This window comes from Lepisma saccharinum, chromosome 4 (assembly GCF_977018435.1).
Source record: "Lepisma saccharinum chromosome 4, izLepSacc3.1, whole genome shotgun sequence".
NCBI classification, from domain to species: Eukaryota; Metazoa; Arthropoda; class Insecta; order Zygentoma; family Lepismatidae; genus Lepisma; species Lepisma saccharinum.
This window is the reverse complement of record NC_139232.1, coordinates 27,977,716-28,241,526: the sequence shown is the minus strand read 5'-3', so window position 1 is coordinate 28,241,526 and position 263,811 is coordinate 27,977,716. Positions and strand designations below refer to the sequence as shown.

Below are 263,811 nucleotides of genomic sequence, written 5' to 3'. Positions count from 1 at the left end.
TTCTGGAAGGCTTGTATTCCAAATATTAGGTTCCTCCGAGGATTAGTTCTGGAGTTATAGTTTGTGGAAGAAGGTGGTGCGCAACAGAAAATGTGATCCAAATATGAGAAATGAGCCTCAGAGATAACTTCAGGACTCAAGAACTTTGGAACTATTGATCACAGCCTAGTGATATTAACACACCAAACCAACCTTCCACCAAGGAACATGTGTATTGCATCAAAGTACCCTCAGCTTGTTTACGTTAGCACATAAAATACCCCAAAATATGTCTTAAAAAGCCCTGCATGTCAAAAAATTCATATTTTGTGTGCCTGCTGTTACAACTGTAATCCACCCAGGAAGGTGGCATTAATTTTTCTAGTAACCCTGATGTGAGCTCAGTATGCACACATTATGTTGTCTCCATATATATCACCTAATCCATATTATATGTGGTTGAATATGCAAGAAATTGAAAAATCACTGGAAAATGGTGGATTTTTGAAATGGTGTAGCACAAAAGGGACAAGAGATATCAAAGCCAAGTTGCATACTACATAATTAGACCTTCCTCTAATGTGTGTCAAAATTTCAAGTTTTTATTGCGAGGCCTATTGCACAGTAAAGGTAGATCCTTAAACGCCCAGCACATTTTCAGTGGGAAGTTTAAAATTGCACAAGGTTTTAAATGAAGATTGATATCTCCATAACTACGAATGCTATAGTTACAAATTATAGCTTGTTTCTTTCAGTGTAGTCTCAGCTACACGCCTATTGTTGAAAAGATCCAATTAGCACTAACCAAATAGAAGAAGAAGAAGACGAAAGTTAATAACCTTATTTTTTCTTTACAAAATTTCAATTTCGTCTGGCCCCCACGTAGGCACCCAGAAAACTTTACTCCATCAAATCCCCTAGTAACACCAGTACATATCCAATCAGAATAGTATTTTCTATTTGCATATGCCATTCTATGATCAATCCCAAATAAATTAGGGGGAGTAATAGCACTAGTATTATCCATTATAATTCTACTAATTATACCAATACATCATAAAAGAAAATTCCAAGGTTTACAACCAGGACGTGAGGGTTCTTTCTATGAGAAGAGATGAAATGCCTCGAATACGAAACACCTGTCGTGCACGCATTAATGTTGCCGCAGCAACGATAGCAGACACCGTGGGGTTGTTTGCTCGCACTAGACAATAGTTGATTCGGTATTGTCATCTCTGCATGGAAGTTAATGGCAAACAGTTTGAACATCGTCTGTGATGTGGTTCCCTTGGCACCTCCACTCTGCACACAGTGAACATATTGACACATATGCAACCTAGCGCAGTGCCACAACCATCTTTGTTTTTCTACGTAATGGTGATGTCTACTATGGATATTCACTTTCTTCTTAGTTGTCAGTCTCCACATATCACTTTCCGTGGATAACACATCTCGCTAAACCCTTTCCTACCCCCATGACTTCAACAGACCCATTTGCTTCCTTTGGGGAATCCCTTGCGCAACAACTTCACACATCTGCCATGTCCTTTTTTGAATAGAGCATGCTGCATTTCTTTGTGGAACGCCCTTCGCCGCGGTCATATGGTTGCCCGTTGTGCCACTATTTGCTTGTAAACATAATTTTCCCACTATTTCCCACTTCAATAACTCCGAATGGGTGCCGTTTTCGGCATTTCGTCACATGAACTTTTGTGTTTATTGTAGAATCACCTCCTAAGCGTTGGAAACTAACTTTAGTAACACCCTGTGTGTGTATATATATATATATATATATATATATAGATAGATACATACATATATACACACACACACAGGAGGGGGCTAAGATTTGTAGATCCGGCACTGGACCCTGACGTTTGGCAAGTCTTGCGATGAATCTGCCACAGCAATTGCAACATAAAGAAACAGCTCAAAGCTGAAATAAATAAATCTGAAAATGGCTTTAAATTATGTCATCTGAATGTTCAAGGTTTACTAAACTTCATAGACGAATTTAAACAAATAATATCGGACTTAAACTTTCACCTGACAGTCATTGCAGAAAGCTGGTTAAAACCGAATATTAGTAATAATAGGATAGACATCGAAAATTACATAGTAGTTCAACAAGATAGATTAAACAAATCTAGAGGTGGTGTGAGCCTCTATATATCTGAATCGCTTAAATGGAAATCTTTAGATGAGTTCATTAATAATAATATCGGTGTAGAGTCCTTTGTAATCGAATTAACTATCGATAGGAAAAAAATTGGAATTATGGTAGCATATAAATTCCCAAATGTCAGCTATACTCACGTCCGCCATGTAGCTGATATCCTCCAACACCTTTACTTAAATTACGATTACTTCATTGCATTAGGCGACTGAAATATCAACATGTTAAGAAGAAACGAAAGTAGCACTCGACTCCTTCAGAGTATAATCAAGGAAGTTCACGGGAAACAATTAATTATCAAACCAAGCAGAGTGACAGCGACGTCAAAGTCATTAATTGATTTAATCCTTTGTTCACAAGGTTTAATTGTAAAGCAAATTGGGCAGAGAGAGTTGCCAGGAATTACAGATTACCACATAACCTACTCCATATTTGACCTTTACGCACCAAAACAATTTAAAAAAATTTATCAAAATTAGAAATTTCAAAACCATCGACTTGGACAAGTTTCGAAAAGATGAGGAAAATGTGGAATAGTGTAAAATAGAAAGAAACAATGACATAGATGCAGTGATGGAGGCCCTCAATGATAACATTATCAAACTAATAGATAAGCATGCTCCCCAGTGAAAAATTAGTGTAACCAAACCTCCTGCCCCCTGGATTTCAAATCGAGTAAAGGAATTCTGGAAGTTGGGCAACTACTTTCATCTGAGATACGTAAATACAGGAGATCCAGATGCTCTCCTATCATACAAATACTTCAGAAATAGAGCCAAAAAAGCAGTCAGAAATGCAAAATGTAAACACTATAACGAAACGGTAAATATGAATATAACAAAAGCTAAAAACTTATGGTCTAACCTCAGAAGCCAGGGACATTTATGAAATAAAAAGAGTAATGCGCTTTCCTCAGATCTCAGATACATTTCGGCCTGATGCAGTAAGTGAGTTTTTTGTTAACCGAAATGCACCCTCAGATAGCAATGCAGCAGTGAGTGATGAAACTAACACATCTCCAGCAACCCAAAAATGACCCGTTATTTTTTACCCCAGCAAGTAGAAAACAAGTACATAAAATAATAAACAAAATGAAATCAAACGCATGTGGTTATGATGGCATATACCTAACAGTTCTATATATTGCATCCCCTTTTGGTTAGAAGCTCTTACGCACCTTATTAATCTTTCCCTTTCCAAAGGTTGGTTCCCTCAAGAATGGAAAAAAATGCGAAGTAACACCTATACCTGAGAAATCCAACCCCACAGAAATTAAAGATATTAGCATTCTATCCACCAAGTTCAAAATACTAGAAAAAGTAATTTATGAACCAATACTTCCACATAGCTGATTTCGACCTTGCTGTCCAATATTGCCACTACCATCAGTATGATGACAATTCTCAAATCTATTTTCAGTGTAATACAAAAAACTATGATAATGTGATGACCAAACTCCAATTCGATCTTGATGTTATAACAAATCGGTCAAGGAGAAACTCCCTTCAATTAAATCCAACAAAATCTTGCTTCATGATCATAGGAACTTATGGTACACTTAAAAAAATTCACAAAAATGCATCTTCTCCAACTCTCGGATGTATACCACTAAGCAGTGACGTGCACTGAGGAGTAGCTAGTCTAGAAGAGATAGATCAATCAATCTCACGTCTCTAATTATTTTCAAATCACAATATTTATTGTCTTGAAGCCTCAGTTCATATGCAACACTTTCTTTTTCACGCGATTCTCGTGCCTCGATGTGATCAGCTGGTAATGCTGAATACCCTAGCTGGCTCTTCTTCCGCCTTACCAGATCCAGGTATAGACAACCGGCCGAAGGAAAAGGGAAGATTTCTGCCTCTTCCTCCCATGCCCCCTCCCCCCGCTCCCATGGTTGAAAGCCCGTGGATTCAGGTCCTCCAGTCTATCTCCTATAGGACAGATAGGGGATAGGTTTCCCTTCGATTCCTTTGTAAATCCTCTAAAGAACTCGAGGGAAAATATTTCTGCAGTACTTATGTTCTCTGTATTTACACAACCTTTTAAACGTTGTACAATATGCGTGTATAATATGGGATGTACTTTTATTTGTATATGAATGGGAACGTACTTGTATTATGTACAGACAAAAATGTTATGGTTTCTTCTCTCTTTTTTCAAATATGGAATATTATAATGATTAAATAACAAATATTTGGTCACGCTCTCGTTTTAGTAGTGTTTTATTTAAATATACTAATAATTTGGCCTCCAATAAAAAAAATGGGTAAGCTAAACAGTCATAAATACGGATGTATTAATTTGGGCAAAAAAACGAGCATTGTTGTTGGTTTGATTTATTTTACTTCACCTTTCTGCCACATTTGGTTATCGCGAAAATGAGAATGAGTGATGATATAATGAAATTGATGAAGGGACCTCACAAAGAACAATTCAGGCTGGGATTTGAACCCGTGACGAGCGCGCATTCTTGTTCCTATGTGTTGTACTCTGCAGTGAATAATGAAATAATTTGGAATGTAAAATGTATCCCAGAACTAAAAAAGCCAAATGAATATTGTTGAAGAAACTACAAAAAAGTGTGTTTTGTTACCTGTTCATTCCCTCTAATATATTTAATTTTTGCCACCTTCCATCACTTTTTCCACCTGTATAGATTTAATCGCGATAAGTAGCTAATGAGCTTATGGAAGTCACGAGGGACAATCACAAACAGAGAACTCTGGACTCCTGATTTCACAGTGCCCTGCAGATGCACTGGGAGGAAATTATTTGTATTTTCTTTTTCCTTTTTTTAGCGTTGCTTTTCCATTACTTTACCTAACTTCTGCCATGACGATGAACGTTGATTAAATTAAACGGATGAAAAGTTGTTACAAAGGAACATTCATGCACAGGCCAGGGCTCGAGCCCGGATCCTTGAGTAACGAGATCGTGAGATGAAGAAATTAGGGAAATCAAGCAATGTAATTTTTTGGAAAAACATTAATCATATGCAAATATGGTGTTTCAAAAATCCAATTGAAATTTACGTACCACTGAGTAAATACGCAGTTTGCTTTACCAATACCCAAGTATCCGAATAGTTAGAGCTTTCCACTCATCTTTGTTGTTGGCCGACCTCCGTGGGGGAGGAGTGCAAGTGGCCCCAGATTGGTAACAGGTGGACGCACATAGCGGTTTGGATCCCATTTAAAATGTGGGTCCAGTCCCGATTAGCTTTTATGTACATAAAGTGGACTTAAACACCAAATCAACCAACCGCGGCGTAGTGTTTATCACTGCATGCTATGACACCAGGAGTTCTGGGTTCGAATCCCGACCTCGCCATGGGTGTTTTTTGTGTTTGTCTCTTCATTAATTGTATTGTACCATCTTCGCGATTAACCAAATGTGACAGCAACGCTAAGTAGCATAAATCAAATCATTGATTGATTGTTTCATTTGGTTTGTTTTACTTTGGCTTTTCCTACACTTTTGGTTAATTGTCAAGATGGTACGATAAAATTAATGAAGGGACAAACACAAATAACACCCATGCTCAGGTCGAGGTTCGAATCCGGGATCTCTGACTTAATAGTCAAATCAACATGTTTTGGATTTTCAAAAGTGGGTGGGATTAACACGTGCTTCTTTTCAGTAGTCCTTCCTCATTTTGCAATCCTTTCCTTTCTTTGACGTTCTATTTTTAGGAATACTGGGCCCTAAAGGGGGGAGGGGATTATAACCCACACCAACCTCCCCTGGGCACGCCACTGATTGCTACCCCAAGTGTCGACATCACCACACGTCACTGCCGCTAAGTGAAGTGGATACAAGCAAAAACTTAGGAGCGATTGTGTTCGATAAACACTTAAATTGGGAGGCACAAGTAGAATTTATTGTGAAAAACTGTATGGGGAAACTTAAATCTTTGTATCATTTAAAACATACTCTGGATGCTAATAGTAAAGATTGCCTTATGCAAGCACTTGTCCTATCCAATCTCCCAGGGTCTAAATTATAAACTTCAGTAAATTCAGAACTGTTGTATACGTTTCATATTTAACCTAAAAAAAGAAAAGAACATGTATCTCCCTATTTAAAGAAACTTTCTTGGCTAAACATTAACAATAGAAGAAAATACTTAATACTCACCTTGATGCACAAAATACTTAAGAGTGGCCCCCCAAAATACTTACTTATTCGATAAGATCTGTTCTCGTAGAACATTGGTTGAACATAATATCCAGAAAAAACACAATCTAAAAATCCCCAAACATAAAACCGCCACATAAAACAAGTTCTTCATCCTTACAGGGATCAGGGAATGGAAGAGACTGCCTGCACCATTCACTAACATTATTAGCCATCAAAGTTTTAAGAAAAAACTAAAGAGCATACTATTGTCCCAACAACTACATTAACCTTCATATGTTAACAATTGCACCTGCACTTACAAATCATCCAATGCATACCTAACACCGCCCCCTACACCTGCACACACACACACAATGGACTACTGAAGATTTATTACTTATCTTTACACCATAGCATATACTCGTATATAATAATTTATTCTATGTATCATTTTATTATTGTATAATCTTTATATTAACTTTATTGTATTATCATGATCAATGTGTTTGTTTTTCTTTCATTGTTTTTATTCATCTATTGTATCTTTGACAAAGGTTGGTTGCAAGAATGGCTCACGAATGGTCGAAACATGCCTGATTAAATAAAGACCATTCTATTTTAATAAAAAAAATATCTGTGGCTTTAAACAAAATAATATGTAACCCTTTAAAATGTCATACCCTTTAAATTGTAATTCCTTTAACATCATGCCTTCAAAGAAACGTGCCTTAAAATGTAATTGACAAAAAAAGACATTGCCTTTTAATAATGTTTTGCCATGCATCTCTACCATTAAATCTGTCACGTTCTCAAGTGAAACAAAGTAGCACAGGCGCATGTGAATTACCTAAGCAAACTTAAGCAATTCCCTGTGATGCAGGTATCGTTGGCTTGTCTACTCTACTCTACATAACAGTTAGCTTATCCATACACGGAGTTCACGGGAGGAGTAGGAGGGATACCTAATAACACCAGAATTAGAATGTAGGGGAAATGTATCTCAGCGAGAGGTGTTCAACAGACAAAAAGGGGAATGTGAGTATTGGTATATGAAGTACTTACATTAGCTATCAAAACGTTTTTTTTTCTACGCGGGCTGCAAGGGAGGATCATTCAGTTCTTAACAACTAATCTTAAAGAAAGGTCTTTTATCTATTACCATCATAACCATAACCGTAGTTTCATGTGATGCACATGTTTAATGGAGATGAAAGATAAAACAGACGTCTGGAATAATGATTTAATATGCAACAAGCAACAAAGCAAAACAAAAAAGGTACTACAAGAATTACAAGTTAGGCCTTAAAATGATTACACTGATTCATTGGATTCTAGCATTCCATAGGCTTTAGGACATGTTACTAACTGACATGAATCCATCAGATTCTATGGTATAAACAACAAAATATGGGCTGGCGTATAGACCTTCTGGATTTAGCCCACTAAACCTGTTCATTGTAATCCTAACTAATGGTGCGAGTCAATGCACGTATTAGTGTGTGGAATAGGCTGGCATACCAAAAGGGTATGCATATCTTTTCCAAGGGGACTATTACCACTGAGGTCTCTCTGCTGTCATCTATGGTGCATTCTCAAATCTTTGTGAAGGACTTTAAAAAGTCAAATTATCAATAAGAGGGAGGTTCCCTGTTCTGCACAGTGCTCACCCACAGGTCAAAAGGAGGGAGGATAGTGGCATGATGGAGAGAAGGACAACAAAAAACGAGGGGAATAGACCATATGTGTGCATTGGTGCGCCACATCCTACGTTTGTGAATAACATTACTTTTGCTCCCTTTTGCACCTACACATGCGATTTATCACTTTTGCAAAGTCAGAGGACTCCAAGGGTTTCTGGTCTTTTCTGACTTGCATGTTCTGGAGCTGTTAAGACAGCAACCAACAACATTTTACCTTACTAGAAAATAAACAGTTCACTCTTTCACACTCAAAGTTCTCAATGACACATATGCATCGTCAATGATTGAATAGTGGTCCCATAGCGATCACAGTTCACTTGCAGAGTTCTTGTAGCACACTCCTATAACTTGCAGAAAAATCTACCAAAAAAACAAAAAAAAAAAAGGGTGAATCACTGCCAGAGGGCATTCCAAATAAAATTTGTAAAGAGATGGAGGGGTGTCAAAATTTCTGGAGGTGACATCTGAAACATCATCTGTTTTGAGTTGCTGTTTTAAGTCCACTTTATGCACAGTAAGGGACTGGACCTACAGTTTAAAGTGGGATCCGAACCACTTGTGCCTCCACCGGATATCGAACCCGGGACCCCTTGATTACAAGGCAAAGACTGCACCATGGGGGAGGCCCCGAAACATCATCTGTGAAATATCATGTTTCTTGATAAGTGATATCTTAAATCCCACCACACCATGTTGGGCATACAAACATTAGAGTGGCTATTCTAGGATCATGATAAAATTCAAGTATAATTCCCAGTTTTCAAGGCAAACTTTCCATAAATTCAAGGGTCCAAGCAGATGTTTTGTGCATTTCAACCTTACGTATTACCGCCTCTCACCACCCACACACACGAATATGTTAATAATATATAGGGTCTGTGTGATCCCAATGTATTCCAAAATTCTATAATTCAATTCAATTAAAAGGTATATACTATTTAAAATATTCAATTTAAGGTGCGGAGTTTACAGTTGCCATTTCACATACTCAGACTCGAAATGCATCTGGGCCAATCCATGACACTCAAAAAGTAAAATTAGTCCAAATACTATTTAAACATTAAACTTAAGCTTCAGTTTTAGCTTAGTGTGGGACACTAAACAGTTACTAATTTGATGTTTACATGTCTCTGAATGGCTTTAAGAATACAGATTAACAAAGAGAAGTGGAAAAAGTGGTAAAAGTTTTTTTTTTTTACAATAAGACACGAGTTTATAAGCAATGTTCAATAAATTTGTAATTCTCACAAATAAATTTGGTTATTATTAAAATTTGAGTTGAGGAGGTTCCTTTCCCCTTTGTTATTGTTCAGTTAAATTATTAGATGAGTAATATGGTATTAAATGGAGTTAATTAATGAGGTATTCACATAAGTCACACCAAGAACTTTGAGTGGTCACACCACAACTTTTTCTTAAAAATTAATAACATTAAAAATAAAAATGTTTTCACTGGAATAAAAGACATGAGGTGGAAGGTTACAATCTACCTACATTTTGCCCCAAAAGTTATGATGGATAAAAAAGTTGTAAAAATTTACAGTGTTTTCAAGTTGTATGGTGGTAGATAAAGCTTTTTCCGCCGTGCGAGTCACACCCGGAACTCCCGTTATTCTTGAATTGCTCCAAAACAAAGTTGCTCACAGAACTCACTCTTCAGGACAGTAACATCATCATCATTTTGAATACTGTAATTATGATATAGATGAGCTCAATATCTTTGTTCAAAAAATATTTAGATTTGAAGTGTGTGATTGGCCCATCTACAAACACAAATCATAAATGTTACAGAATATACTAATCTATGATAAATTGTTAATTGTACAAGAATTTCCAACCCAAATTTAACTAATCAACTTCAAGATATCTTATTTTGCAATAATCTTCTACCTGTCAGATAGATTGTTCTCCAAAGGGCACTAAAGTGGGAAAGGGCAAAGTAAACGCATTGCGAGAATTCTGTTCTATTTTCCATGCAGCTTTCTTTTATTTTCCTTCCTAGATAAAAAAAAAAGCTCAACTGTGAAAAACTTGCCTCGGGGCATTTGTAAATGTATGAATTCATTTGGATTAATAAAAGTTGTAATTTTTCACGTCTACGAAGGAAAATTCACATAGAATTCACGCATAATTCCCTGGTGCCAATAATTCATGCATAATTCCCAGAATTCAAGGAATTCCTGGTGAGTAACGACCCTGTACACTCAAAATCGAATGAAACGTCCCCCCTTACGGTTATGCAACCCGGAATTTTATATCATCTAGTTTCGCCAGGAATATCAGCTCGCGAGAAGCGTAGTGTTTCCAACTCTTGAATATAGCTACAGATTCACGCGACCGGGTGGAGATCTTGCTTTCCTCTTGATTTGATTTTAACGGACAAGAAGTTTATTTTGAGAATGTCTCTGGTAATAATAACAAGTATTATTAACATTTATGCTTGAGTTTTTTATTATTCTTTTACCACTTCCGAACGAATATGTGAAGATTTTTTTTTCATTTTGCAATAACGCTTTCGGCATTTTTCCTTCAGAGTTATTCTTTTTGTTTTTAAATTTTTGGTGACATCTGATTTGGAAAAAGTTCCACGAAGTTTGTTTTAAGTGTAAATGCATCTGGACATACAGTGTAGAGTGGGATTCGAACAACAAATATGAGCTTCCGTCGCGAATCGAACCAGCGCTCTTTTCATTGTTTTCTTTCCACTTTTATTAAAATTTGCTTCCTTCAGCCTACTTCCGATTCTCGCATATTTCAATTCGTATTCCCGTTTTTTTTTTTCATTTGCATTGTTCGAGCAGTGATAACTTTCTCTCTTAATCTGGTTATTCGAATACTTTTATACTTATTTTTTTTTTCCTTTTCTCGATTTTCCCTTCGCACTCATTACAGATTTTGGTATCGCGCTTTTCCATATTTTCAGTAATTTAATTCTTTGACTATTTTTAATTTGCCCTTAGTCCGAATCAAGAAAATATGTTGGGAAATGTTTCCCGTGTAAATCTTATTGTATGGTGGTGTAAAATTGATGCCAGCTTTTTCTTGCGATAAGGGTTTTGAAAGTGCAAGGGTCTCATTTATTAACCATGGTGGGAAGGGGAGGGGGCGGAGGGGTGCCAGAAACCTTCCAGTCGGAATATGCCTGAAACGAAAAGTATAGATCGACCAAAACGAAAAAAAAATCCTTGCGACAAAAAGTACCCACGCAGATCTCCCTTCTTCCCTTCAGTTCGGGCCATAAGGAAGCATGGTCCACTCTCCCCCGCCCCTCCTCGCGGGAGTACGGTGCACAGGAGTCGTGGGTCTGCGCAGGTTGTTTTGCTTGTGGTTCCACTCTTCCATCAGCAGGTGCGTGCTGAAAAGGCTATGCTATCTGCGAGTGAGGGGGAGGGGGTGACGAGCAACACTGCCACAGCGAGTCGCTGTAAATGATTTCATTGTCTGTGTTGGGTGAAACCGGTTCTTGGTGCTCCTACACTTTTCCGATACATTTCTGCCAGCCTTTCTAGCGAAGCGAGGTCATATGTTCCAGATTCGAACTCTGGTCAGGCATGAATGTATCACTGAGTTTGTCCCGCCACAATTTTATAAATTGATAATTCATTCGTATTATCGCGATTAACTCAAGAGGCAGAAGAGTGATGTAAAATAACCGAAATAGAAATTGATGCATTTGTGCCTGGTGCTAGTGTAACGACGAAGTTAACTCTTTATAAATGATGCAATAGGTAGCCCTTGCGCTCAAATACACTTATACCTTGCCACAAAAAAATCTAACTTATCGCTGATCTCTTACTACATTTGGAATACAGCCAAGAGCGATGTAAAGCAATGCAATTACATTGTGAATGTTTCACATCCTATAGTCTTTCTTTTTCTCGTAGCGGGGGCGGGGGTTCATTCATTACAAATATCTAGGAATGGATTTAGCAGCAATCCGTGATATATTTAAATATCATAACATGCTGCGTAGCCAGGGTTCTTGGGTCCTAGCATCTGATAATGAGTTTTTCTTTTTCGTTGTTTCTTCAATCTTCATCAATTTCCCTGAAGCATCATTCATCCTCTGTCACCATTGGCTATATGTAAAAATTGACATAAAATTAGTAAATTTTGAAAAGAAAACACAAGGATCTGCTTTTCTCATAGCTCGCCAAACATGGACATTTCTGTATTTTATGCTTTCAGCGCTATCATTATTCTTGGCAGGCAATGGAATTGAAGCAACTCTCACAACTAACGTAAACTACATATCACTCAGGCATGACAATTCTCGCGGGCAAAGTGGATTTCTTTGGCACATGGTAGCGCAATAACTATCTTCTGGCCTAGATTTAAATCCGTACTTTTTATTCCAGTTGAGTGATTGACTCACAATTTTGCCATTGAAGGTTTGGGTTGTATTTGGGTTATACGTATTGTGTTTTTGGTGCGCTAGGAAAAAGCAATCCCAAAGGTTCGCACTGAACAGAAAATTGTGTGCTTTTCCTCTCTCTCTCTCTTCCAACTCCGTCCCTCTCTCTCACCCCAAGTCCCCACTATTTAGGTAAACTGTTGTTAGAAACATATTTTCCGAAGAATATCCACATTGAAAATAATATTCCCCAATTGTTTTGATAGGGCATTTCTATTGCTCCGAACGAATTATCTCCGTAAGAGGACTAGGGCCTCCCCTATGGCGCAATCGTAGAGTCGTCACCTTTAATCAAGGGGTCCCGGGTTCGATACCCGGTGGAGGAACATAGTGGTTCGGAACCCACTATAAACTGTAGGTCCAGTCCCAATTAGCCTTTCTGTGCATAAAGTGGACTTAAAAAAACATCAATTCAATTCAATTCAATTGAATTATCTTATCAATATTTTTAAATCTGCATGCACCTGCTTAATTTAATAGATTATACATTTATATTCATTGCGGGCAGAAATGTTCGAGAAAACAATGCATTTTTTTCAGGGAATGCATGAGTCAATAATAATGTATATTTTACGGTATATACTTTTTTATATTGCATTGATTCAATAGTATCCTTATTTCCTAAAGCAAGCGTGAGTTTCTTTGCACACACCACGCAGGCCCTGCTTGACGTAAATCTCAGATGCAGTAACTTCACGGTTGCCTTTTGCCACCACGCTTTGGCTTTAATTCGAGCCGCGGTGGGTGCTTCGTTCGAGATCCTGCAGCAGTTTTACTCGTATCTATGCCTTGAGCATGCCACTTGCAACGGAACCAATAAAATGAAACTTTCTGCACCGGAATGGGCGTGAAACTCTACATGCACCAATGACGTGATGTTTTCAAGAGGCATGTGCCACGTGCAGCATGTCCCTTCGGTCCGAATGTTCCTTCACGATATAATTTCATCATGCCTTACTTTCGGAATTTACAAGAGAGAAGATAGTCCGCATGTTCTTGTGCGGCGGATCTGCTGCACTACAGATTGCTACGACCCTTGGTGTGGACGATTCATGCGTCAGGCGTTGGATTCGGTGTTACGAGGAAGAAGGTGACCAAGGAATGAAGTGAAGACCCAACAAAGGCCGGCCGTGGAAGGCAACCATGGAAGAAGATGCAGGCATCATTGAGATGAGCGAGGGCAATCCCTTCATGGCTACAACGAAGATTCGCCAAGAGTTGAAACTGGAGTGCCATGCTGCAACAGTTCGGCACCGTCGAGCGGCAAAGAATGAAGCAATGACGCATTTCCATCACGAAGCACGGATCAGTTTTCTTTACAATATTTACCAGCCCCTCAAGAATTTTGGCAGAACGTAATTTTGAGCGACAAAAAAGTATTTTCGTCTGACGAAAATGGTCAGGTTTATGTTTGGAGGCGCGACAACACTCGCTACGGCCCCGAGAACATTTCTACCCATGCTAGGAGTGGCAGGATATCCGTGGCGGTGTGGGGATGGATCAGTTCGTCTGGAGTAGGTGGATTGGTGGAAGTGTCCTCGAGAATGAATTCGCAGGAATACATCGCAGTGCTGGAAAACCACACGCTTCCCAGCGTGCGAGAGACACACCTTCAAGATGAGATTTCGCACGTGACTTTCGATCAAGACAACAGCAGCGTCCATACATCGAAAGCGAACACCACCTGGTTTAATCAGCACCCAGGAATTTCAAGAGTAGATTGGCCAGCGAAGTCTCCCAATCGAAAACATTTTCACGTGTTTGATGTTTGGGAGAGTTTAAGGAGAAGACCAAACATCTGCTCGTGGAATCCTTGCCTCGTCGACTAGATGCAGTCCTTGAATCCAACGGCGGGTGGACACAGTATTGAAACCCCGCACGGTTTAACCGATGTTCTTTGCTACATCCCAGAACAAAACTAATTACACACATCTCCATATGCAACTTATGTTTCCAATTCTTTTTTATTGATACCTTGGTGCTCATGGTTACTTTTTCACACACCTGCACCATTATATTATATTCTATAATATTAATATTCACATTATTGACAGATATGATTCACATAAAATTCAAATGCGCAGCACACATGCACCCATCCCTAACACTTAACTATTAGTTACATTACACCTATCACGTCACAGTTCTAAATCAGTGGTGCCCAGGGGGAGGGGCATTATGGCACAGACTGTGATGGAAATTTGACTGAGTAAACAGGGAACAAGTTTAATTACGTTATCAATTAGCCATTGCTGTTATACAAATAGTAATTTGTAGATTGTCAGGGGAATTGTTACGGGTAATAAGTAATATTGGTGGGGGGGGGCGATATCCAACTCTTACATATTAGGCCTTAGATTGATAGGGAAATTATGGTGGGCGATTAATGAAGTTAGTGGGATTTTCAGGTAGCTGGATTGATAATTATTTTGGGGGCAGGGAATCCCAACTCTTGTGTATTACTATTACGTGTTAGATTGCTTTTTTGGAGGGAGCAATATCAACAGGAAGTCTAAAATTGGCTTGGAAATTTGGTTGGGAAGATTGAGTATTAAATTTGAGGTGGAGGAGAGGTGAATAAAGTTTTGATAAAGTGTTATGTCTTAGATTGTGAAGGGACTCGAACCCGGAACATTCGGTGTCTGGATCGTTAGTCCATCACTAACTGCGCTTGGCCGCAGAGAAGGTTCTCTTTGGTGGCCAAGCACGTTAAATGGTCCACTTCCGATACCACGAAATTTCCGGGTTCGCGTCACGGCTTCAGTATTGGTATCATGGTGTCAATTTAATCTAATCGTCACTCATCCTCATTAGCCGAAAGTGGCAGAAGAGCGACTTAAAATAACAAAGAGGTACAAAAACAACTTTAACCCTCTAGTAATTTCTGATCAATAGATGCGTATTAGCTTTGATTGTTGACACTTTAATGATAAGCTTACGATTATTATTGTTAATATGGATTGCCATCCATCAACAGATGGACGGACCAATCGATCATTTAATTCATGACGTTTTTTTGGTATTTGTTGTCCCTTCGGATCAGCTTCGAAACCTAAGGAAATGATTAGATGTCTGTCTGAAGTTAGTGACAATGGTTCTTTAATTTCCCGTCGCTCTTTCAGCCGGCGCGGGAACCACCTTTATGGCAGTGATCCTCTGTTGCCGCGTTTACCTACGAAGGAACTCGTGGCCAAACAACGAATTAGGTCTACCGCTTGGGCAAGAAGCGGCAACTTCACAAAGCCCTCTTCTCCGAAGCAGCCAGCCGGGAAACAGAATTTTGTCAAAATAACCCTTCTGCTCTGTGAATGAACACCGGTTCTAACAGCGTTTCTATACTTAATTGGACATTATCCATTGTTTTTCTTTTTGATTGACTATATATTCTATCTATATATTTCGAGACATATCAAGAGATCACCTCTTCTCTCATCTTCAGGCGATCAATTTTTGCTATGTCTGTAGTGTGATTGGAACAATGACAGTCCGTGATTTTTTCCAAATCCGGTCCGCTAAGCAACCAGTCTTAGATGCCCATTCGAAATCGACAGCTATAGAGCAAAATATGTTTGAAGTGAAGAGTCTTATTGAATGAAACATAGCTCGACTCACCCTCACATTTGAATTTTTTTAGATAACTTGCTTGCACTTCGTATAGAAAGCACCACGAGACTGAAAATTCACACTATTTGTCATGGCAAATAGACCTTATTCCAGCTTCGCTGAAAGTTCGATGTAGTTGTCAGTCATTAAGTTCAACGCTCTCTGCGCGTGTGTTGTGATGGGTTACCGTGTTCCAATTTTGTTTTAATTCCATTTCATGCTCAAAAAGGCTACCCGAAGTGGGACCTACAGTTGAAAATGGGATCCGAACCACTAGGCAGTTGTGTCTCCACCAGGAATCGAACCTGGGACTCCGTGATTATAGGGGGTTAACGCGTTCATGGCTTTACAGTTTCGTGAATTCAAGGAAGCCAAGGTGAGAAAAATGTGAAGAACTATCTTCTACACGGAGCTAACTGTGTGTATGTATGTAAAACTTTCTAGCACATCCATTTTCCTACCTTCATTTTATCATCATTACGTTGAATTTTGCACCAGTGATTTTTCACTACGTTCTAGGTCACGTCACTTTGAGTCGTAAAGTATTGTCTGTAATTCAGTTTTAGTATAGTTTGTAGCCTCTCACCCAAAAATTTTTAAGGTGGGAGAAGGGAGGGGGGAAAATAGTGCGAGTTCAATTGAGAATACGAAAATAGAGCGGAATGATTATATTGCTACAATATCTTCAGGAAAGTAAAGCGTAAAATTGAATTCTGCCTCTGAGTGAGTCCTTGATATTGTTTATGTTTGAAGGTAATATATTAAACATGACTATCAGCATAACCGGATGCATATAATGAGATGATTTATTAGTGTTACCAGACTAAAGGTGTGGAGTGCGGCCTGTTGCCTCGTTCATTACGGAATTCGACATGTAAAAATTGATCAGCTCTTATTGCTAGTAACCATTATAGGCTTAGACCAAATTCTGGCGTTTATATTTCAATTCACTTCCTCAACAAATCCTTTCTCGATTGACTAGATTTTAAGCGGAGCGTCATTCAGTTGTTTGTGAGTGTTCTTTTTGCAGAAGCAACAGCAGCTCGCTCGCACACACAGTGCCCCGCCCACTCGACGAGACGCGTGGTCTGTGCAGTGCAGAACAATGACAGTGTTGCCTCTCTATTCGATCTTTGTATTCTCTTTTGCCTGCCACTACACACACATTTCAGACAATTCTTCCCATACAACAAATGGAAAAGCAATCAGGCAACTGTTAAATGGCTCTTTTCTAGATTTTCTATTAACACTTTCCACGGCCAAGATATGTTAACTTGGTTCTGTTTCGTATTCCCACAATTTAGCTTCGTGCAGTAGGGCTTTATATTGCAAGCTAAAAAAAACAACGTAGGCAGGTATTTTAACATTTTAATTTTCATCCTTTTCATGATTGTGTGAAAGAATATGGTGGAAAAATACACTACTTGGGACAATATCACTAATAATAATTGGCCGCCGCTGTGCCCCAGCGTGGTAAGCCGTCGGCTTTTGATCTCGCTGCCGAAATTCCCGGGTTCGAGTCCCGGCCTGGGTATGATTGTTTATGAGTGTTCCTTCATGAATTTTATCATACACTAATCCTCATCGTTGCGACTAGCCAAAAGTAAAGTAAAAAAAGAGAAATATATTAGTAATAATAAAAATATGAATCTAGCTCCCCATGGTTCCTTTATGACTGTCCTTTTATCAATTCCATCGAGTCATCATTCATCCTCATTGTTGCGATTAGCCAATAAATGGTAGAGAAGCTGCGAAAAATAAGATGTAAAATAATAACAGAATTTTCTCCACAGAAGGAAAAATAAATGCTCCAGAAAACATGCAATACAGGAAAAGAGTGTCCTGTAATGTGAGTCTGTAAACCAAATGTAAATCACGAATGAAGAAGTTACGTGAAGGTTTCGTCTTCTACGAAGCAATACAGGCTTGGATGGCATAGTGGTAGCGTCGACGCCTTGTAATCAAGGGGTCCCGGTGGAGGCACAAAGTGGTTCGGATCCCACTTTAAACTGTAGGTCCAGTCCTGATTAGTCATACTGTTCATTGTGGACTTAAAACACCAAATCAACAGCCAACCAACCAATACGGGGTTGGAAACACTACGGTTATAGGTTTGGAAACACTGCTCCTCTCGGGAACTACTCTACCAGGCGAAACTAGACGATATAAAATACCGGGTTGCATAACCGTAAGGGAGGCTTTTCTTTCGAATTCCTCTGTACATGTAACACCAGGCGTTAAAAGGTTAAGTTTGGAATTTTCTTCCCACCCTGCCTCTCAAGAAAAAATTGTTTAGTCTATAGGGCAAACACACACACACACACACATAAAAGTGAGAAAAGTTTGCTTGTGGAGTACAAGTAGCCAGTATGTTGCTCACCTAGAAGTAAGTGATCATCAAACCTCCTGCTTTTTTAATACAGTGGACTCTTTTTAATTCGAAGTTGCAAAACTTTTATTTGGATAATTCAAAGGCAGCTATCCAGTAACAGTCACAAGGAGGTGAAAGTTTCTGGTATGCAGCCTCTGCTCTTTCCTCAATACCATGGGATTGCTGGCCTTTTTAGTGTGGGTGTTCATCCTCGCCCCACCAGTCAATGATTTTTGAAAGTCTTCTGATCTGCCCTCAGTTGTCAGTTGTGCTTAGTCAGGGTACGTTGCTCACAATGTCGAAGCATGGTGCATATACTAGCTTAACAATAGATAAAAAAAATAGAAGTTCTAAGAGAAGTGGAAAGAGGCATGAGAAAAAAAAGTGACATCCCATAAAGAATATGGGATTCTGCAAACACATTATCAGCCTACATGAAAATTAAAGGGAAAATTAAGGAAAGTTGCAGTCTACAAGGTGGAGGACACAGAAAATGTACAAGAGGTGTGTTTATAAGTGGTTCAAACCATCACTTGAGTACAACATATCAATAAGGTCCATTGGTACATGCCAAATAAAAATCACGAATTTATTTAAGTGAGAACAGGTAGCTAATGTTGTTATACATGTAGCCTATGTGATTTTGTGTTCATACAGTGTATTTGCTTAAACGTGTTCTCCATTTACTGGTAGCTTAATTACTATTGTAAGGGGAATTGTGTTTTGCTTGCACTATAGAACTATGCACTAAATACAACAATTTTTATGGTAAAGACCACTGCATGTTCATTAATTTTGTTTATACTGTAGTATTTTCTTTAATAATGCAGGTTTTAGTCAATTCAAATTTTGGATAATTCGAACTTTTTTCGTCCCCCTTTGGAGTTTGAATTAAAAAGAGTGCACTGCTTTGTATAATTAATTTTTACCGAGCCACACGGGACAACCTTAGTGCAATGGCCACTTTACCAAACAACTTTGGACCAGCAGTTGAGCCAGAACGACATGATGGAACAGCTACAGCAAAATGTCACCCAGCTGCAGGTGCAACTGGGCTCTGATGCAGGAACATCTGGATAGAGAAGACCAGGAATCTGGTCTCAAGTATAATGTTGAGGAGGTGATTTAGCTTGTCACCAACAAAGCCAACGACCTGTCGAATCTCACAAGGGATATGGTGGAAGCCAAATACCTCAAAGCCATGCATTGCATCCTACCTTATCTGATCTAGGAAGAAAATACCTTTTTCTTTGACAGGCTCAGGACCCTGTCCATCATCTTCCTCAGGGAATGGAGAGTGGCAGCCCACAACGCCACGGTGACCACAGTAACAAACCTGAATATAGTGGAACCACCTGTGTATGTGTTGTAACATAAGCCTGGCACATGTAATGGGAAACGTTCTTCTTGCGAAACCGAAGACAGAGGTGCGTGTCTAAGGCTCTCCTACAACCTCTCCCAATACTGCGACCCTGTCGAGCTTTTCAATGAGCTTGCATGTCAACTCGACTGACCTCCAATAGAACTTCAGTCAGACGACGTCGAAGAGGGCTGGGACTTCTGGCACCCTATAATTGAAGAGATTAGTGGTATGATTTACCCACCAGAAGACAAGAGAGCATGAATGACATGACGATCAAATTTCTAGTGATAGTGAAAATGACACCGGTAGTGATCTTATTGCTGGCCCCTCCGAGAGCATAAAACTAGCTCCCGCTCGTCACCTGCGCAGCCCTAATCTACCGGTGATCCCTCTCCAAAAAACAGATTCTTACATTGCCTCTCACACACACGCCTCTCTCTGGCTCAGTGTTCATGAGCCATCCGTCGCACCAAACCAGCAATGATGCAGACACTTTGTAACATGTGCAACAAAGATATTATTGAACGTGTGCAAGACATTCGCAACAGGTTTCCAGTGTTCATTGTGCTCAAAGCAGAACCAGGAATATTCAGAGTGATTTATGACTGTTCTAACTGGACTCACCACTATCCCACTCTTCACATCCACCTGCCTACTCCTTACAGGTTAAAATCCGAAGTGCATCCCAGTGATTTCTTAGTGAAATTGGACCTTCGGGATGGCTTCTAACCATGTGGACTTAGCTCCAGTGACTCGACAATACTTTGGAATAGTGTGTGAGCATGAAACTTTTTGCTTTGTGAAACTTCCCATGGGTTGGTGCTGGGCACCTTACACATGCAGGTTAGGACACTTCAAGAATTTACCGCACTTGTGGATCGCAACCAGGTGTGCTTTTTTGTATACTACGATGACATCTTTGCCCTTGGAAATCCCCAACACCTCATGGATTTTGTGCAAGACATCAGACACACACAGTGCGCAATTAACTCAGCCCATGCCAGTGCCCGCTGTAGGGACCTATCTAGACATCCATGTGTGCACTATCACTGTACTTCCTTGCTAACTCACCATAGTGAAATGCATTCCCGAGCATTTGTTCCGACGCTGAAGAATCTGCCTCATCTTATGCGGTTTCTTAACGTGGGTCCAGGCTACCACAAATGTGACATACCCTCTCGCTTATACCCTGCTGCATGATTTCGCCCACTGGGATGTGCTAGGATTGCAACAGACAGCTTCTCAACCTTTTCAGTTGTTTGATACATATGTGATTGACATTGTAGTGTATTCGGATGCCATGCTGACATTCATAGTGGCAGTTTTCCTGGATGGCACCCCTGTGTTCATGTATACCAGGCAGGAGCCCAGGCCTATATATCATGGAACTCCTTGCGGCGTTAATGTGTTTATTAGTTTTATCGCATTATAGTATTACTCTTATGTGTGACAACATGGCGGCGGTGCACAATCTTCGTCGGAGAGAGCCTCAGTTACTGTATTTAGCTCATGTTGTGCAACAACATTGTAAATTTGAAATTCTATACATTGAATCAGAATATAATAAAGCAGATGTGGCACTGTGGTTCCCGATTGTGTGGATGCACGTGCAAGCCAAGAAGTAATGTCATTTTTCAGCACAAGAAAGAAAACAACAATGGCGTATGTGGAACACGATCATCAGTCATCACAATAATCCCTGATTTGACAACCCTCTTCCATCTGTCAACCAGTTTTTGAACACCGTGTTCGAAGAAAGCTGTAGTTTTAGAGACTGAGAAGCAGACTGAAAAATGTAGGTGCAAGGTCTAGTGAATAAGCTGGGTGTGGCATTTTCTATCATTCAAATTCCTGTAATTTCTCACACGTACTCCTTGCCATGTGTGAGCGGGTGTTGTCTCCGTGAATCAACAGACCCTTACGATTGACCACTGCAGGGTGTTTGTCCAACAATGCAGCCCGTAGCTGTTCCAACTGCTGACAGTAGATATCCATCACGATTGTCTGGTTTGGTGGAAAAAATTAAAAATGGATACCATGCATATCCCACAAAACACACCTCATCATTTTGTGTGGGTGGAGCTCTTATTTTCTTCCTTTCCCACCACACCGCATTTAGGCACTGTAGTGAATCGGAACTTTAAACTGTATCTTTAACCAGTTTCCCCACATTCTTTGCACCACCCTGTATGTAAAAAGAATCAAGCCATTGCTTTGCAATTGTTTCCGCTTGAATAATTCGTCTGCTCCCAGAAGCTCGCTCGGGATTGATGCTGTTGCCACCTGGCGAGTTTTTCGGGGTAGATGTTCCTGTTGCGTGTAGACAGTACACTTCGTGCTGTGATCGCGATGGAGATACCTCATGAGCGACAACCTGCCTTCCTGACGCATCAGCCACCCGAGGCAATGAGAGGGCGTGACATGGCAAATCTCCCCGAACAGCTGGGATTACGTCAGGGATATACTGGAAGGCTTCAGTGAAAAGAATCAAGGTGGGCTGGTAAAATTAACTTGTTAAACTAAACAGTCTAAATTATTGTTTAAGAAATCTTGCAAGGTTAGAAAACATCGTGAGGAAACAATTGTATTTCTTACGGCACGGGGTTATTCCTTAAGAGTGAGTGTGATGATTGCATGTGAATTTATGCGTACCTTTTTTCATTGTGCAAATTTATTATATTTATAAAAGGACTCCCAGTTTTTAAAAGTGAGAATGAATCAATTTAGATTGTTGTTACTGCTTATTAGTTTTGAAATATTTTGAGACCTTGTATGTATGTTATTGAAGTAGAAAGAAGCTTGAAGGAAATGTAAATGAGTTCAGAGGAAATTGTTATTGTTATCAAAACAAAAAAGGAAGGTATTACGATTCTAACAAGGTCTCTTCATTTTGTTCATAAAGTCATGTTGAGAGTATTGATACCAATATATTTAATAATTGTATTCACAAAAAAAGATATTTGTTTACCAATAAAATGAAACAAAACCGAAGTTAAAAATCTATTTTGTTCTATCAGTTTAAGGGTGCATGACAAAAATTTGGTTAATAGTCACCCTTTTACGTACTCTTTGTCAGAGGATATATTTTGAGAATATTTTTTTTCCAGGGACATAAATGCATGATTCATCGGGAGTGGCACTAGATTAGGCCAAAACAAACTCCCGACCAGTTATCACTATATGCAAGAAGGACACAGGATCAGACGCACTTAACTATACCTTTTCAGCTGGGTATTAGTAGTTTGTGTAAAGTTGAATTATTCGAATTGGGCTATTCCTTGAAACTCCCTTTTATAGGTTGATGGATATCTTTGACTGGGAATATTTTTTGGAGGGGCTTGTTCTTTATTTCCAGATTGATATCCGTAGATGCACATACTTCCAAAGATAATAATAAGAGAAGCAACAAACTATTAAATTTGTGACGGAATTGCCACTAACCAATATCGTAGTAGAGCAACACGTCACAGTACCCACTGATGTTTGTGCTTAATGTTGTTGTAAAGGATCCACTTTTCATCTCCCTTCACCATTCTGTCCAAAAGCAAATGTCCACATGCTGCTGCCTCTCCTGAGGTGTCAGTCACTCTGTGCATGAATACACAATGAACTGACTGCCCTATCCATTGATAGTATCATAGCCTCAGAGTACTTCGTAATTCAAGCATTGCACACACACACACACACACACACGAAGATGTTTTAGATTTGTTTTTATATAATAAGCAATTAACTTTTTATAATTTATGTATTAATATATCCATAATTTTTGTTTATGTTGCAATCATATATACAGGCAAGCATAATTTCTATTGAGCAAAGAAAATTGATCATAAACTCATTTATTATTTTTTCGTAAATTCAAAATAACATAAAATTCCCTTTGTTACTTTTAATACTCAAAACTGTTTTTTTAACACATATACTATCTTAGGATGCATATGTAACCCGGCCTTGCAGAAAACGACTTTACTTGTGGCATGACCTAATACAATGAGTTATTTAACAACTTTACATGTAACTTTGCTCATAACAGTACTACATATTAGAAATTTTATGTTGAGTGTATTTGTTGTAGCAGTTCCAGGTGTGACTCACCAAACGGAATTATATAAAAGTTATATTTTCTTCTACTCTGTCTGATTTGAGGGGATTTAAAAATTCCACTTAACTTAAAAAAAACTTAACTTTAGCCTTCACGCTATGATTTTTATGTTGCATGCATTAAAAGTTCCAGCAGATAAATGTTAATTAAAAAAAGAAAAATGTAAGGAAGTAACAATATGTATTGGGAAATAAAACACTTATTAAAATTAATAACCAACAATATGATAATTTTACAAGTGAGAGTTTCCACATACATTTTAAAAAACTAATTACAGAAAGAGAGAATTTTTGGACTTCTACAGTTAGCAGAAAGTTGTGATCAGATTATAGAAAAATAGATTGGTAAAATCCACTATGAACTTGGTGATAAATCCATGTGTAATTATTAGCACATTGATCAGTCCTAATCCTTCAATATGCATGCCTTTCAAAATTTCAGCTTAATGGCAAATGAGAACAAGAGTCACATTCAATGTATAAGTACATAAAGCATCAATAAAATCAGCTAGACAAAGAATTCAGTACAATTTATTTACAAAATGTCAAGGAAACTTTACAAATACATACATACACTGTTGCATACACTAACAAATTGGGTAGATACAAATCAGGATTCATGATAATTGATTACAAAAATATACTGATTACACATATAGCAAAAATACTTTGTTGCATCATTTGAAAAGCCTACGTATTGATTAATACTGTAAAAAAAACAATTAAAATTCATCATCAAAATATTCCTACATATTTACTGCATTTTCATAACTAATACGTTTTTTTTTAAAAGAAAAGGAAATACTTGTACATGCATCAAAATTAATAAATATATTTTAAACTTAGCTCATCCATGTTCTTGTACATTATTACATTATTAATTATAGTAGTTTATGAAACAAACCTTGAAAAGAAACTTTAATGCAAAGGGCAATTTCCAGTTTCTTAAGTCAGAAATGTGTGAGCATGTTCACAAAAAATAAAAAAACTATCCAATTTATATCAAGAAATATGGTAATATCACATCACATGCATAAACATGCACAACTCAAGTCCAAACTTCACCTACAGCAGGATAAGCACACATTTGTGTCTATTTCCCCATACCTGTAATAAAGAAGATGAAACAATAATGAGACTGAGAAAAGTTTAAAGAAATACAATTACAATTCCCATATGCCAGAATGTACACTATCATTAAAATGCTACCTTGTACTATCAAACATTATAGCATATATGATGAAACAAAAAGTACAGAACATAAACAAAATTAAAGAAAAAATTATAACACCTTTAATAACACTGTTCAACAGTAAAAATGTAATTAAATGAAAGTAGTTGAATCTTATCAGTTTGATGATGCTGATAGTGAATATGGGAATGAAAGTTAGCTCTAATTTTCATTTTACACAGGGTGGTTAAAAATGAGGGAAAATTTGCATCAATATACAAAATTACTACTTTAGGTTGGCAACACTGCATGAAATTTCAGTCAGATTTTATTGGTTACTTGGTTCATTTTCTTCACAAAAACAACAGAAAATACCATTCATTAGAAATAGAAAAAGCTACTACAGTATTCCTAATCAGAGTTCAAGATAAAACCTAGGCACTGCATGTTGTTCCTGTTCCCCGAGTATTCAAGGAAATTAGATTAGTGTGAAAGGATATTCAATTCCCCTTGCAGTGCACATCATTTGGAAAGGACAAACTGGCAACAAATGAGATTGCCCCTGTTCCTCTTAACTAGAGGAACCACTGTTCATGCAGTGTTGCCAACCTAAAGTAGTAATTTTGTATATTGATGCAAATTTTCCCTCATTTTTAACCACCCTGTGTAAAATTAGAGCTAATTTTCATTCCCATATTCACTATCAGCATCATCAAACTGATAAGATTCAACTACTTTCATTTAATTACATGACTACCATGCTCAAGGTCCCGGGTTCGATCCCCGGCCGGTTCAAATCCGGGAACTTTTCTAACGGTGGAAGCGGCCCCGGCGCACACCCAGCGTCGAATAACATGGGTACCTGGGGGAAACCCTGGGGGGTAAAGGTGGTCAGGGGCGTGATGCTGATCACATCACCCCCACTCACGACCGGATCAAGAAAGTGTGGGGCGTTACCCCCACACCCCCTATACGCCTTCATGGCGTGGTGCTATGCACAGGGGAACACTTTACCTTTACCTTTTTACCTGTTCCTCTTAACTAGATTATAGACTCTCAACTATAAAGGTGGAATTTATTCCATGGAAATGTATCCCAATCAACTGATGTAAATAGAAAAGGTTCACTTCCTTCTTCGCTAGGGCTGAGCCGATACCACTTTGAACAGATACCGATGCCGATACTCTCACCGATACTGATACTTGTATAATTCCAATTTAAAATAACAAAGGCTAGTTATTACATATGTGTGTGTGTGTTTAGTATTGTTACATTTTGTAGATATGTCTTTTTGACAAGGGGCGATGAATAAATTAACCCACCAAACGATGCTCTCTTGCAACAATGCATCACAAATTTACAGATTTTTTATAGATCAGTGACAATCGATCAGATGTTTCAAATAGGAGAAAAATATTATGAGAAGCTAAGATCGAGGTGATCATGTCCCCCCCCCCCAATGTTGAAAAATTAGATCATGCCTCTTCAACCTCCTTTAAACTAAGGGATAATTGGCAATTTACCAGCCCCGGACATGATGTCTAAAAAGCTAACAGTAAAACTGTAATGTAAACCCTACCTTGTCTCTTTCTTGTCCTTTAACAAAGAGAATAATAAATAATAAACAAAATGTAAGGAGAGAATGATAACTTGGCAGTCTCTTGCTTTAACAGGGTGGGCCATATTGATGGGACACATTTATATTTATATTACTGCGAGCAATAACTGTCGTGCATGTTTTAAAAATAGCTTAATAGGAAGTGTAAGGATGGGAGTTACTGTTACATGTTTCTTTCATTGTTGCAGGGAATCATCGTGATGTGGACAGCAGTTGAAATTTCGTACATCGTGGAGGCATTCTTCAGTAGCAGAAGCTCCATCATCACAGCACAAAGACGTTTTAGACATAATTTCAAGAAACGGGTAGCACCATCCTGAAAGGTCATAATGCATGCAGTTCACAACTTTAGTGAGACCGGGACAAGATACGGTCCCCTGGGAGACCTCTATCGTCTTGTAGTGCAATAAACATTGAATGTCCAATGCCATTGACCTAAGTCCAAAGAAGTCAACTCTGCAATTGTGTCAGCAACTTCATATTCCACGGACCAGTGTGCGGCGAATCCTCAAAAAGGATTTGGAACTGTCTCCGTACAAGCTACAGGTGGTGTAAATTGTTCGACCAAGATAAGGTTCACAGAACCACATTCTGTAATTGGTTAATCAGCAAAGGTGATGAATTTGTGCAACACTTGATCACCTCAGATGAAGCACATTTCCACCTGAGTGGGTATGTTAATAAACAAAACTGTCTAATCTGGGCAAGACAAAATCTACAACTGTAGCATTAAGAGCCATTGTACAGTGCCAAGGTTACTGTGTGGTGTGCAGTGTTATACCTGTGTGATAGGCCCCCATTTTTATGAGGACGAACAGAATGCCACTGTCACAGTCACCGCTGAGCGGTACAACACGATGCTACGAACATTCTTCATACCCGAAATGAGACGGATTGGCCTAAGGGACATGTGGCTGCAGCAGGATGGTGCCATTAGTCATACAGCAGTAGTGTCAATGACAACCCTTCGACGACACTTCCCGGGACTGCTCATCCCGAGATTCGGTGATGTCCATTGGCCATCCACATCCCCGGATCTAACTCTACCGGACTACTTCCTGTGGGGTTAACTAAAGGACAAAGTGTACACCACAAGGCCCACTACAATCAATGAACACTGAAGGACAACATCCGAAGGGAGATAGCAGCCAACCCAGCCGAAACCCTGCGCAAAACTATGCTGAACATGATTGTTAGAGCCAAAGAATTTTCTCGTCAAGGTGGTGTCCATCTCAGGGATGTAATCTTCAAACACTGAACACAGTGCAAAACTCCCATCCTTTAGCAGTGTTTTCAATATGCTCCACATATGCATTTGAAATGTGTCCCATCAATATGGCCCATCCCGCATATCAGGTGATTGATTTCAGTACAGTGATATTCAGACTTGACTTTGCATTCAACATATATACTTTCGGCAAATGATTTCTAAAAAAGTATTAAATGCTTAGTACTATCCCTTGGAGTGGAAGGAAATCCAAACCCACCACTACACTTTCCAGAAAGTAAGTGCCATCAACTGTCGTTCAAATAAAATTTCTCTTACCGTGTTCCCTGTGACGAAACACGCCTGTTGAAACCCAGTTATGCAGGCAGGGACAACCAAAGTCTAAAGTTGGAAAGGAAAAGGGGGATTAACCCAGGTATTGGAATGTCTAGGAATATGCTATGTACTATGTCTGAGACACATGCACCACTCACATGGGTGATGACTGTTTTGACTGCAGGAGGTCTCTAAACAACACACCAGGTGCCTCGTGGCTACCAGGACCTCATTGGGAATATTGTGACACGAGACCACATCTGTAGGAACAAAGCCTGGTCGATTTCGAAGGAACTCCTATGGGGATAATTTCTCGTTACCCTTAATTTGCAAGATACTTGACCGCGAGTCTTATCTGCGTATGGATCTTTGTCACGTACTTGCTGTTCACAGAACTTTAGTCCATGTTCAATTAACAACTGCACAAATACGTATTTTTCATTTTTCTTCAAAGCCAAATGTAAGTTGGAAAAGGTCAACGAACCTTTGAAAAGAAACAAATGTTGGTTTTGGCTATGCTTCTAGCGACTCAAAAACAATGGTATCGGCTGGTAACAGTGAAAAAATTTCAGTCGTTACTTACCGATACCGATACATCGGTATCGGCTCAGCCCTATTCTTCACCCTTGTAGCATGGATGAAAGTAGAAGTGATTCTTGGAAGTGATGGTACTCCATGTTGAATATGAAATTCCTTCAATTTCAATTAGGTATATATATTTGTCGTGAAGAAACCCTATGGGAATATGTAACATCTCCTTGAAGTCATCAAATATGGTGACTACCAGGGACAGAGTTATGGTGTATCTACACTCTTAACAGGCATGCAACTAGGGTATACATACTAAACATTATCAATTATTTGTTAGGAATAAAAATTTTTAAGATTTTTTTTTATATAGTAGTTATTGGAGAAAAATCAACAAACCACAGTGATATCTTAGGTGAGATGCTGCCATGTTATGAAAGAGTTGTCCCGAAAATCCAGTTCTTTCACATCATTTTCAATTCGAAAAGTGTTCTCTCATGTTACCTTGTATCAGATGTGCTAAATATTATACATATCTGGCAAAATTGTGTTAAAGGATTCAGGTGAAAACAGGTTGATATTGAAGATAGATGTGTTGGTTATTATCTTCTTAATATTAAATGATGTAAAAGAAACAAATTTTTAAAATATATTTGTAAAAAATAACTGGATATTTCAAAATAATGATGATTTTACCTGTATCTATAATAATCCAAACATTATTTTATGAATATATTGTTTTATAATGAAATTCATGTTTTGATATTATTATGAGCCAGTATTTCTGAAACAAGAGCTAAGTTGTATGTCCCTTTATGTTCATATTTCATCTAAAATAACCTAATCTTCAAATGAATGTAAAATACCTAAATTAAAGGCATTTACAATTTTTGGACAAACTTTGTTGAACAATGTAATCTTCTGGCTTTTTTGAATGGATGTTTTGTACCCAATAAAAAGAAGGTTTTAGAGAAAAAAAGGAGGAAATTTTGGCTTTTTCACAATTGCAGCTAAACAATTTCACTTCAGTGTTAGTCAACAGTTTAGAGATTCATAATGTCATATTTTGGAATTAGCTAAATAATTTTACATGGTGTAGCAGCAAAAGGGACATATCTGCAATTTCTTCTATGGGGTGTTCATAAAATCATGCAACCAAGATTTTAAATGCACGTAACATTTGTACAAAAAGTGATAAAGACATGAAACTTACACTTCACTTATTTCCATGTGAAATATTAACCTAGAAAATCGTGCTGTACATGAATGCTCGGTATGGGGAAAAGTTACAAAAGTTTTTGTATGAAGTGAAAAATAAACGGATAAGAGACAGCTGTGGAGTCGCTTTTAAAAATTTTCGATGTGTATGGATGGTCTCTGTGGATATTTACTCAACTTATAAAAGAACGATAAATTATTACACATTACAGATGATTTATGGCTAGGTTATTGTTTAAAAAAATACTTTTCTTAATTACAAGATGTACTGGTAACATTGGTCGTGTCAGAGGCCAGTATCAGGTGTGCTCGACATCTGGCTATGTTATTCAGTCAGTGTCCAGATGAAATAAAAGATTTGAAATTTATCATACAAAAAATAGGTAGGTTAGGTTTCTTGAAAGGTGAATTTCAATTAAAATATATATATATATACTTCATGATGGATGCAGTAAATGCAGTTTAAAATTACTTATGTGAAATTTTGAAATTTCGTATTTCCCCAAATTGGACTCCAGACTCCGTATCCTTAGTGAAATTAATAGGATTTAACTATTAAATTGTGCAACGTGGAAATACGAAATTTCAAAATTTCACATAAGTAAAACATACTTCGTTATGAATATGCCCTAATTAACCCCATAAATCATATATAATGCTTAAAAATTTATTGTTATTTTATCAATTCTTTCAATACCCAGACACCATCAATAGACATCGAAAATTTTGCAAGGGACTCCACAGCTGTCTTTTATCCATGCTTGTTTCACTTCATACAAAATCTTTTTCACCTTAGTAACTTGTTCCCCATCTGAACATTTATGTACAGCACAATTTTTGAGTTTGTTTTAAAAGATATCTACATGGACAAAATTAATGTTTCTATTGCTTATTTTACAATTTTTTTTTCCCCAAGCTGAAGGGGATTATCAAGGGGACCCGTTTTGAAGGTGTGGAGGCCATCAAGAATGCTGTAACGACGGAGCTGCGGAACATCCGAGAAGAATCCTACCAGCAGTGCATAGATACATACCAGAGAAGGATGGAAAAGTGTGTTAGAATGAAGTGGGATTACTAGAGGCACATATTTTTGGTAAATAAAAAAGCAAAATTTCGGTATAAAAACTGAGTCAATTTCGGGTTCAAAAGCGGTAAATAAAATAAAATATCGGTGTTATAGCGGTGAATAATCACATAAAAAATGCTATATTAAATGACATTTTGGTTTTAAAATTGTGAATATAATCCTAAATTTGATTTAAAAACTACACTTATTCCACAGAATTAACATTTCACTTCTAATAGCCCATTTATGTAGTTATCCGAGTATTAAGTTTATTTCTGTGTAAAGGAGTCAATTTTTGTTTCTCCAATATTAACAGCAGAATTAATCAATTTTCCGGGAATTGCATAACTCTCAGGATAATTCAGACCTTAGAAGGTGTCGCGTCGGTGAATAAACCCTAAATTTCGTGTTTAAGAGTATATTTCGCATTTTGCAGTTCATTTCGCATTATTTCGTGACAAAACATGGTCACAAAATGCATCTAACACCTTTCAAAAACATTAAAAATTAACACTACAATGTGTTTTTTCAAATTTCGTTTTTTCGTCAAAAACGAAATATGCATGCCCCTAGGGATTACTTTGACAGGGACACCATGTACTTTGTCATTTGGCATAGAAGTAAATTGTCAGTGACACCAGCCCCGTTACTTTTCAGACAAACCTTGTATTCCCCCATAATAGTATACCCCTGAAAGAAACACCCTGTCAATATGAAGTTATCATGTTCCTGCAATATACTTTTAATAATAAACACAAACAACTGTGACTGAAATAAAAGTGTGTGTGTGTGAAATGCATACTTTTAAGTTGAGATTCATTGTTGTAATTCAAACTTGAATTACTTTTAGTTTTATTTAATCCAGTCAGTATTTTTAGGTGTATTTTATTTCCATATTTAGAGAAAAAGTTAAATTTGGCCTCTAAATGGGTTTTCATATCTGTACACATTTCCCCTTCCCAGACAGTAATGACTAGAGCCCGGATTTCAATGCACAAACAAACAGCAAAATATGCATGCAAATATGCACGAAAAATATCAAAAATATGCACTAAGATATGCATGAACAATTATTTATTTTCCAAACATCTTACCTTAATGACCTCTGTTGAAATGAACTATGAACGTCTTCCTTAGGTTTTCTTCTGTAAACCCTCTGCGTTTATCAGTGAGAAACGTTTTGTAGATCGAGAAGTTCCTTTCTGGTGCATGTGAGACACACCAAACTTCCTCCTGTGTTAGGTCCTCTTGCAAGTGCACATTTTCACCATTCAGTACATTTGCAATGTCACAGATTGTTCTGTACCCGGGATTTTTGTCTAATACTTGGCGAAGTTTTTCTGACGCTATTTTGGCGACACCGTGAGTTTCACTGGACAAAGTTTGCGATACTTTGCCCAACAAGGAGAGTGAATGCTGCAAAGGATTATTACGGGACTCTGTGTAATAATTGCAGGTATACTCGAGAAGTGGTTGTGTATGTACTTAATTTCGTTCTCAATGCCACTTCTAGAGAAATATTTCTGTGACACACAAATAGCGGCTGCGTCTTCTGGTTTTAGTGAGTCTATGACCACCTTCACTTCATTGAAATTTTCTGCATAATACGACACAGCTTCTAGCCACGAGCCCCATCGTGTTAATACCGGTTGCGGAGGTAACGGAACATTTTTCGCCAGTTCGCGAAAGAGCTTTCACAAATACTTTCTTTACATTTGATACAAGTGCGTCTACTTCCGGGTATTGGTATCTGATTATTTCTGCTACGCGATGAAGACCGTGTGAAAGACAAGTCAGTTGGACTAATTTAGGATACAACACTTTCAAACCAGATGCTGCTTTGACAATGTACGGGGCCGCGTCAGTAACAAACAGTAGCACATTGTCATACTGGATGTGATCTGGCCACAACAAAGTTAACGAATCGTTAAAGAATTTGGCAATTGTGGAATGATTCACTTTCTCAAACACCTCGATATTCAGTAAGTAGGGTTTACCACTCGCCTTCATTGCACCAACAACAGCATTGCAAACACAACGTCCTGCCACGTCAATAGTCTCATCGATAGACACCCATATTTTCTCGTGCTTCAACGCTTCCCGAATTTCTCCCATGACCTCATTAAAACAAGCAGGCACATAGTTTCTATGTAGCGTTCATTCATCTGGCATTTTCTTTCCCATGTACTTTTCAAGGAAACCTCGTATGGGCATTGCTCAGTTTCCACAAACGAATATTAGCACTCACAAACGCAGAACACAGAATGTATCACTTACTGTACATTCAGATGTTGAATTAATGGATCCGGTAGTAAGCAGTTGTTGTGTACTGCGCGATCTTCTTTGAAGGGCTTCCCTGTGTCTTGCTGTATTGACATGTTGAGTAACTTGAAATTTCTTTTCTGATGAAACTCTTTTTTTCGCACACCACACAGAACAAAACTGACCCATCTTCTGTAAGTACACTACTTCCAAATTCTTGTACGTATTTACGCAACAATACCACCTTACTTGATTTTTCAGGTGGCATGTTTAACACAACACAAAATAACACACGTTCGCTGAACTCCTTTGATACTGACAGCAGAAACCCTTTCCACATAGTTGCCAAGTCACGAGAAAGGCTTCACGCTAGTTGACAGTTGTAAAAGCATCAGAAGGTGCTAGATCGCTCTTGTTTAAAAAGCACTACATAAAATTCTAAAAAAAACTTTAAAAGTTATAATGTATATTGTATATTAAATTGGTATGTTCGCCATTCGGTTATCGCCGTGCAGTCGAAAGTGAATTTACCAAAAATTGTGGGCAACAAGTTCAATGCTAATATCTCTTGATAGGCTATGAAATATGGTAGTATGTAGCAATAAAATTCGAAATATGCCTTATCCTGCAAAGTTGAAGAAATATGCATGCAAAACCAAATTCACTCTTAATATGCACTTATATGTGCTATCATATGCGTCTCAAAAGACTCTTTACAAGTTCGTCGGAAAGAAAAAATATTTTCCATAAGATTTTGCATGCTACATGAAACATGCATTTTGCATAGAAATCCGGGCTCTAGTAATGACTAATCATAGACCTGACTTCACAAATGGAAAGAAATAACCAAAGGTAGCTAAAAGATAGATGTGTGTGTAGATGAGCATAGGCACCCCATTTACTGACTGGATTGATAGGAATAGCGAGTGTATAGAAAGAAATCATCTGTAAGTTCAGTCCTACTTTTCTATTTCATTCCTGGATAACATAGTTTAATTCGTGGTGATCTGTCAAATATCTTGACTGACGTGCAAGGTATTACATGATGTGATCTGTCTGTGCAAGAGTTCATCTATTTCATAATCATGAAAGAAACATCCAAATGCACTTGCTAAATAAGTTAGATGTAACCAAAGAGATTAAAAATGTTAAACACCCATTTTCTATTACTAGATACCACAATAATAATATTTATTAGCACTACCATTCCTAGCAATAGTAAATTTTATTATGATTATTAGTAGACTGATTCCACATCAAATCAGCAAAAAAAAAAAAAAAAAAAAATGAAATGCAACACACCGATTCAGATTTTAATGAAACTTGGTACATTTGTTAATACTAACAAGGTATGAACACATGCAAAATTTTTCTTCTCTAGACTTCATAGTTACTGAGAAACAGGAGGCTAAAGTTTCAGAATTTTGCACGCATTATCATTGCCGAGGACATGGTGATGGCCCGCAGTCCTTAACAGAAAAAGTTATTTCTCTGGGTCAAATTGACATATCACTTTGAATTTTTTTTCTAAGTTCATAGATATATGTGTATTCCATTTAAAAAGTTGTCACCAAGATTATTTTGCACTGAGAGTCTGAAAAAAATAATGTATTTTAAATAATGTTGATTTTTGGCATCAATGTCTGAAAAACTAAAATTGCATAATCACTAAAAGACACTGAAGTTATCAGCCAATTATATTTACAGATTGAAGCTTAAAGTATGTTCTAAAAGGCTATAAAATAAAATTAGTGGCTTTCTCACTGCTTCTATTAATAAATCTTCATTAAAACCAATTTTATGTACATTCATATCGGTTATTCCATGCCAAATCATCACAAAATAAATGAACTTTTCAACCCGACCTTTTGCACATGTTCATGAAATTTGTTAAGATGGTAGAAGACATAAAGTAACTTACATATGTAAAATTTTAGCCCTCAGTGAAATACACATACATCAATTTTAGTTTTTCAGACGTTGATGCTAAAAATCAACACTATTTAAAATACATTATTTTTTCTGACTCTCAGTGAAAAAGAATCTTGGTGACAACTTTTTAAATAGAATACACATATATCTATAAACTTAGAAAAAAATTCAAAGTGATATGTCAATTTGACCCAGAGAAATAACTTTTTCTGTTAAGCACTGCGGGCAATCATCATGTTCTCGGCAATGATCGATACGTGCAAAATTCTGAAACTTTAGCCTCCTGTTTCTCAGTAACTATGAAGTCTAGAGAAGAAAATTTTTGCACGTGTTCATGCCTTGTTAGTATTAACAAATACACCAAGTTTCATTAAAATCTGAATCGGTGGGTGATTTGACGTGGAATCAGTCAGTAGAGTTTTTGTAAGACAATACTAAAAAAAATCATAAATTTGTACTGCAAAACAACAAAACACTATAAAAACTTTGTTTCAACATATTTTTACTCAATATTGTGATTTTTAGTGCAAAAACAAAAATTTTGTATAATTCTAAGGCCTACAATTTTTTAGGATAGACACTTACATTTTGAGTTATTTTTATAAAAGAGTAATCTAGTAGTGCATTGCACGAAAATTTCATAATTGTATATCATATTTACATGAACTAAAAACAAAACAATTTTATTGCTGGATAGGTTAAATTACATCATCTTCTTCTTCTTCTTCTTAAAGCTAAGGAAAAAAGAACATTGGTTTCTTATTACCATTAAAAGGTTGAATATGTGAAGTATGAGTGTCATGGTTTGGTTGAACCAGGGTTTCTTGATTATGAAATTCACTGACATACCCAGGTTTTCCAGTCAAAGACTGCAATTTTTCCAGACATGTTTATCATCATGATTTTTGCTGTTGAACCTCGTGTTTTTCAATTAAAATATGTTTTTTAGTCATTTTGAAGGAAACCTATGAAATGGAAAGGAATATTTTTTTAATTTATTGAAAGTGATACATATTTCAGAAATTCAGAATTTGAATGGGGCCGGTGACCGACCATAGACCCTAAACAATTATTTATATATATACGCCAGCCATACCATATTGTTCTCTCATGAACTGGGATCGAATATGAGACAGTAACGTATTCACAGATACGCTTATACTCGCTTATCCAACTGCCCCTAGTTAGGGCCAGAGGTACCTACATTTTACATAAATCACTGAACCCAATTTATATTCATAGCATAGTCCACATCGATTCAGGCAGGGATGTTACCTTCATAGTCTCAAATGTTATTGAATTAAACATATGTTGAAATTCAGGACAAAGTAAGAAACCTGTATTTTTTTTTTGTTTTGTCCAAAAAAGTTCCTGGCCCTAGATACAGGCTGCCAAAGATGGCACTTCGGGCATCATTCTCACGTGCGATTTTCGGCAAAATATTAAAATGCTCTATCTCTGGAACGGTTCAAGATATTTTGTTGCTGTTTTTTGTATTTGAAAGAGAATAAGTTTCTGATTAAAATGATAACCTCCATTTGGAAATATATGTCCAAGTTCTCTTGCTGTAGCCTTCTGATTTTTTTTTAAAAAAAATCAAAAATAATATTTTTTTCAAAAATTTTGATTTTTTTGCTGTTGATCAGTATGATACTGTACTACATTATCTGAAAAGGAGAACTTCCACTTTTGAGTTTAACAGGTTTTATAAACAATTGAAAATTTTGCCATACATTAAACCAGTTTCCATTACCACATTCTCACATATTGGTCTCATGAAATCAAAATCTACTCTTATTTGACATGGCATTTTAATTCTGCATAAAGATAAGTAACAGACACAGCTTTCAAAACATATTAAAGCTTCCAAAATATATGTGCAAGTTCCAAAACATATTACAGGTCCCAAAGCATACCACTTCTGTGCACTCTGCTTAGAACTGAAATTACCAATTCAATGAACTAAAAATTTGTTCAACTGCATCAGTATCTTCCTCTGATATTGAGTGATGCCTTCCTGTGGGTGCCCCAATAGGAACTGGGGCACCCACAATCTTTAAAACATTGCAAATTGGAAGTGATTTCTGATGGTGCCACTAGTCACTTCAAAAATTGTTACCAACTGTTTGAATTGACTAAGTCGCTAGTGCTAATGGAGTGGGTATACAGTGCTTCTGGTCATGGGAAGGGGCCTTGCGATGGTGTAGGAGGCCTGCTGAAGTACCACGCTACAAAACATAATCTTTCCAGCCCAAGTACAGCTGCAATTCAGAATGCCGAGGATTTTACAAGAGTGGTGAAGTCATACACATCAACAGCCCTCATCCTGCTGCCCAAAGAGGAAGTTCATGAATTCCACCAGCAGAAAATAGAAGAATGGTCCAACCACACTACCAGTGTGAAAGGAATTCAGAAGACACATGTCTGGACTCACAGTGATGGGCGAACCTATATTGCACAAACTTTAAAGAAGCAAGAAAGAAGAAATTTCATTTGTCCAACCAAGATCTCAAAAAGGGCAGGAGAATATTCAGATTCACAACATACAAAGAGGGATGTTTGTGGCCTGTGTGTATGACTGTGACTGGTGGAGTGTACAGGTTATAGATATCAGTTGTGAGTTAAATGAAATCATCGTGAACTTTATGCTACCACATGGACCAGCTGCTGGATATAGATTTCCAGCTGCAAGACAGCAACACTACCACCGGTGCTCGCTTCTAATTTGCGATGTTTTCAAGATTGTGGGTGCCCCAGTTTCTATTGGGGCACCCACAGGAAGGCATCACCCAATATCAAAGGAAGATACTGATGCAGTTGAACAAATTTTTAGTTTATTGAATTGGTAATTTCAGTTCTAAGCAGAGTGCACAGAAGTGGTATGCTTTGGAACCTGTAATATGTTTTGGAACTTGCACATATATTTTGGAAGCTTTAATATGTTTTGAAAGCTGTGTCTGTTACTTATCTTTATGCAGAATTAAAATGCCATGTCAAATAAGAGTAGATTTTGATTTCATGAGACCAATATGTGAGAATGTGGTAATGGAAACTGGTTTAATGTATGGCAAAATTTTCAATTGTTTATAAAACCTGTTAAACTCAAAAGTGGAAGTTCTCCTTTTCAGATAATGTAGTACAGTATCATACTGATCAACAGCAAAAAAATCAAAATTTTTGAAAAAAATATTATTTTTGATTTTTTTTAAAAAAAAAATCAGAAGGCTACAGCAAGAGAACTTGGACATATATTTCCAAATGGAGGTTATCATTTTAATCAGAAACTTATTCTCTTTCAAATACAAAAAACAGCAACAAAATATCTTGAACCGTTCCAGAGATAGAGTATTTTAATATTTTGCCGAAAATCGCACGTGAGAATGATGCCCGAAGTGCCATCTTTGGCAGCCTGTATCTAGGGCCAGGAACTTTTTTTGGACAAAACAAAAAAATACAGGTTTCTTACTTTGTCCTGAACTTTAACATACGTTTAATTCAATAACGTCTCAGACTATGAAGGTAAGATTTTTTCTTTGCCTGCCTGAATTGATATGGACTATGCCTCATTTTAATACCTTTAAGACTGAGGTTGGCACTACGCAAATGGTAGTAGCTTTGCCTCCAAGATATTCCTCCTCACACCGTTCAAGCAAAAAAAGCCCCCATATCTCGCCTCTCTTCAGACTTTTATTTTACCTTTGCTCGAGAGCGCTCGAAAATTTCCACTGACGGGAATGTCTTACTCCTAATTCTTTGGCCATTACCGTTCTGAATCCTGAATGACAATATGTTACGATGTAATGTACTCTGCAATGTCAAAACTACGACAGGCTTTCATATGATGCACAATCTTCATAAACAATGCGAAAATTTCAACTTTCTAGCAGATTTACTATGCAATTCCTACATATAACAAAAAATTCTCCAACACAAACAGCCTTTTCTACAACACTATATATCGCTTTCTGCACTATTCATGTTATTTATTTTCTTCTTGTACTAAAATGTGAATGACAATAAGACCAAGATCTATAAAATCATAGATGATAACTTCTTCACCTCTTTCTGATAATTATGATCATATTGTCAACCTACTTAAGTTATCAATCAGTAAAACTGGACTACAACTTTTACTTTTATATTCTATCTAAACCATAGTATAAAAAGTGATAATTACATGTATTAACTAGCTGTTTCATTTAGTGCAACATAAGGAATGATCTTAAAGTTATGCGAATTAAATATTTACAATGAGGAAATAAACTAGTTGATCAGATTGCTTGTGAACGGGTCGCAGACGAAGGGCTAAAATCCACAGAACGAGTTTCCTTTACAGACGGAACAAAGTAGTGAGTCACTTTGTTTTTTACTCCGTACCCATCCAGTGTGACATCAACCACAGACAGTTACATGAAATTATGCTCTTCAAGGCAAAAAGTATTACTTTCTCTTTGGTTCAAGGAGTATACAGTTATTGCAGATCCACAACCAATGAACTGTCCGAAAACCAACCTGCTCCACTTCACGTATCAGAAGAGAATGGGTTCCATATGGGTGTGTTCTGGAACAAAGGACATTTCCTCAACACACACAAAACTAAAGCAATATTTCTTCCGCAAGAAATTCTGAGAATGGCTGGTGCTGCAGGTTTCGTCTTCAGTAGCTTATTCTCAAAGGAAAAATCTCACGGCTCTCCAAATCCTGGTCTTGAACAGGTTCACAAGAATGAGTTGTAAAATGAATGGACGATTGTATGAATCTAAGAACCTAGATCAGAGAGTAAATTAATGTAGAATCGAAATGCAAAGGAACCCTAATTTTGTACGTAACAGATGTTTCTGAACTGAATCTTTCGGGGGGAGTGGAATCACAAGAACCAAATTTGGAAGTTGAAATGAACCACTTGTTCATTTTGTAACTGGTTCTCTTGCAGACTCCAAAATGCACGTAAATTCCAGACAATCTGCAAAATTCCCTGAGAAGCCAAATTCCCTGACAATTAACAGTTTTCAACCCTCGTTGAACTGACGTGGAACGAAAAAATACTTGAAGGGCTTTTTTCTATTCCATACTGAGAAACAATCAAAACTGTACTTACAGTGGTAAAGAGCAAACTCTACAGAAGTCTTCACAACACTTGCTGCACTTCCTGATACATTCTTCACAAGCAGGTTTCTCACAAAATGAACATCGTGCAAATGCAACCGAACTTGTGTTACTGCAAGATGCACATGGAAGCTTTGGTTGTTTCTAAAATGGAAGTAGAGAAAAAGTATGAAATTAATGCATGCACACACAATAATTATTATGCAAATGTATCAGTCAATACCATATCTCCACAATCAAATATTCACAAGGTAAACTCATGTCAAGAAAACTACAGGGTGAGTCATAAGTCTCCATACAAATGGTGAAAACAGTGACTAATGTTTATTTTTCCTTTTCAGGCAGGTGAACCAATGAAAAGAGATGCCACTAACGAAGGAAGAACGGATTGACTTCATTCTGTTGGCTGGGACTGGTACCATCCGTCATGTAGCACGTACATTCAATGCAACACGCAGAACGCAGATAACTCATGACAGCGTGGCACCTGCGTTACCCTCCCTTCATCTGAGCTGTCTTTGGTCTTCCAGGCCTGCTTTCGTCGGCGACGGAACCTGTCCTTTTGAATTTCTTCATAAGTTTGGCCCAGCCAACAGAATGATGTCAATCCGTTCTTCCTTCGTTAGTGGCATCTCTTTTTATTGGTTCACCTGCCTGAAAAGGAAAAATAAACATTAGTCACAATTTTCACCATTTGTATGGAGACTTATGACTCACCCTGTAATTTATTATAACATAAAGACTTCTTCCAAAAAATTCATAACATAATGACCCATTTATTGTTGTCCATATTTAATAATTATATCATATTTTTATTATGACATTAAAAAAATTCTTACATCATGTGTCTGCAACATTCTTGTTAAAAACCACATTAAAGATTAAACAGCACGATAAAAGATACTTCAAAAGTCTGTCTAAGCTTTGCCATCAGTCCCAGAGTCATCGTTAGGGCTGGTTGAGAGATGGTGAGCAAGAAGCAGACTTCAGAATGAAGTTGACAAGACTTTTAAAGTGTTTTTTTATTGTGCAGTTTGTTTTGTATCGATTTAAACAATCATATTTTTAGTTTAACATTTCCTATAGACACTATTCTGTTCCTCCACTTCCATCACATTATAACACCATTAAGCCTTGTTTCCATGATATGAAAAACTAAATATGCTGACCAAGGCAGTAATGTATTTTATTAAAAACATAAACTAAACGTAACGTTTCAACCTTCTAGCAAGTTCCTCTTCAGACTCTATATCAAGTACAAATGTGGGGGACTGAAGTTAAACAAAGAATGGAAGAAGGTGTTAGAAAGAGTGGAAAGGACATGAGAGAAAGAGGAGAGGAGAAGGAAGAAAAATGAAGGAAAAAGAGCGTAAGATAAAAAGTCCAACCACATTCTATATGGAAGTAAATATGTTTAGCCTTTTAGGTGAAAGTAGTTGACAAGGGAAAGCCACCTGCTAGAAAGTTCCAGAACAACTTTCTAATAGTCTGGAGGGAGTAATGTTTGTGTATATATAATACCCTGTTTTTGTATCTTGTTACATTTGTATTTGATACAGAGTCTGAAGAAGACCTTGCTACAAGGTTGAAACGTTACGTTTAGTTTTCCATCACATCTTCCATGTTGGCCATTTGCACTGTTGCCAAGAGTACAAAATTTACTGTTGCTAGATTCAAATATGTTGTAATTTGTTTAACTCTGAAATGACTAATAATGTTGGTATTCTGTGTTTGTTGGTACCACTGCTTGACTGAATTTTTCGAATAGTGTGATATTCAGAGTTCTGGAACTAGCAATGGGAGTAAAACATATTGTTGCTGAGTTGAGATCATGGTAGTTACTATTATAAACTCCCATAGATCCATTCAGAACAAAGAACAATCTTCATAAAGTGCAAGTAAGTGTGTGCGTGCATGATATTTTGGATTATAATAAAGATTAAAAGGTAGGTAAGGTTTCCCCATGTGCTTTGCACCATGTCATGAGGCATATTTAGGGGGGGGGGGGATGTGGGCATAGGGCCCCACACATTCTATTGATCTCGGCCATGTTGGAGGTGATGTGATCAGCACCACATTCTGGCCACCTTTACCCTAAGGGGTTGCTTACAGAATACACATTTAGTTGAGGGTGGTCGAGTCCCAGAGTCACTTTAGGTGGGGACAAGGGAGGAAAAATTCTGACCTTAGATCAGCCACCCACCTGGGTATCCTGCTTGGCAGTCAGATGCGCTACCAACTAGACCACCATGGCTTCATAATCAAGAGTAGCATGAAATAGCTTCCCATTCATTTTAATTTATTTTGCATGATGGTTTTCATCTATGTACCACAGTAAGGATTGACTCAAGGACCCAGGATTACAATGGAGGGGGAGGTGGCATACCTTGCCTGTAGCCAAGAAGTAAATAACATGATGTTGTCACCGAGTATCCGAGTTAAGCCAACAGAGCTATGTGTACTCAGTCATTAATCATCCAGCATGGTATAAAAGGTGGCTGGAGCATTATCACAGGTTTTTGCCACACCACCATGGGGTTTACATGTCCTTCACTGTATCTGTAGTGAAAATCATCACATAATTCAGGAATTTTGGGAAAAAAGAAACATGATATCGAAGGTGAGTCTTTAAAGGTAATTTCCTGAAAATCTCAAGCAATTACCATCCACAGGGATAATGTAACAACCAATTTTCAGGAGCAATGCTTCTCACATAAACAATACTCATTTCATTATTATTGCAACCGGAACGGAACACTGGTGGGTTGTAGGTACTCATGTCTGAGAATCAACTTTCTTTTCTATGGACGTATTAGGGGCCTGGCAAATAAAAAGCACAAAAATTACGACTTGCTTCATGTATTAATTTTTTTTGGGGGGGGGTTATTTTTAATTCTGGGTGGGGAAACATGATATTGCAGGTGGGAATTTTGTGATGATTTCCCCCCGAGTCTTTCAAGGGAATGGCATCCATAGGACGAATGTGACTACAGATATTTATGAACACGCTTCACAGAACATATTTTTTTCACTAATATATATAAATCTCCCTATAAAGAATACTAACATTAAGTGAATTGTTTTGATATTTGAGTATATCTTACCCTATTATGAAAAAACACAAAAAAAACAAACTAAAAAATCTTGATTAGTTAGAGAAATGATGCCCCATGCTACTGGAACAACTGCTATTCCAACCAGCTTCAAGGGGTTGAACTGAACATCTGTGTACAATTCAAGCAAGAACCAAGCTTTCCTAATATCATTTGTCATTAGCATATTTTTAGTATGTTATGGCAGGTCCGCACGCTATGTCTTAAAGTACATCTTGCTTGCGCATGCACAAACTGTGCATGCAAGACATAGCATGTGGCCGGAAGACTGCAAATTATAGAACTGCGCACATGAGGAAATTGTCAACCAAAGACTGAGCCCAAGAGCATAGATGTCTGTGCAAATCTAAAAGGAGTGTGCAAACAAGTCTGTGCGTGTGGATGCTCCTTTCAGTCTCTGTCCCCCTGTTGCTCAGTTTACCTTCGACCCTAGTGCTGAAACACAAGTAACAGAGTACAAAAATCTTTCTTTCATTCTTTCTTGATAAATTCGTTTTTGTACAATGATGACCAGAGAAGGTGAGACTAATTCCTGTATAGGAAAACAGCGACCTCCATTGGCTAGCAAATGTACTAGGGTGAAAATTTAGTTCATTAGCTGCCGATTGATACCAAAATGAGCGCAATAGGTCAAGACAAGCATGTACATGGACCCCTCCAAGAATCATGAAAATGAAACAAAAAAAATTACAAACCACAAAATTTTTATTCAGAATCAGCCATATCGAGTAGACGTACATCTTTTTCAAAATAGGCACCATTGACAGCTAAGCAAGCGTCCATACGCTCCTGCCACTTTGTGAATGTGGAAGCCCATCTCGTCTCTACTCCCGGTGGCTTTATCCCATTTTTTAAAAAAGTTTATCCAGCCATCTTCCAAGTTCCCATCATTCCTATTGAGTTTATTCCCGGGACAAAGCTGGGGATTGCTTGTATAGATGGTTAATAGACCAAAATGTTGAAATCTTGGTCGCCTGGGAATATATCAGGTGTTTTTTTCTCATTACGGGGTACAATTACTTCTACATTAACGATAAAATCTTCCGACAAAATGAAGGGTTGCCATGAGTGACCCCATTTCCGGCCTCGTGGCCAACATCTTCATGCACTATGTCGAAAAAGCTGCCATGGAGCATGTGGGGGGAGGGGTAAAATACTATGGGAGATACGTAGATGATATCCTCATCATAGGGAACAAAACCAAACTTAATTGCATTTTCAACCGATTGGGCAAGCAAGATCCCAGAATTGGTTTTACCAGAGAAGACCTGGCCAACGGAAAGATTCACTTTCTAGACTTGTGCCTTACTAAAACTGGACAACGGATTGTAACCGGGGTCTTTCATAAACCGTTGGCTGGCGAGCTGTACCTCCATAAGAGATCCCAACATTCGAATAAGACAAAGTTAAATGTTTTTCTTAACTTTTTCATTCGTGCCGAAAGGCTGTGCAATGACGAAAAAGAGAAAGAAAAAGAAGAAGAATGGATAAAGAAGGTGGATATAAACAATGGGTATACTATCCGCGACATGGAAAAAGTAGCTAGGAAAGCAAAAAAGATTGTTAGACAAGAACTATCACAAAATGATAAAGATGAAGATGAAGAAAAAACGGAGGTAGGAAACGGTGAAAAGAACACGTATTTTGTCGGGATTCCATATTTTAAGGGTGTTTCCGAGAAAACTGAAAAATCCGTAAGGGGATACGGGATAAAATGTGGGGTGAGAGCACCTCGGAGCATTGAAAAACACTTCACGTCTTATAAGAAAGGGAGGGGAGATAGGCGCGATAACCCTGAAGAGCAAAAGGGCGTGTACAGGATAGTATGTGAATGCGGAAAGGAATACGTGGGACAGACCGGGAGAAGTATGCAAATTAGGTGGGGCGAGCACGATAAAGAAGTAAAGGAGGGTATACCCAAGACAGGATTATTTGAACACGTATTAGTTAACCGGCATAAGATCGCCAAAAGAGAAGTCATTAGGAAGATTAACAATAAATTGGACAGGAATGTGTAGGAGGCAGCCTATATATGCCCGGATAATAGGAATAAACTCAATAGGGATGATGGAAACTTGGAAGATGGCTGGATAAACTTTTTTAAAAAATGGGATAAAGCCGCCGGGAGTAGAGACGAGATGGGCTTCCATGTTACCCCTGAGGTTAGGAAAGCCACCGAGGTAGAAGTTGAATTCACCTTGGATTGGTGACTCATGAGCCCCAGCTGAGGAAAGACCGGGGGGAGGAGTTTTCCTTCTCCAGGTAAGAGCTGACACTGTGCATCGCCTACCCCGAGCACCGATCGGCAGTTTGCCTTCATCAGCTTTGAACATTCTTTTGTTTTTATAGAGTATTGCACGGTTTTAGTATGTGTATTTTACATCCTTTTTTTAGAAAGTGTCTTTCCTATACCATTTTAACCTAAATCATCAACCATCACTTTCTCGACGAGGCACCATGTCAGGTGTCTGAAAATATTGTTTCAACCTGAAGAAGGAGGTAGTATAACCTTCGAAACGTAGTTCGATAAATCTCATGCTCACACACGTAAGTTACTGATTTTTAATCTTTTAACCTTTAGTTGGTATTTAATTGTGAGCAATCAGAACATTACCAGTATGTAGTTATCACATCGTGCTATGACGCCAGAGGCCCCAGGTTCGAATCCCAACTTGTTCATGAGTGTTTGTGAGTGTCCATCAATTTGATCATACATCACCCATCCCCATATTCGCAATTAGCCAAAAATAGCGGGAAAGCGAAGTAAAATAAGCTAAACCAAAAATGGTAAAAAGGTGGTACTTTTTTCAACCCCGCAGAAAGTGTTGTTTTAATAATTACTATACCCATCTCCATGGCAATACTGTCAGCGTAACATGCTAGAAAACCACAAGTTTCAAGTTCGAACCATGGTCATATGTGTGTGTATCATTGTGTTTGTTCCATCACCATTTAATCACTTCATCATCTATTCTCATCATAGAATTAATCCAAGAGGTAAAATGGCAGCATAAAATAGTGCAAATTTAAAGAACTTGTACATTGTAATTAATTTATTATTTATAATAGAAATATTTTTAAGCAATCTGAATTGTAAATACATTTTTTGTAAGATAATCATCAAGAAAGGGTATTATGTTAACTTTTGATTTTTGAACATTGTAAAGTATTCTACGGAATTAGGAAAACTAATCTTAGTGAACTATTGGAATAGTCTTTTAGGTAGTGCTAATATAATATTATATGTTTACAATAAAGCTTTATTTATTCACACATTTATAAGAGGACATAGGTGATAAGTAAATAGGCACAATGCTTCTCACTTGTTTCTCAGCATGCAATTCACGAAGTAACGTCACATGAGATAATTGATGCATTTTCAGAAGCCAGTGCCTGTACCATCCTGAATGTCTTCTGCTCTTAAGGCATTTAAATTGCCTTCTTTTTGGAAGACAAACTGCGAAAATTGACCAGAGTAGAACTTCCTCCATACTGGACTTAGCGGAACTGAGTAGGAAGAACTCTACAGCAAGACATAGTGTGGACGCACCAGAACTGCGACGTCTTGTCCTGTACAGTTTTGAATTGCACAAGCAAGACACAATTGAAGACGTAGTGTGCAGACCGGCCTTTAGATATTCATTCAACTTTAAATTCGATAGAACAATATTGTAATTAAATAAATATGTTCGATTACCACTCTACAGATAATAAATAGCAGCGAGGAAACCTGTAGAGCAGGGGATGGTCACATTTAGTAGGCACCTAAATACAATCAAAAAACAGATTTGGGCTAAAAGAGCATTTATTTATCTAATTTCTTTTAGATTCTTTGGGGGAAAACATCAGGTGGAAACTTTTCCCTTCACAGAGTCACTCTGGAGTTCACCTATACTCCAATCAATGGATACTTGGGGCAACCTGGGTGAATGGGGTAAAGGGATATTGTTTTCTGAGACATCTAATAATTTGACAATATTTTTCATCACATTGCATCAATGCCTGAAAAAATTAGTAGTAAGGCACAGAAGAAGCAGGGACATTTTCAGGGTGGGGGAGGGGGGAGCATCACATTTAACATGATAGCAAACACAATACAAGTTTCATAATTTGACTGAAAGACAAATTTATTTAGTGCCTTTCGCTGGAGGGAAGTAAGGCACTGATCTGGCATCATCATTAATTGCGTGACTAAGATTTATGGTTAACACACACATATTATATTATACATACCTATATTTTCTTATGTAGCTCATGACAAGTGTTTGGTGGTAGAGCAGCCTAGAGCTGAACCTCGCCCGCTAAATAAAGGAATTATTACAAGGCAAAAAAAAATTAGAAAACTAAAAGCTGGTTGCAGAACATGGACTACAAATGTCTAAGCCCAAAACTGAGGTTGGGACTGAAAGAAAAAACCTGTTAGCCACAACGAAAGAGCTAAAATTTCTTTCTCAAATCAGCTCTTTCTTTCAACTCTAGTTCTGACTTTCATATTATTTCTTACAGTGAATGAATGAAAATACTCATTCTTTCCAACTTTGCAACACAGCCAGTTCTTCTTCGACTTTGATCTTTCCGTCCATGTATTTTGCACAGTTATATGTTCCTAGTATAGTAACATGTTCCTTTAGGGCTTAAAAAATAATACAGTGGAACCTTGATCTTACCTTTTTTTGGGGGGAGGGGAATTTAAAATGTGGGAAAATGTAAAATCGAGGAAATTTTTTGCAATGTTGGGACATCAAGACTGAATGTATAATGCAGCGATATGTAAAATCTTGTAATGTTAAATCGGGGTTCCACTGTATTTCCATAATCATCCCTGTAAAAAAATCCAGCCAACAGGCCATGTAGATCTCACTCTTGCTCAACTATTTGTGAATCAAATGGTACCTCTTAAAGGCCACTACAACCTTAAACTGTTCTAACCCAGGCACAATAGCTATTACAACCAAATATTGACGATATTCACTCACCTTACTTTATGCTATTCTCATGTAAATGGCTAGAACAACAAATATAAAAATGAATTTTTATATTACAATTGTAGGTGGTTTCCCTTATTCTAAATTTACATTCTGTACCTTTACATTCTCCCTGAAGTTTAACTGGCATTGATTTGTTAAAGCTAATTGCTTATAGTGTCCAATATCACTTGGTTCCTGTGGATTCAATGTTTCTTTTGAAATGTTGTTATTTGAAATATTCCTTGCACCTCTAAATAACAGATCCATTGTTTTCCCTGGAAAGAAAAAAAAAGGCATCATGGGTTATAATGTAAGTATACATACATGTTTAATCACCACGAAGCATAAAAACAGTACACAAAAAAAAAGTGAGTATTCTGACAAATTTACCCTGCAATGAAAATAGCAAATTCTAACTAATTATGGGGTGTTAAAAACGAAAATGACAATAAAAAAATGCTGAGTGGCTTTACTTTACTAGATACTCATAGTAAAGGGTGTCCCACTAGCTTTCGAACCCGAAAAAAAGTTATAATTTCCGAACAAACATACATAGGAAAATGAAATTCACAATACACATACCTTGTTTCACGCTGAATACATGATAGTCACAGCAGGTGCTGCAAGTGTCTTCCCTGGACATCAGACATGTTTGTACATGGCGTTCCACATTGTGAAAAGTCCGATGTAGAGTCTCCGGTGTGATCTTGTGAATCATATTCTCGATGTTGTTTTGCAACTCTTGCAGTGATCGTGGTTTGTTTCTGTAGACAACCTTTAAGGAAACCCCATAAAAAGAAATCCAGGGGTGTCAAATCTGGGGATCTTGGCGGCCACAATCCTTTGTAGATGATTCTGTCACCAAAAAAGGACTCAATTTCTGCCATGGACACGGAAGTATGGCAGGTCACTCTGTCTTGTTGGAAATAACTGCGACGCAGTTCTTCATCGTCCAGCCAGCACTGAAGATGTGTAAGTAAACCTGTGTATTTACTGTATATTCAAAGAAGATGGGTCCAATGATACGCTGTCAGGAAATTGCACACCAAACTCCCACCTTCAATGGTCCTTTATGGCATCCAAATTCACGTTGAACGGTCTGATACGATCCCGATATCTAATATTTCTTTACAATGAACACGCCTTCTGGTACGGTGTACCGACACTAACCCACATGCACCACGCCAAGCAGCACTTCCCCTGGCGCCACCTAGCATCTTTGTTTTGACGTGCGCGCTTATGTTCAACCCTGTCTCGTGTTCAGCATGAAACAAGGTGTGTTTATTGTGTATTTCATTTTCCTATGTATGTTTGATCGAAAATTATAACGTTTTTTTTCAGGTTCGAAAGCTAGTGGGACACCCGTTACAAGGCTAATTCAATATATAGCCAGAAATATGTTGTAAAATATATTTATTATAAGCACCAAAAGAAATACCATACTATGCTTCAACATAATCCCCCCATAGTTCAATTCACCTACGCCAGCGCTTGATAAGCGCACTGATTCCACAGGATAAAAAAAAATCTCTTGGATGCATGCTGACTGGACATTTCTTCCTAAATGTTCTGTGAAGGAAGGGGATGGTAATCTATGGAAACATCTATGAACAAATTCAATTAGGTCGAACATTTTAAAAATGATCCCAAACTTACAGCCCCCCAAAAGTTTCCAACACCCCCAAGGGAAAAATCCTGGATAAACCCCTGATTTGTAGAGCAATGAATAAGAAAGACCAAGAAGCACATACATAGTTTCAATATGGACCTGCAACTAGAATTTAAATTCCTGCATCTTGACATACACTCAAAAGACAAATCTCTCACTGTGTGTCAGATATGTAGGGAGTTTTATTAACTGCTCGTGAATAATAAAGTTGTTCTCAAGAAGATTGGTTCTTCTGATAAATACATGCTTCTGGCATTCCTCAACTTCAGTGTAGGACTATCATCAAAAGTTGATCAAATGGGGCCAAAAAGACTATGGAAGTCATACTGATATTATACAAATTAATACCTTCCAACGGGAGATCATACTTTATTCATTGTTTGTGATATATTATTTATGTGACCAATACTTTAATAAAAATATGTTAATGATAACGATAATTTTATAATTAGGCCTAACAGATTTTTTCAGGAGCGGGGCATAGTGACCTCCTTGGAATGTACCATTTTTGGGTAAAAATATTATGGTTACCCTAATTGAGGGGCATTGATTTAATGCTAAGAGATCTAACCCTGACCCACCTTACCTAACTTCGAAAGATTTAGGGATATTTTATTAATGCTGAGGCCTAAATCTGACCCACCTAACCTAAATACCAAAGGATGTGTAGGGCTATTTTGTTAATACTCAGAGCCCCATACCTGATCCATCTAATGTAACAATGAAAGTGTTTAGTGAGATAATACCCCTTTGCACCCCATGCACATGAAGTAAATGGCAGCAGCAGTCTGTACTAAGATGATAGGAAACAAATTGCTGCTTGCAAACAAAGGGTAACGGTTCCGATTGTTTTATGATTCTTTTCAAATTTCTCCTAGAAGGAAGACTAATTATCATAGAATTTTGGCAATCCTTATCACATGAAATTTGAACCTTCCTTAAAGTAATGAACCCCGTGTGGATTTCGAAAAAATGTTGAAAAAAAAAACCTCAACAATTACCTCATGCAAGCAAGTGAGCTTCCCATGCGTAAATCGAAATCAAACCATGTAAAAATTGCATTTGTAGGATGATGAAATCGCAATAAAACAAAAGGAACTTGGGCCACTCAGAAATATGGGCCCAAGTTCCTTTTGTTTCACAAATGCAATTTTTACATGGTTCAATTTCGATTTACGTCTGCTAACACATACTTTGGAGTTTTAGCGAATTACTTAACATTTTGATCAGTATATGCTTTAGTGGTTAGGTTAGGCAGATCAGGTCAGGTTTGAGGTAACAGTATGGTATAGTGAAAACACCTTTCTTTAAATTTACAGGAGAAACTACTTACGGAATTGAGTTTCTGTAGACTTTTGGAAGCTCGTGGAAGTGTTTTCTCCCTTCGTTCAACTTATAAGGCCGGTAAATCATGTATTTTTCGACATACATATCTCTCCGATGCACGATAGCTCTTATTACTGTCAACTACGTGAATCAAATGTTCTGTGCGTTCGATTATGTAACCCCCTGTTGATGTAGCAACCACGCGGTAGTTTTACAAGATGACGTGTGAATTTTTTTTTTTTCCAATTTAATTTTCTATGTTTGCCTAACCTAACCTTCCGTGAATGGTTTGTCGATCAATTTTCACTTAAAAACCTTCAGTGAATAGTTTGCGAGGCATTTTTCGGTTAATAAGTTTGGAAACACTGCATATCAGCTGATGATAGACAACGTGAGTCAAGATTTGCCCAACATATTGTGTGTAACAAAAGCGAATTAGCAACAAACAATAAATAGCTACTTGTAATGTGAAAAATTACGAAAATCCCACGTTCAAAAATGTTCCGTTGTGCATAACAGGTATACCTGCCGCAAAATTAGTTTGGTATTGACGCTTGAGAAGCACGTGGAGGAAAGGGGCCTACGTCACTGCGGGAGGGTGGGTTACTGTCATGCGAGCCAATCAATATCTTCCCAATGCTTCACCAAAGCCCTGGTTTCCTAGCAACAGAAAACGTTTTTCACGGTGTTGCCGCTTATCGGGCGATTGTTCTTGCGATCAGATTTCATGTTGTGGGAGAGGACGTGTTGTTTGTTTGTTGCGTTACGGTGTGGTGATATTTTAACCGGTCCGTTTGTTTAGCGTTTACTGAATTTAGAGTATTCTTTGTTGTATATAACGTGTTGTTTTAGTGTTATTTTTTTGTACATAATTTTCTATGTTCTGCTTGAGTGTGTGTCGTGTGCTAGTGTGAAGAATGTCAAACACAGAAGACAATAATCGAGATGACAATGTACCAAAGAGGGCATGCACTAAAATAAATAAAGCCTTCGGTAAAGGAATTCCTCTCAAAGGCCAAACGCGGGAGATGGTTTGTTCTGTGCGCAAATATTTTGAGCAAGAGAAAAACACTGGGGGTCCAATCATATCTGTAAATAAAGTTGTGGACAGGACTGCTGCTGCTGTCGGCGTGTCTAAGAACACCATTGTTACCATAGGGAAAGAAAAATATAATGTGGTGGAAATAAATCAATGCGAGGCTTCAAAATTGGAAACCCCAGGAAAGAAGAGGAATATCAGTAAACGCGTGACAAATTTAGATACCTTTCAGCAAGACGCTATTCGTCGCCATATTTATTTTTATTATAAGAGAAAAGATCATCCCACTGTTGGGAAACTGCACATTTCGTTGAAAGATTCCGGACTTTTTCAAGGTGGGGAAACATCTTTAAGGACAGTCATAAAATATCTGGGATTCTCATACAAAAAATTTAATGGACACAAAATACTGATGGAAAAACCTTACATTTCTGCCAGAGGCCTGCACAAGACCTGGAGCAGACCCGTTCGCGAGACATCGCTCCTGAAATGCCATGCAACCTGCGCAACATCCTCGCTTGAGCAGCTTGTATGCCCACCTGTCCAGATCGTTCCTGGCAGGCATTGTAGACCCGCCGGGTACCCTCAGTCTTACGATACCTAGTAGGTCTCAGTTCGTTCTTTCCATCAACTGCAGACCCCTCCCTCTGCATGACGTAGTTGCTTCGAGTAGAAACTGCACCTGGCCCACACCGTTCTGCAGTGTTGCCAACTGCAATAGATTTTCACTACTTAAAAAAGGGAACTCGAAGCTTCGTAAGCCACATCACCAATGAAATGAGATTTACGAATGTTGCTACCCCCCCCCCCCCCACACACACACATTGAAATAGGTTTTCCGTGGCACAGGATCCATAAGTATATGTCGTAAACAACCAATATACGTATATATAGTGATATAGGACAGGACTGAAACATGTCACGTTCGACGCAGAGGTCGCGAGTCGAACAACACACTGTTCTACTGCGAACACCAGGGCCGTAGCCAGCCAGGGCCATTGCCGTTACCCTCGTTTGGGGGGTAGGGCCAAGTACTTGGATAAACGTGCCAACAAGAACAATCACAATAATAGTAATAAAGTAGCATGAAAGGCATTATAATCCTCATAAATCACGCAAAAAGGGGGTAGAAGTCGGTTCTCACGCGCATTTGTGTTGAAACAGAGGATTAGAAATATTTTTTTTCAACACGTCAATTTCACATTAGCTAATAATGGAAAACAAGCACACAAACTATTTTTGAAAGAAAGAAAGTGCATGATAAATGCATTCCGAATGTACATGCATATGGCATGTAAAATTTCCATCTACAATATTTTCTTTTCACATGGAGCGACGTATTACATAATTAATTCATCCAACTCGTAACAAACCAACATTAATAGCAAATAATATCACGGGCCGCCATAGCATTCTCTGTTTTAAAACTTTTCTCACTTAGATCGTTCGCCGCTCAGGGCCGACTCCCGCTACCCCTTTGCTACGGCATTGAACTTGATGAGACTTGTACTTTAATGTTTGACCCCCACCCTGACCCCTCCGCTAGACAATTTTCGTCCAAGGTTGTGAGCAATGCACCCTGCCCCCTCTGGTTGCGCCACTGCGTGCCTGGTTAAGGCACCATGCAATGAAAAACAATTAGTTTTCAGTGAGGAGATTTTTGTTTGCTCGATCATTCATTTAGATAAATGAAGCTGTAATATTGCGTGCATTTCCTGGCAATAAGATAAAAACTGCTTACGCTGAACTGAAATCGCTAAGTATATAAATTCTCCTTGGAGAAGAGGCTCCTCCTAGGACTTCGTAGGATTTAGTAGCTACGTAAGTATGCAACACTGGCTGCAGCCGTCCACGTGGTGATGAAACACCTGGAGCGACACGCTGCCGGAGGGCTGTTTCCTTCCAGCAGGTTTTGCAGGCACCCGGGTCTTGTTGAATGCCCAGGTACCTTGTAAGCGCAGAGTGCCTTGAAGACCAAGAACCCGGGTAGAGACGCAAGTCGACTCGTTGCCGTGGGCAGGCGAGCAGGTAAACCTGTTATCGCGTGCAAGCGGGCAGTGGGTAGGTAAAAGGCAGACTATGCTGGCCTCTAATTTCTGCATGGCGATGTAGATTCCTCAGGGAAATTACGAAGCACAATTTTGACGAAATTGTTTGGCTTGACGAAACCTGGGTAAACGCCAATCACAGTGTGAATAAAGGATGGACTGATGACACACCTGAGGGTACGATGGGATTGCCTTTAGGTAAGGGGGGCAGGATAATATTACTTCATGCCGGTACATCCTCATGGTTCATTCCAAACTGTTCTCTGCTTTTTACTTCTAAGAAAACGGGGGACTATCATGAAGAAATGAACCATGCCACATTTTTAAAATGGTTTCAGGACTAGCTTCTTGACAATCTACACACACCGTCCACTATCATATGTGACAATGCAAGTTATCACTCCGTGCTTTTGGACAAAGCTCCAACTATGGCGACTAAAAAAAGTGATATTGTTCAGTGGCTTACACGCAAAAATGTACCAGTAAATGAAGACCTGAAGAAGGTGGAATTAATCGAACTCGTTAACCGTTACAAGCCGCAGTTTCCTACGTACGTCATTGATAGCATTGCTGCAGAACATGGGCACAAAGTAGTTAGACTCCCTCCTTACCATTGACATTTTAATGCCATTGAAATGATATGGGCGCAGATCAAAGGATATGTTGGTCGCAACAACAAAGAATTCACCGTGTCATCTGTAGTGAAACTGACTGAACAAGCTATAGCCTCGGTAACACCCGAGAATTGGAGAAATGTTGTGTGCCACACCAAAAAAGTTATTGAAGATGCATGGGAATATGAGGGTATTTTGGAGGAAAGTGTAGAAGAACTCATCATAAATATCGGCAGTTCCAGTGATTCCTCAGATGAAGATGACAACAGCTCCAGCACGGATAGCGATAACATTAGTTATTTACGGATGAGTGGTGTTTAACCTCTGAAATAATCTTCAAGGTACAGTGCTTTTTAAATTATTTATTATTCATTTACTTTGATAATCTTATGTTATATATCTGATGTAACTGACTTATCTTTTTTATCCATATTTTAAACAAATGTATATAAAGTATGTAGGCATATGGGGATGTAAAGTTAGGGCTCCACACATTCTCGACCTCGACTTAGGCCATATTGTGGATGTGGTGATGTGGTTCACCGTCCGCCTTTACCCCAGGTTTGCCCCAGGTAATCACTTGGGCTGAGTCGACCCCGTAGTCGCTCAGGATATTTGAAAAAGTTCCACAAAGTACCACAGGTCTCCCGCATGAAAGTCACATGCCCCAACCAGTGGCGGATTAAGCTTCCTCGCCGCCCCTAGGCACAAACTTAATGTGCGCCCTTCTCAAAAGAAAAGTAGTAACTTATTTGCACTGACCCAGTACGTAAGTTCCGTCTGAATATGTGATTGAAAATGGTTTCCCAAGGTCCCAACAGATTTCTGCCTTGTTAAGATTGCCAACTCGCAGTTTTTGTGTTCTTCAGAATTTTCGTGTGATGCTAGAATATTTGAAATGTTTTTCCAGTCTGAAATGCCGTGAGTTGCGATGTTTGTCTTGCCCTTGAACAACCTGCATGATGCACAATAAACGGCACCAGTGCTGCACGAATATACCAAATAATTCCGCAAAATTGATTCTCCATTTACAAGTTTACGAAAAAAGCACTATTATTTAAAAAATCTTGTCTTACCTGCTATGAGTCTTTGCGATTTAGATAAATCGTTTTCAGCATTCTGATTAATTCCATGTCTTAGAAGAATGTCAATTGTACACCCATTCGGCAGGATCGTCACTAACGAAATTTGCACTCTCACTGTCACAATCAGGAACTCCTACGAACTGAGGGGACACTACCTCAGGTGCACTTTCTTCCTCCACTAAACCCACAATATTTTCGACATTTTGCGTTACACAGAGTGCACTCGATGTAGCCGCTTCCACTTCAATTTTTGAACTGCTTTCGGAAATCACTTGTTCCTTTTGCCTAAAAAACGTGTCCACTGTACCAAGCTTTTTCTGTAAGGGTGCTTCTCTTTCACGCTTTTCGTTTGCAAGTTTACGATAAGCCACCCCACTTAACTTTGTTCGCTTCATGCTGTGTGCTACATAAAAAACAACCCACCAAATCGCAAACGCACTAGCAACAACAAACTGAATGCGCCAGTCAGAGAATACAGTAAGACAAAAACTAGTTGCGGTCCACGCGAAAGCTGCACTCACTTATCAGCAGTGTTTATTGATTGATTGATTGATTTACTTTATTTTACTTCGCGTTTTGTGCCTGTTGGCTAATTTGCGAAGATGGGGATGAGTGATGAAATGATGAAATTGATGAATGGACATTCACAAACAACCAAGCCCGACCGGGATTCGAACCCGGGACCCTTGGCGTCGCAGCGCGATGTGCTAACCACTCGGCCACAGGGTCGGGCAGCAGTGTTTATGTGTTTATTTTTTTTTAAGACTGGCATTGTTACAGATGCGAGTTTCAAACAATCAGTCTTCTTTCCTGCCTGGCCATTAACAAATGCTTAGTGGAAGATCGAGGGGTATGTATTTACAAAAACAAATCAACAAAGGCTGGGTGGCTTGCATTGTCATTGTAAGTGATAAAAGCCACAGCACGGTTTAAAAACAAATTGATTGGCGCCTGAAGGAGGCAGAGCAACGAAACGTTTCTTGATAACACATAAATCCGATACATCAAGGTTTCTTTCGTATGAAGCGAAAGTGTTGCAAACCGTTGATTTGAAACATTGGTTTCATAGGTCAAAATTGTCACTGTGTACGTAAGGCACTTTTTATTATTCTTGATATTCTGGAAAAAAGATTTGCCACCCCCAAGAGTTGCCGCCCCTAGGCACGTGCCTAGTGGGCCTAATTGGTAATCCGCCACTGGCCCCAACAGCTGGACCTTTGTACACTTCAGTTGCGGTATAATTCAAAGATGGGCAGACTTGAACGGCGACATCGGGAAGAAATGGTTATTGCATGTATATATTCAATATTTTCAGAGTGGATTTAAAAGATAACCTGTAAAAAATGCTCGTTTCGTTAGTTCGTTCATGTTGTAAGGGATATGAAATTGAAGAGAGAAAACAATAACACATTTCACCATTGTTGTTCATTTTCATAACACGTAAATGAATCCCGGTTTCCTCGAAAAACAATGACAATAACAATAATACATTTCATTATTGTTGTTCCTTTTCATAACACGTTTTCCTCGACACAGCGCCAGACGGCTGCACTGCGTACCGTACTGCACGATATGGCAACACCGTGTCCCGTGTTCCTTCAGCTCTCAATACCAAACTAATTTTGCGGCAGGTATAAGTACAAATGTAAATAATTAGGAAATAAACAAGTGAAATGTGTTTTCACTATACCATACTGTTACCAAATTTGAAAAAAAAATCATAAAACAATCTGAAATATGTGTTAACAGATATAATTAGCAATCGAACCATGTAAAACATACCTGCATACCATGATAAATTTAGATTTAACAATCGGAACTTGTGCCAATTGTCTGAGCCCAGCTTTCTGACCATTCAAATGTCCTAGGCCTCCCTGATGGGGGAGTGGAATGCTCCATTGGATGTATATAGCAGTGGTTCGGATTCTGCTCTAACATGTTGCCATGTCCAGAATTGATTTTCCTATCTGAGCATAAAGTGGAATAAAGGGTACTACTTTACTATACCTGAGACACCTGGGAATCATTTCTTTCGCACTTTTTTACATTGCTAACGTACTATTCTGCATTCCGGAACACTTATTTAGGTGAAATAATTGAATTTGTTAGGAAAGTAATGTATATTTCTTACATTTACGAGTACTTACTGTTGTTTATTTCCACACAACATGGCGATAGCTTACCGTTGAACGTTCCTTGAGCCAGAAAAACCATTGACGTTAGCCCAAAAATTCACGATAGCCCCACAAACCATCACGGGGATGAGGTATGCCTACTAGGTTAGGTTAGGCCTGTTAGGTTTGGTTCCATTAGCACTCCTTTCGTTCAATTTAGCATATACGGACAATACGAGAGCGTATTGTGCTCTCATGCAGGAAGCAAATGGCGGCAGCAGCAATAGCACGTCGGAAATAGATTTTCGTACAAAACCACATGCATTCGCATTAAAATGAATCAAAATTACATTCCCGAACATCAACAACGCTACAGAAAATGATTTGCGTAAGTACTTTCTCCTGTAAATTTGAAGAAATCTGTCTCAGGTATAGTAAAGTGTTACCGGAGAGCAAAATATAAACACAAATAGTGAAAGGACTTAATGGAAAAAAGTAGCCTCTAATGTAATTGATCCAGCTATTATCTGAATGCACCTCTTTGGACAGCTAAAAAAAATATTCAAATGTTAATTTTATTTCTAGTAACTCACCATAGATCTGCTTTCTCTGGCCTTCCATAGTTATACCTCTGTTATATAGCTCTTTGTCAGTCACATAAATTTTGTGCTGAGGCAATAAATCCCCAACAAATGGGCATAATCTCTTCGGCATCTTGGTTTCTTACAATAATAAATTCGCCGTTTTAATAGTATTACATACGCTCTAAGAAGTACGTATCAACTTACTTACACAAGTTCTTACTTTTCTTTATCGCAATTCGTACAATGATATTAAATCACAGAGCGCAAGCGAAAATAAATTTTCAAAGAAAATTCACAATACAAACCACAACCGTACGGACGAACCGGAACAGAAAGCGCGGGAATTATTTGCTCCTCTCAGCTGTTTTTAAACGACTTGAAAACTAATGCAATTTTCTTTCGTGCACATCGGTAGGTTTTATGTAAAACATAATTTTAGAACGTTATTTAAACTTCATTAGTTGTAAAGATATGAATTGAAATGCATTGATTTAAATAGAATTGCATAAATCTGCAACTTATGAATTTGGTATTTACTTTGGTAGTGACAGAAAAGATGGCTGTAATGTTGAAGGACATACTGAATGGTGTTATATCTACAGAGAATTTGTTCTTATGGCTGTCAGGCAGAAGTGATACGGTAAAAGTTTAGATATTATGAATAACATAAAGATCCAATATATTAGTCAAAAGTGCCAATGCTGTAACAGTAATTTAAAGTCACCAAGTAGTCGTAGGCATTAGCTCTTGGTGAGCAGATTGTATACAAGACAGGTGTACAAGACTTATTCTGTAAAATAATTAAATGATTTATGTATGTCCACTGGCGCAACCAAAGAGTGGGCATTGCCCCCCCCCCCCAACCTTCGACGGAAGTCAATTCTAGGAGGAGGCAAGGAAGCAAACATTGACGACCAAGGGCACCTGTAGGGGGCACAGATTTAAAAGTTATGCAAATAAAAATTCGGCCCAAGTTCCTTTTGTTTTATTGCAATTTCATCATGCTAGGAATGCAATTTTTACATGGTTCGATTTCGATGTATGTCTGTTAACACATACTGTGGAGTTTTAGCGATTACTTAAGGTTTTGTTAAATATATGCTTTTATGGTTAGGCTAGGCAGGTTAGGTTTGATTCCCTTAGCATTAAAATAAAGTCCCTAAATGCATTCTGCTAAGGTTCCGATTTACTTCTACATTCATTCCCACGCTTCTACAATATTTACTGTCGTTTGTTGACGGAGAATATCTTGTCTATGAGAAGTGTGTAAGGTAATTTTCAAGTTGTTATTTTGGTATAATTTAACAATATAGGGAATTTATCCAATTTGTTTGAAATTTGGGATACTTACTAATTTGGGCCTTGTAATCACGAATCTACACTTAAAATTTGGCGCTCATGTATAAATTTGGCGCATATTTGGGGGCAGTTGAATCCGGCCAATTTCTAACATGCCTTTAACAGGGACTCTATAGAGAAAGCCGGGGAGCCGGAGCAGAGGCGGGGCCGGTCAATTACCCCAGTGGCGGAACCCGAAATCGGTGGGAAATTTGGAAATCGAGGGTGCGGAAATAAAAACTTAATTTAGATTATTTTGCTATTTCCACGTGTGAGCGCCAAATTTTAACTGCAGATTCATGATTAGGGGGCCAAAATTAGTGAGTATGCCGAATTTCAAACAAAATAGAGAAATTCCCGGTATTGTAAAATCGCTCCGTTTTTTTTCAACATAAATAACTTTTTTCGAGTCCAAACTGATCATTACTTTAAGGAAGGTTCAAATTTTGTGTGACAATGATTTCCAAAATTCTACGATAATTAGTCTTTGTGCTAGGAGAAATCATAAAACAATCGGAACCGTTACCGTAAATTCATACCGAAAAGGGTTTAGTTTACTTTTTGATGGGCTTCAGGGCAGCTATATTGAAATAGTACCATCATAGCAGGTAGTGTTCATACACACAGTGTCAATCTCTATGGAAGTGTTGCTGCCATTCCCACCACCTCTTGTTTTTCGACTTTTCAACTGATTTTTTCTATTAATATGTTACTTTTGTTCATAGAATCATAAAGATACTGTACCAGGGTGGCTACTCACTGGGAATTCCGGGAATTATTGGCTCTGGAAATTGTATGTGAATTCTGCTTGAATTTTTCTCCGTAGACGTGAAAAATTTTAACTTTTTATAATCCCGATTCCATTGAATTTATACATATTTATTAATGACCTGAGACAAGTTTTTCACAGTTTAGATTTTATTTTTATCAAGGAAGGAAAAGAGAGCTGCGTGGAAAATAAAACAGAATTCTCTCAATCTATTTGCTTTGTTAGTGTCCTTTGCAGAACAATCTATCTGATGGACGGAAGATTATTGCAAGATAAAATATCTTGGTAAAAATTTACTATCCTTCGGACACCTCTAATTTTTTTGTTTCGTCAATTTTTGACATTCGTACTTACGTATCTGCTTCGCGTTCCTGAAGGTGTATCAACGTTGTTTTGATGAAATTAATTGCAATTTTTCACATTACCAGTACGTCTTTCTGATAGGCCTTTTCGCTTGCCTGAGACGAACTAACCTAACCACGCGCCAATGGTTCGTGGGGCTAGCGCCAATGGTTCGCAATTATTTCCAGTTTCTAGATCCTGATACTAACACGACACCAAATTTTAACTATGTTTTCTAACCTAACAGAACTAACCTAACCACGTGCCAATGGTTCGTGGGGCTAGCGCCAATGGTTCACAATTATTTCCAATTTCTAGATCCTGATACTAACACGACACCAAATTTTAACTATGTTTCCTAACCTAACAGAACTAACCTATCCACGCGCCAATGGTTCGTGGGGCTAGCTATTCTCCGTCGGAGAATTAATTTTCAACGAACAACATGAATTTCAGCTATGAAACATTCCCACATCACACAAAACACCTTCCCGATGTTCGACAATGGTACAGGAACTTATTACGTTAAGTAGTTTCTTCTGTAAAAATAAATGAATGTGTCCGAAGGATAGTAAACAAGTACCACATTTGTGACTTGTGTTTGTAGATGTATTTATAGTCTGAGTAGCTATGTGAAATGACAAATGTAAACTCCGCACCTTAAATTATATATATGTACCATTCATTTGAATTGAATTAAAATTATTGGAGTCATTGGAATCGCACAGACCATATATTGTTAATATAAATATTTGTGTGGGTGGTAAGAGACAGTAAAACCTTAGTTTAAAATTATAGCAAACACCTGCTTGTGCCCTTGAATTTTTGAAAAGTTCACCTTGAAAACCGGGAAATATACTTGAATTTTTTTATGGTCCTAGAGTAGCCACCCTGCGTACATTAGCGGCAAAATTGATGTAGTAGGCCTATCAGGCCCCCTTTGGGATGTGTGTTCCGATATGTCATTGATGCATGTAACAGTGTACAATTGGTTGGTAATGGTGGTAATTATTGTAATTATTATAATTATTCTGTAGGGCCTCTACACATTCTCGATCTCGGCCATTTTAGAGATGATATGATCACTACCACTCTCTGGCTGCCTTTACCTCCTAGAGCTACCCATTGATTTGAGGCTGGTTGATCCCCAGAGCTGCTTTATGCAAGGACAAGGCTGGAAAAATTCAGATCTTAGATATCCAACCCTGGGAATCTAACTCTTAAATGTGCCTAGTGGCAGGGTGCTATATTAAAGGGAAACTTCACCTTAACTAATTATGTAACTGCACATATATAAACAAACAAACAAAAAAAGCATTTATGCTACATTAATATTTTTCTTAAGGTTTAGTGAATGACACTCATGCAATAATTGACACTCATTTTTTATTATACCTAGGTAATTTGTCATTTTTGTAATTACTTGTAGTTGTATTTGCTATAATATAAACTCAAGAAAGTATGAACCCCCCTCAAGCAGATTTGGCTATACTTAAAACAAGCTCAACATGCCCATATGAGCTTTTTGCTCAAGTGTGGAACCCCGTCTAATCCAAGATTTTTGTAAAAAAGCCCTCATGGATTCCATGAGAAAGTATGAACCCCCTCAGATTGATTTGTTTACACTTACAAAAGGCACTTCTGTGAGATTGTTGTCCATAAACCTGTCAAAAATATGCCCCTCTTGATATTTTTTTTGGCCACACTTAAAATTAAGCCAAGATGCTTATAAAACCCACACCCACACACACCCACACCCACCTACACCCACACACACCCACACACACCCACACCCACACATATTTACTTCCGGTCCACTTCCGGTTTACTTCCGGTCTAAGTTCAATTGGACACCAGGCTCATCTTGCATATCTAGTACTAAGACAATGCAATATGCAGAGACCCCTCTAGAATTGTTCTGTGACTCTCTCATTTCTTACATCATAAACATATGATTTTTCACCTTTGAGAATAACACTACATATAGTGTCATCAGGTAATGCCTCATGGAATTCACAGATAATTTTAATGTTTGTCCTGTCATTCACCACAACCTGTTTTCTTTTTGAGGTGTTGATTACAAACATGGGCCTCTGTGCTTTGAATTCATCTGGTGTGTAATACATGTCAGTATTGCCAATTGTAGAAAACAGTAAACAAAATTTGCCTGTTTTAGAGATATTCCAAAAAAATATATATATTTGATAAGCAACAACAACAGGGCCATCTATGTGCAAATGTCTGAACTCGGTGAACACTTGGGAACAAGTCAATTTTTTTCAATATGTCAATATTTTTAACTCTTTTTGCCAGTAATAGGGAATGGTAGTAAGCATTAGACAAAGTACTTTGGAGCCGAATATGCCTTTCTTAAGACGTCGTATATTGCTAAAATATCTTTAATTCACATATTTCTCATACCGCCGTATCTTGTTCTATTAGGCCTCTTCAAGAAAATTGCCAATTAGTGAAAATTAATTGAGCACAACAGCAAAAGAGGTACTAATAGGGCAAGCATACAATGATATGGGGATATGTGAATTGTTGGTTTCTTCGATTCAGATAAATGGATTGAATTGAAACTGGGATATTTTGCATTTTTTTATACAAAATCTGATATTTGTTACATCCAGCTTGTTTGTTGTAATCTATTCATATTTAGAGTCAGGCCTATATCTGTCTAAGTTGTTATATAAAATCAATATACATGGCATTAGGTCAGTGCCTTCTGGGACATGCATGTCTGTGCAGGTATTTGTGCTAGGTCAGTGCCTCTGAAGGCCGCTGAAAAAAAGCACGGCCAGTTCCTCTGCACGGATCAATACTCGGGGCAGTTTCTCAGATTCCCGCGCCGTGGAGTTGTGGGATCAATATTCGGGGCAGTTTCTCAGATTCTCGCCCTGCGGAGCTGTGGGATTAATATTCCCTGCCCGGGCAGTTTTATTCCCGCCAAAGTGGTTCCTAAATACAAAATCTCAAGAACTAATTGACATAGAGCTATGCAGTTTTTTTTGTCTGTACTGAACCCAACTGATATTTTTTATTAAGCATAGAATTTTGATTTGATTCCCAAGAAATTTTATATAAATACCAAAGCCAAAAATATTAAGTGTATACACACATACACACACACACAAAGTACAGTGCTGAACCCAACTGATATTTTTTATCCAGCATAGAGTTTTGATTTGAACCCCAAGAAATTGTATATAAATACCAATACCAAAAATATCAACACACATACACACACATACACACACTAAATATACAAAGCACAGTGCTGAACTCAACTGATATTTATTTATTAAGTATAGAATTTTGATTTGAACCCCAGGAAATTGTATATAAATATCCAGCCCCAATTGGGTTAAACACCAAAAGAATTGTAGTCCAGATAAAAGCAGAATAGTCACAAAAATATGCCCCAAATGCCATAGAGAATATAGCATGAAATACTTCACATATGAACATATAGATACTTCTTCTGCACAGTCATCAATATTTCCAAACAAAATTGATTGGAAATATTTGTGTGATTGCCCTGTATAACTTAGATTGCAAGGCCAAATTTTGTAATTTTGTAGACCAGGAGCTTTATCCTATGCTCCAGAAACAGGCTCTCCACAAATTATGTGAACATCATGGAGCACACAATATATTTTACAATTTTGAGAATCTCAATTTAAATTCAGGAACAAGAGATTTGGATTTGATGTATCTGGAAATATTTTTGCATCTTGAATCAACCTGCAAACAATATTACATGTTAGGCTGGGCTATTTCAACAGCAGTAAATATTTACCAAATGTTTCAATGTTAAAAAACAATCAGAATAATATCTTCCAGGAAATATAGATACCTGAACATGCAAACATATTTTGAAAGAAGAAACATTGCAAGATATATAAAATCAGACCACCTGTTGGATTGTTTTAGGGAAAAATTCGAAAATCTATCAGAGTATGATTTTTTTAAAGTGCAAAATGAAACAGAGGCAAGATGGGTACTTGACAGTGATGTTGGGTTTGGGTATGTGAGCATAGAATTGGGTTCTGAATATGATGATTTTGAATCCAATACATACTGGCATAGAATTGATGCATACCTGTTGCATTGTTATTGGGGAAAATATGTTGCTTTTTTTACAAAAAGTACTTCAAGTTTAGAAAAATTTAGGTTTTACAAATTTTTCCATGATCATAGAATTTATACAAACAGCAGGTGGCCTGTTGATGACATAACATGGGATACAACAATTTCCATACTTGATGAGGCAGGAAAATTGGATGTAAATTCTGGTTTATATTTTAATGAGTTGATTATGTACCTGCTTAAAAACAATATCAATTCTGGCTTATTCAATACAAGATGGACTTAAATAATTAGAGTTTTTACACAAAATATTTTTTTTGCTAACAATTTCAAGTTCCTTGAGTGGGAATATGTTGTTTTTAAGATCAGCATTGATTCTGTAGTACAGTATTGCTGTGGAACATGTCAAGTCCTTGGATTCTGTCACACCTATTCTAATACAATTAATATCACAAGTACCATTACAAGGCACGCACTGCATAAAATCATAATTCCAAGCGATGGAATGGAGTAATTATTTTTCCACGATTCCATATCATACAAAAAATTATACTGCAATTGGAGCTTCAGCAGTTCGGGACTGTGCAATATATTGTCTACAAATATAGGAAAAATAATATTGTACGGGTTGCAAACAAAACTCCCAAAGCTTATGTATTTCAGGTTTCTTAAATTTGAAACAGAATCCAAACTGTCTGGAAGTTCATAAAAGTGAAGCCATTCTACAAGCGGGTCTATCTCAGCTTTTGCATGATATATTTGAGCAAGAGGTGATGTGTTTATAATATTTGTTGGTATAGAGGTTTGTTCTGAGTACAATTATATCTTATTAATTATGAACAGCTCTGCTGCATGTTGTGATGATGAATATCTAGTCCCTAAACCTAACAGAGCTGTGCAGTGATGTTGTTATTGGGAACAGGATTCAAATCCTACACAGATACAGATTCTTGCTGAGCTTAATAGGTGATTGTCATGGAAGATACTCAATATTTCTGCTGTTATTAGGTACAAAATTCAATTACACAGACACAGATATAAATAATAATGCATACAGAACTGTGGTTTCTATAAATCTATACTCAATATCCCTATACCTGACAGCTGTGCGGTGATGCTGTTATTGGGAACAAGATTCAAATCCCACACAGAAACAGATTTTTGCTGGGCTTAGAACTATTATGGATAGGTGATTGCCATGAAATAATATCCCTATACCTGACAGAGCTGTGCAGTGATGCTGTTATTGGGAACAATTTTAACAGAGCTGTGTTTTCCATAAATCTATACTCAATATCCCTATACCTGACAGAGCTGTGCAGTGATGCTGTTATTGGAACAGGATTCAAATATACAGATCCTTGCTAAACTTAGAACTATGCCATGAACAAAACTGTGCGGTGATATAATTATTGGGAACAAGCTTCAAATCCCCGCACAAATACAGATTCTTGCTGAGCTTAGAGTGAAGATACCAGTGATATAATTATTGGGAACAGGATTCAAATTTTGGAACTATTATGGATAGGTGATTACCATGAAGATACTCAATTTTTTTGTTATTAAGTACAAGATTCAATTATACAGATACAAAAATATTCATTACCAGAGCTGTGCGGTGATGTTGTTATTGGGAACAGGATTCAAATCCTACACAGATACAGAGCCTTGGAATTATTATGGATAGGTGATTGCCATGAAGATAGATACTCAATATCCCTATACATGACAGAGCTGTGCAATAATGTTATTATTGGGAATTGGAACTTAGGTACAAGATTCAATTACACAAATACAGACACGGAAATAATATCTAGATAATATTTTTTAACAGAGCTGTAGTTTCCATAAATTTATACTCAATATCCTATACCGTGCAGTGATGCTGTTATTGGGAACAAGCTTCAAATCTCACACAGATATAGAGTTTTGGAATTATTATAGATAAGTGATTGCCATGAAGATAGATATTCAATATCCTATTAGACACAAACACAGTATCAATAAATTTATAATATCTTTATATTTAATAGAACTATGCAGTGATGCTGTTATTGGGAACAGGATTCAAATCATGGATAGGTGATTGTCATGAGGATATATATTAGACACAGACACAGAAATAATATTTTCCATAAATCTATACTCAATATCCCTATACCTGACAGAGCTGTGCGGTTAATATTATTAGGAACAAGTTTTAAATCTTACACAGATATAGAGCGGAATTATTATGGATAGGTGATTGCCATGAGGATAGATACTCAATATCTCTGCTGTTATTGGACACAAACACAGAGAATGAAATAATATTTAATAACATAAATCTATACTCAATATCCCTATACCTAACAGAGCTGTGTAGTGATGCTGTTATTGGGAACAGGATTCAAATCATGGATAGGTGATTGCCATGAGGATAGATATTAGATATAGATATAGAAATAATATTTATCCATAAATCTATACTCAATATCCCTATATTTAATAGAGCTGTGTAGTGATGCTGTTATTGGGAACAGGATTCAAATCATGGATAGGTGATTGCCCTATACCTAACAAAGCTGTGCGGTGATATAATTATTGGGAACAGGATTCAAATCTTACACAGATACAGAGCGGAATTATTATGGATAGGTGATTGTCATGAAGATAGATATTAGACACAAATACAAACAGATACAGAGCCTTGCTGAGCTTGGAATTATTATAGATAGGTAATTGTCATAAAGAACACAGAGAATGAAATAATATCTAGTAAATAAATTTTTGTAAATCTATACTCAATATCCTTTTGACAGAGCTGTGCGGTCATAATGTTATTGGGAACAGGATTCAAATCATGGATAAGTGATTGCCATGAAGAGGTAAATAATATTTATCCATAAATCTATACTCAATATCCCTATACCTGACAGAGCTGTGCGGTGAAGCTGTTATTGAGAGGATTCAAATCCTACACAAATACAAATCCTTGCTGAGCTTAGAATTATTATAGATAGGTGTGTTATTGAGAACAGCATTCAAATCCTACACAGATACAAATCCTTGCTGTGCTTAGAATTATTATGGAAAAGTGATTGTCATGAAGATAGATATTAGATACAAATTTTATAAATCTATACTCAATAACCCTATACCTGACAGAGCTGTGTGGTGATGCTGTTATTGGGAAGAAGCTTTAATACTGAGCTTGGAATTATTATAGATAGGTGATTGCCATGTAGATAGATATTAGACACAAATTTTATAAATCTATACTCAATATTCCTATACCTGATAGAGCTGTGCGGTGATGCTGTTATTGGGAAGAAGCTTTAATACTGAGCTTGGAATTATTATAGAAAGGCATGAAGATAGATATTAGATACAGACACAGAAAATAAAATAATATTTAGTATTAATTCTATACTTAATATCCCTATCTCTAACAATTACAAATCCCACACAGATACAGAGCCTTGCTGAGCTTGGAATTATTATGGACAGGTGATTACTATGGAAATAACATCTAATAGAGCCTTGCTGATATTTCTACAGCATGGAATTGTTATGAATCCCTAACAGAGCTGTGTTGTGTAGGTACATATCTCACACATAGATATAGAGCCTTGTTGATATTGTTATTGTCATAATCCCTATCTCTAACAGAGCTGTGTTGTGTAGGTTGCTTTGAAAATATTATTTACCCTTGCTGATATGTTATGGATAAGATGTGAATAATACATACCCTAATAATCTGATTCTGATATTTTCCACTATTGTTCCTTTATAAACGTTTCAATACGTTCCAGTTTTGTAGCTACATGATTTGAATCCTGTTCCCAATAACATTATGACCGCACAGCTCTGTCAAAAGGATATTGAGTATAGATTTACAAAAATTTATTTACTAGATATTATTTCATTCTCTGTGTTCTTTATGACAATTACCTATCTATAATAATTCCAAGCTCAGCAAGGCTCTGTATCTGTTTGTATTTGTGTCTAATATCTATCTTCATGACAATCACCTATCCATAATAATTCCGCTCTGTATCTGTGTAAGATTTGAATCCTGTTCCCAATAATTATATCACCGCACAGCTTTGTTAGGTATAGGGCAATCACCTATCCATGATTTGAATCCTGTTCCCAATAACAGCATCACTACACAGCTCTATTAAATATAGGGATATTGAGTATAGATTTATGGATAAATATTATTTCTATATCTATATCTAATATCTATCCTCATGGCAATCACCTATCCATGATTTGAATCCTGTTCCCAATAACAGCATCACTACACAGCTCTGTTAGGTATAGGGATATTGAGTATAGATTTATGTTATTAAATATTATTTCATTCTCTGTGTTTGTGTCCAATAACAGCAGAGATATTGAGTATCTATCCTCATGGCAATCACCTATCCATAATAATTCCGCTCTATATCTGTGTAAGATTTAAAACTTGTTCCTAATAATATTAACCGCACAGCTCTGTCAGGTATAGGGATATTGAGTATAGATTTATGGAAAATATTATTTCTGTGTCTGTGTCTAATATATATCCTCATGACAATCACCTATCCATGATTTGAATCCTGTTCCCAATAACAGCATCACTGCATAGTTCTATTAAATATAAAGATATTATAAATTTATTGATACTGTGTTTGTGTCTAATAGGATATTGAATATCTATCTTCATGGCAATCACTTATCTATAATAATTCCAAAACTCTATATCTGTGTGAGATTTGAAGCTTGTTCCCAATAACAGCATCACTGCACGGTATAGGATATTGAGTATAAATTTATGGAAACTACAGCTCTGTTAAAAAATATTATCTAGATATTATTTCCGTGTCTGTATTTGTGTAATGGAATCTTGTACCTAAGTTCCAATTCCCAATAATAACATTATTGCACAGCTCTGTCATGTATAGGGATATTGAGTATCTATCTTCATGGCAATCACCTATCCATAATAATTCCAAGGCTCTGTATCTGTGTAGGATTTGAATCCTGTTCCCAATAACAACATCACCGCACAGCTCTGGTAATGAATATTTTTGTATCTGTATAATTGAATCTTGTACTTAATAACAAAAAAATTGAGTATCTTCATGGTAATCACCTATCCATAATAGTTCCAAAATTTGAATCCTGTTCCCAATAATTATATCACTGGTATCTTCACTCTAAGCTCAGCAAGAATCTGTATTTGTGCGGGGATTTGAAGCTTGTTCCCAATAATTATATCACCGCACAGTTTTGTTCATGGCATAGTTCTAAGTTTAGCAAGGATCTGTATATTTGAATCCTGTTCCAATAACAGCATCACTGCACAGCTCTGTCAGGTATAGGGATATTGAGTATAGATTTATGGAAAACACAGCTCTGTTAAAATTGTTCCCAATAACAGCATCACTGCACAGCTCTGTCAGGTATAGGGATATTATTTCATGGCAATCACCTATCCATAATAGTTCTAAGCCCAGCAAAAATCTGTTTCTGTGTGGGATTTGAATCTTGTTCCCAATAACAGCATCACCGCACAGCTGTCAGGTATAGGGATATTGAGTATAGATTTATAGAAACCACAGTTCTGTATGCATTATTATTTATATCTGTGTCTGTGTAATTGAATTTTGTACCTAATAACAGCAGAAATATTGAGTATCTTCCATGACAATCACCTATTAAGCTCAGCAAGAATCTGTATCTGTGTAGGATTTGAATCCTGTTCCCAATAACAACATCACTGCACAGCTCTGTTAGGTTTAGGGACTAGATATTCATCATCACAACATGCAGCAGAGCTGTTCATAATTAATAAGATATAATTGTACTCAGAACAAACCTCTATACCAACAAATATTATAAACACATCACCTCTTGCTCAAATATATCATGCAAAAGCTGAGATAGACCCGCTTGTAGAATGGCTTCACTTTTATGAACTTCCAGACAGTTTGGATTCTGTTTCAAATTTAAGAAACCTGAAATACATAAGCTTTGGGAGTTTTGTTTGCAACCCGTACAATATTATTTTTCCTACATTTGTAGACAATATATTGCACAGTCCCGAACTGCTGAAGCTCCAATTGCAGTATAATTTTTTGTATGATATGGAATCGTGGAAAAATAATTACTCCATTCCATCGCTTGGAATTATGATTTTATGCAGTGCGTGCCTTGTAATGGTACTTGTGATATTAATTGTATTAGAATAGGTGTGACAGAATCCAAGGACTTGACATGTTCCACAGCAATACTGTACTACAGAATCAATGCTGATCTTAAAAACAACATATTCCCACTCAAGGAACTTGAAATTGTTAGCAAAAAAAATATTTTGTGTAAAAACTCTAATTATTTAAGTCCATCTTGTATTGAATAAGCCAGAATTGATATTGTTTTTAAGCAGGTACATAATCAACTCATTAAAATATAAACCAGAATTTACATCCAATTTTCCTGCCTCATCAAGTATGGAAATTGTTGTATCCCATGTTATGTCATCAACAGGCCACCTGCTGTTTGTATAAATTCTATGATCATGGAAAAATTTGTAAAACCTAAATTTTTCTAAACTTGAAGTACTTTTTGTAAAAAAAAGCAACATATTTTCCCCAATAACAATGCAACAGGTATGCATCAATTCTATGCCAGTATGTATTGGATTCAAAATCATCATATTCAGAACCCAATTCTATGCTCACATACCCAAACCCAACATCACTGTCAAGTACCCATCTTGCCTCTGTTTCATTTTGCACTTTAAAAAAATCATACTCTGATAGATTTTCGAATTTTTCCCTAAAACAATCCAACAGGTGGTCTGATTTTATATATCTTGCAATGTTTCTTCTTTCAAAATATGTTTGCATGTTCAGGTATCTATATTTCCTGGAAGATATTATTCTGATTGTTTTTTAACATTGAAACATTTGGTAAATATTTACTGCTGTTGAAATAGCCCAGCCTAACATGTAATATTGTTTGCAGGTTGATTCAAGATGCAAAAATATTTCCAGATACATCAAATCCAAATCTCTTGTTCCTGAATTTAAATTGAGATTCTCAAAATTGTAAAATATATTGTGTGCTCCATGATGTTCACATAATTTGTGGAGAGCCTGTTTCTGGAGCATAGGATAAAGCTCCTGGTCTACAAAATTACAAAATTTGGCCTTGCAATCTAAGTTATACAGGGCAATCACACAAATATTTCCAATCAATTTTGTTTGGAAATATTGATGACTGTGCAGAAGAAGTATCTATATGTTCATATGTGAAGTATTTCATGCTATATTCTCTATGGCATTTGGGGCATATTTTTGTGACTATTCTGCTTTTATCTGGACTACAATTCTTTTGGTGTTTAACCCAATTGGGGCTGGATATTTATATACAATTTCCTGGGGTTCAAATCAAAATTCTATACTTAATAAATAAATATCAGTTGAGTTCAGCACTGTGCTTTGTATATTTAGTGTGTGTATGTGTGTGTATGTGTGTTGATATTTTTGGTATTGGTATTTATATACAATTTCTTGGGGTTCAAATCAAAACTCTATGCTGGATAAAAAATATCAGTTGGGTTCAGCACTGTACTTTGTGTGTGTGTGTATGTGTGTATACACTTAATATTTTTGGCTTTGGTATTTATATAAAATTTCTTGGGAATCAAATCAAAATTCTATGCTTAATAAAAAATATCAGTTGGGTTCAGTACAGACAAAAAAAACTGCATAGCTCTATGTCAATTAGTTCTTGAGATTTTGTATTTAGGAACCACTTTGGCGGGAATAAAACTGCCCGGGCAGGGAATATTAATCCCACAGCTCCGCAGGGCGAGAATCTGAGAAACTGCCCCGAATATTGATCCCACAACTCCACGGCGCGGGAATCTGAGAAACTGCCCCGAGTATTGATCCGTGCAGAGGAACTGGCCGTGCTTTTTTTCAGCGGCCTTCAGAGGCACTGACCTAGCACAAATACCTGCACAGACATGCATGTCCCAGAAGGCACTGACCTAATGCCATGTATATTGATTTTATATAACAACTTAGACAGATATAGGCCTGACTCTAAATATGAATAGATTACAACAAACAAGCTGGATGTAACAAATATCAGATTTTGTATAAAAAAATGCAAAATATCCCAGTTTCAATTCAATCCATTTATCTGAATCGAAGAAACCAACAATTCACATATCCCTATATCATTGTATGCTTGCCCTATTAGTACCTCTTTTGCTGTTGTGCTCAATTAATTTTCACTAATTGGCAATTTTCTTGAAGAGGCCTAATAGAACAAGATACGGCGGTATGAGAAATATGTGAATTAAAGATATTTTAGCAATATACGACGTCTTAAGAAAAGCATATTCGGCTCCAAAGTACTTTGTCTAATGCTTACTACCATTCCCTATTACTGGCAAAAAGAGTTAAAAATATTGACATATTGAAAAAAATTGACTTGTTCCCAAGTGTTCACCGAGTTCAGACATTTGCACATAGATGGCCCTGTTGTTGTTGCTTATCAAATATATATATTTTTTTGGAATATCTCTAAAACAGGCAAATTTTGTTTACTGTTTTCTACAATTGGCAATACTGACATGTATTACACACCAGATGAATTCAAAGCACAGAGGCCCATGTTTGTAATCAACACCTCAAAAAGAAAACAGGTTGTGGTGAATGACAGGACAAACATTAAAATTATCTGTGAATTCCATGAGGCATTACCTGATGACACTATATGTAGTGTTATTCTCATAGGTGAAAAATCATATGTTTATGATGTAAGAAATGAGAGAGTCACAGAACAATTCTAGAGGGGTCTCTGCATATTGCATTGTCTTAGTACTAGATATGCAAGATGAGCCTGGTGTCCAATTGAACTTAGACCGGAAGTGGACCGGAAGTAAATATGTGTGGGTGTGGGTGTGTGTGGGTGTAGGTGGGTGTGGGTGTGTGTGGGTGTGGGTTTTATAAGCATCTTGGCTTAATTTTAAGTGTGGCCAAAAAAAATATCAAGAGGGGCATATTTTTGACAGGTTTATGGACAACAATCTCACAGAAGTGCCTTTTGTAAGTGTAAACAAATCAATCTGAGGGGGTTCATACTTTCTCATGGAATCCATGAGGGCTTTTTTACAAAAATCTTGGATTAGACGGGGTTCCACACTTGAGCAAAAAGCTCATATGGGCATGTTGAGCTTGTTTTAAGTGTAGCCAAATCTGCTTGAGGGGGGTTCATACTTTCTTGAGTTTATATTATAGCAAATACAACTACTACTGCACATACAGTATATAAACAACAAAGGGAGCAGCAAGTCAGTAACAAAATGGTTTTGTGAATTATAGGTAGAGATGATAAAATATGTGGACCTTACAGTCCAATAAACACTCCTCACAAAAACTTTGGAATATTGTTATATTAGGCAATAGGTGATATGCAGGGTGGCAAATGTCTACGAGAAACATGAGAAAACACATTCATATGTGTAGAAGTTGCCGAAAAATTGGAAGTTGTTGGACTTTAGTAGTGTATATTGAGTGTTTCAAAGTCGTACTTAGTAGGTATTGTTTTTTTTTATCAATTGAATATCACTTTTTGACATATTTTGACAATTTTTTGTCGATGTTTTAGCGTTTGACGATTTTTCAGTGCAATTTTCACCGCATCTCATTTTCTTCCCACTCGTACTTGGTAGGTATGCATTTGTAGCCTCTTTTTTATCAATTGAAAATCAGTTTTTGACATATTTTGACAAATTTTTGTCGATGTTTTAGCGTTTAGCGATGTTTTTGTAAAATTTCCTATTTTTTTTCCCACTCGTACTTGGCACGAATGCCACGATCTTACGTGATATAACTTAACCTATTTATTTTTTTTTCGTGCTAAACTACACGAGAGCCTCTATGTGTTTTGACCTATTTTAGAGTAGAATCATAAAGACAGAGCTGCAACCGAAAGTGAGGCTCGAAGTGAGGCTCGGTGAGGCTTGACTTAATAGTTTGCTCTTGTAAGACATAAGCCTTATTTTCTCGCAGTGTTGCCAACATTTTACTCGAAATAAAATCACCAAGGTTTTTTCCTTGGTCTAACATATGTTATTGAACTGCGTCGTCACGTCCAAACCTGCATGACTTCCGAACACTATTGGTTTTATTCATATTTTTTCTTACGTATAGGTGTATATGATGAATCCCCAAACAGATTTTTCCTAAGTCTTACCGTTTCCAAGATAACGCCACTTCCGGTCGCCATTTTGGATTTCCGATCATAGCTTCTATTCATATATTTTCTCACGTATAGGTGTACCTGATGAATCACCAAACAGATTTTTCCTAAGTCTTACAGTTTCCAAGATAACCCCACTTCCGGTCGCCATTTTGGATTTCCGAACATAGGTTCTATTCATATTTTACTTACATATAGGCGTACGTGACGAATCCGCAAACAGATTTTTTCTAAGTCTTACCGTTTCAAAGATAACCCCACTTCCGGTCGCCATTTTGGATTTCCGAGCATAGGTTCTATTCATATTTTACTTACATATAGGCGTACATGACGAATCCGCAAACAGATTTTTCCTAAGTCTCACTGTTTCCAAGATAACTAGTAGTGCAATTTAGACAGTTGAACGTCCTCTTGTGAGGAGCTGAAGTGAGGAGCTCGGTGGAGCTCGCCAAACCTCAAAAACTCATTTTCTCTCCACGTTCCGCGCCTTATTTATTGCGCTGACGATGTTTCACAGCGTAGAAAACAGCACCAAAACATCAAAAACTCATTTTGATTATTTGGAGCTCACCAAAACCTTAAAAACTTATTTTTATTAATTGAGGTTCACCAAACCTCAAAAACTCTCATTTTCTCTCTATGTTCAGCGCCTCATTTATTGCGCTGACACAACGTGATGAGTAAATAATGCAGTTTCTTATTCTTGAAGGATGAATGTACCTTATCGTAATTTTCCAAGCCCCGGTCAAATGTTTGTATATCGTGATTTTTGTAAACCTCTCTCTCGGGAACGATGTGCCACACACACGCGCGTGCACGCCTATATTGTGACGCAAACAAACAAACAAATAATATTTTTTTTAAGATTCCTGGCCCCCTAACCCCACTTCCGGTCGCCATTTTGGATTTCCGATCATAGCTTCTATTCATACATTTTCTCACGTATAGGTGTACCTGATGAATCACCAAACAGATTTTTCCTAAGTCTTACCGTTTCCAAGCCGAAGAGTACGGATGTCCTGTTGCAGTGCTCCTCGTACCATCTATTATTTCAAGTTCAAAGGTGTTTCACGTGGTTTTTCATAGTAATTTCGACCAGATTGAATTTTGACGTGATCGTGCATTTTCTATTTCACCTCAAAAAATTCTATATAAATAACATACCTGAAAATTGTATCGCTATATACTAGACTTTTTGATTTCTGTGATTTTCGAAAAAGCAATGGCATCCACCACCAGTTTCAATCGTAAAAATGATAAAACTGAATGTGTTACTTGTGGGAAGCTAATCTCAAGGAACAATTTATCGGTACACAGGGCAAGATGTAGCGAAACAGGTTCGAGAATTAATCGTTCGTCATCTTCTAAGTCTTGTGCTCGATGCGGAAAGATGATCTGCATTACAAATTTAAGTAAACACCTCAAAATTTGCAAACCATCGACCGAACAAGGAACATTGAAAAGAAAAATCGATGATCCAGGAACCGAAGCTTCCACTTCCAAGCAAATTAAATTATCCAATGAACGCAAACCAATTAGATCTGCATTCAATGACCAACTCCAGGATTTTTCAATTAAGTCAGAACCAGGCTGTGACATCCTTAGTTTCTTGGATGAAACGAAAACATCTGTACTAAATATTTTGAAAAATAAACTTGAAAACAACTCTATAAAAGTATATGTTGTTCTGTTTTCCGAATACGAGAAAGTTGATGGCACAACGAGTATTTTTTATCATCGTACAAAAAATCAGACTCTTTATTTTGCTGACGTCGAAAATTTGGACAACTTCTATTATAAAGTTTCCAACGAGCTGGTTAAGAAACATGACGATTTCGAGGCTAAAGGGTCGGGATGGTCTCTATGTGGAAGTCCTCACACGTTAACCGTTTACGTGAACCGATTCTCGCCTCTTCGTGCATCCAGCTACGTCCCTCTTCCACCGAATATTCAACACAAGAGGGCTGTGTTAAATATACAGAACAGCGATAACAAGTGTTTTCTCTGGTGTGTGTTGGCTGCACTGCATCCTGTTTATTGCAAAAATAATCCAGAACGGATTTATCATTACAAGCAATACGAGTCCGAATTTGAAAGTGTAATGTCTGACATCGAATACCCGGTGACATTGTCGGATATAACAAAGTTCGAAAATCGTGCAGGAAAACGCATCGCTATTAATGTATATTTTTTTACGTCAGATAAATATCTTGTGCACCCCGTCAGGATAAGCGATATCGACGATGACGATGCTCGTGTAATAAATTTTCTTCTAATTTCAAACGAGGATGTTCATCACTACACGCTAATTCGTTCACTATCACGTTTGGTCAAAAGTCAAACAACCAAGTATGAACATTGCATCGAAGTTTGCCCGAGATGCCTAACCACGTTCGACGATCGAAAACAACTCGATTATCAAAATTACACCGGACGTCAAATTGCTATCGAGAAACTTGCCGAACATAAAATTTATTGCGGTGACAACAGACCGGCTAGAATGTTGATGCCCGAAACGAACGAAGTCGAAGAATTCAAAATGCACAAGGCATTGTTGGAACATCCTGCAATCATCGTCGCAGATTTCGAGGCGTTCCTCAAACCACTCTCCTACTGCGAACCGGATCCTGAAATTTCCTCCACAACGCCGTACCAGCTTCATCAACCTAATAGTTTCGGCTATGTTGTTGTGCGACGTGATAAAATAAATGAAGCATATATATACCGCGGGCCAAATGTAATCGAACACTTCCTGGAAAAAATGGTGGAGGAGGTTGAGGTAATTGGTAGCGTACTGCTTACATCAAAACCGATGGCACCTTTAACTGAAAATGAACTTCAAAATTACAATTCCACTGAGGTGTGTCCGGTATGTGATCAAAGTTTTACTGATGAGAACAAAAAAATATTCCACCACGATCATTTCAGCGGAAACTACATAGGTGGAATTTGCAACACGTGCAATCTTAAAATCCAGAAACCTAAATTCATCCCTATATTTTTTCACAACGGAAGCGGATATGATTTTCACCACCTGGTGAGACATCTTGGCTACGATCCGAAACGTATAGGTGTCTTGGCCGAGAATGAAGAACGTTATATTAGTCTCAGCAAGCAAGTGTCGATTCCGGGAACGAAAAATACAATCGAGATGCGCTTCCTGGATTCGTATAGATTTCTCTCTGCAAGTCTGGATGCTTTAGCGAACAAACTCACCGACGATCAATTTAAAATAACTAGAGCTAGTTTTCCCAACGTAGACATAGAACTCGTTAGACGTAAAGGGATTTATCCTTACGAATACGTTAGTGATAATTCTAAATTTAACGACGACGCTCTTCCACTTCCAAGAGAATTTTACAGCAGACTCAGAGAGAAAGGAATCACGGACGAAGAATACCAACATGCGCAACTCATGTGGGAGAAATTAGGATGTAGGACACTCGGAGACTACCACGATGCCTATTTAAAATTAGACGTGACGATACTCGCGGATGTTTTTCAAGCGTTCAGGAAAACGGCAACGAATATTTATAAATTAGATCCAGCGTATTTCTACAGTCTACCGGGATTAGCGTGGTCGGCAATGTTATTCCAGACAAAGGTCAAGCTGGAACTGATATCGGACGTTGACATGTTGCTATTTATCGAAAGAGGGATACGAGGTGGAATGGTGCAATGCGTACAGAGACATGCAAAAGCTAGTAACGTACACATGAAAGAAGATTACGATTCAAATCGAGCATCGAATTACATCTTCTACTCTGACGTTAATAATCTCTACGGACATGCCATGGTACAGAAACTTCCTTACGGGGGATTCGAATGGTTAGATCCCACTTCGATAGACATTATTCATTTCGACGATAGCGAGTGTGGTTTCTTCGCAGAGGTAGATCTCCAATTCTCCGACCACCTGCACGACACGTTTTCGGATTTGCCTCCGACTCCCGAAATCAAATGTCCACCCGACTCGGTTCAAGACAAGCTTTTGTTAACATTGGACCCTAAACAGAGATACGTCGTCCACTACAAGAATCTCCGGTTTTTGATTGGGAAGGGTGTTCAGATAGTAAATGTTAGAAGAATACTAAAGTTTAAACATTCCACGTGGTTAAGACCTTACATAGAAACTAACACACAACATAGAACAGCTGCCACTTCCGATTTAGACAAGGACTTCTTTAAATTAATGAACAATGCGGTGTACGGAAAAACCATGGAGAATGTTAGAAAGCACGTAGACGTGAAATTAATTTCCGATAAGAATAAATGTCGGAAGTGGATAGCCGATCCTAGATTCAAGTCGAGAAAAATTTACAACGAGAATTTGGCACTTTTCAATCTAGATATAAAATTGATGAAATTCAGAAAACCAATTTATGTTGGCGCAACGGTTCTCGACTTGTCGAAACTTTACATGTTCGAATTTTATTACGACGTGATGAAACCCTTCTACAATGATAAGATATCATTTTTGTACACGGACACCGACAGCTTCATTTACAGCATACAAACACCTAACCTATACGAAGACATAAAAAATCCTTCCATGCTTGAGTATTTCGATACTTCTGCGTATCCTCAACCCAACAGATTTGGGATTCCATCTCGTAACAAAAAAGTCCTAGGTAAACTGAAAGATGAATGTAACGGTGATATTATTGTCGAGTTCGCGGGTTTGCGTTCGAAGATGTATGCCATGAGAACAGAGAGTAGCGTCACGAAGAAAGCAAAAGGTGTGGGCAAGAATACGGTGGAGAACAAACTCACCTTCCACGATTACATCGATTGCCTTTACTCACAATCGACGATACTAAGTATAGAACAAAGAATCCAAAGTGTAGACCACGTGATTACAACAAACGAAGTTAGGAAAGTAGCATTAGATCCGCACGACGATAAAAGATGTATTTTGTCTTGTGGAATCCACACGTTGCCTTGGGGACACTATCGTTTAGAAAATAGTAAAAATTGTAGGCAATGCAATTGAAAAAAAAATAAACTTAAATAACTATAACTAAAATAAAGAAAACTTTGACTGTCTCAAATTATCACATACACAATAAAAAACTAGCAAGGACAATGAATCTCTTTGGTTTCCGAAAGCAAACAATGGAGACTGTACACCGCAAGGCAGATCATGAATTTCTACCTTCCATGTTATCTAAACTCAACGGCCTGTTGATCAATCAATTTTCGGAACGTTGCTCTTCTTGCTGGAACAGGGACGATTTCGGATTCGCGACGATCGACGTGACGAGGAAACCCAACGACGGAAAATACAGAAACAAAATCAACGACTTTCAAAACGTTGCAACGTTTTGAAAGTCGTTGATTTTGTTTCTGTATTTTCCGTCGTTGGGTTTCCTCGTCACGTCGATCGTCGCGAATCCGAAATCGTCCCTGTTCCAGCAAGAAGAGCAACGTTCCGAAAATTGATTGATCAACAGGCCGTTGAGTTTAGATAACATGGAAGGTAGAAATTCATGATCTGCCTTGCGGTGTACAGTCTCCATTGTTTGCTTTCGGAAACCAAAGAGATTCATTGTCCTTGCTAGTTTTTTATTGTGTATGTGATAATTTGAGACAGTCAAAGTTTTCTTTATTTTAGTTATAGTTATTTAAGTTTATTTTTTTTTCAATTGCATTGCCTACAATTTTTACTATTTTCTAAACGATAGTGTCCCCAAGGCAACGTGTGGATTCCACAAGACAAAATACATCTTTTATCGTCGTGCGGATCTAATGCTACTTTCCTAACTTCGTTTGTTGTAATCACGTGGTCTACACTTTGGATTCTTTGTTCTATACTTAGTATCGTCGATTGTGAGTAAAGGCAATCGATGTAATCGTGGAAGGTGAGTTTGTTCTCCACCGTATTCTTGCCCACACCTTTTGCTTTCTTCGTGACGCTACTCTCTGTTCTCATGGCATACATCTTCGAACGCAAACCCGCGAACTCGACAATAATATCACCGTTACATTCATCTTTCAGTTTACCTAGGACTTTTTTGTTACGAGATGGAATCCCAAATCTGTTGGGTTGAGGATACGCAGAAGTATCGAAATACTCAAGCATGGAAGGATTTTTTATGTCTTCGTATAGGTTAGGTGTTTGTATGCTGTAAATGAAGCTGTCGGTGTCCGTGTACAAAAATGATATCTTATCATTGTAGAAGGGTTTCATCACGTCGTAATAAAATTCGAACATGTAAAGTTTCGACAAGTCGAGAACCGTTGCGCCAACATAAATTGGTTTTCTGAATTTCATCAATTTTATATCTAGATTGAAAAGTGCCAAATTCTCGTTGTAAATTTTTCTCGACTTGAATCTAGGATCGGCTATCCACTTCCGACATTTATTCTTATCGGAAATTAATTTCACGTCTACGTGCTTTCTAACATTCTCCATGGTTTTTCCGTACACCGCATTGTTCATTAATTTAAAGAAGTCCTTGTCTAAATCGGAAGTGGCAGCTGTTCTATGTTGTGTGTTAGTTTCTATGTAAGGTCTTAACCACGTGGAATGTTTAAACTTTAGTATTCTTCTAACATTTACTATCTGAACACCCTTCCCAATCAAAAACCGGAGATTCTTGTAGTGGACGACGTATCTCTGTTTAGGGTCCAATGTTAACAAAAGCTTGTCTTGAACCGAGTCGGGTGGACATTTGATTTCGGGAGTCGGAGGCAAATCCGAAAACGTGTCGTGCAGGTGGTCGGAGAATTGGAGATCTACCTCTGCGAAGAAACCACACTCGCTATCGTCGAAATGAATAATGTCTATCGAAGTGGGATCTAACCATTCGAATCCCCCGTAAGGAAGTTTCTGTACCATGGCATGTCCGTAGAGATTATTAACGTCAGAGTAGAAGATGTAATTCGATGCTCGATTTGAATCGTAATCTTCTTTCATGTGTACGTTACTAGCTTTTGCATGTCTCTGTACGCATTGCACCATTCCACCTCGTATCCCTCTTTCGATAAATAGCAACATGTCAACGTCCGATATCAGTTCCAGCTTGACCTTTGTCTGGAATAACATTGCCGACCACGCTAATCCCGGTAGACTGTAGAAATACGCTGGATCTAATTTATAAATATTCGTTGCCGTTTTCCTGAACGCTTGAAAAACATCCGCGAGTATCGTCACGTCTAATTTTAAATAGGCATCGTGGTAGTCTCCGAGTGTCCTACATCCTAATTTCTCCCACATGAGTTGCGCATGTTGGTATTCTTCGTCCGTGATTCCTTTCTCTCTGAGTCTGCTGTAAAATTCTCTTGGAAGTGGAAGAGCGTCGTCGTTAAATTTAGAATTATCACTAACGTATTCGTAAGGATAAATCCCTTTACGTCTAACGAGTTCTATGTCTACGTTGGGAAAACTAGCTCTAGTTATTTTAAATTGATCGTCGGTGAGTTTGTTCGCTAAAGCATCCAGACTTGCAGAGAGAAATCTATACGAATCCAGGAAGCGCATCTCGATTGTATTTTTCGTTCCCGGAATCGACACTTGCTTGCTGAGACTAATATAACGTTCTTCATTCTCGGCCAAGACACCTATACGTTTCGGATCGTAGCCAAGATGTCTCACCAGGTGGTGAAAATCATATCCGCTTCCGTTGTGAAAAAATATAGGGATGAATTTAGGTTTCTGGATTTTAAGATTGCACGTGTTGCAAATTCCACCTATGTAGTTTCCGCTGAAATGATCGTGGTGGAATATTTTTTTGTTCTCATCAGTAAAACTTTGATCACATACCGGACACACCTCAGTGGAATTGTAATTTGAAGTTCATTTTCAGTTAAAGGTGCCATCGGTTTTGATGTAAGCAGTACGCTACCAATTACCTCAACCTCCTCCACCATTTTTTCCAGGAAGTGTTCGATTACATTTGGCCCGCGGTATATATATGCTTCATTTATTTTATCACGTCGCACAACAACATAGCCGAAACTATTAGGTTGATGAAGCTGGTACGGCGTTGTGGAGGAAATTTCAGGATCCGGTTCGCAGTAGGAGAGTGGTTTGAGGAACGCCTCGAAATCTGCGACGATGATTGCAGGATGTTCCAACAATGCCTTGTGCATTTTGAATTCTTCGACTTCGTTCGTTTCGGGCATCAACATTCTAGCCGGTCTGTTGTCACCGCAATAAATTTTATGTTCGGCAAGTTTCTCGATAGCAATTTGACGTCCGGTGTAATTTTGATAATCGAGTTGTTTTCGATCGTCGAACGTGGTTAGGCATCTCGGGCAAACTTCGATGCAATGTTCATACTTGGTTGTTTGACTTTTGACCAAACGTGATAGTGAACGAATTAGCGTGTAGTGATGAACATCCTCGTTTGAAATTAGAAGAAAATTTATTACACGAGCATCGTCATCGTCGATATCGCTTATCCTGACGGGGTGCACAAGATATTTATCTGACGTAAAAAAATATACATTAATAGCGATGCGTTTTCCTGCACGATTTTCGAACTTTGTTATATCCGACAATGTCACCGGGTATTCGATGTCAGACATTACACTTTCAAATTCGGACTCGTATTGCTTGTAATGATAAATCCGTTCTGGATTATTTTTGCAATAAACAGGATGCAGTGCAGCCAACACACACCAGAGAAAACACTTGTTATCGCTGTTCTGTATATTTAACACAGCCCTCTTGTGTTGAATATTCGGTGGAAGAGGGACGTAGCTGGATGCACGAAGAGGCGAGAATCGGTTCACGTAAACGGTTAACGTGTGAGGACTTCCACATAGAGACCATCCCGACCCTTTAGCCTCGAAATCGTCATGTTTCTTAACCAGCTCGTTGGAAACTTTATAATAGAAGTTGTCCAAATTTTCGACGTCAGCAAAATAAAGAGTCTGATTTTTTGTACGATGATAAAAAATACTCGTTGTGCCATCAACTTTCTCGTATTCGGAAAACAGAACAACATATACTTTTATAGAGTTGTTTTCAAGTTTATTTTTCAAAATATTTAGTACAGATGTTTTCGTTTCATCCAAGAAACTAAGGATGTCACGGCCTGGTTCTGACTTAATTGAAAAATCCTGGAGTTGGTCATTGAATGCAGATCTAATTGGTTTGCGTTCATTGGATAATTTAATTTGCTTGGAAGTGGAAGCTTCGGTTCCTGGATCATCGATTTTTCTTTTCAATGTTCCTTGTTCGGTCGATGGTTTGCAAATTTTGAGGTGTTTACTTAAATTTGTAATGCAGATCATCTTTCCGCATCGAGCACAAGACTTAGAAGATGACGAACGATTAATTCTCGAACCTGTTTCGCTACATCTTGCCCTGTGTACCGATAAATTGTTCCTTGAGATTAGCTTCCCACAAGTAACACATTCAGTTTTATCATTTTTACGATTGAAACTGGTGGTGGATGCCATTGCTTTTTCGAAAATCACAGAAATCAAAAAGTCTAGTATATAGCGATACAATTTTCAGGTATGTTATTTATATAGAATTTTTTGAGGTGAAATAGAAAATGCACGATCACGTCAAAATTCAATCTGGTCGAAATTACTATGAAAAACCACGTGAAACACCTTTGAACTTGAAATAATAGATGGTACGAGGAGCACTGCAACAGGACATCCGTACTCTTCGGCTTGGAAACGGTAAGACTTAGGAAAAATCTGTTTGGTGATTCATCAGGTACACCTATACGTGAGAAAATGTATGAATAGAAGCTATGATCGGAAATCCAAAATGGCGACCGGAAGTGGGGTTATCTTGGAAACGGTAAGACTTAGGAAAAATCTGTTTGCGGATTCATCACGTACGCCTATATGTGAGAAAAAATATGAATAGAACCTATGTTCGGAAATCCAAAATGGCGACCGGAAGTGGGGTTAGGGGGCCAGGAATCTTAAAAAAAATATTATTTGTTTGTTTGTTTGCGTCACAATATAGGCGTGCACGCGCGTGTGTGTGGCACATCGTTCCCGAGAGAGAGGTTTACAAAAGTCACGATATACAAACATTTGACCGGGGCTTGGAAAATTACGATAAGGTGCATTCATCCTTCAAGAATAAGAGACTGCATTATTTACTCATCACGTTGTGTCAGCGCAATAAATGAGGCGCTGAACATAGAGAGAAAATGAGAGTTTTTGAGGTTTGGTGAACCTCAATTAATAAAAATAAGTTTTTAAGGTTTTGGTGAGCTCCAAATAATCAAAATGAGTTTTTGATGTTTTGGTGCTGTTTTCTACGCTGTGAAACATCGTCAGCGCAATAAATAAGGCGCGGAACGTGGAGAGAAAGTGAGTTTTTGAGGTTTGGCGAGCTCCACCGAGCTCCTCACTTCAGCTCCTCACAAGAGGACGTTCAACTGTCTAAATTGCACTACTGACTTTGTATTTTATTTGCATGCCTGCATTGGTGTTTTATTTATATCTAACATATATATGCAATAATAAGATTGTTGCAGTAAACCAGGCCAAATTTTCAGAATACACTACTTTTGTAAAGAAATGTATGTACATTTCTTTCCCGCTGACCTGTCAAAGTCAGGGAAATCAGCTTAGGAGTGGAAGGTCATGAAAAAGATAAATTGGATGATTTTTGCACTTGCTAGAATTAGAGACTGAAAAATCACGCATCACATATTTTATTTTTATTAACTTATTTTCAGAAAAGTTGATTAAACTCCATTAATTTGATCAATTAGTAAGAATTGAGGGCTTAACATTTATATGTATACGTGTTAAAGCATTTTTAAATACTCTGGAAAGTTATGTGACAATTCCTGGAGAAGTCAAAGAATTTGGGGTTGGCAGTTTTTGGAGTGAACTGCATGAATGAGGCCACCTTACACCCCTAAAGTCATACACATCTTGCACACTTTTTTCTGCCACACATTTCAAACTCAAAAGTTACACATTAATTTGAGCATTTTGATTTTAAAGTTTTTTGATTTGTTGTCAGTGTGTCCGTTTATACCTGTGCCTAGTCTGCCATTAGTACTGGCAATTTCCTAATTTTGTTTTTGCTGTCTTGCAGGTAGACGAGGTTTTGAAGTTAAACTACCCTGAAATTTCCAGAGCTGACTTTGTATTGCATTTCCAAAACTATTTACGGGACCAGGCGTCAAGGTATCATTATAGTAATATTTAGTACAGTTTTCTGTGTACAGGATCATTAAAAACGATTGTGCAAAAGTAAAGGTGATTTGTTAATGCTTGAATTGACAGGAAAGAAAGGAACTTCCCAAAATAAGGTGTATTAAACTTACTTGATGTGAGTGCTATTAGTCCAATGCCATATGCCAAGATGTTAATTCAGTATTGCCCAGATGCAGATCCAGGATATATTGTCAGATATGAATTCCCAGGGCATGGGATTGAACTGTTTCACCCTCCATGCATTACAGTTTCTATGCGGTGCACTTGTGCTGAATTTGGTCCCACTGCCATGAGAGTCCCTGCTATTTGGATGTTCCATCTGAACACACAGTACCATTAACTACCACTGGCAGTCACTACCTTCACATACATGCAATAGTAAATAGTCTGGTACAGCTCTTACCCATCTCCCCACAGAACTTTATTTTTGTACCATCCTTTTTAAATGGTCCTGTATTGTGAGTGTATGAGTTTCTACGAAGATGATACATTTATTGTGCTACAAGACATCATAATGGAGTTTTTGTGTGAGAAAAATATATTCTGTGTCAGATAGTTTGTGATGTTACTGAAACAAAACTTTCTTATGTCATGTACACAATTTATGTACCAAAAAGTTTTCTTGTATCATGTGAAACCAAGAAATGAATATTGCCTGCCATTGACAGAAATCGGCAGGCATCCAGCTGGTAGAAATGTATACCACCCTGGTATTCAACTTAGGCTGGCTGGTACACATATGTACCAGCACCATGAGGCAGCAATTAATGAGCCATTTCTTGAAAACTGCACATGATATTTCAGTTCAATCTTTTTTGTTCATTACTATACATATGAAGGTATTACATACTTGAATTATAAAACAATATATATCCATTTTTACTATTATTAGCAAGCAAAGATTGAAAAAATCCTGTGTTACCCCATAATGTTATGGGATAGATTTATAAAAATGGGTATCACTCCTAAACGACAGCATTTTTTCGAAACATTTAAATTTTACATGTAATAATGATTGGTGTTTTAAGTCCACTTTACACACAGTAAGGCTAATCAAAACTGAACCTACAGTTTAAAGTGGAATCCGAACCACTATATGCCTCCACCGGCTATCGAACCCAGGACCCCTTGATTACAAGCCGACAACGCTACCATGTAATAATGAGTAAGAAGCAATATGTGACAATTAAGGGTCCAGTGGGGATGTGGCAGACAACATGGCAGAATCAACACACAATATTTCAGTTCCGTCATTTTTGTTCATTTGTATACCTCTAAATGTATAACATACTCAAATTAGAAAACAATATATCCATTGTTACTATTATTAAGTGTTTGAAAAAGCCCTTTGCTTCTCTTTTCTTACTGTGGGATACATTTTAGGGGCTGTAACTTCTTACTTGCGATAATTAAGGTCCCAGTGCGATTCGAAGACCCAAAATTCGAAATTTTCCAAAATTATGCAACATTTTTGAATACTGTAATTTCCTGTTTTATTTCAAAGTTGAGACATTAGCATTATACATGCTCAAAGAGTGCTCTTTTGCCTTGCTTTCTTCCAAATTTGGTTCTTCGACTGTCCATAGGGCCGATGCTAGAAGCAAAATTCTGTAAATTGTTCTGTAAGCTGGCAACACTGCTACTCTTTTACTTTGTTATGCTGGTTCTTCGACTGTCCATAGGGCCGATGCTAGAAGCAAAATTCTGTAAATTGTTCTGTAATCTGGCAACACTGCTACTCTTATACTTTGTTTTTTTTTAGCCAAGAAATAACAGTTGGTTTTCAGCGAAACTTTGCATTGTTGCAGGAATATACAACTGCTACATACTACATTTTCTCATTCACTTTGGCCTATTGGAGGAACCACAGGATCCATTTTTTTTTTTTAAAGAATTCAGTTCTCTTCTTCTTCCTTTTAACACTACTAATTAGGAGGCACAATGTATAAATTTTACCTCCGCTAAAAAGCCGTGTTCAAGAAAGAAAACTAATTTTGTATCTCGACGACAGTTAGTTCTCAAGCTACAATTTTTCTTGTACTTTGAGGCACGTTTAATAAAATTGTTGGACTAGATAATTATTCATTACCTAGTCATATCATAAATTCTGATACAACATTTAGACAGGGATGACAACACTGGTTGGCAAGGTAACCCTTCAATGTTGGATCAAACAACAACCAGTATCATTGTGTGTGTGGCTGTGGTAGCAGAAAGGTGAATTTCACTGCAAGTCGAATGGAGTGGGGTATATACGAGAACTGTGTGGCAGTAATCTCAAATCACCATCGGACATTTTCAGCACCCTGTAAAAGCTGAATATCAGCAGGATGTACGTGCAGATGTACGACCATCAACAGATACTGTGACACAGGGACAATTGAGGACTCGACGAAATCCTGTCAGGAAACAAGCTGTGATGGCTCGAGAGCTGAACATTTCGAAACTGTTGATGTTGCGTTTGCTCCAAAGTAACCTAGGACTCTGCGCTTATTGGCGAAGTACTGATCACTTTCTCACTCTACAGCTTAAGGTCCAGAGGGACCAGAAAACAGAAAGACTCCCTCAGCATTACACAAATGGTGGTCACGGGAGGATCCTTTTCACAGACAAAAAAATCTTTACGATTGAAGAGTCTTACAATCGTCAAAATGACCGTGTTTATGCCTCGACATCCCAGGAAGCTCGTGAAAACACGCCATATGTACTCAGAGGCCATCATTCCACCTCAGTGATGGTTTGGTGGGGGTTTTCGTACGATGGCACAACTGACCTCCACTTCTGTGGACATAGTGTGAAAACATCTGCAAAAGTGTACCAAGTGACAGTGTTGGAGGACCTGTACCATTGTAACATCCAAATATTAATATATTAGCTCGCTCACGCTCACTGTGCCTGTAGTTCATTATTAACTTTGTAACAGAATTTATGATATGACTAGGTATATTATTGATTTCACGGTGAAATTTAGTTACCGTAATGTGCATCATTCTCATTGCTTAGTATTAAACAACAATAAGTGCGAAAATATTTGTACTACCTAATTTTTTAGGCAATTTCTTCCTTGTTCTTCTTGTAGCATACCTGACTTGCTTGAAAAACATACTCTAATTCAGCAACATCACAGAATATCATTAAGAAGTTATGGCTGCTAGTATCACACTATTAAAACATTTTGTAATAGTGATGTAAATGAAAATGAATACTTTATTTAAAGCAACCATGTCAAACTCAATTCGTTAGTAGGGCCGCATAATGTTAATGTCAAAACTCTCCGGGCCACACATCTCCAACCCCAACCCCTTGAAGTTCAAAACTAAGGGGTCGCCCTTAACCAGCAGATTCCAGTGATTACTACTGCAGCATCGGTATATGTTGTAAAAAATATACACAGAGTCCCCATCTAAAGTGCCACAAATTAGCAACCACAGGGGAAGCAAAAAACAGAAGGCTGAATTCCCCATCCCCCTCTTTCACATACCATCCTGCTTAGAACAGAATCATTACACGATTACGTCTGTGTGTTAGTGTATGCAATTGTAGTAAAAATATTTTAATTACAATCCTTACTGGTTTTATTGAAATAAAATTAAACTGAAATATTCGTTCGTAGTCTGTGAAACTATTTTATATTTATAAATTGATTACAATTGTGCAAACTTTGTTGCAATTAGCTTTCTCTGCATAATTGTAGTTTTTGTTTCCCAGAGATTTGACACACTTTTTAAGAAACTATCTTCTAAATGTCCACATTATGTTTTTGTGAGCAACAAGCTCTTAATACAGACAACAAATGTTTGTCAGTCATTCTTTATAGTTAGGCTATTTGTTAATCTTCATAATGGAGAACAACTGTTCACCAAGGCAAGTGCTGCAAAAATCTCTAAAATTCCAGCAGCAAAATCTCTAATCTGAGGTCTCTGTTCTGAGAGATTTGAGAAAAATCTAGAAACAACCACTTTCAATACAAGTCACATTTTAATTCAATAAGTTCTATTTGGAGGTCGGGTCTTGTATTTGCAATATCAAAAGAGAAAGGAGCAGAGCAGTGAACAAGAAAATTGCCATCCATACTCTTTGAAGTCTTGAAACCTCTTTTCAAATCAAGTAGTATTTTTACTTTGGACAAGTATTGACTTAAATGAGGTTCACAGATTACCCGCTGATATTCCTGACAAGTTGGGAAATGACTGAAATTATAAATTATGTAGGTTACTAACTGAGATGAACGAAGACTGTACCTTTGCAAAATGGCCTCCACTTCCTTAACCCGGGATCGGTCGCGCTCGCTGTAATCACTTCGCTGGTCGCGGCTGAGCTCCGCACTCACCCTTGCTGTTCAGGTATATTTCATCGTATTTTAATTTTTTAAAATTTATTATTTGTACTTGTAATGATCTGTTTATTATAATCCTTCTTATTCATTATATTTTTGTTTAAAAACGTTTATTTGTTTTCAAACAGCGTAGTATACATCGTCGAAGCCAACAAGTCTCAGCGTTAACAAAAAGAGCATGCTCCTCTGAGGTAGTTCCATCTGATGTCCAGAAATCTGATATGATATAAAATCACTGCGACACTTTTTGAATTTTCTATTAACACGACAAGAACATATAGGTACGAAAACTGACTAGAGACAGGATAGAAACTCTAAAAGTCAGCTAGAGAGCACCACAGGCCAATATTTTAAATACTGTTAAAATGGCACTTCATTAAAATTTGAAGTAAGCGCAGCGCTCACCTGCTACCGATCGCAGGTTAAAAATATCTCCTGTTGTGTTACGGAGAGAAATTATGTCAAGCAGATCTTCTGTCACATGTAGATGAGAATCGCATCCACGCAGTGGTGGTGATTAGGAGGGCGAAGGGGGCTTTTCTCCCCACCCACTTTTCGCCACTTTTGCCCCCGCACTATGCTTAAGTTTATCTACAAAGGGAAATATACTGTCTTTGTCCCCCCATTTTTGACACTTAGCCCTCCCTGGTTTTGGAACCCAATTGCCTCCAATGCATCAGTTAACTGAGCTACCTGTATACTGTCTGTATACTTTCATCTATTGCGAGCAAAAATGCAACAAAACCAGCAATTTTCGCTTTTAATTGTTCGTTGCTATCGCCTGCGAAGTCATCAATCCTATCCTAAACTGTATTTCTGATTTTTTTTTGTTTTTAATTTTGTTTGGATATTTGTTATTTAGCATCTCTTGCTTTTCTGCCAATTTTAGCTAATAGCGACGATGAGGATGAGTGATAATATCCTGAAATTGATAAAGGGACGCGTACAAAAATCACCCATACCCAGGATTTGAACCTGACCCCTGGTGTCATACCACGCTGTGTTAACCACTCTGCCATGGAGGTTAGCAACTGTATTTAGTGAGAAAGAAATATTTCTGAATGATTTCACTTATCAGGGCACAAAATTTACATGCTTTTCACAACAAAAGAAGGCAATCTTCCATTTTACTTGAAAAAGTCTACATTCCAGTTTGATATCTCTTTTTTATACTGCTACAAAGCTTAGGAATCGACATAGTTGTCTGAAACTTTTAAGAAAGTTGTCATTCCTTCAAGGAAAACCCTTCACAATGGAGAAACTGACTCATTGGCAAGTGAAAATATGCACGCTTCCCTGCCCCAACCAGCAAGATATTCTTGCACTTCAGAACTAAACTGTCAATCAACTTCCTTAGTCGATACCACACCACACCTTAGTGGAATGCAAGAATGTATGTGTGCAGGAAAAATAGATGAATCTTGGAAAGTTCGGTTGAGTTGGGACTTGTTTTTCAAGATAATGAAATGCGGGATAAACTACAAATGTATAAATAATATTGCATGCATGAATTATACGCAGGGCCCGTGAGTTTGACATGGCTGATTTAAAGTATCAGCGCAGGCCAAAATGACTTGTGTAGCATGTACTTTCAGAGATTTCCTCAAGGAATTTACCGTACACTGTGTTCAAACTTTTCATACATACCTTGCAATTTCAATATTTCCTGCCATGTGATCATTTGAAGGGCTTGGGTGTAAAATATGGTAAGTGACATTGTGGTCATTTTGGAGTTACAATGTGCGTCGTGTAGTCCATCGTAAATGGAGTCGAATCATACTCGAAGTGTTTCGTTTCGTCAACAGATGACAGAGCTAGACGTGTTGAAAGTTATGGTATCTACCAGTTGTTTCATGTAAAGTATAGTAAGTAGCAAAGATGGCGGCAAAATGGCTGTTATTGAATTGGAAAGTGTCTCAGAAAGTTTGTGAGTATTGAAGCAACATCAAAGATGAGAATGAGTTAGAAAGTGTATATGATTCCCATAATGACCAGGAATATGTACCACCGACTAGGAATGAGGAGACTGAAGAGGTTGCCAATCAAAAATGCAACTAAAACTGTGCATGGCCACATACATTCTATTTCATGTAAAACGTGGTATCTACTGTAGATACTATTGTTTACATGCAGCAGTGCTCATAATGGCAGTTTCGAATTAAATTTTACTCTCGAATTAAATTTTACTCTCATACCTGGATATGAACTTTGATCTAGTAGAGAAGCACATACTTTTCTTCTACTAGATATAAATAACTATAGTCACATAGAAATTTGTTATTTTTAATTGGGTATATGCATTTAAGGCTGCTTTAAGATACCATGCCTTTCAAGCAACGTCAAAAATGTATTACACTTAAGGAATATGTAATTTGATCTGAATCATATCAATTATTTGGAACAGTTTAGTTTTTTTATAAAATATTTCTTTCCTAAATCTGTAATGCGTATTTTAAAAGTTATAATATTTTTATGGTGTACCTAATAACGTATTTGTAATTTAATTAACTTGCGTATTTATGATATGTGTGATGAAAGCAAATTATTTTATTGTTGATATTGCAAATATGTCTTCTTCTTGGTTTGAAATAACTATTTTAATCCATAAGAGCTAAATATCAGTGAAAACTGCCAGCCTCTGTGGCAGAGTGGTTAGCACATTGTGCTGCAATGCTAGGGGTCCCGGGTTTGAATCCTGGCTTGGGCATGGACATTTGTGATGTCTATTCATCAATTCCATCATATCATCACTCCTCCCCATCTTCGCAAATTATCCAAAAGTGGCACAAGAAGCGAAGTAAAATAAATCAAATCAAATCTGTGAAAACTATTAAAAACTTTAGCCCTGTGTACATTTGAAATCATTCTTTACAAACATGTCAAGCTAAAGAGAAATACAACAGAAAGTTACAAGGTCATAATTGTGTCTTCATTGATTTGCTTTATTTTACTTCGTGTCTTGTGTCACTTTTGGCTTATTTGCGAAGATGGAGATCAGTGATGATATGATGAAATTGATGAATAAGCACTCAAAAACATCCATGCCCAGACATCGCGCTGCGACGCCAAGGGTCCCGGGTTCGAATCCCGGTCGGGCTTGGTTGTTTGTGAATGTCCATTCATCAATTTCATCATTTCATCACTCATCCCCATCTTCGCAAATTAGCCTAGAGGCACAAAATGCGAAGTAAAATAAACCAAATCAATCAATCAATCAACATCCATGCCCAGCCGAGGATTCGAACCCGGGACCCCTGGCATCGTAGTGCGAATTCATAACCACTCCGCCACGGGTGCCGGTAATTGTTATCTTGAATATAGAGATTAACCTTTTGGGTCCCAAGGCCATTTTCACATGTAACCCCCTTGGACCCAAGCCGATTTTGAGCAAAATGCAGAGTTTCAATTAAATGAGTGTAGATCGGAGGCTAATTGCCCTAGAGAGATGAGTGATATACCGTTGTACACGGAATGAACCAGAGATTCAGACTATATGAAATTTAAGCAAATTTGACGTATATGTGGCGGGGAGGGAGCTAACTCTCAAAATTCCAAAACTTTGGGGGGAAATGGGGTCCTCCCTCCCCCCCCCCCCCAAGAAAAAAATACATGACAGTGTCGACATGCACATGGAAATGATCGCTGACATGTAAGGAACACATAAATATTTGCATTATTATCATATGACCAATGTAACTTGAGTTGTACCCCCAAATGGAATTGTCAGCACGCCACTGATTCAAGCTTCAAAATGCAGTGGTACCTTGAAATGGCTTTAGCTCAGAGACTATTTGCCCTGGAGATATGAACGTTATACCGTTGTACACAGAATGAATCACAGATTCAGATGATATATTATTTATGCACATTTGGCGTACATATGGAGTGGGAAAGGGGGAAATCCCCTGAAAAATACTTTTTTAAAAGAATGGGGTTTATCCCCCGCCCCCCCCCCCGAAAAAAAGGATATAAAAAGTTCAAAATGCACATAGAAATTATCACTGGCACGTAAGAAACAGAAAAATATTTTCATTTTTGTCATATGACCAATATTACGCGAGTTGTACCCCTGAAACGAAAGGATTGTACACCACTGCCTCATGCTTCAGAATTGAGCGAACTGCAGAGTTACATTGAAATGGCTATAGCTCAGAAACTAAATGCCCTAGAGATATGAAAGATATACCGTTGTATGCAGAATGAATCACAGATTCAGACAATATATAATTTATTCACATTCGGCGTACATATGGCGGGGAAAAGTTGGGAAATCCCCTCAATACTTTTCTTAAAAAAATTGTTTCCCCCCCAAAAAAAAAGAATGTCAAAATGCAAAATTTATGCAAATTTGGCATATATATGTAGGGGGAAGGGAGAAAACCCCCCCAAAATAATTTTAAAAAATTGTCACCACCCAAAAAATGTCCTTGCACTTGGGCTCAAAATGACACCTACACACAACATTCATGGACGAAAAGCTAGAATGCAGTGAAAAATGAAAGCCAATTCTTGCAGCTGCTTGAAATTCTATTTTTAGACAATGCAGGGTAACCCGTGTTGCAACTTGTGGACACATGTGCTAAAAAACAAAGGTTTCCTTCAGCGCGCTTCGAAATTCCATTCTCACAACACAGATTCAACAACCAGTCTTCCCCCTCCCCCACCCCCTGCTTGCGCCCTCACGGAAAACTTTCATTTTGGCATTGGATACTGATAAACAAGCTTCCTTCGAATGCAGTTACCAGGCGGGAGTGAAAAGCATTGCTTTAGAACAACAAAGCTCGTCTTCCTTTGTCGGCAAACATTTTCCCTTGAAACGAGATGCAAAAGAGAAGTCCCTTTTCCCACATTTTCCCCTCCATTTTCATGAAGAAAAAAAAGGTGCAATAAACATTTCTGTTAAATACATGTGTTAGGAACAGTATATAATATATATATATATATATATATATATATATATATATATATATATATATAAAATATAAAAACCCTCGAAATTCTAGCCAAAAATAGAAAAGTTATAACGTAAAAACTACAACCTTGACACAGCATCTCAATCGAGATGCTTGGGACCGTGAGGGTTACATTTGTGTATCTCAATCGAGACGCTTGGGACACAAAAGGTCCCTTGGACCACTAACTTGATTTAACTGTTTCCATGAGTTATTGAACTTTTTCACAGATTATTTCACCTTCTTTATTTACTTATGATAAACGTTTATCCACTGTTTCCATTATTGCCAGTCATATAACTCAATTTATCTACGGCTACACAAATTTGACACATATTCATAAATGGCTCAGTAAACACATTGTCATATGACTGAAAGATACAAAAAAATGATTTAATTGTTCTATTATCAAGAACATACATGCAGTTACCCAAAGAAAACAAAATCACACAAAAACATTTCTGCACAATGTCAAAATGAGGGGGAAGAGCTCATTGATTGTAGCGATAGTCAGTGGAAATGAGTGCTTCATCATCACTTTTATTAGACTCCAGATCTGATAATTCACTCCCGCTTCTAACTTATTCAAGTGTAACAACAATATTTCCACTTAAAAATGGATCGTCAACTCTGATTCTCGCACCAGGTTCCATGCCAAAGGACTTGCACAAAGGGTGTCATGTGGTGCATGGGACTCACAAGTGTCTATTGCTCTGAAACTATAATGCAGAGAGTGAAGTGGCACCAGGGGTGTTATGTGATATTCCAAGATATGAAGCTACCGAAAAGGGGAGGGAAGTTCACACTATTGTTTCACAGAACGAGAGCGTTGTTCTAGGCTGCAAGTCCCAGAGACCTTGCCACGCCCATTACGGGTTAACTAACTAACTCTCTAGCCTTCTTAAACCCGAAGGTTCATGGCTGCAGCAACCCAGGCCTTCCATCTTTCCCTATCTTGAGCAAGTTCTATATAATCTTTTCCATCCCCACCGATTTCCCTTAGGTCCATCTCAAAGTTGTCCCTCCATCTTCGTCTTGGCCTTCCTACAGGTCTCTTACCATCAGGTTTCCCAACAAGAATCCTGTAAACTCCTCTTTCCTCTCCATTCAGGCCACATGGCCTGCCCACCTAAGTCTTCTTGATTTAATTATTCTAATAATATTCCATTATGGGTTAAATAATAAAAAATAATTTATAGAATAATGTACATAAAAAGTTTGTAGAGATTACACTCATTTTTGTTTATAGTACATTAATCTCATAATCATTGAATAGTGTTTATTAGACTCTAAGAAAGGAAACAAAATATATGTACTGATGGTGTGAAGCTCATACACTTAAATTTCCTCTTGATTTAAAAGTCAATAATTTTGTATAGGTAAAAATAAGAATAATTTTCTGTAGAATAATGTACAAAATACTAATCATGTTAAACTGTAAATAATACCATTATCATTAAGCTACAAAGAAAAAATAAGTATTTCAAGTTACATGTAGTACATACAGAATGACAGTAGAAAACTACTTACATCACATGCTGGCAACATATTTGTTAAAAACACTAAAAAAACACAAACAACACGATAAAAAAAAACACTTTAGCAGTTCTTCCGAGCTTTCGATTCCATATCGGAATCTTCGTCAGGGCTTGTCAAGGGGCGACAGAAAGGGACGTGGTTAAAGTTCTGCTGGCGCTACTCACTGTGTCTGAAGGAAGATGTCATTGCGGTCTTGCAGTGTTGGTAAGTACTTGTATGTTTGGATTGTTGGCTGGGGGAGATGGATTTTTAAGTTTTACTGTGTTGTACCATGATAAATAAAAAATAAGATTTCCACATAAATTGTCATTAAGATTATTTGTCTTTTTGATCATGTGTACACCTTCCTTAAAATCCCGTTGTATTTTGCCTTTCACCTGTGCCAGGAAGGAAATACAATCCTGTGGAAGTTGGTGGTTGGTTTCTATAATATGTTTGGACAAACCAGAAGAACTTTCTTTCCTGTGAATGTATCCTACGTGGTCTGCAAATCGGTCTTTGATGGGTCGTTTGCATTGTCCTATGTATTTTCGGTTGCATTCACATTTGATACTGTAGATACCGGAATTTGTTAATGGATCTTTGTTGTAAGGTTTGAAGCTTGCTAGGATTTGGCCTATGGACTTACCGGGTTTGTATGCTATTCTGTAGTTCCGTTTTTCTTGGATGCATCGGAGTTTGGTGGATAGGCCTGGTACAAATGGTATCCGATTATGACTATTGATACATTATGACAATTTATGTGGAAATCTTTATTTATCATGGTACAACACAGTAAAACTTAAAAATCCATCTCCCCCAGCCAACAATCCATACATAAAAGTACTTACCAACACTGCAAGACCACAATGACATCTTCCTGCAGACACAGTAAGTAGCGCCAGCAGAACTTCAACCGTGTCCCTTTCTGTCGCCTGTCGACCAGCCCTGATGATGTTTCCGAGATGGAATCGGAAGAACTGCTAAAGTGTTTTTTATCGTGCTGTTTGTGTGTGTTTTAGTGCTTTTAACATATTTTCATATCTACGGTATTAGAAGCAGAAAATTGAATATTTAAATACGTATATTTTTTTTATTTGCTTTAATCAAACTGTTCAAATATTTTACAGAGCCAATTAACAAAAATATTTCTTCAAATAAGATGTACTGTATCTATACATATGGTGCCAAAGAACATGCAAGCAATTTTAGCATGTTTTTTTAAATTATTTAAATTTAAAAATCCAATTTAAGTAAAAGATCATCAAAAATTATTTTTTAAAATAAAAATCATGATATTTATCTACCCTGGCCAATCATATTGATCACTGAAATTACTGAATTTTAAATTTGTTCTTTGTTCAGTGTGAACAAAGAAACTGAAACTGTATAAATAAAAGATAACAGCAGATACTCAATATTTATATTTTTCAGGGGACCAAAGTGAAAAAAGAACCTAAAATGCAGGTATGTGTAAAACCTGGGGAAATTTTATAACATTTTTCTGTATTGGGAACATGAAGATTGAATGCAGGACAACATAAAATCCTGCCTCCATTATCTGAGTGCAAATGGTAGTGTTGCTAATAGGATACTTCTTTTTTTTCTAGGATATTGACTCATTCTTCAAGTATCGGCCATTCTCCCTCCAAACATTTGAGACAATCCAAAGAAACAGATGTAAAATATAATACACTCAATCAACAAGCTAGGGATTGCCAAAGTTCACAGCAGAGTGCCAGAAATGCAAGAAAATTGCAGCTGTTTCCACCAACACCCGATGTAGAAAGCAGTGATAGTATCAATTCCAAACCTGATCCAACAGACAATGGCACTAAAAATTCTTGTAGGACTGAAATTGGCTCTAATATTGCATCAAATAGAACTAGGAGAGCATCTTCTGTTGATGCTGAAAATTTAGGCAATGAACAAGATGCGAACAGTAATTCATTTGTGAAAAGAACCTCATACTCTCTTTCCCCAAGTTCAGTTCTTCAAGTGTCGGAAGGTACAAGTGGTGCATTTAGAACTAAAAATACAAAGCAGCAAACATTCTGTAATGGTGTTGAAAATAAAGAAAGTAAAAAGAGAAGTCCATTTTATGTGGATTTCAGAAGCCCTCATAGTATTAAGTTGGCTGATTTTATAGTCCAAGATAAAAGGAACAATAAGAAGAAAGCTTTGAGACAAGCTACAGACTCTGGCAATGTGTTGATGCAAGAACAGTTGTGTACACCAAATATTGAAGATAAGAGCACTTTTCCTGATATTAGTGCAGCCAATAATCAGGCCAAAAAGCAAAAACGAAGAATCAACCCTACACGATTAGTAAGAAATGGTAATAGTGAAAATCAGAATAGCGAAGGGAAAGAACCAAATTTCGGAGCCGTGTCAAGAGCTTTCGTTCCATGCCCAAAATTCCAAGAAGTTGCAGAGATCAGCAGCAAAAATTTAGAAGAAGAACGGAGGCTGCTTCGGCAGGAAAAAGAAAAGCAGCGTGGGTTGTGGGCCGAAATCAACTCTAGCAGAAGTATTTCATGCATGAACTCACCTCCAGGTACACCACAGAAAATGTCTTCAAGGACTTCCTTATGCTCTGTAGAGTATGTGTTACCAAGCTTGTCAGAAGTGACCTTGAAACAAAAGTTGGATATTTTATCAGCCATTTACAACCATTTAATGGAGTGTAATATTGTTTTAAATACAATGAGTGAGCTGTATTTCCTCATCCAGTTACTTGTTGTGCAGGAGAGTATTTCTCCGGAATTGTTGTTGGAGGAATGCAGTGAGAAGGACAATCTGTATCTAGATACGGTTCACAATTGTGTATATTTTTCTACCTCGGTTCTGAACAAACAGAGTCATATTTTACAGTTGTTAGATATTGCAAGTATCAGGATTCTCAGTGAAAATAATAGAATAAGCACGTTCGTTCCAGAGTTGCAGCATTTTTTGTTAACGGTTCTTGAAAGCAACAGTGGCATGAAGAGATCTCTCATGTTCAAATCTTCGGTTAGCGGTGTTTCATTCCAGGCAGATACAGACAATAAACCGAATTTCCCGTGCGAACAAGGGTTCCATGTATTTAGAAAGCAACGAGACATGTTCTACGAAATCATCCGTTTGTGGGAGGCCAATCACATGTCTCCTGGATTCACCTTTGGGCAAACACTAAGCAGTAAAGTTCAGTGTCTTTTAAATTTGCACACCAGTGCAGTAAACTATGTTCATTTTGCAAGGTTGTTTCAGTCGCAGCTGATCAATATGTGTAAAGGAGACTCTGTTCAGATTCAGAACAGTAGCGAACTGGAGAACTTGTGTGTTTTAAAATCCCTGAAGCACGTAGATCCAAAAAAGTTACAGAAACTCCAAGAGAGACTTGTGACCCCTTTAAAGATTGGAAGTGGCTCTTCGTTTCCAACGTTCCCTGGCTACCAAGAATTCTTCAGAGACTTTATCCTTCATGCTTCAAATCCAAAATTTAATGATCATCTGAAGGATAGCTTGATATCCAAGCTCATAGAGCTTAATGAAACAGAATTTTCTCCATCGGAAGTAGAAGAAGCAGGTAAGAAGTTCTTGTTTATAAATAATAAAACTATTACCATCAACTCGTTTGAGAACCAGAGGAATGTAACTCCTCTGAAGAGCTCCATTTGCAGTAATATTGAAGTATCTCCAATTTACTGTCTTTTTTAGAGTCTGACAAATCGTCTGCTGAATGCTGTTTTGTTGAATCTCCACTTTTCCCCAGATATGAGTTGTTGATATCATGTTCCTTACAGGTTAATGTGTCTTGTTCCAAAGCAAAGTATATGACACTGGAGTGGTGTGAAGTATCAACATTAGTAAAATGTTTGTGTAAATCTTGAAGTGTATTCAAAATCCACACATGTCAAACTTTGATCAGCTCTGCTGCAAAGTCAATGCAGATGGACATCAATACTGTATTTAGCTGGTGATATTCCTAAGAATACATTGTTTCCTTTCTGCTGTAAATGTAATAAATTGGAGTTACATCTGTCTGGCCCTCACAAGATAAAATGATATAAACACATCATTTTACGAATAAAATTGCTCATAATTTTACTGATCCAATATTTCTAAAAATAACCTGTAATAGTGTGAAATTCTGCCAGTTTTGCTATTTATGAGCGTAAATGTATAATTCATTAGGGTAATTCCAAATCATACAGAAATATGTACTTTCAAACAGACACCCTCCAAATTTTATTACATTGGTTGGTGAGAAATTTGATGTAAAGCTTAGCTGCAAATTTTTAGAGCTATATGATTGACAGCCTTCAAGCAGCATGGTTGCCAGCTTTGAAGAAATGGCATAATTCAGAATGCAAGCCAAACAAGAAATAATCATAACATTTGTTTCATTGGTTGCCAAAATGTAATGTTGCGCTTGTTTTGAAGCTAAAGGAATGTCCTTTTAATAAAATTTAACAATATATCAACATTTTGATTAATAGCCATGTAATGTGACCTGTTACAATTATTCCCATTTTTTCTGGAAATAATTAATATGTTGTGTGTTGGTATGTTGCCTCTTTTTCCTTTGTTTTATTTCGGGATGTCTATTGGAAACAGTAATAAAAATAATTGCCAGTGCTAAACTTGCAACCAGCACAGTAAGGTTTGCCCTGAAGTTTGCATTTGTTGATTAACCAAAAATCTCAGTTTCATCTAAATTAGTAAAGATTGCTGGAGACACCATGCATGCTCAATGGCCCTATGTGTTAAGTGGTTGACTTTCGATCTTGCCACTGGAATTACCAGGTTTGAGTCCCAGCCTGAACACACGTGTTCTTTCGTGAGTGACCCTTCATCAATTTCATCTTATCACTCATAACAAAAATACTAATACAGATGTGATATTGTTCCCTCTATGTACCAGCACTTTCCTTAATTATTTTCCAACTTCTACATTCTGTCATAGCATAATTATTTGGATTTAAATTTTGGTTAATATTGCTTCTCTCTTCCATATATTTTGTATTATTTTATACTGGGACAGCATTAAGAACCTCCATAATGTACTCTAAAACGTGCACAATTGTGATAAATGAGTCGCGATTTCATGTCAGTATGGCCACTACTAACTGGCATTTGATGCTGATTTCCTTATGGTTGCCAGTAGGCCATCATAAACATGCTTGTGATGTGAAGTGACAAAGAAATGCAATTCTGTTTGAATTTCAGAGTATTTTTCAAGTAAAATCAAAAGTAAAATGTTTTCCATGTTTTTGTAGTGTGCTATTGAACGATTGGAGAAATAAACAATTTTTTTTGGCCAGACAGTCTTGCTATGGAACCAAAATTAGTGCAGTTTAGTGTAATAACAACTTTGCCCAAAGGGGGGAATGGAAGGGCCCTTGGTGAAATTGACTGTATAGAAATTGTTAATTGAATAAGTAGCATGCATTTCACCCACCCTTAACATGGAACTTTGCTAGGTAGGAAACAGCTAAATTGCATAATAAAAATTAAAATATATGAAGTATATCACATGATACAGGATTGTTCAAGGTTCCAGAGGAAATGGAGAATCCGACAAGCACCAACTTACATAAGTTTTGACAGTACTCAGCCAGGCCATAATTGTGGAAGTTTCCTGATCCCTGGCATAGGAAAAAGTAGTCTGCTGTTGTAGCCACTGCAGGACATATTTTTTCAGTGCTTAATCTGTCTTTAATTTCTTCTCTCTCAGATGCATTTTAAGGGTCCAACCAAATTATAAAATCTAGGAGGTAAATCTGGACTGTAAGGGGCATGGGACAAAACCTCCCAGTGCATTTCAGTCAAGTTGGTGCTGTCTTGCTGTCTTATTGGCTGTGTGGGGCTGGGCATTGTCAAGGAGAAGAATGCAATATTCTTATGAATAGGATCCAGTAGGGATCTTTCATCAACATGCAGTAATGCTGGACATACTTGTGATCCCCTTTTTCCAAAATATCAACATGAATAACATCTTGCGTCACCCAGAAGACAGTTCCCAAGGACTTCCGTGCTGCACTTTGGGCACAGGGGGAATTCTTACGTTACAATTATGTAAATGTTATGGACCATGTAGTGTTAATTGGACATTATCCATTGTGTAGTTCCTTTAACTATGCTTATTTCGAGTGAGCACTTTTCTCTCGCCTTTAGGTGAACAAATTTATTTCCTTTTGCCGGTGGTGGGGATCAAACCTATGACAGACCTGTAAGTTTACTAGAAATGTGTTAAGCTCACCAAATCCGGTGTTCCATGGAGTAGTTTATTAGCACTTCAGATTTGTGGTAAAATTGCAGGTTTGTTGGGGTTCCCACCACTGGTCAATGACTTTGGAAGATAGCATATCCTGATTATATTAACCCTGCATTGGTCACACACAGTCTCTAGTTCGGTGTGTGTGTGGTTTTTACGTTATTATTTATCAATGATTGTTTCGTCAACACCCTCCCTCTATTTAGCTGAGTTCCTAACCATATTTTTGGACACCACGATTTTATTAAGCAAGATCTTTGAGCCGCTAGGGAGTGTTCGGTGAAACCCTTGCTGACGGAGTCCATGCGTGACTACAGGCATACCTGGATTTTACTCAGTATTCAGACTTCCATTCCATGCCTGACTAACAAAGAGTGTCTTTTTATAATGTCATGGAATTTCAATTTTTATAATTTTATAGAATGTCATATTATTTATTGAAAGAAAAGATCTAATCGTAACAATTGAGGATTTGGCATTTTAATCCATTAATTTAACATATTTTAAAAACCCGGTCTCTGTCACGATGCGGGACCATCGACATAACTTTTCTCACGTGCCCACGAAGGGTTAAAACATTCACATATATCGGCAATACTTCTGATCTATTAACATTGCTTTTAATAATAATGTTAAAGAAAGTAAGAAAAGAAAAACAAGTTGGATTTTTGCTTTGTCTTCAATTGACATGCGGCAACATATACTTTTTATATTTTCTTTGCAGATAATAAAGTAGATGAGGACACCAGACAAGAATTTTTAACATGCATTTTAACACTTAGACTACTGGCTAAATTTCTTGGTTTTATAATTTTCCTGCCGTACCAGTCTTCCGCAAAAGAGTCTGACAATATCATTGCATTGCAGTGTGCAGTGCGCAGCAAGGTGAGTACAAGCTACTCATAGAACAGTGTTTCTTCAGTATGTTGTGAATCAAATACAGAGTAATCCCAATTTTAAGGTTGTTTGTGATAACTTTTCAATAGCAAATGGCAACACCGTTGTCATGGCAACCAAGTGCCATGTTGCCAGATCTGCATGTAGATATAAACAAGATAGGTACCTACAGGTTGGTTGATTAGGGTATTTTATTGGTGGAAAATGGTGTCAACTTGGTTAGTGTGATTTAAAAAAGTAAGTATGTATGCAGTGGTGATATTGATTATTATGAGATCAATTAGATGTTCTTATTTTCAAAGGAAGTAGTAGATCAGCAATTAAAGTATGTATAGTTCAGAATATTATTGTAAATCATTTGTATTGAATTACGTTTTTATTTTAATATTTCTAAAGTAGGAAAGAAAATTGAAAGAAAGATATGGTCAATTCTTGCACAACACTGACCAAGGAAAGACAGTAAATGAAATTTTAAAAAAATGCAATTACATATGAAGTAACTCCTACTCTGAGTATCAGATAAAGGTAGATACTTATGAAGAGAACATATCTGGTGATATGCAAGGGCATGCAGTACCAGTACATTTGTGTAGGTGAGAATAAAACTAATAACATTTAATTTTAACAAAATAATGTGTGTGTGACTGCATACATGCATGCACATGCACAATCATTTATTGAACATACCACAATATTTTGAGTATTTGTTGTGATGAATACAAAAACAATAACAAACCAACTTGAAGAGTAGCGGAACATTCCTTCCCAGAAAACAAGCACTGCTTACAGGTAATCCATTATTTTGTACAACAGTATTTGACCAGATTTCTCCCTTTTATTATAGATCCTAACCAGATTTTCTTCATAAATTTTCAGAAGAAAGTTCAATCTGCAATATATCAAAATTTGTTTTACTCTTTCTAGCGATTGTCCAGTCCTTTGCATTTTTTTAAGTGAGCACTTATGATTTTCAGAGTTATAAAATATCATACAGAAATACTGCTATTTTGAAAGAAAAAGCAGAAGAATCCTTGATCCACAATAGAAGTGAGTAACACCTGTTGTGCAGGGAATTTCTATGCTTGGGTGGGTGGTTATTGTTCAATTTTTACCTGTGTAGACATTTCAGGTTTAGGAGGTATCCTCGCTAGGCATTTTTCAAGAGGCGGACAAAGGTAGTCAAAGGTACCAACCAGATAATTCCTGAAAAAAAAAAAACTTTTTAAAAAGTTTGAACTTTGGTGAATCTTATGTTGGTATGTTCTTTGTCAATATCAACAAACATTTCATGCCAGTCTATGCCTAATGTATTCATGTGTGTGTTCTAAATATGATGAAAGTGCAGTTCAGGAACACTTAAAGATGCTTACTTGGAAGATATTCCATATTGAAGCGGGTTTACCATTTTCAAGAAGAAAGACATATTAACATATTTACATTCATTGTTGTTTGTTGATCTATGAAATAAATATTGTAATTTGAATATATGATAACTGTTTCTTATTAAAGCATTTACTTTTTTTTTTACTGCATCCAGGTATCCCCATCCTTGGATATATGCAAGTACATCAGAGAATCGGTGGAGAAGAGGAAGTTAATTCTTACACTTCCATGGATTGTGGAATATTTGTCAATGATTGATTCTGTATCTGTGCATCTTCCATATTATGAGTCTGTGTTCATCTTGTTGATATATATTTACCAAAATATCCTTGTGTTTAGAAAACATGATGAAAATGTGACTTGTCTCAAGGTCTATTTGCCTCCATTCTCAGTATTTTTCTTGAGAATTTCTTTAGGTTGGCTCTTTGAACTTGCAAATTTCCCAGATGAGTTGTTTTACATGTTATATTCCAAACTATCTCCAACTTCTGTGAAACGCACTGATGGTTCTGAAGCCATGTTGACCAGAAGAGATAGCCCTTTTTCTCCTGAGGTTCAAGCTTTCGATGGAAATATATGTGATACGCTGTGCCATAAATCACCATCGAAACCAGATCGGCAAGATTCTACAGAGGAGGAGCCTAGGATAGAGAATTGTGCCTCTGTGACCGATGCACTTGATGTGATTGACAACGAAGTTCTGTATTTGTGTTATCCGTTCCTCACCCAGTTGAAAGTGCTGCTGCTAGAGTCTGGAAGTAATTCATTCAGCAGCATCCCAGTTCGTCACATCACTCCCATTTCGGCTTGTGACCAGCAGCCATCTTCCGTTCGGCACCTGCAGGTAAACCATTAATTGTGCATGAATGACTCCACGTGGCAACCATTTGCATGTTAATTATGAAAGCCATGTTTGTGTATTTCTACTGGAAAGCAAACTATAACAGTCATCAAGTCATGTGAGTCACTTAATATATGTAGTATTTATTGATTAGCTTATACAAATAAAGAACGCTTCATATGTAATGGATACTGGCTTATTTGACAGTACGCATATCTAGTACCGGCTGTTTCTGAAAAAATTGAGTTGTTACAAAAATTTATTGCCAGTAAAGTATTGAATGTACTTAATGAAACCAGTCCAGAATGAACAAGGACCGCAAACAGTTTTTCTTGACACAAATGTTCAATGTGTGCACCACAGTTAACAGGGCACACATCGACATGGTAGTCACATGAACATGGGCCTGTCAATAGTGTCTATCGCTGTGAGGATATGCTTCCTTAGGTCTGTGATATCATGTGGCATGGGGCGAATACCTTGTCTTTGTTGAAACCTCACAAAAAGAAGTCACATAGTGTAAGGTCCGGTTATCTTGGGGACCATAACTCTGTGAGTGCTTTGAGTGTTGCCTAGCGGCAGAGATGTGAACTCTCAGCTTAACAAAACACACACACACAAATTGTTTGCATTCCTCGATCGTTCTGAACAGGTTTCATCAACGTAAGTTCAATAGTTTACTTGTGATAAATTTTTGTAACCCCTCAATTATTTCTGGGACACCTAGTATAATATTCAATGCTGAAAATAATGTTGTACGTAATTAACAATTTATAAACAGTATTATTGTCCCGCACTGTGAGCATGTGGTCTAATGTGTCAAGATTTGGGCTTGGGCTATGTGACACATGCTAGTTCAAGTCTTCTAGGGGGAGTATAACTACTACTCTTTTGAGATTTCGGCCAATGTATGGGGTTGGTGTCCACTCACCTTTGTGAGAAAATTGAGGAGTTATGGATGAGAAGCGTAACCTGGTTGTGGAAAACCTAGCACAACAACCAGAGGTTCGTCATGCTAAACTACACAAAGCACATGAACAAGCCATTCCACATCAAATCAACACAAAAGACAAAGATTTTGTCACCTACCATCTCACATTTCGATGAAACTTGGTGTACACCCTTTACTTATGGTTGAATAAAAACCCCTGAAATCTTTGAACTGTGTCTGAAACTGTTTTGATTTTACAGCTCTTTAAAATTTCTCTACTCTCAACAACATATATAATATTATCTAACATTCTTTTAACAAGACTAACCTCATATGCTAATGAAATTATAGGTGATTATCAATTTGGATTTAAACGTAACAGATCAACAACGGATCAAATTTTTCACATTAGACAGACACTTGAAAAAAAAAGTGGGAATATAATCAAAATGTGCATCAGCTATTCATTGATTTCAAAAAAGCATATGATTCGGTCAAAAGAGATAAATTATATAATATATTAGTAGAGTTTGGAATAACTAAGAAGCTTGTTAGTATGATAAAAGTATGCACCAGTGAAACAGAAAGTAAAATTTGTGTGGGTATTAATGTGTCTGACAAATTTACAATTCATGATGGTTTAAAACAAGGAGGTGCATTATCTCCTTTGCTCTTTAATTTTGCCTTAGAATATGCTGTCAGGAAGGTAAAAGAAACTAACGAAGGACTAAAATTAAATGGTATGACTCAGTTGTTAGCATATGCAGATGATGTAGACTTACTGTGGGATGATATAAATACAATCAAGAATAATGCTAAAATATTTTTCAAAACTGCTAAAGAGATAGGTTTGGAAGTTAACAAAGGGAAAACTAAATATATGCTTACAGGCCGATACCAAGTGTTAGGTAATAATCAAAATCTAATTATTGATAAGAACTCGTTTGAACCAGTTTCCAAATTCAAATACTTAGGAGTAATATTAACAAATGAAAATTATATTAAAGAGGAAATAAAAAGTAGGCTTAATTTAGGAAATGCATGTTACTTCTCTCTTCATAAACTTTTGTCTTCTCGTTTAATATCTAAGAAACTAAAAGTTAAAATATACAAAACAGTAAATTTTGCCTGTAGTATTATATGGGTGTGAAACTTGGTCCCTTACATTGAAAGAGAAACATAAATTGAGGGTATTTGAAAATAAGATGCTTAGGAAAATCTTTGGACCTAAAAGGGATGAGGAGACATGTGAGTGGAGAAGGTTACATAATTTAGAACTACATTATTTGAATTCATATCCAGATATTATTAGAATAATTAAATGAAGAAGACTTAGGTGGGCAGGCCATGTAACACGAATGGGAGAGGAAATAGGAGTTTACAGGATTCTACTTGGGAAACCTGATGGTAAGAGACCTGTAGGAAGGCCAAGACGAAGATGAAGGGACAACGTTGAGATAGACCTAAAGGAAATTGGTAGGGTTGGAAAAGAGTATGTAGATCTTGCTCAATATAGGGACAGATGGAAGGCCTGTGTTGCGGCCATGAACCTTCGGGTTTAAGAAGGCTAGAGAGTTAGTTAGTTAAAATTTCATTAAAGCTGTGTTGTCTGTTACTCTTGAGACCCTCAGCACAAGATACTTTTGCTTACTTTTTACTTTTTCTCTCCATAACCAATGATCAGATCTGATCAAAATGTTATTCAAATCTCAATGAAATAATGAGGATTTCAGAAAAAATACATCATCACTCTAAATATTTTGTGAAAACCTAAAAAAATTTAGTAATATACTTGTAGCGTAACCTAATTTTTGTATTGTGAAAACTAGGTTACTGAAACTTGAATTTTCAGCATGTGGTTGATATTGAAAATTATCGCAAAGCCATGCTCTTCTACAAGAAGAGAATTTTATGTTTCTTTTACTTCTTGTAACAAAAATTTTATGTTTTTTGGACATTGTGGAAAAAATAGCTGCTGGGTAGCCATTTTGTACAATACTTCTGCAGAAAAAATATTTTCAAAATTTTCATTTTGTTGTATGCAAGGGTAGTCCAAAATATGCATTATTTTTCTAAAACTTGACTTTGTTTATAAATGGCAGCCATTTTTGTTTCAAGACTTGCAATATCTTTGGCCTTTGCAGATAGTTGTGATAATTATGATAACTCAGCCTCGAAAAATGATGGAAATGTGGTGTGAAAACATTGTTTTCAGAACCTTTGAAGCTAAATTTTGTTTTTTATCTTTTCTCACCATCTCTAATGCAAATAACTGAAATTTAATGCCAAAATGGATATTCAATTTTGGAGAGAAATAGAGTTGGAACTGTTTGGAAAAGAATGGCTTGGGGGGGGGGGGGTGACAGTTTTTTTCTGTGGCTTTTTTGGTTGGGCTTTTTTTTTCGTCTTTTTTCACAAAGGTGTGTCAAATCAATGAGAATACAGGAGTAGGTAGTATTTTTCCTGTTCTATTGTTTTCGTTTATCTCCCTACTGTAATAGACACTCATTTCTAAATAAATACAATTTATAATATGAAATTCATAGCTAAACATAAACAGTATTTCAAGAGAGCTGTTTTTTTTGAATGGGTATGTACAAAAAGTAGTGTATGTACAAACAAGACTGAGGCGACATGGTACGCATCATTGAAGTAGCTTTAAGACTGAAGACACAGATGTCAAGTGACACAGTCTCCTTCAGTATAAAGCAAAACATTCACAGTGCATTCAAGAATAACAGACCGAAGCGGCACAATGCACACCATTGAGAAAACAGTATAGTCCAAGCAACATGCAAGTGGCATGTTTAGCTCGTCTCACTTCAGTGACACATGTCACTTGTTGCTTCGGTCTGAAAGTTCCCTGAGAAAATGGTACAGGCCAAGTGACAAGTGACACTTGCAGCTTATGTTGCTTTGGTTTGAAAGGTTGCATTTACTTCTAATGGTTGGTTTCCAAGAGCCACGTGTCACTTCAGTCTCAAAGCCCCGTTGAACAGTATATATACACACATTCACGTAATACGTATACTTCTGCATTATGTGTTGTGAACAGTAAAGGTTTTTAATTGTCCCATAACATCGAATACTTTGATATTAACATTTGTTTCATATTTAATGACATCAACATTTAAATTGAGACACAAACATGTATAAGCTTGTTTAAGTCCATTTCTTGGTCAGATGTGCTCATCAGAACTAAATTTTTAGTTTTAACCCTAGCTTACCCATGCAGTACAATAAACTTATATACCTTGGTGTGGCTCACAGGCCCACACTTTTTTCTTATCATTAAAATTCAAGAAACCGTTTTATTCTTGAATCACTGCTTCCCTTTCTGATTATATATGTGCAGTTATTTATTAATTATCATAATTACACAAATTGCTATCATTAACCAAAAATAATAACCAATCATTGCATGAGTGTGTCACATATATTTTATCATTCACATAAAAGTCTCAAAAATCATAATCATTTTATATTAATACTTTTTTTGTTTGTAAAGGTGCAGTTGTTATTAAATATAATAATTACCATCATTACCAACCAATTGTACACTGCCACGGACATGAATGTCTTGAGTGAGACACATTCAAAGATGGCACCTGATATACCCACCAAGTGCATTTCCCACCTAATTACATTACATTACATTACTCCGTAGCCGAGCGAGTTAAGGCGTTCACTCGTGTTGAGATCGTTCGCTGCAGGACGGCATAGGTTCGAATCCGGCTGTGGTCGGAATTTATTCAGCCTACGTAAAGGGCCGGTGGCAACCCACCATCGTGAGGAAATTGGGGAGCTTCGAATGAGTAAGCATAATCCGGTCCCGGAAACCTACTATAACGGCTGGGGATACGTCGGGCTGACCCCCCGACTATTCCAATCCTGGTTGCAGATCTCCACGCTTAGAGGTGAGGAAGGAAAGCGTGGGAGGGAGACCAGCAGTCGGTAGGTAAGCCAAGGCCCTTCAAAGCTGTTGCGCAAAGGAATATTATTATTATTATGTTTTTATGAACAAAAGTAATACAGAAATATTGGGAACACCCTAGGGAATAATGTAATTTATTTTCAAATATTTGAAAAATCTAAAAAAAATAGAGATGCTGGGCCTGCAAGGCCCCCCTGTCTCCTCTGTAAGATAGGGTTAAAATTGTATCTGACCCACTATGAAACATGTGTCCACTGGGATTGGCCAATATCTGTCTCTTAGCTGCTACATCATATATTTTTTTTCCAGTTAGCTGTAATTGGTAACAAGCCAAAATTTTCGGTTTTTTTCCAAAATAGCTGGGTTTTTATCGAAAAAAAACCCCGACTATTCAAAAAAGCCAGCTTTTTGCAACACTAGAGAGAAATCAATGTATAGGAATTTTTTAAAGTAAGGAAGTTATGTAATGTCAGAGCTATATTTTTTTTTAGAGGAGACATACATCCAAATTTTAGAAAATATTTGAGCTTTGTTGCTAATTTACGCTTTGAGTTATAGCTATTTGAAAATAATAGTTTTCATTTTTATCAAAATTTGGGTCCCAATATCAATATGTCTGGTTTGAGTCCAAATGAAAATTTGATATTTACAACATATTCTATTGAAGGTGCCTGTAAAAAAATATTTTGAGATTGATATTTCATAAAGAACAAAGTTACAACAGGGGAAGTTGGGCAAGATCAGGTAAATTTTTGTTATTAGTTACAAATAAATATTTACTTTTAATGAACTATCATTCAATTAAAATTATTGCATTTATTAATTACCATACGAATGGCATAGTAAACCCGTTAGTAGTTATTATGAATGAAGAGGTGTGTAAGGCAGAGATTTGCCAGAGTAGGTTAACAGGTTAGTCCCGGCAGAAACATTAGTGTGGAAATTCAGTGCACTTAGAACAATTAAGATCAATCAAGGGGCTGCTGGAGTAGTCTCAGCTTTCCCTTAGTTGTATTCCACTTGTATGACTTAACCTGTTCAGAGAAACTTGCCTTACATACCTTTTCATTCACAACGGCTACTAATGTGCTTACTATGCCATTTGTATGAGGAACAATGTTTGCACACCAGCTGTCTATCATTTTTCGTAGCTCAGTTATCATAATTATCACAACTATCTGCAAAGGCCAAAAATGTTGCAAGTCTTCAAACATAAATGGCTGCCATTTATAAACAAAGCCAAGTTTTAGAAAAATAATGCGTGTTTTGAACTACCCTTGCATATAACAACAAAATGAAAATTTTGAAAATATTTTTTCTGCAGAAATATTGTACAAAATGGCTACCCAGCAGCTATTTTTTCCACAATGTCCAAAGAACATAAAATTTTTGTTACAAGGAGTAAAAGAAACATAAAATTCATTCTTTGTAGAAGAGCATGACTTTGCGATAATTTTCAACATCAAAAACTTTTGGTTCCATCATGCCCACGTGCTGAAAATTCAGGTTTTCGTAACCTAGTTTTTTGAAGACAAAAAATAGGCTAGGGTACGAGTATATTAGTATTTTTTTTTAGGTTTTCACAAAATATTTTGAGTGCTGATGTATTTTTTTTTCTCAAGTCCTCATTATTTCATTGAGATTTGATTGAAGAGATCTGATCATTGGTTAAGGAGAGAAAAAGTAAAAAGTAAGCATAAGTATCTTGTGCCAAGGGTCTCAAGAGTAACAGACAACATAGCTTTAATGAAATTTCAAAGAGCTGTAAAAGCAAAACCATTTGAGAAACAGTTCAAAGATTTCAGGGGGTTTCTTTCAACCATAAGGGAAGTGCATACATAAAATTTCATCAACATCAGAGAGTTAGGGCGACATGACCTCCTTGAAATGGCGTGGAATGACCCGAATGGAAAGAAGGAATTTTGAAGAAATGCCAAAACATTGTTCTGATTAGTGATAAACTTTTAAGTTGAAGATTGATTTTTTCATTTCACATACGGAATACTGAATACTTTAAACCTATAAACATGTTGGCAGAATTTAAATAAATTTGCACCTTATGTGAAGCTGTGTCTCATGCCCTTAAGCACAACGGTATCATTGCTAGCTTTTCATTTCCAGTACTTATTACAAGAACAAGCATAGTAAATATTAATAAGCAAAATTTGTTTGCCACACTAGACAGAGAGTCTCTTTGTAATGGTTGTAGAAGTCTAAAATATAGCATTTTAAATAATTTGAATAAATGTAGAAAATAACAGTTGGGCTGAAAAGTTCGTAGGCTAACATAGTAAAAAATATTTTTTTGACAAAATTCGATTTTATTATTCAATATAGTTGCCTTCGAGGGCGATACAACGATTATAGCAGTCATACAATTTTTCGATGCCATTTTTATAGTACGATTTCTCTTTAGCCTCAAAATAGGCCTCAGTTTCGGCGATTACCTCTTCATCAGTGCTAAATTTCTTTCCAGCGAGCATTCTTTTAAGGTCTGCAAACAGGAAAAAGTCACTGGGGGCTAGATCTGGGGAATATGGTGGATGGGGAAGCAATTCGTAGTCTAATTCATATAATTTTGCCATCGTTTTCATTGATTTGTGACACGGTGCATTGTAGTGATGAAACAGCACTTCTTTCTTCTTCAAATGGGGCCGTTTTTTCGTGATTTCATCCTTTAAACGCTCCAACAACGCTATGTAATAATCGCTGTTGATGGTCTGGCCCTTTTTGAGGTAATCGATGAATATAATACCATGCGCATCCCAGAATACTGATGCCATAACCTTGCCAGCCGACTGTTGCGTCTTCCACGCTTTGGATTCAGTTCATCACGTGCAGTCCACTCGGCTGACTGTCGATTGGACTCTGGAGTGTAGTTATGGAGCCATGTTTCATCCATTGTAATATATCGATGGAAAAATTCGTGTTTATTACGGTTGAATATCGCTAAACATTGCTCCGAATCATCAAAACGTTGTTGCTTTTGATCGATTGTGAGCACGCGCGGCACCCATTTTGCACACAGCTTTCGCATGTTCAAATATTCATGCACAATATGTCCAACACGTTCCTTTGATATTTTTAAAGTCTCAGCTATCTCAATCAACTTCACTTTACGATCATTTAAAATTATTTTGTGGACTTTTTTTATGTTTTCGTCGGTAACAGCCTCTTTGGGGCGTCCACTGCGTGCATCGTCTTCGATGCTTATTTTGCCTCGTTTAAATTTAGCAAACCACTTCTCAACGGTTGATTTTCCTGGTGCAGAGTCCGAATAATGTTTATCAAGCCAAGCCTTGGCTTCAACAGTATTTTTTTTTTGCCAAAAAGCAATGCTTTATTAACACACGAAATTCTTTTTTATCCATTTTTTCACAATAACAAAAGCTGCTTCACTCACAATGCTATATCTCACGAACTAATTATCCGGCAGCTATGAAATTTATACACATATCTTTTGAAGGTTAGTACTAAGTAAAAATCACATGGATTTAATTCTAGTAACGCCATCTATGAGTCAGCCTACGAACTTTTCAGCCCAACTGTTATAGATGACAATATATTCAGTAGTTGTGCATGTTATTGTGACACAATTAAGTATATCTTGTAACTTGGCCTTCTATTGTACCTATCTTTTTTTATATAGATATATTTTATCAGGGATTGGACAGCACACTATTGGCATCGGCTGATGTAGGCATATTGGTGTATTAGTTCATCGGTAAAATTACTGATGATTTTGCCGATGTTATATCGGGTGATTCCCTCGCTAGAGGCCCCAAACTTTTGTTGATAAAACTGCCATTTACTTAACGTTTGTCTTGAAATTTTGTATGCACATACCTTGAACAATGAAAAACATGATGTAACCCCTCGCAATAGGGTTGGACTCTTCCAGTGACCTTCATTTGTTCGTTTTTTCACGACAATGCATCTCTGTAGTGTTGGCTCGAATGTATAGGGATTACAATGTACGCAATCAAAGAGCGTGTGTTCCTCGTTTGTAAATACTGGCAAACTGGTTCATTTAAAGCATGTCAAAGGGCATTTCAGATTGAATTTCGTGTGACGTGTACCTTCAAAGTGTTGTATCCAAAAATTGGTAAGAAAGTTACAGACAACGGGAAGTCTTGTTACACAGCATTCAGGAAGCTTGAAAATGTCTCTAGAGACAAAACAGGATGTAAAGGAACGATTACTGGCATCACCATCAAAATCATTGCAAAGAATTTGCCAAGAAACTAATCTCCCATATTCCACGTGTCAAAAATCTGCAAAAAAAAATAAAATAAAAACTATCGCACAATCACAGCCCTGAAAGAAGCTATATGTCAAGAGATTGAAGCCATTACAGACACCACTTAAGAAAAGTATTCCAGAATTTGGAGAGACGTGTACAAGAGTGCTTGCATGTGGAAGGAGACCATTTTCAGCATCGGATATGAGCAGATCCTGTTTTACATTGTTCAAGGTATGTGCATAGAAATTTTCAATACAAACTTTCAGTAAATGACAGTTTTATAGACAAGAGTTTGGTGCCTCTAGTGAGGGAATCACACTGTATATCTATCAATATCTTTCGATTTTGAGCATTATTATGCCATTTTGTTATATTTATTTTCCTGTAGTTTACTGTTATTACAAGCATAAGAAAACAGTTTTTTGTTGTGACGTATCAGGAGAACTCACGCTCCCTTCAATGCGTACATACAAGAAAATAATTTGTTATATTTCTTTATGGATATAAACCTATAATCTCCATGAGAAGTAAATGTCTAATTATGCAACATCTTTTGCATTGTAGTCACCTTGACAATTTGAATAAAGCATTACCTGTATTTGCTATTTTTTTTTAGGTACAACTGGAAGACAATTTTTTTCACAATCAACCAGCTTCTGTAAAAAAGACTGTGGAATTTGTGGCAGAAAGAGTTGCTTCGAAGTGTGTTAAATACTTCTGCAACACTGTTCTTCCTGGAGTGAGAGAATCAGCATTAGAAAGAGTTAGACAAATTGTGAGGAAAGAATTACATGATGCACCTGTTTCGGGGGAAGCATCAGATAATATAAAGGTATGATCCAGTAGTAGAGTAAAATTGCTAGAGATTGAAATGTTTACATATGAATGAAGCATCTGGAGTTTTATAACTGATGTAACAACACTTGGAGGTCTGTGGAATGTCAGTTGTATTTTTCAGTGGGCAACTCTTTGTCAGTATGTTAATGCCCATTGTTTGTATTTGATTCTTTCTGCATTTTATGTAAAGTTGATGTTTCTTTAATTGTAGAATTGCTTAGTATTATTATTCTATTCTTTCTTTTCTATTATATTCTATTATTCTTAGTATTATTAGTATGCTCTTAATTCAATTGTCTTGTGTAGTACTCATTTGTGAATGATCAACAGTATGATGTTACACTTACTCATAATTTAAAGTCCTTGTAGTATATCAGAAGGAAGGGAACATCTTCAGTCTGAGCCTTGGTAGAGAGACAATCCAAAATTTCCATTTGGTTATTCAAGGGTGTAGCTTTCTTTAGATCAAATAGTGTTGGAATTGTAAGCAATTTATCCTGTTGCTGAAGTACAGAAACTTTTTACATGTAGCGGTATGCAAATTTTGATTGAGCACAATAACAAAATTGTAGGAGGGTCATCCAGAAAAAAATAAATGTTTTGGTATAAAACAAATGACAAATGATGCATGCAAAAAATTTATGGTACAGAAACCACATACCTTACTCTGCATTGCCACATATTCGCCATACCCATTGAAACACTTATAGTCAGTGGCGAAGCGTCCTATGAGGCCAGGAGGCCGGGCCTACCCACGCCATTACTCTTTTAAAGGTGTATTTACTTATTTCGTCTAAAAACATATGTAATGCAATGCAAAAGTTTGGAATTTTCATTTATGATAATTACAAAAAGATTCTAACCCTGTCCAGTATAAGAACTTTCCACGGAGTGAGGCACATTTGCTGGGGCCTCTTCTCTTCACATTCTGTTTTACGGTCGTATTTGCAGGAAGCCTAATCTTACGAGTACTGTACGCATGCTTATAACGTGCTTGTGAGGCTCACCTCGCAGTGTTACCCACTAGGACGAACAGAATATCAGCAACACTGCATTTCCGCCAGGGTTGGAAATTTGTGGTGTACCAGCATTTTATATAAACATTAGCCTGTGTTGGTGCAGAGATATTTCTATTTCATTGTACATTCTCCATATTTTGTACGAAACTTAGGTTTTCCTTCCTTTCATCGACAAGTATAATTGAAAGTAAGTCTTCATACCAAATTATGTAAATCAAAATGCTAGTTACAAAGTAGTTTTACTTTTACTGGAAATAGAATAATTTATTTTAATCTCGCTTGTTACCTCTCTGAAAACTTGCCTCCTGCTCAGGATGCTACAAGGGAGCGTGGCTCGGAGCGCGAAGTGTATGGCGGGAGAGCTTTGTTTGTGATTCATGTCATCTGCAGTGATCAGATTTATGCAAGAAAGTTCTGGACTAAAATGGAAGAACAATCGAGTTCTTAATTGAGTGAAGATGTAATCATCAGTAAGGTAGGACACACTTTTGGTCTTTCATGTTTCCTTCTTATAACAATAATTTCTAAAATGTTTTCAACTCTAATTTCCTTTGTAAGTAGCAGTGGCAAGTGACAGCAATTTTTTTTAAAAAATGAAAGTTTTTCAAACATTATTTAATGCGTTAACGCTGTTGCCGAATAGATATTACAAGCTGACAATTTTTTATGCAGCTGACACAATGGATTTTCAGAAAAGAGCTAAATTGCACCTAAAAATTGGGATTCTATTCTCTCAAGCAACTACATTTATTATAACCTGTTTATATGTTACATAGTAACCTTTCTTGTTGCCATCATAGAAGGGTCCCAAACAAGGATCCTATGTTCTATTATCACGTAAAGATGGGTAGAACAAACTAGGATGCGAAGTATTCACACTGAATGAGATAGGTCACCTTTACCAAGGTTTTGTCTTGAAAGCCCCATAGTGGTAATCCTAATACGTTACAAAGCCAGGTGACCTAATTTTGGTCATGCCAATGTTTCCTGATCCTCTTTAATTCATTCTCCACACATTCTCATCGTCACGATTAACATAGAGCAGAACAAATGAGACGAAAATATACAAAATTTAAATTATGTTTACTTGCACATTCAGGTTTCAGAAATTCATTTATCTAGAAAGCCAAGACTGGAATTGACTACAACCATTCCTTTAGTTAGACAACAGATAACAATGGTATTTGCCTCGCTGCGAGGAAGTCTTGCTAAAAAAAAAACTTAGTTGGCAACAGTAGAACGTACCAAACTGACAGTCGCTGAAAGTGCGTAATTCTGTCGTCTGCTCACGGATGAATGCTACGAACTATTCATGCTAACGGGGCCTCCATGTTCTTTATTTGTATACTGACCAGAAAATTATGGGGTTCTTCTAGCCCTTTTCACCTCATTGCAAAATAAATAAATAAATTTAGAAAAAAGTGATGAAGAATTGACAACTGGGCTCGAGCACTATTTGTTGGATTTTCACGATGTCTCATGATTGGTAGTTCTTTCTGGAGGTGCGTGCATAAATTAGGGGTTGAAAAGATACAAACAAAAAAAACAAAAACAAAATGAACAAAAATCTAGATCGATGACATCTGGTTGGCGGGAGGAGAACATCTAAGATAATTATTGTAGTGATGGCCGGTAACAACACTTTTGAAAACGTCGAGCCACTGGCAAGTAAAGAGGTGGCCTGGAGAGACATTGATCCACTCTCTATGACATAGCTCCTCCCTTTCTTTTTACAGATTTAAGCAAGTAATGGATATTATTGCACTTTTGTGCCTACCCTGCTAGCAACTCTACGCTTCGCCACTGCTTATAGTGTGATACCAGTTGTCATTACAGTACACTTCCTTTATTTGCTTATGAATTTCACTGCATAAACTTTTCTTGCATTCAGAAATCTTATCAAATTTTGCAGGATTCTCAATTTTGTCGCACATGTTCAGGGCTCACAGCTCAATACCATATATGTACATGCACAGTCTCGCTGCTTGGCTCAAACTGAAGTGGCCAAGATGAACTTTAAGACGCTGTCATTACATGGTTGAGTACATTTGCGGCAACCAAGTACAATAACGGTATATACAAACTGATATCACACTATGATAAGTGCTTGAATAGGTATGTCAAATATTTTGAAAAGTAGTGTAAGGTATGTAGTTTCTGTACTATAATGTTTTGGACACATCATTTTTCATTCACACCAAAACATTCCTTTATTTCTGGATGACCCTCACATAGGTAAGTCACCAGCTGTTTGTAGAATTACCGTATTTACTCATGTATAATGCGCGCTTTTTTCCAAAATTTTTGCCCCCATAAACTGTGGTGCGTATTATGCACGGAATACTTCAGACAGTCAACATGAAACTGTACAGGGTCATTCCATGATTTTGGGACACTTGCATTGATTTTTCATGTTTACGGAACCCTATCATGTATATATCGTTGTAAAGCTTGAATCCTGCAGTTTCTGAATGTGGAAACAGTATTCAATACAAGATAACGACACTAATGTGAAATGTGGTTGAAATAAGTTCATCAAAACCTGAAGAAACGTTCCGATTTTTATGGTACTTTGAATGAAAGAAAACATGAGGAAAAAGATAATACAAATTAAAATGTATTACTGGCCAAATAATATGACATACATGGAGTGTGTAAATTCCTTAATGGAAGAAATCTTGTGCTGCTAACTGCTATTTGGAAGGTCCTGAATGTGCCTCGTATAAATGTTACATTAGTCACGGAAAGAAAAAGTATATATTTTGAAAAAGAAGGAATGAGCAATTGAATAGGTATGACATCATTCACTTTTGATCGCCATAGCAACAGATTTACAACCTACAACTAAGAAAGCAATTTCTTGAAACTGGATTGTACTGCGCATTATATACGAGATATAGTTTTTTTTGTCACTTTTACCCTGCCAAAACCAGAGTGCGCATTATACACACACACGTGCACTATACACGCATGAATACGGTATTAGTTTGCAGATATTATTGCCATATTTGCTAACAGATCAAGGTAAACAATGTTTCTTCATTGTAGCAATTCAATGCTGTGATATTTACAAAACTGTTTCTGTTCTATGTTAGGGTCTACTTTCCAAGAAGTCCCAGGCCACTGCTGAGGAGATATGTTGTGAACTGAAAAGGGACTCCACAGATATGGTATCAAGATACTGTGAAGAAAAATGTACTGAAGCATTATCAGCCTTATTGTCAGATGAAATGTTGGGAGAAGTTGTGAAAATGTGTGCCTGTATAGCTAGCAGATTAAGCAAAGGCAGAGTAAATAGTTGGATCAGTATTCATGTATCTGTAGGTAGGTAATTCTCCTTCATACTGGTGGTTAAGTGAAATTAAGTGTTAATAGGATAAGGTGAAAATTTGTATGTAAGTAAATGTTGTTATTCTCATAGTAATACTTGGGTGTGACATTTCAATGTGTTCAACACATATCTTTCGTTTAATACCAGTTCTATATATAACCATGTAATAATCAAACTTGTGATGAAAGTATATGTTCATATTACCGAAATGCCAAGTATCAAACAATTCAGCTTAAGGAAGGTTCATAATTTATTCTTTACATGCATGCATCCATTCACTCTTTCCTCTCTCTCAAACTTAATGCACTTAGAGCTTTGAAAATAGTTTATTTAGTTGGTTAATTGATTATCATCAGAGAAATTAAAGGGCTGTGACAAAAAATCATAAGGAATTTTCGAATATGAAGCATTTTGGGTGGCTCTTTTCAGTTTGTCAATGCAAAAGTGCAGATACATAATAATTATGTAGCTTCAGGATATAAATATATTAATAACTTACGTTTTGCGAGTATCTATGTTGCTCCTGCGACGTTTCGGGATGCAACTGCTCCCTTCCTTAGGCTGTTCACGTTTAGGTTATATATAATTCATAACCACATCGACCTCTCCATAGGTACAGGATATGGGATTGGTAAAAGGTGTGTGGTTAAAAAACAATAAAAATCTAAAACCCATTACAGGTGCACGTGATAGTACCATGCTGTTTCCCCGATTAGAAACTGCTCCTTGGAATGTTAAAACTTTAAAACTGTGAATAGCCACGGCCCGCGTGTGCTGCAATTGCAATAGTAGGCAGTGGCTATTCACAGTTTTAAAGTTTTAACATTCCAAGGAGCAGTTTCTAATCGGGGAAACAGCATGGTACTATCACGTGCACCTGTAATGGGTTTTAGATTTTTATTGTTTTTTAACCACACACCTTTTACCAATCCCATATCCTGTACCTATGGAGAGGTCGATGTGGTTATGAATTATATATAACCTAAACGTGAACAGCCTAAGGAAGGGAGCAGTTGCATCCCGAAACGTCGCAGGAGCAACATAGATACTCGCAAAACGTAAGTTATTAATATATTTATATTAAATTTGTGAGTAATTCACACAACTTTCATCATGGCTTCAGGATGTAGAGTGCTGCAGCAAGAGCTTTTCACTTGAGCACATAATAGTTCATACAGGTGATGCTAGATAAAATATGGAATTGAGAACTCCTTGCTCGCCATGACATCACGAGTGAATGACACTAGCCCTGGCAAAAAGAGTTTTATACACTCAAAACCCAGTACAACACGTATAATTGTAATTTGTCTGTGGTATGAGGGCTGCTGGAAAGGTTTCTGCAGACTATCACCAACAGTGGCGCTAGTGTTCCGCTATTATAAAAATCGGAAGAATAGGCCTTTTTTATGTTTAAATTATCTTTGATACCTTGTTTAAGCCTATTTGTTTATTTTTCACAGCAATTTGAAGAAGTAGTTTCGTTTGAGAAATGGAAATTTCTCGTGAACACTTTCGGGCAATGATTTTTTATGATTTCAAATTTAGTTTAACACCGAAACAGGCTTTTGGGGATGAAGCACCATCTAATATGACTGTGTACAATTACTTTTCCGAATTCCAGTGTGGTCACGCATTTCTCAGTGATGAATTTTGTGAAGGTAGTCCATCCACTTCTGTTGTCGACAATGCTGATGCTGTGCGTGAAATAATTGAGAGAAAGATTGGCATGTGACATACTGTGAGATTCAGGCATCCTTGAACATTGACATGAAAGCAATACATACGATTTTGCATGGTCATCTGAACGTATGGAAACTTTCAAGCCGTTGGATCCCACACAACTTGACCAAAGCTCAAAAACAGGCTCGTGTAAATTGGTGTAATGAAATGCTTAAAAACTTCAACCAAGGCAAGTCAAATTTGGTGTACTACATCGTTACAGGGGACGAAACTTGGATCTATTCATACGAACCCGAAACTAAACAGCAATCCACTGTTTGGGTGTTTCAAAGTGAGCCGAAATCAAGAAAAGTTGTTCGTTCGAGGTGTGCTGCCAAGCAAATGATTGCTTGTTTCTTCAGTTATACCGGACATGTGGCAATAATAGCTTTAGAAGATCGAAGGACTATAAATGCTGAGTGGTATACAACAATTTGTTTGCCAGAGGTCATCAATGTATTGTATAAGACAAACCCAAATTGTCGCATTATTCTTCACCACGACAATGCCAGTTCCCACTCAGCACAAAAAACTTGATTTTTTGTCCAGTAAAAATATCGAATTAATGACTCATTGTCCATACTCACCTGATTTATCACCTAATGACTTCTTTTTGTTCCCACACATGAAAAATAAGATGCGTGGTGAGCAATTTGTGTCGCCTGAAGCAGCTGTTGACACATTCCTAACAGCGGTTTCTGAGGTATCAGCTTCAAAGTGGAAAAAATGCTTTCAAAATTGATTTGAGCATATGCAAAAGTGTATCGATCTTAAGGGTGAATACTTTGAAAAACAATAAAGCCAATCTTAGTATTTCACATGTCTTTCTTCATATTGATTGCAGAAACTTTTTCAGCAGCCCTCGTAGTGGGCCCTAAAATAAAGGATTGTGAAGTGAAAGATACAGTGAAATTGAAACTTAAGTAAACATAGTCATCATCTTGATACTAAGATGTAATTTAGTGTATCTTACTAATATTGCGATATGTGAAAATGAAGTAGATGATTATGGGCTAAAGTTACTTGGGTGGATATTTTATTAGGTCAGTCAAAAAGTAAATGCAGTCATTTTTTTTATTTTTCACAGCAACAATAGAAAACTTACAATGATATCATTTTTCAACATAGTCCCCCTGCACTTCAATACACTTGGTCCAACGTTCCACAAGCTTTCCAATACACTGAGAAAAAAAGGTTTTCGGTTGAGCAGGAAGCCATGTATGCACCTGTTGATCTGTGTCGAAACGATGGCCTCTTAAAGCATCTTTAAGTGGACCGAACAGATGGTAATCCGACAGGGCGAGATCAGGACTGTATGCAGGATGCTCTAACACCTCGAAGCCCAGATTCTGAAGAGTTTGAGCGGTGTTTGCGGCGGTATGGGGACGCGAGTTGTCATGCAACAAAAGAATGCCTTCCGACAATCAACCTCGTCGTTTGCTTCGAATTGCAGGCTTCAACTTGTTCAAAAGCATATCACTGTATCGTTCACTGTTTATTGTCCCCTTTTCCACTAACGTCCCATAATTACCCCTTCTGAGTCCCAAAAAAGTGTGAGCATCACTTTTCCTGCAGAGTGTTGACACTTGACTTTTCTTTTCATTGGAGATGGTGTTTCCATTCCATGCTCTGGCGTTTGCTCTCAGGTTCGAAGTGATGGATCCATGTTTCATCTCCCGTGATGATTTGTTTCAAAAAGGCTTTTCCTTCGTTAGCATGTCTGACCAATAATTGCTGACAGATTCTCACACAATTTCGCTTGTTCTCGTCAGTGAGTTCTTTAAGGACCCATCTCACACAGACTTTATGAAAGTTAAGCCTGTTACGGATAATTTCATATGCAGAACCATGACTAACGTGCATATGGTTTGCCACTTCATCAACAGTCACTCGTCGGTTATTCAGAACCAGCCCAATGTTGTCATCAGTAGTGGACTGTTCACTGATTTCATCCAGTGTGACGCGCCGATCGTTTCTTGATGAATTTGTTAACTGCACTCAGCAGTTCATCCGTAATGACAGACAGGCACTGGGAACGTTCGTCATCATAGATGTTCTCCCTCCCAGAGTTAAAGTTTCGACACCAGCGCCAAGCAGATGACTCATCAATAACATTGTTTATAAACATCCTTTAATTGACAGTAAATATCACATGGTCGCACATTCCTGGCATTGAGAAATCTGATCACAACCCTAACTTCACAAGTGGTGGCATTTAAATTTTTTTTTAACATTGTAAACACTCACAGAAACAATAACTACAATGACAGCGCTACAAAACTTTGCACACACTGAGCAGTCATCTGAAGTCGTTTGACTTTGAGCGGCAGCTACTTGGGTCACTAGCACTCCACAAGGTGCGAAAGGGTACTACTTTCTGGATGGCCCTCATACACATATACATAACCCCTCCCTTTCGGAAATTCTGGGCATGCCACTGGTTCAGAAAACCATTTGGAATTTTATATCGGTACTTTATTGGTATTAACCAAAATTTTATTTCGGCCCATCCTTACAAAATACAGATGCAAGGCACCTTAAAGTCTCATTCATCTCTCTAGCTTTGAACCTGAGTTTCTGCAGTTTCACATGAGTAACTAACTCTTGACCATGTAGAAGTTCATGTAGCCGACAGCTTCCTGTAACCTCTTTCATTCAAAGCACATTCTTTGGTCCATGTATCACTTCATAAGAAAGAAATAAATACTGTTACAGATAACACTAGCTACACATTTTTGTTAGAAGATTGGGGAATGGCTGATTCTTATTGTGTTCCACTCCCTGATGTCTGAATACAGTGCAAGAAGAATCTAATTGCTAGAATATCGGTTAACAATGACAGTCAGTTTTATATCATTGTCTGTTTTGTGCTTTTAGTGCTTAGCTATGACACATGCCAACATTTTTACATATGAATGAAGAAAAGAATTACCATGCTTCCAAGGTTTTTCGAATTAAAATTTTGTTTATGATGCAATTTTTTTTGTATAATAGAAAAAACTTTTTCATGTGAGGTACTGAATGTATATTTTTCGTCGGTACTTCTCAAATTTTATTTTTGTTTCTCAGGTGCCTTCATGAAAGAATATCGTTCAGAAATTGATAAAATGATGAGAGCTGCCTTGCAACATGAGAACAGCAGTGAGCCAAAAATGCCCAATATTCTTCCTCCAGGTGGAAGGAATGTTGAACATCAAGAAGATGCTACCACACCACCTCAGGCATTAATACAGCTACAGGTATCTTTTTTGTGGGGCAAGGTTTGCTCTGCTAAAGAGTTATCACATTTTCTTATTCCATTATTATTGAACTACAGGGTGTTCCGAAAGCTGTGTTTGATCCCTTGTAACTTAAAATATGTAAGAGATATTTCCATCATGTTTCTGCAGTGTTTAACCTTGTTCATTGAGATATTTTGATTTCCTGGTTGCTCCAGACATTATATTCGTGAAGTGAATTAATGACCCAAGGGTTATGTCTTAATCTTCATGACAAGATACAGTGGAACTCCAATTTTGGTTCCCAGGTTTGACCTTTTCTCACATTATACATTCAATCTTTATGGTCCCAACATAGCAGAATGATACAAAGTTTTCCTCAATTTTACATTTTCCCGCATTTTAAGTTTTTTTTAGTTTGTTCCCCTTGAAAAATGTAAAATTGAGGTTCTGCTGTATATAACACCAAGTCAGAGTGATTTTTTTCTTTAAATGCCAGTTGTCAGTTGTCAGTTCTAGTGAATGAACATGCTTGAATAGAATACCGGGCTTTCACCCCTCTGCAAGTCTTTGCATTTTCTCTCCACTGCTATACACAACCGGATCAAGAAAGTGTGGGGTGTTACCACACCTCCTATACGCCTTCATGGCGTGGTGCTAAGCACAGGGGAGCACTGTACTTTTTTTTTCTGCTATACATTGCCACGTCTTTTGTGAGGGTACAGTGAAACCCCGAGTTTACGTTCCCGCATTATACGTTTTCCCGCTTAATACGTTCATCCAGTCAGACCCTGGCAAAAGGCCATGTTAAATAATTTATTTATTTATTTATTTATTTCGTCTTCTTTTACATGGCGAAGTTAAGGCTGTGGAGCCTTTTCTTCCACTTGACCATGTTTACAAAAAAATTGAATATGAAATAATTAAAATATTGAAAAAAAAGGAAGAAAAAAAATATTTAAAAAATTACAGAGAAGTAAAAAATACAAAGAGAAATTACATATAAGAAAGGTAAGCTAACCTATAGATACGGGCACACACACTCACACTCACACATACATATTTTTGCCCTTACACACGTATAAGCAAATACATGACACTACACTTACTTAAGCACAGTCCAATATTACACATACTTAAAACACAGTCCAAAACGGTATACTTTGACGATAATTCATCTTAACTATTACTGTAATTCATTTTAGTGCCTTACGTCCTTCTATCATTCTCTGCACCCACCATATTAATAGGGAAATCAAACATTTAATTTTCATTGTATAATATGTGTAACTTTAACAATTTTTTGAACGTCACAATTGAGGAAGAGACATGAATTTCAGGTGGCAACTTGTTCCAAAGGCCTACTGAGGTAACAGTAAAAGAATTTGCATAAAAGTTGGATTTGTGGAGTGGAATGGACAGCAGAGACCTTTCGCGCGATCTGGTGTTGTGGCTGTGAAAGTCGGAAAGATGTTGAAATCGGTTATAGAGATATTGCGGGTCTTTTATTTGGAGGATTTTGTACAGTAAAATTAACTTATGAAAATTACGTTTATCGCTTAATTTAAGCCACTCGACCTTCGCAAAGTACGATGTCAAATGGTCTGAATATTTTAGGTCGAAAACGAAACGAATGCAGGCATTTTGAATTCGCTGCAGTCGTTTAGCTTGCTCGTGATTGACATCCAAGAAAGCAATGTCGCAATAGTCAACAATGGGAAATACAAGAGACTGGACCAGTTTAATTTTTATGCGTTCAGGGAGGAAGTTTTTGAGTCGATAGAGTGAATGCAATGCACCGAAAGCTCTTCTAGATACAGAGTTAACTTGCTCTGCCCAGATGAGATGTTGGTTGAGTATCACACCCAGATTCTTAACAGTAGTGGAGAAGGGCAGATGAATATCATTTATGTTGAGTCTAGGGAGGCTAGATTTATCTATTTTGCTCAAAATTCTAGGGGAACCTACAAGAATACACTGGGTTTTAGTCGGGTTTAGATGTAAGCCATGGTGTGCAGACCAAGTACTTATTTTTTTAAGGTCATTGTTCACAATTTCTATTGCATGCAGTATTTCTTGCGGGGGGAAAGAGAAATATAACTGAAAATCGTCGGCATAGATATGGTATTTACAGCAGTTAAGCACCGTCGGGAGGTCGTTTATATACAGAGCAAATAAGAGGGGGCCGAGTACGGTGCCTTGAGGGACACCACATGGAATGTTTTTCCACGACGATTTTCCATATAGGTCAACGACACATTGTCGACGTTCTTGTAGATAGGAGCAGAACCAATTAACCGCGGAGTCGGAAAAATTGAAAATCGATGATAATTTAGCGAGTAGAATTTCATGATCAATTGTCTGAAAAGCTTTTGTAAAGTCTAGAAGTACCAGAATCGTAAGTTGTTTATTGTCCATGGCTAGCCTCATGTCATCGGTTACGTTGACAAGAGCCGTGCAAGTGCTGTGGTTACTTCGAAAGCCAGACTGAAGAGGATCTATTAAATTATTTCGCGTTAGAAAGTCCCGGGTTTGATCGCTAACGAGATGCTCTAGGGCTTTAGACAAGGCTGGGAGGATGCTGATTGGTCGGTAATCGTTGACTTTATTATGTTGTTTGTTTTAGGTATAGGGCGTACCAGGGCGAGTTTCCAAGACGAGGGAAATGCGCCGATAATTAAAGAAAAATTAAAAATATGAGTGATAGGAGCAAGTACGTGGTAGAGAATTTTTTTAATCATGAGGATAGAAATTTCATCTACTCCTACGGCCGATGACTTTATCTTCTGTAACGATTTTCTGACCTGTTCCGGCGAAAAATAAAAGAAACAAAATTTTGGAGCAGTTGTGGAGCGTGTTTCAATGTTACGAATCGTTTCGTGTTTCACATTATCATCGACGATCGGAAGATCACAAAAGTGATCGTTCAATACTTCCGGTGGAAATTTATTCACGGATTCGTGGTTTCTCCGTTTCCCAACTCCCAGTATTTTCAATTTTTTCCAGAGGACGTCAGGTTTGCTTTCGTATGTTAGTAGTTCAGACGCGAATCGACGCTTTGATTTTCGTACTTCCTGGGTGCAACGGTTCCTCAGAATTCTGTAATTTTCAAAGATGGATGTGTTATAATCACCGACCTTGATCGCCTTCCTATATTTGGTGTACGCTTTGTCATGCATCGCCATAAGCCGGTGCAACTCATCCGTCAGCCAGGGAGCAGGGGGACGTGAAACACGCTTCTTCCTGACTGGAGCATGTTTATTGTACAATTGGAGGATAAAGGTATTTAACAATAAAACTTGCTCATCCACTGTAGGTAACGTACTGATTAAATGCCATGGTACAAGGGCAGCGTCTTCATTTAGGCGGGCTTCGTTAATGTTTTTGAGGTCTCTATATGAAACTTGTTTTGCTTTGTATTTAGGAATGCGAAGATAATAGGACACGTAAATTAAATCGTGGTAGGAAATTCCAGGCACTGGTATTTGGCCATGGCGCGTTACACGATTTTCGTCAGAAACCAAGATGACGTCAAGCCACGAGTCGGAAGTGGCCGTGTGGTGGGTTAGATTTAAATGGCAAATGGAAAGATTTAAAGCAGAGAACGTATCACGGAATTCTATAACCTTTTCTTTTTTGCTACATAGGTGGGTATTCATATCTCCCAGAACGATCATGTGTGAATATTTTGGTAGAAAGTTTGCAATGTCGTTCTCGAAGTTATCAAGGCGAGTGCAAGGTGGACGATAGACTACCACCAGGAGGAGTTTTTGTTGACAGATACTGATTTCGAGGATTATACAGAGTGTCCGAAAAGTCACGCAACCCATTGTTTGCGACCGTATAACGGAATAGCGAAGCGGAATGAGAAGAAACGCTTTCTGCCAAGAGAATGCCCTGTATATTGGGAAAATTTAGAGAGACAAACGTATGTAAGAACATGCATGTTTTAATAACAAATAAGCAAAGTGTTGCCAAAGGCGGAAAAAAAATATTTGCAAATCGTGTATATTGATGCACAGAACTCACTGAGGTAAATTATTGCAACATTTCACAATACCAACGAACAATTTGGATGGCCATCTAATGAATTTGACAGAAAAAGAACTTTGATGAAGTTTCAAAAACATTGCAGAAGGGAATAAATGGGCTGTTCCAAAAATCGATGTTTTCACAATATTACGAGGGGCACTGGCAACACTGTTGGTGTCACGTGTCACTAACAGATGTGTTTCACCTCAGGCTATCACACTAAGGCACTTTTAACGACGAAGGAGAAAGTTGGTTATTCTCGAACATATGCAATAAATTACATACACCTTGCAACCCTGAAATGTGGGTATCCCTACAAATTAAAGCAAATGTTCGAAGTGTCCACCATTTTCTTGGATACATAAGTTGGTTCGCTTGATCATGTTCTCAGATACCTTCCTGAGGGTTGCAGCACCGATATTATCAATTCCCTGTGTAATGTTTCTTTTCAGCTCCTCCAATGTTCTGGGTCTCGTTTGGTATACTTTCCCCTTTAAGTAACCCCACAGAAAAAAGTCTGCAGATGTTAAATCGGGCGAGCGACTGGGCCATAAATTCTTGGATATTAGACGATCACCAAAAAATTCTCTCAGCATACGAAGAGATTCATTAGATGTATGGCAAGTTGCTCCATCTTGCTGTAGCCAAGCATCACGTTCTTCTTCTTCCAAGAGAGCAACGAATTGCATTATGAGATCCCCGTACACAGCTGTATCCACTGTTGTCTCAAAGAATAACGGTCCCACAATACGACGTAGCGATATTCCACACCATGCACCGATTTTCGGAGAGTGCAAGGGTAGTTCATGCAACTGATGTGGGTTTTCTGTCGCCCAATGCCTGGAATTTTGACTGTTGACATACCCATCCAATTGGAACCAGGCTTCGTCACTAAAAAAAACTTTATTCAGTACATTGACACCATTTTGTCGAACGAATGATTGAAACCAATGACAGTAACGCAACCGTGCCGGGACATCCACCGCTTTCAATTCATGAACAACACGAACTCTATACGGGTAAAATTTCAATTTCCGTATAGCCTTGTGAGCAGTTGACTTGCGTAAGTTCAATTCTGAGGCGAGCTTCCGAACAGACTTTTGTGGCGACGTCACTATTCTTTGTTCAACACGCTGCAGAACATCAGCTCCTAACACAGAAGGGTGCCCTGAACGTTGCCTGTCATGTACTGATCCAGTTTGGCGAAACCTTTGTACAAGACGAAAAATTGACGACTTATCTGGAGAAGGACTAGTTGGAAACTTGGCACTAAATGCTTCTCTTACGCCAGAATAGGACGATGTTCGGATATATTCTTCAACAATATACACTCTTTCCTGTGTAGAATATGCCATTTTGAAAACACACACACGACGTCAGTATAAGTAGGCACAATCTGGAATGCCGTTCGCGGCAAACAGCAACCACCTAAGGCACAGAAAACATAACAATTGATACACGTTCCTCGGATACCCACATTTCAGAGTTGCAAGGTGTATGTAATTTATTGCATATGTTCGAGAATAACCAACTTTCTCCTTTGTCGTTAAAAGTGCCTTAGTGTGATAGCCTGAGGTGAAACACATCTGTTAGTGACACGTGACACCAACAGTGTTGCCAGTGCCCCTCGTAATATTGTGAAAACATCGATTTTTGGAACAGCCCATTTATTCCCTTCTGCAATGTTTTTGAAACTTCGTCAAAGTTCTTTTTCTGTCAAATTCATTAGATGGCCATCCAAATTGTTCGTTGGTATTGTGAAATGTTGCAATAATTTACCTCAGTGAGTTCTGTGCATCAATATACACGATTTGCAAATATTTTTTTTCCGCCTTTGGCAACACTTTGCTTATTTGTTATTAAAACATGCATGTTCTTACATACGTTTGTCTCTCTAAATTTTCCCAATATACAGGGCATTCTCTTGGCAGAAAGCGTTTCTTCTCATTCCGTTTCGCTATTCCGTTATACGGTCGCAAACACCGGGTTGCGTGACTTTTCGGACACACTGTATATTCCGATGAACCTTCATAGGCATCGGGCGACTTTGAGAGAATTTTGGCAGGGACGTCCTCGCGCAAATAAATTGCCACTCCCCCTCCCCTCTTTCCGATTCTGTCTTTCCTAAATAAACAAAATCCCGGAAGATGCACCAGATCGTCCGAAAGACTCTCCTTCAACCATGTTTCCGAGACCAGTAAGGCATGTACGTCTTTGTTTATTTGAATTATATTTTCTACTTCTAGGAAATGAGCGAGAATACTTTGCGCGTTGATATGAATTGCGTTAAAGCTGCCGGGTGTAAAATTCAGCTGCGGCCCAGAATATGGATAAACCGTTTCCGTTTGTAGCGCTGCAGTTGAGTAGGAAAGGCCATTGTTGCTGTTTGTTGGAGAGGTACAAATGTTGCAAAGTTGGTTGAAAAAGTTTGACGTTGGCGTTGCCGAATTTACAGTACACAAATCGTCTCTATCAGCCATAATATTTCTTACGGTTTTTAAAAGTGCTGACAAATGGATGGAAAGCACTCATTTTAAACGAGATTACATATATAATTAGTTTAAAAAAGATTTGACTTACCATAAAAGTAGTGTTGATGAAAGGCAGGTGCAGTGAACACAGAAATAACACACTTCCATTAGATTTAAATTTAAAGACACTCAAATGGATGGAACGTATGCACAAGGAAGAAAAATTGATACGCAAAGAAAAAATAGTTTCACACGCTTGTACACAATAAAAACACACAACACACACACAATTGCATTATTTAAACATACACTCATGAATCCTTATTGCAAATTTACTTTTCATCCCGCATTTATTTCATGTTGTCAAGTGCCGCTAGTGTTGTGACGGATACTTTTCGCCCAGTCGGTAAGAGGATGATAATTCTTCCATCTTGGGTCCACACGTTCCGTTGGCCGTGGCGGTCTTTTGCCCTCCGCAACACATCTTGTCGCACAGACGTCAGGGATTCGGTAATGAGCAGCTTCGTCCCTTTCAGAGATTTCTTCCGCCTCCAAACTTTGTCCCTGGTGCGGTAGCTGGTCAGACGAAAGATGATAGGCCTCCTTCCTTCACGGACGGCATCGGCGGCGGTTCTTCTTTGAGGGCCAAGGCGGCGAGATCTTTCGATGTGCTCCAGGGTGATGTGTTGTAGGTTTAGATTCCGGTGGAGAACGTCAAGTACCAGGGAGTCTGTATTTTCGTTTGATCTTACAGGAATTCCATGCAGGAGGAGGCAGTTTCTCCGAGAGTACATTTCGAGGTCGTCGATTCTGATGGCATTTTCTGCCGCTTCCTTCCTTAAAATCTGCAGGTCGGACTTCACAACTTTGAACGTGTCTTCAACCTCCTCCTTGAATTTCTTGAAGGAAGCGCAGAGATCTTGCAACGGTGTAACGGCGCTGCTGTCCACGCTGTTAGGGGCTGGCTGCTGCTCGACGATCTCTTGCAGGCGGCTCTCGAAGTCCCGTAGCATCGACTCCACACCGTCTACCCGAGTTGAAACTGTATTGATAGATGGCTTCGACATTGTAATCTTTGATTATTCAATTCCTGGTATCACAACACTTCACGACGCTTATGCAAATAGTTGCAAGTTGTTGGCGAGTGGAATATATAAAGTTCCAGATATAAATATCTCAATGAGCCAGGCTAAATTCGGGAGAAATTGCGGAGCTCCAACTACGCGTAGACCATACGGTTCGCCATCTTGACCTTGACGTTCATCTCGATTTTAAGTTTGCTCTAACTCCTGTTTCCCGCTTTATACGTTTTCTGAGCCGTGATGATGTCTTAAAATTTGGCAGAAACTTGTTCTATTGACTACGTGACTTCTGCCTCCCTCCCTCCCTCATCCTCCCACTCACCCACCCACCCACCCTCCCTCCCTCACCCACTCACTCACCCACTCACCCACTCACCCACCCACCCACCCACCCACCCACCCACTCACTCACTCACTCACTCACTCACTCACTCACTCACTCACTCACTCACTCACTCACTCACTCCCTCCCTCCCTCCCTCCCTCCCTCCCTCCCTCCCTCCCTCCCTCCCTCCCTCCCTCCCTCCCTCCCTCCCTCCGCAGCTGTTTCATTCACCACGCGACCTTGAACTTCCAGGTGTTAGGCTTTCCTGCGAGAGGAGGGAGCGAAGAGGCATGGTCAGTGGGGAGGCAGGGTACAACTTGCATTTTTCATACCTCCCTTGAGGGACAGGAAGGAAAAACGACACTTCTTGCATTTCCCGTGAAGACGAAATGGACCAATCCTTCTGCCGTGGGTTCAGACAACAAGCGTATTGTTGCCAAACTGATTATCTCAAAATTCTGCCTTCCTTAGAGTTTGGACACAATGTGTGTGACTGAGGTGTCTTTGTTTGCCCTTCCCCTCCACAAAAAGTGGAAAATTGACAACGAGACTCGATCACCATTTGCTTCTTTGACCACACATTTACTGAATTCTTCATAGTTAACGAGAACGAAGAAAGAGGGGGGGACTTTTTTGTAAAACCTTTTCGTTTCTTCTTGTTTGCAACGTTGGAAATGGAAAAAATTAAGGATTTGCCATTCCGGATAACAACTGCACTTTTTCTTCAATGCAAATTTATTTAGATTCCTTAGGCAATATGATTGGATGTTGTTCGATTATTTTTTTTCACGAACGAACACTATATCATTTGGTTATCAGAATGAAGCTGAAAACGCACAAGCTAAAGTGATCATTTTTTTCTGTGGTCAGATAGGGGGATATTTTACTCACTGACGGAAAAATATTCGTGTCAAATCAATTGTGTGGGGGGCGAGGTTGGGATTAATGATTCTTTTACGTGAGGCAGAGAATGTTTTCTCTATGTATATTGCGAAATTCGTATGTTGTAAAGTGATGGGGACAAGAAAAATGAGTGAATAAACGAGATGTGCGGCAATATTTTCTGAGAGCAGACAAATTTAATGCACATCTAAATGTCATTAAAGTACGTATTTGGGCCAAAATAGCCTGGGGGCTGCCCAAGCATGGTGCTGATCACATCACCTTCAAATTGGCAAAAAAAATTGAAGAATATGTGAGGTAAAGGCAGCTGGAGCATAGTGCTGATCACACCATCTCCCACATCCTGTATGCATCACCGCATGGTGCAAAGTACATGGGAAACGTTACCTTCACCTTTTTCTCATTTGCAGGGGGGTGGGGTGGGGAGCGTTTGCTAGTCATTCCCCTATGGTATCATCACTAGTAGTGCTGGGCGATATATCGTCCAGACAATATATCGCTATATTGGAAAACTATCATCCAGGCGATATCAACTAGATGATATATTGGCGATATATATCATGCCGGCGATACATCGTCACGATATTTTAGTGATATATCATCACAATATTTGGTGGTATATTCTGTTGGCAATATATCATCACGATATTTTAGCGATATATATCATGTCATATATATCGTGGAGACAATATATTGCCGATATCACGATATAGTATCATATCGTCTGTGACAATATATCGCGATATCAAATTTCCGATATCCCCCATCCCTAATCACTAGTCTTGTAATTACTGAAAAGTGCCACCAAGTATTTCTGCTCCTATTTTTTTTTGCTCAGAGCTATGCAGTAATTGAAGTATTCAGCCCCTTTCTCATTTTTTAATACCCCGCATCGGAAATCTTGCTCAGATGTCTGAAGCATTGATGACAACATTGGAGAACTTCATGCAGTGATCCTTCTCCCTCTCCTCTCTCCTTTCTTCCTTCAACTTGGCCGGGAATAAGCACACTTCTGATAAGACTTGTTCAGCTCTTCTCAACCACCTGTTCGTCTCCCCACCCCCTTTCCATTACAAACCTGTGGGAGGGGTGTCTGCGAGCAGCTGGCAACCGGCGTGGCGTGTCTCCTGGCTCCAGAGCTATGACTGATCCAAAGGGAAGAAAGACTGCATTGTTTTGAATCTTCTCTCCGAAGGTTGTTTTGTTTTGACGATTAGGAAACACAAATATCAGACACAAAGCAAGGAGTTAGAAAAAGAAAAGCAATTTTTTTTTCTTCTTGTTCTGCCTTCTGATAAATACCTTCAACACACAGAGCAGTGCAGGAAGGAAATGCACATGATGCTAAGAATAATATAATCGCTGCTTTTCTTCGGAACCATTCACGTGCTGAAAATAAATCACGCAATATTAAACGTTGATGGAAAAAAAAGAAGAAGAAGAAAGAACATGTTATTTATGGAGAAACTATTGGTGGAAGGGGTGTTTGCCCTCCGCATGTCTTCTAAATCCAATAATAATCATCAATTAAGATGGATGTAAATAACAATCAGTGGCATGCCCAAAGGGGGGTGATGAGAGTCATAAGCCCCCTTCCCTCTGGCCAGTATTTCTAAAAAAGAGATGAAGAACTTCAAAGGCAGGAAAAGATAGCAAAATGAGAGCTGACCACTATAAAAAGTATATGTCATTCCTCCTCTCAAAAATCCTGCGTGCGTCACTGATAATTTATTGCAACGTCTAAAAATGCATAAGTTTGACAAAGCTTTGTTTTGTTGACTTCATGCTGTTGAGCTGATGGGGACTGGATACATATACAACTCAAAGTGAAATCTGAACCAATCTGCACACCTTCAGGACACTTTGATTACAGTATATAAAGATGCTTGGCGTCCAGCTATAAATCATCACCCCCCCCCCCTCCAATTACCCAGGACTTTTAAAAATAGCAAGTAATTACCAGTTTACAGAGTAAACTGAGATCACACGATCAGATGCATAAACTGAACCTAATAGGCAGCAGTTAGAAGCAGTCATCCACCCTCCCTACCCTCGAAAATGGGTCCCGCTAATCCGTCATTGATTTTTTCACCACGTCTTGTTGATTTTTCAGCACGTCTTGCTTTTGATTTTAGAATTTCATTATCATACTTCCTTCCTGTTGTTAAATAATTTTTGATACAACATACCCAAAAAAAGTCGATTATGTAGTAATTTCTTACTGACACATGAGTTTCACCCCTCTCTTATGCTTTCCTGCTTTTTACATTTTTTATTTACGGGCCCCAGAAAAACGTAAAATTGGGGTTTCACTGTAATGGTTTCTATATTCGAATCTTCGGGGGTTGCTAAAAAGCAGGAATGGGGCAGAACAGATTAATCAGTACTCTATCGGTAGAGGCACATATTTTTAGTAAATAAAAAAGCAAAATTTCAGTTCAAAAACATAGTCAATTTTGGGTTCAAAAGCAGTAAATAAAACGAAATTTCGCTATTATAGCGGTGAAAAAGCAGCATATAAAATGAAATTTTGGTTTAAAAAATGTGAATATAATCCCAAATTTGATTTAAAAACTGCACTATTACACAAAATAAACATATCCCTTCTAATAGCACATTAAATCATTACCAGAATATATAGTTTATTCCTGTATAAAGGGATCGATTTTTGCTTCTCAAATGTTTGCAGCAGAATTATTCAATTTTCTGTGAATTGCATAACTCACAGGATACTTCCAACTTCAGAAAGTGTTGCGTTGGTACATAAATGGTAAATTTCGTGTTTCAGAGTCTATTTCGCATTTTGCAGTTCATTTTGCATCATTTCGTGACAAAACAGGGTAGGAAAATGCACCTCACACCTTTCAGAAACATGAAAAATTAACATTACAATGTGTTATTTCACATTTTGTGTTTTCGTCAAAAACGAATTACCGATTATTTTCCCGATCCAAAATATCTATAAATGTCTTGTAATTTAGTGCAAACTTCTCCCATTTTGTTGTATTTTTTTTTAGATAATCACCATGCCCTACTTCTTAAAAAGTAAATGTCTCAATATGCAACTTCTTTTGCACTGCAGTCACCTGGAAACAAACATTTATTAAGGAGGTTAATGACCTATTCAGGTTCTTGAAGGACCATTTGGAATTTTACATCTAATGTAAAATTGATGTAATCGGTACAATATCGATCATTGGTATTGTTAAATTTTATATCAGTTCTTTATTGGTGTCTGTCAAAATTTCATATTGGCGTATCTGTACTAAAACTATTTGACTTCTGGTGTTTTGGTGAAAGTAGATGAAATTTAGGGGGTGCAACAATGGAGACTATGGACTATCACAGTGATGCTGACTTTCACAAGTCCCTTCCTGAGAGGAATTTGTGCTATTTAAGAAAACTGCAAACTACTCCATTATAACACTGTAACGAGAGACGTTGTTTGGCCCAATCGAATCTGGTCATGCTTCCATATGAACTATTTTGAAGATTTTAGATATGTGTTTATTTTGCATCACAGATTAATTGATATTGTAACAGGGTGTCTACCAGTCAAGAAAAAGTCAAGAAATTGTGCTTTAGATCATGAACTTTTGCTATTTTTTTATAGCATAGGGAACTTATATTGTTATATACAGGGAGGTTATTTCAGTCGTTTACCGTCACAGCGTCGGCCGCCGAGCGGCCCCTTCATGCAACAGGTCCCGCCAAATTTACTTACAGGAAGTCCATAACAGAAACAGCTTGTTTCCACTTTTCACAATTACAGTTACAATTACAACTGAAATAAGCACATACATTGTCACAAGGATGATGGAAAAGGTGTCCTCCCAAATACAAATATTTCTGGCACCTTATTTCTGACATCTAATCTTAGATTAGACATCGCTACTTTATCCTCAGTTGACAGAAAGGGAAGACAGCATCCCGGCGCATAAAGCAAACCGAAAGCGTAAAATGATATTTAAAAGTAATAATAATGATGATCACTAACCTCCTGTGTTATAAGAGATGTTGAAAATGACCTCCTTCAACAGCAATACAACATGTTTCGTAGGTTTAAGAGATCTTGTCTCTCGTAATTGCCTGACCACTTTTCTGCAATAATTCGTTTTCACTTTTTATTGTACATAAAAACTCTGTTCAAGACTATATTTGTTCTATAGGCACATATTTTTGGTAATTAAAAAAGCAAAATTTCGGTACAAAAACAGTAGATTTCGGTTTCAAAAGCTGTAAATAAAATGAAATTTCGGTGTTATAGCGGTGAATAATCACATGAAAAGTGCTATATAAAATGACATTTTGGTTTTAAAATTGTGAATATAATCCTAAGTTTGATATAAAAACTGCACTTATTACACAAAATAAACTTATCCCTTCTAATAGCACATTTATGAAGTTACCAGAAGCTACATTCGGGACGAAAAAATTTGCAATTTCCCGACCAAGTTGGAAAATTTTCGGACGGGAAATGTTCGAAATTTCTTGAAGCTCTGGAAATCTCGAATTCTACACGTCATTTTCACTTTAAGTGATTGTTTTTGCATTTCTAGAATGAACTTACAATTTCCAATAAGTTCCAGAAACTTGCAATGCAGAAAACGTCGATAATTAATAACTTTAAAGTGACCATTCGATATTTCCCGACTGCTTGGGATCCCGAAAAGTCGGGATCGGGATGGGAATTTTCTTTCCCGATCCCGATTCCGACTTTTCGGGATCCCGCACATCCCTAATGAATAACGTTGAGTCGTTTACTGTTGATTATGTTATTTGCTGCTGTGAAGAGATAGATATTGGTTGGTGATGCTGTATTTCCTGCAGTCTTGAACAATTCTGGTCCCATTTTATTTCTGTTTTTGTATCAATTAACTTTGAAAATATGATTTCCGTTTCCACGTTAGAATGTGGCAATGTTAGCACTATTTTCGCGAGAGTGGAAATGTTTTAAAAAAAGAACTTGCCTTGAAAGTTCGTGGTAACCGATAACATGTTCCAAAATTCTGATGGAGATTTGTTAGTTATTTTTTCTCCTCCTCGCTAAAGTATCCAGATAAACTAATCCATTCACTCCAAACCGAACACGAAGAAAGTGCAACTGACGGGCGAGTAAGCTTTGCACCTTTGCACAATAAAATGTTATTTTCCAAGATTGAAAAAAGTCCCTACGTTTTCCCTTATTTGGTAAAATCTGTTCCTACTCAGGCGAAATATAGTGAAAAGTCCCTATGCATAGGGACATGTCCCTACGGTTGGCATTACTTTCGACAGGTGTCGCATTCGTTCAGTATGAAGCACCCTCTTGCGGCTGACAACTCCCCCAACTCCCGATAAGCTGCCGGCACTCTCTCGACAACTGAGGATAAACTAGCGATGTCTAATCTAAGATTACATGTCAGAAATGAGGTTCCAGAAATATTTGTATTTGGGAGGACACCTTTTGCAGCATCCTTGCGATTATTTACGTGCTTATTTCAATTGTAATTGTAACTGTAATTGTGAAAAGTGGAAACGTTACAAAACAAGCGGTTTCTGTTACGAACTTCCTGTAAATCAATTTGCTGGGACCTGTTGCATGAAGGGGCCGCTCGGCGGCCGACCCTGTGATGGTAAACGACTGAAATAACCTCCCTGTACCTGTACAGTGATTTTATAAAATTGAATAATTGGAAATCTAATATTGTATTGAGTTGTGGTTAAGATTTGTTCACTTATTCCTTAAAAATAATTTTATATGCATTAATAATTAAATCATGTCTAAATCTCTTTTTAAAGTACATCTTCAGATTCAATCGTAAGTGGCCTTGGGGCAGAGGTTTTTTTATTGAATAATAATATCTATTTTTGTAAATTTCCAACTATACCGACGTAGGGGGCGATTAAATAAATGTTAAGAATAAAAAAAGTTCCAAGAAAAGGATAGATAGGTCAAGAGAAAGTAAAAAATTTTGGATTTTTATTTTGGTAGACACCCTGTATAATCTCCTGTTTGCCAAAAATATTCTACATATACACTCCCAGTCTTACCATATAAATATTTCAAAACTCTGAATGAAATAACAGAATATACTTTTAAGATATTATATCTTATGGATATGTGTTACGTGGATATATTGGGTTCGCAAAGCACAAAATGACTGTCTTTGATCTGCACGTGGGACCTAAGTGTCTGTGGCCACTCACCAATTGCATTACGCATGTATCGAGGTGGAAATCTTCCACTGCCTTCACAAGATAGTGGTTCAAAGTGACAATACTGCATTATATTTTCTTGCAAATCATATCTTGAAGTACAGACCACAATTTCTAGTCCAGAGAGCTGAAGTCTTCACTGACAGATGATCCATCTGAAGGGGAAATAAAGTTGAGCACATTTGTCTCAGGCCACTGCTGGGTTGTTTGAGCTGCATGAGCTGGTGCATAATCCTGCTGAAAACTACTACTGCCATTGAAATAATGTTGCTTAGTTCCTTTACCATTGTCTCCAGGACTGTCTCCTGGTACACTCGGGCTGATGTTTTAACCCCTTTCTTGCAGAAAAATAGCTCAGTGATGGTAGCATAGTGCCCCATTTCCTACCACACCGTGATTGAAGCGGAATGTGGCCCCTACTAACTTCGTGTGGCATTCAACCTGTCATTCTGCAAGTTGAAAGCTGCTTCCATGATAATTCTTTGGGCCAATTTATGCTTAATGATCCAGTAGGCACTTTTGCCTAAATAGCTTTCTGAGGCTAGAAAGTGGTATGTGTATTGTTTGTAAGCTTTCAGTTCTAGGTCACTTTTCAACATACGAGACATGTACATTTTGGAACTGGGCAGTTCACAGACCATCACTGATGCTTCCGTACATTGATTTTTCGAGTTGCACAGTCCTTATAGTATGTGGCTGTCCCTGGCTGGGCCGGTCTGTCACTTTTCCAGTGTCACTGACATGCTGGACAGTACAATACTTGAATCACTTGGGAGATTTTAAGCTTCTAGAAAAACCTTGAAAATTTCAGCTGACTTAAAGACAAAATGTTCTATCACTTCTGTAGGTCAATTAGCAATGACTTTGAACACCACACGATTAGCCACCTCACAAAGTTTGTGACTGTGTTTGAAATTTATTTTGTCATTTTGTGTGCTGTAAAAAAATGTGAAAATTCCTAATCCTTAATTAAGTGCATAAAGATTTAATTTTATTCTTTAATTTGTTTTGTTATTGCGTGATACTGATAAAGTACTGCACAAAATTTACTAACATGCCTACTAATCTGATATAAAATTTCAAGTGCTCCTTGAATGTTTGATAAATGGTTCATTCACCACCTTAATTAATGTACATAACCAGGTGATTGTAGTGGGTTTTGCCTTTGAAAAGGAACTACCTATTTAGACATTTACTTTGCAAACCATAACATTAATTACATGTTATTATTCATAAAATAAATAACAAGATGGCAGAATATTACACTAAATTACAGATTGTATATAAATATATCAGATTAATAATATTACTGATTAAACATGCACCACATGTCATTGTAAAATATATTTAGAATAGTAATGTACTGGGCTTTGAGTACTCTGAAAAAAATGTGCTGATTCTGGAAATCTCAGGGAAAATGCAGTTAAAGTTTACGTGGGAACCCTGCATTATCGCATAAAACTTATAAATGGGGTATTATTAGAGGCACATGTTTTTGGTAAATAAAAAAAAAAGTTCGGTACAAAAACAGGCAATTTGGGTTTCAAAAGTGGTAAATAAATTAAAATTTTGGTGATATAGCGGTATTAAATGGAATCAAAAGTTGTGTATAAAATGATTTTTTTTGGGGGGGGGGGGTTGAGGAGTAGAAAAGAGTTGGGTCTGGAAATGAGGTTTGGTTGGAAGGTTACTGATGGCTGTGCACCAACGAATATCAACATTTAAACTTGAATTGGGAAAGGATCATTGGAAAATTGCATTACGTGGAGATGGTTTAACACTTAATTGCAATCTAGGAATACCGAATGTATTTGTCTTTGTATCGGTTATCCACCCCCTTTTTGGTGTCTGAACCTGGTTTACGATACTGACACATCAGCTAAGGCATACATCATGGCTTTCAGATGTCCCCAGAGGTAAATGTCCAATGGTGTCAGGTCAGGTGAGCATGCTGTCCATTCCACAGCCCCTCGGTGACCAATCCAGTGGAGAGGGAATTGTTGATCCAGGTACTGAAGGAGCATTATCCCATAGTGGGATGGGGCACCATCTTGCTGGAAGCATTCAGGATAGCTCCCATGCTTGGACAGCAAGGATGGTAAGATCTCCTCAAGTAGCCCTCTGCATTTAAGTTGCCTTCAATGAAAAATGCGTAGCGTTCCAACATGAATGCAGGGATCTTAAATAGGGATGTAACTTGCCCCTCCCAATTAATACTAGTTATGGTAGAGACAGCCCTGAAAGGGCAGGTACAAATATCTAAATTAACATTAATATAAACTCATGGTTAGGTTTTATACTGAAATGAGCAATGCGAATGGCAGATAAGGGTGAAGGATAGCTGTCCCTGATCGGTTTAGGAAATAAACCAATAGCTCCTGCTTCCCCGTCGATTAAAAGCAAAAAGACCTTGTGTCGCTCTCATGGGCACCTATTTAAGCCTTTGCTTGGCCTCCCGTCACCTCTAGCCAAAGACCAGTGTTTTTACCATTTCCTGTAAAGGTCTTATGCTTCACATTTCTAAGCAGGCTCTGGCAAGGTCTGCCAGGGTCAATATTTCTTAAACCGAGTGAATATGCTACGATCTCCCTCTTGCAAAACAATTTCCCGAATTGAAATTGTAATCATTAAAATGTTAAATTGAACCTTCTGCTATTCACCAAATTTTAAAAGGTATTTTATTACATGAAAAAAAAATAAAAGGTTACATAAAATAAAATAATAATTGTCGAAAACAGGATAGGTTATAACAGGCCCCCGATGCTGCGGTGAAACTGGGCAAAGGTGACCTGGCAGGTTGAATATCCACAGGCAGTGGCAAAGCGTAGAGTTGCTAGCAGGGTAGGCACAAATGTGCGATAATTTCCAATAGTTGCTTGAATCTGTAAAAAATAAAAGGGGAGGGGAGTATGTCATGTCATGGAGAGTGGTTCAATGTCTCTCCAGGCTGCTTCTTTACTTGTCAGTGGGGGACATTTTCAAAAGTGTTGTTACCGGCCATCAGTACGATAATTATGTATGTTAGACATTATCCCTTCCTGCCCACCAGATGTCATCGATCTAGAGTTTTGTTCATTTCATTGTTTTTTGTTTGTATTTTCTCAACCCCAGAGTGATTTATGCACACACCTCCAGAAAGAACTACCAATCATGAGACATATCGAAAATCCAACAGTGCTCGAGCCCTGTTGTCAATTCATCATCCCTTTTTTTTTTTTAAATTTATTTATTTATTTTGCAATTGAGGTGAAAAGTGTAAGAACCACCCTATAATTTTCGGGTCAGTATGACGTTTGTGCCGTGAGGAGACGACAGAATTCCGCACTTTAAGCGACTGTCAGTTTGGTACGAACTACTGTTGCCAAATTAGTTTTTTTGGAGCAAAACTTCCCCGCACCGAGGAAAACACCATTGTTATCTGTTGTCTAACCAAAGGAATGGTTGTAGTTAATTCCAGTCTTAGCTTTCCAGATAATTGAATTTCTGACACCTGTATGTGCAAGTAAATATACGTAATTTAAATTATTAATATTTTCGTCTCATTTGTTCTGATCTTTTAATCGTGACAATGAGAATGTATGGAGAATGAATTAAAGATCAAGAAACATTGACATGCCCACAATCATGTCACCTGGCATCGTAACGTGTTAGGATGACCACTAAGGGGTGTAGACGTGCCCGGGCTGGCCAAATTCTGGGCAGAATATAACTCTCTAGTGTCATACATCGAACCTTCAGGCATGCGGAATGATAGACGTACCTTATGCAACATCGCACCGACGCGGAAAACCGCGATGAAGCTAGGACTACCGAAGGAAACATTCTATTTTAGTTTCCTCCGCATTGTAATGTGTTTAATGCAGCGGGTGATTAGCCTATTGGGTGGGTGTGGTGGGAAAGGACTCTGAATTAAAGCCGAGTATCGACATTAACCATCATTAACATTAAAACTGCATGCTACGCAGCTTGCCCCAAAAATAAAGATTCGCGGAGAAAAAACAATTCTGACATGTCACTATTTAACAAATTTCAATTTTCATTTATTTCGAGGTTAAGTAAGTGAAAATTCCGCATCTCAATCCACGTAGCTCTAATTTTCATCACATTTTCGTAAAAATTGATGAAGAGCCCACGCATCGCACCACGTAGTGATGCCTATCCTTTCAATTTTCACGTCTGTTTAAGAAAACTAAAACAGGACGCCTTTCATTTCCAAAAAAATGAAAAGGCCCGCATCAATCCACCACGTAGCGTTCCAACATGAATGCAGGGATCTTAAATAGGGATGTAACTTGCCCCTTCCAATTAATACTAGTTATGGTAGAGACAGCCCTGAAAGGGCAGGTACAAATATCTAAATTAACATTAATATAAACTCATAGTTATGTTTTATACTGAACTGAGCAATGCGAATGGTAGATAAGGGTGAAGGATAGCTTACCCTGATGGGTTTAGGAAATAGACCAATAGCTCCTGCTTCCCCGACGATTACCAGCAAAAAGACCTTGTGTTGCTCTCATGGGCACCTATTTAAGCCTTTGCTTGGCCTCCCGTCACCTCTAGTCAAAGGCCAGTGTTCTTACCATTTCCCGTAAAAGTCTGCCAGGGTCAATATTTCTTAAACCGAGCGAATATGCTATGAATCAGTGGCGCCGACTTGTCAAAATTATTGGGGGGGCTCTGATAACTGAAATAATTTTTTTAAAAATAAAAATTACGTCTTCGTATAGCAGTTTGTAATCAGCTATTATATTCCTCATGCAAATGAAGAAAATGTTTCAAAGTCTCTATGTCTTTTTGTCTGCTCATTTGTTTTTTAGATAACAATTAACATTTTTATTGAAAAGTATGTATTTACATTAAGAGACCAACTTAACAGTTTTATGCCGGCCTCGGTAGCCGAGCATGTTGGGTGGTCGACTCAACTAGCTTTGATCCAGAGGTCTCGGGTTCGAGTCCCGGCGAGAGCATGGGTGTGTTTTAATGTCGGCAACAGACATGTGATGGATTGCAAATAACCCATAAAATAACGAATATTTAACAGTTTTATTTAATTATTTACATAAATGCTAACACAAGTCGCAGGAAAATAGTTTTACTTTTTTGTTCTTGCTACAATATTTAACTTTATAAATTTAATTTTGCAATAATAAAAAAAATAGCATGTACACTAAGATATAATGTGACATACATAACAAAAACATATGAACATGATTTAAAAATAAATCAAAAGTTGCTCTACGCACTGGGTTATTTTTTTATGAACTCATTAACGAGCGGTCTCAGGTCCAAATTATGAAGCATAGTTTGATGTATGTGGAGTACCTCTAAGCTACTTAGTCTCTTCTGTCTCATTGTAGATCTCAAATATGTCTTTAGTCGGCTAATAGCACTGAATGACCTTTCGGCTGTGGTTGTCGTCACTGGCACATGCGGAGGACCATAATGAATTTGGCTCCTGGAGGGTTCTGTCTTCCAAAAGAAACTTCCTTATGTCACGCATGGTAGTTAGAACCACTTTCTTCTGTTTGGCAATATCACCAAGCATGGACATGTGTAAGGAGAGCCTATCGGCATCCAAATCTTGGCGAACGAATTCTCGCGTTTGCCGAAAGTTTGTTGTGCAACTGTTCACAGCTGAGAGGCATTATTTCTCTACGGCTGTTATTTTTTGTAGTCCTTGTTTAACACATGATTTTGCTGTGTCACACACGTCAGTGTATATTGATTTATAGTAGTAAGTGTAGAGCTTGTGATGTTTGGCAGCATCAGGATTTTCAAGTTTCTTAGGGACGTGACGTTGCCGGGGCAATTCTGGCTCATCAACGAGGCTCGGTTTGCCCTGTGTGCATTTCTGCCAGAACTGTTCAAAACCCATTCGCTTTTCTTGAAAGATGTCAGTCAAGTATTTTAGTTTTGATTCCACATCTGTAGCACCAATGCGTGGAGACTGAATCTTACGGTTTACCTCTTCTATTGGATCCATCACAGGGAGAGAAAGAAAAATGTCTTGAAGTGAAGCATTGTCTCCAGGTATCCAGCACATTTTGATGCTGCGTCAGTAGAATCTTCTTCAGAAAATTTCTCAAAAAAATTGAGAAGGTTTTCATAGTTCCTTAAGATCTGTTGCATAATGGAGGCTCTCAACGTCCACCGACGAGGGCAAAGTGGTCGCAGTCCAGTATGGCCAGCCTTCTCATTCACGTCAATAATATTTCTAAATATTTGCATTCTTTTAGGGGATTCCCAAACAGTCTTTAACAAGTCGTTGGCTACTAAATTCATTATGTCTGATTAATATATGTATAATAGTAAATAATAATTACATACTTAGTATATAGTAATAAGTCATGTGTTTTGCTGTCTCCCGTTAGCCCCCCCCCCCCCAAAAGTTGATGGTTTAGTGGTCTAAGCCCCCAAACTTGATGGTCTAGAACATTTCAAATGTGTATTTAAAGTTTTCATGTGCACAGTTCAGAGTAAACTTTACAAGAGAAGAAAAATAATACATTAGATCCTCTTAAGCCAAATTATTTGGGGGGGGGCTCTGCCCCCACATCATTAACCCTAAGCCCCATGTAGTCGGTGCCTATGCTATGAATGGACCAACAAGTCAGGAACACCAAGTACCCCACCACACCATTAGCTTCCCACCTCCCGTCACCTTGCTGGGATCTGTCCAATGTGGATTATCGGGTCATCAGTACCACAGATTTTGCTTATTTACCTCCCCCGACACATAAAATTTGGCCTCATCACTGAACAGAATCTTGCTACTGAGGGCCTAGGGCCCACTCACAATACGTTATTAGTTTAATGATTTAATCAAGACATTTAATGTCCAAACTGCCATTTAAAAATGGTAGGTGTAGGGATTAACCTTTAGTACGCTGTGCGGTCTGACGAAAGTAAACCCAGTGTTGCCGAGGCTTTGAGCGCAAAATTTGAATTCGTATACATAATGGAGAAAAATCGTAATATCTCTGGCACTATGGGACCAATCTACTTCGGATAACTTTTGTTTTGCAGGTAATACATCGGTGCATGCAACCATGTAAAATTTTGATGCCCCAACCATGGGGGGGGGGGGGGGTTACGGACGGGGGCTGCATCCCCCGAATTTCAATGAAAAAACATAAAATGTGGAGTTTGCCCCCTCTTCTCCAGCTACTTTGGGGAAAAACCGGAACTTTTGCTTTTTTTTTTTTTCAAAGAATGGACCTTTCGCAACAGAATGAAACTTGATTCATGTTCGTGGGTGCAATACAATTTGAATAATAAGGCAAAACGTAAAACTCTGTTTTTTTCCTCAAAACAGCGAATTTTAGCCAATTTGCATATTAAGGGGGGGGGATTTGGAATTTTCGTAAACACATGTTCCCGAACCGAACTGTCAGTGTTTTAACCTCAATATACAAATATAAGTGTGGCAAACCCTCATTAATTGTATCTAAAGCTGTTTGTTCCATATATGCAACCGCGGCTGACAGGGACATACTTTTTTGTTCCACATATGGAACGGTGGGGGACTAAAGGTTAAAAGGAATATACAGTCTCATGTCCGATGCCTATGCCTAGAGGCATTCATATTTCGTTTTTGACGAAAACACGAAATGTGAAATAACACATTGTAATGTTAATTTTTCATGTTTCTGAAGGTGTGAGGTGCATTTTCCTATCCTGTTTTGTCACGAAATGATGCGATATGAACTGCAAAATGCGAAATAGACTCTTAAACATGAAATTTAGACTTTATTTACCGACACGACACTTTCTGAAGTCAGAATTATCCTTTGAGTTATGCAATTCACGGAAAATTCATTAATTCTGCTAAGAAGGAAAATGAACCCCTTTGTACAGGAATAAACTTAATATTCTGGTAATGACATAAATATGCTATTGGAAGGGATATGTTTATTTTGTGTAGTAAATGCAGTTTTTAAATCAAATTTGGGTTATGTATACATTTTTAAAACCAAAATGTCATTTTATATACCGCTTTTCACTGCTATAAAATCGAAATTTTATTTTATTTACCGCTTTTGAACCTGAAATTGATTCGGTTTTTGTAACAAAGTTTTGCTTTTATTTACCAAAAATATGTGCCTCTACCAATGCCCATGCCACATCTCAGAACACAACAATATTGGTAGGTGCACTTAAGAATCCAATTTTGGTGCAAAATTTTGAATTACAATTTTTCATGTGAAGAGATGGACAATATTTAGGCACACGTAGCTGCATCTTTTGACAAAATTTTGGCCTAAGATGATATGTCCTTAAAAAAGGCCTTTTTCGTTTAACTCATATAATCGCCAACCCTAAATCCATCTATTGCTACCCACAAGTCATATTGGTTGTAAATGACAGAGTAACATGTAATCAGTCATCAAGGACATATTTAGGGAGGGGGGTCTGGACCCCGCCCCTCTCCGAAAGATTTATCGAGTACTAAATTAAATAATAAAAAAGGTATTCATTTAGCCGTTGTTATATAAATTCCTCTGAACTTTTTGTAAGACAAGGATTATATTGGGATCATACAGCTTTGAAGGACACGAATGATGTATTTCAGGGGTCTGAACCCCCACTCGTTTAGCATTTGTTGTATAATTTCCTCTGAACTTATTGGAAGACAAGAATTATATTGGGCTTTGAAGAACACGAGGGACGTATTTAGGGGACCGGACCCCCCCCCCCCAAAACACACACACTAACACCCGAAAGACTTATTAAGAACGAAAATTAAATAATGAAAATATACTCGTTTAGCATTTGTTGTATAATTTCCTTTGAACTTATTGGAAAACAAGGATTATATTGGGATCATACGGCTTTGAAGGACAGGAAGGACATATTTAGGGGTGTCCAGGGGTCCGGACTCCCTGAAAGACTTACCAAGTACTAAAATTAAATCATGAAAATATTAGCATTTGTTGCATAATTGATGGTTATTAATTTCCTCTGAACTTTTTAGAAGGCAAGGATTATATTGGGATCATACGGCTTTGATTTGATTGATTGATTTGGTGTTTTTAGTCCACTTTATGCACAGTAAGGCTAATCGGGACTGGACCTACAGTTTAAAGTGGGATCCGAACCACTATGTGCCTCCATGGGTATCGAACCCGGGACCATACGGCTTTGAATGACATTACATAGATGATTTTTGACCACTCTTACTCAAAATAACATGCATAAAATATTAATCAGAAACTTACTTTTTCCAACTACATGTAACATCATTTTTGTTATTCGATAAATATTCAATTATTCATCTATTTGACATTAATTTCATTGCCAGGGCACTTGTTTTTATGTAAGTTATTCCGATCATAACTACAGGTAAGCTACGTAATGAATATGCGCTGTTATATCTGTATTCTTATACAGTCTTTTGACCTAATGGTGTGATAATAATATAATTTTAATTTATGTATTGTAATTAGTATTAATTTGATTTAATATAATTACTTTAATTTAAACATTATTATTATATTTTATTATTATTATACTATTATTCCCGAGACACTTGGTTCAGACCCCCCGAAACATATTTCTAGATACGTGCCTGTCAGTCATCTAATTATGGCCCTTCAAAAATTTCTCATGCAGTTTTCTCACTGAATAGTGCATTTCTGGAGAATAATTAATTTATTAATTTATATAATATTCTGCATGTGCTCCATGCAACTGATAATAATGTAAGGAACTGAAAAATATCTCAATGGATGAGATTTCATAATACAGAAAATCCGGTGTAAATATCTCTTGGTGGAACACATGTTTGCTTAATGACAAAGAATTTCCAACATTGTAACCGTACTGTCAAATTTATTCAGAAGAATTTTTGCCAAAGGGAACATGGGGCTCAAGAAATAAGTATAATAACAGTTATCATGTTCCAGGCAACCAAAATTTGGGTTACGTGATCTTTTTAACCCTCTGTATAATGTAAATTGATTTTCAAATTAATTTAATGAGATTTCAATAATGTATGTTTTTTATTATGTCAGTTTGATATGGTGCTCCCTATTTTAGTAAGGTTTTGTTTCACTGTTACAACTGTTATATTTATGTGTGTGTGTGTTGTATATATATAGATAATATAACACAGGAATAGGATGAGGAAAAGAGCGTGAAGGGAGGATAAACAAAAATAAGTGATGTGAAGACAGTAAACACATGCCAAACATAGGAATAAAAGAAATAAAGCAGTGATATTTCGGAGCCTGGCTTCGTGTTTACAGAAGTTAAAGTTCCCCGTGAATATAGCACCATGCCATTAAGGCACATTTAGAGGATGTTGGGGTAGGGCCTCACACACTCTCGATCTCTGCCATTTTGGAGGTGTTGTGATCAGCATAATGCTCCAGTCACCTTTACCCCCCAGGATTGCCCCCAGGTACTCGTTGATTTGAAGCTCGGTGAGGCCCAGGGTCACTTTATCCAGGGACAAGGCCAGAAAAATCCACCTCGGGAATCAAACCTGTGTAAACCATGTGGCAGTCAAATGCCCTAACGACTAGACCACTGTGGCTGTTTACAGATTACTACTACAGGGTGGCGACAGACCTGGAAAACCTGGAAAACCGGGAAAAGTCAGGGAATTTGAGGTGTCAAAAAAAGTCAGGGAAATGTCAGGGAATTTCGTCTTCATTGACATCAAACACTCTTTGGAGGAAAATTGTTATAACTCTGGCACTATGGGAGCAATCTATTTCGGATAACTTTTGTTTTGCAGCTAAAAGATCAGCGCATGCAACCGTGTACAATTTAGAACACCGGACCGGGAAGGGGGGCTTGGGGGCACGTCCCCCGAATTTCAATGGGAAAACATAAAAATTTGGAGTTTTCCCCCCCTTCTCCCACTATTTTGGGGAGAAGGTGCAAACCTTAGTATTCTTTTCAAAGAATGGACATTTCTCAAGAGAACGTAACATGTTTCATGTTCTTGGGAGCCATAAAAGTTTAATAATAAGCCAAAATGTGATTTTATTTTTTTTTACGAAAAATAGGTAATTTGCATTTTTCAAGGTAAATTGTTATACCTCGGGCACTATGGGAGCAATCTACTTCGGATAACTTTTGTTTTTCAGATAGAACATCAGAGCATGCAACCGTGTACAATTCAGAACGCTGGACCGAGGAAGGGGGCTTGGGGGCATGACCCCCGAATTTCAATGAAAAAAAATACATAAAAGTCTGTAGTTTGCCCCTCTTCTCCCCCTATTTTGGGGAGAAGGCGTAAACCTTAGTATTCTTTTCAAAGAATGGACGTTTCCAAAGAGAATGAAACATGTTTCATGTTGTTGGGTGCCATACAAGTTGAATAATATGCCAAAATGTGAAACTGTTTTTTACTAAAAATAGGCAATTTGCATATTGCTCAGAAAATTGTTATAACTCTGTCACTATGGGAACAATCTACTTCGGATAACTTTTGTTTTTCAGATAGAACATCCTAGCATGCAACTGTGTACAATTCAGAACGCCAAACCGAGGAAGGGGGTTTGGGGGGGCGCGACCCCCGAATTTCAATGAAAAAAAACATAAAAATCTGGAGTTTACCCCCTCTTCTCCCGCTATTTGGAAGGAGGCATGGGCGTCCGGAAGGGGGAAGGCACGGGAAATGAAAGTCAACTAAAATTATATATTTGACACACATAATTTCATTTCAGCCACAATAATATGTGTTAATGAACGAACATGATAAATTCAAATTTAAGCAATGTTTTTTGAGGGAACAACATTATTATTGGGGAAAATGTGGCTTTTTGCTCCCCTGGAAAAAATACCATCCTTGCCCCTCCCTGGAAAAAAATCCTGCGGACGTCCATGGAAGGAGGCGCAAACTTTAGTATTCTTTTCAAAGAATGGACATTTCTCAAGGGAATGAAACATGTTTCATGTTCTTGGGTGCCATGCAAGTTGAATAATAAGCCAAAATGTGATTTTTTTATGAAAAATAGGTAATTTGCATTTTTCGAGGAAAATTGTTATAACTCGGGCGGTATGGAAACAGTCTACTTCGGATAAGCTTTGTTTTGCAGCTAAAACATCATAGCATGCAACTAAGTACAATTCAGAATGCCGAACCGAGGAAGGGGGATTTGGGGGCGCGACCACTGAATTTCAATTTAAAAAAACAACATAAAAATCTGGAGTTTGCCCCTCTTTTCCTGCTATTTTAGGGAGAAGGCACAAACCTTAGTATTCTCTTCAAACAATGGACGTTTCCAAAGAGATTGTAACATGTTCCTGGGTGCTATACAAGTTGAATAATGAGCCAAAATGTGAAACTGTTCGGAAATGTGGCATGGATATGTTGCGGAGAGGGTGGAGTGGGGATGGGGGATATTCATCAATATGAATTTCCCAGGCTTGCTCCAGGCCTGTGTCAGTTTCCACGCAAACATAAGAGTATGAAGGTCCAAAAAGCACATCCATTTCGTAATCAGCACCATGATAGCATATGGTATCATCGGGCCAGTACGACCTTACTCTGATGATACCATATGGTATCATCGGGGGTGTAAAGGTTAAGCTTCTAAATATCACGTGAAAAATGCATTGAATTATGATTTTTTCTTGCCCGTATTGAAGTAGTAAGGGGACTTGTCAAGAGATGGAGGGGATAAGAGCGGGTGTTGTCCGATAGTTGTCGGACGTCGTAGTAAGGCATTTTGTTGGGCAAACTGAAGGAACATGGAAACAAATAGGTTCCATTGATACATACGATTTTTCTCGAATATCACCACCGGACAAAGTATATCACTACACCATGCGACAGAAATTGCATGGACTGCAACATCCAACAAAAATCGCATGCATAAACAAGAAGAGCTTTAGACTGCAAATATGCTGCTCGAATTTTGTTACTCTTCTGGCTCACTTCACCTTATTTAATGTAGCAGTGCTTACGAAGGTTTTTATCATCATCCTGACTTATTACTGGTTTCACACAAGTTAACATACGTTTACAATGACATTGCACTATTCTTAGTTATCAAGAAGAATCCAACCAAATGGGATATATATATATATTGAATACTATCACGAAAAAGTGAAACATAAATCTGCATTGGTGAACGTTATAAAAATTGGCAAGTGCATGCTCCCAACCTCGAATTTACTGCAACACTGGTATTGCAATGAAATTAACGCCACTCTCTGTTCTGTCTGTTTAAACTCGTGAGAGATGATCATTAATCTCTCACTGAGTAAGGTTAATGTCCAATATTATGAAATAAAATACTAATAATAAATACGTAAATATTTTAATATCATATTTACTCGAATCATTCAATCATAAAAGCAAATCACTTTCTTCAAGAATTGACTTTTCTCTGGCAGCCCTGCTAAATTTTCACTTTCCATCTACTGATTTATACGAGGGGTGGCCAGAAAGTAATTTCCAATTAGTAGGGACATTGAATTTTCGCAAACGCCAAAACCGTGAAAAATGGTAATTGCTGCGAAGTTATATTTAGGAATGTGCTGTGATGTCTGGACACATTTTTCGCCCGTTCGAAATATCATAATAACTCGAATTTGGCATAAAATGCGAATTGTTGGCGTTTTTAGCGATTTTTTTTAAAGAAATGTCCTAAAACAACGAAAAATTCCATGAAATCTAACATTCTTGTCTTTTCTAGGCCATGTTTGTGTACATAGAACATGCAAGTTTTCCAACATTTTACTCAATAGGAAACTATAGAGTTATACGTACATGGAATAATTCCGATCGCCACATTAAATCATGTATTTCCCACGATTTTTTTCAACTTCTATCAAAACCATTTGCATTACAGAGCAAAGTGGCAGGGTTCTAACAGGAGATAGAGTGCGCATCTACTGTCACACGGGAGCTACATCTTCGTATTTGTCGCACGAGATATGTTTTGAATTACCAAGCTAAGTGCGCACGGTATGCCCATGGTATATGTGTCTGACAGCAAAGACTGGAACTATCTCTACCGCATTGTAGCTGTCAAATCCTTGCCCCGCCAGAAACCTCTTCAGTTAAACAAAGAGATGAAAGTCGGTACATTCAAGGCCGTGGCTGTACAGGGAGTGGTCGAAGATCTCTCACCTGAAGTAATGTAAAGGGCCTGTGTGTACTCAGCTGTATGGGGTTGTGCACATTCGATTGGTGTTCCGTGAATTGTCTGCACCATTGTCTGACCATACTATCACTCACGACGTCCGGTCTGCACACCTTACACGATTGCTGGTGGCTCTGTGCCAAATCCTGAGCGTGCAATGTAGGCTACATCGCAGACGGTGGGAGACTGTATGAGAGCTGCAATCTTTAACCTATAACTGTCCTAAAACGGCTGCATTGCAACTGTACCAGATTACAGCTACATGCCACTTCTTCCTGCCTGCATGTGTGTGTGTGTGTGTCGCTCTCCGACCACTAGTGCTGCGTATAGGCACCATTGGAGCTTTTTTCAGGATGCCCCTCGTATATGAACTTTCAGAAGCTTTTAATATTAGAGTGTTCCTGTTTTAATGTGTGGTTAGCTAAATCAGGTACCTATACAATGCAATTCTATAAATTCCTTGCGTTAAATTTCTAATACCTACATACCCTTTTCGTCAGTATTAATGGTATAACTGCATGTTGTCAGTTTCACAGTACTTCACTTGGATATACTGTACTGAAGCAGAAATCCCATTGATAATGTAAGGAAATATTTGTTCGATTCAATTGTTTCACTTATATGAAAGAGTTAAGTTGTTTGCTTTACAGAGAAGAGATAAGTATCTTTATGCATCGAAAAATGAGTCTTCACACATGGTTCTTACAAGCGGAGGGTTCTAAACCTCAGTGGAAATATCAACATATAATACCGAGAATGTATAAGGAGACTGATAAATTACAAATTGTATTTCTTAATCAATCACTCTTCACTCTTATCTCATTTAGTCGTAACTTTAAAAATAATCAAGTATTTTATTTTAAAGTTACTGCGTTTGACAAAATTCTGTAATCCTTCCCTAGCTTGTGAATTGTAATAATTTTCCAAATTCACTATTTTGCAGTTTGAATTCAAATCATAGAGAATAGAGAAATTAAGTCAATTTCATAGAAGATAATATTGGTACTTAACAAAACCATACGTGGATCTGTATGAGTTTATTATTTCCATTTGCAATAACATCGATTTAGTTTAGTTTGTAATTGTCAGGGAAAAATGTAAATTTTGTCCTGGAAAACCTGGAAAAGTCAGGGAATTTCATTTCTGCTTGTTTGTAGCCACCCTGTACTACTACTGTTATGCTACATTTCCAATTTGCAAAGATTTAGGGGCCTCCCAAATGTAGTGGTCAGCTTGTAATCGAAGAGTGCTAGGATCGATCCCCGGTGGAGGCTCATTGGACAGTAGTTCAGATCCCACTTCAAAATGTATGTCAAGTCCTGATTAAGTTATCTAGTTATCTGAGCATCAAGTGGACTTCAAGCAAACTTTTACTTTTTTAGGAATGATTTATAATTTTCCCTCAATTTTCTCTTTAAATAGGATTTCATGTGGGAGATACTAAATAGAGAAGTCAGAGTAGATAGTGCCAAGGTGGAAAGAATCTTAGATATGATCACTTCAACTATTCAGAATCGTGCTGATCTTATGCCATATGCAGAAAAAACTCTACAGGCGTTAACTGTGGATTTCGCTCTTGCTCTAGGTAAGTAACATTAATAATACATGATCTGATCACTCATTCATTTTTGATCCTAGGATGGAGGGTGTTTAATGGAATATGTTGTTATGCAGGGAACTCCAATTTTACATTAATTGATTATACATTTAACTAGGGATTGACCAATATCAAATTTTTACTAATGCCGATTAACTGCTCATATAAAATTTACGGATACCGATAAAATATACTCTACCAATTCATCCTCTGAGAAAAAGGGATGTAACTCCACTTTATCAAATTTACAGAAGAGAGGAAACAGTGTATTCATGGGAATATGTCTGACTCTAAGAATCAGATAAATGTAGATACGTGACTCCACCTGACTGCTAAGGAGTAGAAGTGGAGATATATCGATCTGACTCGAAATAGAGATCTTCAGAGGAGTTTACTTAACCCGTTATAACCAGAAATTTTTGTTATGGAACAAAATGGCAATTTGAAACATTTATTTGTATGGGTAAGACTTTTGAGCATTAGAGTGACATACTCTTGTCATCTCTGACCTTTCGAGCAAATACTGTCAGTTTGTATCACATGGATTACAAAGACCAACAACTCTATAACTCCACAAGGAAATCTTTCATTCTCTTAAACCATTGAACACACAGGGTTGTGCTCCGACGTGGCAACAGCGTGAACTTCTGCCACCTGTCTAATTTCATGGCTGTGCTTTAAATGTTGGTAGCCATGTCCATCCACAGTGCCCTTCAAACACACAAGTTGTCTAATTACTCTTCATCTAGGCACTGCATCCCCCCTTCCCTCTCCCTGTACCTACATTTTGTAGGCACAGAGGGATTTCAATAAATATTAGATGTCAGCATGTCATAAGGAGTCAGTGAGTTGACCTGTTAACTTTCACACACATCGTCATCCTGAAATAATGTTCCACAAAAAGCATAACATCCTGAGTACTTAAGGACATGTTCTAAAGGAAGTTAAAGTGAACACTTGCAGATACTTACCTACTGTAGCAGAGGTAGCTGGCTGAAAAAAGTTGATGGTCTGTCAAAAACGTTTCCTGAGACCTGATGACACTTCTATTCCTTAAACAAGACAGCCCAAATTACCAGCCATATTATAATAAAATTTTTACAATTTGATGGTATTCTTTTAGACTGAACTCAATGTACAAAGAAAATCATAGAGTGGAAACTTTCCAGAACCTAACTTGACTGAAGTTAAAAATGCTATTAAAAGGCTAAAGAATAACAAAGCACCTGGCATTGATTTAATACCAGCGGAGTTAATTAAATGTGGTGGGAATTCGTTATTATGTCAAATTCATATTGTTCCCTAAACAGTGGAAAGAATCCATAATTGTTCCTGTGTTTAAAAAAGGTGATAAAATGAACTGCAATAATTACCGTGGAATTTCTCTACTCTCAACAACATATAAAAGATTATCTAACATTCTTTTAGCAAGACTAACTCCATATGCTAATGAAATTATAGGTGATTGTCAATGTGGATTTAAATGTAACAGATCAACAACCAAATTTTTCACATCAGACAGGTACTTGAGAAGAATTGGGAATATAATCAAAATGTCCATCAGCTATTCATTGATTTTATAAAAGCATATGATTCAGTCAAAAGAGAGAAATTATATAATATATTAGTTGAGTTTGGATTACCCAAGAAACTTGTTAATATGATAAAAGTATGCACCAGTGAATCAGAATGTAAAATTTGTGTTGATATTAATACGTCTGACAAATTTACAATTCATGATGGGTTAAAACAAGGAGGTGCATTATCTCCATTGCTTTTTGATTTTGCCTTAGAATATGCTGTTAGGAAGGTAAAAGAAACTAACGAAGGACTAAAATTAAATGGTATGACTCAGCTGTTAGCATATGCAGATGATATAGACTTACTGGGGGATGATGTAAATACAATTAAGAAGAATGCTAAAATATTTTTCAAAGAAGCTAGAGAGATAGGTTTCGAAGTTAGCAAGGAGAAAACTACTGGCTGAAACCAAGTGTTAGGTAATAATCAAAATCTAATTATTGATAACAACTCATTAGAACCTGTTTCCAAATTCAAGTACTTGAGTAATACAAACAAATGAAAATGATATTAAAGAGGAAATAAAAAGTAGGCTTAATTCAGGAAATGCATGTTACTTTTCTCTTCATAAACTTTTGTCTTCTCGTTTAATATCTAAGAAACTAAAAGTTAAAATATACAAAACAGTAATTTTGTTAGTTAGTTGGTTACAATGGAAACTTAACTTATTGCAGAGTTGAAGTTGGCTTTTTGTGGGAAACTCCATACTCAGGTGGGAAGTGAGATACATTAATCATCCATCTCAATAAACATACTTGGATGAAGAAGATATTGAAATTTCACCTCAATATGTTATGTTTTGGTAAGTCATTATGGTCCAATGCAAGATAGATTTAGGACACACTCAACATGCTACAGAGAAAAAATCATGAAATAAAAATTATATAAATATGTAAATAGTGGGAAAAAGAATTGTGTCTGCAAAGAATCATAATATTTGTTTAAGAAATATATATTCTAAACAAATATGTACGATGCTAATTATTATTATTATTAAGAAAAATCCAAAAAGAAATTCAGATCTTCAGTACTTTAGAACAGAATGATTAAATAATAACGTTATAATATATCCACTCTTACTGGTATTAAAAGAAATTTCTATATTACTAGGGAGAGTCAAAAATTATCCACACTTTTCACCACGACTTTCTTTAGGTTGGCCACACTGTCCACAGCTCTCTCATGCTGATAAGTGGTACTCTTGTGGTTACGTGGCCGAGGTTTCATATTATTCGCTCCATATTTCTTTCTTTTGTAACATGGTAAACATGTCCGTGCTGCTGGTAATGTGCACCAAGTGTAAACAGAGATCAGTGATCTGAAGCTTGTCGTGGACAATTTCGTACACAGAACCATGACTAACAGTGGTGTGCCCAGAATTTTCGAGGGTTGGTGGTGTGGTTATGTACACTTTTTCAGTAGTCTCTCCTTATTTTGCCATCTTATCCTGCCTTCGACGTTCTTTTTGTTTAAGAATACTGGGCCAAAGGGGAGGGGTTATAACATGAAATACAGTCCCTGACACACTTTCGGAGCAGAGAAACGGATCATTGTTCTGCGTTGGTGCACACTGCCTGCAGAGCAGCCATGTTTACTCTGTTACAAAGAAAGAAAAGTGGAGCGATTAATATGAAACCTCGGCCTCGTAACCACAACCGTACCACCTTTCAGCACGCAAGCTCTGAAGCTAGTGTGGCCAACTTAAAGAAAGTTATGGTAAAAGTGTGGATAATTTTTGACTTCCCCTCGTATATTCAAGATGTTTCAGCACAACAAAATATTGTGGAATATAAGATGAAATGAGTGAAATGAAAATATCAGCTTAACACCAAACTTAGCATACTCATTTTTTTACTCATCTGATGAGCAGTGTTTGATAGTTGAAATAGTGAGTAAAAGAAAAATATGAGAATCAGGAAATAAAATAAAACAAAATGTAAAATACATTTATTACACATGTTACACAGTGTATATGCCATGATTTAAGTATATTTCCATTTATTCATACTGGTAATTAGTTTTGTAATGGGAATCTTTATTGAATATGTTGTTGACCCATTTAAAAATATGTTACTCTTTTTTTCAGTCACACACTGCCCTGATGCTATGAACAGCAATGTTCAGCAGAAATTTGTAGGCTTCTGGAAAATCTGTGATGGCCCCCTGAATTTGAGTCGCATATTGTGTCCTCGAAATATTTTGATGTTTGCTCAGTCAAAGCAGCCATTTCTCACTTGGAACAGACTGGAATTTCTATTGGTGGAAGTAGTCAACTGTAAACTCTTGTCTCTGCCATGTTTGGAGCAACAGTGCCTTACTCTTTTGCATCAACAATGGCCTCAGGTATGCAATTCTTGTTCTGTACTGAAAAAATATGCTTGTTTTTCCTCCATCACAAGCAGAACTGTGAACTTTTTCATTATAATCATTCCATTGGGAGATAACGATAGGCAACGGATTTGACAGATAAAGAAAATAATTCATGTATCGCCATAATAAAATTCAATCATACACACACTTATTTTTCATATGCATTTAATTTTAAAGTGCTAATATTTTAAAGTGGGTTATTCCATGTGAAATCAACAATTTCAACCATACAAATTTTGATTCATTTCAAATTTGGCATACTGAAAGGGCCACCAGAGACCTATGCAAAGTTGCAGATGCGTATCTTTGTTATTTCCGAGATTACAGGGTGCAAAATCAGTGATTTAGAGCAATTTTTTTCACCATTTTGTTAATTTTAAATTGAAATTGTTGTTAGCATATGCAGATGATGTAGACTTACTGGGGGATGATGTGAATACAATTAAGAATAATGCTAAAATATTTTTCAAAACTGCTAAAGAGATAGGTTTGGAAGTTAACAAAGAGAAAACTAAATATATGCTTACAAGCCGAAAGCAAGTGTTAGGTAATAATCAAAATCTAATTATTGATAACAACTTGTTTGAACCAGTTTCCAAATTCAAATACTAAGGAGTAATATTAACAAATGAAAATTATATTAAAGAGGAAATAAAAAGTAGGCTTAATTCAGGAAATGCATGTTACTTCTCTCTTCATAAACTTTTGTCTTCTCGTTTAATTTGTATTCATGTCCAGATATTATTAGAATAATTAAATCAAGAAGACTTAGGTGGGCAGGCCATGTTGCACGAATGGTAGAGGAAAGAGGAGTTTACAGGATTCTTGTTGGGAAACCTGATGGTAAGAGACCTGTAGGAAGGCCAAGACGAAGATGAAGGGACAACGTTGAGATGGACCTAAAGGAAATCGGTAGGGATGGAAAAGAGTATATAGAACTTGCTCAAGATAGGGAAAGATGGAAGGCCTGTGTTGCTGCAGCCATGAACCTTCGGGTTTAAGAAGGCTAGGGAGTTAGTAGTTAGTTAAATTGAAATATTTCAGTAATAAGCACACCTATAAGAAGCGATTAAGACGTTGTTTGAAGGCTCTTTCACACAAGATATTACATGCCCATGTCAGTTGTAAAAAAGTTAATGTGAACAACTGGTCTTAATTTTATTCCAAAAAAATTATATGAAATGTACATTCATTTTTACGTAATAACTGTACAAAATTGAAAATGGAATGCCAATGGAATCCTGAGTTATATTAGATTTAGGTTTGGTTACGGTAGGTTAGGTAATACATGATACATTTTTATAGATAAATTCCTATAATTCCAAAGTAAAGGTCTAACAGAAATGAAAATTATATATAAACACAATATTGTTTAAATTAACGTACATGGAGCTGATGTTTACGTACCCAGTTCTTTCAAATACAGGGTGATTCAAAGTTGGAACCTACACTATTAGTGCACATAGTGAAAGATGGAAAGAGTGGAAAGTTGTTTGAAATGCGGGATCTAATTTCAACGTAGAATGCACCCTTCATGCTAAACACTGGAACAAGCCTCAATGACAACGAAAAATGTGATTTTGCCACATGCTTTGCCTGGAATACTGTAAGTCACCGCAATACCATACCGTACTGGGTAAATTATGAATTTTTGACAATAATTACAGTAAAGTTGCAAAAAACAAACAACTGGTTTTTTGAATGGATGCTTTTCCTTCCTTATAAAAAGCCAGGTTTTTGGAAAAATAATGGAAATTTTGTCTTTTTTGGCTTTTTACCAATTTTGGCTAACCTATTTCACTTGCAATGTCAGTTAAGGGTTTAGAGGTTTGTAATCATATTTTGGAACTAGCTAAATAATTTTACGTGATGTTCTGTTATGGACGGACACTCCTGGATTGTAACAATTCAATTGAAAGCAAATAAGTTATTACCATCCAGAAGTGTCCATGACTGTAGCAGCCAGAAGACACCTATTGGACATTTCTTTTGCAGGGTGTTCGAGAAGTCACCCAACCAAAACTTTCAACGTATGTAACTTTTGTACAAAAACTGATAGAGACATGAGCTTTGCATTGGTTATTAACTTTGTCTATGTAGATATTTATAAAACATCACGAAAGAAAAATATTCTCTGGATGAACATTCAGTATGGAGGAAAAGTTACGAAGGTATAAAGAGGTATTTGTACGAAGTAAAGAAAAACATGAAAAATTTTAGATGTTAGTCAATGGTCTCTGTGGGTATTTATGGAATTGACAAAAGAATGATATAATTTATTATGAATTTAATGCATTACAAATAATTTATGGGGTTATTTATGGCATATTAATAAATTTTTTAAAAAAAGGTAAAGTGGTGTGCTTAGCATCACACCATGAAGGCGTATAGGGGGTGTGGGGGTAACGCCCCACACTTTCTTGATCCAGTCGTGAGTGGAGGTGATGTGATCAGCATCATGCCCCTGACCACCTTTACCCCCCCCCCCAAGGGTTTCCCCCAGGTACCCATGTCATTCAACGCTGGGTGGGTGCTGGAGCCGCTTCCGTTAGAAAAATTCTCAGGGATCAAACCAGAGACCTTTAGCATGGTAGTCTGACGCGTTACCGACTGAGCCACAGCGGCCACACATTGCACATGTTATTCATAAATAGGGACTTTTTTTTTTTTCAAAATTGTGAAGTGTACTGTCAACATTGGTCATGTCAGAGGGCAGTGCGAGGTGTGCCCGGCATCTGGCAATGTTATCCCATCCATCAATGTCCAAATGTAAAAAAAAGTTTTGAAAGTTATCGAAAATCAACTAACCTACCTTAATATTTGTTCAATAATTCTCAAATAGACCAAAAAAAAAAAAAAAGAACAAGCAAAGGTAACAAGTGACATTGCATATATTTGAATAATTACACACGACTGACACACCAACTGCTCTTTGCTGCTTGGTAATGAATCACATGCCTCTCAGACACACCCATGGGTGTGCCAGTCCCAGGGGTACCATGCTTGACCAGGCATGGTGTGATGCAAGTACTGCTGCCTGATTGTCATTTTTGCCTGTATGCCAAATTTCAAATGAATTAAAAAATTTGAGATTGTTGATTTGACATGGAATGACCCAAGTATAGCTTTCAGATTTTTTTCTACAAGCAGTTTCAGTTACCTTCATGGTACAGAAAAACTACAGGTGATATTCAGCTTTTTTTTCAACATTTCTGCAGCATGTTAGATGTAACTGTTGGTAGATCACAAGCTGTTCAAGGTTTCTGCACTTTACATAGTAGACAAATTGCCTGTGCCTGTTTTAATTCACTTTAGGGTACTCACTAGTAAAGCTGAAATAAGTGTCTTGATATGATGGGCATGTGTGTGTGTCCATTCATGTTAGTTATTTGGTATGTCAGAGCTTCCAAACCCATGGAGACAAAATTTGTTGAATTGCTAAACCACCCAATGGTACCCCAATGCAATAAATATCAAATGAATCAAGCAATATCTAGGAAACTATCTAATGTGAATTTCTAAAATTTCCTACAATTGAAATACTACTATCCATGTCAAGAATATTGAGCTGCCGGTTTGCATGCTTCTAAAATTATATTCTATGGGAGGAAAAAATCAAATTTTCCTCATTGGAAAGCTTCAAGTATCTATTTTTTGATAAGTGTTATCTGAAAACTATTCTTCACTCCATTTTCTTATAATAAAAATTTCATAAAAAGCTAATTTCACTGGTGTTCTGTGAAAAATCAGGTGAAGCCAGTTCAACTCTGAAGCTCTGTTGGTAGAGCAATGGCACGGTATGCCAGAGACTCGGGTTCTAGTCCTGGTTGAGCCTGCATTTTGTGCTGAATATCTACATAGTACATCTCCTGTGTGTGCCTAATTTAATGACTGTGGCTTATGGTTTTGCAGTCTCCTCTGTATACGGAAATAATATGCCTGTGATGTACAGCAACTTCACAACAAAGGAAAACAGAGAAGGCAACAATTCGTGGCAGGAACACAGGAGTGATAATATAGCATGATTCAATTAAAACATCTCAACAATGCTTCCCAGAGTGCCAATTTCAGTATCTCAACAATGCTTCCTTGGGTGCAACAATTTGCTTAGTAACTAAAACTTTCAGCTCACTTTCCATGTCAAAGCTTCTGGCTGGATATGGAGTTTAAAGGGCAACGAAATGCAATTGCTCCACGTGTACTCAAAGTAACAAGGCAGAAAACACAGGAGCCAGTTGCCAAGAAAAACAATTCTGTTTGTTGTTTTCGATGTGCACAATGTGACAAGATAAAATATGGATTGTTTTTTTCCATGGTCATCATTTGGAAATTCATTGCATCACCATTGGTCTGACCATTACTGAGATAGCAATATTGGAGGTGACCAATATATTTCCGCAAAACCAAGCTTTAATTTAAGGAAAGAGAAACATTTTTTTACGACAGGTTTACAAGACATTACACATAATTGAATTCGACTTAACATAAAAACCACAAGAAGAAATTATATTTTTAGAGACATTTTTGTCCGAATAGAGAACACACACAGTTAAAATCGCTTTGTCTTCCTTTTGTCTAAAAGCAGACACTTCCGACTTCCAATGAGGTATATTTGATGTTTTCTTTCCATGGAATACAATTTTACAGACACACAAACAGAAGGCTCAATATTTTTATAGTATTTAACTGTAAACGAGCACTGCTTTGTAATGTGGACCAGTATCACGTGACGGCATTTAGTGTACAGGGCCTCACGTGCCTGTAAAACCCCTCTGGATGGGAACCTTTCACGTGCATTCTTTTCAAACTTCACATAATGTACCAAAAAGTTGAGTTGAGTTGGTGTTTTAAGTCCACTTTATGCACAGTAAGGCTAATCGGGACTGGACCTACAGTTTAAAGTGGGATCCGAACCACTTGTGCCTCCACCGGGTATTGAACCCAGGACCCCTTGATTACAAGGCGACGACGCTACCACTGCGCCATCGGGGAGGCCCATGTACCAAAAAGAAATTGTAGCTCGAGAACTAATTGTCACGGAGAGATGAGATCTTATTTTTTGTGTGTTTGTTTTTCTCTATAATGACAAGGCTTTTAGCGGAGGTAAAATTTATACGTTGTACTTCCCAATAAGAAGAGTTCAAGGAAGAAGAAGCAAAAGAATTAGTGACCACCACAATAGCCCTAAGTGAATGAAAGATCTAGGTATCAGTGGTACATTCTTACAAACATGCAAAGTTTTGTTGAAAATAGGCTGATACTTTTTTTTGCAGGGGCAAGTGAGGGGGGGGGGTGATAATAACAATGTACAAGGCTGATAGTGCTGCCAGCTTATTAAAAAAAATCCTAGAATGTTGCTTGTAGCGTCGATTCTATGAATGCTGGGTGGACCAAATTTGGAGGGAAGCACAACAAAATACCAATTGGGGGGCGAAGGAAAAATGCAACACTTGTGAAAGCCGTAATTGTTGGAAAATTTTGAAAATTTGGCATTTTCATATGACATATGCATCTGATATCTTGTGTGAAACAGCTCTTCCAAGACCTTTGCAGCAGCATCTGAATCACTTCTGTAGATCACTGGCTGCCAAAAATTGCAATTTAAAATGAAGGATATGTTGAAAATATTCATCCAAATTGCACATTTGCACTTCTGTATTTTCTGAAATGCAAAAGATATGGATCTGCAACTTTGCATACGTGCCTACCTCAGGTAGCCCATTCAGTATGCCAAATTCCAAATGAATAAGAAAATGTAAGGTTGAGGACTTAGTTGACATGGCATGGAATGACTCAAAATAGAAAAGTGTAAGTGGTCACTCCAGGAATCTTCATGCTTGGATAAAGATAAGATTGTGAGTGCAGTTTTTGAATAGGCAGATAAACATGGCACAATGAACATCTTCGGCTACAAGTTATACCACTGTAGGCCCTCAACTCAGTGTGTTAATATTTTCAGAGGAAGCTTGGGGCAGATTTAGTCAGGGTGGTTGGGAGTCCACATCCTTGTTCCTCACATGGGAGCAGTTTTTGACCTGAGAGTTAGTGCAGGCACTTTGATCTGAAATTATGAAGAATAAAAGGAAGCAACCAAAATGTTTGCAAGACATGCTCCTCAAAGCTTTGTCTGTACTGTAAGACAGGACAGTTTTTTTCCTGAGGTTCAGCAATTAAGGGTCCAGCATAAGATGTCAGATTTCCAAAATTGAAAAAAAAAAAAGCATTTTTCCCAACTTTTTTCTCTCAAAATGAGGGGATGGGAGTAATATGTTCTTGACAAGTGTCCTTTTGTTGTGGTACCTTGCAATTTTCAAGTATTCAGTGCCCATAGAGCTGATGCTACAACTGATCTTTGAAACCCATTCTGTAAAATTGATACACACCTTTTCTTATGTGTTCAATATGCATTCTTATTTTTTTTCTCAAGAAGTATATAACAATTTTCAATGTGATTTTGCATTATAGTAGGAAAATATCATTACTACACATTGGATATATTTTATTCACTTGAGTACATTCTGAAAAAAACTTTTTATGCAACATTCCATTCTCTTTTTTTTCTTAACTTTCATTATTGGGAGGGAATATGTATAAATTTGAAATTCGTAATTATTAACACATATCTTACTTACATGTGGCTTACAAGGTTCCTGTTAAAACCAACGTTTCAGGTCTGTCAACAGATCCTTCTTCTTCTTATAAAAAGGTTAAACATGATTTGATCCTTTTAACCATTTTTCTTTCAATTTCTAGTTTTTTACTTTTTAAAGTGATTTTATTGGAGAGGCCTGAAGAAGAATACGGTGACAGACCTCAAATGTCGGTTTTAACAGGAACCTTGTAAGCAACACGTAACAAATATCTGTATTTTATCTTTAATAATTAATTAGCAACTGTGGTTATCTTAAAATTTAAGAAGTTACTTTGAAATCCCTGTGAGTCATGGTGTACAGCCAAAAAGGAGAGAGAGAAACATTTTACCTCTACATAACAATCGGTTCTTCTACTATAATTTTTTGTTTGCTAAAGGTTAACATTAATTTTTTAGTACAATATGAAAACATGTAGTACAAGATATTCTTACAAGCACAAAAATATTACAGTAGAACCTCGTTTTTACATTTTTCAGGGAACCAAGGTTTCAGAACTTAACAGTACTGGAAAATGCAAAATTATAACACAGGGTGGCTACTCACCGGGAATTCCTTGAATTCTGCGGGAATTTTGCTTCTTAGACGTGAAAAATTGCAACCTTCATTAATCCACATCTCATTTAATGTATTCATATTCATAAATGTTCTAATGTATTCATATTCATAAATGTTCAGAGGCATATTTTTCATATTTTATATTTTGTTTGTCGAGGAAGTAAAGGAAAAATATATTGGAAAATATTATAAAACAGATTTCTTATCTGAACTCGTGGTAGGACAAATGTATAACATTGGTAGGCAAGGATAATGCGAGAAAAATCCCAGAGGAAAGTACAGTACAGTAATGAAATAAGTATAGATTCCTATTTTAGCTTCTCGTGCAGTCTTTCCTTATATTAGCTTGCCTTGCGAAAGGTCATTGGTTTCAAACTTATTTTTATTAACAATGTATCATTTCTAAAACTGTGATGTTTATGTACGAGTACAGTATCGGAGATAGACCATTATTTTGCATCATTTATATTTCTTTAGGACAGAAACAGCAAGTTTACTTTCTAGAACTGTAAATATTTTTTTTCTCGTTTGCTAGAATCTGTGACAGTTCTGGAAAGTAATAGAGACCTGCTTGATGCGCTTTATCAAAAATGCTGTACTCTTCTTATCCAATCATCCTCCTACAAAAAAAAATATTGTTTTATTCAACACAATCTTCAACTGTAGAGAAATTTTCAGAGAAAAAAATTATCAGGACCCGAACCAGAAAATTTTAAAATATATTTGCTAGTGATCTATCTGGCCAGGTCCTACTTTAAAGCATCCACGTTCGGTTGAGTAATTAATTATAGAAAAGGCCACCCACTCTAGTGGAAATAGCGGTGTGAAGTATGTGGGTTTATTTCACGCTGTTGAGTACTAGCATGCAATAGGGTCCATATTAAATCTTGGATGAACCTCATTATTTTGTCCATAAATTCCGAAAAACCGACACCAAACCATATGATGATTCTGAATTGTTTTTATTGAACGACAAAACAATTTAGAAATACAATGCCATATATTGTGTGTTTTGGTGTTTTTGCCCTTATTGTTTTTTGTAACACAAGGAATATTGTAAAGGTAAAGTTTTCCCCTGTACAATCACTGGCAATATAAATGGGACGCATAGATCCTGAAAAACTCGCTTCCCTGCAAGACGTTATGTATGTTGCCTTACTCTACGGCGATAGGTGGGGTTTTAATAGCAGATTTTCAATGGCAACTTCTACCAGCCCCGTAGATTTAGGGGACACAGACAACACCTTTCAGGAAAGCGAGTATTTCAGGATCTACGTGCCCCATTTTTATTGCCGGTGACTGTACATTGCACCATGCCATTCAGGAATACAGAAGGTGTGGAGGATAGAGCTTCATGCATTCTCAATCTCGGCCTTACTGCAGGTGATGTAATCAGCACTAGGCTCCATCCACCTTAACCCCCAGGTACACAGTGATGAGAGGCTGGGTGAGCCACAGAACTTCTTATGCAGGGACATTTTCTGAATATTCCCATATTCCCACCTGAAATTACAGACATCGGGATTGAACTCTGGTTACTTAACAACGAACCACAAAGTTTATCTTTCAGTTGAATTAAATTAGAACTTTTGGGCCCATTGGAATCACAAAACCATTTGTATTGTTAATATACAATGTGTGTGTGTTTTGGGAAGGTAAAGGGGGGGGGGTAATGAGTAAGGTTGAAATAGATGAAACTCTTGCTTGTACCCTTGAATTTTTTGAAAGTTCACCTTGAAAACCGGGAATTATACTTGAATTTTATCACGGTCTTAGATTAGCCACCCTGTAACATTTTGTTCTATTGAAGCCAAACAGATTGAATGTATAATGCAGGAAAATGTAAAACGAGGAAACTTAGAATCGGGGTTCCACTGTAGTTTTCTCTTCAATAAAAAGCTATGTCATAACATATAGCTATTTGAATTTTTAATGTCAGATAATAATTATTTTAAATGAAATCCCAGTTTCACTGGAATACGCAGTAATTGGATTGGTCAGTGTTTTGTCATAATTCAGTCGTTTTTTTTCTTGCCAGATTAAGTTAGTAATTTTGATCCTTTGACTAATTTGGATCAACCTTACATATTAACATTTAAGTATGAAGATGTAAACATGTGTGTGAAATGATGTATAGGTAGGGACATTAAGTTTACGTTTTATTTTTCCCTAAATTTCGGGATTATATTTTACTGCAATTCGGTGTTATTTTTCGCAGTTTAAGGCAAATATCAGTGTTATTAATTGAAAATGGTTGTTACTTTTACATGGTTTTTATGGTTTCTTCTATGAAAAAGATTTTCACATTGTTTTAGTTATGGAAAATTAAGGCAAATTTTAGTTTTAATTGCAATAATAAATAAATCGAAGGCTTACCTTTGTGATAAACTACCAAATTTCTTGCATTTGGAAAACTATTTCATCTCGTCAGCCACTAAATATGAAATGTTTATTGAAGGATATCACCCAAATCTTTGAACACAATCATATTTCTAAAACTTTCACTCACACACAATAAAATTTTCAAAAATTGTTTTCTTAAATGCACTTCTTAGTTTACAATAATAATGATCATTTTCCACGCACAGATGGTGTTTCCACGCACAGATGTTGCGTAGTAAAAGTTCACAGTATTCACTCAGGAAGTGTGGTGAGTGAATACTGTGAACTTTTACTACGCACCATCTCTATTTATATATAAAGCTTCTAAATAGAGAGATAGCAGTTTATTTTTTCATTCACTCTAATGGAATGATTGCTTTAACAAAGGCTTCCACAGTTTGAAGTGTGATGTACACCTTCTCTTCTTCCTTCTTTTAAGCTTCTCAAAGCCTCCGACGACAGAAAGTTGCCGGTTTGTTACACTCACATTACTTTTGTACTCAGGCCTCCCTGATGGCATAGTGGTAGTGTCGCCGCCTTGTAATCAACAGGGTGGCGACAGACCTGGAAAACCTGGAAAACCGGGAAAAGTCAGGGAATTTGAGGTGTCAAAAAAAGTCAGGGAAATGTCAGGGAATGTCGTCTTCATTGACTTCTTTTTAATTTTTTTTTATTTTTTTGTATTTAAAGATATCGTTATGGATCTCTGCACGGGAACAGAAAATCTCGTTCGTAAGTTCTGGCCTCAACTTTTAGGTCACTTTTATGCGCAACACAACCACGGCGCCAGAAACCAGTGATGGCAGGAGGAGAGAGAGAGGCAGACAGAGAAATTTCTCTCGCTCGGGCTTCTCGGCGGGAATTTTAAATTTGAACACACTTCGGAGGAAAATTGTTATAACTCAGGCACTATGGGGGCAATGTACTTTGGATAACTTTTGATTTTCAGCTAAAACATCAGCGCATGCAGCCGTGTACAATTCAGAACGCCGAACCGAGGAAGGAGGTTTGGTGGGGGGGGGGCTACCCCCGAATTTCAATGGGAAAAAGACATAAAAATATGGAGTTTGCCCCCTCTTCTCCCACTATTTTGTAGAGAAGCCGCTCTAGTATTCTTTTCAAAGAATGGATATTTCTCAAGAGAATGAAACATGTTTCATGTTGATTGATTGATTGATTTAGTTTATTTTACTTCGCGTTTTGTGCCTCTTGGTTAATTTGCGAAGATGGGGATGAGTGATGAAATGATGAAATTGATGAATGGACATTCACAAACAACCAAGTCCGACCGGGATTCGAACCCGGGACCCTTGGCGTCGCAGCGCGATGTGCTAACCACTCGGCCACAGGGTCGGGCTCATGTTTCATGTTCTTGGGTGCCACACAAGTTGAATAATAAGCCAAAATGTGATTTTTTTTTTTACGAAATATAGGTAATTTGCATTTTTGGAGGAGAATTGTTATAACTCTGGCACTATGGGAGCAATCTACTTCGGATAAGTTTTGTTTTGAAGCTAAAACATCATATCATGCAACCGTGTACAATTCAGAATGCCGGACCGAGGAAGGGGGGTTGAGGGGCACAACCCCCTGAATTTCAATGGAAAAGACATAAAAATCTGGAGTTTGCCTCTTCTTCCCCCCTATTTTGGGGAGAGGGCGCAAACTTTAGTATTCTTTTCAAAGAATGGACATTTCTCAAGAGAACTTAACATGTTTCATGTTCTTGGGTGCCATACAAGTTGAATAAGAAGCCAAAATGTGATTTTTTAAATTTATTTTTTTTACGAAAATGAGGTAATTTGCATTTTTGGAAGAAAATTGTTATAACTCTGGCACTATGGAATCAATCTACTTCGGATAAGTTTTGTTTTGTAGCTAGAACATCAGAGCATGCAACCGTGTACAATTCAGAATGCCGAACTGAGGAAGGAGGGTTTGGGGGCGCAACCACCGAATTTCATTGAAAAAAAAATCTGTAGTTTGCCACCTCTTCTCCCGCTATTTTGGGGAGAATGCGCAAACCTTAGTATTCCTTTCAAAGAATGGACGTTTCCAAAGAGATTGAAACATTTCATGTTCCTGGGTGCCATACAAGTTGAATAATGAGCCAAAATGTGAAACTCTGTTCGGAAATGTGACATGGATATGTTGCGGAGAGGGGGGAGGTTGGTCATCAATATGAATTTCCCAGGCTTGCTGCAGATCTGTGTCAGAGTTTCCACCCAAACATAAGAGTATGAAGGTCCAAAAAGCACATACATTTCGTAATCAGCACCATGATACCATATGGTATCATCGGGGAGTAATGGTAAGGCCTCTAATCTGTATTACGTGGAAAATACATTGAATTATCTTTTTTTTTTTGTCCGTATGGGAGTAGTAAGTGGTCTTGTCAACAGATGGAGGGGATAAGAGTGGGTGGTGCCGTACGATAGTTGTCAGACGTCGTAGTCACGCATTTTGTTGGGCAAACTAAAGGAACATGGAAACATGGATACAGAAATTGCATGGACTGCAACATCCAACAAAAATCGAATGCATAAACAAGAAGAGCTTTAGACTGTTATTACTGGTTTCACACAAGTTAACATACGTTTACAATGACATTGCACTATTCTTAGATATCAAGAAGAATCCAACAAAACTGGATATATATTGAATACTATCACGAAAAAGTGAAACATAAATCTGCATTGGTGAACGTTATAGAAATTGGCAAGTGCATGCTCACAACCTCAAATTTACTGCAACACTAGTATTGCAATGAAATTAACGCCACTCTCTGTCCTGTCTGTTTAAATTCATGAGAGATGGTCATTAATCTCTCACTGAGTATGGTTAATGTCCTATATTATGAAATAAAATACTAATAATAAATACGTAAATATGTTAATATCATATTTACTCAAATCATTCAATCATAAAAGCAAATCACTTTCTTCAAGAATTGACTTTTCTCTACCAGCCCTGCTAAATTTTCACTTTCCATCTACTGATTTATGCGAGGGGTGGCCAGAAAGTAATTTCCAATTAGCAGGGACATTGATTTTTCGCAAACGCCAAAACCGTGAAAAATGGTAATTGCTGCGAAGTTATGTTTAAGAATGTGCAGTGATGTCTGGACACATTTTTTGCCCGTTCGAAATATTGAAATTTGGCATAAAATGCGAATTGTTGGAGTTTTTAACAATTTGTTTTTAAAGAAATGTCTTAAAACAACGAAATGAAATCCAACATTCTTGTCTTTTCTAGGCCATGTTTGTGTACATAGAACATGCAAGTTTTCCAACGTTTTACTCAAGAGTTCCAACATTTTACTCAAGAGTAAACTATAGAGTTATACGTACATGGAATAATTCTGACAGCCACATTAAATCATGTATTTCCCACGATTTTTTCAACTTCTATCAAAGCCATTTGCATCACAGAGCAAAGTGGCAGGGTTCTAACAGGAGATCGAGTGCATATCTACCGTCACAAGGGAGTCACATCTTCGTGTTTGTCACATGAGATATGTTTTGAATTACCAAGCTAAGTGCGCACCATTGGCATTTGTCGAGCGAGTAATAATAGAACACAGTCATTAGGGCGAGTGACCCGGGGTCGATCCACTGTGGGGGAGAACCGGGATGTTTTCCACCTATTCAAACTGCTCCGGCGCCCACCCAGCATCATATGAAGCTGGTACCTTGAGGAAACTGTGAGGAATAAAGGTAGCCAGGAGCATGGTGCTGATCACATCACCCCTATACATCTTCATGGAAAAGTGCAGGGAGCACTTAACTTTTACTTCCTCAAAAATCTGTTCCAACATATCAAACTGTCACGAAAATACATAGACCATGTGACCTACAATTTAAAATAATAGTTTAAAAGCCCAATGGAGTATTACGTTTCGGTTTATTTGGCAGATAAATGTTCTAAAACAAAAACGTGAATTTTGGGAAACGTAACACTAACAAGTCAAAAAAGATAATGCCAATTTTTGGTGCCATAATATATCAGTATCTGTCACATGAAATCTATTGATTTCAATTTTTTGGGTGCATCGCCACTTATGGTCATCATGCACCCTTCGGAATATATGGAGAAAATTCCATTATCTAAAATCCTTACCTTAAAATTAAAAAAGGTAAAAAAAAAAAAAAAACCCAAAAAATTTCAAGATATCAAACTCTCACGAAGAGGCGTAAGCCATGTCACTTACAATTTGAAACAGTAGTTTAAAAACACCATGAAGGTATAATTTCAGATATTTGCCAGAAAATGCGCTAAAATGAAAATGTGAATTTTGGGAAAAATAACACCGTATAGTAAAAAATAAAAAATAAGAAAAGACACCAATTTAAAAAAAATAATAACATATCAAGGTTCCTACCGATTAGGCATAAATAAAACAAGAATATCAGTTGTATATTATTACATTAGTAACAGTGAGTCCTAACCTAATTTTCGGAATAATCACTACCGTTGTTCTGGCATTTGTCGTAGCATGGCACTAAATTTTGTATGCCCATGTTATATGTGTCTGACAGCAAAGACTGGAACTATCTCTACTGCAGTGTAGCTGTCAAATCCTTGCCCTGCCAGAAACCTCTTCAGTTAAAGAAAGAGATGAAAGTCGGTACATTCAAGGCCAGGACTGTACAGGGAGTGGTCCAAGATATTTCACCTGAAGTGATGCAAAGGGTTGGCCGCAGTGGCTCAGTCGGTAACGTGTTTGACTACCATGCTAAAGGTCCCGGGTTCGATCCCCGGCCGGTTCAAATCCGGGAACTTTTCTAACGGTGAAAGTGGCCCCGGCGCCCACCGAGCGTCGAATAACATGGGTACCTGGGGGGTAAAGGCAGTCAGGGGCATGATGCTGATCACATCACCCCCACTTACGACAGGATCAAGAAAGTGTGGGGCGTTACCCCCACACCCCCTATACGCCTTCATGGCATGGTGCTAAGCACAGGGGAGCACTTTACTTTTATTTTTTTTGATGCAAAGGGCCCATGTGTATGTATGTATGGGGTTGTGCACATTCGATTGGCCTTCCGTGAATTGTCTGCACCATCCTCTGACCATACTATCACTCACGACGTCCGGTCTACACACCTCACACGATTGCTGGTGGCTCTGTGCCAAATTCTGAGCGTGCAATGTAGGCTACATGTCAGTCGGTGGGAGACTGTACGAGAGCTGCAATCTTTAACCTAGAACTGTCCTAAAACGGCTGCATTGCAACTGTACCAGATTACAGTTACATGCCACTTCTTCCTGCCTGCATGTATGTGTGTCGCTCTCCGACCACTAGTGCTGCGTATAGGCACCATTGAAGCTTTTTTCAGGATTCCCCTCGTATATGAACTTTCATAAACTTTTATTATTAGAGTGTTCCTGTTTTAATGTGTTGTTAGCTAAATCAGGTACCTATACAATGCATTTCTATAAATGCCTTGCGTTAAATTTCTAATACCTACATATCCTTTTCGTCAGCAATAATGGTATAACTACATGTTGTCAGTTTCACAGTACTTCACTTGAATATACTGTACTGAAGCAGAAATCTCATTGATAATGTAAGGAAATATGACACTTTATTTTGTTCAATTCAATTGTTTCACTTATATGCAAGAGTTAAGTTGTTTGCTTTACAGAGAAGAGAGAAGTATCTTTATGCATTGAAAAATGAGTCCGCACTCATGGTTCTTCCAAGCAGAGGGTTCCAAACCTCAGTGGAAATATCAACATATAATACCGAGAATGTATTAGGAGACTGATAAATTACAAATTTTATTTCTTAATCATTCACTCTTCACTCTTATCTCATTTAGTCGTAACTTTAAAAATAATCAAATATTTTATTTTAAACGTACTGCATATGATAAAATTCCATAATCCTTCCCTATCTTGTGAATTGTAATAATTTTCCAAATTCACTATTTTGCTGTTTGAATTCAAATCATAGAGAATAGAGAAATTAAGTCAATTTCATAGAAGATAATATTGGTACTTAACAAATCCATACCTGATCTGTATGAGTTTATTATTCCCATTTGCAAAAACATTGATTTAGTTTAGTTTGTAATTGTCATGGAAAAATGTAATTTTTGTCCTGGAAAACTTGGAAAAGTCAGGGAATTTTATTTCTGCTTGTTTGTAGCCACCCTGAATCAAGTGGTCCTGGGATCGATACCCGGTGGAATCACTACAGTTGTTCAGATTCAACAAACTGTAGGTCCGGTCCCGATTAGCCTTTATGTGCATAAAGTGGATATGAAACAGCCTCTCACTTCCATTGAGCTTAATCAAGAAATCCTTTCGCTCCCATGTTATTTTGATTGATTGATTGATTTTCTTTATTTTACTTCGCTTTGTGCCACTTTTGGCTAATTTGCGAAGATGAGTGATGATATGATGAAATTGATGAATGGACACTCACAAACATCCATGCCCAGGCCAGGATTCGAACCAGGACCCCTGGTGTCGTAGCATGATGTGCTAACCACCCCACCACAGGAGCCGGCCCATGTTATTTTGAAATTCAGTGATTACAAAATAATGTAGTTCTATCTGAAGCAAACTAATTCATTCACTGCTGGCTTTGGGATGCTGCGAAGTACACCACAGAAGGAAACGGAAATGAAAGACACTGCACAAACCATGCAGCTTCAGTGATTCTGACTGACTGAAATTTCCCTAACAATGCCAAAAATCCCTCTCAGACCTCAAAATACCGTTTTGTGTACACACATACACTCACCCATATGGCCCTCCCCACACAACAGGTGTTTCTCCATGAAATTTTTCTTGTTCCTACGAAACTTTCCTTCTGAGAAGATCCCCGCGGCGAATTCTATTTCAGGACAAGGTCAAACTACTGTCAGTCATTTCTGCACCAAACTGCAATACATGAAGCATGACAAACTCTTTTGAATCGAACTTTCACTAGCTAGACTAGAAATGGACAAATCTCATAGCGCTTCTGGTAGTTCTTTTTGAACAGAAGAAGTGTTAAGCCCAGTTTATAGTGCATACGTGCAAATGTTTTTCGCGTTAAAGTGCAAATTCAGTGTTATTCTGAAAAATGGTGTAATTCGCATTATATCATGATTCCAAAACACCAAACACTTGCCTCCTTAACCTACTGAAATACATTTTAAACACTTTATTTTCCTTTCCTCAACTTTTCGGTGTTATCGTTAAAACGAAAACTTCACGTCCCTATGTATAGGATATCAACTTAATTCTAAGAAAATGTTCTAGATTTGCCTCTCCATTTGCCTGTTCATGTTATCAGTGAAACCATTCAATATTTATCATTATCATATCAATCATTATTTAACCTCTGTGTATGGCAGATAGTACTAGACGCGTGTAAAGTCTGCTCCGAAAATAATGTCCGCTTTTTATTAACATAGAGCATTATCACGCCAGCAAATGTTCTTACGGTACATATAATTAGTCAACCCGTGGCTTGAAGTACTCTAGATTTCGCTCGATATCCCACAACGTACTAAAATTCCAGTTTTTAGTTCTCAATTCTCGTGCTTATGAGTGAATAGCGATGCGGAGGCAGTGCTACCAAAAGAACCATGGCGAACAAGCACCTCAGCCAACGATGCAGCATGCTGGAGGCAAAATTGAAGACCATGGAGGACAAGGTGGAAGCAGCTCTTTGCGGTGGTGCACAGGCAGATCCCGGGGCAAGGGTGAGCGATTCTGGTCTTGAGGAGTTACGGAGGGAACTGCAGGACATCAAAGGCGAGTTGGTCATCTTCTTGGAAGACATGGATACTATCAAATCCCAATTGATTCACCAGTAAGAGGAATTGGATAAACTGCAACAATACAGCCAGAAGAAGTGCTTGCTGCTGCATGGAGTACTGGAAACGCCGGAGGAGGTCCCTACAGAAGTTGCTCTACAGATATACTTGACGAAACGTAGCGTTGAAGTTTCTTCTGACTTCGTGAGCAGATGCCATCGCCTGGGAGCACCGAGGAACAGAAGGTCGGCGGCCGACGTTGTCAGACAAGGTAATCGACCTTTGATCATAAAATTCATCTCTTAAAAACATCGCGAAGCTGTGTGGCGAGCAAAGAAGACCTTCAAGGGGAGCCAATACCTACTGACGGAGTCGCTGACTCCAAAGAGGCAAAGGCTTCTCCAAGATGCCAAGGCAATGTTCAGCAACAACAAGTTCTACACGATTGATGGAAAGATTGTGGTAGTTATGCCAGAAGGGAAACATTTTATAGAAACTGAATGTGAATTGAAATCCTTCATGTTCAAGAGGTCGTAATGTGAGCGTCGCCAAAGACAAAACTATGAGTGTGTTTTTAGTGCTCAATGTGAAACTTTTTCATAACTTTTTAACAATGTTAAAGAAACAGCAAATGAGAATTAACTTTTTGTGTTCATGTATATGCGTGCATGTGTGTGTTGTGTAATTATGCTCGAGCTGCTCATTTGGACACCCACAAGGATTTCTCTCAACATAAGTACGCTGTTTCATATCATTAATATACGTATCTGCTCTGTTCCTTCACTCACTGAGCAGTTTGTAAACCTGCCCATGCACGGCACATCTGGAACTCGCCCCTTCCCTTGGACCTTCAGGAAAATAAATAACGGTTTCACCGACTGCCCGTTGCTCCCGACACTTCCCAACAGGACCCCTCTCCTCTCCACCAGTGCCTCACAATCGCGTCAGTAAATATGAGGTCCATCTCGGGGAAAATAGACGAGTTCAGACACATTGTTCTCGAAAGCGAATATGATGTAGTCATCGTCACAGAAAGTTGGCTGAAAGACAACGATGATGTTTCCAGTTTTCACGTCGAAGGCTACACGGTATTTATAAATGGTGTAAACGTAATGGTCTTGTAATTAACCCCAGTAAATGCTGCTTTACATTAATTGGTTCTAGCTCTGCCTTAAATAAATTGCTCAAATAAATGGGTTATCAATTAATATTAATGATGTGAGGGTCCCACACTGCACAACTGTTAAGAACTTAGGTGTGATATTTAATCAGAAACTTGACTGGCAAAACCACCTAACGTCTCAAGAGTTCAAAAGCTTATGGTATACTTAGATCACTCTATAAATCATCGTACTTACTTTCGACTGATGTTAAATTGCATCTTATGCAAGCTCTCGTTCTTCCCATTTTTGATTACTGTGACATTGTTAACAAAACAGTGTTTAACAAAAAAGAATGCTAAAATTGCACAAAAAGTACAGAATTCTTGTATATGTTTTGCATTTAGCTTGAAACGAAGGGATCACATACTGCCTTACTTAAATGACGTTAATTGGCTGAATATGACGCGACGCAGAAAACTCCATCTGGCCTGCACAATATTCAAAATTCTGCAAACAAAAACACTGACATACTTATACGACAGACTACAATTTAGACACGACATACACAACTACACGACTCGACACTAAGAAACTTCATCTGGACAGATTCTCAAAATCCATATTCCTGTCATCCTTCAAAGCTGCTTCTGCATATTGTTGGAATGCGCTGCCACGAGATGCTACCTCGTGTGCGACATACAACAACTTTAAAAGGGCAGTAACAGAAGTACTTCTACATGAGCAGGGACAGAGCCTCAGTACACATAACTAGTTTCAGCATGCTTACCAAAACAAAAAAAATGAGCAGATTTGAACCCAAGATGAACATTTTGATGTGTGAATGAGTAAAATTGTCTGTATCTTTTTAGAGTGTTAATTACTGAATGCATAATTATAATTCATAATTACTTTGATGTGTGAGAATGAGTAAAATTATCTTTATCTTTTTAGTGTGTTAATTACTGAATGCATAATTATAATTAATTCATTATAGTTCATAATGATTTTGATTGTGTGTGAATAAGTAAAATTGTCTTTATCTTTTTAGAGTGTTAATTACTGAATGCATAATTATAATTATTTCATTATAATTCATAATTACTTTGATGTGTGTGAATGAGTACAATTGTTTTTATCTTTTTAGAGTGTTAATTACTGAAATATTGAGAAGTGAAAATGTAATGGAATTCTTATGTTATAGTAGTAATTATATTTTGTTTGTTTTATTGTACTAGATTTTGCAGGTTAAGTGGTAGAGCAGCCACAGGCTGAACTTCGCACATAAATAAAGAATTTCTAATTCTAATTCTAATCTGTTGATTGCAGATTTTTAGATAGAATTCTGTGGACTGAAAGACACACCAGGTGCTAGTAAAATGGGATATTTATTATTTTAGTTGTCTCTTAAGTGGGTGCCAAAAATTGACAAAAATCGACATTATAGCTTCATACCAAAAACAGATACAAGTTGAACTGGGAGTGGTCCAATATGCAATTTTTGCCAGTATCAATAAACCCTTGATATAAATTTACCAATATAACTAACCGATATTGTCTCAATCTGATATTGCATTTTTCCTGCAAGGACATGAATGATTCGTTAAGCTCTGTAATTAATGCATGCATTAATGCATACAGAATATGTTTTGCTTCTGAAAATATACTGATTATATAGGCATTTAATTTGCAAAATCATAGCATTTGGATATGTGTTGACTTTCATAAAAATAGCAAAATACACTAAATTTCAAGTTATTTATAGACATATCGACAGTAATTTTATCAATAAACTGATACACTCATCCAGTGCCAGCCAGCCCCCCCCCCTCCCCCTCTCTCTCTCTCTCTCTCTCTCTCTCTCTCTCTCTCTCTCTCTCTCTCTCTTTCTCTTTCTCTTTCTTTTTCTTTCTTTTTACACCACTTTTTCCCCCACACTGTGGCCCCTAAATGCTAAGCTTTGTCTACCATGAGAAAGTAAACTGTCCTTTAACACCCATCCTCTCCCAGTTTTGGCACCAATCACCACCACTGCACTCATCTAAATAAAGATTGTCCCAACAAGAATGCCAGATTTAAGATTTAATAACGTGAAAAAATTGTATAAACCTCAAATTATTCATTGATAGGTAAATGCAGATAAAGTAATGATTTTTTAAACATTAGTTATCTCAATTTTTCTATTTTGGAAACTACAAAGACAAGAAGGATAAAATTTTGAGTAATGAATTGGATTCATATGTTTACCAAGCAGTTGAATAGATATCCGTGACCAACAAATCAAGGGGGTATTCCAATGTTCTGACTTAACTCAGCATATTGAAGGTGGATAGTAAATGCAGCCTCAACTTGTTCCTTTACATTATGTGCTTTTAATGTATTCATATCAGAGAAGTTGTTGTCGTAAGTACAGGTACATTTTGTTGGGTGTAATTCAGAAACTGTAACTGTATCCATGATAGGATTATTTTTGACATTTCTCTTGCAGGACATTTTAAGCAAATGTGCCAGTTGCATTCAAGGAGTATTGGATGCGTATAAAAGGACCAACAGTGACTGTGACTCGGAGCTGATATTGCTGATGGATTGGTTGGTGCAGGTGTATGCTACGATGGAAATTATGGATTCATAGGCTGAAGATTTTGTGCTACTGAAAGTTTATGCATACAGTACCAATGCTAGTCTGTGATTTGTAATTGTAATTATGTATATATATACATACATACACATATATTCTTAACAACATACTTGTGCTTATGCCATGTTGCGACTGTTACTTTGAAATGTGTTTTTAAAAAGGATAACATGTTGCTAATGTAAACTGTTTTTATATCATGTAACAGAATATCACTTGTAAATGTTCTAATTAATGGTGATAATGTTGAAATTTTTATTGATTGAGTAATGCAGTTTTTACATTTTTAAGTGACTATTCCAATTATTGTCCTGTGATTTAACTTTGTGCCTTAAAAACTGTTTCATGTTACTTGCTTGGATGTGTTCATGAACAGTATAAATTATTAATACTTCTAATATAATATACATATCAAATTAGTAAATTTATATGTATGTGTAACATTTGTATGAAATGAAGATGAAAATATATGCATTGACATATAGATATTTTTAGTGCTGATATTATAGTAAAATACAGTCAACTCTCGACACGACAACCTTTCACAGTTCCTGGGAAAAGGATCATTATTTCTAAGGGGTCGTTATTGAAATTTGCACCAATTTTGATTCACCCCCGACCACTCGCACTCAAAAAAGTGTTAAAATTGTGCTTCTTTTTTTTTAAGGACACTCATGCAAAATTACATGCTACATAATTTTAATACAGTGAAATACGAATAAATATGTAATAATATGAAGTTCAAGGAACCAAAAAATGTCAACTTCAAATTAAATTACTTCAAGCTATCCAAACTTTTCAAGATGGTGTGTATTTTTCAGGTGCAAATAAATTTGAGTATAAAATACCTGCATAATGGATGTTTTAAACTTGGTAATAGCTCCCAAAATAAGTTTTATATGTACTACATAGTAGCATTGTAAGTTTTGAAGAAACTGTAAAAAATGTTACACAAAATAAGGGCACGGAGCTTAAACGCACAAAGATTCCTAGGAGACTGTAACACCATTTATCCTGTGTAGTTATACAACCTGTTATGCACAGGATGCATGTTGTGACAAGGAATACAGAACATGAAAACATTTTCACAAAGAATTTAAAATAATGTAATTTTCTTTTAATTGTGCACAGTCATTGCTCTTCCATGAAATTCTTACAATTCTGGTTCATGGGAAACCCATCTGCACTGTGACCTACGGAAAGAAAAAAATATCTCCTTTATTGCAAGTGAAACGTGAAGAATTTTGACAGCAGTCACACTGGCGCCAGCAAAAGTCTCAGATAATCGGGCAGAATGAACTTTGGATTTTTTACTAGATACTCCCTCTGTCCCATAATTATTGTCCGGTATGCCAAAATGGTAACTTTTTATTTATGTTCTTTTGGATACTTGATTGGCCAATTTGTACTGATCCTTGAGTAATAAAGTTGTATGACTCATTCCCGTATTTCATTTTCTTCTTCTGTATTCACCAATGTCACAGTTTGCATATCGGACAATTAGTATCGGACACCAAACAAAAGTGTACCGGACAATAATTATAGGACAGCGGGAGTACAATATATTAGTATACAATGTCTACTAGAGTATTGTCCGTTACAGGAATAACTGGTATGATAAGATCTCTCGGGAGACACAACACCTCTAGGTACAAAAAAAAAAAAAAAAAAAAGAAGAAGAAGGCTGTAAGTTTTGTTCTGGTTCGATTATGTAAAATACATCGTGAAAAAAGTCACTTTCTCTTTTCCTTTGCCTCAGCCAAATTCATATTCATTCCCCTAACCCTCCTCCAGTCCAGGGAGCAGTCCAAACTCTTCCTCGACTTGCATTTTAATCTGCCCTGAAAAAGGAAACATGCAACTTGCGATCTGTAATCACCGAATGTGTATCCCAGGACACATTAAGCAACGTCACACTCGATAATCATTCTGGTTTGGAATTGGATTTAAATTATATATTTAGTCCCGATTAGCCCATCAGCATAAAATGAACTGAAAACAAGCTTTATGAAACATGCTCATTTTCAGATATCAAAATGGGAGATCGTTATTTACACTCATGTTACTAGATGATTTAATGTTGGGAGCTCAATCGTTAGGGCGTCTGACTACCATGCGAGAGACCCAGGTTCAATCCCCGGCTGGGGAGAACCAGGACTTTTTCAACCTGTTCAAGCAGCTCCGGCACCCATCCAGCGTCGTATAAAGTGGATACCTGGAGGAAACTCTGGGGGGGGGGGGGGGTAAAGGCAGCCAGGTGTGTGGCTTGGCTGAGATCAAGAAAATGCAGGGCCCTAACCCCACACCCCCTATATGCCTTCATGGTGTGGTGCAAAGCACAGGGGAGCACTTTCTTTTATTTAGGAGTATTATCAGTGTCAAACACCCCCTGTGCCAAAAGTTTTCCTCTTGAATAACATTTTTTTTTTAATCTGTCTCAGCTTCCATTCCTACGTTGAGCATTATATGATCCTTTGCCCTTTCCTGCCTCTGCCTGGTTCGTCATAGAAGTCAGGCCTCTCCATTTTTTCCTGGTCTTCCACCGCTCCTCTCTTTCCACGGTCTTCCAATCTTGTCCTCTTCTCCTAACACTCTCTGCTGTCTGCTCTTTCCACCGACATCTTGGTCTCCCCCTTAGCCTTATTCCCACTTCTTGCGCATTGTAAGCTCTTACTGATAGTCTTTCTGCATCCATCCTCTTCATTTTTCCTGCATCCATCTTCTCCATGTGTCCGAACCATCTCATCTGTGCCTGATCTATCCTGTCCTGAAGCTTCACCACCCCCACTGTCTGCCGTATCACCTCATTCCTTATTTTATCCCTTCTAATCTTCCTCAATATACTCCTTAAACAATCCATCTCCACTGCCTGCATCTTTCTTTTGTGTGTGTCTCTGTCATTGTCCAAGTATTGGCACATAGTATGTGTTATATATTACCTTCTTGCATCTTCTAATCCTTGAATGCTTTGCGAGTCTCAGCAACTGGATGGGTCACAGGTGGCAGACAGTGAAACCTCCCTCATATGTGAGGGGAAGCTGCGAATAAGGGCAAACCCAAATAAGCAGTCCCGGACCAAGATCACAAAGCTGTCAGGGTGTGGATATACTCAGCAAATACGACAAATACCCATCAACAGCCTTGTGTTATGGCAAATAAACACTGCCATAAAAGTGTTTCCCCCCCCCCTGCCTTGTGGGCCTGGACAGATCCAGAAAGGCTAAGGGAGGTGGAACCCTAACAAGAAACCAAGGGTGTACCTGGGAACCAACATGTGGCAGCCCCATCACCCAAGTGTAGGCTGTGACAGGCCTAGTTAGCCGACAGCCAAAAACATAAAAAAATCGAGAAAAGAAAAGAATTTCGATAAACATAAGTTTAAAAAAGTTAATTTTTGAAAATTTGGTCAGCAACCAATTATCAGAAGCAATATTTTTCATGTGACTGGAGAACATTCACGCGAGGGACATCTTTCATTTATGTTGCATGTGGGCAGCAGGAAGAATAATAGAACTATTATCATTAGAAGGCATAATTTTCATTCTACTATTGCTCCTTCTTCCATTATTTTAATCTGTACAGATCAATAAACTGCTTCACACGCTGTCTATTCGTAGGCTACAAATAAACTGAACGCTCAAAGGGTAGGTGAGGTCATGGCCGTAAGCAGGAAAAGATTTCGGGGGGTTCACTCATAATTGTTCTCATGCACATCGCAAGAAATTTGAATAATAGAAATAATAACAATAATAATTATTAATTAATAATAATTAAAATTTCATTATAAATAACTAATTGATACAAACGTATTATTATTATTATTATTATTATTACTGTCCTTATATCCTTGAGGAAACTTTTCTACTCTATCCATCAGAAGTGTGAATATGCAGCACAAATGTTTTTATTATTATTTTTACGTTTCATGCAGTGTGTACTGAGATGCACAATTATTATATTTTGTTATTAAGTTTTAGGTACCTCAAGAAAAAGCTTTAAAAGTAAGAGAAATTTTAGTCATAAAGTTTATGTTGTTTGACCATTCACATAAAACTTAATTTTTTGATTTTTGAAAACTGTGGAACCAGTTATTCTTTGGATTAAATGGTAAAACATAATATGGTGCTGTTCGAATACTAACTGGACATTATTTTCGTTATTAACAATAAAACTAACAAACGTTTGCTATTTTGTAACTTGCAATAAACGATGTCAATTCGGGGCGAGGGGGTTCTATGGACCAGTTCGATCCCACTTTCCGACGCTCATATTGCCCCTATATTTACCAAACAACATTATATACAACCACTACACACTATACAAGTATGTCCTTTATAGGACCGCATATAGGTTAAATGTATGTACTATATCGACCGCTGGGTGAAGAGTAGTGAATGTAATGCGCTACGAAGTTGGATATCCTAGGTTTGAACTCTTATAAAGGGGTTTTTAAACCCTTATCGAACAGGGAATTTAAAAGTTGGTACGGGAATTTTGTGACAATCACAAGGGAACTAACTTTAAGTCTGATATAGGAACAGCACTGGAAAGAGGACAACTGAAGTGAAAATGAAGGGGTCGCGGGTGGGCTGCGATTCTGATAATTAAACCCGTTCCGCTCAAATTGAAGAATTCAAGATGTTTGAAAATTCTAGCTGGATCATTTCAGAATTGTCTCGCTGTTGTATTTTTGTGAAACTGCAAATAATTTTTTGAAAATGTGTCAAATTTTGGTTTCTAAACTTCCATTAATCCAATATGCCAGAAGTTTCGGGGTGGGGGGGGGGGAGTTAAATCAAATTTAGGAGGTGCAAGGTGCTGGGAAGCAACAATTTTTTTTTTTACTGTGTGTAGTGTAAACACAAAAACCTATCCTGAGCTGTAATACTTAGTTCAATACACAAAGGATAGGATTTCATGTTCTATTGTTAAATATCTTTTTCTAAAATAAAAACTTTATAAATATGTTCCTCAGGCTTTAAAAACATGAAATTTAAAAGGAATAAACAAATAATATATATTTTTTAAAAAAGCAAAGCCCTTAATTTTCTTCATACAGTTTACAAAATTTTCTTGAACTGCCCATTCCACAATTCTTTTCACAACAAATAGGTATCTGCATTGGCATTGATCGTATGAATTGCATTGTATTTGGAGTAATAATTGGGAGCTACGAGTGAGTAACCCGGTCTCAGAAATCTCCTACAGCGGCTGAGGATTTGATGTGCTGACCCCACGTCACCCCATTACCGGTTGAAGATCTCCACACCTCTAGGTAGGATTGTGGGAGGGAGACTGGCAGTAGGGAGATTGACCTATGCCCTTCAAGGGCTGTCTAGCCATGGTGTATTAGCTGTGCTTGTGTGTAGTTAAAATATGACGTTTTTTGATTTCAAAAATTTATTTTTGTTATTTATTGTCGTTATGGGGAATCAGGCTGTCTACCAGTCTGGAAAACCTGGAAAAGCCAGGGAATTTTATTTTCTGGAAAAGTCTGGGAAATTTAGTATTTTTCTGGAAAAAATTTGTATTTTTGTTTCTGGGCCATACCAAAGCTAGTGACTTGCTACTAGCATTTCAAGAAGGTGTAAAAGGTATCAATTTGAAAAAACATAGTGCAAATGTCCATGGATAGACGAGCAGTTAACAGAAAATTTCTAACCTTTTCAAGGAAAACATGGTTATTAATGAGCCAGATAGTATAACATTACTGTAAAATAGGAGGCTGTGGACTTCATGTTCTTCATGGTGTTTTCAAAGCATCTTTTCAGAGTTCTCGTTTGAATGTAGTGGTATTCTTAAGAGCAGTGTACAATTATTTAAAAATGTTCCAGCTCGGAGAGCAGATTTCACAAGAATTACAGAATCAATTATTTTTCCAAAAGGTTTGTCTAATTCGGTGTTTAGACAATGGAAGTGTTGTGGAAAAAGCACAATACCTTTTACCATTTCTGAAAACCTATGCTGACAGAGTTTCTGGTATTGAGGAACAACCAAGGTGTGAAAGCTTTAAAACTATTAACCTTTTGAGTCCCAAGGCCATTTTCACATGTAACCCCCTTGGTCCCGAGCCAATTTTGAGCAAAATACAGAGTTTCAATTAGATGAGTGTAGATTGGAGGCCAATTGCCCTAGAGAGATGAGTAATATACCGTTGTACGTGGAATGAACAAGAGATTCAGACTATATGAAATTTATGCAAATTCGGCATATATGTGGCGGGGAGGGGGCTAACTCTCAAAATTCCAAAATTTCTGGAAAAAAATTAGTTCCCCCCCACCCCCAAGAAAAAAGTACATGACAGTGTCGACATGCACATGGAAATGATCGCTGACATGTACGGAACACAAAAATATTTGCATTATGATCATATGACCAATGTAACGTGAGTTGTACCCTCAAAAGGAATGGTCGGCATGCCACTGATTCAAGCTTCAAAATGCAGCGGTACTTTGAAATGACTTTAGCTCAGAGACTATTTGCCCTAGAGATAATAATAATAAATAAATAATAATAAATTTTCTTTATTCAGCAGGCGAGGTTCAGCCAAGGGCTGCTCTGCCACCTAACCCTTGTCAATATGATAATACATATGAGATGATTATAAACTTATGGAGCAGTAAGCTAAACGTAAAATAATAATAATAATAATAAAAATAAAAAATGAAGAAAGAAAAAAATACATAGGAATTAGTTGCATACAAAAAAAGTAACTAGAAATACAAAAGGCAATAGTAATAATAATACAATTCCTTATAGTGAGTGACTTGATACCTTCAGTATGGACTCTGCCATTGTTCCATTAACAGCAGATCTTTTATTTTACCTTTAAAATATAATGGGTTGTTTACACTAGCGATATTTGCAGGCAATGCATTCCATGCTTTGGGAACCGAAAAGGAGAAAGAGGATATGAAAGATATACCATTGTACGCAGAATGAATCACAGATTCAGACGATATATAATTTATGCACATTCGGCGTACATATGAAGGGTGAAAGGGGGAAAATCCCCTGAAAAATACTTTTGTTAAAAAAAAAATGGGTTTCTCCCCCCCCCCACCCGCCCGAAAAAAAGGATATGAAAAGTTCAAAATGCATGTAGAAATTATCGTTGGCATGTAAGAAACAGGCACAAACGACACTAGCACACTTTTCACACCACAAGAAAAACACGTAGATGACAAAAAAGTCCTTGGAAGTTTGTCACTTCACTCAAAAAATATCCTCGCACTTGGGCACAAAATGACACACACCTACACATAACTTTCATGGACGAAAAGCTAGAATGCAGTGAAAAATGAGCGCCGATTCTTGCAGCTGCTTGAAATTCTATTTTTAGACTGCAGGGTAACCTGTGTTGCAACTTGTGGAACACTTGTGCTCAAAAACAAAGGTTTCCTTCAGCGCGCCTCGAAATTCCATTCTCACAAGGCAGATTCAACAACCAGTCTTCCCCCTCCCCCGAACCCCACCCCTGCTTGCGCTCGCATGGAAAACTTTCATTTTGACATTGGATACTGATAAACAAGCTTGCTTCGAATGCAGTTACCAGGCGGGAGTGAAAAGCATTGCTTTAGAACAACAAAGCCGGTCTTCCTTTGTCGGCAAAAATTTTCCCTTGGAAAGAGACGCAAAAGAGAAGTATCTTTTCCCACCTTTTCCCCTCCATTTTCATGAAGAAAAAAAAAAGTGCAAGAAACATTTCTGTTAAATACATGTGTTTGGAACAATATAAAAAAATTGCAATTCTAGCCAAAAATAGAAAAGTTATAACGTAAAAACTACGACCTTGACACAGCGTCTCGATTGAGATGCTTTGGACCGCGAGGGTTACATTTGGGTATCTCAACCAAGATGCTTGGGACCCAAAAGGTTAAGTCACAAGTTAGCAATCCTCTGTTACCAGTCAGGCTAGATATCTTTCAGACTATTGCAGCTGATATAGAACCCTTTCTTGTTACTCTGATTCACCAATGGTGCCTTTCCTTTATGAACATTTGCTCAAGCTACTGAAATCCCTTATGTCCAGTTTTATAAAGAAGTCCATTCTGCTTGAAGCTGTTAGTTCTGCAAAAGAATTTAACATTGGATTTGCAACCATTTGCAGCATTTAGATCTGTGAAACTATCTGATGTTCAGGTGTTACATTTTCGTGAAGATTGTCTGAAAATATTACAATGTTTGTGTAAGAAGATATGTATGAGATTGAAATGTAGGCTCACATATGGTGCAGCATGTCTCTCTCCAGCATCTGTTTTGGATGGAAAAGTAGGTGAAGACCAAGTAAATGTGGCATTACAAGTCCTAGTTGGAAAGTGCCATTTTTCTGGCCCTGCTGCAGATGATTTAAAATGGTTCTATACTGACTTATGTAGTAATGACAGTATGATTGCAAGAATGAAAAATTTTGACATGGAAAGTGGAAGGAAGCACCGAAAAGGAAATATGATACAACAGAAACTCAGAAGACACATTTAGAAGAGAGGAGAAGAAGTATGTCAGAACTGAAAGAACTGAGTACAAAGAAAGCTTAAATCCTCAAGAGATCTGCAAAGGAAATTCAAGAAGTTGATGAAAAGATGAAAGCATTAAAGAGAAAAATAGTGTAGTGTTTATTCGAGTAATGTGTTCTTTTGAAACTTTCACATGTTAATGAATGCCAATTCTATATGTTAGAAACACATTTCAAGTATTCAAATTGTGCATTTATTTTAAAGGAAGAAAACTATTATATAAAATTACATTCAGTTTAAAAACATATATATTATTTTTCTTATGACTACTGAATTGTTATGGAAATAAATAAATTAACTCCAAAAAATTGGTAAAACAATTATTTTATAATGTGTGGGTGGATTGGATGGCTGTAAGCGGTGAGGGGAGGCCATCAATAATTTGACATAATGTGATAATGAAAGCTTGGTAGTATATTGGTAAATTCCCATAAATATACAGGTACAAGAGGATAAAGTATGCTTTGTGGTGTAAAGATTAATCTCATGTAATACATTTTAAGGTTTTAAACTTGAATGTGACTAAGTGTGAATACAGCTCACCGCTCACGAGAAGATATCCAAAGGAGGGGAGACGGGGAGCGGGGGTGAAGGGAAGGACCGGTCCATTTGCAGATTTTAGGAGTAGCAGAAAGCCTTCTGCTGCGGTCTAGTATCCTTTTCGAAGTGCTTAGGAGTTGATTTGCATCAATTACGCAGAGCGTGTGTCCGCAGCAACAGTTTGTTACTTTTCTTTCAGTGGCCGGAATACTTTTGTATTGCTTATCCTGTGCATTATTTAGACTGTATTTCAAAGAATTTTAAAAAGAATACGGCAATGACTTGAGGTACCAGATGACAAACTTTAAAGAAGATGACATTTTTAGATTGCAAAAAGTTAACAACTTTCATCGAAGAAGCAGCACTACGAACACAGGTTTTGTACTTACTGGTGCTTTGGTGAACTTATAGATCACACACCCCTGTAAAACAATTTCACACCGTTTCCGTATAACTTATAATATGCCATATGTCTGAATATTCTAATATTTATTCACTATGCCCATAATATTATACGGTTCCGGTTGTGAAACTTGGTCTCTTACTTTAAAATAATAACATAAATTGACATTCTGCCTTGGAGTTGTTTCTTCCACGCCTAAATTCAGGAAACCGTTTTTGTAAGGTAATCATTACTAAAATCACATTTGTGTTTCGGCATAGTTCAGATCGCTGATCCGCAGAACTTCACTTCTCCACTGCCATGTAACAACTAAGAGTACAGCAGTTAAAAACTATCGTTTATTCTGAACTCTGATGTGAAACTTAAATCAAAGAAAGCCGTGGCGTATCGCATATTCTTATCTATTGTTAGAAACTTGCTGATCACCATGAGCCGCGGTAGATGTCACAAATGCTTTGAAATCAAAACCTTACACGATGAGCAGTGAAAACAGAAGAGACGCAAAAGTCCAACAATTTTTCTTCGTTGGAAGAAATATTTCTTGGCTTTGCAATTGCAACTGAGAGTGTCGTATTTCTTTACTTTGAAATTGAAGATGGAAATAATATTAACAATTATTATTAAATAACATTTTGTTACTAATCTTGAAGTTAAGCAGTTGTCTTTATCCCAGAAAAGAGAACATTTCCAAATTTTCATAAAAATCTGCCCGGACCATTTTTAGGACCCGAAAAAGAGGATTAGCCCAGGTAAAACAGGATGTCTGGTAACCCTAAACGACTTGTATCGCTGCACCGGTTACAGTAAGCCCACATATGTTTCTCACTCAGGGTGCACTCCCCCAACCCTAACAGTGGAGTCGCCTGTCGCTACGTCACTGCACTTCCGTTGGGGATCATCTCCTGAGCGGTGAGCTGTACATACATGTTCATGTACATTAAGTGCCCTAATGACTTGGTCTGGAAAAACTGGAAAAGTCAGGGAATTTTGTTTTCACAAAATAGTAGACACCCTGGAATTCGAAAAGTGGTTTTCGTATTTGAAACTCAATCCCCCCTCCACAAGAAATAATTGGTGATTTGTCCTCTCCCTACAGGAATACCTTCTGCCTCTACTGAATAATATAAATATGTGAAGACTTATTAAGACTTCCATACCAACCAGAAGCATAATGAAAATGCATGTAAGTCTTCACATATTTTATTCCAGTAGATGATTATCAACTGTACATACAATGTAATTGCTTGCAAGAAAACTTGCAGTATGAAGTAACTGTAAAAGTAATTTACAGTTACTTTTCAAGCACCAGTAACGTGGGCCCTCGTGGCAGAGTGGTTAGCACATCGTGCTATGATGCCAGGGGTCCCAGGTTCGAATCCTGGCCTGGGCATGGATGTTTGTGAGTGTTCATCAATTTCATCATATCATCACTCATCTCCATCTTCGCAAATTAGCCAAAAGTGGCACAAGAAGTGAAGTAAAAGAAAGCCAATCAAGCACCAGTAACTGGAACTGAGTTACTTTTTAAAACGAATAATTGTAACTGTAACTGTTAGTAGTGTAACATCAATTGCTTTTATCATAGCATGCAGTATTCACAGCAAATACATTAGCATCACCTGTGTGCAGGAGATAATGTGTGTGGCCAAAAAAGGAAAGATAACTTCAAAGGACCATATTGACTTGGTCCAAATAGGTTATTTCACAACAAAACGCCCTTGTAATCAAAGGGTCCAGGATTCGATACCAGGTGGAGGCTCATTGTACAGTGGTTTGTAGCCCACTTTAAACTGTAGGTCCAGTCCCGATTGCCTATCTGTGCATAAAGTAGACATAAAAGAATTCAAAGTACAATAACACAATCAGAAAAGTTTTGGTCTGGGATCTGGTCAGATATGAAGACTGAGCTGTGATGCACTCCAAAGACTTGTGGGGAAGGCAGGAGAGTGACCGACTCAGTGTTCATTTAGTGGATTTTTGGCATGCCTACTAGTTCACAGATAGGCAATTCATGTCTGAATCTGAAGCCAGTTGGAACAATGCACATTTGTAAAGCTATGTGCACTTATATCAGAAGACGAAGGGCAGGGATTGACCAAAAAGGTGTTTTAGAATTGTGTGATAAATGTGAGACCATCCTTTGTTTTGTCCTAACCACTGAAGTGCTGCAAAACTAATAGGGAATAGATTTGTAGCATTTAAAAAGGATTATTTAGATCAAATATCAAATTAAAATATTCAAACATACATTTTATGTAGCATAATTCACTTTCGGAAGCCAGAAATGCATGGAACATATTTTAATAGTTGCAATCTATACAAATTACCACCAGAATAGATAAAAGCTGAGCAATATTGTCAATTTGTGTTCCAACTCTTTACAGCTGGTGATTATATTACACATTACAAACATTACACAAATGTACACTAATTATCTACGGAAGGCATGGGAACGACATTATGAGATGTTATTCTGACAAAGACAAGAAGCTTGACACAAACTTTCTTGTTATATTAAGATGAGAACACTTTCTGTTCTGTTGATGTGTTTAGCACGCTAGCAGACTATCTTCCAAAGATGAGAGTACCTCTCCCATAAGAACCGAAGGGCATGACAGGGGTGTATTGATCCGAGTCTTGAGGTGGTGCTATTAAGCCCATATTTGCTATAGCTTAACAGCATGCAGAAAATACATAGCACGCTGCAAATTTCTTAGCCTCTTAACGTGAGAAGTTTATTTTCACTGCAGTGTTTTATTGAACTTCTAAAATCTATGAAATTTATCCTTTTCTTTCTTTTTATTCTAGCAGATTGAATAATATGCTGTAGTACGGTAGCAAATACAAGGCCTGTTAAAAAAGAAACCGAACTTCTTTTGTAAATTTGTTGAAGATAACCAACAGCTGTGGTGCCTAGCAGTGTCCTTGGTTATTACTTGGCCCAGTTTCAAAACCGTTGCTATAGCAGTAATGCAGTAGATTACTTTGAATGCAGGTGTGTTGAGTGCTCGCAGTGATTTTCAGTTACCCTACTATGAAGGAACTGAAAGGGAAGAGCAGCGAGTATGTGTGAAATTGAATAAAACTTTCAAAGAGACTTACGATATGTTACACGAAGCCTATGGTGAGGAATGTTTCAGATCAACGCAGTGTTAAGTTGGTACAGATGTCAAAGATCAGGTTGAACCTACATCAAGAACGGCGAATGAGTAGATTCCATGTTAAAATTATGTTCTTCAACTTCTAGAGAATCGGAGTTTGTGTTGCATGGTTCCACAGTGAATGCAGCATTCTACGTTAACGTCATGCAACAATTACAAGAAAGGTGCAGCGCAATAGGCCACAGATGTGGTAGAATAAGTCCTAGACGGTTCATCACAATAATGCATGTGCTCATTTCCCACTCGTTACCTGGGATTTTTTTTGGAAAATAACCAAACACTTGTTGTCCCACAACCGGCCTACTCCACTAATTTGACCCCAGCAGACTTCTTCCTCTTCCCAAAGTTGAAATCAACCCTCTAAGGTCACAGATTCCAGACAATAGAAGAGATCAAGGGGAGTTCGCTACAGAGTCTACAGGCCATTCCAAAACTTGAGTTCCAGTAGGCATTCTAGGACTGGAAGAAACACTGGGAGTGGTGTGTGCACAGTGTAGGGGAGTACTTTGAAGGAGACAGGTCAAAATAGCTGGTGAATATTACCATTTTCTCAATTTTGTAAAAGTTCGGTTTCTTCTTGAACAACCCTTGTATTAAGCAGCTGCCACTGGTCTTCATTGTTGTTCTACTTTTATTGTGCATATTTTTGTTATGGGTGTAGATCTGTTAATGGTCTCTTGAAAGAAGGGGGAGAGAGAGAGAGAGAGAAAGCATGGAACATTCACAGAGACAGACATTATCCTTCGTTCTTTCTAGGTGTTTTTGATTATTTCTTACTGAAGTATATTTGAAGTTAAAGCTAATTGTTTTCTTCGTTCTTACAAAAAGAAAAGAAAAATGCTCTTGCCTGGCAATTTTTGGTGGAGGGATTTTTTAGGACAAGATTGTTGATGGGGAAAATTCCCAATGTCCCCCCCATGATTTTGCACCACATTTTTTGTCATTGATTCAAATGAATCAAAGAAGGAAATCAAGCTATCTCGCCTCCAGTTGCTGAAGTTTAGTCACGTGACTAGAGCCAGCCATTAGGCTTTCAGACGAGAAGGTAATGCTTTGACATGGACTTATTATTTTTTCCTGTTGGTTAATAAAGTTGAGTTTTATCAACCCCTAACGTCTGTTGCTCAGGTTTAATAGCCCGAAGTATCTCATGTATCTACTCCTGTTCTAAGCTGGCAAGTGTTCAAGTCTCGAGACTGGGATGTGGCAGAGGCACCGCTTCCTCTTGACCCCCCGACCCCCCTGCACACACCTTTGCCGTACTACCGACACAGACTATTCAATCCCGCATAATGTGAGCATAGTTGCCAGTTCGCAACATCCCCCCTTTGCGAACATTACGCGCTAACAATAGTATTTCTACTTTTACACATGCACTAGCTAATACTAAATTATTTTACATGAACTCCCCTTACATATTTTCTCCATTTTTGATTTAGTCACATTTTTAGTTAGTATATCAGCTTCTAGATTTTCTGAATTTACATGTTGAAGATACACATTCCCATTTGCTACATCCAGTTTTACAAAATTATATTTTCTATATATATGTTTAGTTCTTGCCTTTAGAGTGTTACTTGAGATCCAATCAATTGCTGATTTACTGTCAGTTTTAACAATCACTGGTCTATTTACAAAATTTCCAATTTCTAATTCTGATATTAAACTTATGACCCATTTTATATCACACAAACCTTCACATAGTGCAATCAATTCTGCCTCACAAGTAGACAAAGCAACCAAATCAGGCCCCCTGCATCAGGTGCAAAAAGCCGAACAAGGTGAATTTCAGATTTCATTTGTCCGTGCATGAACTAACCAGCTACCAGTCGGCACCACCATCGATGCTAAATCCTAATTTTCTCATTAAAAATGTAGTTTAGGTCTCTATTAATCAATGATGATCACTTGTACGTGATTTTGTATTTTATTAAATGCCTTTCCCTTCTTAAACATGCATAAGAAAAATCGTATTTTTAAAGTCACTACTTCTACATGACGTAACATCGTTCCATATGATCGACGTACACAAACTATTTTAATAAGGATGTAGAAGAACAAAAAATAAAAACAATGGCTTATTGTGCAGTTTTCTATTGTAAAAACTGTCAGAAGAGGAATCCAGAGCTGTCTTTTTTCGTGTTCCGTCAAATCCTGAAAGGTTAGTTATTTATGAATTCTGTTCACTCTTTATGCAGGGGTTTATCCAGGATTTTTCCCTTGGGGGGTGTTGGAAAATTTTGGGGGGGTGTAAGTTTGGGGAAGTTAAGTGCATAATTTGGACTGTTTTAAAAATGTTCGCCCTAATTCAATTTGATCATGGATGTTTCTAGAGATTAACCCCCCCCTCCCTTCCCTTCACGTAACATTTCAGAAGAAAAAATATGTCAAATACAGGAAAAGATGTCAAATACAGAAAATAGATTAATGTTAACATTTCAGTTTAACGTTTCGAGTATTGCTTTCCTTCCGATAATGTTCAGTACTTGATTTACTCAATCGTTAGACAAAACACAAGGGATGACATTAAAAAACACAAAATTTTAACATGTTATTACCAGGAATCATTTCATGCAATTCTTAAGCTAGTTATAAAGAAATGAGGAACACTTGCGCAATATTTTAACTGTATTTGTATCTTTCTTGCCGTAGTTGTAACTCGGGAGTTCAACTTGGGGGTGCCCAATTGAAATATCAGTGAGAATGCATTGCATGGGTGTGCGCGCACTTGCCTGTCTGAAGTAGTAGTAATAAATACAGATATAATATGACAAATAAATTATGACACTGCCAGCGAAGCGAGCAAGAAAATTTTTAGAACTATTTCTTTGCAAACTGATTATGCATATTATTAGTTAAACATAGCGACAGTATCCCATGATGTTTACTCTTTACAATCTTGCTTTGCTCGTTCGTTGAAGACTTCAATATGAAATTCCTTGACCGATTTCGTTCAAAAGCAATACCAGGTATTATCTATCAAACGTGTATCCCAACTTCCCACTATATTTTAACGTCTTCATGGCCATGCTCTGAATATATCGAGTTTCATTACTTTATTTCAGTTTGTGAATCATCGTTTAAACAGAGATTTGAAAACACCAGCAGAATTTGGAACTCACTCGCTACATAGAACTATTAAAATTATACATGCATATTTTCAAACTGTTAGAACAAGAGGGGGTAAGGTAAAGAGGATGCCGAACGAGCAAAGCAAAATTGTAAAGAGTAAACATCATGGGATACTGTCGCTATGTTTAATTAATAATATGCATATGCATTATACCCTTACAAAACTTGGGAAAATACGCTTGGCGCTTTTGAGAGTTTATCTTTCAAATACTAAATGAGAGACTGTAGGGAATTAGGAGTCACGTACCTCTTTGCCTTAATAGAAAACGAAATAAGATGTGCAAATAAATGCATGGCATGTTAACTGCAAATGGAAGGCAAGGAATTTTCACTTCTAAATTGAGGCAATGCTTATTTTCAATTATTTACAAATTCAATAGCATTTATTTCACTATCCAGCACAATGAACCAAACAATTTTTTTCTCCACGTTTTCCAGCAGGCAGTGGCAAGTGTCATCGTGCCCTCACTAGTGTGCCTATGGTTAGATGTAAATTTGGGACTTAATGTAAATTAAATTTCTTTTATGTTTAATTCCTTACACTCAGGCCCGTAGCCAGGAATTCTTTGTAGGAGGGGGGGCAAAGTCAATCCTAGAGGGGGCAAATTTTTAATATATTGTGTCGGTCACATTGGCAGATATAGCAGGGTACATAGAGGCACTTGACTCCTCCCCAAAAGTGATAAGTAACAGATATAGGATGATATCTTGAAACTGCAACGGACAAAAAGAAACTTCGAGCAACATCAAATGGCATTTTTTCAATAATGACCTTTCCAGATAGTCAAATAATATAAAGTTTAACATAAATAGACTAATAGGGACTGTATGTACTTGATATTTACAGGTTGATAATGTTAATAGACGATTAATGGGTGTCTCTGCAGAACTGATTAAGGGAGCTCTTCATAAATCATGCTTCATAATGATTCCCTCTAGTTTCCAGTATGTAAGATTTTTCCGCACAAAGGAATCTAACGAGAATCCAACAACACCATTGTGTTGTGTTATGCAAGAAAAATCGAATTAATTAACTAATAATGGTTACATATTACCTACACTTTGATGAATTATGTAAAAATTTGTAATACATTTTTTTTGTACTTGCTAAAATATGGGTCTCTTAGTCCACCACGGACTCTATTTCCTCCAAAGGGGAGACTCTTGCATCACTACAGACAATGTTTGCCTACTGGTTACGATAACAATTTTGCAAAATATTGTGTAAATTGTATTATCTTATAGTTGAAATACATGCTTTGACATCCGACAAACAAATAGGAATACCTTGATTGATGAATGACTTTTTGGATTACAGTATCATCATTAATATTTCATATTAAGTTTCATAGAAAGAAATTGTTTTAATAGGGCGCAAATAATTTTACAGGGCGCCATGGCATTCTCTTACACATTTTTTTTTCATATAGATCGTTGGGCTCCCAGGGCCCCATAGCTATGGCTCTGAACTTGAACTATAAGAATAGAAGAAATTGCGAGCGAAGCGAGCAAGAAAATTTTACGAAATGTATTTTTATTTGTATAAAATTTGAAATCGAGAGGGGGGCAATTGCCCCTTGCAAGTGTCCTTGGCCGTCTCGAAGAAAAATGCAAGGAACTCGTAAAAACTAATTCCATCATGAGAATCCAATTGTCCTGCTATTCTTAGATTCTCCTAGTCTTGTTTTTTTTGCTTTATTTCAATGTTTGCTTCCCCTAGAATGGACTTTCGTTCAAGGTCGGGAGTGTGGGGGGGGGGGACAATGCCCCCTGCTACCCTGTGGTTGCGGCACTGTTTATGAGTGACTCTTCATCAATATCACGTCATCATTCATTGTTGCGTTAGCGAAGTGGCAGAAAAGCAACGCTAAGTAACAAAAATCAAATATCCACTCCCTCTCTACCACATGAATCACTAGTCTATTACCAAAATGGGATTCCCCCCCCCCAATCCTGATACGACATTATACTGAATCCCACACACCTTCATAACTAACAAAATCAATAAGTGTCTTTGTTATGTTGCTAGAGTAATTGTAAAGATTCGTCAGAATTCTAGGTGTTCTGTATTTTTCACAGGGGGGTGGGGGGGCAAAGCAGGCTCTCTAGCTATGGGCCTCCTTACACTTCCTTTGCTTCCTCTGAAATGTTGAATAAAATTAAACATGTGATTATGTCAGGGAACCGACTAGATACAAAGAGAAAGACAATGTTTACTAAAGCTATATCTTTGCAAACTGACAATAACTTTAATTTAATAAGGTGCCAGTAATTTCACAGGGCACCACGACGTTAACGCTTTTCCATTTTTATCTGTTTTGCGCACCCAAGCAAGCACCCCACGTGGACCCTCCCCCTTTTACAACTCTCTTTCTAATATATAATTTCTTTTACAAAGGTAAGAACTCTTAGAACCACAAAAATGATCACATACATCAACTATAGATGCGAAAGAATCACTTAGGTTCTTCATGAAATACTTGCCGTTTTATATCGAATACTCGGTCAGTAAATTTTATATTGGTACTTTATGAATATTGGTTGGAAGAAATTATACCTACATATAGTGTCACTAATTTTCTACTCACCACTTTCGGTTTCTTTTTGCCTGGTTTTTCATTTTCTCTATCTTCTTCAGACAGTTTTGCTGTAAAGTTTCAGACATTGCTATACACTAAACAGAACGACAACACACGAACGGAGATGTTACACTGAGACTGACCTAAGGCATTTGACTGTTCTTTTCTCTACCACTCCAAAATCATTCATCTCGCCAAGTTACAGAAAATAGTGTTGCTAACCATAGTAACAGAATTCACTACAAGGAGTCAAACCTATATCTTTGAATTTCTTCCCTTACTTTTATCGTACATTTTTGACATGAAAGAATCGAAAGGAAAATGCAACAAAATGTAAATTTAATTGACTCAAGGGTTGAATAATTGAATTTATTGTATTTAAGAAATATAAAGGTATTCAAACGCTGAACTGTTAACACTGTGTGTGGAATGTGCTCCCTGGAAGGAGGGCGAGAGGTCAGGTTGACATTTTCCAGATGGCAGTGTAGCCTTCCCTAGAGCTGACTGAAGCCTTGTCAAGGGAGCTAGTGTTTCCAGGAAATGGCCATGCTGAACATTCCACCCTCCTTCCTTGACACTTTGGTTTCAGTTGATCGAAAGGTCCATTGGACTACGCTTCTTCAGCTACAAATGATTCCTTTCTGTTAATGTTGAAGTATTGTCATTCTATTGTTGATATAAACATCCATATTTACACACCACTTTACTGCTTGGGGGGTGTTCACCAAAATTTGGGAGGGTGTTAGGGGGGTGTGGATAAATCACTGTCTTTATGTAAAAATCATTTCCATAAAGTTAGTTTCCACGGAGAATAATTCCTAGCATGTCTTCGTATTCTGTATTTTGCTTCATTTAAGTAAAAGGCTATGTGTTAAAAAAACGTCTGAAAGGGTAAAGGTTCGATTTTTTAACTTAATGCTATTTATAAGTTACACAGGAGGATAGGAAGTCAACGAGAATAGTGGGAATGACTTGATGTTTGTTTGAAGTTCAGAAAAGCTCATTTGTGGATGTTATAATGCAGAAAGTTGCAAGTTATCGCGCTCCTATTCGCTTCTGCATGAAGTTTATTTCTTCTAGCATATAAAACTTTGTCAACATGTACAGGGGATGAAAAAAAGCGTGTAAATATTAAAGCGATGAAACCTAAGGTAACGGTTCCTATCGTTCTATTTTTTTAAAAAAAAATCTCTTAGCAGGAAGACTAATTATTGTAGAATTTTAGCAATCATTGTCACACGAAATTTGAACCTTTCTTAAAGTAATTAGCACTCTTTGGATTTTACTTTTTTAAAAAAATTATTTATGTTGAAAAAACAACTTAAAAATCACCTTACGCAAGCTTGCACGCTTCCCAAGGACAATGTATTTTCCATTGACAAGCGACTGTAAGTATCGTAGACTAGTGGGAATTAATGTAGAAGTAAATCGTAACCAGTGGCATGCGGTGACATTTAAACTAGGGTACGCAACATGGGCCAACCGAAATGAATTATGGGAGCCAGAACCCCCCTCCTTTCCCTGGCCATCATGTTATTCAGAAAATAACTTTTTTCTACAATTTTATAATGGAAAATTTCTCATCCTTGTATCAATATCCAAATGTAACGAGGTAAACTATATGTATGATATTTTATATTCGCAAATATATTCTGATAGTAGCTACGTAGAGTCCAACAATTCAACTTTGATTATTTCCTTCATGCAGTGCGATGAACATTGAACGGGAAGGAAATGGCTCAATCATTTTCCGTCGTTTCAAATTTCATGTAACAAATTTGATAAATCTCAGTATCCTCTACTATTTCACACCTTTCGCAGAGGAAACCAACGAATAAGGCCAACAATAAAGTTTCACTGTTTTTCTGCTCAGTCAATCACTCTGTAGATATATATTTTTTTCTTCTCAAAATGCCTAATATACTGCTCACCATCCTTCACAAGTCCTGCCTGAAACAATTTTTCCAAATCAGGAACAGACCTTCCATTTCGGATTGTTTACACTTTTTTCGTAAATTCTGAAAATCCCTTCTCCAGTATGTCATCAATAACTCCCGGTCCCCCTATTTTATCACTTCACAGCACCGACAAACAATAGAGATCCTGTAATGTAAATAATATGAACGAAACACTCACTGCAAATTTCACAGGACAGAAGAAAGCAAAAGTCAACCTCCCACGGTACGTTGTGTCCGGTCCCGCTATGCCCGAAAACCACGCGTTCTTGTGGACGAATGAATCGGAGTTGCCAGTCGACAAAGTATTTTGTAGCAGGGAGATAATTAAGGACAAGTAGAAAATACGTCAGCATACATCCCAGAACACTTCAAAAGCTAAACTACCGTACATCACTTTGCAATGTCTGGTGGGAGGAGGGGGAGGGGGGGCTCATTCTAATCCCATTGTAAGCATTGTGTTTTATTATGTTTTTCTTTTATCATTCATTCATATCGTTGGGTCAACAATCAACACCCATGCTATGGAACTCAAAGGAAATGTTGATCCCGAAAGGAGATAAACAGATACTCTCATACTCTGAGAATTGTGCGAAACTTGCAAATTGTTCACATATTTTCCCCTCGACACAGTGACAGTCCATTCTGGTCCTCACCTCCCTATACGAAAAAAAAAAACTTGCTTGTGTAACTTTAACCTCACATATATATTTTATATGTGATAGTTTACACGTATATTAAATATGATCTTCCACCACTACATATTCTTGCCCTCCTGTCTGATTCCTGTATCACTTTTTATAATGTATTTTTATTGCAACCCAACACAGTGATCTATCTACGCGTGGCTGCTAAATGCTAGTAAGCTAAGCATTCCAGAAAAAAATATGTTGACTACTGTCAACACTGCATACGCTGTCAAAATCTTGGGTACCCTCGATGCTTAGAACCGGGAAAGAAGTGGGAGAGAGGGTAGGCGCGGGCAGACCCACACACGTGGTCGGGGCTGATATGAGCCAATGGGGTTACCTTTCGAATTTCTAGGGTACCAAGCAGAAGAAACAGCGTCTTTCTGCGGAAATCGGCAGGAACGCTGATCGGGTGGGTGCCGAAGTCACAATCGGGATCATTCGGGACTGCCTTCAGGAAGGCAGCAGCGTGTTCGTGCGGAAATCGGAATTTCTTGCAGTGGAACTGCTTTCGGAGAGATAATTGTTGAATTTTCATGTTGCGGGAAGATGAAAAATGTTTATTTTTTCTTACTGTGTTGTGGGTACGCAGTGCGTACCTTGCGTATCCTGAATGCACACCGCTGATCGGAACCTTAGTAAAATGAATTTAGGGAATTTATTTATAATGCTAAGAGAACCAAACCTGGCCTGCCTAACCTAACTCCGAAAACATACATTGAACCAAATCATAAGTAATCACTAGTTTTGGAAACAAAATGAGTGTAACTAACCTACATGTGCAATATATGCAAAATATTTTACCAACATTTACACATGTGTTACTGTAAAGAACAATCCTTTCTCACTGGTGCCACGGGAGGATGATTTTGTGTTTCAAATCGCATTTTAATCTATGTGCTTTAGTCCAACCCTACAGAATTATGAATGTTACTCCTATTATTAATAATAATATATTTTGTTGATGGAATCATCTAATTATACCTGTAGTTAATATTATTGCTGTAATAGCTCTTGTTGCTGGTCATGGGCTTTGATCTATTAGATGGTATGGGTGATTTTGATTTGTTGACATATTTCCTGTCCTGGTATCTTCTTCAGAAATATGTTGTGTCATAACATTTTTCTTGAAAGCACTCCCGGGAGTAGATTTCATGATCCATTCAATGGCAAAAATTGCATTGTTAGCCAGTTGTAGGTTAGGCAGTAGGCTTCAGGGACTCTTTCTAAAAAATAATGTGGTAAAACTTTGCTTCATATGTTAGGAAGTTTAGTGCAATATCTATAATATTTTTTTATTTGAATTGCCACACACTGTATGGTGCCATAAGAATTAGTTACGATGAGAAATAATGTGAAAATTGAGTAAAAATAAATCAATTGAATGGTGACAAACTCATAAGATTTTCCGCAATAGTTGAAGGAGCTATCATAGAATGGACCCTTATACACTACTTTATTCAACAGATACAGATAGTGATCTAATGCATATTCATTTTCAGTAACTTTTCTTTGTGTTGACACGCTTTGACCTTAACTCACGAACAACTCTTGCATCATGGAATTTATCTTTTTTGAGTGACATAAAATGCAGAATGCTTTGTCTTGCATAGTTATATGTTTCTAAAATAATTTTTCATCTTTTATTTTTCTCGTAGAGCTGAGATATGGTTGGAGAAACTATGGCGAAAGGACTTGAGGTACAAAACATACAAAAGTTACAGAGTTTGTGGAGACAATTTTTCAGAGAAAATGTTTATGAATTCTAATAGAAATAAGTTAGTGCATGATGCATACCCAGATGTAGAACCAAGTAAGTATATTGCATTTCTTATGGAATAACATTGTCATCAGTTATGGCTCATGCATAAGAAATTGTATTTTTCCTTTTCTGCATTAAAAAAAATATATATGCTTTAGAGATAAATCTTGCTTAAAGTACATAACACCTAACAACACAATACATTGCTTGAGGATGTTAGAAACAAATGTATTTAATGTTTCACTAAATATTCCGAGCAGGGTGGATAAACATCTAAACAGTCCTGTAAAATATTTGAACAGTTTGATTAAAGGAAATAAAATGCACACATTTTTCTGTTTGAGACTGTACATATGTGAACCTACTATGGAAATGTTTGTTGAGTGTGTTAATGATGCTTTAATAATTTCAGTAGGACCTCAAAGAGATTATCATACCTTATGCAAAATATATTAATTACTAGTGATTCAATAAATATGTATATACCTGAATAACAATGTGTTTGTTTATTTTCCCTTACATTTGTTATTAGCAATAGAATATAATGTTTTACATTTCCACAGTATGAGTACTAAATCATTAAGAGTAATGTACTTACTCTGGAACTGTTCTCTTCTTTTGGAGTATTTCAACATGTAAATTCATTCTTGGTGAAGTATAACATGTCACCATAGTGAGTGTCCGACCAAGAAACCTATCAGTATGACTATCAATGGTTTGTCTAATGGAATTTCATTAACAATATTATGATAATATTCAATACAGTGGAAATTAATTGATGTAGAGTTTTAAGGATTTCTTATAGTATTTTACTCTATATTCCATATGTTTAATGTAACAATATGATTTATACAGGGTGACTGGTAATTAGATGTATTCCCTGAAAGGGGTTAAAGTAGAGACAATTTGCAATAAATTTGACCATATGATACCCCGTCCGAAAATTAGTAGTTTTCCAGATAATCGAATTTCAATTGTTTTTTTTAAAAATTACAATTTTCCACATAAAAAGATGAATTGAGAAAAAACTGCTCATTGTATGGAACTTATTTCAGTTTTCTGATAGCTAACAAATAAGTGGTTCGTTGAAAAAAAAAGTTTTTCCCAAATAACAATCACATGTAAGTACCGGGTGGGTCTAAACTTACAAGTGATGATAAAAAAATGCACTCTTAGTTTACTTGGCAACGTATTAATAACAAAAATGGTATGACACGAAGCGTACAAATTACTTAAATTACTTCCTTGTGGCATCTGCTATCCAACAAGCTACAAATGTTGCTAACATTCACATTTGTGTACAAGAAATAATACTTCATTCATCTTCATGTGAATGGAATCAATGAACAATACAATTAAAGAACATTACACGTCTGGCTCAAAGTGGGCACCACCGTTACGAATGCAGGCACGCAGGTTTTTACGGACATTTGGTCTCTTAACTCGTGATGTGATGGTGTCCTTGATGTGTTGACCAGCTGTTCAGATTCTCTCCCTGAGCTCTTCTTGCGAGTTTACCAGTGTCTTGTCATGTGGCTCCAAATGTAAAAGTCGAAAGGCTTCAAATCGGGGGATCAAGCCGGCCAGGGAATCGGCCCGCCTCGGCCAATCCATTTCTTTGGGTACTTTTCATCCAGCCAATGTCGCATGCCCAGGCAGAAGTATGGATGGGCGTAATCAACAATCATTTGATCGAGCCAGTTTTCCTGCCCCAAATCTTAAATGGCATCACTTATGAACATTTTTTGAGGAACGGGATGGCAATGTTGTTGGAGGATGTGCCTCTAGCTACAAGACGTGACATGATTTATCAGCATGATGACTGCTCAGCTCGATCCCCCGAACGATTTGACGCCTTGCCACTTTTACATTTGGAACCACATGACAAGACACCAGTAAACTCGCAAGAAGAGCTCAGGGAGAGGATCTGAACAGCTGGTCAACACATCAAGGACACCATCACATTACAAGTTAAGAGACCAAATGTCCGTAAAAACCTGCATGCCTGCATTCGTAACGGAGGTGCCCACTTTGAGCCAGACGTGTAATGTTCTTTAATTATATTGTTCATTGATTCCATTCACATGAAGATGAATGAAGTATTATTTCTTGTACACAAATGTGAATGTTAGCAACATTTGTAGCTTGTTGGATAGCAGATGCCACAAGAAAGTAATTTAAGTAATTTGTATGCTTCGTGTCATACCATTTTTGTTATTAATACGTTAACAAGTAAACTAAGAGTGCATTTTTTTATCATCACTTGTAAGTTTAAACCCACCCGGCGGGCCTCCCCATGGCGCAGTGGTAGCGTCATTGCCTTGTAATCAAGGGGTCCTGGGTTCGATACCCGGTGGAGGCACAAGTGGTTCGGATCCCACTTTAAACTGTAGGTCCAGTTCCGATTAGCCTTACTGCGCATAAAGTGGACTTAAAACACCAAATCAAACCAAAGACCCACCCAGTACTTACATGTGATTGTTATTTGGGAAAAACTTTTTTTTAACGAACCACTTATTTGTTAGCTATCAGAAAACTCTGAAATAAGTTCCATACAATGAGCAGTTTTTTCTCAATTCATCTTTTTATGTGGAAAATTGTAATTTTTTTAAAAAAAAATTGAAATTCGATTATCTGGAAAACTACTAATTTTCGGACGGGGTATCATATGGTCAAATTTATTGCAAATTGTCTCTACTTTAACTCCTTTCAGGGAATACATCTAATTACCAGTCACCCTGTATATGTAATTGGAAGTAAGATGCTTGAAATAAATTTTGGGACTTGTAGGCATAATGACCATATTGGGCCATTCAATGTATGTGAGGAAGAATCAATCCTCTTATCTAATATCCTTACTTGAGTTAGGATATAACATAGTGTTCACATAACACATAACTGTTCTTTTAGGTCTACCTTATGCACAGAAAGGCTAATTGGGTTGAACCTACCGTTTAAAGTGGGATCCGAAACACTATGGGTCTTCACCGGGTATCGAACCAATACCTTAGTTAAATGGGAGTGAAGAGCTCCTTGAGAAAGGTTGAAAGTGATATGTTATAAAGACCAGTGGCGTCTCCTGACCCTGAACTTAAGGCGTTGGCAAAGAAGGAGTGTTAACCCCTCCCCCTCTCATTTCTGTGAACAAATGTTACAAATTTTGCCTGAACATTTTTGGTGTAAATTTAGAAATATTTAGAAAAAACATTAAATTACATAAATTATTTTAAATCAAGTAAATACTTCATTTAAAATATTAATCATATTTGAAGGGTAAGGAGAAACAAGGACTGCCAAAGAACAGTTTAAACGAGAAAATTAATGTTCAATACTTCGCCATACAATTAATTTTTAAAGCACGAGTTTCAATGATCTTAACGTATGTGGACACTTCTAATTCCAGTGGGGGAGAAATTCTAGTTACTTGGGATATTGTATGTATTATACCTAGTCTGGCCATAAATACTGTTACACACTATTTGGTGAATAAATTGAATATGGTTTCAGATTTTTAAATGTTCTTTTAGTATGTTACAATTACATATATTACACACAAATAGCACCAATCAGTTTTCAAAATGTACACTTTCCGAAAGTTTGTAACAGTATTTATGGCCAGACTAGGTATATTTAACAAGCCACTTGGGCTAAAAGTTTGCAACCAGAGGGGTCTGGAACTCCCACCACCCCCTACAAAGAACACACTGGACATAAGAATAACTCGTTAATTACAAAATTGCTAAAATGCACATGCACATTCCCGGTTTTTCCCCTTACCCTTCATTTATTCTTCCAAAAAGTAATTTTGAAAAATCAAATGCTCATTACTTACAGTTACTTGAATTCCAGCTCTATTCTTCTTTCTTTAGAGAGAAATGCGCTGATCACCGCCTCATAAAATTTGGATTTATCCCCTTCTCGCAGCTTAGAAAGTAATTCTTTCTCGATGGAGATAAGACTTAAATTCGTCATCCGGTTCTGAGTTTGAGTAGAGCGGCAGAATGTGTGGATCCTCTTCAGTGATGAGAACGATCTCTCGACAGATGACGTCGTGGAAGGAATTGTTGCGATCAACACTGCTAATTTATATATTTCCGTAAATCCACCCACTAGATTCGTGTCCAGTAGATAATTTACAATCTCAATTGGTGTTTTCTCTGATCCTTCAGTGGAAGCATACCAAACATAAAGTTCGTTCTGTAGGTTTGTTAAATTAAACAGACTACCATAAATTTCTTGCAATTTATGTACGAGATGATGAGGAAAGTTTTCTCTTTTATTGAAGTGGGATTTGTGGGATTTGTGGGATTTAGTAAATCAAAATATTGCAATTTTTCAAATGATGCGAATCTAATTGTTATCTGGTTGCTGATATTATCAATGATTTCAAAGTAAAGCCTCCGGCAGTGGTCTTTCTGTGATTCGTTGTTCAGTCACCTCCTTTTCATTTCAACAATCTCTTCCTCTTCTACTGCACCAGTTATAGAATTCCAAAGTGTTTCGAAATTCTCCCTTTCCTTTTGCAGCTGTCGCTGAAATTCAGTTATTTTATTACTGCAATACAAAATATCAACATTTTTAGACTGCAATATACTGAATAATACGTCTGAAAAGGCAAGCAAGTTGGATAAAGCCTTTATTAAAAATATGTTTTCGAAATCCTTCAGGAAGCTAGAAAATCCTCTTGAAGTCATTGCAGTCAAATGATCGAAGTCTCCACTTTCACTAACATGTTCAAAAAACATAAGCAGTGCTTCTCTGTTGTCATTGACTGTCCACACTAGCCTAGAGGTAAAATTCCATCTGGTAGGAGCTAATGACGGGAGCTTTCTGGACATGAAAGAAGAAAGTTCGTGTAACCTCTTTGGGGAATGAGAGAAAAACGTAGGCAGTGATTTAAGACCACAAAAGAACACCTTAAGCTCTTTGTTACATTCTAACGATTGTTGCAGCACCAAATTCATGACATGAGCATAACAATGCATAAAAAAAGCTTTCAGATACTTTTCCAAAACTTTGCTTTGAAGGCCATTCAAATGCCCACTCATTACAGAAGATCCATCGTATGTCTGGGCAATTAATTTATCCCCACACTTATATTTATCCACTATTTCAGTCACGTGACTAAAAAGAGCTCCTGCAGTTTTATCGACGCTCATGTCATGAAATCCAAGAAATCTTTCAATGACTTTTTTCTGTGAGGCCGAAAAAAAACGTAACACGGTTGACACCTGAGATTTATTGCTAATATCTGATGTTTCATCGACCATGATAGCCACAAAGTCTGCATTTTGAATTTCATTATAGATTTCATCTCTCAGGACATCCGAAACTGAATTTATTAAATAATTTTGAATGCCTGCCGAAGTACCGCGAAACACTGTAGAATTTAATAAATGTTCTTTTAATGAGGGATCGAACTCGGCACTTGCAATAAGGAATTCCATGTAATTGCCCTTATTTAGAGATGCTGCATTTTCCTCATGGCCTCGGAATGGCAGTTCTTGCTTTGCTAAATAGCAGACAGCGTTAATCAACCTCTTTAATATTTCCCTGTTCTTTTTTACTTTTTCATTGTGTAGCTCTATTTCAGCTTTTCGTTGAGTAACCAAAAGAACGTCAATTCTAGTAGGAGTGGCAACAAAACTACTAAATTTAAAGAAACTAGAAAGATGCAATTCAGACTCACTGTGTTTTTTCGCTTAAGTATTGAGATGATTCAAATCCTCATACCCTTGATAATTCCAAACATTTTTTTTAGTGGAGAATAATAAACATGTCCAAACGTAAAATTTATTAACCACATCACACCCGCAAAGCCAGTCTGAAATTTCATAGAGTTCTTTTCGAAAATGTCTCTCAAAACCTTTTCCAGCACCATTTTTTCCTTTAACACATGTTGACATCGTGAGATTCGGACGTGGTCGACCATTGTCAATCACTTGTTTCTTCTCTGAATACGAAAGCGAAGAAAAGGATTTATTTAAATACTTTTGCACAACACTTTCACTATTCTCCATCTTAAAATAATCACATCACTTCACACCACACGTTTAAAAAATAATGCACAACAATCACGAGCAAAACAACGTGGAACGCGGGGTGAATGAAAGCCAAACTGTTGGGAACAAATTCAACGCCTTGAGAAGCTGACCAGTGCTAACCATGCTCGTGGGTGGTAGGGTGTGCATGCGTGGTCATGCTATGTTTTGGCAGTGGTAAGACGTTGGATTTCCTCGCAACGCCCTGCCCGTCACGGACCGATCTGCCTGCCTGACAACCACTGCGCGCTGCGCCACGTTCGAAAACTGCCAGGCGCTCGAAACTGACAATTAAAGAAAAACGCTCAAAATCGTAATTTATAAAAGTACAGATACTTTCTTCTTTATTTCATTTTCCTTTGGCCGTTGACACACGACTTACACACCCAGAGAAATCGCCACTGATAAAGACTTGCAAAGGATATACACAAAACTACGAACTTCCTCAGAGACAGTATAAATGACATTTATTAAAGTGCTGTCATTATCTCCCAACCTGGTCAATAATTGGTAAGATTAAAAGTTTGAGGAAAGTATAATCTACACATTAGGTAGGAATAAGCCAATCACTTAACACTTAGACATGGCACATTGGATGGTCTAGCTCTTGCAGCAAATCATCATGAGTGAGACACCTATGTTCGATACGAAGCCAAGTTAAATTTACTTCTTGATGGAAGGGATGGTATGAGAAACATCATGCACCAATGATCGACCTGATAGTGTAAAGCTTGAAAGAATGATTATTTATTAATTCTTTATGTTCACTTTCTTTTAGACTGACTAGAAACATATGTGACATTATTTAGAAGCTGATAATGAGTAGCAGGGATTTTGTCAATATGTCATCCACTATGGGTGAAACGTAGCTGTTCATTGGTTCATCTCCAAGTGACATATGTCACATGTCACTTTGGTGTGAAATCTCTCTAAATTGCAAAAAATACTGTTGGTTTCTTTGTCATCAGCTGGAAATTTGTACATTTCTTTTGTTTTTCAATTAACTTTAAAATTCATGTGGAATATTTATTCTGAATGCATGGATTGTATCATCTTCAGTACTGTATTAAGTATATGAATATATAAAATACATATCTGTGCAGGATACGATCTTTCAGTGGTGTATTTATAATTCCATTGTGTGTGTGTTTAGGAGTGGGGGGCTGGGAGTGTGTTTACCTAGCTTGATCGTACATCTCCATGACTGCTTTCTTTTGTATTCTAAGACATTCATATTTCGAGTCCAGATTTTTGTGTAACTAGAAATATGTAGTGCCATATGATGAAATTGTAGTCAATATGTAGAGTGGTTCCAGTAAGTAACTTCGAACAAAACTTGCTTGTATGACATATTCCTACTCCCATTCTAGATTAAAAATTAGGAATGTTTGACAAATACTAAAATAAATAAGCATGCAGTGATTAGTTAATAATATATCTTACAAACATCCACACGTTTTTAGAAATGGGTTGAAATTACTCTCATGCAAACCAGAAAAGTGAAATTTTATGCAACTTCGATTGATTGATTGATTTGGTGTTTTAAGTCAACTTTATTCATAGTAAGGTTAATCGGGACTGAACATACAGTTTATAGTGGGATCCGAACCACTATGCATCTCCATATACAACTTTGAGATGAGGTGGTTGCTATATAGGCATTCTAGGTTAACTTGTGTAAGGTGTGACCTAATCTTACTCAATTTTCCCATAACTATTCATTATCATCATCATAGTAGTTTTTACAGAGAAATAGACTGATAGAATTAAAACAATTACAATTTTATTCCAGAAATTATTCTGTTTGATAACTTCCCCAGTGAGCTATTATTTTATTCTATTCTCTCATGGCAGATGGACTGAACTAGTTTCTATGTTGTATTTTCCAAAATATTATTTCATCTACAGAACACTGAATGTAAGTTATGATAGAAATTAACTGTAGTGTAAAATATTTACTTTCATGTACAGAATAACATAACCCATGGTTCTACAGAATAGTTTCTCAACCTATATGGTGCGACCAACTCCTGGGTCCTGAGGGGACATTTGGTGGGTCGGGAAGTTGGTCTTAAAAACCTATTACCTTAAATTACTTAGATATATTGTTTTAACAATTTAAATTCAGGCCGTGTTGTCGTAAAAGAGCAAATATATGATTCTAAACTGGGTGCACACCCCTACAAAGTAATTCCGCTGGTTCCCATGCTATGGGTCCCATGAAGTGTAATATCCTTCAAGGTGGGTCCCCGACTGAAAAAGGTTGAGATCCACTGCTCTACAGCCCTGGAAGGGCCTTGGCCTATCAACTGACTGCCAGTCTGCCTCCCACAACCGCACCTAGAGGTGTGGAGATCTTCAACCAGTAATGAGGTGACGTGGGGTCAGCACATCGAACCCTCGGCTGTTATAGGAGATTTCCCAGACTGGGTTATGCTACTCACTTGTAGGTCCCCAATTTTCTTAGGATGGTAGTTAAGTTTTGGAAAACAAGTACTGACTATATGTATATATCTTTTATTCCAGTATATTTCATACCTACAAGCCACCAGCCGATTTGTAATGGTTTCGTTAGATGAATAGTGCTAATGTTCCATCAGTAGTTTTTAATATACGTTTTATGATTTATTCTTATTTCCTGAGATAAAACCTTCGAATCCTGTCTTTTGTTTTCCTGGCATTTTCAGCATCAAATCTCCCCCCTCTCAGGGTACTCCACTGATATAAATTGCAGAGAAAGTGGATGCATTTGTCTTTAGTTTTATGAGGCCATAGACAGATGAATGGAATTTTCTACGTTGGCAAATCAGAAGTGTCTACATCTTGCGATTGAATATGGTACACAAGGGAGAAAATTACAGTGATGGCACCAGAAACAGTTGCTGATATTAAGTGTGCTGTATCCTGCAGATTGCCACCCACGTTAAACTGTGCAGCAATTGTTATGAAGAGAAAGAGACAATTTGGGAAATGTTGCAACATGGCTCGAGTGCCCTTTAGAACACTTTGTGTAGTGCAATGATCTGCTCACCCCACCCTTCCATTCCTGCTTTTATTTTCTGCTAATAATTCGGACATATCTCGTAAGGTCATAGTATTTATTTTATTTAAGTGCATAAAATGTTCTACAAGGACAAAACCATTGTTCAGTTAATGCAGGGGTCGTGGGTTCGAATCCCTGTTAGAGCTTTATTTGTGTCAATTTTTCATAGCATCGTCGCGATTAGCCTAAAATTGAAAAATGCGACGCTAAATAAACAACGACGAGGGAGGGGTAAAATGCATTGATCTACGAACAAAGTAATCGCCGTAGAGTTTACAGAAGATAAAATTGTGATTTGCCCAAAATGTCAGAAAAGCAACGCATAATAGGGAGAATATGAAATAAAAATACTTATTGCCACGGATAATACACAGACCATTTTTCATGCACAACAGAATGATTTACGTGCTGGAATTTCAGGAACTTGAAATTATTTTCCTATGTTGTGCTTCTGGGCTACTAATTCTGTATATCTCGTAACTTAGATGTAGAAATCATTCAAACGTAACATGCATTAACTGAACAATGGTATTTATCCTTGTAGAACATTTTTATGCACTTAATAAAATAATTAATACGACCTTACGAGATATGTTCCGAATTATTTGCAGAATCATTAGAATTAAAATTAGCAGATCATTGCGCTGAGACGCATTCAACTGTCACTGCCAAGAGTAAGATATGATTGGCGGAGAGGTTGCTATGACAACGCTTTACATTTCAAAACAGCCGTAGGGTGGCTCCACATGCCCGGTGTGGTATATGTACAGATTACAAAGGGGAGATAGGAAGTAAGCGATCTTATTAATCTGTGACCAAATTCTGTAATTTGTTTTTCCAGCTGATGACTGAGTTTCCAACCTTGACAAGATAGCCAGTACGAGATTTTGCTTCTACTGCTGTACTCCAAGTTGCATCCATGCATAATTCAAGCTTACCAACTTCACTTGAAAAATTTAATGCATAATTGCACGTTCCTTTCAAATATCTATATACTCTTTTTAATGCTGTTAGATGTATTTCTCTAGGATCTTTACTATACCTTGACAATTGACTCACACAAAAAGCTATATCTGGTCTTGACCCTACAGATAAATACATAAGTGAGCCTAACATTTGTAAGTACTTTGTTTTATCAACTGGTGTTGACACTTCAAAATTATGCAAATCTTGGTTCAAATCACCTGGTGTTCTCACTGGATTACAATCATGAAGTTCATACTTCTTTAATATTTTTGAAATATAACCCTTTTGTGACAACTGATAACCTTCTTCAGTTACAATTATATCCATACCCAAAAATGAACTTAAGCTATTATTCTCTTAAATTACAAAATATTTCTGAATTATTTGCATTATCTTATCTATATTTTCATTATTTGGACCTACTACCAAAAAATCATCAACGTATACTCCTATGTACAGTTTATAGATACAAGGATCACTTTCCAGTCTTTTGAACTCATTCTAACAAAGATCTGATTGTGGTAACCCATACAAACTTCTTTGTAATTTACACACTTTGTTTTTATATCTATCCCAGTCAACACACTAACGTTGCCTCAACGTTGTATGAATGTTGTATTTATGATGAATGTTGTATGTAGGGGAACAACGTTGTGATAACGTTGCCACAACGTTGTATTTATGATGAATGTTGTATGTAGGGGAACAACGTTGTGATAACGTTGCATCAACGTTGCAAAACACATTCCACTGAATACGCTTTAGTTTGGATGATCACCACCATGAGCGCCACAAGCGTCAGATCGGAGTGTTTTGTTTAATCTGAATTTGTGTGTGCACTGACCACCAAACCTTTATATTTCCTACAGCGTACACTAGATGGCAGTGCGACTCAAATGCCAAACAAACATAACTTTTAGTAACACAAATAAGGAATCTTTCGATTGTAATTAGTGAAAAAATGTGTTTTATTATCCTTCGAAAGATGTGTGAATATTGAAGTTGTAAGGAAGATCAGAAAATGAAATGTGTTGAATACAAGTGAAACTCCCATGATAAATATTTTTATTCCAGACTATATAATCAGGAGCTAAGTACTGCAAAAAGAAACTGATTACCAGGTGAAGTTAGAGATTGGTTAATTCATCACAATCTCCAGACTAACAATTGCCTATTTTGGTGGAGCAGGAAAAGTTTTTATAATATGTAAAGATAAACTGTGACATTGCAAACATGAGGTTTTCCTGTTACGCATATTTATTATATGCAAAAATGGCTTACCATGTGAAATAACCATATTTTAAATATGCATTGTTATATTCATAAATTACACAGGCAGCAAGGTAATGTTGCAAAAAGGTTGTGGCAACGTTAACCCCTGACATACCTAACATTGCTACATAATGTTCAGTATATGTTGTGACAACGTTGTCAACCAACGTTGAAAAAAAATGACCCTTAAACGTTGACACAACGTTTTCACAACGTTGTATCAACATACATTCAACGTTGTAACAACGTTAGGTATGTTAGGGGCTAACGTTGCCACAACGTTGTGGCAAATGCTTCATCTTTTGTTTTGAGAAAGTATACTAACATCCTTCTACTGTAAGTATCTACAATAACATACATGTATTTAGCACCCCCCAATGATTCATTTTCTATAGGTGCACATAAATCCATGTGTATCAAATCTAGTGGTTTCTCATGAACATCACTGCTTTGTTTAAAAGGAAGTTGTACAATTTTTCCCTTTGTACATGCATCACACAATTCTAATTTTCCTGAAGTTTGCTTAAAAACTAAATATCTTACAATATCACTATCCTTCATTTTATTTAAATATTTTTCATTCAAGTGACCTAATATTCTGTGCCACAAGTATTTTTCATTTTTTACATTAGTTTCCATAATTAAACATGCATCCTTAATATGATTTACATCTGATCTTACATAAGTTTCTAACGTGTACATACGATTCTTTTCCTGTGCTTCTGCCACTAACATGCCATTCTTATCAATTACCCTTCCACTATTTTTGGAAAACAACACCTCATTATCATGATTCACCAAACCTCTAACTGATAATAAATTCAAACGCAAATGAGGTACATGCAATACATCATAAATACACACACATCGTGAAGTTGTGACTGTTGATACCTTAATGTCACCTTGCACTTTGGCCACCATTGATTTTCCTTCCTCCGCAAGTTGCACTTCACTTTGCACTTCTCTTCTATTCATCAGCCAGTCTTCTTTATTTGTAATGTGAGAATCTACCTATATACCTTCACTTCTCTTCTGTCTTCCTGCATGTTGTATACACTGTAAGCAGCTTCCATGTTGTCCTCGCATGTGAATCCTGTCTGTTTCGTTTTTCCTTCGGTGTTTTAGGAGATGTAGATGTAAAGGTAGATGTAGAAGGTCTCCTAGCTTGACCTTTACCACCTTCTTTATTGTGCCAACATTCTTTCGAAAAATGTCCTACTTTTCCACACGTCCAGCATCTTCGCACAGCTTCTTTCTTTTTCCAATATTTCTTATCCCGTGCCTTGTATGCCCAGGGGAATCTGGAAGGGGGGCAAGGTGCCTCCTCCCCTGGAAAATGAAAGTCAACCAAAAATTATATATTTCACACATATAATTTCATTTCAGCCACAATAATATGTGTTAATTATTGCATGATTCAAATGTAAGCAATGCTTTTTGAGGGAACAACACTGTTATTGGGGAAAATGTGTCTTATTTGTCTCCCTTGGAAAAAAATACCTTCTTTGCCCCTCCCTGGAAAAAATCCTGTGGACATCCATGTATGTGCCTGTTTGGATTTTTCATTGTAGTCCATTCTATGCAACCTAACCTCTTCTTCTTTTAAGGTATCTTGCACTTCTTCAATTGTGCTCGTAATACAGCTGCAACGTTTTCGTACACTACTTCTCGTTTCGTAATTGGTTGACCCATTGCAGCGCTTTTTGACATTGTTTCGTGCTCTCAAAACATATTTGTCAACACTTTCCTTCTCACCCATTTTTATATTCTTAATTTCCACACCTATATCTATTATTTTGTCTTGTGTGTTTCCCATGTGAATACGTTTAAGTTCATCCCACACTGTTTTTGCACATGTCTCATTAATGAACAGTGCAGCCTGGTCGGGCAATAAAGTAACAACTATGACACCAAAAGCTTCGTCATTTTTCTTTTCCCAAACGATTCTAGCTTTTTCTTCTGTTGGTTCATCATTCAATATTGCGTCTTTGTACAATCCCTTACTTCGCAGCACTGCACTTACCTTTAGTGCTCAGACATGATAGTTGCCATTGTTCAGTAATTCTATCTTACTCACATCCGCCATTCTGCTAACCACGAGGCTGCTACCACTGTAGTTCCATTTCTAGGATCTTTAACAGATACGACGATGCATAAATTAGCAATAACAACTATTTATTACTGCCAAACGGTAAGTTACAAATATGTACAATTTCTATAGCCTCTTCACCCCGAGATTGCCATACTACCGACACAGACTATTCAATCCCGCATAATGTGAGCATAGCTGCCAGTCCGCAACATAAACTACATTTCTTGGGTATTGTTTTAGATGAACACTTGAAATTCTCAAACCACATTGAAATGGTTAAAAAAAAAATTAAGTAAAGTCTGTTTTGCACTGTTTGTAATGGTAAACATTACCAGCTTTTGGTCTGTCAGAAGTCTGTATGTAGCAAACTTTGAATCAGTAATAAGGTATGGAATCATCAGCTGGGGAAACAAGGCACATAGCTCCATACTGTTTAAATTACAAAAAGAGCACTTCGAATTGTGGCAAGGGTCAATGGGAAATATTCATGCAGAAATCTCTTCTGTAACTTCCACTTGCTGACGTTACCCTGTTTGTATATCTATGAATGTCTGGTGTACATCAAACAAAATATTAGTACTTTTGAAACCAATGAAGATATCCATAGCCTGAACACGAGAAGGGACCTAAAAACTCAGCACTTGACCTGTATAACAAATTGCCCAGAGAGTTAAGACACAAACCAAAAGTGGAAAGGCTTAAAAATCAAATCAAAACCATGCTAATTAGACATTCAATTTACAGCATACAAGAATATACAGAATCAAGACACTCATCTTTTGAATACATACAGAGTGTGAAGGACTCCAGGTCTTGTGTATGTGTAACCAGAATAAATGTTAAAAGGTATGGTTAGTTACCATACGTACAGAGCTTGCTGTTGCACATCAAATTAAAATTGACAAGTATAATATCTTTATATGCAAGGGTTATAATACACCAATATATATGTGTGTATCTTATGTAAAAATTAACAAACTTTATTGTCATGTACTTCTATTTGACATGTCCTATACTACTATGTGTAACCAAGATAAATGTTAAAAGGTATGGTTAGTTACCATACATGCAGAGCTTGCTGTTGCACATCAAACTGAAATTGTCAAGTATAATCTTTATATGCAAAGGTTATAATACATCAATATATATGTGTGTATCTTATGTTAAAATTACAAAACTTTATTATCATGTACTCTTCACAACATCTTAATTGACCACCCTGAAAAAACTCAAAGTCCTGAATTCGTAAATTTGGCAACATAGTGCTTCAGAGTCCACAAATAGTATCCAACTTAGCAAACTTTATAAACTAAAGAAAAACTTGTGAATTTCTTACATTCTTTCACAATCCATAAAGTTAGAAACCCTAAGCCAGTAATATAATACACAATTAAACAAAAATCGTAAATTGGAAATAGAAATGTTGATTTTTTTTTAAGACTATTCATTCTGAAATAGAAAATAGGGGAATTTATGTGCAGTTGGAAACACTGAACTCGTTCTCCACCACCTGGAGAGAATTGAAATCACATATCAATGCAATGAAGCAAATTTCTCTCGATTTTAGGCAAAAATACAGTAAAGATAAATTGCACAATACCGGCTGATTCTACAAAGTGCGTCTCTTCCCTGATTTGTGTCGAAACATGGTTCGAAACTCCGGCAAAATATTATTTCAACTTAGATCAACTTGTTTTATGGGCTTTCACGTTAGCAATCCCCTGGAGCAGTTGGTTAAGTGGTCGTCATCGTAGGTTCAAATCTCACCCACTCCTGATTCTTATTTTTTTTATTGTTATATGCATAGTACGAAGTGTTGTAATAATGTAGTATAAGATTACATTAAATCACTGGAAATATTTATGGGATGCATACCTCGGAAATGTTTCTACTCCTCTTCTTGATTTTTCAGTGATTGGCAGAATTTTTAGCAAGACCTTTTTATTCATTTAGCTGTCAAAAGCTATGTTAACACACATTAAGAATTAATATTTCATAAATACATGTTCTTAAACAGCATGTTGTAATCAAAGTGTCCCTGTTCAGGTGGAGGCTCATTGCACAGTGGTTTGGATCCCACTTTAAACTGTAGGTCCAGTCCCGATTATCTTTACTGTGCATAAAGTTGACTTAAAACACCAAATCAACCCAATACATCTCCTTTCAGAGTGGGCCTTCTATGATACTGTAGTCGGCCAGCTTCTGAAAATACAATTCTGCTTCGCGTACACCAGAGTATAATTTCATTTAATATTGTGACTAATTTTACTTTAAAACCAAAAGCGATAATAGTGTCTAGAAAAAGAACCTCAAAGTAGTCTTCACACAAAGTATTCTAATACTATTCCAAACATTTCAGTTAAGAATGATATTATGCTTTTCCATTGACCGAATTTTCGATTCATAGTGAATTTGCTAAAAGGACCATGTCAAGAAATCTAAATATGTAAGTTTTACAAGTAAATGCATTTAAAATGCACGAAACAGCAGGGAAGGAGAAAAATAAACCTCAAAAGTAAGTAAAAAATACAACAAAAACTGTTACGAATACTGACAAATAAACTAAAAGCCAAAAAAGGCTGAAAAATACAAAAGAAATGTAAAATAGAAAGTGTTTTTAGGCTCTAACTGAAGGGAAATGGACATGATATCATATTTGGCACTGTTTTTAAGGGTCAGAAAAAAAGTTGATTTTTCCTCAACTTCCGGACTCTAATTACTAATTATGACCATTGAAAAAGTTGGAAGGAAGGAGTCAGCTTACTTAAATTTTTCTTGCTGAGGGATCGTATCGTCCCATATCTTCACTTTCTAATACTGAAAAAATCAAGTTCATATTTCGAAAATGACTTGCAGTTTTTTACCATGAAAATATGTTTTCATAGTTTGAAGTTCGTTAGTATTATCTCCATTGTTTTATTTTCACACATACATTTTATTTCATACGTCGAATATCCCTTTCCTCTCTCTCTTCATACAGTCTTTAGAAAAAAGCTGAAGTATCTTGGCAACCGAGTTCTGGTTCAAATTACTCTTTTTCGCTCTCCTGTTCCTACCTTAAATAAATAACAAGAGACTTGGTAACGAAACAATTGCTTGTTCAAATCACGGAATTTTTACACAATTTACAAAATATGACAAGACACCAATAGACATGTTCATCATCTTTCCCTTTCTTCGTTGTTCGATTTTTTCTGAATTCCTTTCCTCATGAAAGTTACCATGAATTGGGAATTGGTTTCTTCAAACTGGTAGCTAATCATAACATGACCTACATGGAGGAAAGGTAGCGTGCTTGATTCTCACGAGGGAGGTCGTAGGTTCGATTCTCCACCTAGGCAGGATTTTTTTCAGGAGTTTATCGTTGGATGTAAAGTTTATCCACCATGCTAAGAAGTTAACATTGGTCTCTGTACTTCACGAGGTGAAAGGAAATAGTAAGAGAAAGTTGTTTCGATAATAGGAGGAAGTCACATGCCACGTGGAATGCGCAGAATCAAGTTACGTAGAGCTAAATCTGTAATGGTGGTATCGAATATTACAAAGTTAGTGGGGAAAGTTTGTTATATCTGATACTCGTACTTTCTGTTCAAATATTTTAGATACAAAGGCAGTGACGAATTAACGATCATTATGAGGTTTTGAATTTTTTGTTTGTCACTGACTATATAAATACTTAGCTATTAGTAGTTTCTTATCGAATCGGCCTCCGTCACAAAAACCATTTACTTATGTTAATTAGCGATTTACTATTATTTTTAGACACATGGTAAGCTGGTGGTGAGGGGATTGACAACAGTCATTATGAAGAAACGGACATAAAATTACCGATCTTAGCAATTTGAACTCATTAAATGCTCTCCTTCGTTACAGTAATGTACTACATCACTACTTAACATAACTGTTTTTTTTAGTACATTGAAATCAAATGATCAATATTTTAGGTGTCAGTAAAGAACAAACATACATAACTTAAATAACATTACATTTTGAATCCCGAATACATATATGTGATTTGTGAATTAATCATGATGTGTGTGTTAACACAACATATGAACAATAACTATAAAGAAAAGTTTTAACTTTAAATACTTGAAATCTGCAACTTCTAAAAAAAAATATGCACAGAAGGGACGTCCCTCAAGTGCGCATTGGATTCATTTTTAAAATATTATAATATCAACGGTCTCTGTTCAGAAAAAAAAAGGAGAAAGGTGGGATTTGAACCCGCAACCTTTCACGTTTGACAAAAAGTAAGGAAACAGGGTGTAACCAACTGCTCTACGTTAACTTCATGACGTAATACCCTTAAAAACATGTTGACGTTTATGAAGACTTCCACCTTCCTATGTTCCAAAAACATTTTCTCGACAAGTTGTGAAAAATATTATTTTTTGAGAACTGTTCGATATTATGCAAGCCATTGTAAATAAAATGTTGCATAAACTCCTCACAAATTTGCTTCTTTCTGCACAAACTTGATGGTGATATCCTCCAGGTGGAGAAAAACTGTATTCAGTGTTTCAAACCCTTCTAATTTCAAGTCGAGCAAGCAGAATCATAAAAATTCCTCAAGGTTCTTTTCCAATTTATTATTATTATTTTTATATATATAATAGCGGTTTATAGTTTCTAAGTTTATGGAAAGTTCGAAATTGAAAACCTCTCACCGCAGCGTTTTTCGTCTAGTGGAAGGACCAACTCAAAGTTGGCTACTCTGACTTGGAGCCGAAGTGCAATGTTGCTAAGTTTACGAATTCGGGACTTAGAATTCTTTCGGGGTGGTCAAATAAGATGTTGTGAAGTGTACTTCTATTTGACATGTCCTATACTATAGATGTACCTACTTGTACAAAATTGTAGTCCTTGGATGCATATAAATCATATATCATATCAGTATGTATCAAACTGGTTTGATTAGTGTATGTGTGTGCTTTTAATTGTATTGAGCTTTTATGGCAGATGTTGATTAAAAAACATTGTGATACTTCATCAAAAAACACATGAGTTCTTACTCACAGTGAAATAGCAAGCCAAGTTACCTGACAAATCTAAGAGAATATAAAAACCTGCATCAGGAGGGACATTTATTAGATTCTTTTAAGTAATTGCAAACAGTCAAACTACAATATCGTTAAATACTTTTTTTTTACTAGATTATATAACATCAAATTTATAATCAGATATAATTTTATTTACCTGTTGTGCACACTTGTTGGGAAGAAAGATCAAAATTGGCTTCATGTGGATGATGAGTTGCCTGCTTGTAATTATGACCTGATAATTTCTAAAATTATGCAATAACTAAATTACTACAGGAAGACTTTACATTATACTCACCATTGTTTCTCCTTTGAGGCTCTATGTCACAAATATCCTCTTTCTACCTGCAATAGAGAAAAAGCTTTTAATACACAGCATGAACTGATACACAGTAACAACAAACTAACAAGATATTAAAAATACTCAACAGAATTCCAGACAGAACTCGAAGATAGGTGCAATGGTAGAATGAACCTGAAAAAAAGAGAAGAAACTGTAATAAACAAAATAAAGTTAAAGATGGAAATGTGTCTGTCTGAAAAGAAGACATTGCAACACTGCCAAGCCCCAGATGACAGTTTCCAGTGTTCATCTAGAGATCGGCTACTATTCCCATTCCCACCTACCCTTATAGTAGACCCCGCTCTCAAGGTGAGCGCTGGAAGCATCCAGACGTTAACAGGTCACTATCTTCTTGTCGGACAGGCAGCCTGAAATAAAAAAAAGAAAATATAAAAATACTCACCAAAATTCCAGACAGAACTCGAAGATAGGTGCAATGGTAGAATGAACCTGAAAAAAGAGAGAAGAAACTGTAATAAACAGAATAAAGTTAAAAATGGAAATGTGTCTGTCTGAAAAGAAGACATTGCAACACTGCCAACCTCCAGATGACAGTTTCCAGTGTTCATCTAGAGATCGGCTACTATTCCCATTCCCACCTACCCTTATAGTAGACCCCGCTCTCAAGGTGAGCGCTGTAAGCATCCAGACATTAACAGGTTACTATCTTCTTGTCGGACAGGCACCCTGAAATAAAAATAAGAAAATATTAAAAATACTCACCAAAATTCCAGACAGAACTCGAAGATAGGTGCAATGGTAGAATGAACCTGAAAAAAAGAGAAGAAACTGTAATAAAAAGAATAAAGTTAAAGATGGAAATGTGCTCGAGCCCCCCCCCCCCCCGAAAGTTTTAGGTTTATACTAGATAAAATGAGGTTTTTGGTTTCTTGTGGTGTGAAATAAAATAATGTGACAATAATTTAAGGAAAGAAATAATTATCGAGGCAAGACTGAGAATGTTCCGTAACCCTGTTATTGATAATAGCACGTATCCAAGATGGAGCACAGGGGGCTCGACCCTCTCCCCAGCAGTTTACGTTACATAAAATTAGGTTTTTGGCTTCTTGAATAATGTGAAAATAATGTAAGGAGAGAAATAATTATCGAGGCATGACGGAGCATGTTTTATACCCCTGTTATTGTTAATAGCACGTATCCAAGGTGGGGATGAGGTGGCTCGACCCCTCCCCCCCTTCAGGAAATTTTTCAATTTACACTAGATAAAATTAGATTTTTGGCATTTTGAATAATGTGAAGATAATAAATTTATAAATCTGAGAGAAATAATTATCGAGACAAGACTGAGAGCGTTCTATAATCTTATTATTGTTAATAGCACATATCCAAGGTGGGAATCAGGATGCTCGAGCCCCCCTTCAGGATTTTTTCTGTTTACACTAGATAAAATTAGGATTTTGGCTTCTTGAATAATGTGATGATAATTTGGGAGAAATAATTATCGACACAAGACGGAGAATGTTCTGTAACCCTGTTTTTGTTAATAGCACGTATCCAAGGTGGGGTGCTCGAGCCCCCCCCCCAGGAAATTTTCTATTTTACAGTAGATAAAATTAGGTTTTTGGCTTTTTGAATAATGTGACGATGATTTAAAGAGAGAGAAAATTATCGAGGCAAGACGGAGAATATTCTATAACCCTGTTGTTGATAATATTGCACGTAAACTTTTCTTACGCTTTCGGTGTTGTCACAGCGCACTTGTAGAGACTTGTCAGCATTTGGAAGCTGCACAACAAAGGTAGCGCCACACGTAGGGCGATTCGTTGTAATTTCTAATCTCTGGAAGGCGGGAGAGGGTACGTTCTTGAATGAGAGAAGGAGTCAACTACTGGCAATATTAACGAATCGTTTTATCTGCGGAACGTTCTAGAATATAATGAGGATATAAATACGGGGATTCAATTTTTCGGTTGATCTGTACAAAGAATGGGTTAATGAGATTTCAGAGGTAAGACAATTCATACAGTCGATTGGTGATCAGATCAGTCAGAGTCCTCTGGTTGCTTTATAAGATATAGTGATTCGAAAATTAAGAAGACATTGACGACAGCAGAACTTCCGGGACCTCAGTGTAGTGCTAGTTCGGTTTGAGGGCCGAAGAGATCAAGGCCTCTCTCTGTCTCTCTCTGTCTGTCTCTCTCTAAAGTGAATATTTCAGCAGTACCGGATATTGGAGTGGTTTATTAAAACAGAAATAAGCTGCATAGATCAACTGAAAATCAAAGTTTTGGGTGATGATTTAGTTTTGCCAGAACTAAATTTCGTATATGCAGTCCGAGAATTTCATGGTAAAGAAAAACAACTTTTGTTCAAGCCTACTGGGTTCGAAACACATTCAAACACTTAACTACCATAAAGAGACAGCCGAAAATGTTATGAATGTCGAGAAGAGAAAGCAAGAAGATGTTGCATATGTAGACATTTTAGGCGGAAATTGCAGGCTCTACCAGCACCCAAATCAGGGCTCTACCAACTGAGCCATCCTTGACTTCAACCGATTTTTCGTTAAAATGTCTACATAGTACATGTCCTGTGTATATCCAATATAGGAGAGAGAAGAAAACTGAGGAGCATTCCCACCGGTTGAGGAGATTTTTTTCTGTGGTCAACAAGAGCTACTACTTCGCTTCGAGGTGACAATGACAGTGGCCTAATAAGGGGGATTTCACAACGTGTCGCCTGAAGATTAGGTTTGTGCGGCCTTTTGTGTTGCTACGGTGTGAAACGTTGCTGTTGATTGGCACATTCCAAGTTACATGTATTGCGTGTCCCTTCAGTCTGAAACCTTCCTAAGTCTCGAAAATCCAAGTCACAAGGATGGAAAATTAGGGCTTTGTTAATTAGTGTTGCCCACGGAACGAGACGGGACATGCTTTTAAAAATTCGAGACGAGACGAGATTGATCATGTGTCCCTTTGACAAACGAATATTTTCGAGACGAGACAGCATTTCACAGCATTTCCACGAGACGAGACAGGCCAAAGTCTCGTCTCGTGGCAATACTATTGTTAATGTTAGGCGTGAAGGCAGGCAGACGACAGCACCCTAAAGGATCATATACAAACCCGCAGGAAGAACGTATCTTACTTCAATCTCCAATACGGAATGATAAAAACTTCTGGTGAGTTGATTTTATAAAATGTGTCCAAGATAAAGAGAGGCAGGCGTGCCCAGGATTTTCGGAAGGGAGAGAGGTTACGCATACTATTTTTGGTGGTCAGTCCTGATTTTGCCATTTTTCCCTGTCTTTGAGGTTCCTTTTTTTTTTTAAGATAAATAAGTAAGCATTTGATCATACTGGGAGACGAAACATTAGATGTGTTGGGAACGGAAGGGTTTTCACTGTGCATTAATTGTTTCGTTATCCACCTGTATTCGAGTAGACTTCCTTTGTTTCGTGTCGATATATGACAAGACAGCAGAAGCTGTGACAGGAATTTTTGAAAACTTGTGAGTGCTAAGGCCTGAATCTGAACAATTTCGTGGGTTTTGGCTTTTATACGAGCTGCAAACATGGGAGGACAAGACAAGTTAGTGGTGTTCAGGCTCGAATCAGAGAGAAATACTCGAGAACTGTCTGCATCCAGTTCACAACCCACAGTTTGAATCTCGCGTTGTCGAGTGGATTGTCCATCCCGTGCATGTGTAACAGCTTCGTAAAAACACTCAAAGACACCATAGATGTTTTTATGCCAGGTGAGAAGAAATGGACAAACACACATACTGAGATGGTTCCGGCACACAATGTTAATGCATGGAAACAGAGGAGTCGAATGGTAAAAAATGTTCCGATTTCACGTTCTGATTAAAATGACAGCCTTACAGTGGCGACAATTTAAGGGATAGTTGTTCCCCATTTTTTATTTTCTTGCCTCAACATTACGGCCTCTTGTCTACCAAGAGAACCCCCCCCCCCCCCATCTTGGAACATAATTGCCACCACTGGTCTTGAACATACAATTGCGAGGTTCTTACTATACTCCTTAAAAAAATGGTGTTGAGCCCCCCTGAAAGGAATTCCTGGATACATGCCTGTAGAGATCGGCTACTATTCCCATTCCCACCTACCCTTATAGTAGACCCCGCTCTCAAGGTGAGCACTGGAAGCATCCAGATGTTAACAGGTCACTCACTATCTTCTTGTCAGACAGGTACCCTGGAATAAAAAAAAGAAAATATAAAAATACTCACCAAAATTCCAGACAGAACTCGAAGATAGGTGCAATGGTAGAATGAACCTGAAAAGAAAGAGAAGAAACTGTAATAAACAGAATAAAGTTAAAGATGGAAATGTGTCTCTCTGAAAAGAAGACATTGCAACACTGCCAACCCCCAGATGACACTTTCCAGTGTTCATCTAGAGATCGGCTACTATTCCCATTCCCACCTACCCTTATAGCAGACCCCGCTCTCAAGGTGAGCGCTGGAAGCATCCAGACGTTAACAGGTCACTATCTTCTTGTCGGACAGGTACCCTGAAATAAAAATAAGAAAATATTAAAAATACTCACCAAAATTCCAGACAGAACTCGAAGATAGGTCCAATGGTAGAATGAACCTGAAAAAAAAGAGAAGAAACTGTAATAAACAGAATAAAGTTAAAGATGGAAATGTGTCTGTCTGAAAAGAAGACATTGCAACACTGCCAACCTCCAGATGACAGTTTCCAATGTTCATCTAGAGATCGGCTACTATTCCCATTCCCACCTACCCTTATAGTAGACCCCGCTCTCAAGGTGAGCACTGGAAGCATCCAGATGTTAACAGGTCACTATCTTCTTGTCGGACAGGCACCCTGAAATAAAAAAAAGAAAATATAAAAATACTCACCAAAATTCCAGACAGAACTCGAAGATAGGTGCAATGGTAGAATGAACCTGAAAAAAAGAGAAGAAACTGTAATAAACAGAATAAAGTTAAAAATGGAAATGTGTCTGTCTGAAAAGAAGACATTGCAACACTGCCAACCTCCAGATGACAGTTTCCAGTGTTCATCTAGAGATCGGCTACTATTCCCATTCCCACCTACCCTTATAGTAGACCCCGCTCTCAAGGTGAGCGCTGGAAGCATCCAGACGTTAACAGGTCACTATCTTCTTGTCGGACAGGCACCCTGAAATAAAAAAAAAGAAAATATAAAAATACTCACCAAAATTCCAGACAGAACTCGAAGATAGGTGCAATGGTAGAATGAACCTGAAAAAAAGAGAAGAAACTGTAATAAACAGAATAAAGTTAAAAATGGAAATGTGTCTGTCTGAATTAACTTGTAAACTATATCAATCCAATATTTTCATTGAGGTCATTACTCTGTATTTTTATTATTGAATTTTTGAATTTGAAAATTTCGTTCCTGTACCACTGCGATTTTTTAAATAACTATTTAATTTCGTTCTTCTTTTTCCATGGCTAATATACATGTGTACATTGATTAAGAACTTTAGTGAATCATTTATGAAGATTATTTTATAGCAGGAAGGTTCAGTATCAGTTATTGATTTTGATAAATGCTATGTTAAACTCCCAACTTTGGTGTGAGTGGTCCTGGGTTTGACTCTCTCCTGGAGCTCTTCTCAGAGTAACTCGGAGAGCTACTTGAATGCAGACTCTAGCCTCAAAAACCTAAAAAAGCCCTTGTAATGGGACTCGGTGCCCTGACAACCCAATGAATGTCTCTTGGCAGGACTTGGTTCTTGAAGTTTTGCTGTGTCATACAATTTTTACTTCATGTTATATTAGCACTCAAGGGCATCTGTAAAAATTTCATTTCGATTCACCCTTAATAATTTTTTAAAGAACCTTAGAAAATGGAATTGCATTTACTCAAATATTGTATCATGAATGTATTGATATACAATTTTTCTGACTTCATTTTGGAATTCAATTGTTACTCAAAGTAGACAACAATTCTAATATTTTAACATTAAGTGCAAAACTGCACTTAATCCCCACGTCGTTTGCAAAGTCATATAACAATATTCTTGTGGTGAGAGGAGATAATGAAAATTAATGGTTGAGGAGAGTAAGCCTTATTTTGCATACAATAATTTGGCATTCTCTTAGCCTTATCATTTTTCATAGACAACTCCTATTATATTTTCTAATCTTCAACTACCATATTATTAATATACATTGTTTCCACTTAAAAAACAACTGCAATAAAACAACTTTAAAGTTTGTACTTATAGTAAGATATTAATTCTACACATCTGTTCATTTTGGGGGGGGGGGGAGTAACAAGCAGGCAACTCATCAGGTAGATCTTCATCTGGAATGATAGATGGAAAACACAATTAAATCAAGGAACTATACAGTTCTGTAACTAATCAGTTTACAACCAGTTTACAGAAGCAAAAGATTACTTGTAACTGCATTACAAGTGACAATTACTTTTTGAGTAGGGGTAATGTTACTAGTGACTTTTTTTTTAAAATAAGTACTTGTAGCTCAGTTATATATTTAATTTAAGAAATTAAGAAATACTTGTACATGTGTTTTTCTGTGTGTATTAAACGTAATGAACTAAATTATAATTTGTTAAAATTGAAAAGAAAATTTTAATCTTCACATATGCATTTATTCTCAGTAAATGATTTGTGTGGTGCAAATTTTTCATAAATTTTAACATGTGGCGTTTAGTATATAGCTTCATGAATATGAAATGTTAATTTACATGGTCATCAGAGAATAAAATAAAGTACAGTCAAGGTTACTCACAGGGAAGGGCAAGGGGGCAATTTCTCTCCTTCTGGAATTTTGAAATGGGATAAATTTTATAGGCTGTTGACCTGACAGAAGATTATTTTCAAAATCAACATTTAAATAAATTGCTAACTTTTCATGCAATATTTGCACATAATATAGATTACTTGTAACATAATTTTTGTGTAATCCTTTATTTGATGCACAGGTTGTCTATGTTACCATAAGCACTTTTTGTTTGACTATACTACTCCTTACATATCTCATGCATCTCTTACTTTTGCAATTGTTTCTTGAAGCAAATCTGTGTAAGCAACAAATGTGACCTCTGTTGTGCTCAAAAACTACTGTTGGTGGCAGCAAATAAGCCTCACCTCTCTCTTTCTCTTTTCCCCTCTCTGTCCACTGCTACTGACTATTCTATTTTCTTTGTGAATATTTAAGTTGTATTTTAGTTAACAAGGCAAATGAAGCAAAACTCTTTCAACATAATTGCTGATGAAAGTAGACATTTTATAGACTCATCTGTAAGTGAACCCAATGTTCAAGAAGAATTTCTTGGTTTCTTGGCACCACAGGAACTTAATGCTCAAGCAATTGCAACTCAAGTATCAATTTTTCATTATGCTAGCCATAAACTAATTTTTATATTAACTACACAAATGGGTGACAGGTTGAAAATTCAGTTACAAGTATGAAAGATGTTTTTTTTTTGTTTTTTTTTTGTGAAAGCTCTCTCGAAAGTAACCTTATTCCTAATGGGACTCTCTTCTATGAAACACGTTGGTCTGCAAAGAACAAAAGCATAGCTAAATATATTTTCTGAGAACTTTGCGGAAATAGGTTGTCTGAAAGATCTGGTTTCTGGTAGAAATTTAAGTGCACAAGTACTCATTACTTACACTCTTTAGTACCATCTAGTACATTTATAGAAACAATGCACATCTTGGCAAAATTGTGCTATTCTAGAACCAAATACAGATGCTCTAAAGGGAAAGTCATTAGATCTTTTCAAGGAGCTATGCTCGATGCTTGAAAATGACTGGTTAGATGCCATCAACTTCTTGATATTGCCGAAATCATGACTGCTGCTGTAGGGAGTGCAATAGAAGCTCCTCGAGTTGCAGTGAACCAACAGCATAGATCCAATTGCCAGGTTGCCACAGCAGAAAATTTTTACAAGGTGTCCTTATTTATTCCATATATGGATTCCATTATTGAATTCCAAGAGACAATAATGTTGCTTGCTTCCCTCCTGTGTTAATTAAGACAATTGAAATAGAGAAGTACATGCAATTCGTAAATGGTGTTGGAAATTTCTACCATATTGGCATCTTCTCAGTCGAAAGAGTAAGCTGATATGATATGTGACAAACCCCACCTAGTGGTTGCATGACCTTGTAGTTGGTGGTGGGGTTTGCATACTCTGATGATACACTAGGCTATACCAGTAGTACCACAGTACCACAGCTACTGGTACAGTCTCCCATGCTGGGAAGGCTAGTGGTAAGTAGTCAGACTAAGAAGCGACCTACTGGTCAACGACTACAAAGGTGGGCAAAGATGGATGGCCATCTCAATGGCGAAGGAGGCAGAAGAACCAGGAACCAGGAGGAGTAACACTTCTTTAAAAAACCCTTGTAGCACCTTGTAAGCGCGCTTGCACACACACCGTTCTTTTGCAGGGGTAGTTTCCCGTGACAGCACCCATACCGACAGCATGTTTTTCACACCCACCAACACAATCGGGGTTCTCGCTATGACTTTGGAGGGAAGGCATGAGAGCCTGATGGCTCCTGCCCTGTGTTGCCAACCTCCCGATAAGAAAACGCTGTTTAATCTGTGAAATTATGCTAAATGCTAATGAATTGTGCTAGGATCTAAATAATAGACAGGGCAAACTCAATAACAGATCTTGGTGTAGTGTTCGATGATAAATTATCGTTTCAGTCACATATCACAAAGACTGTTAATGACGCGCATAGAAAACTGGGGTTCATTATGAGAACTGCAAAAGAATTCAATGAAAATAAAGCATTGTTATCATTATTTAACCTATATGTTAGGCCCAAATTAGAATACGCATCTATAGTGTGGAGTCCACAAACCAGTAAACAAATAGATCTTATTGAAAAAGTTCAAAATAAGTTCACTCGCTATATAGTTTTTAGGATAGATGGTGCATATCCAAAGATGACACCTTATAACGAATTACTAATTAAATTACACATTACCTCCCTTGCAAACAGAAGAACCATACATCAGCTCCTTTTTCTTTTCAAAGTTCTTAACGACAAATTGGATTCTTCCTCTCTACTTTCAAAAATAGCTTTCTATGTCCCCCATCCAAAGTTGCGATCAAGAAAACAACTCTTTGCAATTTCCCGCACCCTTACAAAATCTGCAGAAATGGCTCCCCTGCAAAGAATGTGTAGCTTGTATAATGAATGGTTAGAGAGGGGCATACACTTGGACATATTTGCTAAATTTTCTGAGTATAAACGCTACTTAATGGACAACATTCTTGCTTATTTTTTTAATTTTTATTATTTTTATTATTATTATTATTACTATTATTATTATTATTTTTACCTTCTTTATGTGTATATATATATATACCCATACATATATGAATGTAATTGTGTAAGGTTTGATTCATTTTTTATCAACGGTAATGTTTAAGGACGATATATACAACCCCTATATGTATTTTTTTATGTATATCTGAAATGTGTATAAATATTATTTTGATGTGTATAAATCCTATGTAAGACATTTACTGTGCACTGTAAAAGGGCAGATGCCTGTTGTGCGCAGGATAATAAATAAATAAATAAATAAATAATAATAACAATGAATTATTATTATTATCGATAACACAGGGCCGCATGGGTTCTGTTGTTTTTATAATTTTCGGTGTTTTACATGTATTTGAACTTGCTGATGCTGAAACTGGCATTAGTTTTCTCACATCACGCTAGAATTTTTTACAATTCACGATTTATATATGTGGGTTGTGGTATGCACGTTTCAGTGCAATTGAAGTGATTGTCGCTAGATGTCGCTGATACGTTTCAAAATTATTCAACAAATAATAAAGACGAATAAGCTTTAAATACAGAGAAGTTTTGTTTTATTTAAATTAATTAATATGTTTCTTGCCTAAATGCTGAAAATAATACTATGTAAAACATTGATATATCATTTGAAATTAATTTTATATGTAACTGTCAAAAGTCCTAATTTGCTTCCATGATATGTTGATCTCCTACATTAACATTTGGTTATTCAGTGTGGTACATTACTGTGGTGTGGCCATCCCGTGGTTGTCTGAATAGCCCAGATGTGTTTTGCTACATCTGCGGTGAATTTGTTCTCTGGGTACAGAGGCAGGAAATTACAGATTTTGTAAGAAGAGCATATTATGCATACTTTAAAATGAAACTAGGAGATCAAGATAAATCGTGGACCCCACACAAAGTATGTAGATCATGTGTGGAATCTTTACGAAACTGGAGCACGGGAAAGCGGCCATCTATGCCATTTGCAATACCCATGGTGTGGAGGGAGCCTCAGGATCACAGCAATGATTGTTACTTCTGTTCCTGTGAAATTGTAGGTCGAAATATTAGAAACAAGAAGAGGATAGTGTATCCCAATATTCCCTCTGCAATGAGACCTGTGTTGCACGGTCCAGACTTGCCTGTACCGACACCTCCATCAAGTCTTGAGTGTGTAAGTGATCCTGGTTCACTAAGTGATTCAGTGGAAGGAAGTGAAGTGGAAGATGACATTTATGACCCCCCCCTCACGGATCTCGTGACCCTATACCGTTCACTCAAAGCAAGCTCAATGATTTAGTTAGAGACCTAAATTTATCTAAAAAATCAGCTGAGCTTCTTGGTTCCAGACTTAACGAAAATAACTTGCTGGCTTGTGAAACAACATTTTCCTGGTACAGACACCGAGAAAAATAGTTTGTGCCTTATTTCTCGAAACAATATTCTCTCGTGTTTTGTTGTGATGTGTCAGGTTTGCTGACTAAGTTAAATTTTCCTTGTCTTACAACTGATTGGAGGCTATTCATTGACTCGAATAAAACAAGTTTAAAATTTGTTCTGTTACATAATGGAAAATGTTCCCCTCAGTTCCTATTGCTCATTCTGTGTCACTAAAAGAAACCTACAGCAATATGCAACTTGTTCTTAATAAAATTAAATATGAGGACCATGGTTGGTTGGTGTGTGGTGATCTTACAGTTTTGAGCACTTTACTTGGACTACAATGTGGATATACAAAAATGCCATGTTACATCTGTGAGTGGGATAGTAGGGCACGAAATTACCACTGGGAAAGAAAAGAATGGCAAATAAGGAAAATGTTGAACCCGGGTTTAAAGAACATTGTACAACAACATTTAGTCAATCCTGAGAAAGTTGTACTTCCCCCTCTTCATATCAAATTAGGGCTGATTAAACAATTTGTGAAGGCACTTAACAAGGAAGAACAATGTTTCCAGTTCCATCACTGTCGTACAGCAAAGTGAAAGAAGGTGTTTTTGTTGGACCAGACATTAGGAAATTAATGAATGATAAAGACTTCGAGGAAACAATTACTGTAGCTGAAAGAGATGCTTGGATAGAATTTGAAAGTGTAGTGTTGAACTTCTTGGGGAACCACAAAAGTCCTGATTACAGAGAAGTTGTTGAGAATATGTTACTTAAATTTTAAGAGCTGGGTTGTACCATGAATCTCAAATTACATTTTTTGTATTCACACCTTGTTAACTTTCCACAAAATCTCGGTGAATTAAGTGAGGAACAAGGCAAAGGTTCCATCAGGACATGAGGGATATGAAGAAAAGGTATCAAGGACGTTGTAGTGTTAGCATGATGGCTGACTACTGTTGGGCATTGTACAGAGAAACACCAGAAGAAAATCACAAGAAATTTAGGAAAGCTTACAGAAGAAAGCATGCTAAACAGAACTGAAACATATGTATTGTGTAATGATTTTCTTGTGTGTATATTATACTGCTATATGTCGTTTTCTCTATTATATGGGTTCTTTGTGTCTGTCTATATTCATTTTAAAATAAACATGTTGATGCGTTTAGTGTGATAAGCTACTTATTCTGATTGAAGAAAAGAAAAATTATAATAAAACAGTATGCAATATTGGACAAAGCCCATATTTTGAAATTTGATTTGTAAGGAAACCTTGCGTGATAGAGAAAAACGAATTTCATATTCGTGATCAGCAGGGCAAAAATAATAAAGTTCACCTATTAAACAAAAAACAACATTAAATTGAATTTAATTTGTGGCCCTGTGTAATTAGTAACAGTAATTTATTATTATGATTATTTTTAGGATGAGTGTAGATTTGAGTTATGCATCTATTTTTCGAGATGAGTTCAACATTGAAGCTGGAGAAAGTTTGAGATGATTCATTCGTCGACTACAAAGTGGAACATTTGTTTTATTTGTGCCCCACAACTTCCTGCCGATTATTGCCATGAAATGTTCCTCGCGAGGTAAACGGGAGAATGAAGAAAAGATGAAGAGAGAATGTGGTTGGAATGGCATGTACCTAGATCGTAATAAGATTTATATAAAAAAAATAAAGGTACAGTGCTACCCTGTGCTTCGCACCATGCCATGAAGGCATGTAGGGATGTGGAGTTAGGGCCCCACACTTTCTTGATCACTGCCGAAAGTGGGGGTGATATGATCAGCACCACGCCCCTGGCTTCCTTTACCCCCCAGAGTTTCCTCTAGGTACCAACTTTATACGATGCTGGGTGAGCATCAATTTACTTTTAATTTTTCAAAATATCGTTCTTTGAAGCAAATTTCTCCCTCCCAGAGGAGCAAGTTTGCAAATTATGTTAGATTTTCCCATTATGCAATCACAGACTGCTAGGTGTGAACGAAACTCATATTGTCCTAGGTTTAGCATCATTGCGCTAGGGTTGGCATCGCTGCCTGCTTCAAAACAACTTCTAGCTAAATGCATGGCATACCCCGACAGAAAATTAGCCTACTTGGATGCTAAGGTGGCAGCCCCATCACCAAGATCGAGTGCTGTGGGTCAATAACCCGCACACTATAAATCACACTATTAAAAAACACCAATGAAAGGAAGCCGAACTAATTCTGAGACGATGACATTTGGCCTGGAAAGGATAACGAGAATTGGAATATGGAATGTAGAACCCTGCGGGAGAATGGAAAACTACGGCAGGCAGTGGCCTGCTTGAAGAGCCATGGTCTGATCATCCTATGTATAAGTGAAGTGAGATGGCCAGAGTTTGGAGAGGTAAATACCAATGAAGAAGTTACATTCATATATTCTGGAAGACCTGAGGGTGAAGGGGTGAGCCGTGATGGTGTGAGTATATTGATGGACAAGGAGGCAAATAGGAGCCTTATTCAATGGTATCCAGTGTCTGCGAGAGTAATTGTGGCACATTTCAAAACCAATATCAGAAACATCGTCATGATACAGTGTTGCACACCCACCAAAGCAGCAGAGACTGAAGATAAATAAGAGTTTTATAAGCAGCTGAATGACACAATAAAGAAGTAAAAAAAGAAAGTATATCATAATAATTGTAGGAGATTTAAATGAAAAGATGGGGCAGGACAGCGGAGGCCTTGAACATGTCATGGGTAAACATGGCTTAGGAGAGCGAAATAAGAATGGACAACTTTTTGTGGACTCTTGTGCTAGCCACGGCTTAGTTATTGGTGGTACTATTTTTTCCTCACAAGAAATGCCATAAGGTAACATGGGTGTCAGCAGACCATAGAACAGAAAACCAGATAGACCATGTGGCAATTGGACGGAGGTGGCGACGTTTGCTACAGGATGTAAGAAACAAGAGAGGTGCAGACATTGGGAGTGGTCATCATTTGATAGTGACTAACTTTAAAATGAAAATTTAAGCACAAAAGAAGAGAATGGAACAGACAAGAAAGTGGTATGATGTTAGTAAGTTGATGGATAAGAATCTCCAGAAAACCTTCAGAATTGAATTGAGAAATTGGTCCCAAGTATTGACCCATGAAGGTGAGGGAAATGAAACCATCGAAAGAAAATCCGATCTGCTTTCACAGAAGTAAGTGAAAAGGTTTGTGTTTTAAGGATAAGAGGTAAAAGGATTGGATGACTGAGCAGACCTGGAGAAAGCGAAAAATAATTAAGGAGGCAATGAACTCAAGCAGAACAAGGGCAAGGAAGGCAGAATTGCAAACAAAATATACAGAGTAGGATTGAGAAATAAAGAGTAGTGTTTGTGGGGATCAAAAAAATTGGGTAGACAATCTGTTCCAGCAGGCAGCAAAAAAGAGAACTCTTAAAGAACTGCACAACGTCACAAAAGTTCTGTCAAAAAAAACAGATGCAGAGAAACCGACCGGTGAGAAGTATAGGTGGTACCATTCTTACGAATATTGAGGACCAACTGAAACGTTGTTAAGGAGCACTGCTCTGCAACCCTTAATCGCTCTGTGGATGCTCAGATAGACCAGGGGGAAGAGGAAGATGATAATGATGGTAATGTTGATCCCAGTGTAAGAATTAGGACGGATGTTCCAACAGTAGGAGAAATTAAAGAGGCTCTGAAAGAGATATGTAATGGTAAAGCTACAGGTGTTGACAACATACCACAGGAAGTGATGAGAAGTGACATAAACACAATGACAAATCTATTGCAGCCCTTATTTGGGAAGATGTGGATAGAGGGAGACATGCCTAAGGACTGGAGGAGTGGTCTGTTGGTGAAGCTACCGAAAAAGGGACATACATCAAAGTGTGATAACTGGATAGCACTTCTTTCCGTTCCAAGTAAGGTCTTCACTAGAGTTATCCCAATCAGAATTAAGGAACATGTTAACTTGAGACTAAGAAGAGAACAGGCTGGGTTTCAACCAAATTGCTCTTGTATCGATTAAATTTACACCTTGGAGATAATTTTGGAGCAATGTATAGAACGGTCATTTCGTCTCTACACAGTTTTCGTTGATTTCGAGAAAGCATTCGACTCGATCAACAGAAGGCAATGTGGAAGGAAGTGAAACGTTATGGAGTGCCGACAAAAATTTATTAACCAAATTGACACTAATCACACTTAAAATATTATGAACATTCACTTGTTTCTTTTTTCCACAAAAATTGCAGTTTCAACCATAAAAAAGGTAAAGTGGTCCCCTGTGCATAGCACCACGCCATGAAGGCGTATAGGGGGTGTGGGAGTAACGCCCCACACTTTCTTGATCCGGCATCAGCATCAGCATCACGCCCCTGACCGCCTTTACCTCCCAGGTTTCCCCAGGTACCCATGTTATTCGACGCTGGGTGGGCGCCGGGGCCGCTTCCATCGTTAGAAAAGTTCCCGGATTTGAACCAGCCGGGGATCAACCCGGGATCTTTAGCATGGTAGTCAGACGCGTTACCGACTGAGCCACCGCGGCAACCATATTCACTTTATTCAAATAAATGTTGCACTTTTAACTTCACTAAATCTGGGAGTCTCCTACTTATTGTAGTGTAGGTAATCACTTTCAGTTTAAATAATAAATCAGTACAAACAAAGGCCATGAAGCATTCTCATCAATGGCCTTTATTAAAGCTAGCAGTAAGCTTAAATTGTAAATCTCTCAACAATCTTCATCCAGGCAATATTCTTAGTTATTTAACTAAATAAATTTGTATTTCTCATTCAATCCTGTGATATTTTCTCCGAAGTGTCATTAATGCATCTGGCAAGTGTAAACTATTGGTACCAACATATGCAAGCACATTTCCTTTGAACAACGTAAATTACACTTCTTCATTGAAGATGGAAATTACGAAATCAAAGCGAAAACCTCAACAACAAATTTTTAGAAAACCTAAACCATATCTAACCATCTCTTTTCAATCCTTGAGACAGGCTTCGTTACCCATCCACAAAGCAAGTTCTGAGAGAAGAGAATCAGCTAATCCTGAAACACACTTAGTAGTGAATAACTAAAAACTATGACTATACGCATTTTTTCCATTTAAGTGCAAAAACGTTTCCTGAGGAATGCTTAAGACTATAAGAAACAATACAGGATGTATCATAAATAATAGCGCAAACTGGACAGTTGAATGTACACGATAATAGAAGCAAAAAAAGTATTAATAAACATTTGGCTGCAAACAAGCCGTTTTCGAGATAATTGTGAATGTGTGGTTACAAGCATAGGCGTAGCTACGGGGTGTGCCGGGTGTGCCTAGGCACACCCTAATGTGCTGCTTTATCAAAGAGAATTAAAGACAGATATTTCAATAAGAGAGAAAATAAGCGGCAGTTTGTAAGAAGTTGAAAATGTCATTACTTGGTACAAACGTGTGCATTATCGCTGATGAAACGAGTGTCTATAGATTTTCGATTTTTTGATGTCATTGGAGAAGGAAGATATTTACTGCATTCTACTCTGTACTACAGCGCCTTTCTTCTATACCTGTCACAAGACGTGTGAGAGAGAGCTTTCTCTAAGCTTACCCAAGTTAAAACTAAATTAAGAGCAACTCAGAAGCAGGATAGATTGGAAGCCCTGCTCTTGCTATATTTGTGGAACAGGAAAAAGCTTCGTCTATTGATGTAAATGAAGTTATTGATGAGTTTAAGAACATTGTACCTTTTGACAGACGTCTCTTGTTATAGACGACGTGTATTTTGATGTATTTGTATGTAACATTTATGAACATTTTGTGGGTGTGTAATTTCTGCGCAATTTGATTTTCTTCTACTACATATATTCAGAAATTTTCAACACTGTCATTTAGTGAATTTATATTCCTTTACAAGCATCAGTGCAGTTAAAGAGCCAAGCGATTGTGTTGCAAAATATGCTATTAAAAAGGTACAAGACAGCATTTTTTTTCTTTGTGCACACCTAAATATAAAGTTCTAGCTACGCGTATGGTTACAAGCCGCCACTGACTTCATTGTTTGTAAACGTCGTCCTAGTTGGTAAAATGCCAATAATGTGTGCGAATGTGTGGTTAGAAGCCGTCACTGATTGCATTTTGTAAACACGCTTTGCTCCTTGCGCGTTCCGAGGTTTGCTCTTTGTTTACAAAACAGAACATTTCCGAGAGGTGGCGTTGTAATCAAACAGGATGGATACAATCAGTACAGAGGATTGTACGTGCTTGTGACCAATTCCGAAATGAACCGGGGGTGTTCGAAAGAATTCGAAACTCAATACGGAATCGCGTACAGTATTGCATCCAGATGCAAGGACTACACTTTGAACACCTCCTTTAACAGGTACGAGTGCACAGTAATTGTAACATGTAACATGAGCAATGAGATCTCCAATGACGTTTCTTACTGTATTATTAGCATTTTACCAACTAGGACGACGTTTACAAACAATGAAGTCAGTAACGGCTTGTAACCATACATTCACAATTATCTCGAAAACGGCTCGTTTGCGGACCCATGTTTACTGCGACTTTTTTGCTTCTATTTTCGTATACTTTCAACTGTGCCAGTTTGCGCTATTACTTATGATACACCCTGTATATGCTCAAAGGACTACCAGCATACATACAGAAGCAAACTGTTCATTCGTAGCTAATTCCGTCTGTATGTATTCGACTGCACAATACCACGTTCTACCAAAAAGGTGTAACATATAATGGAATACCCTTATTTAACATGCTACCAAATGCAATCAAAGACATAAATTCATTACCAGTATACAAGTTAAATCTAAAAAGATTTCTAAGGGAACATTGTTTTTACACAGTAAAAGAGTACATCGATACCGTAAGTGGCAGGAACAACAACGACAATAATAAAAAATGAAACCGCATGCACTATCATCGGTGTTTATAGTTTGTTTTTTTCTTTTGTAGCTGTGACTGTGGTTTTGGTTATAATTATCTAGATGTAATATAGGTGACTATCTGATGCTCTTGTATAATATCGTGGAAGGTGAAACAAACACATATTATATTTTATCTCTTGTAATTTACATTATGTACTATGCCTGTAGTTTTATAGATGTATTCTGTTTGTACATGTACAATGTGACAATTCCAAACTTTGCAAAAGTTGAACGGATGCTAATAAATAAATAAATAAATCAATCAATGAAATAACCTTTAGCGTTGTGTTATATTAGTAATAGGTTTTCCGGTCTTTTTACAGAGAAAAAAATAGCTAATATACTAAGAAACTAAGTTCGTTTTCCAATGTACGTAGTGTAGCCTCCCAACGAGAACCTTCACTGCCCCTCGTTTAAGTCCTCACGTTAGTGTTGCTACAATGCAAGGGCTGCTCAATTTCTCTTTGCAGGAGGGAAATTTCCATTTTTCGGTCAATTAACCCCTTCACCTGAGGAAATCATATAATAATGATAATAATTTAAATAGTAGGTAGTAGTAGTGGTGGTATTTTTGTTGGCCCATGTCCATACACATGGAAATGTTGATGAAGTTAATCACACACATGCTTTCAGTCAGCGTTCGAGCTACCGGGCCAGATGTCCCAGGTTCGAATCCTGGTCACGCATGAATGTTTAACCATCGCCCATTTCATAAGTATATCGTAGATCCTCATCGTCGTTATTAACCGAACATATAAGAAAGCGACGTAAAATAAACAAAATAGAGATATAACAAGTGTGTCCGTAAAATAATGGTGGGGTTTTAAACAGTCATGGTTTTGGAACAAGGCATGGTAGAGAGATGAACGATACGTCAAAGCAAAGAGAAACTCTCCAAGTTTCTTACCTATTCAGTAGACTTCGATGTGTGAACCGTTAGTTGCCCTGCAGACGTGAAGACAATACTCAGTCTCTTCCAATACACGGCAGAGAACATCCGGCGTAATAGACGAAACAGCTTCAGTAATCTTTGCTTTTAATGGTCCAGATTTCGAACTTGACAGGAAAACGCTTGTGTTTTGACATAACTCCACAAATATAAATCCATAGGTGTAAGGTCTGGAGACAAGTGGGGGCCAGGCAATCCACCCTTCTCGTCCGACCCATCGATGAGAAATGTTTCGTTAAGAAAATCCCCCACGATTGTGGAAAACTGGAAACTCCGGTATTTGGGGCACTGCATACCCTTGTAACATATCCAGCTTTAATTGTATGGTCAGTAACTGCTGGCCGTCCTGAATGTGTTTGCTTCAGTAGGCTGCCTCCTTCTCTGAGTTGGCTGTCCCATCGGCGAATGTTATTTTCATGCGGGTATTCACAACTAACACGTGTAACTGACTCAAACTTAGCAAGCCACAACACACATTGAACCTTCCTCTGCACCGCAAACATAATGACTAACGAGCTTGTGTTTCCTTGAAACACAAGGCGCATGCGCTACCCAACGCGCTTATAGGTGTCAGCGCGTAAGCTTTCGCATGCATAAACTTTCATTAAGTTTCTCTTTGCTTTGACGTATCGTTCATCTCTCTACCATGTTTTGTTCCAAAACTATGACTGTTTAAAAACCCACCATTATTTTACGGACACACTGTATATAGAGGCTTATGTGGGTAACAGCAAAAATTATAGATATGAAACTGAAGAAACACAATACATTCTGATATCCTTAGAAAGCAACAAGAAATGTTGGTACGTACGTTGATCGAATTTCCCTTTTCATTTTGGCTTAAAATTCTGCCCTACTAAAATGAAAATTCCCTTTCATGTGGCAACACAGCCGCGGGGGCGACAGAAGTGAAAGCATGGCAGAAACATCCACAAGGGGTGCTGAAAAGGAACACTATCTACCAATCAGCATTCGCTTTGTTCCTTTGCAAAGACTTCTGGCTGCGCCTCCTGCAAGTCCTCGCGTTGGAGCGACTGAAGAGATCGCCTCACAGAAGCCTCCGCAAGGGGCGCTGGAATAGAAAAGGTATAGCATAGGACAGAAATAAAGATACTTAATTATTTTGAAGAAAATTTTTCGACGCCTAGATATGTAGGAACTCCTTGGTTTCCATATGTTGTCAACTCTTGTAAGACGAATCTTTCTTCATGAGTATCCAAAATAGATGACAATGGCACCCGGTAGTATGAATAGGAAGCTAAATTTACATCGGTCAGCCAGGTCTCGTTTTCCATTATTCACATTTCCTCGTTATAAATTCATGTTATGTTTATCGGTTTGAGTTTTAAGGCACAAGCCAACAACGTCACCACTAGGCGCCTTCCGGGAGCTATTCTGAGCTAGTCAATATTAGGAAAATCTAACTGTTTGCGAACCTTGGAAATATGGTTAAAAGTTTCATTTTCACAACAAAGTGAATCAGGAACAGCGTTGGTGACTTAAGGCCGAATCACACGGAGCCAAAAGCTTACTGGAGTGCCCTAATTGGTGCTTGACTGTATATCTGGCTGAAAATTACGGCTGCCAGGCTGGCTACTAGATTGGTTTTTGGAGCCAGACTGTGTTCTAATTGCATCTTTCTTATATGTTACATGGCGAGGTAATAGCCAATCAAAGCGAACGTTTGGTCATGTGAAAATAATCTGTGGATTTGGGAAGGAAACCAGTTTTCTTTCTGTGGTTTGATTTCCAAGTGTTGGTTGAGCATTTTCTTGTTCGCTGTTCGATAAAAGAAAAGTAACAGAAATGAGGTGCAGGTAATATTTAGAAATGTATCCATAGCAATGAGTTTTGCACATGACAGATGTGGTGAGCCGATAATGAAAACTTTATTATTAGCAATGTTTTAAAGGTTTGGCATGTTTAGTTCAACAAAATCATTTTTTTTATCATTAATGAATCCTGGGAATCTCATGAATACACACCCGAGTTTATTAAAAATCATGTTGAGTACTTCTTCATCACCATAGTTTCCCTCGAACTTATTTCTAACTAGTGGCGTAGCAAGGGGTGGGCGACCGACCGCTGCCTCACGCCTAATGGGGCCTCGCTTCCCATTGGGTTGACACGAAATATGCAAGAAATAGAAGTGAGAAAAATATATGAAAAAAGTCCAATTTTTGTAGTCAATTAATGTAATCTTTACCTCGTTTTAAATCTAGTTAAACGTTGTAACTTGAATGAATACGTCAAATCAGGGGCGTAACATAGAGGAAAGCGGGCCCTAACCCTATGGGGCCCAAAAAAAAAAATAACAATTATCGTCGTGTTTCTCATGTGAAACATTTACGCAAAAATGCATCATAACTTTCTTGGACTTTTCTACCCATTACTATTTTCTTGAATAAAAATCAGTTTTTCTTGTCTTTTCTCCTATCTCTTGACTTTGCATTCCCGATTTTAACAAGTTAACAAAAGCGCCTCCAACTGTAAGTGTGAGACATTTAAATGCTTGCGTTGTTTCAATCCTTTCTACATCCGGCCCGTTCGTACCGAAGGATATTTTGAGGGGGGAGAAGGCGATCCGAAAATATAATGCTTTGGATTGATTGAGTTAGGTTATTTTACGTCGATTTTCTAACTCTTTTGGCTAATCGCGACGATGAGGATGAGAGATGGTACGATCAAATTGATAAAGGAACACTCATAAATAACACCCATGCCCAGCCCGCGATTCGAACCCGGGACCAATTCCATGGTGTCGTAGCGCACTGTGCTAACCACTCCGTCACGGTGGTCGGCGAAATACTGTTGGAGTATTATACGTGACCACCAATGTTATGGAAGTTTGCAGCTAGTGCTAAGTGTTCACCAAACGGAAATAGCAATATGTCCATTACTATTTTCATTCAACCTGTTTTTCACAATGTGAGGATAATGGGTTGAAATATAAATGCCACTAAGCAGATGTCAACATTTGCTTCGCATCAACAGATTACATCCCTTAGAACAACAAAAGATGTAGAGTAAAAACAGAATGAAAATAGTGATGAACAATTATCTTTGAATTTGGCTGTACAATTGTATAGAATTGTAATGTTATGGTCCAAAGTAACTGGGTAGAATCAACTCGCTTTTTTCTGCACTTGAAATTTTGTTTCTACTTCTATAGTGGAATTCGTCTCTCTCTTGTCTCGTTCCCCCATGGAATTGAAATATATTGTCCACGTCCCGTCTTTAGATTCAAATTTCTTGACCTCTGTATTATATATTTTTATAATAAAGTATCGTCTTCAATTCAGTTCTCCAATCTCAGTCTCGTCTAAACTTCATATTATACTGGGTCTCCGTCTCGTGTGGATTCAGATCTCTTGTATCCCTCGTAAACTCTATATATTGTGCCTAAAGTTATTTCTCGTTTAAATCCTATTTTTAAGCATGTTCATGGTGAATTCAATATATTTTGTCGGTCTTATCATCATGGTAATATATTGTGTGCGAACAGTGTTATAACAAATGTTTATAGCTTTTTGAGAAGAGCTGGTCTCTCTCTCTCTTCCACAGTCTGTGAGGAAGTTCTTTAGTGTATTCATATATTTTTAATGTGTTGTTTGTCCAGTGCAGACCCCTTTACAGCCTTGCACTTTTAACATTCCTCAAGTAGTTATTTACACCCATTTTTTTAACATTGGATAAGGATTTTAGATAACTAACTAAAAAACTAACTCCCTAGCCTTCTTAAACCCGAAGGTTCATGGCTGCAGCAACACAGGCCTTCCATCTTTCCCTATCTTGAGCAAGTTCTATATACTCTTTTCCATCCCTACCGATTTCAGACATATTAATACCCACACGAATTTTACTTTCTGTTTCACTGGTGCATATTTTTATCATACTAACAAGCTTCTTAGTTATTCCAAACTCTACTAATATATTATATAATTTATCTCTTTTGACCGAATCATATGCTTTTTTGAAATCAATGAATAGCTGATGGACATTTTGATTATATTCCCACTTTTTTTCAAGTATCTGTCTGATGTGAAAAATTTGATCTGTAGTTGATCTGTTGCGTTTAAATCCACTTTGATAATCACCTATAATTTCATTAGCATATGGGGTTAGTCTTGTTAAAAGAATGTTAGATAATATATTATATGTTGTTGAGAGTAGAGAAATTCCACGGTAATTATTGCAGTTCATTTTATCACCTTTTTTAAACACAGGAACAATTATGGATTCTTTCCACTGTTGAGGGATTTCTTCTGTATTCCATATTAAACAAATTATTTTATGAATTTGATATATTAATGAATTTCCACCAAGCAGAAATAATGAATAGATGGAAAGAACACTTCCAGGGAGTTCAGCTCAACCAGGATTTAGAAGTGCCCTACTGGAATACGATGAATCAGCAGGATAATGAAAACATATTAGTTGACGCACCAACATACGAAGAAGTGGAGACAGTAATTAAAAACTTTAAAAAAATGAAAGCACCAGGAAATGACAATATGAACAGTGAACTTATACAAGCAGCTGGAAAAGAAATGTATCGTAGAATACATAAACTTATAATTAATATATGGAATCGAGAACAAATGCCAAATGATTGGAACATAGCACTAGTGTGCCCCATACTTAAAAAAGGAGATAAAACAGTCTGTGAAAATTATAGAGGCATATCACTACTAAATAACCTATATAAAATACTTGCAGCAATAATTAACATCAGACTAACTGATTATGCCGAAGATATTATAGGAGAGTATCAAAGTGGATTTAGGAATAACAGAAGTACAACAGATAACATCCTGATGATGCGTTTGATATTCGAGAAATGCTATGAATATGATATAGATTTGCATGTTTTGTTTAGTGATTTCAAACAAGCCTTCGACTCAATATATAGACCAACAATATTACAAAGGTTACAAGAAATTGGAATACCAAATAAATTAGTAAGATTAATCCGAATGACAATTCAAAACACTAGAGCCTCAGTTAAAATTGAAAATTCAAGATCGGACTTTTTCGATGTCATGACAGGAGTCCGTCAAGGAGATCCTCTTTCAGCAACATTATTTAATTTAGTTTTGGACTCAGTGATTTAAAAATTAGATGTGAGAGGAGACATCAGTACTAGACTAAAACAAGTCACAGCATATGCTGACGATGTAGCTATTGTAGCAAGAACTAAGAAAGCTCTTTCAGAAACGTTTATAAGTCTAGTAGAGGAAGCTGCAAGAGTAGGACTCCAAGTCAATGAAAAGAAAACTAAATACATGAATATTAATCGAACAAACATGAATATTAACAGATCAATATTAATAAATAATTACTCTTTTCAATGTGTTAGTAACTATACATACATTGGATCTACACTTAACGAAAACAATAAAATATAATCTGAAATAGACGAAAGAATAAAGAAAGGTAATAAGGCCTATTATGCAAATGTATCCCTGCTAAAATCAAAACTTCTGAAACGAAATACAAAAATGAAGATATATCTTACTATGATAAGACCAGTGGTTACATATGCTGCTGAAATCTGGACCCTAACACAGAAGGATAGAAACAAATTAAGTATATTTGAGAGACAAATTTTAAGGAAGATCTTTGGCCCGGTACAGATAGAATATGATGTATGGAGGATAAGAAATAATGTGGAACTAGAAAAATTAATCAATGGTGCAGACATTATACGATATATCAAAAGTCAAAGAATTAAGTGGTTAGGCCACATACAAAGAATGGATAACATGAGAACTATAAAACGTATACTAGAATGGAAACCTATGGGAAGGCGACCAATTGGAAGACCTAGGATGAGATGGATTGAAGATGTATGCGAAGATTTAAAGATTCTCAAAGTTAGAAATTGGAAAGAAATGGCAAAGAAGAGGAAAGATTGGAATGATTTGTCTGAGAAAGCTAAAACCCACAAAGGGTTGTGATGCTAATGGAAGAAGAAGAATGAATTTCCACCATATTTAATTAACTCAGCTGGTATTAAATCAATGCCAGGTGCTTTGTTATTCTTTAGCCTTTTAATAGCATCTTTAACTTCAGTCAAGTTAGGAACTAAAGGTTCTGCTGTGTGGACTTCATTTACTTCTGATTTTAGATAAGAAAATGTTTCCCCGTATACATTGAAGGGTGCAGAACAATTTTACGTTCATTCATACAAAGTTTTCTAAACAATTGTTTCCTAACTCGTCTAAATGTCAAACCTATAGGGCTATCTTGATTTCATCTCAACCTCCTGTATTTATTTGTCTCCTCGTCTTGAATGAAAATATTGGCTCTAGATATTTCGTTTCGTCTTCATTAAATACTGTCTCCAGTTCCCATCACTTATGTTGATCTGGTTTCGAATCACTTATCTTCGATCTCAGTGTCGTGAAGAATTCTTAGTTATTTTTGTCTAGATCTGATGTTTTTCTTTTGTTTCTATACAGTCTCGTATTCAACTATCTTGTATTTTTTCGTCTATAATATTTCATATTGTGTGTGTGCCTCCTTTGGAACACAAGGCTCTTATATCCTGGACTGCATTTTGGAGACTAGGATCTGCCATCTGAACTCACAGCCAGTAAAATCCTCTGTGAGGCTCATATTGTGTCGTACATATACGTACTGTATGTTCGTGATTCTTCCTTCATCCAACTCATCTTTGAGATTAGCTGAATGTGGCAGAAAAGCAAAGTAAAATAAATTAAATCAATGAATCAACCTTCCTCTATTTAGTCTTAACATCATTTATCCTCGTCTTCGCGATTAGCCAATAATGACAGAAAATCGAAGGAAAATAAAATATAAATAAATATATCAAATATTATCCTTCGTTCTCATGGCCGCGGTGGCTCACATAGTCTCGCGCGAACCGCGGAAGGAGGAAGTTGGATCGGTGCTCTCTCCCGTAGCGTGTAGTTGAGACAGCGTGCGTGTATTACGTAATCGTCCAGTCGAACAAAACTGAAGTCTTGAAAATGGCCATTAAGCGAGTGAACACGTTGAAATTGAACTTTAGAGAAGTGAGATATAAGCCAACGTCAAATGAACTACATCGCTGGATAAGTACGAAATTGAAACTGAAACCAGAACAGGTTGTAAGTATAGAAGTAGACTATTATAGAAAATGTGTTTTTGTGAAATTATTGTCTAAAGTAACGGGTGAACAGTTATTACGCGAGTCGAAAGGAGTGTATATGTATAATGACGATGACGGCGAACATGAAGTGATAATGACGTGGGCAGATGAAAATCATGTGATAGTGCGGCTGCACGTCGTGCCGAGTGAAATGTCAGATGAAGCAATTTATTCTGTACTAACTAACTATGGACAGGTGATATTCCTTGATGACGAAACGTATTCCAAAGACCACATATACCCAGTGAGAACCGGAAGAAAATTAGTAAAGATGAACTTGTCCCGTGCGATACCTTCATATGTTACGATCAGTGGCGGCCGATATTGGGTCACGTACAATGGTCAAGAGCGTACGTGTTCCTACTGTGACGCGGTCGATCATTTCTTTAACCAATGCCCTAGTCGCCAGAGGCCAACAGCACGCACAAGTGATAACTCGTACGCAGGGAGAGTGCGACCCGCCCCATTCAACCTCAACAGCGCTGAAGAAGTGATACACAATGATCGGTCAGTACTTCCAGTTCCAACAACCAAGACGCAAACTGAATCAACTGTAGATGCCAGTTCCGATATAATACAGGGTGTCCCTTTAACGCCGACCGAAGAAAACAGCACCCTGCCTAGTGTCGATTCCATGGAGGTTCCAATATCTGCCAATGACGATACTATCCATACTACGCAGATGACTCCTGAGGAAACCATCGAGAACTCACCACCAGTAGATGCAGATTCTTCGCAGACGACAAACATGGACCTGACTCTAGAACCCCCATCATTGTCGACCCCAGCTTCACCCATACTGGGAAAGAAGAAGAGGAAGAAGCAACGTAGCACAGACCAGAATCTCACCCACCCGGCGAAGAAAACGAACGAACAGCGTTCACCATCGCCAGTGAAGTATACCCTGACCCCAATTGTGCCCAACCCTTTGGAAACACCCCCCAACCCCACGATGACGACCACTCTAAATACCGATTCTTCAGGAAACCTGTAAGTACATGCAATGTTTTGGTTGTTTATATCATTAGTGTGTTATATGACGGCTCCCGTGTATCATTTTGCCACACTAAATCTGAACAAACTATCCTCTACAGTCAAACACCATGCCTTGACCGATTATATAAAGCAAAGTGCTCTCGATCTTCTTTTCCTTCAAGAGGTCGGTACAGACGATTTTACATGTGGCCACGACTACACTATATATAATAATTTCACATACACCGCCACAGGTACTGCCATTTTGGTACGACAAGGTATACCTGTTAACAAAACTTTCCTGCATCCCTCTGGGCGAATTACGTGCGTCGAAATAGGTAAAATCTGGTTTTGTAATATCTATGCGCCTTCAGGATCAGTGGCCCGCGAGGCACGAAACACTTTCTATGCAACAGAAGTGGCGACAGCTTTAGGGGGCAACCACCAACATATTGTCCTTGCTGGGGATTTTAACTGTGTGTTACGACGACAAGATCAATATCCAGGGTTTAACTCATCCCTTAGTCTCTCTACCCTGGTCGAGGCCTTTCACCTAAAAGATGTCTGGGAAACCAAGCACCCACAACTGGAAGGATTCACCTTCATACGTCCAGACTCGGCCAGTCGATTAGACCGTTTCTATGTAAGTGCGAACTTATTACCCAAAGTGTCATCTATAAAGATTTTTCCCACTTGCTTCACCGACCACCTCAGTGTGCAACTAGACATGGCAATCGACGCCAAAACTGCAGTTCGGGGACGGGGATACTGGAAACTTAATAGTCGGGTTCTCCAAGATGAACAATTTCGAACAGCCTTCAAACAAAAGTGGAAGGAATGGGAAAATATGAGCAGGCGCCAAACTGATATCATCACATGGTGGGACACATTCCTGAAGCCGTCAATCAAACATTTTTGTATAGCATACACACGTATGATGAATACGGATTTCCATAAGAAATACAACTTCTATTATCGCGTACTCCACGAGTTGACGAAACAACTCATACGGGGCGACCCAGTCCTGCAGGAACTGAAACGTATACAATCGGTCCTACTGAGGATGCACCACGAGCGAATGGCAGGTTTCGTGGTGAGAAGTCGTCTCCCAACAATTGACCCTCAAGAACAAGCCAGTATTGTCCATGTAAGCGCAGAACTGCGAAGTGGGAAAAGGAAACTCATAACGAGATTGCAACAAGGGAACGAATGCCTCACACAACCCTCAGACATTCGTGCATGTCTATATGAACACTATGCAGCACAATTTAAGGCACCCCAGGCGGAAGAAGAACACGTGACATACCCCGATATCCCCACGCTATCAGGGGAAGATGAAGCCATCTTAAACCAACCGTTCACTAAGGAAGAAGTGGAAGCGGCCATCCAACAAGCCCAAAAAGGAAAAACCCCGGGCATAGACGGACTACCGATTGAATTATTTCAAACATTTTGGCCTACCATGGCAAACCTGCTTATGCGGTGGCTCAATGCCTGTTTTGAGCAGAAGAAGTTAGGTCGTACAAGCTCGACAGGGGTCATGGTCTTAATCCCGAAAGTGATACATCCCTTAACACCTGAACATTATCGCCCCATCACTTTGTTATGTGCCGATTATAAAATATTGGCACGAATATTAACGCGTCGACTACAACACTATGCAGCTACCCTACTAGGCCCTCATCAATTTGTGCACGGAACTAATGGGAATATAACAACCGTTCTCACTAGCATACGAGACATCGTTACTGTAATGAATGAAGCCCCTGACTCGGAAGCAGCTCTAGTAGCCCTGGACTTCAAAGGAGCATTTGACTCATTGTATCATCATTATCTATTTCGGCATTTAACTCAGGTTGGATGCGGAGAATCCTTCGTAGAAGCGATAAAGAGCCTATACACCCAGGCTCGGGTACATTTGTGTGTAAATGGAACATTATCCTCGCCGTTTGTTCTTCAACGCTCTGTTAGGCAAGGTTGCCCCTTTTCACTCCTCGCCTTCTGTACAGCTCTTAGTCCCTTCCTACACCAAATAAATCAACGACTACAAGGAATACAAGCGTATGGCATGACCTACCGAGTTTTTGCATACGCCGACGATGTCACAGTGGCGGTGCGTGATCATCAGGATTATGTTAACCTAATGGAAATCTTGGAACAATTACGAGTAAATACAGGCTTGTGTCTCAACCTGAGAAAATCAAAAATACTACCCTTGGGGACAATGGCAAGGAACTGGACAGAATCTGTCCCAATGAACGTGACGGACGTATTGAAAGTACTCGGGATCTATTTCTCGAGAAACCTGGTCGAGACTTCCAACCACACATTTCAAACCATAGTGCCCAAAATACAAGCAGTATTACATTTCAACCGACTCCGCCAACTGTCACTAAGCGCTAGAATCAAATATGTCAACACGTATGCACTCTCGAAACTATGGTATGTGGCGCAAATACTACCCGTGCCTACCCAAACGGCTGCGAGAATCCGGAGAATGATCACACGCTTTCTCTGGCACGGTCACCTGTTCCATGTAGCTCATAACACACTATGCCTACCAACTCGCCTTGGAGGACTAAACCTGCTGAGTATCGACCGACAAGCGCAAGCCTTATTTTTGCACCGCCATATCACCATGATAGTCCAGAATCAAGATAGCATTACGGCTCGTGTGCTACGCTCCATGCTGGATGAAGTGGAACTATGTGCCCCAATTTACCCAGGTGTTATACCCACTAAATTTCTCTATTTACGAACAACCATAGTGGAAATTTGTTACATGTTGATGTCCCTTCCAAGTGTGGATCCTTCTGATATAACAGTCAAATCTCTATCAAAAATGCTGCAAAACCGGATGGAACATATTCCGCGTATTGTCCCATTATTCCCCAGTGTGCGCTGGAACATCGTGTGGAGAAACATATCGGCGACCCACCTCCCCACTCGAGTGCGCTCCATATGGTACTTAACTGTACACGATGCTATCGTCACTAGAGTACGATTGCAGAGATACCTTATGGCAGACAACTCCCATTGTACCAAATGTGCACAGGACGACACCTTAGTGCATCGACTGACGACATGTGTGACAGTCGTGGAACATTGGAAACACCTTAAGAAGTTACTTGGAATCATATGCCGCCGCTCTCCGAATGACTTCACGGTGAACCATATATTAACTCCAGAGATTCAGTATTTTCCTCTCACAAGAACACGTGCAGTGCAATTTCTCATAGGACATTATGTCTATTATGTGCTTGGCAACCAACCTCATGTACAAAAACTGTCATTCAAATTCTATGCCAGTGAACAATATTATCACAATGATCAGATAACCTGTAAAGCCTTGTATGCAAATTTCCTACATGTGATCCTTTGAAATTGACGTCCAAATGTAAAATCTGTGTAAGAAGTAGCTAATTTCAATAAAGAAAATTAAAAAAAAAAAAAAAAAAAAAAAGTCGGTAACGCGTCTGACTACCATGCTCAAGGTCCCGGGTTCGATCCCCGGCCGGTTCAAATCCGGGAACTTTTCTAACGGTGGAAACGGCCCCGGCGCCTACCCAGCGTCGAATAAAATGGGTACCTGGGGGAAACCCTGGGGGGTAAAGGCGGTCAGGGGCGTGATGCTGATCACATCACCCCCACTCACGACCGGATCAAGAAAGTGTGGGGCGTTACCTTCATGGCGTGGTGCTATGCACAGGGGAACACTTTACCTTTTTTATCCTTCGTTCTCGCCTAAATTTTAAATAATTTATATACTTCTCGTTTTGAAGGTTTCTCTACGATCCCACTCCCATCTCGGCTTACACACACATATTATGCACGTATTAGTCCCCCCCACGTCCGGATCAGACTCACAATTTTTCAGTCAACCCTCGTATATGTACATTAGAATTTGAGTTTGAGAATTTTGTTTTAAGTCAATTTTTATTCACAGATAGGCTAATTGGGAGTGTACCTGCATTTTAAAGTGGGATCCGAATCACCATGTGCCTTCATCCTATATGGACAATTTATACGTGAATATAATTCATAATAATTATTATTAAAATATGTCATTTAATTAAAGCTGTTATTGTCATTACACGAATATGTAAAATATTGTGTAAGACTAGATATATAACAACACGTATTCATTATCTACCTTACACGTAGTAAAATCGTTCAAATGTATCGAAAAACAACTGTCCTGGCAAGGAAATTCATGTCAAAAACATAAAAAATTCAATATTTAGTGAATAACAGAAAACGATGTTAGGTCCAGTTGACGAAAAGTTCCTGATTAATATTTTGTGCATATTATTGTGAGTAGTAATGTGCATAAATCTTCTCAGATACTACCAATTCAAAGCTGTATGATCGCAATCTAATCCATGCCTTCAAAATGTCCAGCTATTCCTCGGTTGTAGGAAAATGTTAAACAAGTATGTTTTGATTGTGCTTGGTAATACTTGGTAAATCTTTCGGGGACGGGTCCGCCCCCACCCCAGAACCGCCCCTAAATACGTCCTTGGCTGTCTGGGTTTCGTAAAGATTGTTTATGACTCTCCCGCGTAAGTTACCTGTATGTGAGAGGCAAGTCACGTGTTAAAGTCCTACCACGCACTGGGCCCCCATTAATCCTCGAGCCATGAAAGTAAGCAATGAGACTGAGAGCAAATTTACCTAACTTAATATTTTAGTTCAATTAGATACATGTAAATCCCTTTAGTAGCTACTTTATTACAAGTGCCTTTTATTAAACAATGTGAAACTACAATTACATATGATTTCCATCAAATCCTGTTAACAAATTATTCTAATAAATATCACAGTAATCTTGAATTAAATAACCATAATTTGAACCTGGACTTGGCCCTCCTTGAGTTGTTTTTCGCATGAATAATTCTTTACTGACAATGGTACACCTGCAAATCCGCACACTAACGGAACATTTGCTATCGGCCATCAAGAAAGTAGGCTATATAACATTTATTAAAATGTAGCTCCCATATTAGGTAATTATTTTTAACCCTATATGGCCGATAATCTTACAATCCTGGATTAAATAGGCTAATACCATAGATTACTTAGTTTTAATACTTAACTGCAGTAGATGTTGCCCATATGTATTGCTTCGTTACCCGAAACCAAATGGTCGAGCGGACAAGTTGCAACAGCTATGCAACGTGGAGTGATACGTTTACTTTGGGTCTGAAATTAAGAACTCTTCTGTAGAAATGGTCTCTATATCGAATCAATCTCACTTCAACTTCATGTTCCTATCAGTGACGTGCACTGAGGAGTAGCTAGTCTAGCAGAGATAGATCAATCAATCTCACATCTCGAATTATATTCAAATCACAATATTTATTGTCTTGTTAAAGCCACCACAGCTCGTACGCAACACTTTCTTTTCCACGCGCTTCTCGTCCATCGGTGTTCTCCGCGGGCAAAGCTGGCTGGATACCCTAGCTCGCTCTTCTTCCGCCAGACCAGTTTTCAGGTAGAAACGGCTGGTCCAAGGAAAACGAAGATTTCTACCTCTACCTCTCTTCTCCCCTCGCCCCCCGCTGCAATGGTTGAAAGCCCAGGCTTTCAGGTCCCCCAGTCTATCTCCTATAGGACAGATAGGGGATTGGTTTCTCATAGATTTTTTGTAAATCCTGTAAAGAACTCAGGGTAAAATTTTCTGCAGTACTTATGTTCTCTGTATTTACACAACCATTTACACGTTGTACAATATGTGCGTATGTATAATATGGGATGTAGTTTTATTATTTATGAAATGGGAACGTGTTATGTGCAGACAATGATGTTATGCTTTCTTTCTTTCTTTTTTCTTTTACAAATATGGAATATATAATGATTAAATTACAAATATATGCTCAGGCTCTCTCTGACTCTCGTTTTAGTAGTGTTTTATTTAAATATACTACTCTTGGTCTCTAACAGTCATAAATACGGATGTATTTATTTGGGCAAGAGAACGCGTGTTCATATTGTTGTTGGTTTGGTTTATTTTACTTCGCTTTTCTGACACATTTGGTTATCGTGAAAATGAGGATTGAGTGATAATATGATGAAATTGGTTAAGGGACCTCATATGAACAATCCAGGCCAGGATTCGAACCCGTGATGAGTGCGCATTCTTGTCCTATGTGTTGCAGTGAATAATGAAATAATTTGGAATAAAAAATGTATCTCAGAACTCAAAAAGTCAAATGAATATCATTGAAGAAACTACAAAAAAGGGTGTTGTGTTTTGTTACCTGTCACCAAATCAACCAAGCGTGGGGGGAGTGGTTATCATAGCGCGCTACGACACCAGGATTTCCGGGTTCGAACCCCGACCCAGGCATGGGCGTTCCCTGTGCTCGTCCCTTCATCAATTTCATCGTATCTTCGCAATTAACCAAATGTGACAAAAAAGCGACGTTAAGTAACAAAAATGAAATCAAATCATTGATTGATTGCTCAATTTGGTTAATTTTACTTCGCTTTTCCGCCACCTATGGTACAACAAAATAGATGAAGGAACACACACAAAGAACACAAATGGCCAATCCGAGATTCGAACCCAGGATCTCTGGCTTAGAGTCAAATCAAATAGTTTTTTTACTTTCGAATGTGGGTGGGGGTTACGTGTACTTTTTTCTGGTACTCATTCATAATTTTGCAATCTTTTCCTGTTATTGACATTCTTTTTTGTAGGAATACTGGCCCTAAAGGGAGGAGGGGTGTGACCCACACCAACCCCCCCCTTGAGCACGCCACTGACTGCTACCCCAAGTGTCGACGTCACCGCACGTCACTGGTTCCTATCCTGTTTTCGTATGTACTTTATATGTGTGGGAAGAGGTCGATGTGGAAAGGGACAACACAACTACTCCCTCTCAGTAAATAAGTTCTTTATTTCCATCCTATACTCTACGAAAGCAATCTGCATGAGCAGTTGCGATTGGCTTCCTGTGAAGATTCTTAGCTGTGCCCCGTTTAAGTCCTCGCGTTGGAGCGACTATAGAGAACGCCTAAAAGAAAACTTCACAGGGAGCGCTGAAAAGGAACACTATCTACCAATCAGCATTCGTTTTGTCCCTCTGCGAAGATTCCTGGATGCGCCTCGTGCAAGTCCTCGCGTTGGAGCGACTAAAGATAACGCTTCACAGAAAACTTCACAGGTGGCGCTGAAAAGAAAATACATGAGTATCTACCTAAACACATTTTTTCAAACTACTGAAAGATAGCCCAAAGAAAGTTCGCAGTATTTTTGTAAGAGTATATATTCTAGGTTATCTGCGAAGGCTAGTTTAAAAGACCAAAATACAGAAGAAATATCCGTCAGAAGATGTGCATAAAATTGTTCAATTTAATAAGATCGTGCTGTGTTGGCAACCTGATTTTTTTAGGAGATGGCAACCATTTTTCTTAGAAGTTGGCAACCTTATTTTTTATTAGCTTACAAACAACCTTGCCCGCAGAAGAAGACGCTTGCGTACTCGCTAAAATATTTATTAGCGTTGAGAACATATTTTTCGCAGCATAGAATATTTCCAGGAATGGAGAATTTTGGATCCAAATTATTAAAGGAAAGGGAAAAGGGTAACTTACGACAGGGGAATTCCTCTGTGGACCGAGGACACCACACGTTCAATGAACACTGGTAGACTAGTAAAGAAATCACCACTGAGTTCTTCAAACAAGGGTAGAAGCGTTACCGTGATGAGGAGAATATTTTGTTTTTAAAGTTGGAGAGAGATGGCTGAACCAGGATGGTTTATGACTGCAGCTAAAAATCAGAAAAGTTATTAAAAGCAGAGAATTTCTCCCTTCCCCCTCTCTCTCTCTCTCGTTCGCTACTCAGTCTTTCTCTCTCTCTCTCTCTCTCTCTCTGTTTGTCTCCCTGTTTCTCTAGCTGTATGGAGTCTGGGATGTTGTGAGAAGAGAATAGAATGGATGATATTTAGCGAACAACTTTCCCCACAATTCATTGCGCGCTGCTATGATTCCGGAAACATCTGGGACATCTTGTAAACACACTTGATAATCAATACGCTTACAACTTGGTGGCAGTGATTCAAGGTATAAATATAACTATTATATTTATTCTAAATGTAGTTCTTCTGCATTTTGCTTAGTCTCGTGACAATGACCAGATTATCTAAGAGGATGTTATTTACCATAAAACAACATTGTATAAAGGTGGTTAACTTCCGAAAGAAATACAGCATAGAAAGCCTGTTTCTGGTGGAAATGAGGGCTCTCTGATAGTGATGGGGCTAATGTTTATGCGTTGTGTTCGAGCGGTCCGGAGTTCGATTCCCGGTGGGGGCAAATTTTTAACTGTAACCAGTGGCATGGCGTGACTTTTTCAAAAGTGTTACCGGCTATCAGTACGACAATTATGCCTGCTAGACGTTATCAAAAACCCCTCTCCCCGGTAAAGAAAACATGTCTTCGAGCTAGATATTTGTTAATTTCGTTCTTGTTTTGCAATCAGCAAAGTGATTTAGCCACAAGCACTCCTAGAAAGAACTACCACTCATGAGACAGTTACCACGAAAATCCAATGAATAGTGGGATACCCTGTCTGTTTCTTTGCAATGAAGTGAGAAAGGGAAGAAGAAGAACCACACTTTTCTCGGGTCAGTTTGACGTTTGTGTGGCGAGCACTGAGCAGACGACAGACCTCCGCTCCTTTGTGGAAGGGAAGCGCCCGGCTGTACGTACTACTGTTGCCAACTTAGTATTTTGGAGCAAGGTTTGTCCAAATCACGAATCACACCAAGGAACTATATTTTCGTCTATTACCTAACTGGTCTCAGTTGTAGTTCAATCCAGCCTTGGCTGCAGTGTACACTTCCCAACATCTTATTTCACCGCCCCGAAAGAATTCTATGTCCCGAATTCGTAAACTTAACAACATTGCACTTCGGCTCCAAGTGAGAGTAGCCAACTTTGAGTTGGTCCTTCCACTAGACGAAAAACGCTGCGGTGAGAGGTTTTCAATTTCGCACTTTCCATGAACTTAGAAACTATAAACTGCTTTTATAATACACAATTAAACAGAAATAATAAATTGGAAAAAGAACCTTGAGGAATTTTTTTGATTCTGCTTGCTCGACTTGAAATAAGAGGGGTTTGAAACACTGAATAGAGTTTTTCTCCACCTGGAGGATATCGCCATCAAATTTGTGCAGAAAGAAGCAAATTTATGCGACATTTTATTTACAATAGCTTGCATAATATCGAACAGTTCTCAAAAAATAATATTTTTCACGACTTGTCGAGAATATGTGCTGGGAACACATTAAGGTGGGAGTCTTCATAAACGTAAACATGTTTTTAAGGGTATTACGTCATGAAGTTAACATAGAGCAGTTGGTTACACCGTGTTTTCCTTATTTTTCGTCAAGCGTGAAAGGTCGCGGGTTCAAATCCCACCCTCTCCTCATTTTTTTTGCTGAACAGAGACCGTTGATATTAGAATATTTAAAAAAACGAATCCGATGCACTCTTGAGGGACATCCCTTCTGCGCATATTTCCCCTTAGAAGTTGCAGATTTCCAGTTTTTAAAGTTAAAACTTGTTAACACACACATCATGATTAATTCATAAATCACATATTTGTATTCAGGATGCAAAATGTAATGTTATTTAAGTTATGTATTGTTTGTTCTTTACTGACACATAAAATATTGATTATTTGATTTCAATGTACTAAAAAAAAACAGTTATGTTAAGTTGTGATGTAGTGCATTACTGTAACGAAGGAGAGCGTTTAATGAGTTCAAATTGCTAAGATTGGTAATTTTATGTCCGTTTCTTCGTAATGACTGTTGTCAATCCCCTCACCACCAGCTTACCATGCGTCTAAAAATAATAGTAAATCGCCAATTAACATAAGTAAATTGTTATTGCGATGGAGGCCGATTCGATAAGAAACTACTAATAGCTAAGTATTTATATAGTCAGTGACAAAATTCAAAACCTCATAATGATCGTTAATTCGTCAATGCCTTTGTATCTAAAATGTTTGTCTTCTTTGAACGGAAAGTACGAGTATCAGGTATAACAAAGTTTCCCCACTAACTTTGCAATATTCGATACCACCATTACAGATTTAGCTCTACGTAACTTGATTCTGCGCATTCCACGTGGCATGTGACTTCCTCCTATTATCGAAACAACTTTCTCTTACTATTTCCTTTCCCCTCGTGAAATACAGAGACCAATGTTAACTTCTTAGCATGGTGGATAAACTTTACATCCAACGATAAACTCCTGAAAAAAAATCCTGCCTAGGTGGAGAATCGAACCTATGACCTCCCTCGTGAGAATCAAGCACGCTACCTTTCCTCCATGTAGGTCATGTTATGATTAGCTACCAGTTTGAAGAAACCAATTCACAATTCATGGTAACTTTCATGAGGAAAGGAATTCAGAAAAAATCGAACAACGAAGAAAGGGAAAGATGATGAACATGTCTATTGGTGTCTTGTCATATTTTGTAAATTGTGTAAAAATTCCGTGATTTGAACAAGCAATTGTTTCGTTACCAAGTCTCTTGTTATTTATTTAAGGTAGGAACAGGAGAGCGAAAAAGAGTAATTTGAACCAGAACTCGGTTGCCAAGATACTTCAGCTTTTTTCTAAAGACTGTATGAAGAGAGAGAGGAAAGGGATATTCGACGTATGAAATAAAATGTATGTGTGAAAATAAAACAATGGAGATAATACTAACGAACTTCAAACTATGAAAACATATTTTCATGGTAAAAAACTGCAAGTCATTTTCGAAATATGAACTTGATTTTTTCAGTATTAGAAAGTGAAGATATGGGACGATACGATCCCTCAGCAAGAAAAATTTAAGTAAGCTGACTCCTTCCCTCCAACTTTTTCAATGGTCATAATTAGTAATTAGAGTCCGGAAGTTTAGGAAATATCAACTTTTTTTCTGACCCTTAAAAACAGTGCCAAATATGATATCATGTCCATTTCCCTTCAGTTAGGGCATGAAAACACTTTCTATTTTACATTTCTTTTGCATTTTTCAGCCTTTTAGTCTTTTAGTTTATTTGTCAGTATTCTTAACAGTTTTTGTTGTATTTTTCACTTATTGTTGAGGTTTATTTTTCTCCTACCCTGTTGTTTCGTGCATTTTAAATGCATTTACTAGTAAAACTTACATATTTAGATTTCTTGACATGGTCCTTTTAGCAAATTCACTATGAATCGAAAATTCGGTCAATGGAAAAGCATAATATCATTCTTAACTGAAATGTTTGGAATAGTATTAGAATACTTTGTGTGAAGACTACTTTGAGGTTCTTTTTCTAGACACTATTATCGCTTTTGGTTTTAAAGTAAAATTAGTCACAATATTAAATGAAATTATACTCTGGTGTACGCGAAGCAGAATTGTATTTTCAGAAGTTGGCCGACTACAGTATCATAGAAGGCCCACTCTGAAAGGAGATGTATTGGGTTGATTTGGTGTTTTAAGTCAACTTTATGCACAGTAAAGATAATCGGGACTGGACCTACAGTTTAAAGTGGGATCCGAACCACTGTGCAATGAGCCTCCACCTGATATTAAAACGGGGACACCTTGATTACAACATGCTGTTTAAGAACATGTATTTATGATATATTAATTCTTAATATGTGTTAACATAGCTTTTGACAGCTAAATGAAAATAAAGGTCTTGCCAAAAATCCTGCCAATCACTGAAAAATCAAGAAGAGGAGTAGAAACATTTCCGAGGTATGCATCGCATAAATATTTACAGTGATTTAATGTAATCTTATATTACATTATTACAACACTTCGTACTACGTAAATAACAATAAAAAAAATAAGAATCAGGAGTGGGTGAGATTTGAACCTACGATGTTTCGTTCTTGACGAAAAAGCAAAACTAACTGCTCCAGCGGATTGCTAACGTGAATGCCTGTAAAACAAGTTGATCTAAGTTGAAATAACATTTTGCCGGAGTTCCGAACCATGTTTCACCACAGATCAGGGAAAAGACGAACTTTGTAGAATCGTCCGGTATTGTGCAATATATCTTTACTGTAATTTTGCTTAAAATCGAGAGAAATTTGCTTCATTGCATTGATATATGATTTCAATTCTCTAAAGGTGGTGAGAACGAGTTCAGTGTTTCCATCTGCACATAAATTCCACTATTTTCATAGTCTTTAAAAAAATCAACATTTCTATTTCCAATTTACGATTTTTGTTTAATTGCGTATTATATTACTGGTTTAGGGTTTCTAACTTCATGGTATGTGAAAGAATGAAAGAAATTCACAAGAGCGTTTTCGTTTAGAAAGAAAAACTGTTGCTAAGTTGGATACTATTTGTGGACTCTGAAGAGCTATGTTGCCAAATTTACGAATTCGGGACTTTGAATTTTTTCAGGGCGGTCAATTAAGATATTGCGAAGAGTACCTCTAGTTGCTTCACAGAAATGGTATTCCTATTTTAGGTGGGACTTAGCTCTTTTCTGCCAATCCGATGTGACAACTGGCTGATCCGGTAGGTCTGAACGGCAACAGGGCCCCTTAACAGGTATATGAATAACCCCATAGCACACTATGCCCCAAAGTAATTCCCCACTCTTTCCTTGCATCGGCGTCCTCTTCTCCCTTGTTGCCTCTTCAGGGTAGCGGAACGGCATCCTCTCTCTTCGCTTCTTTCGGCTGCAGAAAAAATGTCCTAGGCAATATCTACTCGACGGCAACGGTGGTCGTTAACGTATTTAACAATGTTGCCATTTTATTGAAACAACTTTATAATTCTTTACATTTTCCTGTTACCTGCGGTAACACCGGGTACATGCACACCACGCCTCTGACTCTAACTCTATTACCGATTAGTCTGTCTGAGAATAAAGGGAATTAAAAACAAATTTAATCTCGTCAAATTTATCAGTCAGAGATATGTTCGAAGGGCAAAATTGAACATTTTTTTAAAATGCAATAGCATATCACTTTTTGCTTGTGTATTGAAATAGGCATAGCAGATATGCTGAAAACTCTATACGAATACATGCATAGTGGAAACATTGTGATAGATATTGATAAACATTAACTTCAGACTATTGTTTGAACATTATTTGAGCAACTAGAGTCATTACCAGGTATCAGGATGTAAAAAGTAGAATAAATTCATGTAACGCTCGCTAGCCATTAATACAGTTCTTGCCTTTCAGATACGATTCATTACTCTATCCTAACCACCAATAAAACTGCGCGAAAGTATAATCTTTTACACAACGCATTAATTCAGGAAATTTAATTTAAAACCCCCCACTTCCATAAGACCACCAAGTGTTGAGCACTGGGTAAATGTTCGTGCACGCTGCACTTGTTACGCTACACGCTTGCTCTCGGTTGCTGGACCACGTGTTGTTTCACCCAGATTTCCCAATAATGAAATTCCATGAATCGCTTAAGTCAAATTGAATATAATCCATTCGTTTCCTTGGTGCTTGGAAGGTGTTTGGAAGGTCGTGTGTAGTGTAGTGAGCGAGAATCAGTGTCGAATATATAAACAGCAAAACCCCATAGCGCGAGGGAGGAGGCGGGGATGAGCAAGCCTTTAGGGGGCCTATGCCATGTCCTTTATATGCTAAAATATATGTACGTAAAACAATAAAT

The 263,811-nt window shown here is 37.5% G+C and overlaps 3 protein-coding genes across 3 annotated transcripts; 2 read left to right on the top strand and 1 right to left on the bottom strand.

Moving 5' to 3' along the window:
* Window positions 1-24,077: 24,077 nt before the first annotated feature.
* Window positions 24,078-59,165, bottom strand: LOC145986401 (apoptosis regulatory protein Siva-like). The gene is made up of 4 exons (XM_083120372.1): window positions 58,845-59,165; window positions 48,474-48,631; window positions 40,269-40,420; window positions 24,078-24,939 (listed from the first exon to the last, which is right to left on the bottom strand). Exons 1-4 carry the CDS (start codon window positions 58,963-58,965, stop codon window positions 24,894-24,896), a joined length of 477 nt encoding a protein of 158 aa, XP_082976498.1. The 5' UTR covers window positions 58,966-59,165; the 3' UTR covers window positions 24,078-24,893.
* Window positions 59,166-59,387: 222 nt separating this feature from the next.
* dlt (codanin-1 like protein dlt) lies at window positions 59,388-182,736 on the top strand. Its single transcript, XM_083120371.1, has 11 exons — window positions 59,388-59,475; window positions 86,654-86,745; window positions 99,192-101,149; window positions 104,565-104,725; window positions 106,275-106,964; window positions 116,686-116,901; window positions 121,021-121,249; window positions 126,045-126,214; window positions 156,735-156,897; window positions 160,577-160,833; window positions 181,796-182,736. The coding sequence occupies exons 1-11, from the start codon at window positions 59,392-59,394 to the stop codon at window positions 181,937-181,939; spliced, it is 4,164 nt and encodes a 1,387-aa protein (XP_082976497.1). The 5' UTR covers window positions 59,388-59,391; the 3' UTR covers window positions 181,940-182,736.
* Window positions 182,737-236,405: 53,669 nt separating this feature from the next.
* On the top strand, window positions 236,406-236,753 carry LOC145986869 (protein CFDP2-like). The gene has a single exon (XM_083121338.1). The coding sequence runs from the start codon at window positions 236,406-236,408 to the stop codon at window positions 236,751-236,753; it is 348 nt and encodes a 115-aa protein (XP_082977464.1).
* Window positions 236,754-263,811: the final 27,058 nt, after the last annotated feature.

Excerpts from the sequence above, each read along its gene's own strand:
- LOC145986401 (XM_083120372.1), bottom strand. The coding sequence starts at position 58,965 with ATGCCGAAGAGATTATGCCCATTTGTTGGGGATTTATTGCCTCAGCAC. Across the intron at positions 40,421-48,473 it reads ACTTCAGGGAGAATGTAAAG|AAACAACCAAAGCTTCCATG; the intron begins GTACAGAATGTA and ends CTTCCATTTTAG. Across the intron at positions 24,940-40,268 it reads AGAGTTTGCTCTTTACCACT|GTATGGGGAAATAGACACAA; the intron begins GTAAGTACAGTT and ends TCTTTATTACAG.
- dlt (XM_083120371.1), top strand. The coding sequence starts at position 59,392 with ATGGCTGTAATGTTGAAGGACATACTGAATGGTGTTATATCTACAGAG. Across the intron at positions 121,250-126,044 it reads CAGTATTCATGTATCTGTAG|GTGCCTTCATGAAAGAATAT; the intron begins GTAGGTAATTCT and ends TTTGTTTCTCAG. Across the intron at positions 160,834-181,795 it reads TGCATCAACAATGGCCTCAG|GACATTTTAAGCAAATGTGC; the intron begins GTATGCAATTCT and ends TTTCTCTTGCAG.
- LOC145986869 (XM_083121338.1), top strand. The coding sequence starts at position 236,406 with ATGGAATGTAGAACCCTGCGGGAGAATGGAAAACTACGGCAGGCAGTG.